The sequence below is a fragment of the Balaenoptera ricei genome, chromosome 1, assembly GCF_028023285.1.
Source record: "Balaenoptera ricei isolate mBalRic1 chromosome 1, mBalRic1.hap2, whole genome shotgun sequence".
Lineage (NCBI taxonomy): Eukaryota > Metazoa > Chordata > Mammalia > Artiodactyla > Balaenopteridae > Balaenoptera > Balaenoptera ricei.
This window is the reverse complement of record NC_082639.1, coordinates 80,670,388-80,955,200: the sequence shown is the minus strand read 5'-3', so window position 1 is coordinate 80,955,200 and position 284,813 is coordinate 80,670,388. Positions and strand designations below refer to the sequence as shown.

General features: G+C 40.8%; 1 protein-coding gene across 7 annotated transcripts; it reads left to right on the top strand.

Annotated features, from left to right (window-relative positions):
• Positions 1-53,839: 53,839 nt before the first annotated feature.
• TGFBR3 (transforming growth factor beta receptor 3) lies at positions 53,840-254,612 on the top strand. 7 transcript variants are annotated; one of them, XM_059926248.1, is made up of 18 exons: positions 53,840-54,202; positions 78,187-78,362; positions 140,166-140,350; positions 179,234-179,371; positions 202,218-202,401; positions 206,814-206,982; positions 209,240-209,387; positions 215,019-215,208; positions 216,949-217,283; positions 217,689-217,841; positions 220,594-220,734; positions 220,913-221,071; positions 225,222-225,521; positions 226,081-226,116; positions 228,410-228,530; positions 237,069-237,110; positions 239,485-239,592; positions 251,175-254,612. In XM_059926248.1, exons 2-18 carry the CDS (start codon positions 78,302-78,304, stop codon positions 251,291-251,293), a joined length of 2,589 nt encoding a protein of 862 aa, XP_059782231.1. In that variant the 5' UTR covers positions 53,840-54,202; positions 78,187-78,301; the 3' UTR covers positions 251,294-254,612. The 7 variants fall into 7 exon arrangements, with proteins under 7 accessions (XP_059782231.1, XP_059782236.1, XP_059782217.1 ...); XM_059926253.1 differs by having other exon boundaries at positions 216,946-217,283; positions 237,075-237,110; XM_059926234.1 differs by having other exon boundaries at positions 53,841-54,202; positions 216,946-217,283.
• Positions 254,613-284,813: the final 30,201 nt, after the last annotated feature.

Here is a 284,813-nt window from a genome sequence, read left to right as displayed (position 1 = left end):
CCCACATGCCACAACTAGAGAGAAGCCTGCACACCACAATGAACAGACCACTCGCCACTACGAAACATCCCGCATGCCGCAACGAAGATCCTGCGTGCCGCAACTAAGACCCGATGCAGCCAAATAAATAAATAAATATTAAAAAAAAAAAAAAAAAGACATAACAACTGAACTCAACTTACCATCATCCTATATCAAATCTTGGTTTGAGATCAACTATTAAAGACATTTTTGGGGACTAGGGAAATTGAGGGAATTGTTCATTTTGATAGGTGTGAGAACAGTAGGGTAATTATGTAAGGAAAAAAAAGTTTAAATACATGCTCAAAAAATTTGGTGTGAATAGCCACATCTGTGAAATATGTTTAAATGGTTTTGGGGAAAAACCTATATAGACAAGCAAACATGGCAAAATGTTGACAATTGTTGGTAGTTATACAGGTGTCCTTTGTTACTACTTTATCCGTTATTCTATATGTCAGAAATTTTTAATAATAAACTTAAAGTGCACTGCGATTGAAGGCTGCAGATGGACTGACCATGGACAAGAGCTCTGATAATTATCATTGGGCAAAAGAATAGCTAATATTTGGTAATCTGATGATGATCTCAGAAGTGCTCTGCATTGGCTAGAGGTCCTGGTTTCTTGTGTGAGATGAAATTCTGTCCAGTAATAGAGAGCTGGGAATTATCCCCTTTATAAAATATTCTTTGTAATTATCCCAGTCTTACTGTTCAAAGTATTTTAATCTTTTCTTTCTTATTTAAAATTTTTTAAAAAGGAGCTATGTGGCTTTAAAAGATATTTGGCAAATTTCTGTTAGATAGCTGCCAATTTCACTATTTTATTTTACATTCACTAAAGACTTTTTACATTTTATTTTACATTCACTATTTTATTTTACATTCTCTAAAGACTTTCTTTTATTATTTTTAGCTTTTACTCTTAATTATTAAGAGTAAACAAAAAATGCCAGCATAATGGTCCAGCAACATACCCTCTAAAAGATTCACCTTAATTGACATAATGGTAGGTCACAATTAGTAAGGTGTCAGAAGTAATTTGTCATTTAAATAGATTGGTTACTTCAAGATTTTCTCTAAAATCACTTACACTCCAACATACTGAACTATGGAGTTACAAGTCTACTGGGAACTATGCATAATCCGTGGCCTATACTGCCTATGTGAAAATCCACTGTTGTTTCTAATGGTTATGATGAGCTGTCATTTTATTGTTATTTCTGCTTTCAAAACATTTTTTACCCATGGATATATTTCTAAAAAGAAAGACACCATGGGCAGATGAAATCTAATGTCACTAAGAATTGAATGTTATGTAACAACCACCAGTTACAACTGCTCAAAAACAATGTATTATAAATGATTATTAAAAGTTCTGGTTTACTTTGATAAAGATAATCACATAATAATGTAGCATCACCTTGTCAACAATCATTCTACGGTTCCATGGGCAAATTGCCTGAAAATCAGATCCCTTTTGTCCACACAATAGCTTATTATAAAATAATCTTGGGAATTCTGGAGAAATTCTTAAAGATAATATATCATTTATGGATTTCAAAAAATAAACAAGTTTATTTGAATTTTAACATTCACATGGTTTGAATGGATACAACAAAGTTTCCTTTCCCATTCTTGTCCCCCAGCCAACCAGATCCCCCTCCTTACTCTTAGCAATTTCTTGTGTATCCTTTTAGAAACTGGTTCTTTACACTTAATTCATCTTAGAAAATGTCCCAGAGCAGCCCCCTCCCTCTTTAATGCCTGCGCAGTATGTAATCTTATGGATGTGGACATATGGATATTATAAGCAATGTTGCAATGAATATCTACTCATTAATAAGTAAATATATCGTTGCATACGTATGCCAATACCTATTGGATATATTTCTTCCTTTCTTCTTTTGGCCTGGCCTACTGGATTTATTTCTATTGACAATTTCTGGGCCAATGCATTTAAATTTTGCTAGATGTTTAATTGTTCTCTATAGGTTATTCCAACTTATAGAGTGAAATTTTAAGCTGCTAAGAAAAAGAGAGCCTTTGGGGTTGTTGTGAATGTTTCAGTCATCCCTGACAAATACATGTAGGCCAAAGATTTCCTGAAATGCACACATAAGCTAAAAAATGTTTCCAAAATGTTACAAGAAACATATAAGTTATTTTGCTGTGTGGTGGCACTTCTGGTTGGGTTCATAGATCTTACACATGCAGGGAAGCAGTACAGCATAAAGAGCTTGGATTCTTGAAGAGTTCTCATCACAAGAAAAAAAATTTTTTTTTCTATTGCTTTAATTTTGTACCTATATGAGATGATGGACATTTACTAAATGTATTGTGATAATCACTTCATGATATATGTAAATCAAATCATTATGCTGTACACCTTAAACGTATACAGTGCTGTAAGTCAGTTATATCTCAATAAAACTGGAAGAAAAAAGAAAACAAAAAAACCCCCACTGTCTAAGAATCTATTGGTCTTGTCTGATTTTCTAATTCAGTTTGGTTTCATATACCTAATTAACATTTCCTGAAATTTACCATTTTTTTCCCTGTTTTAAATTATTTTTGCTTAAAAGCCTCTGGTGTTATATCCCTCAAAGCATTCTCTTTTTTTCTATTTGGGTTTTGTGTACTTATTAGGTTTGTAAAAGACTGCTTATTAGTTTTTTTTCAAATACTCCTATCTCCTGTATATCCTGAATAAAAGTGGTGATAGTGAGGCGGGAAAAAAAAGTTTGGATTCTGAATATCAGATGCCTCTCGGGCTCAGAAAGATCAAAAGCAATCTGCCCTGTGATGAGCTCAAATACTGACTCCAAATCCTGCACCATCAAATTAGCCATCTCCAGTTCAGGGGAGAAAATGGTTTCTTCGAAATAAAATCAGGCTTTATTTAAGGTCAAACAGGTAATTTGTAGAAAATGTATATTCTTCACAATGGTTCAATCTTCTCATCTCCTCCTCCCTCAATCTTCTTGTCTGAACTCTTTTCCCAGATACTCTAGATAACACCCCTGCTGAAGGTCCTTGCTCTCTTCTGCCTGTATCTTCAATACTTCTATACTAGCTTACCCTCCATATAAACTTTATCAAATCTCCTTAAAAATTCCTCTCTTGATCCTATTCTATCCTTCTAGTCTCAATCTTCTCTCTTCTGTATTTCACACCAGAGCATCCTAAAAAATGACACTGTCTCTACTCCCCACATCACACATGACTTTTTCCTGCCATTCCTCTAAAACTCCCCTTACATTAAGGTTAATACTTACGATATTTACTTGTTAAATCCAATGGATTCTTTTTGAATCTTATACCTTACTTGACCTCTCAGCTATATCTGTCACTAGACCATTGTGACTCTCTTGAAACTCTTTTCTGGTTTCCAGGATACCACTTTCCCCAGATTCTGTTTGTTCACTTACTAAATATTTACAAAGCACCTACAATGGTGGCAAGCACTGAGCTAGGAATTGGGGGATACAATAATCTCTTTACAGAGACTTATAAATAGGCAATTCCAATAGGATACATATAATTATTGCTGTGACAGAGGTTAAGAGGGTGCTAAGGGAACAAATAGGTGGGTCAGATTAGAGTTCCAGAGGAATTCATAATCTCATCTTCTGCTAACCCATTAATATCCTCCACAGTTTTTCCTTTGTCTTCTTTACTACTTTTCTGCAGATCGCAGCCACTCCAAGGCATCAAATACCTCTAAACAACTGGCTCTTGAATATAAATTTACATATTCTGAATACTTATGATGTTCCTAATTTCCATCTGCCAAACCACTCCTTTTGTTCAATCACTTGTTATCTCCCACCTGAATTCATGCAATGGTGATGCTGTGATTTTTTTCAGCAACTTAAGATCACACTGCTCGACCTATAGCCCTTCATGACATACCAATAAACAAACCCTCTTATGGCCCCTTGCCTATCTCACTAGACTCATCTCTTGCTACACTCCCAACACGGTGCCAGCCATGTTCAAAAATCTGCCAGTTTTCCACTGTCCCACCTACTCTTGTGCTCACACGTCTATGCTTTTGGAAAATTTCCCCTCCTCACCAGAGCTCCCCTCACTCTTTAGACTAACTTCTATTTCGTCTCAAGACCCAGCTCAGTTATTGCCTACCCAGAACCCTCCCTTGCTCCCTTCCAACCACCCGGGCCCTTCCCACAGGTCCCAAAGCACCCTGTGCATACCTCATTTTAATTCTTAACACAAGCCAGCGCCTTGAGGCCTGCCCCAACTCCAGATTCCGCAACACCCAACAGAGGGTTTAGTATGTTCCAAGGGCTTAATAATGTTAGTTGAACGAATAAATGAATCAAGGATGGGAAATTTCCTGTCCCAAATGATCACGCCCAGAATAAACACAACAAAAAAAGTCAGCTACAGCTAAAGCTCCGTGCTTTCTCCTGCATTCTCGAAACTACAGTACAAGCAGCGATCCATCAATTCAAGACCTAAGAGAACTACAAAGACCATGAGTGTTTTTCAAATGGGGAGGTGGTTGGACTGCCATCCCCTGGACCAACTTTCCTCTTCTCACCCCTTTCTTGGAAAAAGAAAATAACAACCACCACCACCACCAAGCGTTTAACAGAAAAGCCAAAAAAATTTTAGAGGGTCCACTGGGGCAACGAGCTTGCAGCTAGTAAGACCAAAGGAAAGCAACTGGCAGCTCACCTGGGCTGCAAGCACACGCCGGGATGGCCTAACTGCCTCTGCTGTTGCACAGTGTTGATGGGGGAGGGGAGGAGAGGAAAAAACGGTTATTCCCCACCCAGGGTGACAGCGAGGGCTTGGATCCCAGAGTAGCGCTTCCGGCAGGGGCTCCCTTACCCCTTGTGGAAAGGACCTTCTCTGACCATCCCCTTCAGCTTGCACGAGATGAAGCGCTGCAGGGAAGCAGCTTTCCACCGTCCGTCGCCGCCAGCTCTCGCCCAAATGGCGGCCGCTAGCGGGCAGCAACAGGCGCCTTTATTGGAGACCCTCCGCAGGCAACCTGCCCATTGGCTGGAGCGTGTCACGTGGCCCGGTCTGGAGTCCGACCGCCAGAAAGGTGCTTGAGGACTGAGCTCTGCGGCCCCAGGCTTGAGCGTGGATTGGAGGTCGTTCACTCACCAAGTGCACGTTTGCTGTGTGCTTTCTGAATGCCAGGCCCGGTACAGGGAGCTGAGGATTTAGGAGTAGGAGTGCCGCCCTGAAGGCGTTTACCGTCAAAAACAAGTCAGTGGATTAGCCCCCATGTTGTTTTGGGGATTCGTGAGTTTTGACTTGCGGTGTTGTCATGTTTCTCATACTTTCCTCCCGCCCTCCCCAAAGCTCCATTCTCTTGAACGTAGTGAGTGCTCAGCATGTGGTAGCAGCTGAGGTTGGAGCCGACATGGTTCATTGGTTTTAAAATAGCACTTAAGATCTGTTTCACAACAGCTGAGTAAGGAGACTGAGTTTGGATTTTGAGAGTCTTGACCACTACCTCATCATTATCTGTGGATGTGAATTAGAAAAATGTACTCAGCACAGAGGTTGCCTTTTGGATCCAACGGCAAACAATGTTTCTAAATTCTTCAATATTCATTCCTAAATGGAAGGGTGGATGAGGGAGGGGAGGACAAAAACAGCTGACGAACTGCTTGAGAAACCCGTCAAAAACCAATCAACCTCCAGTTTCCTGAAGCGCAAATCTGAGGGTCATTAACAGCTTGGCATGGCTTGAGTCAGTCGCTTTTATGTGAGAGGAAAGGTCCTCAGGACCAAGTATTCACAAGAAAGGCACACACTACTAGAGGTCAACATAAATAACTAGCTGCAGGCATTTTTACGTTAGAGAGACTCTTCTTACTCAAAAAGCTGAAAATGCTTTTCTTTAGTGAAAGAAAGGACTAAAGGTCTTTGTTTCCAAGTAACCCAATGACCAAGAATTGTGTGGAAGAGTTAATACCATAGCGTTTACTTTATTTAGATTTAATACTTGTGTTCTTGTTTTTGTTGTATAAAATCTCATTATGCAGGGAAAAGGTAAGGCTTAGGGTGTAACCTAGGTACAGACCTCTGGTGTGACCATCACACCATGAAAGAGCTAAGGATTAGAGGGATGGGATAGGGAGGGTGGGAGGGAGACGCAAGAGGGAGGAGATATGGGGTATATGTATATGTATAGCTGATTCACTTTGTTATAAAGCAGAAACTAACACACCGTTGTAAAGCAATTATACTCCAATAAAGATGTTAAAAAAGAAAGAAAGAAAAAGAGCTAAGGGAGGTCAAAGGAAATAAAACCCAGGAATGACAGTGCAAATCTTGCTCGCTGTCAACTTTCTGGCTCTCATCCTGAGAACCAGTGGAAGGGATAAAGGCACACTCCACCGAGAAGCCTGAGTAATCTTTTTAAAAAAGCTAAATCTCATCATGTTAACACTCTTAAAACCATTCAATTATTTTCCATTATTTTAAAGATAAAGATCAAAACTCTTAGGATGAGCTACAGGGTGCTATGTGATTTATCTATCTTCAGCGGCAACCACCCCTCCAGCAGTGCTCCCATCTCCAGCCACTTACCTTTCAGCTCTTCCCAGTACCCTGTTTCCTCTCTCTCTCTGCTTCTGTACTGGGCTTTTCTTTTTCTTCCATCCCACACTCAGGTGTCAACCTAAAGTCATTTCCTCAAGGAGGCCTCCACTAGATTAGGTTTTCCTGTTACACTCATTACACTCTCATTACAACTTAATTACATAGCACTTATTACTAAATTGTACTTATATAGCCAGGGTTATATTTCATGTCTTATTTTCCCCACTAGGCAGTAAGCACCATGAGTGCAAGGTATCAAAAGCCTCTAAAGTGTATTATCATTGAGTATATTATCTTTTGATCCTGCTGGGTTTTAAGAACTGTGACAAAATCACATTTGAATTAAGGGTGGGGATGGGTGGGGAGAGGAAGTGTGGCAAAACCGGATTTGAGTTTTTGAAAAACTTAAAATGGTTGCAAAATTTAAAAGATATGGAGAATGGATTTATTTGGGAGTAGACTCCCCAGGATTTGGTGTTAGATGGGATGTAAAGATGACTTAGGGTTTCTGGCTTGAAGAAGGCACCATTTACTGGGAAGGGGATTGTAGGAGGGGAAAGCAAGTTTGATGGAGCAGGGAGAGCATTAGTTCAGTTTTTTTGTGTGTGGGGGGCAGTTTATTTTTCCTTCTGTTCTGTTCTTAGTGGAATTTCTATCATTTAGCTGATTTACTTTCAAGAGTTCTCCTTAACTCTATCTTCCCATTCATTCTATTTATTTTTTTATTTAATTTTAGTTTTTTAATACAGCAGGTTCTTATTAGTTATCTATTTTATACATATTAGTGTATATACATCAATCCCAATCTCCCAATTCATCACATCACCACCCCCACGCCCCACTTTCCCCCCTTGGTGTCCATACGTTTGTTCTCTGCATCTGTGTCTCTATTTCTGCCTTGCAAACCGGTTCATCTGTACCATTTTTCTAGATTCCACATATATGCGTTAATCTACGATATTTGTTTTTCTCTTTCTGACTTACTTCACTCTGTATGACAGTCTCTAGGTCCATCCACATCTCTACAAATGACTCAATTCCGTTCCTTTTTATGGCTGAGTAATATTCCATTGTATAAATGTACCACATCTTCTTTATCCATTCGTCTCTCGATGAGCATTTAGGTTGCCTCCGTGACCTGGCTATTGTAAATAGTGCTGCAATGAACATTGGGGTCCATGTGTCTTTTTTTTTTTTTTTTTTAGAGATTAGAAGTGGTCCCTGATCAGAGTCAGGGCCAGTTGCTTCTCGGAATGTTTGGTGATATCCTTTTTAAAGTTTAATTTTTATTTATTTATTTATTTATGGCTGTGTTGGGTCTTCGTTTCTGTGTGAGGGCTTTCTCCAGTTGTGGCAAGTGGGGGCCACTCTTCATCGCGGTGCGCAGGCCTCTCATTATCGCAGCCTCTCTTGTTGCGGAGCACAGGCTCCAGATGCGCAGGCTCAGTAATTGTGGCTCACGGGCCCAGTTGCTCCGCGGCATGTGGGATCTTCCCAGACCAGGGCTCGAACCTGTGTCCCCTGCATTGGCAGGCAGATTCTCAACCACTGCACCACCAGGGAAGCCCCTCATGTGTCTTTTTGAATTATGGTTTTCTCTGGGTATATGCCCAGTAGTGGGATTGCTGGGTCATATGGTAATTCTATTTTTAGTTTTTTAAGGAACTTTCATACTGTTCTCCATAGTGGCTGTATCAATTTACATTCCCACCAACAGTGCAAGAGGGTTCCCTTTTCTCCACACACTCTCGAGCATTTACTGTTTGTAGGTTTTCTGTTGATGCCCATTCTAACTGGTGTGAAGTGATAACATCATTGTAGTTTCGATTTGCGTTTCCCTAATAATTAGTGATGTTGAGCAGCTTTTCATGTGCCTCTTGGCCATCTGTATGTCTTCTTTGGAGAAATGTCTATTAAGGTCTTGTGCCCATGTTTTTGATTGGGATGTTTGTTTTTTTAATATTGAGCTGCATGAGCTATTTATATATTTTGGAGACTAATCCTTTGTCTGTTGATTTGTTTCCAGATATTTTCTCCCATTCTGAGTGTTGTCTTTTCATCTTGTTTATAGTTTCCTTAGCTGTGCAAAAGCTTTTAAGTTTCATTAGGTCCCATTAGTTTATTTTTGTTTTTATTTCCATCACTCTAGGAGGTGGGTCAAAAAAGATCTTGCTGTGATTTATGTCAAAGAGTGTTCTTCCTGTGTTTCCTCTAAGAGTTTTATAGTGTCCAGTCTTACATTTAGGTCTTTAATCCATTTTGAGTTTATTTTTGTGTATGGTGTTAAGGAGTGTTTTAATTTCATTCTTTTACATGTGGCTGTCCAGTTTTCCCAGCACCACTTATTGAAGAGACTGTCTTTCCTCCATTGTATATCCTTGCCTCCTTTGTCATAGATTAGTTGACCATAGGTGTGTGGGTTTATCTCTGGGCTTTCTATCCTGTTCCATTGATCTATATTTCTGTATATAAAAATATACAGGTCTTTCTGTAGAAGACCATATTGTCTTTTTTTTTTTTGCTCATCACAGAGTTTATTATTAATCCACAGTGGTTTCAGTTTGCCCATTCCATACTATATTATTTCTCAATCCAAGGGTTCATCTGATTTGCATATACTATCTTCAGTTTTGTTCCTTCAAGGCTTGTTTTTTGTTTTTTTTAACATCTTTATTGGAGTATAATTGCTTTACAATGGTGTGCTAGTTTCTGCCCTACAACAAAACGAGTCAGCTACACACACACATACATCCCCATATCTCCTCCCTCCCACCCTCCCCATCCCACCCCTCTAGGTGGTCACAAAGCACCGAGCCATATTGTCTTGATCACTGTAGCTTTGTAGTATAGTCTGAAGTCAGGGAGTCTGATTCCTCCAGCTCCGTTTTTTTCCCTCAAGACTGCTTTGGCTATTTGGGGTGTTTTCTGTCTCCATAAAATTTTAAAGATTTTTTTGTTTTAGTTCTGTAAAAAATGCCATTGGTAATTTGATAGGGATTGCATTGAATCTGTAGATTGCTTTGGGTAGTATAGTCATTTTCATAATATTGATTCTTCCAATCCAAGAACACGGTATATCTCTCCATCTGTTTGTGTCATCTTTGATTTCTTTCATCAGTGTTTTGTAGTTTTCTAAGTACAGGTCTTTTACCTCCTTAGGTAGCTTTATTCCTAGGTATTTTATTCTTTTTGTTCCAATGGTGAATGGGATTGTTTCCTTAATTTCTCCTTCTGATGTTTCAGTTTTGAACATGATGAATTCAGGGTGCCTGTAAGATACCTGGGTAGAGATTTTGAATAGGGAGTTTATTACAGAGTTCAAAATACAATCTAGGCTGAAGATGGGAGAGGAAGGCAAGAAGGAGGTTAGGAGGGTGAAAAAGGTTTAAAATAATTACAAGAACAGGAGAAAAAGCTGACTGGGGAAAGATGTTAGTAAGACATATCTGAGACAGTTGAGACTCAGAAGTTGGTGACTGTTCATGGCAAAGTAAGATAGTTGCTTTTATCCAATACTGAGATTTGCCAGGGATGTGTGACACAGACATGTAGAGAAAAGTAGCTTCTAAAATATCGAAAAGAAAGTGGCTGAAGACCAGTATAGTAAAACTAGGATATCACAGGACTATTCTATGACAAATGTAAATAGTTGTAATTACATTTTTTAAGAAAAGCATCAAATGTAGTTCCATGAGATATGCATTTTAGTTTAAATCCAGATATCACAGCTAAAACATAACTAAAAGACATTTTAAAGTTTCCATCCTTCATTCTAGCATCAGATTCAACAAGAGGAAGCCTAGCTCTCTGGTCTTCCATGGATTCACAAGTATCCCCAGAACTCAGAGTTAAAAGAATTTAAATTTACAAATGGTTTTGTATAGGAATTTGGAGGCAATAAAATACATATAGACATAAGAGTTGATTCATCACTAAAAAAAAAATATTTGTTACCTCTGTGTTGCTAAATCTAAAAGTCAGTTCTTGCTGGTTCCTTCTTCATCCTTGTTCTTAGTGTTGAAATGCTCCAATGTTCAGTCCTTGGACCTTCTCCCAATTGATACATCCTTCAGTGAATCCAGTCCCAAGGTTTATCTGCTCTTGGCTCCCAAATTTACATCTTTCTAGCCTGAACGTTTTCCTGAACTCCAGACTCATACACCCAACTGCCTACTGGGTACTTCCATGTGGAGAGTCTACAGAGCATCTTAAACATGGTATATCCAAACCTGAGCTCTTGATATCCACCTTCAAACTCCTCCACTCAGTCTTCCCTATCTCAGTAAATGATAACTGCAATCTTACAGTTACTCAGGCCAAAAATTTCAGTCATTCTCTCTCTCACCTCTGACAGTTAGTGAAGTCCAAAAATAGTTGATTCATCAACAAATCTTTATGGTTACATTTTCAAAACCTATCCAGAATCCAAACTATTCTGAGTCTATATAATTTTTCATCTAGTTTATTGCAACAGACTTCTAACTAATCTCCAATGCTTCTGCTTCTCCTTTTGGCCTTCTTCATTTTAGACTCAACACAGCCATAGAATGATGTTGGTAATCAATTCATGTCACTCCACTTCTCAAAATGTTTTCATGGCTTCCCACTTCTCTCATAGTAAAAAACAAAGTCCTTGCAATGGTCTTCAATGCTCAACATTAACTGCTCTTTACCCTCCTCCTCCCTACCCCCCCACCCCACCATTAATACTTGATCTTATTGCCTGCTACTCTCTCCCATGCTCACTCCACTGCAGCCAAACTTGCTGCTCCTAGAACACCCTACCCATACTCCTGCCTCAGAGCCTTTGCTCTAGGTGTTCCCTTTGCCTGGGAGGCCTTTTCTGCAGAGAGCTGAATGGCTTACTCCCTCAAATTCTTCAGATCTTGTCAGCTTCTCAGTGATATCTTCCATAGCTAGCTTATCTAAATTAAAGCATTATATATGTACACATACATGTATTTCTTATATCCATCCTGCTTTACTTTTCTCCTTAATTCTAATCACTAACATACTATATATTTGTACTTATTTATCTTATCTATTGTCTCCTTACCCTATTAGATTGTAAACACCATAAGGACAAGGAATTTTATCAGTTTTGTTCATGATGTGTCCCAAGTACCTAAAACTGCCTGGCATATAGCAGACCCTTAATAATTATTTGATAATTGAATTAGTTAATACATGTTTGGATTGTTCTGCTCTATCACAGAAAGAAGATATGTACTTATGACCATAGGAATAGGAAAAAAGACAGTTGAAATAAAGAACTAGGATAACCTGTGTTTATATATACATCATCATAGGTAAGTTTACCTGGGTAGACCTACTTAGTGAGTCATATATTAAGAATAAGTAAATTTAAGGTATGCAAAATGCTTAGAAGAATTACAAATATGATTTTGAGAGAAGACAGAAGAATAATACTTGTGATGCATAGGTTCCTCCATAAATGTTTGAAGAAACAGAGCCAATTAGGTGACAAAGCATGAAAAAAGGTTTTGAGTCAAATAACACATATACTAACTTCAAGGGGAGGCATGACTTGTAATCCTAGTCTTGCTTTCTGCCTATTCAATTTCATGGTTTAAAATTTTGACTTCTTACTTGCCTTAGACATTAATATTTTTATTAGCAGCTTTTCAGCTCTTATATATCCATTCATTTTTTAAAAAATGAAATTAAACCAGTTTTTAAATTATTTTAACAATAAAATGTATAACATTTACCAATAGATATAAGCTTACAATTTTCTCTAACAAATTTATTTATTTTGGAAATAGTATTAAATACAATTAAATAATGCTCCTCAGATAGAGCTTAAAGTATAGACGTTTCAAATTTGAATGCGAATGAATATGTATAGTAAATAATTATTTTAATATATTCATTTCAAATAAGTAAAGATTACAAATAAATAATTTTGGGAGGCTGGGCAGTAGACAGGGGCTCCATCTGTGAAAAGAGAAGCCACAAATTTTGTATAGTACTACCACAAAACTTAAGAATTTAGTTAATCAGCCTAAGAAAATTTATTTGTAAAATTCTTCCCCATTAATCCTGTATATCAAGATTTTGTAAATAGCACAGTAACACTGGAAGACACTAAAAGAAAGTTAATTTTGCATATAGAATGATGAAACTATATGACACAAAGAATTTCAGCAATAAAAAATATAAATCATATACAGTAGAAAGTTACAGAAAATGTCTCTGTGAAACTACTATAACCTAATCTGGATGTCCTCAGAAATTCCTAGCCCTCTTGAGTCAACTGGATTTCTGTTGTTTGGGCTTGACTGCATTTTCAGTCACCTCCTGAGAAAAGGAACTGAAGAGAGGTATTGGTGAGCCCCACCCTCTAAAATAAAAATAGAGGATCAAACCCCAGTGGGCTTCTGATTTCGATCCTAGAAGGGAATCAGAATCCAGCAATCCTTCACCTCCACTGGGATCAGTAATCCATTAACCCTATCACATTTTCACTATCCCTCACCTACGTCCTCTCTTCCCTTATTATCCAACTTTAATACTGTGGTCAATCATGATAATCCCTTCTTGTGATCACCCTCAGCTCCTCTGTCTTCCTCTTGCTTCCTCCTCATTTCATGCATGGCAAGGTCACAACCTTTATTAAACCCTTATTAAAACTTCAATTAAATCCTTATTAAGCTTACATCTGCCCTGTGCCTTGCAGCTCCGTCTGACTAAAGGAAAATGCACAACTGTGCGGTCGAGTATTTATTTAAATGTATGTCCACGAACCGCTAATGGCCAATTATGCTGTATTTCTTTTTTTTTTTTTTAAATGGGGTTTGTTCAGTCAGTCAATTAAACTTTTTTTTAAATTAATTAATTAATTAATTAATTTTTATTTTTGGCTGTGTTGGGTCTTTGTTTCTGTGCGAGGGCTTTCTCTAGTTGTGGCGAGCGGGGGCCACTCTTCATCGCGGTGCGTGGACCTCTCACTGTCGCGGCCTCTCTTGTTGCGGAGCACAAGCTCCAGACGCTCAGGCTCAGTAGTTGTGGCACACGGGCCTAGTTGCTCCGCGGCATGTGGGATCCTCCCAGACCAGGGCTCGAACCCGTGTCCCCTGCATTGGCAGGCAGACTCTCAACCACTGCACCACCAGGGAAGCCCCAATACTGTATTTCTTAATCCATCACTTTTCTACTCACCTTATTGGTGAGAGCTTCTCTCACCATCCTATTTAAAAGAGCAACCACCATTGCCACCCCTATACTCTCTGTCCATTTCCCAAATTTTCTCCGTAGCATATATAGCCATCTGACACGTAATATAGTTGTTTATTTGTTCAATATCTATCTCTTCCTTGAATGGAAACTCAGAGAATGGATTTTTGTCTGTTTTGCTCACTAACCTAGTAGAGTATCTGGCATATAGCAGGTGTTCAGTTAATAGTGATCTAATAATGAATAAATGATTTGTTCCTAAAGACCTACTCTTTTTTATTATTAAAGTATAGTTGATTTGCAATATTTATTAGTTTCAGGTATACAACACAGTGATTCAATATTTTTTATAGTTCATACTACATTTAAAGTTATTATAAAATTTTGCCTATATTCCCTGTGCTGTACAATACATCCTTGTGTCTTATTTTATACATAGTAGTTTGTAACTTTTAATCCCTTATCTTGCCCCTCCCCCCACCCTTCTCCTCACTGGTAACCACTCGTTTGTTCTCTATATCTGTGTTTCTCTTTTGTTATATTCATTTGTTTGTTTTGTTTTTTCAGTTCCACATATAAGTGTTTGTCTTTCTCTGTCCGACTTATTTCACTTACCATAATATCCTCCAGGTCCATCCATGTTGTTGAAAATGGCAAAATTTCATTCTTTTTTATGGCTGAGTAGTATTCCATTGTGTTTATACACCACATCTTCTTTATCCATTCATCTGTTGATGGACACTTAAGTTGCTTCCATATCTTGGCTATTGCAAATAATGCTGCTATGAACATTGGTGTGCATTTATCTTTTTGAATTAATGTTTTCATTTTCTTTGGATGTATACCTGGGAGTAGAATTGCTAGATCGTACGGTAATTCTATTTTTAATTTTTTGAGGTACCTCCATACTGTTCTCCATAGTGGCTGCACCAATTTGCATTCCCACCAGCAGTATACTAGGGTTCCCTTTTCTCTACATCCTCACCAACATGTGTTACTTGTGGTCTTTTTGATGATAGCCATTCTGACAGATGTGAGATTTGTGGTTTTGATTTGCATTTCCCTGATGATTAATGACGTTGAGCATCTTTTCATGCACCTGTTTACCATCTGTATGTCTTCTTTGGAAAAATGTCTTTTCAGGTCTAAAGACCCACTCTTCTCCAAAGGTGAGAATGTAGGGGACAAAAGAGGTAAAGGGAACAGAGAGATCCACTTGCCAAAGTAAAAAGTAGGAGACAGTGCCCTTAACTGGCCTGAAAAGAGGCCTGAAGTTCCCTGACAAGGCTCTATATTGACTGCAGAAGAGATATTCTTGTACTGAAGAGTGGATTAGGGAGCTCCTATATATTTTCTGGGATTGCCCAGCAATTTAAACAGGCAACTAGCTTTCAAATATTGTTGAAATTGTATAAACCCTATGTATCTAAACTTCTATTAATTGGCTGAAAATTGGCAAATATATTCTCTATTGCACTGAAAAAGCAAACAAACCAAAGGAAAAATTTACACATGGAACAATGACCTTGTCTTTTGGCTGCCTTTGACAGTCATGATCCGTGTAATGGAACTGAAGAAGATTCCTTCAGTAATCCAATGAGTCTTTCCGATATCTGAATTCTTTGATCAGAACTAAAATAGTGGTTCATAAGGGGGAAAAATCTCCCCTGACCAAATCAGAGAAAGAGCCATGATAGCAAAATTAGTTACAGTGTTTAAAAAAAATTCAAAGGAAAGCAAACCAATTTGTCAAAATTCTTTTATTGCTTATTCATTTGTTTCTTAGGAGGCTTTGTGTTGTTAATTTTAGTGAATTCTGACCCCTTGTTCAGGCTTAACAAATTCTAAGGATGCATTTCTATTGGAGAATTGTATATTGTAACTTGGCCATTTCTTAAATTGTTGTTGACACATAGGTAAAACTTATAATGTACACGAAGGCTCCTAAGAAACAAGCAATAGGGGAATTTTATTTTGACAAGCTGGAACACAGATCATGAAAGGGGAAGAAATTCTTATTCATTTTGCTTGGTTTCCCTTGAATTTGTTTTACTGTACTTTTGAGGGATGATTATTAACACACAGGTAAATTTTAAAATGTTACTAGTGGTGAAAAGATTTTTGGCCATATTTAACATGATAAAATATCTTGACTAAAAAAATTTTTGTATAGCTAGAACCTCAAACATATAACTTCTATGTATTTATTTACCGAGAAAGGCTGAGATTTGCAAATAAGTCAGAATCAATAATGCTTATGTTTCTTGGTCATAAATTTCACCAGAAAATGATGCAATTCAAATTAAAAGTGATGAGATAATGTGTTATAACATCTCTTAGGTTAATAAACAAATTGTCTCTCAAAAGCACAGTAAGGTAATGTAATATTCAGAGATACAATTACCAATGCTACTAATCTGGAAAACATGTGCCTTTCCATTTATTTTACTTAATGCTGTTGCTGTCTCTTTTATAAAAGTAAGTCTTCAATACAATTGTTGAAGAATGAATAATTTGGGTTTTTTTTTTCCACCATAATTTATTTAACGAATACTTGAGTATAGAATCTAATTGGTATATCTACCTTTTTATGCTTTTGGATGGCATTCGAGTAACTTATTAAGGTCAATTTCAAAAAACATCTTAGAATTCCAGATGGGAGGTTTCAGTTTTTAGGGCTTTGGATCATGTCCCTGGGTTGTGCCCATGACAAAGTGTCTGTCCTGGGAACGTTGGAAACCTCTAACCAGGACCTGCAGGGCACTCTGCACAAAATAATGAGGTCACTAGCATGAAGGGCTCTGGGCTCTGAAGCAGTTGGAACAGGGTTCTATAACCTTTCCCAATATTAGATCCCTTCCAGGCTCAGGGTCAGGAAAAGGGAAACCGGAAATGAGATTGCCCTGCTGGGAGGATAAAAAGATAAGGGCAAGGGACCAGAAGTTATGAGAGGAAAGAACAGTTCTAGAAGCTTGAGGGGGGAATTCCCTGGAAGTCCAGTGGTTAGGACTCCACCAAAAAAAAAGCTTGAGGGAGTGGGGAAAGGAGAGGGATGTGAACAGAGGAAGAAAGCTCCCTTTGAGGTCCTGGTGGTCATGCAGTTCTAAGTGAGGACCAGTCCAGCTGAAACAGAGCAGGACCCTGTGGGGCCTTCCTGGGGACAACCCCCCTACCTACCCACTGTGTCCCCTCCCTCTTGTTTGTAGAAAAGCTTTAGCCTCCTAGGCCTACCCTGATTTCTAAAGAACAAATTTAATCAGAGAAGTGAGAAAATGCAGAAGCAAAGGAAAATAGTCAAACAAGACAAAATAATAGTAGTTTAGCCATAAAACAAAGTCAAGGACCTTTATTTCCTCTTCAAGGGCTGTAAATAATATCCTGAGCCATATCCTTGAATTGTTTTGCAGATGCTAAAACCCCTACTAGGTGGAAAAAGTTAACTGCTTGCTGACCACCAGCGAGTAGACCGCAGACCAGGTGGAATCAGAAAGTTGATGATTGAGATTCTGGAAACATCACCCTGTTACCTCACCATCAACCAATCAGAGAATTGTGCACAAACTGATCACACACCCTGTGACCCTCTACCTCACACTGTCTTTAAAAATCCTTCCCTGAAACCTATCGGGGAGTTTGGGTCTTTTGAACAGTAGCTGCTCATTCTCCACGCTTGGCCCCATGTGGGGCGCCTTGCAGTAAGTGCTATACTTTCCTTCACCACAACCCGGTGTCAGTAGATTGGCTTTGCTGTGCATTGGGCGAGTGGACCCAAGTTTGGTTCAGTAACACAAGGGGGGTAGATAAAAAGCAGTGGAAATAAAAGTCTCTTTTTAGGGGATTCAGAAGCTGGGATGCAAGAGTCTCCTGTAGAAGGGCCATCTCTGCTGCTCTCCTTCTGGCCATATTCATTCATTTCCTTCCATCCATGTCTTCTCTGTCTCTAGTTTCTTCCTCCAGTTCACTAAGTAGACAAAACCCCTTAAATAAAGTAGCCGGTGGTATGAAATCCAGGTTTTTCACTAATGCTGGTTTTAATTTATCATGAAGTCTATGTTGAAATGCTGCAAATCTGGATTAAATTATGGGAAGCATTTCACCATTGACTTGAAATGCGTCACAGACAAAGCATTAAATTACAGGGAATCACATGGTCATAAAATTATTCCACGTTTCTCTTTCAGTCATTCTGATTACACCCAGGAGAATACCTCCATTTGTTGAAAGCTGTTTGTCTTGAACACAAGGCTCAGGCAACAGCATTTAAGGAGTACCGTGGGGGGATTCTGGTATAGACGTCTACAGACTGCACTTTGGAAAACGCTGGCCTAGACAAATACAAAATTTTTTTGCATGATCAAATACCCCATTAGTAAAAATAAGTTTAGCAAAACCCACAATATTTAATGTAATGAGTGATATAGTGAAAGCAATGCAGCATTTACACATATTTGCTAGTTAAAAAATTTTTTTTTTGGTTAATGCTTTGTGATAAAGATCTAGTTCAGTCTGCTTTGGTATTTAGTTTTAATGACAGCCCTAGCTGATAAAGCTATCTCACCAAGATACAAAGAGTCAAATGGAAATACACAGTTGTCTGTACTTACTGAATCTTGATACTCATTCTTCAGTTAAGTTCACCAATTTTTCCGGTTTTATTAAAATCTGGCTAGTAAATTTCTTTCTTTTTTGGTGTCAATCAATGTTTTTGTGAACTGGGAGATTGTGCATTTTTAATATTTTTAACAAAACCCATTGAAATTTCTAAACAAATAATAAATTATGTCTCCATGTCTTTTTACCATGCAGGTGAGCTTTAGATAGTTACATTGTTTTGGGGAAAAAAATTACCAAACAACGGAAATAATTTCACACATCAATTTTCAAATGTTCTTTCAATAGCATGAGTTTCTTTTAAAAAGCAGATGTTTTCTTATTCATTGGATAACTGCTTGTAATATCTAATTAAACTGACACACTCTTTTGCCTGGCTGATGGAAAGCTCATAATATGTCAGTTTTGTCATTTTCTTATTAGCTTCTGTTTGCATTATTATTATTTTCAGTATGTGCCTACTTTGCAGGAAACTTTAAAGTCACACTAGATAATATACTGTGTGGGTTTCCTGACACAAACAGTCCTCCAGTTTTCCAACACCAACTGGGTTTCCAATAATTTAATTCAATTCTGACACTAAGTGTCTGGAGTTAGCACAGACCCTACAGGTTAAGGGCTCTGTCCCACAAGACTGCGTCTATATCAGATGCCATCCACAAATAGGGTACCAAGGCTACCCACAGTTCTGCCCAGCCAACTACAAATTTGGGGGTTCCCATGGCCCCCTCCTCAGATTTGTAATTCACTAGAACTACTCACAGAAATCAGAAAAACACTTAAGTTTAAAGGTTTATTATAAAGGATACAACTCAGGATCAGTCAAAAGGAAGACATGCATAGGGTGAGATATGGGGAGTTGTGGTATTGCAGGGGGTGCACAAAGATTTCATGCCCTGTCCCAGTGACCATGCTCCCAGTACCTGTTGACTAACAGGGAAGCTCTCTGTATCTCCTTGTTTAAGAGTCTTTAAGGAATACAATCTTTAGTCCTTCTTCCCCTCCTTGGAGGTCAGGGATGGGATGAAAGTTCCAACCCTCTCATCAAGTGTTTGGTCTTTCCAGTGACCAGCTCCTAGCTATCTGAGGGGCCTCACCCTGAGCCACCTTATTAGCATAAACTCAGGTGTGGTCCCAGGGGCCTCTTGTGAATAACAAAAGGCACTTCTGTCACTGAAGAAATTCCAAGGGTTTTAGGTGCTCTGTGTTAGGAATGGGAGAAAAAGACCAAATATATATATAGATATAATATATATATATACTATATAAATATGTATATTATACCACACAACACTCTATATGGCTCTTAACCAGGCCCACGTAAATTGCAACTGTGATGTACTTAAAGTGAACGATTGGGTAAGGGTACCACTGTTAGCTCCCACTTATGCCCAGGACACCTCACTGCACCAGTTAGGGTTTCTAACTGCAAAGAACAGAATCCACCCTAGCTAATAAATAGCAAGAGCGTTTATTAAACGACAGAGCTCAGAAAAATATTGCTTACGTTTACCAGTTTATTATAAAGGATACAACCCAGGAACAGCCAAATGAAGAGGTGCATAGGGCAAAGTGTGGTGGTGGTGAGCACACCACCCTCCCAGCATATCAACGTGTTCACCAACCTAGAAGCTCCCTAATCCCATCATTTAGGGGATTTTAACTAGGTTTCATTTCACAGGCATAACTGATTAAATAACTGGCCATCTATGATTGAACTCAGAATCCAGGTCCCTCTCACCTTCCCAGGGGTCAGGGAAGTAGGGCTGAAATTTCTAACCCTCTCACCACCTGGTTGGTTTTTCTGTCGATCAGCACCCCATCTTGGAGCTATTTAGGGGCGCCCACCCAAAACATTTCATTATCATACAAAAGACACTCATCAATCCAGAGATTCCAAGGGTTTTAGGACTTCTGTGCCAGGAACTGGAACAAAGGCCAAGTATTTAATTTTTATTGTACCATAATTTCATTTGAAAAATACAAAATTTGCCATGGTTTTGTGAATGAAAGGTCCTCCTCCTCTAAATTTTATCTGTCTTGTTGGGTGTGAAAGTTAACAAGTAGCTATGTAACATGAAACTGCAGCTGTAGTGATTTGTCTACCTTTCGCTGATTCAGAAATTTTTTTTTTTTAAGTATTTGTTTATTTATTTATTTATTGGCTGCGTTGGGTCTTCGTTTCTGTGCGAGGGCTTTCTCCAGTTGTGGCAAGCGGGGGCCATTCCTCATCGCGGTGCGCGGGCCTCTCACTGTCGCGGCCTCTCTTGTTGCGGAGCACAGGCTCCAGACGCGCAGGCTCAGTAGTTGTGGCTCACGGGCCCAGCTGCTCCGCGGCACGTGGGATCTTCCCAGACCAGGGCTCGAGCCCGTGTCCCCTGCATTGGCAGGCGGATTCTCAACCACTGCGCCACCAGGGAAGCCCTGATTCAGAAATTTTTGTCCAAGCAAAGTTCATTTTAAAAGCAGAATTATATATATATATATATAACTGAATCACTTTGCTGTATACCTGAAACTAACACAACATTGTAAATCAACTATACTTCAATTTAAAAAAAAAAAAAGGAAAAGAGAAAAAAAAAAAAAAGCAGAATGAGTGTTTTATATGAACCATAATCAAAAGAAGTGCTTTAATTTTAACTGATTTACCATGATTGGTACTTGGCTAGCAAATGTCCATAACATAACAATTTTCTTAAAGTGGAGAAGGATATAAAACACTATCTCAGGAATAAAAGACTAAGCAATAGTACTTTCTAAGAAGGCAGACCTTATAGTCTCAGTAGGTTAAAACACTCCTCAGAAAGAGTAAATTTAAGTTGTGAGTCCATAAATAGAGGTGCTGTTTTCTTCTTGTCTGGTTGATCTTTAAGGATATTTATGTGACATTTATTTGACAAAATGAAATGTTTTACATAGCAAGCTAGGAATGGTAATTTCAAAGTAAACTGGGAATTTTTCTGGCTTGTGGAGTCATTACTTTTTTTAAGATAGTTATTTTTAAGAGATATTGCATTAGTTTGTTAGGGCTGCTATAGCAAAGTACCATAATCTGGGTAACTTAAAAGAACAGAAATGTGTTCTCTCAGTTCTAGAGGGTTGAAATCTGAGATCAAGGTGTCCACCGGGACGTACTCCAGGGGAGAAACTGCCCTATGTTCTTCTCTCAGCTGCTGGTGTTTCCGGCAATCTTTGGCATTCCTTGTCCTATGGACATTCCATGTTACATCTTAATTATGTCTACAAAGACCCTGTTTCCAAATAAAGTCACATTTGCAGATATGGGGGGTTGTGTGTGCTTAAGACTTACACATATCTTTTTGGAAGATGCAATTCAATCCACGATTTAGGGTCCCTGGCTGTTCTGGAAATTAAAATAACAAAGGATAATGGGAGAAAAGCACACAAATTTTACTGAATTTTTACATGTACATGGGAGCCTTCACATGAGAGTGAAAACCCAAAGAAGTGACCAAAGCAGGAAGCTTTTGTACCTTTAGACAAAGAAACCAGAAATTTGTGTAGAATTGACAAGACAAAGGGGTTTGAGCTAGGGGTAGTAAGTGGTGAAGAAGTAACTAGGAGGACAGGGGTTAATTTAATGAGAGGTTTGTTTATATAGATTTCTTGGCCCCAAATTCCCTGATTCTGGTGATAAGAATTTCTCCCTTCCTCCTGGTAGAGGGAGGGTGCATTTCACTTGGGAGTTTTAAGACCTGTTTCAGGGAAGAAGGGCAAGAGGGTGAAGTTAGCGTGACTTTCCTGTTTCTTCTGCCTTTTTCTCAAACTTCTTCAGCTTAAGATCTTCAATGTGCCAAGGTGCCATATTTTGTGGTAGCATGTCCTGGACCCCATCAAGATAATAATGTCCTCACCATCTCTTCCATTGTAGGGCATAGTCAGTGAAATATGCTAAAAGAAAGAAATTAGAGGCATAGGATTGGGAAGGAGGAAATAAATCTGTCATTATTAATAATAGATTTTAGCAAGGTGGCTGAATACAAGATTCTATACAACAGCAATAAACAACTAGAAAATGTTTTTGAAAGAAGACATCGTTTTCAATAGTGTCAGAGAATACTAAATACTTAGGGAAGACATATAAGACTTCTAAAGGGAAAATTATAAAACTTTACTAAGATACATTAAGGAAGGAAGACTCAAATAAGTGTAGAGATAAAACATGCCCACAGAAAGGAAGAAGGATCAGTATAGTAATGGTGTCATGTTTTCCCAAATTGCTCTGAAGTTTCAATGCAATTCCAATCAACATCTCAAAAATTTTTTTATGGAACTTGATAAGAAGATTTTAAAGTGTATTAGTAAATAGATAGAACTGAGGAAAAATGGTTGTCCATTTGGGAAAAGATGACATTGGATCTCTAATTTGCACCAACTCTAGGGACTTCCCTGGCAGTCCAGTGGTTAAGACTCCGAGCTTCCAATGCAGAGGACACGGGTTCAATCCTTGGTTGGGGAACTAAAATCCCACATGTCATGCAGTGTGGGAAAAAAAAAAAAAAATCAACTCTAGATGGATTAAGAAGTTAAATCTCAAAAACAATACTTCAAAACTTTTAATAGAAAATATAGGTCATCTGAGGGAAAAATGTCTTAAGACACAAAAACCACTATCTATAAAAAGAGAATGTAGATAAATTAGACTATATTAAAATTAAGAACTTTGACAAAAGATTCTTTACTAAATGCAATGTATTACCCTGTGTTGGATCTTGGAACAGAAAAAGAACATTAGTGGAAAAAATGGTAAAGTCTAGAATGGAAAAAAACTCACATTAACAATTTCGTTCTATTTGACAGTTGTCAAGAGAGTAGATTTTAAAAGTTCTCATTACAAGAAAAAAAATTGCAACTATGTGAGATGATAGATGTTAACTAAATTTATTGTGGTAATTATTTTGCAGTGCATACATATGTCAAATTATGTTCCACACCTTAAACTTATACAATGTTATATGTCAATTATATCTCAATAAAACTGGAAAAAACAAAAACAATTTCTTTCTAGAACAAAAGTGAAAGGTATACTTTATTAGAAGGTATTAGGTATTACTTTATAAAGATGATACAGCTCGATATCCCCAGTTTGTATCTTTTATTTGCCAGCACTATCCATGTAGGAATTGTAGCTGACGAGAGAGACAGAAAGAAAGAGAGAGAGAGAGAAAACAAACCTCAAAACATCAAAGCATATCAATTTACTCCCTCCCTTTCCCTGAAAAAGACCTTCCCATCACACCCTCCCCCGTGATTTCTCACTGGATGTCTCTTCCTGGGCTCCTCCTGCCTCTCATAATAGTCTGAATTCTCCATCTTAGTCTCTGTGAGCCTCCTGCTCAGGTTTGCAGGGTCAGGATTTCTCATCTTTGTCCGTTGTTGGACCTGCTTTATTGATGCCTCAAACTACTGATCAGTTACTCTCCGGAGGCCTAGTGAAGGGGTTCTGCACCCAATTCCACAGTGAGGGACAGGGCTTTCTGTTCCCCACAATGAAAAGCTAGGAGTCCAAGAATTTGGCTCGATTCTGACTCTATCTACCTGGAGATAGCATCAGATTCCACAGGCTGAGGGCTCAGTCCCACAAGACTCACCCCTTCACCACCACCCCCGACCCCCCGGCCCCAACTTCAGATGCCAGTAGCAAGTCCAGGTTGTCACCTGTACTTCTGATAGACTGACTGTAAATCAGAGGTTCCCACGATCCCCTCCTTGGGTTTGATTAATTTGCTACAATGACTCACAGAACTCAGGGAAACAGTTTACTACTTACATTTGCCTGTTTTTAAAAAAAATTAATTTATTTTATTTTATTTGGCTGTGTCGGGTCTTAGTTGCGGCATGCGGGCTCTTTGTTGTGGCACGCAGGCTCCAGAGCACACGGGCTCAGTAGTTGTGGAGCGCAGGCTTAGTTGCCCCACAGCGTGTGGGATCTTAGTTCCCTGACCACGGATCGAACCTGCATCCCCTGCATTGGAAGGCGGATTCTTAACCACTGGACCACCAGGGAAGTCCCTTACGTTTATCTGTTTTTAGTAAAAGTATCAGGATAAAGACTACAGATGATCATCCTGATGGAAAAGATGCCCAAGGTGTGTGGGAAAGGGTGTGGAGCTTCCGTGCCCTCCCCAGGTGTGCCACTCTCCCAGCACCTCCATGACCAACCTGGAAGCTCTCTGAACCCCACACTTTCGAGATTTTTATAAAGGCTTCATCATATAGGCATGATTGATCATTAATTCCATCTTCAGCCCTTTTCCCTTCTCAAGAGAATGGGGGGTGGGATTGAAAATTCCAAGCTTCTAATCATGGCTTGTTTTTTCTGGTGACCAGCCCCCATCCACTAGGCTGTCCACTAGAGTTGCTTCATTAGAACAAAGGCACTCCTATCACTTAGGAAATTACAAGGGTTTCAGGAGCCCTGTGTCAGGAACTGGGGACAAGGACCGATACATATTTTCCATGATCTCACACCTAGTTACTTCTTTTCACCTTGCCGACCACCTAGCTTCTAGGTCTGCATCCTTCTAACCATCGCACTGGCCGTGTTCTCCATGGTCCCATGATTCCAAAAGGCTCCATCCCAATTTGGTTAGTAATTTTAGGAATCCCATAGGCTCACTGTCATTTTCCTGATGGTGATGTGCAGAAGCAATGGACAGGGGCCTCTGTTCTAGGTCCAGCTTCACTAACCAGTGGGACCTTAATTGATCTGATTTTCCTCTTGTAAAACAAGAGCACTGGATTCAATCATCTCCAAATTTCCTTCCAGTTCTTTTCTTTTCTTCTTTTTTTAACTGACGTGCAACATTATATTAGTTTCAGCTGTACGACTGAATAATAATGATTCAATGTTTGTAAATATTGCAAAACGTTCACCCCAAGATGTCTAGTTAACATCCGTCACCATACATAGTTACAAAAATTTTTTTCTTATGATGAGTTCCTTTCAGACCTAAAATTCTGAGTCTGCAATCCCAGGCATAACCTGTTGACTTTCTTGGGTATTGTCCTAGAGCCTGGCCACAGCTCCTGGACCCTGCCCCTGCCCTGTTTCCCCTGCCTCAGTTCCTGCTTGACGTGTGTCCCTCTGCAGCTCATACATGAGCACAGCCTCTTCTCCCAAATGCTATGGGCTTGGCTCCAGCTCACCTGCATTTATATGTTGCCTTGTGTTACCTTTTTATGTGCATGCATTTTTATCTCCTCAGGTGTATCTTAAGTGCTTTTAAGGTTAGAGCCCTGACTTGTAACCCAAACCGACCTTTCCAGGTCACCTGCCTATAGTGGACATTCAGTAAATGTTTCTTCATTGAAGAGTGCCTTGAGAATTTATGTACCATCGTTATGAAAGCTTTTCTTTTTTTTTTTTTGAGACAAGCTAGTAAAAATAGCATAGCTCTGGCTTGCCTGAGTTAACTTGCTTCAGTGTAAAGACACTATGCTTTCTTCCTCTATAACCCTCCTTGTGAGTTCCCCTAAAAGAGCTGTCTTTATAAACGTTTTGAAAAATTTATGTTCTTATGGGAAACATTTCTCCCCAGGCATTCCATTAAACTTGTCTGTCAGGTTATTTGGTATTTTATGTTGTTTTGTCAGAGAGTTACTCAGAATTATTAGGTCATTCCACTACTTAAAACCCTCCAGTGCCTTCCCGTCTCACTCAGAGATCCCAATGCCAAATGTGAATTCCTGACCATGGCCTATTCCGAGCTGGCATCCTCACCACCTCCCTGATCCTGATACCTACCGCCTCCTTACTCTCTGCTCCGCGGGCCTCCTTGCTGTTCTTCAACCACATCAAACATATTCCACCTCCAGGGTTTTGTACTTCCTGTCCTCTTGGCCTGAAATACTTTTGACCCCCAAATATCAGTATGCTTTGCCTCTTCACTTCCTTCAGGATTCTTTTTATTGAGTGGCCTTCCCTGATACCCCTACCTGAAGTGGAACACACATCGCCCTTCCGTTCACTCTCAAGTCCCTCAACTCTGTTTTGTTTCTCTTCATGGAACTCATCATCAACTAATATATTTCATATTCATCTACTGATTTTCTCCCCCACTACAACCGTAAGCTCCACTGAAATCAGGAACTTTGCTTGTTTCTCTGCTGTAACTCTGGCACAAGGTAGCACCCAATAATTACTCGCATGTTAAATGACTACGTGCTGGGAAAAAAAAACAACAAAAAAAAACCAGATCTGACTTGAAAAAATGTGGTGTTAGATCACAAATTTTAGTTCAAGTACATTACAGTTATGTAATTATGTTGCTGGTGCTGTTTTTTTCTGCTGGCTCTGTGATACAGCATTGATCAAAAAGTTGATAAAAATTTGATAAATTGAGAAGACTGATTCAAAGTTCCTAAAAATAGTAACAAGATTTGTTTCTTTAATTTTCTTAATATTAGCATAGTTAAAAATGAATTCTTTGTGTGGCCACTAGGTGACAGAATATACACACATACTCTGAAAATGGAAGTTTGTTTTCGGGTTCACCTTTTGGGAGCAGTGATACTAATCCCCTCTATTTGAAGAGTACTTTATAGTAGACAAAACACTTTCACAAAAACTATCTATCTCACGAAGCCCCTGTGAAATAGGGAAGACAGGTATTTGTTTGTTTGTTTGTTTACTTTTAATCCGTTTCCTTTTTTAAATAGGAAAACTGAGGCTCAGAGTTTAAGGGATCTGCCCAAGGAAGTAAAGAGCAGAGCTAGGCCTATAACCCATATCCTGGGCCTCCTAGTCTAGGGATCTTTTCACAGTTCCACTCAAAGAGGGGAACGTGACAGTCCTGGAAATTTGCTGTTGGGTCTAAACTTGCCGTGATGAAAGAGCCTGAAAATACAAATAATTTCCAGCTTTTAAAAAGTAAATGAGCCATAAAAGCTTTCCAACCTTCCCCGCTCCCCCCTTTTTCTTTTTTGGCCGCGCTGCACGGCTTATGGGATTTTAGTTCTCTGACCAGGGATCCATATCTGGGGCTCCAGCAGTGAGAGCGCTGAGTCCTAACCACTGGACCGCCAGGGAATTCCCCCAACCTTCCCCTTTGACTTGGGATAGATCCTGAAATGCTTCTCTTTTTGGATCTCCCCAGACTTCAAAATACGTTTAGGGGAAAAAATAGTTGAAGTTATGAAGCTTCCATGTTGTGTCAGCAGACAGTCTCGGTGGGTAGCAGGGCGCCTAGGCACATGACAACATGTGCCTGATTCTTGGAAGTTTCTGCCTCCTAAATGGTTGAGTGCTTTGGGGGGTGTTTTCTGTGAAGAGCTGGGGTGTGCGATCCCCGTTAGCATCAATGGGAACTGCACATATGTTGAGCCCTGGATGGATCTGGAAGAACACTCGTGGAATAGCAAAAAAATCACCTGCACATAAAAAGTATCACTTAAATTCATTAAATATTGCTCTTAGCTTTACCATAAGCAACGTACTGGTGTATTTTTTTTTTTTAATTATTTATTTATTTTTATTTATGGCTGTGTTGGGTCTTCGTTTCTGTGCGAGGGCTTTCTCTAGTTGCGGCAGGCGGGGGCCACTCTTCATCGCGGTGCGCGGGCCTCTCACTATCGTGGCCTCTCTTGTTGCGGAGCACAGGCTCCAGACGCGCAGGCTCAGTAGTTGTGGCTCACAGGCCTAGTTGCTCCGCGGCATGTGGGATCTTCCCAGACCAGGGCTCTAACCCGCGTCCCCTGCATTGGCAGGCAGACTCTCAACCACTGCGCCACCAGGGAAGCCCGTACTGGTGTATTTTTAGCACAGATTTCTATTGACAGAAATGGGATGTAACAAAGTCCCCTTTACTAATTGCACCTTGCTGCAGTGCCATGTGGCATATTAGAAATAACTTAGGCTTTGAGGCTAAATTCTGGGGTGCGATTCTAGTTTAGCTACTTAGTGGTTGTGTGATCTTCAGCAAGTGATTCAGCCCCTCTAAACCTCACTTTCCTCCTGTGTAAAATGAGTATAATAATAACTGCTTCACTGAGGCAGTATGAAGATGAAATGAGATAGTAATTATGAAAAAGGTTTATAAACTAAAATCCTTGTATACAAAGTTATTGTTTTTATCGGAGAGGCAGGGAGAAAGCATGTTTTTTCGTTTGTTCGTTTTGTTTCGTTGTTTTGGGGGTTTTTTCTTTCCTTTTTTTTTTTTTTTTTAATAAAGCTGGAGGTCTTGGGCTTTGTCATTACTAGCTGTTGACCTTGGGTTACTTTATTCAAATTGCTGAGCCTCCATTTTCATGTGTGTGTGTGTGTCTGTGTGTGTGTGGAGGGGTGAGTGGTGAAATAATCAGCAACTCATTTATTGAGGACTTCCTAAGTGCCCAACACTTGTCTAAGTTCCTGACATAATAACTGACTTAATCTCTACACTTACTTCTGAAGTGGATTTGTTAAAATTGACTGATTATTAAAATCTTGGCATACTAGAGCTAGCTGAGTCTTTAACTAACGTGCTCTACCCTTCTGTTTTATCCACGAAGAAAATACACTCAAGAGATGAGGTAAAGTGCTTGAGGTCACATGGCTAGCTGTGAAGGCAGCTGAGACTAGAAAATAGCCAGTGGCTGGTTTCCAGGACATTTCATTGTCTCAATTCCTATAATGTCAATTCAAAGAAGTGCAAAACGGAGAGTTACTCTTGTACCTTTTAGTCCGGTTGGAGGGATGAGTAGCGATGAAATTGTGGGAGAGAGCAGAGTGGTAAGAGAGAACGACAGAGGTGGAGGGCTTCCTGCAGGAGAAGAGATTTGAACTGGGTGTAGAAAAACAACTAGGATGTGGTAAACAAAAGGAGGGAATAGATATTGCAGAAGGAGAAAATGGCGTAAATCAAAGAGGGGAGGAAGATAAGAATATGGAAATTGCAGGCACCAAAGCTTCCCCTTAAGGAGAAGTTGCAAATGAGGGAGGATGGGTGATAGGTGAGGACTAGAGGCCAGGGACCTGGGATACCAGGCAAGATTTGTTCTTAATCCTATAATCAATGAGAACCGTTAATTAAACAATTCATTCAGTTGTTTAACAAAGGTTTATTGGGCATCTACCGTGTGCTGTGTTCACTTGGGCACTGGATATATATTGCTGAACAAAAGGGGCTTGGTCCTTACCTTCAGGGGGCGTTCAGTCTAGTTTGGAGAGATGGATGATAAACTGGTAAGTCAATACAAACTGAGAAATGCTAATGGAAGTCCTGGACAGGGTGCTGCCTTAGAGAGCAGGGGAGAATGCCTCGTTACACAGGGAAGCCAGGAGCAGCCTCTCTGAGCAAGTAAAGAGGCCCATATGGCTAGAACACTGTTAGTGTGGGGCTGGAGGACAGGCTGCGGAAGGGAGCTGGGTTGGGTAATGCGGGATTTTGTTCTAAGTGCAAAGGGAGTTCTAAGTGTGCTGGAAGTTTAGTTATAGGTTAGTGATATAGTCTGACATAAAAACTGTAAAAGCCATTCTTGGCTGCTCTATAGGGAATGAACTATGGAGTGGGGAGGAGACCAGAATGGAAACAGGGGGACCAGTGCTGCTAGGGGGCCATGGCAGAAATTCTCAAGAAAGACAAAGGTACCTTGAATTGGGGTCATAGCAATGAGGCAATGAAGCATCGCATCTTCAAAGCAATGAAGATAGATGGGCTTGGCTGAGTGAGAAGATTTGAAGGTAGGTTCTTCAGAACTTGTTGATGAATTGGTTGTGAGGGGTAATGGAAAGTGTAGTGGGTTGAATGATGGCCCTCAAAAAGATACATCCATGTTTTAATCCTTGGAGCCTCAGATTGTGACTTTATTTGGAAGAAAAGGTCTTTGCAGATGTAATTAAGGATCTCCAAATCCAATCATCCTGGATTATCCACATGGGCCATAAATCCAATGACAAGCGATTTTATAAGAGACACAGACAAAAGTGGAGAAGGCAATGTGAAGACAGTCACAGAGATTGTAGTGATGTGGCCACAAGGAATGGCTGGAGCCCCCAGACGCTGGACTAGGCAAGGAAGGATTCTCCCCTATAGCCTCCAGAGGGAGCACAGCTCTACTGACACATTGTTTTCAGATTTCTGGCCTCCAGGGTAGTGGGAAAATGCATTTCTGTTGTTTTTCAGCTACCAAGTTTGTGGTAATTTGTTAAGGCAGCCGCAGGAAACTAACACAGAAAGGGAGGTATCTAGAATGACCCTCAGGTTTCTGGGTGTTTGGTGTTGATATTTACTGAGTTGGGGACGTATGGGCTTGGAGAGGGTCCAGGGGGCACCAAAAATTCTAGTTAGGTGAAATAGATAAACAACAAGGGCCTACTGTATAGCACAGGGAACTATATTCAATACCTTGTAATAACCTATAATGGAAAAGAATCTGGAAAAGAATATATATATATATGTATAACTGAATCACCTTGCTGTACACCTGAAACTAACACAACTTTGTAAATCAACTATACTTCAATTTTTTAAAAAAGACAAAAAAATAACAAGTACTGGCAAGGATGTAGAAAATTGGAACTCTTGTGCACTTTTGATTGGTATGTAAAATGGTGCAGCCACTATGGAAAACGGTGTGGTACCTCCTCAAAAAATTAAAAATAAAATTGTCATATGATCCAAAAAAATAAGTTCTTATTTGGATGTGTTAAATTTGAAATGCTTGCGAGATGTCCAAGCAGAGATAGGTCGGTACGTAGCTGGATGGAGGAGTCCGGAGCTCACAGGAAGGATTGGGAGGGAAGGTATAAACTCGTCATGTTTTTTCTTTTGTCACCTCTACTGCCCACATGCTGCAAGAGAGGAAAATTATAGGAAGAGCATGGCTGACTGGGATGGTAGTGTAACTTCACGGCAAAACAATGCCATTATGCCTTCCCAAACAATTTATCTGTTGACTGATGGCTGGCCTTCCATGATTAGAGATTTTTTAGGTTTTAAAATGTAAATTTTCTTTTGGAGAAGTCATGTACCACCTTTTCCTTTACATCTACCTCAGTGAGAATTTGTTTATCAATCAGATGCTTTCCTCAGAGCAGGTTATGACCCGGTGGTGACAGGAGTATGAGAGAACAAAGGCATAAAGCCTGGGGTTTAAGCTGGGCCAGCTGAGTACAAACAGGCGATCAGAGAACGCAGGGACCCTGAAGCCTGACCATGACTGCTCCACTGCTTTGCCAGTGAGGGGGAAAGCAGCGAGAGAAAGATTCTCCCCTTCTCTACCTAAAACTCATGCTCAAACTTCTTTCCCTCACCCCCTGGAGTACCCCTGATGGAATCGGAGCTGACATGCCCGTCTCCAGAATGAGAAGAAAAGTCAGAGAAACACCAATGGCACACAGCAGATGGTTTTCCACAATTACAAGAGGAAATCTATGGCATGGACTTTGCAGCCTTCTGGTAAGTGCTGTTCTGAAGTTTCTCCTCTTTCCAAGGCAAGGGCTACTTTCACTGGCCTGTTGATATTATCTCCTCTTGTCTCCAAGGCTACCATCATCAGTCCAGCACCAGCCCACTGGGACTCCTGAGGTACCGCATCAGACACCCACACATGGCCAGATTCCCTGCAGCCCCTCCACCTGCCCTGGACCTTCTTGCTAGCTCTGCTGTCGAAGGGAGGGTTTCAACATGAAGCATGCTTCTCACCCTTCAGTGTCTTCCCACTACTCCTTGGATAAAAAATCTATAAAGCTTGATCTAACTATTCTGTACTTCCAGCTTCATATCATCTCCCGCCCCTACACACTCTGCTCTCTGAGACCCAGCTGCAGGACCTTCATTCAGTTTTTCCAGCTCCATAGCTCTCTCCTTGCTCCCTGGGTCTGGAATGTTCTCCCTGCCTCCACCTCCCACTCCCTTACTGGCCTTCCCTCCCCTACCCCCTGCCCCAACACAGAATCACACACTTCATTAGGGAAGCTGGTCCTAACTGCTTCCTCTACTCACCATATCAAATCCCCCTATTTTCAGCCTTATAGCTCTGTATACCTTTTCTGCCTAGTCCTTCTGATAGTTGTAATTGTATATATAATAATTGTTTAAAAATATATTTGTATTTTTGTTAGTGGGCTTATTTATTTATTTATTTATTGGCTGCCTTGAGTCTTAGTTGTGGCACTCGGGATCTTCACTGCGGCTCTCAGGCTTCTCTCTAGTTGTGGCGCGTGGGCCTAGTTGCCCCGAGGCATGTGGGATCTTAGTTTCCCGACCAGGGATCGAACCCACGTCCTCTGCATTGGAAGGCAGATTCTTAACCACTGGACCACCAGGGAGGTCCCTTGGTGGGATTATTTGATTAATGTCTCTCCCTACTAGACTTAAGTCTTCACCAGGGCAGGTGTCTTGTTCATAGTGGCATCCCTAGCATCCAGCCACCCTTGGCCTGTGACAGGGTCACCTTGTACTTTGGCTGAAGAGATGAAATGAATGGACATATATTGCCACTAATTATTGAGCTGCTAGATGGATTCTGAGAATTGTCAGGATGGGTCTCTTCTATGTGGCTTTTTAGGGTTTGAAAAGTGATTCGTAATGATACTGAGTCTGATTCTCCGCTCGGGGAGAATGCTCATTCCCAGAGAGCAGGAAGGAGAATAATGTTATCTATCAGTTTTCACTTATGATCATCAATTCACACCCTCGAATGAAAGGAGAGAAATTCTTGCTGGTCCCAGGAGAAATGGAGTCGCTTTTTGATAGCAACCAGCAGGACGAATTTCTCTGTGACAGTCACTTTTGAATGAAAAGAAAGCCCAGTGAAGGCCTGCTTTCCCTCCTAGCCTCCGGAGGCCCTCCCCCCACACTCACACCTTAACAATGTGCAGTGGTTATTTGAGAATGCGTTTGGCCTCCCTGAAAGAAGAAAGAAGATGATAACCAAACTCAATCACTTTAAATAAAAAGAACACAGGGGCTAAGCGTGAAAAAACTACCAAAAAACATTAATTTAGGGGAAAAAAGCCAGGGACATCTCAAATGTAGTTCAAGTGCTGTTTCTTTTGAATATTAAGTCTCCAATACGTGGCTCTAGTCCGCAGAGTGATGAAAATATGGTGTACATCTGTACATTTGTTTTCTCATGGCTTGTGTTTAATTATCCACAAAGAAAAAAGATTCACAAAATGTTTCATGTTCTTCTCTTTTAACTGCCAAAACAGGAACTTCTGAGGCTTTGACAGAATTGGTTGCAATCCTTTTGAAAGTTTTATTAATGTAGCCAGAGTATGTTTTTAATCTTTCGTATTTTGATCACTAAAATGTATTTTCTATAATTTGTTCATGCTTGTTTCTACCGTATTTTAAGTAAACAAGGAACGAGCAGTTCTTACCTTGTAAAATATATTGGGCTTTTTTTTTTTTAATGCAGAACTATGATGATTAATGAACAAACTACATATTAAATCAGAGGATTCTTCTTTGTCTAGGACATAAAGGAAGTCTTGAGAACATTTGAGAGATTGGTATCTGCATTCATTTTAACGTAAGCATCAGAGACATTCCACTGCGAACATATTTCTTTCCTCTAAAAAGTTCTGTATATGGATGCTGTATTTTCTATGTATTTGTGGATGTAAAAAGGCAAATAAATGAAAGTGCTTATTTTTTGTCTCAATTGATATTTTTTGATACTTCAAGCGTGTGTTTTTAGTAGAGTACTTTAAAAAGTAAAAGTGTGCATGAGAAAATATTGAATACTTACTCAACAGATTCTATTATCATAATTGTCTTTATTATTCATATTTTTTAAAGGTTCATTCCAGTTTCATAGATCTCATTGTTTGGGGCGTATTTAAAGTATTTGGAGGATAAATAGCAGGCTACCTATCCATAGTTGCCTGAAGAGAAAAACAAGATGTCTTGTCTTCTGGATGAAAAGGCATCTTGTTTATCTCAAACAAAATAGAATTCTTGGGCTAACAGTCTCAAAATAGGCATAACTAAGGTAGTTTTAATGCACTGCCCAAACGAGAAGGCATTTAGTAGAACTACAAGTCAAAGCATTTGATTGAGATAAGGTAATGCCATCTTTTTAAAACTAAAAGTTTTGTCTTTTGGGTTTTTTTTTTGGCCATGCCATGGGGCATGTGGGATCTTAGTTCCCCGATCAGGGATCGGGATCGAACCTGTGCCCCCTGCATTGGAAGCATGGAGTCTTAACCACTGGACTGCCAGGGAAGTCCCTAAAAGTATATTTTTTAATTAGTTATTTTGACTTTGCAGAGTCAAAGCCTCAAATCTTTGTTTCTTGTTAAAATCACACTATAATTTGTACCTACAAAAGTTTACTTAAAAAAAAAACAGTACTTCAACAGATCTCACCTGTGTTACTAGGTTTACAGAGACATAGATACTCTAGCCTAACAGACTATTTAAAGATTGAAGAGAATGCCTAGAAGTGGAAAGATAACAACTTCTAAACGTCAGACAATCTGAAATAGGATTTCTGACAGCATGTCATAAAGAACCATTTTTCATCTCTCTTTTATTCACTAACTGAGCAAGTACTTAAGTGCTTCCTACATATCAGCCACTGTTCAAGGTGTTGAGGATACAGAAGTGAACTAAAGAGTTTAAAATCCAGCCTCAGGGATCTTCTACCCTGCTAGGTGGAAGTGAAATGCTTAACATTTAACCACATCTTTTCTTAATCCAATAATCAATCACATGTTATTAAAATATCCCTAGATTTCATCATGGATTAAGTTCAAGAACACCTATGGAATAAATATGATACTACAATATATTACTTTTCTTGATTTAAAAAAAAATATGAAATTCATCCTGTTAGCTCACTTAAAGTTTACTGTATAAGTGGTAACTTTCTCTATGATTGAATTTGTCTACACCTTAGAAAATTATGCTTTTCTCTGTATTTTACAAAGGAAAACCAAAATGTTTGTTACCTAACTAGTTACTGGCAGAGCGGGTAATAGATTTTGATGTTTTATCTGCTACCCTTTGATCTTATTAGTCACTTTACTTTAAATTTAGAACCTTGTTAGAGTGATCTGTTCTGAACTGGAGAGTGGGAACTGACATTTATTTAGTATCTACTATGAGCCAGGTACTTGACATATGTGGAGAAGCAGGTATGATCAGACATAATTCATAATTCCTCATAAGGAGGAGACCTCTCTGAATACAAATTGATAATGGGTAACAAGGCTGAAGTTTGGACCTTGGCCTTTAGCTTTCTACTGTGCCAAGCTACGGCTAAATGAAAACCGTACATCTGTTTAAATTTAGATTGCCTTTTGAATCCAAAATAGGAATAATAATCAACTTTTAAATTAATGTCTAACAACAGATTCTAATGATAACTAACATTTAGTAAGTGCTGTGCTAAGTGCTTTAAATGGAATGCAATGTATCATTTAATCTTCACAGCAACAATTATTATCCCACTTTTATGGATGAGGAAAGTGAGGTGTAGAGAAGTTAAGTGACCTTTGGTCACACAGTTAGTAGAGTCAGGATTCAAACTTGAGATTGTTGCATGCTAGAGCCCAGACTTCAACTGATTTCTTCAGTAAATGTCACCCAAAGGAAATGGAAAGAGGGGCCAACTGAGGGAGCACTGCACTTCTGGGACAACATCACACATGCTGGGACAACCTCTTCCCTAGTGGGAAAATCCCCAGTAGGATGCACAGTGAGGTGGGCTGTCCCTTTCTTTCCAACCCTTTAATTCGTTGATCTGACTCAAGGAGACTTAAAGAAAGGAAACTGCGACTGGAGACTGGCTGTAGTAGATTGGGTGGGTGAAGTGAGGATCTATAATGAGTATACCTGGAAGGTAACAGAAAGGAGTAGTTCTCTGCGTGAGTCATGAGCATTTGCTAAATGCTCCAGTGAAAGAACAAAAGTGATTCTAGTTAACTACCATGTATAATAGGGCATACTATGTCCATTCGCCTTCAAAAGGGCTCTGGATATAAACCAAAAAAGTCTCGACAATATTTCATTTCTTGGCTGCCAGTTTATTACATATTAATTAATTAGTTAATGTTTGAATTTGATGCCTTCCAGATGAGATTTTGTTGTGGTTGTTAAGGCAAAATACAAACACAGACTTGTTAAATCCTGCTCAATTCCCCAGTGAAGATCCTTCATTACAAAACAGTTTTCCACGCAACTTCAAGTTAAGAGATTGGCATCAGATGAGATTTTTTTATGCAGTATTCTGGTGATTTAGGAAGATACTCTAATGTTATCAGTAATAAGGTTTCAAATTTTGGGTGTGTCACTCTTGGGAAGATATCTTCAGATGGCTCATCTCATTCTTTTTTGTGTTTCCATTGCAGAGGATGACTTTGCTTTTTTCTAACTCTTTCCCCATATTTTGTGACTATTCCCTATTTGGGTTGTGTACCCCCATATGTGAAGTTCAGAGAGTTTATATATATATATAGAGAGAGAGAGGATTTCTTTTGGGCTTAAAAAAAAAGTTGTATTATGGAGCTTATGTAAATATTTTCCTTTTTCTCCTCCCTGATCATAAACTTGCCCTCACTCCTGGATTTGGAACATAACCAAGCTAAAAGATGAGATCATGTTTGCAGTGTACACTGAGGTCTCAGCAAGAATCTTCTAATTTGAGAGGCATCAGTATTTTATGCATTCATGTGCTGAAATGCTGAAGAATGAAATCAGGAGTTTAAAAGTTATTTTCAACATCGGGACTAAACAAAGGAGATAGGGTTTTCCTTTTTTGTATTTTTTAATATTCAAAATAACATTTTCTGTTGCAAATGTATTTCTGTTTCACTTAGAAAAATTTACTCAATAGTCATTTGCTAATGCAAGTAATGCTAATGTCTTCCTTTTACTTTATTTTTTAGTATTATGTAAATTGGTTAGAGAATGTCAACTCTTTTGTTCTTATTTTGAAACTGGCAAAATTTTGGACTATTTTTTATTAATTGTCTGATTTGCTTTTTCATACGGAGAAATTTTTTCCTTTGTTTCTTTTTCATGTAATTGTACATTATTATTTATTACTGGCCTTATTTGCTTTTTCAATATGGAAAGGTAAATTTCCCGCTTTTTCATGTAATTACACATACTATACTGCTTAGGATGCAGAACATATGAGGATAACTATTCTTTTTTTTTTTTTTTTTTGCAGATGTTTACCACATGTGGAGCTTAGCATGAAGAATAAGCATGAATCAAGAATGTCCCACCCCAGTGCCCTTTTGAAACATTTTTATGTGGTTCCATGAAATAGTGCGTATTTTAATAGTTGCCATGATGGCCATGCTGAGGTCTTTGGTCTCAGACAATCCAACTCACACTCTCTGCTATGGGCATCTATTGTTTTTACTTGCTCATTCTACCATCTTCATTTGTCAGGAATTAGGTCTTGATTTTCTCTTGGGAATCACCTCTCCCTAGGCCATGTGGTCCTAGTGAAATGACTACAGTGTCCCACCTACCCTGAAACAAGAAGAATCTTCTCTAAGATTTGTTTCTGTAAGATTTATAGCTGCTAGGAGAGAGAGGAGTTCCTTTTCTCTGGGTTCTCAAGCTGAAAGAACCATATTTGCCTGAAGCTTATGGTCCTAACCTCAGGCTTCATGGAAGAAGCTCTCTGCAGAATAATGCCAACACGGGGAGAGAACTAGAGCTTTGGCAACATTTAGCACCATTTGAAGCTAGATCAACCCTTAAAGTCCTCAGTTACTGGAGGCAGTACATTCCCTTTTGCTTAAGCTAATTTGAGTTGTATTTCTATTCTTTTCAACCAAAAGATCTTTGGATATTGTTTTTCATCTAGAGGTGAGAATGATCAACTTGGTACAAGCAAAAGTAACTTGCCAACAGTTCTGAGTAATAGAAAATACTATCAAAATCTCTTTTGGATAAGTAGTAAGTGTTTGTTGGTTTGGGATCCTAAATTTAGAAAGCTCAAATAACTAACATTTTCTTGTACCCTAGAGACAAGTGTTGAATAAACTAACTGATCCCAAGGATTATTCAAAGATGTAATTTCAGGGTATGTCAGAGTGTCATTATAGATGCAGCTTAATCAATCACCTACATTTTCAACATGAATAGGATTGTTCTACAGGAATTGATGCCAAGAGAAATGATATCAAGGCTCAGTGCTAATAACGGCTACAACATATTGGCACATTCTTTGTGTCAGGAAGTGTGCAAAGCCTGTCATTATTTTACATTTAATTCTCACAGAAATCCTAAAAGGTGGGTGTTACTGTTCTCCTTTTACAGATAAGAAAACTCAGAGAAGTTCAGCAATGTTCTCAAGCCCAGGTATGTGTAACTTTAAAGCCCAGGCTTTTAACCACTGTTTTATCTTTAAGTTTCCAAAGTTCATAAGAATTCGCTCAATTACTGATTTTTTCAACACATTTTGGAGATACACCTGGCTCATGGTAGGTATATCTATATCTATATAGATATAATAGATAATATGTAGTAGATATCTATAAGTTTATATGTATATGTATGTATGTGTATATATATATATATATATAAAATCTACAAGGAGCCAGGTATAAGAATCTTTCATTCACATGGCTTATTCCAAAACTCTTATGGATAAACCATAATTTGCCATCAACAATTCAATATCTGAACTTTTAATTCTTTCTCTTACAAGAGAAAGAGGCCCAGGCAGCCATTTAAAAAAAAAAAAAAAAAAAATGAGGCAACCAATCCAGCAGACTGCTAGCAGAACGTGGTGTTGCAGCTTCTTCCAAAATTGCACAAACCTTTGGTGGTTTTGGAAGACTTGGAGGGCCTCTCTGCTGATCTAATGAGATCCAAGGGAGATCTGAGGTATAGCAGGCAGGAAGGAGGGAGTGGAGAGCCTGGCCCTGGCCCTGTCCACAACCTTCTGTCATAAGCCAAGTCCCGTGTGTGGATGTGTGCTCCTGACCTGTATCTGGATGTGTAACAACACCTTGTTTTCATGTTGACTTTTCACAGCTGGGAGCTGTATGGGCACCGCAAGTTTGTTTTAACTTCCCACACAGAGACCAAGTCCAAAATGCAATTAATTGAGCCCTTATTTGAAGAAAAGATGTGTTTTGTGTATTTAGAGACCCCAAAAGAGGTAAAAATAATATTTGCAAAGCTGAACTAATTCAAATAGAACTATGTTTTCTAATGGAGGAGTGAAAAGAAGTAAGGATTTGGAGAGAGAACACCTAGCTTTGAGTTTCAGTTAACCACTTATTAAATATATGTCTTTGGGCAGATTGTTGTATCTCAGTTTTTCAGCCCATAAAGATGCTGGGAAGATTAAGTTAATATTGATAGGAAAACTTCCTAGAAATCCCTTGAGTCTCAGGGAACACACACCATTCATTTTGATATGTTTATTTCCATAGAATTTCATGAACAGTTAAAAAAGTCAGTTTAAAATTTAATATCTTTAAACACATTACAATGCAGAATACAATACTGTTTGCAATGTTCAAATGTACAATGCTATTATTTAAACAGATAGCTAAATAAAAACAGATTTAAATCCTTGTCATCTTAATCATATGAAAGATCAAGCAATTGCAAAAAAAGATTAACTTGTTTTGTTCTGATTTTTGGGTGTAGTTTCCCTTAATTGCGTATTTGTAGATACGGGTTCTTACTGTGCTTTCCTTTCATGCTGGAGAAAAGACTTATTTCTCTTTAGACACCACTTGTATGTGTTCCAGGTAATTACATATTTAGATTAATGAAGAACTATTAGATATTTTTCTCAGAATTAGAACTAATAAAAATACACCTAATGAAACTATATATCACTATCAGAAAAACAGAAGATAAGTGTTGTGATCATGTGGAGAAATTGGAAACCTTGTGCACTGTTGGTGGAAATATAAAATGGTGCAGCTGCTATGGAAAACAGTATAGAGGTTTCTCAAAAAGTAAAAAATAGGATTACCATATGATCCAACAATTCCACTTCTGGGTATATATCCAAAAGAATTGAAAGCAGGATCTCAAAGAAATAGTTGCACACTCATGTTCATTGCAGTATTATTCACAATAGCCAAAAGGTGGAAGCAACTCAAATGTACATCAATGAATGAATGAATAAAAAAATGTAGTACATACAATGGAATATTACTTAGCCTTAAAACAGAAGGAAATCCTGTCACATATTGCACCATGTATGAATCAGAGGACATTATGCTAAGTGAAATAAGCCAGTCACAAAAAGACAAATATTGTACGATTCCATTTTTATGAAGACTATAGAGTAGTCAAATTCATAGAAACAGAAAGTAAGATGGTGATTGTCAGAGGCTGTGGGGAGGGAGAACTGGGGAATTGTTATTCAATGGGTAGAAAATTTCAGTTTTGCCAGATGAAAAAGGTCTGGAGAGCTGTCGCACAATAATGTGAACGCGCTTAACACTATTGAACTGTAAACTTAAGCATGGTTAAGATGGTACATTTTATGCTGTTTTTTACCACCATAAAAAAACTATATACAAATGCAGTTTAATTTGGGGGATGATTCAGAATACTTCTTTATTATCTTTTCAGGCCTGATGATAATTCATCTTCACATGGGGCCTCAGGATAAGCAGCTCAGATATTTGCTTCAGATTACAAGGCACAGAGGTGCAGGCGTCCTCAAACCCAGTGTTTGACTCAAGGGGATGGCGGTAGTGCCGCAGGTCAGAGAGTTTCTTATCAGTTTGTAAGGACTAAATCCAAGCCCATTTGTAGGGGTGGGGAACTGAATTTTGGTCCAGAACTCTTCCTCTGAAGCATGTGAGCTGGGGAAAGCATTCCAGAACCTCATGTTAGTAGATATCAGTCATCGATAAAGGAAATGTTTGTTGATGAAATACACTGATGAAATGAATTGTTTAAATCAAATAAATCATGTTTGTTATTGCATATCAGAGTTTCCCTAACTGTGTTCCGTAAAACATTAGTTCTGTGGGTATTACGTTTAAAAAAAGGGTTTTGGGGTCAAAAAGTTTGGAAGATATAGGGATAAAAAGAGTTAAAAATGTGATTTTTTACTCCATAACTTCTCAAAAGCTTTACTATGTTAACATTAATGTTACTACACCAATATTAACTATTAGATGTTAATATTTAACATTTAATAGGTTGACATTAATGTTAATGTATTCATTAATATCCATGTTAATATATTAAAACATGTTTTTCCTTATCTCATATAACCAAGGAAGCAGTCCTCAGCACACTAGTGTGAGAATGCCGCCCTATATCATAAAAGTCATGATATTTTTGTCACCTGCTTTCCTTTAAGATAGTAGCTTTCTTTCATTTCTCCTGAATTTGTTGTGAAGCCCATCTCCTTCACCATGAGCACCACTGGGGAAATATCCAGAGAGTAGGGCAGTTGCAGTTTTAGTATTCGTTGTTATGAGATACTGCTATATGATGATTCAGCTTTTCTGTTATTCCAGCTATTTTCCAAACAGAGCATTAATACTGGACAAACTTGCAAGAGTGTCAATAGAAAAGAGTGAGTCAAGAAGAATACATATTGCAAGGTGAAAATGATCAAAGTGTGTAGTTTCTTCAGTGGGATACTTTTTTGTTTTATAAGAAAAAGCTAGCTACTGCATTAGGAAATTATAGTTGGCTTATTTTGAATTCTCATTCCAGAGATTTTAAATGTTACTGTTACTAAAATAATGATAGCTCAGAAATGGCCCATTTAACAGCTAACTGATTAGTTAAAATTAAGCTTGATATGAATGGAGTAATCTCTAGAGGGAGTATATTTTAGAATCTTAAAAAAAAAACAACTACTACAAGTATCTGCCCACAAAATCCAAGTCAACTGAGCAAGAAGAGAGTCAAAGCAGTTTCTTGATATTTTGAGAGTCCTTATATGTGTTACTTTTTCAGCTGAAAACTCAGGGTTGCTACAACTACACTCAATTAACGTTCTTTGTTTTATTTGTAGTCAAAGCCAGGACACACCAACAGAGGGTGGGCAGGGAAGCCTTGTGTGTAGAACTTTGATGGTGAGTCCCTGATAAGTCATCTAGGTTAAGTCATTAGCATTAGAAGCATTTGATTTTGAACCTGAAAAGTGGAACCATGAATCTAAGTCATTACAAGAGATAGTGTGATTAGTAGAAAGAAGTATTGGCTGTGTATTTTTTTACTCTTTTTTTTTTTTAGTGTATAGTTTTATCTTTACCAGAGCACTAGTTCTGAAATGCTCCTTCTGAAATTACCTCTTGCCCTACTCCTTTTATTTTTTAATTTAGCAGGTATTTATTGAGCATCTACTATTTGCCAAACATTGGGTGGTGCACCGAAGATATTTGTTTTGCTATCATATTTAAGAAGTATATTTTTTAAAAATTAATTTGTTTTATTTATTATTTTTAATTTTTGGTTGCATTGGGTCTTTGTTGCTGTGCGTGGGCTTTCTCTAGTTGCGGCGAGCAGGGGCTACTCCTCGTTGTGGTGCGCGGGCTCTTTGCGGTGGCTTCTCTTGTTGTGGAGCATGGGCTCTAGGAGCACGGGCTTCAGCAGTTGTGGCACTTGGGCTAATAGTTGTAGCTCACGGGCTCTAGAGCGCAGGCTCAGTAGTTGTGGCGCACGGGCTTAGCTGCTCCGGGGCATGTGGGATCTTCCCGGACCAAGGCTCTAACCCGTGTCCCCTGCATTGGCAGGCGGGTTCTTAACCACTGCGCCACCAGGGAAGCCTTAAGAAGCATATTTTTATTTGCACTAAGAAAAATTAAAACAGGTTAGTCCCCATGATGCACAAAAATGAAAACAAATATATTAAGATACCAGTTTAAACATTAACAACCTACATATCAAAATTTTGGTATGATTGCTTTTTGAGAAACTGGTTTTTAAATTCCTTTTAAGATTTGCTTTGTCTAGGAAATGAACATGTATCACAGAGGAGGAAAACTGAGTGGTTAAACATATGAAACAATGTTCAATTTTACCAGAAGTCAGAGTGAAACAAATCACTCTTCAGATTAAAAAAATTGGAAAGTATCAACCATTGGCAAAGATGTGGACAAGTAGAATGGCTCATTCCCTAAATTAATACACTCCCTATGTAGTACACATTGATAATACCTACAAAATTTTAATTGTTTATACCCTTCAACCCAACAATTACACTTCTAGTTATACATCATAGACTAGAGAAGTTGTCTCATGCCTGAAGTGGGAGACAGGTTTAAGAATCTCTTGTTTGTTGAAACATTGTAATAATAGAAAGTAGAAACATTTCCAATGACCATCCTCAAGGAAACTTGAAACTTATATTTAAAATGGTATAGTAATACCGTGGAATATTATCTATCAGCTAAGAGAAATACCACAAAGATGGATTTAAAAATCATAAAGTTGAATAAAAAGGGCAAGTTGTAGATTATGTGCTACTTATGTAACATTTTTAAATGGACAACTGCATTCCTTCATATTATAAAGAATTGCTTTATTTCTATATGTATGCATATATATGTATATGAATATACAATACAAATACAAACACATACACATCTATGTATATGTAATAGTATAACAAAACACACTGGAAGGATACACCTAAATTCATAAAAGTGGTTTCCTCTGAAGTCACTGGCAGGGTGATCGGTTTGGACTGGAGTTGAGGGGAATGGTCAAGGGGACTTGAATTTTATCTGTAATGTTTTACTTCTTGTATAGAAAGACAAAGAATTTGTCAAAATGTTAACAATGTTCAGTTCTGGGTGTTGACACATGGGTGTTTATGAAATTCTTTTTGTTTTTCTATATTTTGAAATTTTCTTATAAACAAGATCTTTTTTTTTCTGGAAATCAATCTTCTACTTTGTGCCTAGTTTTGATAAGTTGTGCACATTTCACACAATAGTAATGAACGGGTCTTGGAACAAAACGTGTGTAATCCCCTGCATAGCTGCCCGGGACATTTTCACCAAGCCAGCCTAAAAATAACTGAAAAGTAAAAGTATGATTGAATAGAGGGCCCCTCAGCTGACCTTCAGGACTTTTGGTTTGTCCATCAGTTAATCTTGTCACAATCACATAATTATGAGGTTGGTTTGAGCTTGATGAACCAATACATACAAGGAAAATACGCTGTAACCAGAACTGTGCGATGTCAAAGCCCTTGGGACACGATGATTTTCTGGTGTTTCTACGTGAGGTTTTCCTAAAGGTAACAAGGCCTTTAAAAATAACTTGCTTTTCAGGCATATCACCCTTTCCAAAGAATATGCCTCTTCTCCAAGCTGAGTTGTATATTCCCCAAAATATGCTGACGCTGCATGTGCATCACATAAACACCCAAATGTCACACCATACTCTAGCAGGTTACAGTTGGGCAGTACAATACCTTTCAAAGGAGTGGGGCTGCAGAATTCTATAGAAAAGACCATTATATCCTCCTCTGAAAGAGAATCTCATAAGCTGAAATACCAGTTAATAAAAAATACAGGACAGAGAAAACTAACCAGGCAAGGATACAAGTACACTCAAGCGATACTCAAAATTCCAGCTGAGTTGAACTTAGAGTTATTTAAGAAAAGTCAAATATCTGAAGAACTAGTTTGGGAGCCTCAGTGTGTCTTTTTTTTTTTTTTTAAAGGTACATACCACTTAGCTCTCTGGAAAAAAAAAAAAAAAGTTGAAAGGGGTTTCTAAACAACAGAATGAAATCTGAGACTGAAATCTCAGGTCACATGCAAAGTTAAAACTCAGCATTCCCAGTAAAGGTTTCTTCCTTCTAAACTTTGTATTTTGAAAAATTTCAGGCCTTGAGAAAAGTTGAAAGAATACCCAGTGAAATTCTGAAGGTATCTGGCACAATGAAAGACTGGAAAATAATTTACATGAGGAAAAACAAATCTATAAAATTTAGTAATTCCTATGTTTATTTTTACAAATGTGCACAAACTCTACAAATGTATATGCTTTGCTTATGCATTTAAATTTAGTAAAATTACATTTAAGGAAAAGCAGGAGAAAATTTGACGAAAAGAGAAGAAACAAGAGTAAGGAACAAAAAGCCACATAGAATGCACAAAACCCTGTGACGCTTCGGATTTTTAAACAGGGCCTGAACTATTGGTTTGCTTGATTTTTAAAACAGAGTTGAAGTTGTTTTAATATTCTATAGAGAAAACTGAAGGGGATCCTAGTGGGACTGTGTAGTGTCAGAGACCAGAGGCAAAGAAGGAAGTATGTTGTCCTTTCTCAAAGGGAAAAGTGAGTGGGAAGAGGGGAGACTGTTTAAGTTAATGAATGCTTCCTTCCTTTCTCTCTCACTTCAGGAGTAGCCAGAGACCAAAGACCTGCTTCCTTCTCCTTTAGTATCTGTGCCTTTAGCATTTAAAGATGGCCAGCATTTTCCAGCAATGTTAACAGTAGTGTGGATATGATTTTTTCTATCAACATAGTATAAAATAAGAGTGATATGCAAAGGCATTACATTACACATTATTTCTACTCTTAGTGGCTCCTGGCTCTTTCTCTCCTTTCTCTCAAGCTAACTTGAGTCAGCAGCCTTATTTGCTCCAGCCCAGGGATTTGGTTTATCTACTCTTTGTTAACGGGTCTGGCTGAGATCAGGAAGCCCCTTCCTCATGCTAAACCTGTGGCTTCCAGGTCAAGCTTCATTCGTGCTGTTTATACCACATACTTGCTTCCTGCCTGGGCAAATTGGTTCCAGTTCTTCCAGGTCAGATGTATTCTGCTGTCTCCTGAGTCCTGGCTTGCGTTAACACCCAAAGCCCTTGTGTCAGTGTCTTGTTGAGCCTCTAGAGGGGCATCTGTCTCAATGGTTGTTGCAAAACTTCACTATTCTCGGTCTCTAACTGTGGGTATCTATCTGTGGAATGAAGCCATCCATAAATTCAATAATTTTTATTGGATACATGTTAGAGGCAAGGAGCATTGTACTCTGCTGGGAGCTGGGAATGCAGTGTTGGTTAAGATAGCCATGGTCTTTGCCCTCATGGTTCTTATAGTCTAATGTGAACTTACACAGACAGCCTGCTCCAAGGAGGGGCCAGCTTTCATTCACTAACATGAACTGTACACAGAAAATACTGAATAAGTACATGTGTGTATGTTAGTGGGTGGGAAGCAAGATTAGAAGTAGGGATGCTAGAGCTATCACAATTGTATAGGTGAAAAAAATTGTATAGGTTAGATAGTATTTTGACTGCAATGGAAATAGTGAGAAGTGATAATTTGAAGGTAGAGCGAACAGGCCTGGCTAATGGGTTTGTTATGGGGTGTGAGAGACATAGAGGAAGCAGTGAAGACCCATTTGTTTTTGACCTGAGCCACTGAATGAATGGTTGAGCTATTTACTGAGATGAGAACATGGAAGATGTGTTCGTGGGAATCAGGAGTTCAGTTTTTGTCATGTAACATTTGATTTTCCTACTGAACACATTGAGTAAAGATGTTGAGATGTCAACTAAATACACGAGTTTGGAGTTCAGGGGAGAGGTCCAGTCTGGAGATAAAATTTTGAGAATTATCAATGTGTAGATACACTTAAAGAGATGGGTCTGGATAATAACACCTTGAGAGAGAGAATCTTAATAGAGAAGAGGATCAAAGGTACTGCCCTGGGACAGTCCAACATTTAGATCCTGGGAGAAGGAAGAAGAGCCAGCATCGGTAACTTAGAAGGTCCAGCCAGGAGGTAGGAGAGAAGCCACTAGTGATCTGTATCCCTGTAGGCAGAGAAAATGTCTCAAGGAGGAGAGAGTGAGTACCTGGGTCATAAGCTATTGAGTGGTTACATAAGATGAAAACTGAGAATTGGCTACCGGTTTGGCCACAAGGTGACCTTGACAAGTGTGGTGTGATTGGATCTGGTTGAGGAGAAAATGATGGGTGAAGAAGCATGGGCACCAAATGTAAATATCCCTTTTGGAGTTTTACTACAAAGGGAGTAGAGAACTAGGAGTGAGATGGGTATGCGGGGTCAAGTAAAATTTTCCAAAATGAGAAACATTACAGTATGTTTGTAAGTTGATGGGAATGATCAGAGAGAGAGAGAGATATCTGAGGATGCAGGTGAAAAAGGAATTACTACAGTATGAAAGTCCTTGAGTAGCTGAAGAAATGGAATCCAGTGCACAGGTGGAGGGAGAAGGGCCAACAAGAGAGAAATCAGAGCAGAGAAGAATAAACACAGATAAATTTGCAGATGTGGTGGTGGGAAGCTGAGGATATTTCTTCAGAGGGCTTTGATATTCTTAGTATCAATAAAAGAAAGAAATAAGAAGCAGGGTCATCAGTTGAATTCAGGTAAAGAGTCGAAGGTATTGAAGATTTGAGGAAAGAGGAGGAGAAGTAAAATAAACCTCTTGGAGAATAAGAGAGTGAGCTGATAAGGAAAATATAGTAGGATTGCTGAGCAGTGCTAAGAACCCATTGAGGCTTGTGGTCATAAATTTAAGTGAGACCAATCGTGGTTGCAGACGGTAAAAAAAAGTAGTAAGGACAATGGATTAGAGATCCTGGTGGGGTCAAATCATTGTTGGAATCAAGATACTAGAGGCAATGAGTTGGAACAATAGAGATTGGTGGTCAGAGAGGAATGCTTGAAATTGAGATCTGGGAGGCGGAGCATTTATTTCTGATGAAAACGACCTGGACGTGATCATGTTTCTAGGCGACTGAAGTGGGATGGAAGAACAGGTTGCTGGAGGGGAGAAAGTCAAGGAACTGAGAGGCCAGAGCTTTCCAGAGGTGGAATATACAAGGGATCTTACTGGTAATTTGTCATAAGTTCCAGAGGGCAACTGGAAGGGTTTGGAAGGTTGAGAAAGGGAGAAGGACTGAACAGGTTAGGGAACATTCAGAGCCATAGGGTGATAAGAATCCAGGTGATGAGCAATAACTAAGAAGGCTTTAATTTCTTATGGAGACTGAAGGAAACAGGATTGAGAGGTCCTCATAGTCTCTTCAGGGGAGATGAATAGGCTGTTCTCATTCTATTATTCTAGTTTCTTTCTTGGGACCAGTCTCTCAGGTGCTCTTGCATTATAGCCTTTGCCATTGTTCAGAATGTTCTTTCCATCTTCTGCATCTGCTGAATCCTCAGCTCCCTTCTTATCTTGCTCCAATCATCCCAGACCAAGGATCATCTCAGTTCTTCTAGCACTTACAGTCACATTTGATACTTAACATATAATACTGTTCCATTCCTCCTGGAAAAGTGGTACAGATGAAACGGTTTGCTGGGCAGAAATAGAGACACAGATGTAGAGAACAAACGTATGGACACCAAGGGGGGAAAGTGGCAGGGGTGGTGGTGGTGTGGTGAATTGGGAGATTGGGATTGACATATATACACTAATATGTATAAAATGGATAACTAATAACAACCTGCTGTATAAAAATGTAAATAAAATAAAATTCAAAAAAAAATAATACTTTTCTGTTCCTTAGTTATCTTTTTGTCATGTTTCCTGTCATCTCTATACGTATCTTTCACCTCTTAATATGGCTTAGCAAATGTCAATGAATATTGGTTGATTTTTCATGAAAGAGGCTAACATCTTCCAGAAATTATATGGGTAAACTGGGGAAATGGTAAAGGAAAATTTAATTTAAATTTTTGCAGCAAATTTTTCAAATGTTAACAATGTAAGGACCCTTTAAAAGAAAAAAGTTCTTAAGCACCTCTGGAAGTGAATTTCCCACTTCGAAAAACATCAACTTAAGAAAAAAGTCTTTTATTATGGGAAAGTCTACTGGTTTTTTTTTTTATTTAATTTATTTATTTATGTTGGCTGCATTGGGTCCTCGTTGCTGCGCGCGGGCTTTCTCTAGTTGCAGCGAGCGGGGGCTACTCTGTTGCGGTGCGCGGGCTTCTCATTGCGATGGCTTCTCTTGTTGTGGAGCACGGGCTCTAAGCAGGCGGGCTTCAGTAGTTGTGGCACGCGGGCTCAGTAGTTGTGTCTCACGGGCTCTAGAGCGCAGGCTCAGTAGTTGTGGTACACGGGCTTAGCTGCTCCGCAGCATGTGGGATCTTCCAAGACCAGGGCTCGAGCCCATGCCCCCTGCATTGGCAGGTGAAGTCTTAACCACTGTACCACCAGGGAAGTCCAGTCTATTGGTTTTTAATTATCCCTGTCCTCCTCCCCCCAAAAGAGGGTAAATGCTGCTTTTTAATATTACCATTAAAACAAAAATACAAAATGAAAACAAATTTCTTATTGAAATTATTACCGAATTCTAAAGACTATGTCTGTGGGACCCAGTTGAGGAACTCTCCTTCTTAGAGTACATGGTAAAAAACATTGGGTGAGTAACCTAAAGAAATGTTATAGCAGGTAATTTTAACAAATACGTGGAACTATCCATTTGCAAAATATGTTAGAAAATAAATTTTATAGGGCCAAACAAACAAGGGCTTGCACAGAGAGAGTGCTCAATAAAAGGTAATAATAATAGCAGTAATAACAGAAGATCAATAACAATAGCAATAATAATTTTTAAATTTTGGTGTTTTTACAAGTGGAGTTTCAGCATTTCTTATATTTGTTAAATGAAGGTAATAAGATTTGTAACATTCACAGATGCTAATGTATGTCCTGGGTGCTCCTGGTCTTTTTTTGGTCCCCCTGTCACAAAAGAACATTTTTGATTTTTTCTCTCCTCCAGGCCAAAACAAAAGTTCTCTTCGGGGCAGCTATGGAGGTGGGGGCCAGGACGAAGCCTCCCCTCTGGAACCCCTGCTCCTGAGGCAGGGAGAGCAGAGGCTCTGCCACATCCCCTACGGAGCTAAGACCACAGGGATCTCAGGGGAGGTTGCTGTTCTTTGAAATGGTGTGAGGTTTCCTGCATTGTCAGTAGACCCGCTGAGGGGGAAATTAAAGGGGCATTGTGGAAACTGCCATTGGAGGCTCTGCACAGGCACAGGAAATGACAAGTGTGCAGGAACTCGGGCTTACTGGAAGGGAATTTGCTTTGGATTTTTATTTCCAAATTCTGTGAGGAATCAACCAGCCTGAATCAGGTGTCTGTTTTGGGCTCTGCTCTGCAAACGGGTTCACCTGACAGTATCTTTTCCTCATTAATTTGAAATTTGCTGGCTGCAAATATTATCAGTGAAAACCATATTCTAATCTTGGCTATAGATATAGAAAATGTGGCTTTAGATTATGGCCTTAGGTTATGGTGATATATAAAACACCTACAGGTATGAATTGGAATCTTTATGGGCAAATTTTAGAAATAAGGTACTAAATCTGTCTGTAATAATAGGTCAACCGAGCAGAAAATAGGAGCACAGGCTGTAGTTTGTAGACCAGTATCCTGTCACAACAATTTTGGAACATTTGGTTCTTGTTCTGTCACACATTCTTAAGAGTAGTTACGCAACTGCCTCCAAGATGTTGGCTGTTTCAGACAAACTTTGAAGTTAGCGTCCCTTCGCCTCTCTTTCTTGGGTGAAAGGAATCGATTTTTATGTGGTGGTCGAGGGTCATGTTTCTCCTCAACAAACTTTATCTTTTGAAACTTTTAAAGAATTGAGCTTTAAAAATATAAGACTCTCGCTCTGAGGGAAAGGGGGCTCATTTTCACCTGTGGAGCACAAAGAGGAGGTTCAGGGCGGACTCTGGAGTCACAGCCAAGTCACATCCTCATTCTAATCTGTACAATGAGGATGATAGAGCTGTTATAGGGTTTAATGAGTTAGGATTTGTAAAGTGCAAAGCATATGCAGTACTATATGAGGACTTGTTAAAAAAGAAAAACAACCAGATGATTTTCTAATGATACAGTCTTTTAGAACTTTGAGGTGTTTGCTTCTGTAAGGAACACAAACAGGTTATTATGAATTTGTTCAGCTGTCTGCTAATCAACAGAATCTGGCGACATGCCACTGTCATAAAGAAGTGGGTCCACACCTATAGGAAGGGTGGTTCCTTGCGAGAAACACAGCCTCAGTAAATTTGACGCTCTGCTGTCAAACGTTTTTATGCAAGTGAGATAGAGTGCACCTCTTTATCTCACCCCCCTGCTTGCAATTCTTTTTGAAAAAATTTGGAACAAATGACCAATATACCACCGTGAACCAAAGAAAGTTTGTATCTTATGGTAACAAATACTGTAACTTGAACAAAGTCCTAATTTGTAAGAGACCAGTGAAAGGAGAGGATTCATTCCCCCTAGAAATCAGTTAATATTGCATTATTAAAATGTAGGGGAAACCCCTTTTCTAGAGCTTTGCTGGGGAACCAGAATTTTTAGTTTGTTTTAAACCTTTCCTCTATGCTTCAGGTGTCTGTATTTCTGCAAATAATATCACATTATTAGTGTAGAGATTTAGAGAAAACACCTATGTAGACATTGTTGGTTTTGCAAATACTGATATAATTTCTTGTGTTTTTGTGTATCATCTACAGAGAATAATTAAATAGCCCTAAATTTTAAAGATGTTTTGAGAAAAAAAAAAATCCCAGCCAACCAAACAAACCCCCAAACCTTTCATTTTGCCAATAATGTAAAGCTTTTGATGACAGGTGGTATGTCCTGTTGGTTGAAGACTTGGGCTCAGAGCTAGATGGATGTGGGTTTGAATCCTGACTTTCCCACTTATTAGCTGTACTATCTTAGCAAGTTGTAAGGCCTTCAGTATATAGGTAGGTTTCTACATAGGCCTCAGTTTGTATACAGCCTTATAGGGCTGTGAGAAGTAATTGTGTTCATATGTATAGAATGTTTAGAACTCTGCCTGGCACAGAGTAAGTGTTCACTGTTGAGTTACACATAACTGGTTACACTACTGAGAATCTGACTACTGTGGACAGTTACTTCATCACTCTTTAAAGACAAGACACTGTTAAGTTATCTAGGACTTGGTTTTTCTCTCTCTTCTTCTATGCCATTTTATTTAGAAATTAAAAAGCCTTAATGTGATTGATACGTTTAAATGTAGGATTAAATATCCAAACACAGCTCACGTGTTCATGTCTGCTCTTGAAACTAAAACTTGACAATTTGAGGCACGAATACTATGTCATTTGAGTCTATGAGAAATCTAAGGCCTTGAATCTAGAGAGACTGTATCACAGCTGAGGCTAACTCTACCTAGACTGTTGCTGCAACAGGGCATTATGCCTATGGGTTTCTCCAAGGCCTCACCCAAGCCTCTCGCACAGTAGGTGTTCAATAAATATTGGTAAGGAATGAATTGTTCATTTTAGAGATTTTTGCAGGAATCCGGTTGATCAATAATGATTTGACTTTTGTCAAACTATCTCCAATTGGGTGAGTTCTGTATGTATAGGTACAAGCGAAAAAGGAGGAGAAACACTTCCTCTTCTCTCCAAGTAGGGAAACCCAGTAACTTTCCAAATAATAATACTGCGTAAGTAATAATATCAGAAACCTCCCCATTCTACTCTCCAACGTTTTGAAGGCCTAGGACCATAACATTTTAGGACTGGAAGAGGTCTCCTAGGCCAAGCTCCTGATTTTACAGAGGAGAAAACAGACTTGGAGAGTTTAAGCCTATTGTCCAAGGTTCCACAGCTAGTCGAAGGGTAGAGTCAGGACTGGAAATCTGGTCTCTGAAACCTGTCAGCCCAGAGTCATTTCCCCAGCCTCTTGGTAAAACAGTGTCCTTTGATTTAAGCATATCTTTTAATAGACAAACCGGGTGTAAAAAAGGAGAATCAAAGTGGCGTACTGATGACAGCATTCGTCAACTCATGCAGCGACTGGTTTCATCCGCGCATGTATGCAGGGAGTTGCACGCCGCCAACACCTTCGCTTATATCGCGCCAACCTTAGGGTAATGCCAGTATCGCTGACCTGACTCCTTTATTTGTATTCATTTATTTAGCGAGCGGGGGGAATGGCTGGGTAAAGCACTCTCAGCTGTTAAAGAGGAGGAGGCAAGACCCACCATCAGAGCGCATCTTGAGAGAGCAAACAGCATTGGAGGTGGGAAAACAACCAGGGACAGAATGAATGTGTGCGTGGGGACTTTTTGCTAGCGAGTGGGCAAGAGGGCGTGTTCAGATTACTGGAGGTTTTAGAATTTTTAGATCAAGACGGAGGGAACCAAATAACCCAACTCTTCCAGAGTGCCCTGAAAAGTGGGAAGGACCTAGTTTAAGGGAGGGAATCCCTGCAGCTCGCGCCCACGTTCCACCCGCCCCCCCCCCCCACGCCCCAATCCGGCTCTTCCCCGACGACTGGGACCCCCACCCGACGCCCCAGCCCGGGCGCACAGCAGCTCCGCAGTTCCCGGTACTCCCCTCCTCTCCCTCCCTCCGCGGTCCGAAAGGAAAGGCAAGCTGTGGCAGCGCTCGGGGTTCATCCATCAGCCTGAGAGGAAAAGGGGGAGGAGAGAGAGAGGAGGCGGGCGGCGGGAGGAGGAGTTTCTCGGCGGCCCGGAGCTCCGGGGGGGACGGCGGAGGAGGAGCGCCCTTCCCCCCGCACGCTGATTGCTGTGGCGTCCTGCCCGTCCCCGCCCGCGCGTGTGAGGGGGAGCGAGTGCGCTGGGTCGGCCCGATGGGGGTAATCGAGGGTTTCGGGGACGCCGAGCGGCGCTTTCCTCTTCCCAGTGAGTGAGGGAGGGAAGTCGGCGGCTCTCGTGCCCGGCCACTTTCCCTGCGCGATTCCCTGAGCTCCCTGCAGGAGGAGAAAGTCCCCGGCGGGTCCGGATGGCGTAGTTGCGCCGCGGCGCAGCAGCTGCCGGAGCTCGCCGCCGCCGGGCGCGGGGCGGGGAAACTTCGCTCTGCTTTCCTCCAGCTTGTGGCGGGTGGATCTCCGCTTGACATATCGCCTCCAAGGTACGCGCCGGCTTGGCCCCGCGGCACTGCCGACGGCGCCAGGACGCCCTTGGCCGCACCGCTAGCCCAGCACCCGTTCCGGCCGAGGGCTCTGCAGGCTGCGCGGTGCCTGTCGGCGTTGCGAGGGGGTACGCGCCTGTTTCCCGGCCGGGGGTCGCTCCGGCCGCCCGGACCCCCGGGCTTGTGGGGGCGGCGTTGGTCTGTTAGTGTTTGCACTCCGAGGTGCGTGGGCAGCGGCCGCCCCGGCGTGGGCAGCGCTCGGGGCGCTGCACTGTGCGGGCGAAGACATCTACTCCGCGCCTGCCCTCACTCTTCCTTTCCGCGGTTTCTTCTGACCTCCGCGGGGCGCGCTGGCCACTTCCCACTGCGCTCGTGACAGCGTCGGTGGGAGAGATTTGTTGTGGGTTTGCACGCAGTTGCCGTTGCAGAAGCTGCGGCCCCGGGACTCGAGCACCGACGTGAGCTACGCTCCCTGCGGGCCGCGCCCTCGGGGTGCTGTGCTGGAGGCGCCGAGCGCTGCAGCTCGGAGCCCCGCAGAGAATCCTCCTTCCCGCGTTAACTTACTAGCCACCTTAGCCAGTTTATTTGGTTAGAATACGCTGGAAACTTGGACTGTTGCTAGGAGAATCTTCTTGCAGTCTTGTTCTTATTAGGGCGTTTGCCCCACTTTCCAGAATCATTTAGTGTAGGGAACCGGCTTGTCAAGCTTGAATTACCTTGACAGAGTAGAACTTAATGTGCCTACAAAAAGAGCTGAGAGAAATGGGAATTTCTCTTAGCTGTGAAATGGGAATAATAACAGTATTGGCCTCATAAGGTTACTGTGAGGATTGAATGATTTAAAATATATAAAGTACTAGAGCAGTGCCCGGCGCCGAGCAAGCGCTGCATGGCTATTAGCGGTGCTTGTCCTGAGCCCAGTGGGGACGAGAAGAGCAGGGAGGGTACGGGATGGTAGGAATGACAGACTGAGATAGGGCACCAGGCTTTTTCTGAACTCCGCATCCCTTCCAAGAGAAGTAAGCGAGCGGTTTGGGAGGAGAGAAGTCTCTACAAGTAGCAAAGTACATGTCAAGACCTTTTAATTTTTCTGAAATGGTACTTTAGATTGCAAACAGGTACTTCAGTGTGAAATTAGCTATTAATTTCCGGTAATAATAATAGCTCACGTTTATTGGGCTGAAACTCTGTGCCAGACACTCTCCTAATACGGGCACTTAATCGTTACACCAACCCTCTGGAAAAAACACTATTAATAGCCCTATTTTACAGGTAAGACACTAGAGGTTAGTTACTTGCCCAAGCTATTACACAACTGTTAGTTCTGTCTGACTCCAGGGCTAGCTTAGTCACTCAGCAGAGATCAGCAAGTGCAGTCAGATTTGTGTGCAGTGAGTCCAGGCGTCTTCTCCCATCCTGCAGCTTCCCATTTGAGTTGAACACAAATCTCTTGAAACACAAATCAGGTATCTGTGATCAATTTAGGTGATCTGCCCAGGGGGGCGCCAAATTACAACTCCTCTGAAACTGACTCCAAGTAATTATACATAGAACTCTGATTTGTATTAATTAATTCGGATCTTTCATCTTCATTTCTTTTATTAATTCTCCGGACATCGTTGGTCAGTGTTACTTGGCTTCCTTAGGAAACAGCTTGGGGTTGGCACAGGAGGCAGGGAAATAATTCTTACCCCCTTAAGGGCTATTAAAATGAAATTGATTTCATGCCATTGTGTCAGCTAAAGGATGTTGCTCTGTTTCTTGATGTTCTCTGCTTTTGGCTTTAATTCTGCATTGTTTAGTTTTTCAAGGCTTCAGCATGTTTTCAGCTCTTCAGTTTGTCTTTGTCATTTGTCAACTTTAATTTTTCCTGTTTTGATGGAATCTGACCATTACATGGCAGCTTGCTTAACAACTGTTGATCCAGCTCATGTTTTTAAACATAAAAATCACCAACTTACTTTTGAACCCCAGCACTTCAAAGGCAGCCCCTGGGGAATTCATTGTTATGTTGAATATTAACCAATAGGGGGAGCATAACACACTATGTATTGATGTCCATTAGGCACCTAAACCAGTTTTTAGAGTATTAAACATACATTTCAGGAATGGACAATGTTGTGGCTTTATCTAGCAAAATAACCAAGTTGCCTTCTGAGTTGACTATGGAGAACTGGGTTTAGTTTCAACTGATTACTGTTAAGAATGACTTTGAGGACAGGGCCTATATGTTGGATATATGTCAAGAACTCTCTGGTGTCCGGACAGATATTAAGTACACACACAGTTTATTGCCATTTGTTTTCCTTAAGAGGCATATGTAAAATAATTTTGTGTACTTTGAATGATATTTCAGATTATCTAGGAGAACTGGGAGTCTGGAGAGATCCATTGTGAATCCTTTTGTAATGATGCTCATTTGTCTTTTGTAGAAAACTGGATATAGTGAATTTTGTTCTCAGGGAGGTTGGTGTACTCACAATCCTGTCATTATCATTTTTCATTAACATCTGAGTGCAAGACAATAAGGGATTGTTATGCTGAGTAACAGCATTTCTATTCCAGTGCATTTTTCAGAGGCTTGTATTTTAGTATGGCAATAGTTCAGAAGTATCATATTTGTTTAGTATAGATGCAGTGTGTCTATAGATAAATATATAAACCATATTTAGGAATTAGCATGCTTGCAAAAACAGTTAAACTGACTTTTAAAAAAGGTTTTCAATCTTTGTCTGAATTTTGTAGGCCAGTTTCCTTTCTTGTTTCTTGAGTATCAGGTAGTAGGGACTTAACTTTATTTACCAAGTTAAGGGTCAGGTGGATCCTATTTTATTTTATTTTTTATAATTCGTTTTCTTTTATTTACTTACTTACTTACTTATTTATTTATTTATTTTTGGCTGCGTTGGGTCTTTGTTGCGGTGCACGGGCTTCTCACTGTGGTGGCTTCTCCTGTTGAGGAGCACGGGCTCTAGAGTGCAGCCTCAGTAGTTGTGGCGCATGGGCTTAGTTGCTCCGCAGCACGTGGGATCCTCCCAGACCAGGGCTCGAACCCATGTCCCCTGTATTGGCAGGCGGATTCCTAACCATTGTGCCACCAGGGAAGCACGTGGACCTTATTTTAAAATGCCTTTCAAATTTAGTTCTTTCTTTCTAAATCTCAGCATTGCAGTTACACTTCAGAGTAGCATTTTGTTTAGAGTCTAATTTAGTCTTCCAGGGTCTCATCTAGTTTACTTATTCAGCAAACATTTATCAGGCCCCAACTCCCTAATAGGCTTAAGGTTCCTGGTGTTGGAGTTTGGCAAATTAACCATCCTCTTTCAGTCCTCTGATAGCAGGAGACCTTAAGGCTTCCTAGGGCTTAGGAAAGCCTATACACATTCAAAATTTTTTGCTTAAAGAGAACTATTGTCCCATTCTTTTGAAGACTCAAAGGAATTAATCTTTCTTTTTTGCATGCAAACTTGATTGTATCTTGTAAAAGTCAGGTGACTCTTGCTTTTCTGAGGGCCTGCTCTGGGCCTAAGTGCCTAGGGAACTCAGATGTCCTTTGAGTACTAAGAAGGTGATCTTTGCTGACTTCTTTAGTACCTAAGTGATGACCAGTTTCTTGGGATCATAAATTTGTGGAAATTCCTGACTTTACACCTTAAGCTTAACAGACAGAACCGTTAAAATTTAGAGGATGACTGCTAACTGTTAACATTGCTGTAATATTTTTCCTGGATGAATTTGCTCTGTGGTCATTTAAAATTACCCCTGTTCTTGATAATCCATTTTGAAAATGTATTTTTTTTTTCTTCTTTCATTGCTATTGGACAAAAACTAATTATAATCGTCAGGTTCATTAGTTAATGAGGACAGTCTTCGTGTTTTTCCTTTTTTTTTTTTTACTCAACAGTTATTTTGAAAATGATTTTATCACTGTTTCAGTCTGTCCACTGGAGTGTTTTTCTTATGTTTTTCAACTTCTTTTGAAATTTTGAAACTTAAAAAATGTTAACTACTTTTTGAACTTTGCATGACTCAAGTTAGATAATGTTTTTAAGGGTCTTTAACTTAAAAGCAATCTTATATTGCCTTTAGGAACATGGATAGTTTGGAATATGAAAGAGTGAATCTAAGGCATTTGTGGCTTTGGAAGAAAATTACTGCACCAAGATTCATGGCAGTAATTTCTCTGGTTCCACATCTTCAGAGTAACACTTGGAATGATAGCATTGTCTTTTTGTAGCATTTCATAAAACACAAGCTTTTGCTAATTTGTTTGGTTTCTAGTAAAGCAGAAATAAATCAACACAGCTTGGAAGTGCCTTACAAAAAAGGATTTGGGTCCATTTCCTGGGCTCTGTCCACTTCTAGACTTCTTTTATATCTTTTGAAATAGCACATTTGTTTGTTAACTGACATTGAGATTTATTTTCTCTGCAAAGTTTTAAGATTTAGCACAGATTTCTGAGCATTCTTCCTTCTCTTAGGGAGAAATTTTTATTTCTCAACCAAGATGTGTGCAGTATTTAGTGTTTGAAGCAACATTCATAAAATTTCTGTGTTGAGGCCCCTCTTATTTGGACCTTATTTTACTTGTTTTATTCTTCAGTTTTCCAGGCCAAACAGCAAGACTTAATAGGCTGACAAGTAGGGGTATGAGGGATGGAGACCATATTTAAAATTGAGATTACCCCTGAAGGTCTGAAACATGGGCTCCAGAAGCACGCCCTTAGGCTATCCTGATATCTCTTGTTTAAGATAATTATAGGAAAAAAAAGATTAGAGTCTGTTGTTAGTGCTGGTAATTCCTTTAATGCTGAAAGCTGCAAGTCTGGGAAGAGGACTCAGAGTGATATAAAAGTTCATTTTTAGGATTTAATGTTAAATTGTTGCCACAGTAATAATTTAGAATCAAGTCTGAAGTGTTAGCTCTGTCTTCACTTTAAGGAAAAGGATGGTAATCCAGAAGCATATACTTTCCCTACCTCTAGGGCACTGGGCTCTGGGAGAAAGGGGACTTCAGAATTCGGTGCTGTTTGCAGAAGAAGGAAGAATTGGGTGCTGTTTGTTATGTCCTTCCAAGCACATAATTCATTTTTCTGGTACATGCTGAAGGTCAGGTTTTTGTTTGAATTTGCAGATGGACCATTTGTAAAAACACATTTAAGTTGATTAGTCTCTGAACAAAAATGATCTTTAGAAAATAGTCTTTACAGATCCTAGTCCTTGAGTTTTCCTGTGATCAGATTGCCCTGGGAGAAGCTCTGGAGTTTACAGGCATGATGACTAACCACCAGTGATGGGTAAGAACACCAAGTGGACCAGGTGGAGGGTCTAGCAGAACTTTGGAGTTCTTTTTTTAAATTCTTATTATACTATTTTATTAATGGAAACTTGATGAATACTTAATTTCATTTGGTGTGTGAAAAAATTCCCTTTTGGGAGTATAATTCAGTTAGCATTTTTAGTAATTTATGTGTTTTGACATATGAAATTGGTCATTGGATGGAAAAATACACTGGTGGCTATTTGCAAATTTCATTTCATAATTAACTGCATGATGATTGCTGGAGCAGAATGTTGCTTTTTTTTTTAATACTTGGAAGGTTATTTGGGGTGAAATACTTAGATTCCAGTCTCAAAACCCTGTGTTCATGTGGTACCCTAAGTACTTTTGTGTGATACTCCCTGTGTTGTTTTGAGTTATCTCTTTTCTGTTTTTTTTTTTTTTTCTTTAAAACAAAACATACTCAAACACAAAACTCTCCTTCTAAGTGTCCATAAAGAATAAACGTCTCATTTGGTTATATTCTACTTTGTGCAGTTGGCTGGCACATGAAATTCAACTTCGAGGGAAAGCACCATTGACTCATTACATACATTTTGCATCACTGCAGTGTAAGGTCTTCCCTATGTGTGTGGGAGAAGTTTCTGATCTTCTAAATGGGCATGTTTACTATTGCTGGTCTATCTCTTTTTGTCAAAGCCTTTCTGAGCAGACATTCCTCTTAGTTTTCTTATTTTTGTGTCTTTATAGTTACTTGTTGTGTATTCATAATATACCATGTGAATCACGAAAAAATATGTAGCACCTGCCTTTTTGTTTTGAGTCCATCATACTTATCCATTACAATGCTGTGCAGCCATTGGATGCATCATGTTTTTGACACAGGAGCCAGGGGAAGGATGACCTACTTGATACATTTTAAATTTTTTTTTTTTTTTTGGTACTTATGCCTTTTTCAGTTTGAGGCATCTTTATTTCATTATTAGAGTGGCTGCTCTCTATGATATTCAAGGTTTTAATTTCATTCAGTGTGTGGGCAAACAGGGAGGTTTCATGTAGAGGCAGTTCTACTAAATAAAAACAAACAAACAAAAAAACCAAAAAAAAAAAAAAAAAGAAACACTTCCAGAAAGTATCATATATAGATACGTTGTTGGGTAAGGCTTTGGTAATGTTCAAATGGGAGATAACTGAACACACAGCAGGGTCCCACTTAGCTTAACTGAGTAGGGAGGCTAGGAGAGAGAGGGGAGTGTCTAATTTATTAGGAGAAAATTCACTTTTGCATAATAATAAGCATTTAAATGTTTTCTTTGGAATTAATATCTATTTCAAGTAGTTATACAGGTAATAGATTTGCAAAAGAAATTTTGCTAAGGTTGAGGTTCTGTAGTTGGCAACTCTTTTAACTCTGAAGATCCTGTTCTCTGAAGCCAGGAAAAAACAGCCTGTTTCCAATTATAAATCACAAAAATAGGGAAATTAGGCCAAGAAAAATGATCATTTGGGGGGTTGGGTTGCTTTTTTTCAGAGGGTAAAGGAGAAAGGACCATAGATGCACATTTTTAAAAAATCTGCTAGTTATTCTGTTGGTTTTCAAATGTTTTTCAAGCATTCTATATTGGAAATTAAGAATAATTTTAGGATTAAAGACTCTCCCTCCTTCAGCTCCTTTTTGTTTCTCAGAGAGCAAACAGAAGAGCAGTTAGGCAGCTTCTGCTGAGACTGAGGGGCTTGGTCTCAGTGTTTTGGGACCCAGCTGGTAATACTGGTAAAGCCTTTTCCTGTCTGAATGGTGCCCGGTTATGGGCTTCCAGCATCATACCAGGTAGCTGATGCTATGTTTTTTTGTTATACTTTATACTATGCTTCAAACGGAGATGTAGTCCCTGTGGATTAGCATTACTCTGCTAGGGGAGAAAGACTAGCGATGCTTGTGTGAGAAGAATCAGAGGTGAGAAGCCTAACTGGGAGTTGGATGATGTGTGGGTGAAGATATTGTCCTCAGCACTTGTCGGAAGCAACTAGCCTTTCTTAAATAAAGCCTGCTGCTAGTTTCAGGATTAGTGGTCCCATGAGACCCAGGTGTTAACTAAGAAATCTCCTTTCTACCGCCAGAAGATCACCACCAACAGATCCTAGTTCCTGTTTCTCACACCTTACACCTCCAGAGTGCTGAATAAAACTTTCCTGATGGTACAGAATCTTTGATAACAACGTAGTCCGTCGGGGCCAGTGGTGTGCAGCTATTGGCTCTTTTCTTCTCACCTCGGGTTAACAACTCGGCCTGCCGCAGGCGGGCTCCCACGCCCACTGCACCGTGACCCATGATGGGCGGGCGCCAGAAAAGGTGCGAAGTGCAAAATTCCGTGCTTGTTTTCAGTCAGCATCTTCATTGTCCTCTCTTTGGTGCATTTGCTGCTTTACTCTCCCCGCCCCCCCTCCCCCCACGTTTTATTACCTTGGTTTCCGGGAACTACTTGTCCTGGTTTTCCCCATTTCCTGCCCGATCTGTCTTCAGTTTTCCTTCTCAGTGCTGGCTCCGTGCGGGTCGGCGTTCTCCAGCTTGCATCTGCCCTTGCCCTCCTCTCCTCGGTTTTTCAGTGGCTCATGTTTCCATGCCTCAGTGGCCACGTCTATGCCAGTAACTCCCAGTTTTATACGCTATACCCTATTTCCAGCAGCTACCTGGCCATTCTGTAGGTTTTACTGTTAGAACTAAGTCCCAAATCCGACATACAATTTCTCTGTGGTCCCCAGTCTCAACTCCTTTATTTCCCGTGTCAGTAAGTGGCACCAGTTATCAAGCTAGGAGCCTCAGGCATACTCCGTTTCCTTTCGCTGACTTCCCCCAGCTGAATCCCGCAAATCCCATGGTGTGTTACCTTTAGCAGATCTCAACTGGCATTTTCTTTTTTTCCCCCGAGTTCCAGGAAACTTTATTTATGGACACAGAAATTAGAATTTCATATAATTTTCAACTTATCATGACATATTATTATTCCTTTGACTTTTCTCCATCATTTTAACATGTAAACACCAATCTTAGCTCTAGCGTAGGAATTGGCAAAATAGGCCTGTAGGTCAAACCCTGCAATTGACATTTTCTTCTCCATTTCCAAATCATCATCTCACCTGGACTACTGCAGACGTACTCCAGGTGGTTTTCCAGGCTTCAGCATCTCTATCTCAAATTGTTCATCCATCATGATTGGTACCTTCTAAAATACAGATCTGTGTTTTCTTTTCTTACGTTTTAAAAGTGTCTGCTGTTCCATTATCCTTGGCATGGGACGTCTGGTTGTTTACAATGTAGCTCAGCCCACTTTTTCAGCCATCATTCCTTCACTTCTTCTGCGAACCTCACTGTGTTCATACCAGACTCCTTATGGTTTCCAGAGCACTCTCTGTGCTCTCATGCCCTGTTTCTTCAGTACTGGTCTCTTCTCTAGCATCCCCTCCTTTCCCTCCTTCCTTGTGGCCCCCTGCTTACTCATCCAGGCTATCTCCATGGTCAGCTTTTCTGGTGAAGCTTCACATGGCTCTTCCTGGCAGGTGGTTGGTTGCTTCCTCCCTGTGTTTCTCTTGCAGCGTTTCTCCTGCTGCCTCGTGAGAACTTACTTTCTTCTTCTGCCAGATTGTAGACTTCTAGAGCAGGATTGAGTCTTACTATCTTTGTATCCTAGGTGTGTGGCATGGGCATGACATACATGTTATCAAATTGAATTCTTCAACTTGGTTCCATTTCTGTTAAAGCTTGGGGGAAAGATCAAGTTTACAGCTGATATAAATTGTAACTTTTTGTAGAAAAGACAAAGGAAATAATCAGCTCAGAATCATAGAGTTTAGCATTAGATTGGGGCTTAGAAATGAGAATTATTTCTGAAGAGAATTTTCAGGTCCCTCTAAAGAGGAGGATAACCAGGTACAGAGAGGTTAGGTGGTCTGCCCAAGACTGCACAGCTGGGAGTAGTGCTTCCCTCTGCCCCTCTGCAGTATTCTCCACCCAGTAGCCAGAATGGCCCTGATAAAACCTAAGTCAGATGCTGTTATTCCTCTGATTAAAACACTCTTTTGTTCCTGTCTTTCTCAGAGTAAAACCCCAAATCCTTATAATGATCCATAAAGCCCTATACAACCAGCCGGTGACTCCCTTGCCTGTTACCTCTTTGACCTCACTCTTCTGCTTTCTGGCTTGTTTACTCTGCTCCAGCTGCTTGACCTGCTTTACCTTCCTCATACTAGACACACTCTGTCTCAGGGCCTTTGCATGTGCTGTTTTCTTTGCTTGGACTGTTTTTCTCCCAAATATCTACAGAGCTCTTTTCTTTTTTTTTTGAATTTAATTTTATTTATTATTTTATACAGCAGGTTCTTATTAGTCATCCATTTTATACACATCAGTGTATACATGTCAATCCCAATCTCCCAATTCATCACACCACCACCACCTCCCCCGCCACTTTCCCCCTTGGTGTCCATACGTTTGTTCTCTGCATCTGTGTCTCAATTTCTGTCCTGCAAACTGGTTCATCTGTACCATTTTTCTGGGTTCCACATATATGCGTTAATCTATGATATTTGTTTTTCTCTTTCTGATTTACTTCACTCTGTATGACAGTCTCTAGATCCATCCACATTTCTAGAAATGACCCAATTTCATTCCTTTTTATAGCTGAGTAATATTCCATTATATGTATGTACCACATCTTCTTTATCCATTTGTCTGTCGATGGGCATGTAGGTTGCTTCCATGACCTGGCTGTTGTAAATAGTGCTGCAATGAACATTGGGGTGCATGTGCCTTTTTTTTTTTTTTTAAACATTTAATTAATTAATTAATTAATTTATTTATTTATTTATTTATTTATTTTTGGCTGTGCTGGGTCTTTGTTTCTGTGCGAGGGCTTTCTCTAGTTGCGGCAAGCGGGGGCCACTCTTCATCGCGGTGCGCGGGCCTCTCACTATCGCGGCCTCTCCCGTTGCGGAGCACAGGCTCCAGACGTGCAGGCTCAGTAGTTGTGGCTCACGGGCCCAGTTGCTCCACGGCATGTGGGATCTTCCCAGACCAGGGCTCAAACCCGTGTCCCCTGCATTGGCAGGCGGACTCTCAACCACCGCACCACCAGGGAAGCCCAGCATGTGCCTTTTTGAATTATGGTTTTCTACAGAGCTCATTTCTTGTAGGTCCTTACTCAAAACAAAAAAAACAAAGACTCCCAAATACTTCCTTTCTCTCTTCTCTGCTTTGTTTGTTTTCTTAGCATTTATCTCTACCTCACATATAATTATATATCTTGTTAATAGTCGGTCTCCCCTGACTAGAATGTAAGCTCCACAAGGGCAGGGATTTTTACATGTTTTATTCCCTGTTGAATCCTCACACCTGGAAGAGTCTTGCACTGACTGAGCAGGCACTAGATAAATATTTGTTGGATGAATAAATAAATGAGAAGAAGCAAGATTTGTGGATTTCTTATAAATCCAGTTAAATGTACATTTATGGCATTAAAAAGGGAAAACCATCAGATATGTCTAGAAGGAGAATCTGATTTTTAAAAAGCCTCGTTCTAGACCTGTCAGACTAGAACACTGATCTCTTTAATTGTCTGACTTGATCTTTAATTGTCTGACTTGAAGCAGCAACTGTGGGTTCTCCTCAGCCTTAAAAGTGGTTTGGGAAGACTCCCATTTTACCTCTAAAAGGCTAGGGCTTGCTGTGGTTTCTCTCTGCCTGTGGTTTGCCCTTTAACCCATCGGACTGCAAAGATGAAAAGTAAACACAGCATTAAAGAAAAGAGCTGGGGGAGAGGGTATGGGGCAGAGGAGCAGAATTTCCTTGTGGTCCTGACATCTTCCCTTGGCTCTAGGCCCATCTACAGGGCTGCTCACCGGACCTTCTAGAGTTGCTTTGGGGCTGTGCTCTAAGGAACAGTCTGGAGACTGCCAGGCCAGACTCTTAAGTTTTGCTTTGATGTTCTTATTTCTTTGAAAAGAAATGTTTAGTTTAGACAAAAAGGACATTGGAGAAAGGATTTTTTAAAAATTAAATTACTGTCTTAATTTTGCAGAGAGGTTTTAACCCTTTTCAAGACAGCAGTTGAAATGACCACTTGTGGACTTCCCTGGCGGCCCAGTGGCTAAGACCTCCGCGCTCCCACTGCAGGGGGCACGGGTTCCATCCCTGGTTGGGGAAGTTCCACATGCCTTGAGGTGCGGCCAAAAAGAAAAAAAAAAAAAGAAACTACCACTTGCTTCTCTCAGTGGTGCTGGTGGGGATCTGGTCCTTTGAAACCAATGACTTAAATCCAAGGGGTGGTAAATTATACTTCTGAAGAAGCCTCCAGTTCTTGCGGATGGGGGTTGGGTTGGGTGTAGAGCTCATTTATGTTAGTGTAACAGTGATGGTAGAGGCATTAGCCCCCCTCTCTTTTTGTGATAACATCAATATGGTTTCTACAGAGCCCTCCTCATCAGGACAGGAAGCCCAGCCAAGGAAGTCAGAGGCTTAGTAGGATGTTATTGGCCATGTACAAAGCTGCAGCATAATTTAACCCTGGGATTCAAAACCATCAAATTGAAAGTAAATTGTCTTGAATGGAGTTGTTGTCAATGACCTAGTTAAAAATCAAAGCTACCATTTCCTGAACCCTAAGAACATATGAGGTATTAAGTGCTTTATATGTTATTAACTTACTTAATCCTCATAACAACCCCATTAGGGAAATAGAATCATTATCTCTACTTTATAGACGAGGCATGGAGGTGTTTATCGAGTTGCCCACAGTTACACCACTGGAAAGAGGCAGAGCAGAAGTTTGAACCCAGGTAGGCTGGGTTCCCCCCCCCCCTTTCCACTATACTATACTGTACTGTAGTCTGCTCCCAGAACACACCAAGCATGCTGTCAGTGCAGGGCCTTTGCACTTGTTATCCCCACTGCTTCGGATGCTTTTCCTTCAGATATTCATAGCTCTGCCTCTCATCTCTGTGCTCAAATGTCATCTCATCTGAGAGTCCTTCTAAAAAGGGTTCTGGTCACCGATCCCACTTCGGGGGAGTGTGTTCCCTCCACACCAGCAAGCAATTCTCAGACACTGGCAGCGTCTCAGCTCTGACACTATCTACTGTCCACCCAGAGATAGCATCATCTTCCACAGGTTAAGGACTCAAAGACCACTGTCCACTTCATTCACCAGTCAAAAGCCTAGGTTATTACCTGGGATTTTGACCCACTGGCTGCAGATTGGAGGTTCCCAGGACCTCCTCCTTGGACTTCAGACACCAGTCCCAGTCTCAGGTCCACATTGTTACCTGTACTTCTGACCAGGCTGGCTATAAATCAGAGATTCCCATGACCCCACCTTGGATTTGATTAGTTTGCTAAGAGCAGCTCACAGAACTCAGAGAAAGATTTTACTTATTAGATCACCACTTTATCATAAAAGGATATAAGTCAGGAACAGCTAGATGAAAGAGATGCAAAGGGCAGAGTATGTGGGAAAGGGGCGCAGAGCTTCCATGCACTCTCCAGGTGCCCCACTCTCCCAGCACCTCCTTGTGTTCACCAACCAGAAGCTCTCTGGACCTTGTCCTTTTGGGTTCTTATGGAAGCGTCTTCACATAGGCACAATTGATCAAATCATTGGCCACTGGTAATCTCCCGAGGATGGGTAGGGGTAGGGGGTGGGACTAAAATTTCCGATGATCCTCAAATCACGTGGTTAGTTCTCCTGACAGCCACCCCCCATCTTTAGGTGGGGTCTAAAACTGACCTCATTAACATAACAAAAGACACCTTTATCTCTCTTGTCACTTAGGAAATTCCAAAGGTTTTAAGAGCTTTGTGCCAGAAACAGGATGAAGACCAAATACCTATTTCTTATAAGTCACAATATCACACGTTCCCTGACCACCCTATCTAAAATAACATTTCTCCTCTTATCATTCTTTCTCTTTAACCTGCTTTATTTTTCCTTCACAGGATTTACCACCATTTGACACATTATAAATATATAATGTCTCTCATTAGAAGGTAAACTCCATGAAAACAGTGTCATGTTTAGTTCACTGCTGTGTCCCCAGCTCCCTGAACAGTGCCTGGCACATGGTAGGTGCTAATAAATAATGAATAAATGAAGTAAAATAAAACTGCTGATTGAGCCTTGCCTCTGTGGTTTCGAAACAAAATAACTTATCCTTTATGTCAGATCTAATCAGACTGCCCCTATCAGAAAGTGAATGTCTGTGCAGGGCCTGATTGATGTCCATAGTGGAGGAGCTCCTGTTTGTAGTGGTTAAGAGCATAGGCTGTAGAATCAGACAGACCTGGGCTCAAATCCTGGTGCCAGGATTTATTAGGTGGTGACCTTGGGGGTGGTTTAGCATCTTAAGCCTCACTTTTCTCACTATGAAGTGGAGTTAAGGACATCTGTCTCCTTGGGTTGTTGAGAGGTTGAAATGAGAAATTGTGAAAAACAGTGTAGGTGTTCAGTAGATGTTAACTGAGATGTTTTGTGAGGTCAGAAGAAGAAAGCAGGGTGTTAGCCTCTAGTTGGAAGGCGAATGTTGTAGAAACACGGGAATTACCACAGAATAATTACAAAGCAGCCTGTGGATAAGTCTTGGCTGTGCTACTTACAAGTTGTGTATCAGTGGACCAGTCATCGAGCCTTTCTAATTCTTGGTTTGCTAATCTGCAAAATTAAAGGCTTGGAGTACGTGTTATCTATTTCTAACATTCTGACTTGGCTCTGAGCAGAAGATAACATGGAACAAATCATACACAAGATGTTAAGGAGACAGTGTTTACAGTGGGCTGGGATTGTTCAGAAGTGGCTTTTGGAATGAGGTGAGGGGAACGAATAGAGCTCTAGAGCTCGTGGAGTTGGAGGAGTGGAATAAAGATGGCAGTTTTGATGAAATGGGCAAATCTGACAAAATTCAGGTTTTGTGGTTGCTTGCATTGCTTGTAAGATAATTCATTAAAAATTTTTTTGTTTCTGTAAGTTGTGTGTTAAAAATAGCTAATGTAGTATTAGTATTTTATTTACACTTACACTGTCAAGTTGAATGTTTTTTTGGGATAATGCTTTCTAGTTTTGTTGTCATTCCTGCTAGCCATTACATGATCATGCATTTCAAATTTCCACAAGTGTGTTTGAAGTTTCATTTTATAGGAGAGATTCAGGATTAGTTGTTAGTCCTTATAACGGCAATCATAAGTAAGGTAGAGAATAAAAGACTTTCTTGTTTAATCTCTTCATATTAGAGATGAAGCAATTAAAGCCCCAAATGAAGTGACTTGTCTGAGCTTGTAACACATGTTGATGCCAGAATTCTTGCCTCTCTTGTCGCTTTGAGGCTGCCAGAGGTGTAGGTTCTTTCTTATATACAACTCTTACTTGTTGGCGTATCATTTATTATCGAGAAATGTTCTGATAATTCACCATCTTTTCATACTGTTTCTCATTGTAATGTACAAGATAGTATTTTATACTTGCGATCCACATGGTACCTTCATTGGATGCCTACTATATGCCAAGTGAGCCAGGGAGACTGTCATCCCTCTTTTCTGGAGTGAACAGATGAGTGCGAAAACCATACCCGGAAGGAAATAATTAATTACATGGAGAGTTACCAACAGGGTTGAATTGCACTACGTTCTGCTTCGAGAGAATCAGAGGAGGACTCCTTAAAGAAGTAATGCTTATACAAAGACCTGAGGCCTTGAAGATGTTTGAAATTGACCATATTAGGGGGACCATGAAGGGTCATTGAGTTGCAAAATGTGAACATCGCTTCTGGAAGCAAGGGCTTGGCCCTTGTGTAAAACTGAATTAAGGCGAGCATGGCTGGAGAAGATGCAGAAGATGAGGTGGGACTAAGTTGGCAACATCCAGCAACCATGCAGAGTGTTTTGGTCTTTATCCTGACCGCAGTGGGCAACCATCTAAGGGTTTTAATTCTTAATGTTTCACAATGCCTGGGCTGCTGAGCCCTTTCCTTACCAAATATATCAGTTAAGTGATTGAAATGTATCTGTTGAGGGATTACCCCACCCAAGAGAAAGAATTTTATATTGGAAGTCAATGAGAGGAATAAAAAAATGTGCTTAATTGTGATTAGCAAAATAGTCTGTTGCTGGAGTGTTTATTCTGAATTCATATATTTGCAGAATCCCTGCAAATATAAATAAAGATGTGAATCAGATATTTCAGTAAATTAGTATATATTGTACAAAATAGTCTATTGGAGGTCTAGAAGGTGTAGCTTCCCCAAAGCCTTTTTTTTTTGTTTTATTTTATTTTTATTTAAAAATTTTTTTCCCCAAAGCTTTTTTTAATGGCTTGGTGCTTGCTAGGGCCTGAGAATATTCAGCTGTGCTGACTTTGGTGGAATAATTGCAGCTTTGTGATTTAATAAGCCCTTTTGGTGATAGCTGATTCCTTTCTCTAGGCAGCTGGGTTAGTTTGGTGGCAGTGCAAGGCTGAGCTCCGCAGCCCCCTGGCTAAACCCCTGAAGCTAATTTGGGAATCATAAGGTAGAATTGAGAAGGGCCATGCAGCCACATCCCTGTAACTTAACACCAGAGCTGTTGAGGCAGCAGCTTTACTACCCTTTGGGAACAGCATTGCAATATTAGGGCTATCTTTAGGACTAATATATTAGGTTTGGAATCATTATTTTTTGGTGATGAAGGGAATTTTTGAAATTCTGGATGACAAAGTCTAATCCTAAAATGAATACAAACTTTCATGTAAACTGTTATTTATATTATCTTGTTACTGGTAGTTTGCTTGGTTTTTTTTTGACAGACTAGATGTATTTTAATCATAATAACTGCAATGGCTATTATTTTTTAAAAATGTACTGTGTGGGCCAGGTGTTGTTTTAGGTATCATGCCCATGTTCTGTCTCATATATTACAATCAAAATATCATTGCTGTTTTACAGATTAGGGGGGATGGAGGCTAAAAGACTTGTCCAGTGTAAGACATCTGGGTGAGCCAGGTTTGGAACCCCAAGAATCGTTCTCTATTAATTCTAGCTTAAAATTATAAGCAACGAAAATCTTTGGATGCAGAAATATTAAATGTGAAAGGTAGTTCCTGGAATACTGCAAGGGTGGGTAAAAAAATCTGTCCTACTTCCCTGGTGGCGCAGTGGTTAAGAATCCACCTGCCAACGCAGGGGACACGGGTTCAAGCCCTGGTCTGGGAAGATCCCACATGCCGCGGAGCAACTAAGCCTGTGCGCCACAACTACTGAGCCGGCGCTCTAGAGCCCACGAGCCGCAACTACTGAGCCCGTGTGCTACAGCTAATGAAGCCCACACGCCTAGAGCCCATCCTCCGCAACAAGAGAAGCCACCGCAATGAGAAGCCTGTGCACTGCAAAGAAGAGTAGCCCCCGCTCGCCGCAACTAGAGAAAGCCTGGGCGCAGCCGTGAAGACCTAACTCACCGAAAACTAAATAAAGAAATAAAGAAAGAAATAAAATCTGTCCTAGTTTGTGAACTTGAACAAAACCTGGTCTTCACAACCTTGTGAGATGTGTACATGCCCACCCTCCGCTTTTTGCTGTATTTTCCTTGGGCAGTGAGATCTGCTGTGCTTGGGATAGACAGAGGGCTTTTAAGGACTGACTGAAGGTCAGCCCCAAGAAAACTAGGGATGCTGGGGCCAGAGATGTGTTGGTTATACTCTCTCTAACCAACAGGAGTGAGGGTGGGCCAGGTCCTAGGGGGGCAGGGGAGAGCAGAGCCCAGTTTCTCTGCACATCTTGTACCCTCTGTGCTTCCTGCCTTCCTTTACTGGGTCTTCATGTGGAATTTTTATCCACAAGTATAGGTAGTTCAAGAGTAATCCTCCTTTTTTTTCCCCTTCCACTGGCAGCTATAGAATATTGGGACTTTCTTAGGCTTCAGGATAATAATTCTCTTTGGTAGAGATAGCCTGCTAATGATTAAGTCATGATAGCTTTTATGCTGTTATGTGTACAGTTTCATTTGATTCTTGTAATGGCCCTGTGATGTAGGTAAGGTTAGTTTATTTTCTTACAGATGAAGAAACTGAGGCTCCATTCTGATCCAAACCACCTTTCTTATCTGACCTGCTGTCAGAGTCTTAACTGAACATCCAAGCATTGTGGGCTCTCTTCATTCTCTTCTCCACATGGTACCCAGGGAAATTGTTATTTATTTTTAATTAAAATTTTTTTTCAGTTTTATTGAGATATAATTCACACATAACATTGCATAAAATACAACATAGTGATTTGATGTATGTATATATTGAAAAGCGATCACCACAGTAAGTTTAGTTAACATCCATTACCTCACATAGTTAATTTTTTTTTTCTCATGTTAACATTTTTTTTGGCTGCATCATGCGGCATGCAAGATCTTAGTTCCCCGACCAGGGGTTGAACCCGTGCCCACTGCAGTGGAAGTATGGAGTCCTAACCACTGGACCACCAGGGAATTCCCTACTTGTGTTAACTTTTAAGATTTATTCTCTTAGCGACTTTAAAATATACAATACAGTATTGTTAACTCTAGTCGTCATGTTGTACATTACATCCCCAGAACTTATTTATCTTATAACTGGAAGTTTGTACCTTTTGACTACCTTCACCTATTTCTCCCACCCCTCACCCCAACCTCTGGCAACACCAATCTGTTCTCTGTTTCTAAGAGTTCAGTTTTTTAGATTCTACGTATAATTGTGTCCTACAGTATTTGCCTTTCTCTGTCTGACTTATTTCTCTTAGCATAATGCTCATAAGGTCCATCTATGTTGTCGCAAATGGCAGGATTTCCTTCTTTTTTATGGCCGAGTAATATTCCACTGTGTACATACCACATTTACTTTATCCGTTCATTCGTCAGTGGACACTTAAGTTGTTTCCATGTCTTGGCTATTGTAAACAATGCTGCATTGAACATGGGTTTGCAGATATCTCTTTAGCACAGTGATTTAACTTCCTTTAGATATATACCCAGACGTGGAATTGCTGGATGATATGGTAGTTCTATTTTTAATTTTTTGAGGAATCTCCATACTGTTTTCCATAGTGCCTGTACCAGGGAAACTTTAAAAACCTAATCGGATCATTCCACTTTCCTGCTTAAACTCTTTCTTGAACCTATTCCTCTCTTTTCCCTTTGACTTTGCAGCCATGCTCCCTTCAGCATCAGTGACCTGTAATGGTTCCTCTACTGTAATGTCATCCTTCACCAGAGCTTTTAAATCTCTGCTTATCCTTCAGGTTGTGGATACCTTTTCTTTAGGGCCCTTATCATAGTGTATAATTACATATTTGTGTTTATCCCACCACACTTTAAGCCCATGAGGGTAAAAGAACATGTCTCTTTTCATGGCCGTTATATTCCCATTGCCTGGCATGGGGTAAGCAATAAATAAAGATTTACTGAAGGGAGAAATGAAGCTCAGGAAATTAAATATCTTGCCTAATGTAGTAAATGGTGTTACTTTTACTAGAATATAAGCACCATGAGGGCAGGATTTTTGGCTCCTTTTTTTTTTACTGCTATATCCTTGATACCTTCAACAGTGCCTGGCTCCTAGTAGTAAATATTTATTGAATATTGATTGTACTTAGATGCAATTCCAAAGATTTCTTATCCAAATCCAGGATTTTTCTCCTCTTTGTGCCAAATCGGTCTGAAAATGGGGATTTGGAATTAGCTAGTTTCTCTGTGTGGTAGAGAAATCTGAGAGTTGTGACTCAGTAAGGTGGCTTTGCTCCCTCTGTGTACAAGTCTTAAAGGGCATCCAAATGTCATCAGACAAACAACAGTATCTGTTCTACATGTTGCACACCCCTTTTTACCAGCTGCCAAGCTAGATATTGATGTCCTCCATCCTGCCTCTTTTCTAAATCCCCTGAATAACATGTTGAATATCCATCAGAACAATTCTTCTACCAGCTTTTATTTAACCATTTGCAGACTTAACAGTATACCTTTCTCAAAAAAATTCACTTAAATGGCAGACTAGAAACAATTTAATGATCTGCTAGAAAACCTTTTCATATTGAAGGTACCAGAAAATCAGGTGTTATTTACTATTTGAGTTTAGGGAATGGCCATTTTTTTATTCCACTCATTATATCTCTGTCTTTAAGGTCTTCACATTTGTTGAATATTTTCCTTGTTGGGGGCTAAACAGTCTTAGTGTTAAGATATGATTATGCAAAGATTTGTGCTTCATCTTCACAGAACTTGAGTCATACAACATCACCAAGGATTGTTTATTTATTATAGCCGCCACCCACAGTCCTGAAGTCAAGTCACAGTTTGTGATCAGTAATTATTTGTGCAGAGTACATATGTCAGCATGGAAGTACCAGTGTCTGGTGGCAGCCATGGCAGGCTTCCCCCTCTCTTGGAAAAAACATTCTGTTTCCAGAGATTGAGTATGGAGGGAGAGAAAATGATTCCTAGTTTGTGGCAACAGACCTGGAACTGCAAGGTAGGGTGCTGGTCATGGAAAGACCTGGTTTCTAGTCTTGACTCTGCCTTATTATTTGGGGCAAGTGCTGGGCTTGGAGATTGGGCTCCTCTTCATCCATGAATCCTGTTGACTTCTTCTAACTTTAAAAGCTGTTCATGTTATCTTTAGTATGCTAATTCTTTTAATTGAGAAATTGATTGGCTGGAAGCTAATTTAAGTTCTGATTTTGAATAATCTCATGTTCATAGCCACTGTGTTAGCCATCTAAGGGGAAGTTAGCAATTTTTCTTGCTGGCTTTTAGCCTATTGCCAGACATCATTTCACCACATTTTTCCACTAAGATAGAGCAAGATTTTCTCTTTAAAAAACATCCTGGTCAACCCAGGGAATACTGTTCCCAACCAATTCCTTTTGAACATTAGTTTAACCCGTGATGGTTTCTGGGACTTGTTTGGGTGGGGGTTTTCAGCTTATCCTGGTCTTTCCCTGTGAATTCTGTTGGATAACTAGAGAATGTGGGGCAGCACACAGTTTAATGGCCTTAGAAATAGACACAGGGGAAATCAGAAGAATTAGTATCACATTCTTTTTTTAAAAAATCCGTTAAAGTCCCACTCAGAATTGTATTCTGTTCATTTGCGGATACTATAAGTTCTGGTACCCTTTGAATGGAATACATTACTTTGAAATGTGGGCGAAATGACTACTACACAGTAGACCCCAAATTGTTCTTTCAAGATTTCAGAGTACCCTATTTATATTCTAAAGGAAGCATTTAGTTCTTAAAGTCCAAAGAGATACAGTGAGCTCAGAAAACCAGAGCGGCGAGTCCCTGGTCTTTGCAGACTGAGTGTGATATAACCTCAGAGAAGGAGAAGAGTTTGTGTTTCCCTAGTTTTATTCAAGATCGGCAACTTTTCCGAAGCCTTTGATCATCCTGCATTCTTCTGGTTGGGGAACTGATCCCTAAGTCGTGTGTTAAGGCGCTGACATATGCAAGTCTTGGCCAAAACTGGAGTTCCACTGAATGGAACGACATGCTTCCTTTTTTTATTCTCCTCCGCCTTAGGATCCTGTCACCACATTGGGAAGATTAGACAAAAACTCTCTGCAGTTTATTTTCTTTTTGAACAAGTTACATTAGGGAGGGACTTTTAAGCTAAAAGAAGAAAAGCTCCCTCTTTGTTTGAAGCAGCACTGTGTAAGTTTCAACTTGTCTTGGACTTCCTTGGAGATGTTTTAAGATCCGGTGTAAACTTGCTGTGGTTTGCCTTTGGGCATCAAACTGTTTAGCTTGGCTCTATTATATCAGTAATTGCTGCATTTTAATAATTACCCAATATTCTTGTCAGCAATTTGCAGTCTATATTTTTAATAGAACCGTTTGCCTTTCTTTTTCACAGGTTCATTCAGACCTGGTTTAAGCCCCAGATTAACATGCACAGCTCCACAGAGCCTCTGCAGCTGCGGGCAGGGGGTGACACAAGCTCATTAAATATTCCCACAAGCCTCCTGCTGGTTATATAGTTTGTGCGCACCATAAAAATCCTCTGGGAAGTCGTCTTCTTCTGAAATCTCCTTACAGGGTTTTGCTAAGTTGCCCTTAGCATTTGTTGAAATAGCATATTCTTTTAGAGTTTTTCTTATTGATCCATTCAGGAAATCTAATTTTAAAAAAAAATTAAATTTAAAATTAATTAATTTTTGGCTGTGTTGGGTCTTCGTTGCTGTGCGCGGGCTTTTCTCTAGTTGCGGCGAGCGGGGGCTATTCTTCATTGCGGTGCTCGGGTTTCTCATTGTGGTGGCTTCTCTTGTTGCGGAGCACGGGCTCTAGGCGCACGGGCTTCAGTAGTTGTGGCTCGCGGGCTCTAGAGCGCAGGCTCAGTAATTGTGGCGCACGGGCTTCGTTGCTCCGCGCACGTGGGATCTTCCTGGACCAGGGCTTGAACCCGTGTCCCCTGCATTGGCAGGCGTATTCTTAACCACTGCACCACCAGGGAAGCCCAGGAAATCTAATTTTTCGAAGGGAAAAAAATAGGGACAAATTCTCTTTGCTGTCATTGACTTTTAGGTTAACAGAAGAGACTTCCATTACATCTGAGGTGATGTGGAATTATGGTGACAGAAATGTTGGACTTCAGGGGATGATTGAAGTCAATTTTATGGTGTCCAAAATTGTGTCTATAATTTAGTCAGTTTTTGAGATAAGACCATTGTGCCACCAATGGATTGTGCCTCAATTTGACTGGCAATTTTTTTCTCTTAGTGATTCCACTCTTTAGCTTATCTCTTTTTTGTGTCCATTGCAGTGTTTATTTAGCAGCAAACAAAAGACTAAACTGGTTTTCCAGTAGCTAAGAATTATGTGAATAATCACACCCTAATTTCTCCACTTTCTTGGTGTAAATATACCTCAAAGGGAATGGACAAGCATGATAATAATAGCTAACATTTATTCATTGCCTATTATGTGCTAGGCACTGTTGTAAGCAATGTATATATATTAACTCCTTTAATCCTCACAACAGTCCATAGGATAGTTTAATGCATGTAGAGTATTCTGGTCAACATCACCCATTTGGTAGGTGGCAGAGTGGATCCACACCTAGGCAGACCTTTAACTGCCATCATAATCTGTATTTACTCACACTAGGCTTTTAAAATCACTGTCATACCAAGATTGAACTGCAGTACCTCCTGCATATGTAGTAGTTTAGTTTTAAAACATATCTAAAAATTATTTTTGAAATTAGAACTTTATTGTTATTTCTGGGTAGGTAATACTTGTAAAACCCAAATGGGAGTTCAGTGAAAAGGTTCCTGCCCCCTCCCACCACTGTCCCCCAATCATCCTGTTTCTCTCCTTCTCAGGGGCCATTAGTGTTACTACTACAGGGAACCATTTTAAATATCTTTCTCTTAACACTTGATGCAGTGAACTAAGACCATTTGATTAGAAACTCATTTTTCCATTGTTTTTATATTTTTATACTGTATCTACAAGTGCCCAAACTGGCTTTGTCTCTAAAGGTAGCAAACTGGTTCTGGGGATGCAATTTTCTGGGTGAGAGTAACAAGGCTGCGATCTCTAGCTGTTTGAGGTGGGTCCTAGAAACTCTGAGATCTTGCCTTGCCCAGGGCTTAGATCAGGCAGGGTCTTTATACTTTTATCCAGTTGTTGGATAATTTTTTTTCCTGTTGACAGGAATCATGTCCTTACACAATGCCTGGAACATAGTAGGTGCTCAGTAAACATTTGTTGAATTGCAACTTTTATGGGTTGTGCCAGGCTCAACGAGATAAGGCTGGAAATACTTTGGAGTGTCTAAATGAGGTGACCTTTAGGGCCATAGGAGGATATTCCAGTTCAGCAAACCTTCACAAAACTCACCATTCAAGGCTCTGGATAGGAAAAGTTTAGAAAAGACCTTCTGGATCCTCTAGTCATGCAACCAGATAGTCTCAGATGGGGTTGAGAGACAGGGAGAGACATTTTTGCTTATTAAAATGTTGGCAAACAGTTGAAATAAGAATCTTGTCTTTTAATGGTTCTTTATTTTTTCAGGTTGACTCTAAATGTGTTTCCCTTTGATCCCTGTGATAACTCTGCCACTATAACATTAGATTGAGTTCTTTTTTTAAAAAAATTTTATTGAAATGTAGCTGATTTACAATGTTGGGTTAATTTCTGCTGTACAGCAAAGTGATTCAGTTATACACATATATATTCTTTTTCACATTCTTTTCCATCATGGTTTATCACAGGATATTGAATATAGTTCCCTGTGCTATACAGTAGGACCTTGTTGTTTATCTATCCTGTATATGATAGTTTGCATCTTAGATTGAGTTCTAATCAGAGTTGTTTGTGTTTTTTATGCTGGCACTAGGGAGTTCATGTTTCAAGTGTCACTGATTATTTTATAACTGATGATGTTATATTATAGGTGTACCTTGATTTTTTTCTACATTCTTGAAAATTTTATATAAAACCAAAGATTTAAAATGTCAAAACAAGCATGTATTTGCAAAAGTATATGCTATAAAATTCTTTATTAGGTAATTACCTCCCCTGCACCCCCAACATTTGCTTGAGTGCTGTCTAGGCACACAAGATAAATTTATCTTATACTTTTTAGAAATTCTTCATTTCACTTTGATGTGTATTTATGAAAAGAAATACCTGCATTAAGTTTTCTTCTTAAAATGTTTATTTTTACAGGCAATTTGAAAATTGGACAGAAAGATTTTAAGGCCACTTCCAATTTGCAAAGATTATCTATAATCTGAAGAACTGCAGGCTGAGGTCACTGAACGGGACTTTTGGAGAAATAAAAATGGCTTCTCATTGTGTGATTGCCATCTTTGCCCTGATGAGTTCCTGTTTAGCAACTGCAGGTAAGTTGCATAATATAAATTGCATGTTCATTATCTTCTTTTGGATATATTTTTCTTCAGTCTCTTCAGTTTAGAAAAATGTAGGACATGGAATATTTATACAAAACTTGAGTATTTATGTTCTTCAAGGAAATAAAATATTTGACTACAGATACATAGTATGTTTGCCCATGTTATATTTTACTAGACAAGTGCTAGACATTCAAATGTCAGTGACACAGATACCTAACTAACCTTCAGTGTTGAGGTGGCTAGAGAAAAAATATGCAGTTTAATACCACTTAATTTTGTTACATGCATAGATTACATTTACTTTCTTGTCGTAAATAAGAATTTCAAGAAAGCCTTTTTGTTCTTTATTACAAAATAAATAGATCTTTTACATAGAGGTGACACTCCTAGCATAGGCTACTTAGGAAATATTTAATTTTGCCTATTTCAGGTAATTTTTAAAAAGTAATTTTTAAAAAAGTACAGAGGGAATTCTCTGACGGTCCAGTGGTTAGGACTCCGTGCTTTGATTGCCGAGGGCCCGGGTTGGGGGACTGGGATCCCACAAGCCACATGGTGCGGCCAAAAACAAAACAAAACAAAACAAAATAAAAATATTAAAAATGTACAGAGGGCTTCCCTGGTGGCACAGTCATTGAGAATCTGCCTGCCAATGCAGGGGACACGGGTTCGAGCCCTGGTCTGGGAAGATCCCACATGCCACGGAGCAACTGGGCCCGTGTGCCACAATTACTGAGCTTGAGCGTCTGGAGCCTGTGCTCCGCACCAAGAGAGGCCGCGATAGTGAGAGGCCTGCGCACCGTGATGAAGAGTGGCCCCCACTTGCCGCAACTAGAGAAAGCCCTCGCGTAGAAACGAAGACCCAACACAGCCATAAATAAATAAAATTAAAAAAAAAAAATGTACAGAAATACACTGTGCTTCCTAGAGGCCATCAGAATGGGAGGTCGGAGATGAGAAGAAGCAAATGATTTGGTTGGAACATTGTTGCTTAAATAAGAGTATCATATCCCCTATGGTGTCTTAGTGTGGCAGTCAGGGTTACTTAACAAATTTGGAAACCTAATTTGCTCTATTTTGTTATAATTTGCTTTGTGTCTCTTCTATAATGAGCTACATAGAACTGATTTGTTGGGCCAGTTCTGGAAACTGGCTGGCCTCAGGAAGAAACACATTGACTTAAAAAATGATTAGCCTCTTGGTTTTAGCTGTTGAATTGCACATACAGATGACATGAGAGTGATAATAATAACCATGTATTGAGTGTGCACTGCAACCAGGTACTGTGCTAAACAATTATAGCCTCTAACAATGAGCAAGGATATTCTTAGTTCATGAGCTCACTTAGTCACAACTCTGCTCTTCACCTCTCAGTTATACTGAAGAAGCGGGACCACCATTAATGCTCCAGTTGACTCAGATCAGGAGCCATATGCAGGCACAGACTGAGTGGAAGCCAGTTTGCAGAAACTGGTTTATGAGATTGGAAAGCAGAATGTACCCCTTGTTGCAAATATCTTGAGAGAAAGTTGCTAGTTTTTTTTTTTTTTTTGAATGCTGGTGTGTGAATTTGAACTGCCCATTCTCTCTGTCAGCAGTTTCATTTTGTCTCATGATTGAAAAGTTATTTGCCTTTTAGCCTGTGTATTAAAGCTGATCTTAATTAAAATCTCACTGAAAAGTAGTAGAAAAAAAAAAGAGAGAGAAATGGCTTGATGGAAAAATGTGCTGTTTTTGATGACAAGATGTATAATTATACCTGGTGGGTTTGAGGCAGAATTTTCTGTTTTCATTGGTGAAAAAACATAACTTAAGAAGGTACTTCATGGGAATGTGGTGAGTTTGGTGGTTCTGTATAGCCTTGATGTATTTGATAGTGAATCAGTTTTGCTTGAGACCTTCCTTCCTCTTTCAAGCTGCTGGTAAAATATTTTTTTGAGTTGTGTACACACTGAAAGCTTTGCTGAAGTGTACAGTAAGATTGAAGGTACAGTAGAATTACAGATTTTATAACAAACTGAGGCAACTGATCAATAGTACAGAGGTAGAGATGCTTTTTTGAACAAGCTGATGGGCCAAATGAATGAAGAAGAAGGGAGAAATGTTTTGTATATAGTACTGACATCCATTAGCTTTCTGTATAGGCTCAGCATACTTTACAAAATACTTTTTTGGGGCATTCTGGATGAGCTGAATTTCAAGAAGATAGTAGAAGATAATATAATAATGAATATTTATAATAATTAATTAATTACTGTGTATCAGGCCCTGTTCAAAGTGCTTTAAATGTATTATCTCATTCCATCCTCATAACTCCCCTAAGAAATGTAGGTTCTTTGTTTATCCTCAGTTTATAGGTGGGGAAACTGAAGCATAGACAGGTTAAGTAACTTCCTCAAGGTCATACAACTACTAAGTGGCAGATTTAACCATAAACCTACTGAGTCTAGGTCTACAGATTGAGCCTTTAATCTCTACACTATGAGGGAGTCTTGATCAGAAAGGTGTTTTAAAAAAATGATAATGGGTTTGCTGTGTGTCGTCTGTGCCCTCTTGAAGCGTCAGGTAAATCACTTACTCACTGAGTCTCCGCTGAGTGCAAAGCACAGTACTAGTCACTTAGGGATATACAAAGAAATGTAAGATTCATCCTTCTTTTGAGTTGCTTATACTTTAGTTCGGCGTATAAAATATAACCATATAACAAAATAATCACTGCATGGTGAGGAAAAGCCAGAAGACCTCAGAGGGGTCAGGAGGGTGGATTAGAGCAGCTGGGGAGGGCTTTGTGGAAGCCTAGATGTTGAGCTCTGTTTTGAAGACCAGGCAGGAGCTAGAAAGGGAAAGGCATTGGGGTGAGCAGAGGGGAGAACAGTGCTTAGCACAGAACATGGCAGTTAGGAGCTTGATGTTGTTTTAGAGAACGGATGACCCAGAGAACTGGTTGGGAATGTAGAGGAGGTCTGTTTGGAAGGAAGGATGAGGGTAGATTGTGGAGGACCTTAAATGTCAGAACAGGGCTGTGGATTTCATTCTGAGGTTTGGATTCTCTCTTCTTCCATCCCCCGGTAGCCAAAAGCATGCACTGTTTAATCTTAGAATTCAAACTGCGGCCTCACAAAGTTAAACTGAGAATATGGCCTCCTTGGCTACAAAGGCAACAGTGCCTGGCACATAGGCTGACATTCAGCTAGGGCTTGCTCTCTGCCAGCTAATTTATTTTGTTTTTATAAGAAAACCCTGTGAGGTGGTATTAGTATCATTATCATCATCTGCATTTTACTCACAAGGAAACTGGGACTCAGTAACTAATAAGTGGGTCTTCCCTGGTGGTCCAGTGGTGAAGAATCCGTCTTACAATGCAGTGGGTGCGGGTTTGATCCCTTGTCAGGGAACTAAGATCCCACATGCCGCGGGGCAACTAGGCCCGCGCGCCACAACTACTGAGCCCATGCGCCCTGGAGCCTCTGCACTGCAACTAGAGAAGAGAAAACCCGAACGCCACAACTAGAGAGAAGCCTGCACACCACAACGAAGAGGCTGCGCCCTGCAACGAAAGATCCCGCGTGCCCAGCTAAGACCCGACACAGGCAATAATAAATAAATAAATAATACATAAATCTTTAAAAAAATACATTTTATTAAAAAAATATCTAATAAGTGGCAGAGCAGGGACTTGAACCCAGGCAATTTGGCTCTAGACTCCAGCCCATCCACCGCTCCACTGGAGCCTCTACGTAGGAGACACTCATTGCGGAATGAATGAGCCTCTTCCCTTGATTGATTCAATACCGGATGAGTAGCCACCAGTGAGACATTCTGGAACCAGATGAAACCCCTTTGGCCTCAGAAGAGACGTATGTAAGTCATCAGAATGGAAAGACCCTCAAGTAATGGGCCTTCTTTATTCGCGTTCTTGTTTCACTGACGGGGCTGTGGAGCTCTACTGTAGAGTTCTTGGCAGCAGAAGGGGTGAAGGCCTCCTTTAGACATGCGGCCAGGGAGGAGAAGAGCACAGCACAGCACCTAAAATGAGCCCGAGCTGGAACAGTAGGTACCCACGTGTGGGCCTTCAGTGAAAGCCTTCCTTCCCTGCTTGTGGCTGAGGGTGAAGGAGGCGGGGGCAGAAGCCACAGCCCAGGGTTAGTGGTTGCTTTGACAAAACTCATACTTTTCCTTCCCTCCCTTGTTCCTGGGTTATTGTACAGCACGTGGGGAGAGAGGACCATGCTCTTGGCGAACAAGAACTGTGTAAGGACCATAATGCCTCCTGATTAGAAATTACCTTAGGTTTTTGGTGCCTTATCTTAGGTCCTGTAATGTGTCTAAGAAAAGTGGGAAGTTATAAAGGTAAATGCTTGCTCCTGTGGGCTTAAGGCTAAGTTTTCACTTTAAAAACTGTTCTGCTACACATCTTTAAAAAATATTAACTGCTGCCTCTGAGGCTTGCCAGTGTTAGGTAGGGCTGTGTTCCCAGGAGCCTTAATAATGGGAAAAAGAGGCACGTATGGAGAATTCAGGGAAAACAGTTTGGTAGGAGGGGATGGACTTGTCTGCGCCCTACTGGTCCCTTGTGTCAGGCCAAAGGGGTGCTGCTGAGGGGAGGTCTGCAGAAACGCTGCTGGCCTCTGTGCTGGCCAGTGTTGATGGCACGGCTCTTTCCCTCATTCCGTGGTTTCCATTCGGTGCCTAGGTGCATCCTTTTGGAGGCTTGCCTATGACACGCACACACATTTATTTCTATTGAACAAACTCATTTCTTTTTATCTTTATTGCAGGATGTACCTGGAATTCCAGGTACAGTCCACAGGAAAATAGAGATGTTTTTAGTTGGAGCTATTTTCCTGCTAAGAAAGCTCTGAACTCTTTGGGTCCGTAGGACAGCAGGCAGAGACACTCGCTGGTTAATACTTGGTTTGGAATGGGACAAGCTGGCAGCCTTGAGGGGAGGTAAACATAGTAATATCATTTTAATTTTATTGCTTCCAAAATGCTTTCGTGTCTAGTGTTTCATTTGATTCTCCTAGCGGTCCCTGGGTGGGCAGGGTTGTTTTCTTCATTTATGGAATGGGAGTAAGGGGCTTTAGAGAAAGTAAGCAGTTTAGAAAGCTGGTCTGCCTCTTGATCGAACCCAAACCCAGCGCACTTCTGCAGATGAACTGCACTGTTGAGTCTTAGCGCGCCCCTCAGCACCTCTTGAAACAATGCAGCCAGGTGCTCTGCTGGGTACTTTGCACCAATCAGTTCATTTAATCCTTACGGAAACCCAGTGAGGTAGGTATTCATCATTATCACTGTTCTTGTAATTATTACTACTGCCACCACCCCTACCATTATTATTATACTAATTTTACAAATGATGAAACGGAGGCTTAGAGAAGAAAAATGTCATAGATAGTGAGAGGCAAATTTTTAAAAAAGTTAAAACGGTCCTTTAGGTAATAATAGTCATACGATGAGTAAGTGGCAGCATGGCAGCAGACCCAGAGTTCATGTTCTTTCCGTTGTGCTGCCCAAAGGGAACTGGCACTCTCTCTCTTGGACTTGAGATCAATGGCCTGAGGACCGCAGAGGTGGTTCTGCCGTAGTTTCCCCGCTCTGCCAACTGAGGGATCAGAGGCTGTAACTCATAATGGCAGAAAGGCAGGGAGGGTGCCGATGGGAGCTGCCACCAGGGAATGTAAAGGGTAGAGGAGGAGTAGACTTGAAGGTTCAAAGCAAATTCAAAAAGATCTTCTCTTGCTAACCCCTAAGTCTTTGGACACAGCTAGTTGATTTGGTCTGTGATTATTATTGTTTTTAGGTGGTTATTATAACCACTTTTGTGTTTAATTCCACTTTTGGATACATAGGCAAACGATATTGTCAGTTGTGATGCCAGCTATCACCAGGGTGCCAACTTTCTATTTATTTTAAAGAGCAAAGAAATGTTATTAAAAGTCCCAGAGTGAATACCATGGCCTGCATTTTAGGTAGTGATCTCTTTGGGGGGACTATGCACACCCTAGCACGATGAGGTCCCTGCCTCCCTTTCTTTAGTTTTGCACAGAAACAACACACACACACACACTCACACACACACACACTCACACACACACACACACACACACACACACTCTCACACACACACAGAGTTGGGGCTGTTAGCTGTAGTCAAGAAAAATATGAGTTCATTTCTCAAAGATTACCTTGCCCTGCATATTCCACCCACAGAGGTGGAATATGATATGATATCAAATAAAAGGCCTTTTTCTTTTTTCATTTGCAAGGAGAATAGATAGTTGGGTAAGCAGATGTTCATATAGTATGAGAAAGATACTTACCAAGAGTGTGAGTAAGATTATACATAGATTTGATGTCAGACAGGTCCACAGAACCCAGGTTTCTCTCTCCTTTGCATCCTTATCCTAGACTGTATTATTGCCACCCAGCTTTCTGAATTGTTGATTTATCTGGGTTATTTTAGGGTACCAATGATGGGGCGTTTTTATAAACACTGATCAACTTTTCCATCAGGACAGAGCTATCTGTATGTGACCACATAGCTGTTTAATTGCTCAGGGCTTATACTCTCACACACTGTGGATTTGGGAAATTAGGCTTTCTCAGCTTGTTTGCTTTGATAACTAAACCTTCCTACTCTGGGGCCACCTTGAATCATTGCTAGAGCTCTGAGCTCCGAGTGCTGGTTTTGGAAGTGTTGTAGGAACAAGGCGGGTTCCAGGAAGTGTTTCACTGTGGTGCCTTCCCTCAGGACCGGCCCTGCACATGGGGGCCTCAAGGCATGGAACAGTTTGCCTGTCTTGGAAGATTGGCCTGGCCGGCACCGCATCCACGTGAACCGCTGACTTTCATTCTCTTTAAAACAGTCTCTGCCAGAGTGGCCTAAAATAGATTTATCCTGAAGTCCCATATAATCATATTTTTGTTCTCTGAGAGGACGCTGTAAATCAGGCAGAATTCTAGAAGGCTTAAAAATGCACTTGCTCTCAGAATGTTCCTTCCAAGGACTAGGCAGCAGGTGCTCTGGGGACTGAGGCCCAGCTATTCTCCTGTCCTATCCTGCCAACTCTTAGAAATCTTAAGGAATAAAAAACAAACAAAAACTCTAGAGTAGAATGTGGAAAATCTTACTGCCTTCAAAGGAAAATATTGATTAAAAAAAAAAAAAGTTATTCTCTCTGTGGGCAATGAAGGGAACCATATAGTGATAAGTGGTATAGTTATGGCAAAAGGAAAAAGTTCCACTAAGATTGCTCTGAGTTCTTTGTGTTGCTTCCCTTTGTCCTCACGTGCCTGAATAACTTAGTCCTGGTCTGGACGATAGATGAGCCATTAGTAGTAACACCTCCCTTCCTCCCTACCCTCCTGCCCCATCTGGAAAGATGCTCAGGTAGCAAAGGCCTCAGGAGAGAGCAGAGCACCTGCTTCTGGAGTCAGTTCCTGCTCTGTTGCTTCCAGTGGTGCCAGAGCTGCTCCTGCGATGAGCTTTTCCAGCGGGACGCACCTGTGTGGCCCACTTTGGCATTTCGTTGCTGCTTGGTGAAACAAAATGCCATATAGCTCCCACCTGCCCCTTTCTTTTTTAATTTTTATTTATTTATTTATTTATTTTTAAAATTGGCTTGCCTATTCTTTTATTTATTTATTTATTTATTTATTTTTAGCTGTGTTGGGTCTTCGTTTCTGTGCGAGGGCTTTCTCTAGTTGTGGCAAGTGGGGGCCACTCTTCATTGCGGTGCGCGGGCCTCTCACTGTCGCGGCCTCTCTTGTTGTGGAGCACAGGCTCCAGACGCACAGGCTCAGCAGCTGTGGCTCACGGGCCTAGTTGCTCCGCGGCACGTGGGATCTTCCCAGCCCAGGGCTCGAACCCGTGTCCCCTGCATTGGCAGGCAGATTCTCAACCACTGCGCCACCAGGGAAGCCCAGCCCCTTTCTTTTTTTAGACGAAAGAACCATTTATCATTTCACCGTTTCTTTCAACTTTTAAATACTGCTATGTTCAGGTGGGAGGTTGTAGTCTGGTGAATTAGCTTTGAGTGCATACCAGGTCTCAGGTACTTTGCTAGCTTCTGTGGCACAGAAAGGGGATACTTTGGAGTTAGTGCAAATAATGAGTTTTTTCCACCTTCTAACATGGTTGTTTCCTAAAGGGTTGATTGATTTATTCAGAAAGCATCTACTGAGTACTCTAGACACTCCTCCAGGTGTTGGAGATACAGCAATGAACAAAACAGACAAAAATTCTTGTACACCTGAAGCTTACATTCTAGTGAAGAGAGATCAGAAGCAAAAAATTATGCATATTTTAGCAGGTTCAGTGGAGAAAAAGCAACAGGGCTAGGAATTGCTCCTGGGGGAGTACAATTTAAAGTAAGGTGATCAGGGAGGACCTCACTGGGAAGATGACATTTGAACGAAGATTTGAAGGAGGTGAGCTAAGTGGATATCTGGGGAAACGAGGACTCCAGGCAGAAGGAAAAGCACGTGCGAAGGTCCTGAGGTGGGAGCTTGTCTGAAGTGCCCAAGCCCTAGTAAACAGGCCAGGTGGCTCCTGGAGTGAAGAGTCAGAGGGTTACCTGGGGGACAGGTGTAGGGCTGCATATAGCCTTGTAGGCCATTGTTAAACTTTTACTCTGAGTGAGAAAGAGCCATTGGAGAGTTTGAGCAGCAGAATGGTGTGATCTGAAAGATATTGTAACAAGATTGCTCTGGCTGCAGTGTTGAGAATAGACTGTTGGGTAATGGTGCATTTGGGGATACTGGCTGGTGGCTATTGTAATAATTGAGGCAAGAGATGATGGTGGCCAGAATCAGATTTTAGAAGGCAAGACCCTTGGTTGTAAAATGCTTATGAAATTAAGAATGATTTTATGGTTTTCTTTCAATTTGTTCCTTTTTTTTTTTTTAATTAATTAATCCATCCATCCATCTATGGCTGTGTTGGGTCTTCGTTTCTGTGCCAGGGCTTTCTCTAGTTGTGGCAAGTGGGGGCCACTCTTCATCGCGGTGCGCGGGCCTCTCATCATCGCGGCCTCTCTTGTTGCGGAGCACAGACTCTAGAAGTGCAGGCTCAGTAATTGTGGCTCACGGGCCCAGTTGCTCCGCGGCATGTGGGATCCTCCCAGACCAGGGCCCAAACCCGTGTCCCCTGCATTGGCAGGCAGACTCTCAACCACTGCGCCATCAGGGAAGCCCCAATTTGTTCCTTTTGAGGAAGAGATTATAAAGACTGATATATCAGTGGAATACTATGCCATAACTTAATAGTAAAGATAATTACTTCTATGTAACAGTAAAAACTGTATCTTAAAACACAGAACAACCCCCCAAACTGTCTAGAGAAAATCTCTTTGCACTGTGAATGACTGTCCTCGAAAAATCACTTTCTTAAAAGCCTGGACCCTCTCTTCCTAATTTACCTACTGTCCTGATTTCCAAGTCTCATCCTTTTCATTCCCCATGTGGTCTGTTTTTCAGGATTATGGATTTTGAGGGTTTTACCACCTTTTGCAAAATTGCTTCTCGTAGCAAAACTAGTGTTTCAGAGAAATACAGTTGCATCCAGCTTTACATAGTAAATAAGCGTGTTGTGTGTAAACTCATTTTTATAAATTAAATTACATATTAGGTGTGAGCAAGGAGCTGGATACTTACAGTAAACTTTACTCTGTAGAGCAAAAAATTACTTTAAAATATGTTTTATAGTATGGGTATTCATATTGCTTTTGCCTGAGAGTGGTATACCCATTTCGCTTTTGGAGTTGGAAGTTATAAACAGACAGACATTAGACCAGTGCTTTCTAAACTTTAATGTGCATATGAATCACCTGGGGGTCTTGTTAACATGCAGATTCAGTTTTCATAGGGTAACAGACTGCATATTTTTTTTTTTACCATTGAATTGTATGCTTTATTTTTTTAAATTAATTACTCAATGCATATTTTTTTTAACAGGCCCATACGATGTTGTTGCTGCTGGTCTGAGGACCACATTTGACAGCATAGATCATCTGTTTTCTCTATGCACAAATTGTAACACAGAACCTGAAAACACCTTCTAGAAAAAGTCTTACTGTCATAAAGAGAGCTTGGTTTTAGCATGCCTTTGAAACAGCTACCTTGAAAACCTTTCAGTGAACTCATTTGGGTCAGAGGGATCCATGTGCTGGAAGGGAGATTGGTTTGAGGGAGTGAGTTCCACAGACACCTTTAGCTCTCCAGCTGTAGGTGTGGTGCACCTGCAAACACCAGGTGCATCTTTATTGGCTGAGGCTACACCTTGCAATAACGGCTGTAGCTATAAGAAGAAGGAATTTTCCCTCAGTTCTTCCTTTCATGTGCCTCTTTTGCCTTTTCCCATTTCTTGCCTCGTGACTTAGTAGAGCATGGGGACAACTGGTGCAGGCAGCTGTGGCCGAGGAGACTCTAGGTAATGCGGGATGGTACCAGCTGACTGGATAACAGGGGGAGATGAGGTAGGTTAACAAGGGTGTTAAAAAAAACCCAGAATGTTAAGTGGGGCACACCCCATTTCTGCTGGAGCCGTTCTAGTTTTTAGCTTTGGCTTCCTCACTGATTCCTATTTTATTCCTGTAATCAGATTCTAGGCTAGAACTTTAAAAAAATTAACAATTTAAAGAGGGGAAAAAACTCCCCAAAGTTGTTATTGATATTTATTAAGCATCAACATCATATTTATTAAAAATTGGAATAAGACACTGCGAAGATTTAACCTCTGTGCCTGAAAAGTTGTCTTTTAAAATAACTTCTGTTTATTTATTTTGCAACTGAGTAGTTTATAAAGTTTTCTGATTTGCTTTCTCAGATCTCATCACTGTCATCGGCGGGGTGGTATGGGGTGGGTTTCGGGGTGGGTGGGCAGTGATAAGCAGCTTAAGTCTGGCTCTGGAGCTCGCCACAAGCCCCAGGTGGTGGTCGTTCTGTTTTTGAAACTGGAACAGAAAAGTCCAGAGGAATGCAACAGCATTTTTACTTCTTGCCCCCCTGCTAGCTTTTTTCTAGGCCTCCCAAAAATGTGTTTATCTTGCTGGCCATGCATGTAGAGCAGCCTGGAATTCTGTGTGGCATTAGATAGTAAAAAAATCGAAAGATTTCTCACATGACTGAGGCTATGGGAGTGGGAAATCTTGGATTATGCAGGACTCTTTGATTGAAAGAAGGGAATTTTGGGACAAGATTTATTCTAATATTTAGTTGTTTTTTTTTAAAAAATAAATTTATTTATTTTGTTTATTTATTTTTGGCTGCATTGGGTCTTCATTGCCGCGGGCGGGCCTTCTCTAGTAGTGGCGAATGGGGCCTACTCTTAGTTGTGGTGCGGTGGCTTCTCTTGTTGCGGAGCATGGGCTCTAGGCGCACGGGCTTCAGTTGTTGCGGCTCGCGGGCTTCAGAGCGCAGGCTCACCAGTTGCGGCGCAAGGACTTAGTTGCTCTGCGGCATGTGGGATCCTCCCGGACCAGGGCTTGAACCCGTGTCCCCTGCATTGGCAGGTGGACTCTTAACCACTGCGTCACCAGGGAAGCCCTAATATTTAGTTTTTAAAACTATTATTCATCCCCCCCTCTTTTAAAAAATTAAAACCAGTCTTTTGGGGGATGGAGGTATGGAGGTGTGGAGGTGTGGATTAGAAGCAATATGAAACTTTTAAGTATCAAATTAAGAATTTCCACTCAATAGAAGAAAAAAAATGTCTTTAGGGTGAAAGAATAATTTGAACTTTAAGAGCCTGATCATGATATAATTTGAGAGCAGGGTCTGGCATATTGTGGAGGACCCTAAGGGCCTGACCCCAGCAGCCCCCCACTTTGTCACCCCAGGATCGTTTGCAAGGATGGCTTCACTGTCAACAGCCAGGTCTCAGCCTGGCCCTCTTGGGTTCCTGGGGAGTCTGTGTCCTCTGGTTTGCCATGTTTAATGAGCTCTGGAAATATGTTATCAAAAGCTGTCTGGCAATGTTTCATTAATGGTATGGGGTGAATTCAAAAGCACTAATTAATTGTTTTAGATCATTTGCAAAGCCCATGCTGAAAAACCTAATGACTGTAGGAGAAAGTTGGCAGAGAGGCTGTTCAGAGATTAGCCTGGACCTTACCCAGCTCAATTGCCTTTTGGAGTTGGGCCAAGAGGGGAGTTGTTTTTCTTTTTGGAGAAGTGCTTGTGGTCACATTGTTCCCTGAATTCCCAGTTTACTGCTCCAGGCTCGTGGCTGATGGAGCTCATGTGGACCTTGCAGAGCTAGGGAGCCCAAAGAGCATCTTCTAGAAGTTTTGTTTGTTTTTTGTTTTGTGAGTAAAACACAATTACTTAACATTCATTAACTAAATAAATACTTCCCAAGGGTTTCTTCTTGGAGGGAGGAAAGGGAGCTCTAGTTTATTATGAAACAGTTTAGGTTCCAAGTGTTAACTGTTCAAAAGGTACCAGGATCAGGCCTTAAGTAGTTTTTTTTTTCTTCCTCTTAAAATAAAACAAATCAGATTCCTCATTTCCTCTGTTTGGCCGGCCCAGGGCAGCAAACTGCTACTGCATTTGGAAAATGGTGTTCAAAAATCTCAGTTTGAAATCAAGTGCACACAATATAAGTTCAGAGTATACTGTATGTATGAAGGAGAAAAATAGACTTGCATTATTTTGTTACATTTGACATATGTTATAGAATAATAATACCTAGAATTAGCTCAACCTGATGAATTATAGAAAAATAATGGAAGTCCCTGCCCCTTAAAGATGAAAGAGATTTGAGGCTTGTTGAGCCAAGTGCCAGTTCTGGTGACTCTGAGAGCAGTGTAGGCAGTTGAAAATGAAAGCAGAGAAGAGTATTTCAGACTTATCTCAGAGCCAGTCAAGTGTTCTGTAAGGGAGCTCTTTTCTAAGCAATATATAGCTTTGTTGGAAAACATTTATCCAGAAATCTGACAATTCCTGGGTCTGGGCCTGGCTCTGCCTCTTACTGACAGGCCTCAGTGTCTTTTCCCGTCCTTCTGGGCTTGAGCTGCTTGTGAGTAAGTAGTTACGTATGAATCCGAGGCCAAATTGTACTTTATTAACATGATTCAGGAGAAAAGAATTCTAATGAAAAATTTCAGAGGACTGTGCTGAGCTATTTCATGATAATGTCAGATCTTCCTGAACTCAAGAAGGCCCAAGAAAATCTATTATTTCTGTTTATTCCTCAACTTGGAATCTATTGGAAAGAACTTACATGCAAACCTCAGGAGAGTATGTGCTGGTTGAGGAATTTATTCCTGAGTGCACAGCGGCTCTGTTTACTCTGTGTGAGGCTGGCCATCCTGAGGTTCCAGGAAACCTGCTTCCTCCTCAGCCAGCAAGCATGGAGTAGCAACTTTGACTTTTAACCCTTTCTGCAGGTGGTCCCCAGGCAACTTGATGGAGTTGATCTCAGAGCTGTGAGGAATCATGAAAGATATTTTTAAAGTTGGGAATAAAGCCTTTGAATGAATAAATGACTGTGATTTTTCTTTGCTGCTTTATTTTTTGCCATCTCATTACACTTTTATTTTAGAAAGTAATTCTGTGCCACAATGTCAAGGCTTGCTGGTATATCCCAGTTAAGTTGTAAGATACCATGAGTAATGTTACTACTAATAGTTAAAGTGCTGACTTTAAAGAGTGATTTTTCTTTAAAAAGACAAGATTCAGGTTTACCCTAACCATGGTTATTTGCATTTAAATATATCTGAGTGAGAGAGAGAGGGGTTAGGATTGCCGTTGATAGAATGAAAAGAGTGGTACATATATACAATGGAATATTGCTCAGCCATAAAAAGGAACAAAATTGGGTCATTTGTAGAGACATGGATGGATCTAGAGACTGTCATACAGAGTGAAGTAAATCAGAAGGAGAAAAACAAATATCGTATATTAATGCATATATGTGGAACCTAGAAAAATGGTACAGATGAACCAGTTTGCAGGGCAGAGACACAAATGTAGAGAACAAATGTATGGACACCAAGGGGGGAAAGTGGTGGTGGTGGTGGTGGTGGTGGGATGAATTGGGAGATTGGGATTGACATATATACACTAATACGTACAAAATAGGTAACTAATAAGAACCTGCTGTATAAAAAATAAATAAAATTCAAAAATTAAAGAAAAAAATGAAAAGAACAGAATCTGTAGCATGTCATATCTGTTTTGCCATCCATGAACATGGTACACCCCTCAATTTAAGTTTTCTTTAATTTCTTTCAGTACTCCTTGCAGTTTTCAGGAATTTATTTTGAAGACTATAGTGTGTCCAGATGTGAACAGTGTTCATTATGCATGTCTGTTTCATTAGAATTAGGTTTGAGAACCTCTGTTTTAGAGATAATAATTCTCTATCTTCTTTAAACTACCCTTGATTAACAGTGATAAAAATTAATACTCCCTCTGGCCATCTGGAGAGTGAGCTCAGTCACAGATAACTAAGGCCATCTGCTAAAGTGAGTTATTGGCCTGCTGGCTTTGCTCTAAGTTGTAGGAACTCAGAGCTCAGTGTGTACTATAAGAGATGTCCTTTAGCTGAGGCTTAAACTGGTGTTGCTGAGCAGGGGAAGCCATCGCACCTCTTCAGTATGGTAAAGTGAGCACTCTTGTTCCTTTGGACAGTCTCAGAACCCAAAGATTGAAAATTGTGCCCTTTTGCCAGGCCCTTGGGTTTTCCAAGCAGATTTTTGCTGGAGCATAGTCACTAGTGAAGCTTTATTTGGGACTGGTAACTAAAGGATTTTGTAGAGATTTTACCCTCCAAATGTGAGCAATGCCTAAGGATCCCTGTTACACTTTTATGTAGGAAAAGTAATTCTCTACCACAATGTCTAGTCTTAACAGAGATGTATTAAAGTCAGAGAGTCAGGATGTTACAGTAGTTGTGACCATGGGCTTTGGATTCAGACACAGGTTCAGGCCCATGCTTTGCTATTTGAAGGCTGCATGACCATAGCCTCAGTATCCTCATATATAAAATAGAGATATTGATTATATCCACTGCACTGTGTCCTTGTGAGGATTATAAATGAGATAATGCATGTAAATCAGAGGGTCATGTTTATTTAAATGAAACTATTGAAAATGGTGTTCTTTGAAAAATATGAGCATGTTAAACATATTTACCCAGTCTTTTAAGTTGGAAGTCTATTGCTTAGGCATATTTTTAGTGCGAAAATCATATCTGATCCTGAAATCCAGTGTTGCAGATAAGACAGACTCTATCAATGCCCAGTTTCTTTATTTTCCATATGTTCTGCTCAAAGCAGTACAGTGGGACTGATGAAGTTGGGAGGAGGTTGTGAATAAAAAACGTTCTTCTTTTTTTTTCTGTATTGAAGATTTGAATTTGAGTCCCAAATTTATGACTTTCAGAGCTTCTCTTGCCTTATCTATAGATTGTTGCTAATTATACTTATTCTGTTGATTGTTATGAGAATTAAATAACATGTAAAGCAGCCAGCAGTTTATGGCACATAGTAGGTCTTCAAAAAGTTATTCCTTATTTAGAGAATCTGTGTGTTTAGAAAAAGAAAGAGAGCTAGAACAAATGTAGCACGGGCAGAATGAGTTTGCTGTTTAGCTCTGTGCTCCCAGCAGAGAAAAGGCAGGTCAGGGTATTTTTCTGGGAGATGGCTGATTTGCTGTTGGCTGAACCAGGGGTCAGGTGGCTTTGAAATGAGAAGAACTAAATCTGGGGCCTGGATGGAAAAGACCTTGTTCCTCCTGAGGAAGTAGTTTGGCCTTTAGCTGGAAGTTGGAGGGTAAGCCTGAAACTTCAAGAAAGGTAGTAGTGGCACTGAGGATTATGCCTGGCTGAGGACAGGAGAACTTGGAAACAATGGAGTGAGACCACCTATCAGCAATTTTCCTCATCTGTGGTGGTACCCCTGGGCTCAGTCCCACCCTAACCACCTTATTTAAAATTGTAATCCCTCTCAACCCCTGGTATTCCCATTCTTATAATCTTGTTTTATTTTTTCCCTCGTAGCAGTTATCACCTTAAAACAAGTTTATGATTTATTTTGTTTATTACTTGTCTTCCTCCACGAAAGTGTAAGCTCCACGAAAGTCAGGTTGGTTTGCTTTTGCTCTGGTATAGCTCTTCCATCTATATGAAAATTCACAAGTAGAGGAGTTTCTATGTTTTTGTTTGACCCTGCTTGAATGTGACCATCGAGGTAGAGCATGGGGACAGTTCACTGGTAAATCCCTGGTCCCCAGCACATAGTGGGTGCTTAATATTTGTTGAATAAGTCAATAATTATAACTCTTGTTCATAAAGTACAATAAAGAGAAACAACTTTGCTAAAATAACAAATCTCAAGGCTACTCCATGAAGACCGGGTGAGGGTCACCGTCTTTTCAGATAAAACAGTGTCTGAGTGATGTGTGGGCGTCTATTTAAAGACAGATACTCGATCTGTCACTAGATTGTTATGAGTCTTTGACGGCAAGAAGCTGTTGTTTCTTATATAAATTTATTTGTTTTATTTATTTATTTTTGGCTACGTTGGGTCTTTGTTGTTGCGCATGGGCTTTCTCTAGTTGCGGGGAGCTGGGGCTACTCCTAGTTGCAGTGTGTGGGCTTCTCATTGCGGTGGCTTCTTTTGTTGTGGAGCATGGGCTCTAGGCATGCAGGCTTCAGTAGTTGTGGCTCGTGTGCTCTAGAGCACAGGCTCAGTAGCTGTGGTGCATGGGCTTAGTTACTCCGCGTCATGTGGGATCTTCCCGGACCAGGGCTCGAACCCGTGTCCCCTGCATTGGCAGGAGGATTCTTAATCACTGCACCACCAGGGAAGCCCCAAGATGCTGTTGTTTCTTGGTAAACATTCTATGAAACTTAGCATAGGGACTTTCCTGGCAGTCCAGTGGTAAAACTTCGCCTTTCAGTGCAGGGGGTGCGGGTTCAATCCCTGGTCGGGGAGCTAAAATCCCACATGCCTCATGGCCAAAAAACCAAAACATAAAACAGAAGGAATATTGCAACAAATTCAATGAAGACTTAAAAAAAAAAACACAGCATAAGACAGTACTCTACATGTTGGCTAAAGTAGTGGTGCTATATTTCATTCAGGAGCTGAAGGTTAACTCTTTAAACCATTGGTTCTCAAAGCGTGAATTTGTGGATCTGAGACCTTTTCAGGATGTCTGTGAAGTCAGAACTATTTTTATAATAATTCTAAGATGTCTTTTTCCCTGGGTTAATATTGCATTGATGATATATAAAAGCAATACTGGATAATACTGCTGGTGCCTTATCAGGAATTGAGGCAGTGTTTCACTGCCACACACCAACTTCATTTAAGAATACTCTTGATGAAGCAGTAAAACCCCTCAAATACATGTCTTGTTCATATTCTGTATGATGAAATGGGAAGTATGCAGGTAGCACTTTGATACTTCAAAGTACAATGGTTGTCTTGAGGAAAAGCACTTGTGCAGTTGCTTGAATTGTGAGCTGAACTAGTCTGTTCATCATCGAATACCATTTTGCTTGAAAAAAACGAGTGACAGACAAATGATGGTTATCTAGACTTTGCTATTTGCCAGGTATTATTCAGAAATAAACAGAGGGAGCATATTATTTCAAGGAAAACAACTGACTGTATTTGTTGCTAATGATACAATTTTATTTTTCAAGTAAAAATTAAAATTTTGGAAAATTTATATCCATCACCATGACCATGGCAGTTTCTCAATAGTTAAATGCTTTTCTGATGAGGTCAATGGAGATATTAACAAATGTGATTTTTTGATATCATGTAAGAAATACCTCAACATTTGGCATATTTGTATAACTCAGTGAACCATTATTTTCCAGATGACCAATACCTGATGTTATAAAATCATGTGTGGATAAAAGATCCCACATCTTGATAGTACAAGATAGAGCAATTGATTTTTTAAAAACTTCATATTTTGAGATTATTTTATTTTATTTATTATTTTGGCCATGCTGTGCAGCTTGTGGGATCTTAGTTCCCCAACCAGGGACTGAACCCGGGCCCTCGGCAGTGAAAGCACGGAGTCCTAACCACAGGACTGCCAGGGAATTCCCAAGATAATTTTAAACTTACAGTGAAGTTGCATATATACTACAGAGAGTTCCCATAATCCCTTCACCCAGCTTCACCTTATAATATCTCATATACCCATAGAGCTATTATCAAAACTAAGAAATTAATTTGATATAATATTATTAACTGAAGTATAGAATTTATTTGAATTTCATAAATTTTCCCACTAATGTTCTTTTTCTGTTTCAGGACCCAAGTCAGAATCTCACATTTCATTTAATTGTCAGGTCTTCTTCTTTTTTTTAATTTAATTTTATTTTTGGCTGCGTTGGGTCCTTGTTGCAGTGAGTGGGCTTTCTCTAGTTGTGGCGAACAGGGGCTATTTTTCGTTGTGGTGTGCGGGCTTCTCATTACGGTGGCTTCTCTTGTTGCAGAGCACGGGCTCTAGGAACGTGGGCTTCAGTAGTTGAGGCGCATGAGCTCAGTAGTTGTGGCATGTGGGCCCTAGAGCATGTGGGCTTCAGTAGTTGTGATGCGTGGGCTCAGTAGTTGCGGCGTGCAGGCTCTAGGGTACACAGGCTTCAGTAGTTGTGGTGTATGGGCTCAGTTGCTCCACAGCACGTGGGATCCTCCCAGACCAGGGATTGAACCCGTGTGCCCTGCATTGGCAGGTGGATTTCTAACCACTGTGCCACCAGTGAAGTCCCTGTCATGTCTTCTTAGTCTCCTCCAATCTGTGACAGCTCTCTGTCTTTCAGTGACCTTAACACTTTTTCAAGAGTACCGGTCAGTTTTGGAAAATGTCCCTCAATTGGGGTTTATCTGATCATGATTGTGTTGAGGTGTGTTTTCTTGACAAGGATGCCACAGAGGTAATGGTCCCCTCTCAGGGTATCAAATCAGGGTTACATTATGTTAGTGTGTCTTATTACTGGTGATATTAATCTTGATCACTTGGCTAAAGTGGTGTCTGTCAGAATTCTCTGCTATAAAGTTACTATTTTTCCCTTTGTAATTACTCAGTATTTTGGGGAGAACAATGGATTTTAATGTAACAAGTTATGAAAAGTTCATTATGTGATTCAGATTACACTTTGCAACTAATCTTTAAGAAATGACTGTTTATTTGTTGAGTTTAGGTATAATATACAAGATGAGGAGGCCACAAGTATATGAAAACACTAATAAGATTTGCCTCTCCTTTCCAACTACATATCTGTGTGAGGCCAGGTTTCTTCATATCCTTCAACCAGAGCAATGTATCACAACAAATTGAATGCAGAAGTAGATATGAAAACCCAGCTGTCTTCTATTAAGCCAGACATTAAAGAGATTTGCAAAAATGTAAAACAATGCCGCTATTCTCACTAAATTATTATTTTTTTTAATTTTTGAAATTTACTTTATTTATTTTCTTATACAGCAGTTTCTTATTAGTCATCCATTTTATACACATCAGTGTATACATGTCAATCCCAATCTCCCAATTCATCACACCACCACCCCCACCCGGCACTGCTTTCCCCCCTTGGTGTCCTTACATTTGTTCCCTACATCTGTGTCTCAATTTCTGCCCTGCAAACCGGTTCATCTGTACCATTTTTCTAGGTTCCACATATATGCGTTAATACGCAATATTTGTTTTTCTCTTTTTGACTTACTTCACTCTGTATGACAGTCTCTAGATTCATCCACGTCTATACAAATGACCCAATTTCATTCCTTTTTATGGCTGAGTAATATTCCATTGTATATATATACCACATCTTCTTTATCCATTCATCTGTCGATGGACACTTAGGTTGCTTCCATGTCCTGGCTACTGTAAACAGAGCTGCAGTGAACACTGTGGTACATGACTCTTTTTGAATTATGTTTTTCTCAGGGTGTATGCCCAGTAGTGGGATTGCTGCATCGTATGGTAGTTCTATTTTTAGCTTTTTAAGGAACTTCCATACTGTTCTCCATAGTGGCTGTATCATTTTACATTCCCACCAACAGTGCAAGAGGGTTCCCTTTTCTCCAAACCCTCTCCAGCATTTTTTGTTTGTAGATTTTCTGATGATGCCCATTCTAACTGGTGTGAGGTGATGCATCATTGTAGTTTTGATTTGCATTTCTCTAATAATTAGTGATGTTGAGCAGCTTTTCATGTGCTTCTTGGCCATCTGTATGTCTTCTTTGGAGAAATGTCTATTAGTTCTTCGGCCCATTTTTGGATTGGGTTGTTTGTTTCTTTAATATTGAGCTGCATGAGCTGTTCATAGATTTTGGAGATTAATCCTTTGTCCGTTCTTTCATTTGCAAATATTTTCTCCCATTCTGAGGGTTATCTTTTCATCTTGTTTATGGTTTCCTTTGCTGTGCAAAAGCTTTTAAGTTTCATTGGGTCCCATTTGTTTATTTTTGTTTTTATTTCCATTACTCTAGGAGGTGGATCAAAAAAGATCTTGCTGTGATTTATGTCAAAGAGTGTTCTTCCTATGTTTTCCTCTAAGAGTTTTATAGTGTCCGGTCTTACATTTAGGTCTCAAATCCATTTTTTTTTTTTTTTTTTTTAATAAATTTATTTATTTATTTATTTATTTATTTTTGGCTGTGTTGGGTCTTCGTTTCTGTGCGAGGGCTTTCTCCAGTTGTGGCAAGCGGGGGCCACTCTTCATCGTGGTGCGCGGGCCTCTCACTGTCGCGGCCTCTCTTGGTGCGGAGCACAGGCTCCAGACGCGCAGGCTCAGTAATTGTGGCTCATGGGCCTAGTTGCTCCACAGCATGTGGGATCTTCCCAGACCGGGGCACGAACCCGTGTCCCCTGCATTGGCAGGCGGATTCTCAACCACTGCACCACCAGGGAAGCCCTCAAATCCATTTTGAGTTTATTTTTGTGTATGGTGTTAGGGAGTGTTCTAATTTCATTCTTTTACATGTAGCTGTCCAGTTTTCCCAGCACCACTTATTGAAGAGACTGTCTTTTCTCCATTGTATATCTTTGCCTCCTTTGTCATAGATTAGTTGACCATAGGTGCGTGGGTTTATCTCTGGGCTTTCTATCTTGTTCCATTGATCTATGTTTCTGTTTTTGTGCCAGTACCATATTGTCTTGATTACTGTAGCTTTGTAGTATAGTCTGAAGTCAGGGAGTCTGATTCTTCAAGATCCATTTTTTTTCCCTCAGGACTGCTTTGGCTATTCGGGGTCTTTTGTGTCTCCATACAAATTTTAAGATGATTTGTTCTAGTTCCGTAAAAAATGCCATTGGTAGTTTGATAGGGATTGCATTGAATCTGTAGATTGCTTTGGGTAGTATAGTGATTTTCACAATATTGATTCTTCCAATCCAAGAACATGGTATATCTCTCCATCTGTTGGTTTCATCTTTAATTTCTTTCAACAGTGTCTTATAGTTTTCTGCATACAGGTCTTTTCGTCTCCCTAGGTAGGTTTATTCCTAGGTATTTTATTCTTTATATTGCAATGGTAAATGGGAGTGTTTCCTTAACTTCTCTTTCAGATTTTTCATCATTAGTGTATAGGAATGCAAGAGATTTCTGTGCATTAATTTTGTATCCTGCAACTTTACCAAATTCATTGATTAGCTCTAGTAGTTTTCTGGTGGCATCTTTAGGGTTCTCTATGTATAGTATCATGTCATCTGCAAACAGTGACAGTTTTACTTCTTCTTTTCCAATCTGTATTCCTTTTATTTCTTTTACTTCTCTGATTGCTGTGGCTAGGACTTCCAAAACTATGTTGAATAATAGTGGCGAGAGTGGACATCTTTGTCTTGTTCCTGATCTTAGAGGAAATGCTTTCAGTTTTTCACCATTGAGAATGATGTTTGCTGTGGGTTTGTCGTATATGGCCTTTATTATGTTGAGGTAGGTTCCCTCTATGCCCACTTTCTGGAGAGTTTTTATCATAAATGGGTGTTGAATTTTGTCAAAAGCTTTTTCTGCATCTATTGAGATGATCACCTGGTTTTTATTCTTCAATTTATCAGTATGGTGTATCACATTGATTGATTTGCATATATCGAAGAATCCTTGCATCCCTGGGATAAATCCCACTTGATCGTGGTGTATGATCCTTTTAATGTGTTGTTGGATTCTGTTTGCTAGTATTTTGTTGAGGATTTTTGCATCTCTATTCATCAGTGATATTGGTCTGTAATTTTCTTTTTTTGTAGTATCTTTGTCTGGTTTTGGTATCAGGGTGATGGTGGCCTCATAGAATGAGTATGGGAGTGTTCCTTCCTCTGCAATTGTTTGGAAGAGTTTGAGAAGGATGGGTGTTAGCTCTGCTCTTAATGTTTGGTAGAATTCACCTGTGAAGCCATCTGGTCCTGGACTTTTGTTTGTTGGAAGATTTTTAATCCCAGTTTCAATTTCATTACTTGTGATTGGTCTGTTCATATTTTCTATTTCTTCCTGGTTCAGTTTTGGAAGGTTATACCTATCTAAGAATTTGTCCATTTCTTCCAGATTGTCCATTTTATTGGCATAAAGTTGCTTGTAGTAGTCTCTTAGGATGCTTTGTATTTCTGCAGTGTCTGTTGTAACTTCTCCTTTTTCATTTGTAATTTCATTGATTAGAGTCCTCTCTCTCTTTTTCTTGATGAGTCTGGCTAATGGTTTGTCAATTTTGTTTATCTTCTCAAAGAACCAGCTTTTAGTTTTATTGATCTTTGCTATTGTTTTCTTTGTTTTTATTTCATTTATTTCTGCTCTGATCTTTATGATTTCTTTCCTTCTGCTAACTTTGGGGTTTGTTTATTCTTCTTTCTCTGGTTCCTTTAGGTGTAAGGTTAGATTGTTTATTTGAGATTTTTCTTCTTTCTTGAGGTAGGCTTGTATAGCTATAAACTTCCCTCTTAGAACTGCTTTTGCTGCATCCCATACGTTTTGGATAGTCGTGTTTTCGTTGCCATTTGTCTCTAGGTATTTTTTGATTTCCTCTTTGATTTCTTCAGTGATCTCTTGGTTATTTAGTAATGTATTGTTTAGCCTCCATGTGTTTGTGTTTTTTACATTTTTTTCCCTGTAAATGATTTCTAATCTCATAGTGTTGTGGTCAGAAAAGATGCTTGATATGATTTCAATTTTCTTAAATTTACTGAGGCTTGATTTGTGACGCAAGATGTGATCTATCCTGGAAAATGTTCCATGAGCACTTGAGAAGAAAGTGTAATCTGCTGTTTTTGGATGGAATGTCCTATAAATATCAATTAAATCTATCTGTTCTATTGTGTCATTTAAAGCTTGTGTTTCCTTATTAATGTGCTGTTTGCATGATCTGTCCATTGGTGTAAGTGAGGTGTTAAAGTCCCCCACTATTATTGTGTTACTGCCAATTTCCTCTTTTATAACTGATAGCAGTTGCCTTGTGTATTGAGGTGCTCCTATGTTGGGTGCATATATATTTATAATTGTTATATCTTCTTCCTGGCTTGATCCCTTGATCATTATGTAGTGTCCTTCCTTGTCTCTTGTAACATTCTTTATTTTAAAGTCTATTTTATCTGATATGAGTATTGCTACTCCAGCTTTCTTCTGATTTCCATTTGCATGGAATGTCTTTTTCCATCTTCTCACTTTCAGTCTGAATGTGTCCCTAGGTCTGAAGTGGGTCTCTTGCAGACAGCATATATATGGGTCTTGTTTTTGTATCCATTCAGCAAGCCTGTGTCTTTTGGTTGGAGCATTTAATCCATTCACATTTAAGGTAATTATCTATATGTATGTTCCTATGACCATTTTCTTAATTGTTTTGGGTTTGTTTTTGTAGGTCCTTTTCTTCTCTTGTGTTTCCCACTTAGAGAAGTTCCTTTAGCATTTGTTGTAGAGCTGGTTTGGTGGTGCTGAATTCTCTTAGCTTTTGCTTGTCTGTAAAGCTTTTGATTTCTCCATTGAATCTGAATGAGATCTGTGCTGGGTAGAGTAATCTTGGTTGTAGGTTCTTCCTTTTCATCACTTTAAGTATATCATGCCACTCCCTTCTGGCTTGTAGAGTTTCTGCTGAGAAATCAGCTGTTAACCTTATGGGAGTTCCCTTGTATGTTGTCATTTTTCCCTTGCTGCTTTCAATAATTTTTCTTTGTCTTTAATTTTTGCCAGTTAGATTACTATGTGTGTCGGCGTGTTTCTCCTTGGGTTTTTCCTGTATGGGACTCTCTGCGCTTCCTGGACTTGGGTGGCTACTTCCTTTCCCCTGTTAGGGAAGTTTTCGACTATAATCTCTTCAGATATTTTCTCGGGTCCTTTCTCTGTCTCTTCTCCTTCTGGGTCCCCTACAATGCGAATGTTGTTGCGTTTAATGTTGTCCCAGAGGTCTCTTAGGCTGTCTTCATTTCTTTTCATTCTTTTTTCTTTATTCTGTTCCGCAGCAGTGAATTCCACCATTCTGTCTTCCAGGTCACTTATCCATTCTTCTGCCTCAGTTATTCTGCTATTGATTCCTTCTAGTGTATTTTTCATTTCAGTTATTGTGTTGTTCATCTCTGTTGTTTGTTCTTTAATTCTTCTAGATCTTTGTTAAACATTTCTTGCATCTTCTCGATCTTTGCCTCCATTCTTTTTCTGAGGTCCTCGATCATCTTCCCTATCATTATTCTGAATTCTCTTTGTGGAAGGTTGCCTATCTCCACTTCATTTAGTTGTTTTTCTGGGGTTTTACCTTGTTCCTTCATCTGGTACATAGCCCTCTGCCTTTTCATCTTGTCTGTCTTTCTCTGAATGTTGTTTTTGTTCCACAGGCTGCAGGATTGTAGTTCTTCTTGCTTCTGCTCTAAATTAAGTTTTATTTTGGAAAATAGTTGTTTTTTCATGAATGATACTATTTATGTTCACATGCAATGGGTTTATTATTATTGGTTTTAAATGAATTAATAAATATTTTAAAAATTTCTTTTAATTTCTGTTGTGGTAAATCTTGATAGATAGAACTCATATCAACAAAGTCTCTTTGGAGCGCTCAGTAATTGTAAAGCATAAATGAATCCTAAGACCAAAAAGTTTCAGAATTGCTGTTTAGTGAATACTAAAGAGGAGCTGTCTTGGGGTAGGGGTGGAGAGTCCCTGGAGGATCTTGTCTTCTGGCCCAAATGAAGATTCAAAGGAGGCATGACCCTGAGGGAAGTCACTTACTTAGCATCTCTGTAATCAGTTCCCTCACCTGTCAGATGAGGGAGATTGGCCTAGGGATCTCCAAGTTTCTTTCAGCTCCCAAACTATGACTCCAAATCACTGTGGCTGTCAAAGAAGCCATGCTGGCAGCATGGGCATTATGCAGCAACACAGGTAATTTCTAGATATTCACAAGGTTAAAGATGAAGACCTCATGTGGAGGATGTGACACAGTAATATTTGTAAGGACCTTGTTCTAACTTTTTGGGCCTGTAAAATTATTTTTTCATTGTCACCTTCAAAAAATTATAGTTTTAATTATACTCAATTTTACTATAATGAGGAAAGATTTAAGTTATTGCCAAATATTTTTGTCAGTTTATGTATATCACAAATTAAGAAGTGCGTGATTTCCTAGAATTTTTTTGCTATAATATTCTTTCTCCGTGTATGTGTAATCTTATTTTGTGTGAATGTTTATAAGTATTTGCATAAATCATTTTTATTCGCTTAGAGTTCTTAATATACCACTGATATCTATATTGAAGCAGGCTCAAGTTGTATATCCATTCTATACTTACTGATCATCTTCATGAAATTAATTAGTTACTTTGGTACTTTGGTTTTTAAAAAATATGATTAAGACTCTTTGGACATCATTGATATTTACAAATATAGACTTAGAAAAATGACAGGTGGAATGTATTAATAATCCCAATCTGGGCTTCCCTGGTTGCACAGTGGTCAGGAATCCATCTGCCAATGCAGAGGACAAGGGTTTGAGCCCTGGTCCAGGAGGATCCCACATGCCGAGGAGCACCTGGGCCCGTGTGTCACAACTGCTGAGCCTGCGCTCTGGAGCCCGTGAGCCTCGGCTGCTGAGCCCTCGTGCCACAACTCCTGAAGCACGCCCAGGTAGAGCCCGTGTTCTGCAGCGGGGGAGGCAGTCGCAGTGAGAGGCCCGCGCACCGCAGTTGGGAGTGGCCTTCGCTTGCTGCAGCTGGCGAGAGACTGCGTTCAGCAACAAGGACCCAATGCAGCCAAAAATAAATAAATTAATTAAAAAAAAAAAAAAATCCCAAATTTTGGAACTAACACTTTTCCTTTTTTAGTTTAAATGGAAGGAGACTTGATGACATAGTTTTTTAAGACAAGGAAACAAAAGGGAAAGAGAAGCCAATAGTAAATTGTCATATTAAGAATAAGTCTAAATCAGTTTTTAAACAGGATCCTGCATTCCTGTAAAATGGATTTTGTAATGGAAACTGCCACAATTGAGGGCCAGCTCTGTCATAATCACCAATTTGGGCATCTCTGATGTTTAACAGAAATATAAATATCCAATGCAGAGTGTGTTTGTTACACTGTCACAGGAAAATTTTGTAACTGATTTTGAGCCAGATTCTTCTAGTGTTTAAGCTACTACTTGGAAATAAGACTTGGAACCTGAACTAACTTTCTGAGCACTTCTACAATTTAGTAGTAATAATAATAATAATTTACCTTATTATGATAAGGTAAATTTAGTATATATTATATCTAGAACAGAAATTTATGATTATCTTATATCAAAAAAGTTTCACTTATCAAATTTGAAAGGGTCCTTTAAGTAGTTAACTATTTTAGGATATTCATGTCACTCAGTCTAAGAGAAAAATGCTCCCCAGCTCCCAACAAGACAGTTTAGCAGAGCACGGTGCTTCACAGCACAGACTTGAGAACCAGCTGCCTGGGTGCAAATCCCAGGTCTGCCATTAAGCAGCTGTGTAACCTTGTTTGCTTCAGTGTTCATCTGTAAAATGGAGCTAATAATAGTATCCATCTCACTGGGTTGTTTTGAAGATTTAATGAGATAATATGCTTCAAGTGCTTAAAACACTGGCTGGCATTTATTAAGCACCGATAAGAAGGCCGAAGCTTTTAGTATTTGTATGCTTTTAAAATTATTGCTTAGTTAATACATGGTATATTTTTGGTTCCTTATTTCTTCATGACATCTGATTTTTTAACTCATTAGTGACATTTTCCTCAAGTAATGTTTTAGGAAAAGTTACATCTGGAAAGATTTTACTTTCATAGGGCACACTACAGCTCTAGATTTGTGGTATGTTGCTGGTATTTTAAGGATCCTTAGAGATTACCTGGTCCAACTCAGCTTGATACATAAATCACCTTTCTAATATCCTGTTGACTGAGCCCCCAGCCTTTGCTTGAATTTAAAATATCTCTGACTCTTGGGAAATTCTTCCTTGTGTTGTGCAATCCACCTGGCTGTAAGCTCCACTCTCAGCACCAAGTTTTGTGCAGTAGAGCTGCATAGAATTTGGCTAACAAATAACTCATCTGAATAGTGACCGTGAAACAAATGGATTCTGGATAATTCAGGGTTGTCTAGAAGTGACCAGATAGTATAATTCAAAGTTGAGGGGCTCAATGGACTTTGTTCCCTGTTGGTAAAAGAAGTAAGCCTCCTATTTGTAGATGGAGTTGCCTTGAGCTAGTTGGGAACACATTTGGCATAGAAATTTGTATCATTGAGCCTGTGGTGGGGCTATAAACCAGAGAGGGGAAAGGCAGTGCCTGGATCTCTGGGCCCCCCTTGTACAAAACACCCCCATGCATTGTTGTGCATGTCCTTTCCTGGAGGTGGAGCTTCTTTGTGTGGAGCTTCCATATTTAAAATTTTTTTGTCTATTTCTTTTACGTAGAATGGAAGCTTCATGAAAGCAGAAGAGAAACTGCTTACTTTGTTCACTGCTGTATCTCTAGCAGCTACAAGAACTTGGAATATAGTAGGTGCTCAATATTCAAATGATGGAAGCAAAGATTGAACACTTAAATGTGAATATAGTTTCAATTTAAATAAATACATGTCACGTTCACTTTTATGTCATGGCCCATTCTTTGGGTCTTGAGCTGAAGGAGAACCTGTCAGAGGATAGGATTGAGAAAAGTATCTGTTATTATTATTTGCAACTTTCAAATATGTTCAGAAAAAAAGTATCTTTTCTGTTTTGATATGTGAGGATTTTCTAGAAAGAAAATAGAGGTTTCTGATATTATCAAAGCCAGAGGTATACCATGCTATGAGAATTGGGTTTTTAAATCAGCCCAGCTGGATAACAGCTTCAGACTGTAGCCTGGGCAATGTTATATGAACTTAGCTCTACTCTTGAGTGCTAATGAAACAAGTTTGCCAGACACATGAATGGTAAAAAGCCATCAAAACATTACAATGTAGAAGAAAAATGTAGTGAAAATTCCAACATATAATGCCTAAATGGTTCCTTTTTTCTGAAGGCTTTAAAGATTTTTCTTAGGTAATTTGCAAAGACTGAGGTTGTAGAAAATATATGTAAAATTAAAATGACATTAGTTGAAATCTGAACCTCTTTTTTTTTTTTGGTGTCTCTCTCTTTAATGTGCTAGTAGCTGAGTTTTCTGTAGCTTGAAGATATATATTTAGGTCAAAACTCATTGGCATATTCCTTGGGATATCTTGAGTTGGCATCTTCTCTGGGAAGAAACACCCTTTGATTTTGGAACTAGAAGGCTGGTTCCTGCATTCTAGCCCAGGTCCCACCCTCCCCCGTGTGCTGGTCTTGGCTTAGTTATTTAACTAAGTCTATAACTTACGAAGTCAGTAACTTTTGTGACTTTGAGTGAGTTACTTAACATCATTCTACCTCAGATTTTTCATCTGTAAAATGGAGATAATAGAACTGTATCTCAAGGTTGTTGTGAGGAATAAATACATAAACACATATAAAGTGCTTAGAAGAGAGCGTTGGACATTGTAAACAACCCATAGATAGTAATATCATTGTTGTCAAAGGTGGATACTTTGAAGGTAATTCAGTGGAAAATAGATAAAAGAGCTTTGGAGATTTAAAATCTCTATACAAATTCAAAGGAGTATTGATTATTTGTCTCCATGGTGACCTTAGTATTTGCAAAGTTATTTTGCACTTAGGGCCACTCACTGTGCTTCCATTTACATGTTTCTCTGCGGGGTGTGGAGTTAATTCCTAGGGTACTTCCTTAATCATGAGCCAGGAATGCTCTGAGGAAAAGAAGTTTAAGTACTGACTAGTTAGAAAATGAAATAACTTTGAATTTTCTAAGCTATACCTTTACTTGGAATTTTAACTTTGTAGAATTTCTAAGTAAGGGGATAAAAAAAAGACTATTCCATTCTTAGAGTCACAGTGTTCATAGGCAAAATGGAAAAAAAATAGACAATTCAAGGAGAAATTTTTTTTTTGGCCACATCACACAGCCTGTGGGATCTTAGTTCCCCAACCAGGGATTGACCTTGCACCCTCAGCAGTGAAAGTGTGGAGTCCTAACCACTGGACCGCCAGGGAAGTCCCGAAGGAGAAAAGTTTTGAAGGGAAAAGTTTTAAAAAATAATTGTCTACATTAATCAAATTCCATAGATGTTGTATCTTAATTATCACTTTGTTTATGCAGAGAATGGAGATTTTGAACATGCCTTTTTTTTTCCTTAAAATATATTGACATTATATTTAACAGGATCTAGGTTTTTAAAAAAATAGAGGTAATTAATTGTGAAGTATTTTGATGTTCAGCAGGCAAAGGAAACACATTACTTTGTGTAAACAGAGGTTAATATAGAGTGTTTGAAGTCTAAATTATTGAACTGTTTGCCTAAGGACAAACTTCTTAACTGTTTAGGTTTCCTCTGGCCTGTAGTAAACTACAGGGGTGGAAATAAAAACAAAAATATTCTATGCGTAAAACATTTGGGGTCTGTTTGCAAAGAATGTTTGATCCAAATTTTCAGGTTTCCCTTTGAGTTACGCTGACGAATTAGGGAACTTTCATTCCATTTTCCTCTCCTTGTAGCGGTCTAATTGGCTCATGGTTGATAAAGACAGAAGCATGTGTTTCTGGGAAAGGTAAGCCTTCATTTGTTTAGGTTTTAAATGATCTCTTGCCTCTGGAACTGGCACAGGGACCAAAGAATATTTATTACTTCCATGTTGTTAACATGGGAATAGATCTGAAAGATGTTAAGTGAGGTTTATGTCCATTTCTATTCTATAGCTTTCTTGGGCCCCAGCCAAGGTGACTTGATTTTGTAAGGGCCAAGAAGGCCTTGCTTAAAGAGTAGACTCTTTTTTATATCTGTTTTTAATCTGAAAATATCTACCTCGAGGACAGAGCTCTACTTTGCAGAGTAAAAGGCAATTGTTGACTGATCTTAGCAAATGGTCAACCACCAGAGAGGTGGGCAGGGACACACGTGTTTCTAGACACAGGTTGTGCCTTACACCTGCTCTGCTTGTGTTACTGGTCAAGCAGATCTTGTGGCCTTTGGACAGGGTTGCCTTGGGAAGGTGGAAACACAATAGTGTTGGTTTCCAACTTAGAAAGACCTCTGGGACTCCAGTCCACAAGTTTTTTGACCTGTGTGTGCCAGCTGGGAAGTAGGGTGTGTGTCCTGCTGTGAGGGTCGTGGTGGGGGGAGCGGTGTCCCACCCTCGTGGGGAAGGGAGAAAGCATCGGATTGGCACGTGTGATTCAGAAGCATCACTTCGCAACTCCACATTCACTTTTCCAAGATCCTTCCCTTTGCCCTGAGGTCTGCCCTGGCCCCTTTCACAGCTCTGGGGGCTGTGGGAGCTGCAGAGAGGAAGTTGCCATTCTTCATGCCCTTTACTCTACGTGTGCCTCCACACTGAGATCTGTCAGGTGGGTCTGGGCCTCACCCAAAATCACATTTGTATTTAGCAGCCTGCTTGGCCGTTCCCTCTCAGGGCCCGGACTCCTGTCTGAAATACTGGCTGGCGTGACTGCAGCTCCCGTTGACCCTCTGTTCACAGAGGCATAGGAACAGATAGCCCCAGACTGTAGAACCCAAAGAAAGCTCTGGGTGACCTCTCTTATTTAGCAGCTGCTCCTAGCACCAGTCACTGTGGCAACTGGTCTCTGTTTATGAAAATGAATGAGGACCTCAAGCCCAGGGCATCCACACCATGGACAGAGCTCCCCCTGGAAATACATCGCCTGCCAGATTGCCAGGGCTAAACCAAAACAAAGATGAACCAAACAAAAGTAGCCAGGGAAGTGTTCTGCCCTGGAGAGACATGCGCTGTGGCTTAACTGCCTAATTATCCTCCCTTACCAAGCAGAACCGTGCCAGAGTGAGCTTATCTTGGTTATGCTAGAGGAAGACTGAGGCTAAGACCCTGGAACTGGTCTGGGCAGTTTTCTGAGCTCATCCTCGCATTGCACTGGCCAGGCCTCTAGCTGTGGGTTTAGAAGAAAGCAGTGTTTAGTACCAAGGATCTGGCTTTTCGAAAAGCTTATTTTAGATCCTGCCTTTACGTAAACTGTAAAGCTATTTTTGGGTCTGCACCTTTGGAATGGACCCTTGTCTGGAACAACTGAGGTTGGAGTTTGTCCTCTTTGAGTCCTTGCTTTCACAGTGTCCAAAGCACCCTTAGTAGTTATAACTCTCCTTGGGAAGTGGTGAACCATGGATGTCTTTGAGAACTCTGAAACTGGAGCTTCTTTTGAGAGGACTGCTGTGTTCTGGGTGCTTCTAGCATTCTTAGGTTTTATGATTCCATGGCTGGACCCGTCCAGCATATGTGTCCTTTGGCCTCACTTAGATGTTCACTGGGGTACTTTACTGAAGTACAGATAGATATGGAGCTAGAAGGACCCGTAGAAATCATCAAACCACACTCCCTTATTTTAAAGATATGTAAGCCAAGGCTAAAGTTCACGTGGCTAGTTTGGCAAAGCCAGAGCCAGTGCGTGGGTCTTCTGATGCCGTTGCAGAGCTCCCTTCCCCACACCGTGCTTCGTCATTGTGAGGGTCTGCTTGGGCCCTGGCCGAGGTGGAGCAGGGAGAGTTGGGGAGCTTGAGAGGGCTGGCATTGATGGTTTGCCAACAGAGCAGAGATGCTTAGAAACATGATGTATGTTCAAAGGAAGAGGGACTCCTCCACATCCATGTAAGTCAGTTTTAGCTTTAAATTTTGAAATACCCATTTGCTGCATTGAGGAGGCCTTGAGGTCCCATACCTGCTCTTCTTGATCTGATCAGATGTCAAGGAGTTGGGGATAAAGGGGGAGAGGGACCCGCAGAGGGGGTGCTACAGGTTTTGACTGCAGTGAGAAGAACATGGGCTTGAACCAGAGCGCCTTCCCAGAAGAATTCAGGTCTGCCTCTGCCCCAGCAGCCCTTTACCCCTAACTTTGGCCGCATGTCCTGGGGTTTGAACAGCTCCTACCCCTCATGAAGGCGACCCAGCGAGAGGGACCCTTGCCTGCGGGGAAGGGAGTAAAGCTAAGCCCTTGCTCCTTCAGTAGTCAGGCCTGTGCAGTTACTGAATGGCGCCGCTATTTGCGGATGGTAATTCCTTATGGACTCTCCTGTTGATAAATCAAACCAAGTCAGCAGTAGTTTTCCTTTAACTGAGGATTTAAGTTAAAGTATAACCACAAGTATCCTGTTAGTTTTCATTCACGTCAGTGCTGAACATTTGTACACTGGGCTGTGGAGTTGATGTTTCTGAGCTGTCTTGGCTGAGATACCTGTGTGGAATGTGAGTTTCCTCTGGCTGGTCAGTGAAGCTAAAATAGACGGGTTGATTGGTTATTTTTGAGAGTTTTTCATGGGCATGAATATTGGTACAGGTAAATCCTGTGTTTCATTCTGAGTAATTGTAATCAGGGGAAGAAGGAAACTTTTCCAGGTTTGTTCTGTAACTATCATGACATTCATGTTCCTTGGGGAAAGGATAAGGAAGGGGTTTGTTAGAGGATGTCCTGTGCTGGTGCTGTCAGCTTTGAAAAGCAGACCTCAGGTTGAGCTGAAAAGCCAGTACCCTGGACTGGACGAAGCCATGAACTAAAATGATGTTCTGGACAGTCTGAAGCTGAACAGGTTTCTCTATTATCTATTCACAGTTAGCCGGTGAGGTTAATAACAAGTTAGCTGGGAGTCAATGCCTGCACTGGTCATAACTCACCTGTATTCTGGATGGGGGTCAGAGAAACTGAATAGATTTATTCATTCAGTGAGCAGTGAGTAACAGCGGCCTTAGCTGCAGAACCAGCTCTTTTCAGCTTTTCGATGACATGTATTATTATTGTTGTTAACAGGTTGGCTAAAAAGAACCTGGAAGAGTCAAGACTTTGTTCCTCTTTTTCCAACACTCACATGTGTTCTCCTAGTTTCCTAGTTAGTCAGTAAACATTTATCAAATGCCTACTGTGTGCCAGGGGCTGTGTTATCACAACGAGTAACTTATTATTAGTTAATGAATGATCTCATGCAGGAAGCATACAAAGAAGCCTTAAGAAGAGGAGGATAATTGGGATCTTGTGTGTCTCTTCCTGCCCATCCTTTGGTGCCTTCACACCAGGGAAAGGAAGTGGAAGTTGACTTAAATCAGTTTACTTTGGTAATAGCAGTTTTAGAAAAGGTTTGGAGAAGGAAATTGAAACTGTTGAAAAACAGGAGGTTTGGGGATTACTGCTGGAGTTTTCTTATTCCTTCTAGCCCAGGAACTCTGTCCCAGTTACCAGTGATAATGGACCTTTTTTGTGTTTAACTGTCTTGTCAGTAAGTCAGTGACACATGCTGAGAATAGAAACTACTACCATTCTATGTTGTAATCGCTAGTCCATACATGCCCCACTGGTTCTGTTGTTGTGATTGTTGCTATGATGCTTCACATCAAATGTCAGCCATTAGCTCGACACTTTACATCACACCTGCGTGGTCCCTATTCCAAGCAGTTTACCTTCCCTAGAAGCCCAGGGCTTTTTCCACATTGGCACCACAGGAAGTGGTTGAGGGGAAAAGACAGGAACCTTCCCTTTGTGAAATGTGGTCCTTGCTTGAGTCAGTAAAGGGAACTGTGTTTGTCTGTTTTAATAGGGAAGGCTTTTACTGAGGTAAAATTTTTTTCTGTTAAATTCTGCTCTTTAAAGCGTCTAGGGTTGGGTGTAACAAGAACAGAATAACACCTCTGTTCGCTGTTTTCTGTTCTTTCAGAATATGTGACTTGCAATGGTTGACTACGTGCTAGACTCTGAGGGAGGAAATGAAACAAGAGATGTAACCTCTAGTCTCTGCTCTGTAGGTGCTTCCTGACCAGTGAGGGAAGAAAAAACATCAGATGGCGTAATCAGGAGCTTCTTAAACTTAAGGTGGACAGGAGAAAATGGAAACTTGACTAATTTCATTCAGTTCTTAGGTTGTTTTGTCTCCACTTTCCTGGCCATAACGTTATTGTAACTGGAGACGGATCTGTTGGTGGTTGTAGGAATGGCTGGCAGTAGGTATCAGGGCTGTGGGCTTGTTTATAGTTCGAGGAAGTGTGATGCTGCCTTTGGCTTTCTTAAGAATGTGAAAGCCTTTTTCCCCAAACTCCAAGCATGCCTCTCTTTGCATTCACTGGCAATTGACTTAGCCCCGCCCATCCAGGAACAGTCACTGGTGAAGAGTAATGGAGTTGCTGTGATTAGCTTAGACTGATCAGCTGGAGACTCAATCACATTGCTGGCCGCAGGGGTCTCCTACCAAAGTAAATGCGGGTGTACCTTACAATAGAAGAAATGTGAATCCAGTAGGACCCTGACGTAGGGATAAGAGGTCAAGAAGTAACGGAGAGAAGGTCCTGGCCCTTATTTGTGTTCCCTCAGTTCCCTAGACATCCTTCTATGGGGTCCTCTAATGTGGCGCTGCACTGTGGACCTACTTGTCTCCCCACTCTTAGAGTATAGCTTCTTAAGACTAAGGCACTGTGTCTCATTCAGTATTTGTGGGTGTACCTGGCACATCGTAGGGACTTAATATGGGGTTTAAACAAATTGATTGAAAAGGGATGCTTTGAATTCCTTTGTGTTTAACTTTTATCAAACTTGAAATAAGTGGACCACTGATATCCTGTTGTTCGTTAATTTATTTTATAACAGTTTTATTAAGATATAATTCACATACCATACAATTCATTCATTTAAAGTGTACATTTCAATGGTTTTTAGTATGTTGACAGAGTTGTGCAATCACCAACACAATCAATTTTAGAACATTTTCATCACCCCAAAAAGAAACTCCATACTCATTAACAGTCACTCCCCATTCTCAACTTCCATCAGACCTTTTCCTTTTTATGGCCAAATAATCTGTTGTATGTATATACCACATTTTATTAATCCATTATCAGATGATGGACATTTGTGTTGTTTCTAGTTTTTGGCTATTATGAACAATGCTGCTGTGGACATTCGTGTACAAGTTGTGTGGACATATGTTTTTATTTCTCTTGGGTATATATATACTTAGGAATAGCTGGATCATATGGTAACTCTATATTTAAGCTTTTGAGGAACTGCCGAACTGTTTTCCTAAGTGTTGTGCTATTTTACATTCCCAGCAGCAACATTTGAGTGTTCCTGTTTCTCCACATCCTTGCCAACTCTTGTTATTATCTGCTTTTCGATTATAACCATCCCAGTGGGTGTCAAGTGGTATCCTGTTACGTGTTCATGGATTAAAAAAAAAATAAACAATTGGATGTGGCAGAAGCTCTCTGTTAGGTAAAAAGACATTGAGTAACTTTTGACCCTTTCCATCTTTCTGGCCTCATCTCTTTCATGTATTTTTCTCTTAATTCATATTCCAAACACACTAAATTATTTTGTAGTCCCCACACTACTGTGTTGTTTCTTACCTCTAGGCCTTTGCTTGTGCTCTTCCTTGTGCCTGGAATATGAATACTAATGCTAATGCTAATACTAGTAATGATACTGGGTAATTCTTACACAGCCAGTAAGTCATAGAGCTAGCAGTCGGGCTCCAAGTCTGTGTTCTTTTTAATTTGATTTTATTTATTTAATTTTATTTTTTTAGAGTTTGTATTCTTAAATATATAAATATATATTTAAAATCAGTGTTATGGAAATATATTTACATAGATTAAAAGGCACACATTTTAAGGGTACAGTTTGATGAATTTTGATAACGTGTATATCTTTGTAACTACCACTGCAATCAAGATATAAAAGATGTAGATATTGTCCTATCCTCCATCCCCCACCATCCCAGTTCTCTTATGCCCCTTTGTAGTCAATATCCCCAGTCCCAGGCTCTGACTGATCTGCATTCTGTCACTATGGATTACTTTTGCCTGTTCTAGAATTTCACGTACTCTTTTGAGTCTGGCTCCTTTCGCTCAGCAGAATGTTTTTGAGAGTTAACAACCAGGTTATTGTGTGTATCAGTCGTTTGTTCTTTTTTGATGCTGAGCATATCCATTGAATGGATATACCCCAGTTTGTTTATTCATTCACCTGTTGATGGACATTTGTGTTGGTCCCTTTGAATATTATGAAAAAAGTGGTTATGGACATTTGCAAACATGTCTTTTCGGTGCACATATGTTCTCATTTTTCTTGGATATATACTTGTGAGTGCAATTGCTTGGTCGCATGGTAACTGTATGCTTAACTTTATAAGAAACTACCACCTAGTTCTCCAAGTAGATGTACTTATATTGATTTTAATACAGATTTGTCCTTTCCTATCCTTTTTGTTTAGGTAACTTCAACTAATTCTTAAGAATTAACTGAGGGACTTCCCTGGCGGTCCAGTGGTTAAGACTCCATGCTTCCATTGCAGGGGGCACGGGTTCGATCCCTGGTCGGGGAACTAAGATCCTGCATGAAAAAGAGCCCAAGAATTAACTGAGACATCACCTGCTAGGAAGTCTTTTGACCCTTTCACTTTCGCCTTCCTTGAGATGGATTGGGGAGGCTGCTCCATTGTGCTCCTATTGCACCTTGGTTTTTGAAATTGTTCACTTGTCCATCTTTCTCATTAGACTGTGAGCTCCTTGAAAATGGAGAATGTGTTATTATTTCTGTATTCCCAAGATGGGGGATACTTATCATCTAGCTAGGTGCTCAGTAAATGTTTGTGAATGGGTGACTGAATTAAACATTATTCAGCTTATAAGGGAGTTTACAGCCCTGTAAGGGAGTTGAAACAGGCATGCAAAGAACTGTAATGTATAGAAGCTGATAGAGTTGAAGAACAAAGTCTATGTGAATTCAAAGAGAGAGATGACTTTTTTTTTTGAGAGATGACTTTTAATGGGGAGAATTTGGGAAGGTTAATAAGGGAGGTGGAATTTCCGCTAAGCATCAAAAGATAGGTTTAGATGTACAGAGGTATTATTATACATTGGTTCTAAAGGAATTTGACTTGAACTTCTGTTCAAAAGACTGAGAGGCTGGAAAATGAAGGCTGTGTTTGGGAAGGTCACACTAAGATCCTCTATTTTGTAATGCTATTCTATTCCCAGTCCACCGCAGACACTAGGGGATATTTTTCATTTGGCAATAGAAGAATATGAATGTGTCTGTCTGTCTATTACCTTTCCAAATTCTAAGTCTTCTAGACTGGAGAAAAAAGGCTTCTTTTATCCTCTTTTCCTCTTACCCTGTGCAGTAATGGTCACACGTCCCACCACTGCCAAGGCTCTGCCTGGGAGGTTGTCTCATCTCTTTGGTCCCAGACACCTGGCTGCACTTTTTAGCACGTATTTGTCCACTTTTCTTTTTTAGCACATGTTCATAGAATATTAGAGCTTTCAAAATAATCAGGTATCAGGCTCTTGTTTAACAGATGAGAATTGATCTTGAGACCCATAGAGTTACCTGGTTAATAATAGTCATGATAAAAGCTGCCATTTGTTGAGCACTTAGTGTGTGTCATATAATCCCTGTGACAGCCCTACAAAGTGTAGATATGTCCCCATTTTACAAATGAGAAAACTCAGGCAAAGTCTCAGATGGTACACAGCAGAGTTGGAGTCAAAGCCAGATCTTTTCAGTATAGCATCCTTCTGAGCCCAGGCAAAACCCTAGGTCTGCAGGGTCACTGACCACAGAGAAGGAGGAAATTGGACCGAAGTTCTCAAGTAGAGGAGAGGCTGTTGTGACACAGGTGGAGTAGACCAGGGTTCTCTGCTGCTTAGACATTGAGTGGTGGTTTTTTTGAACCACTTATGATGCTGTCACAAAATAGAGACATCAAGAGCAGAAAAGTAATCAACCAGCATTGGCTTTAATCAGAGTTATTTGTATGATAAAGTATGGTATATATTCTTAGTTTTTAATTATACAAATACAATTGTTTATCTTCATTATACAAGTAATGCTTAAAATACATTTGCGTGGTAAAGGGGTTAAATAATGTGGAAAGACAGAGAGCAAAGTCACAGTTCCCATTCATCTCCCTGACCCCACTCTAGCACCATCCCCACCTTAGGTAAGAACTATTTTAGTTAGAATTATGTGTCTAATCTTTTTTCTATACACATGTAGACATATACATGGTTTTAGGAGGTTAATAAATTGTATCATTCTTTACATATTTTTTTTTACAATTTTTATAGAAGCTTAACAACATGCCATTAAGATATTTTTGTCAGTACTAATAGACTATTTTAACTGCAGCAAGTGTATTTCATGGTACAGATGTACCCGCATGAACGTTTACATCATTTCTAATATTTCTCTATTGTAAATACTATGGCAATTAACACCTATGCGTGTAACACTGTAATACCTTTATGGTTAACGCTGTAAAGTTACAGTGTAATACAGTTGGTGTATTTACAATTATACCAATTGTAATTGGTAAGGTGTAATTACAGTTATGGTGTAATACCTTTACAGGGATGTTGGGCACTAACCAATCCTATCTGAGGAGATTGTAACAGGTTCAAAATGTTCCTATTGGCCTTTATTATTGAATGATCACACCCTTTGAAAAATATTAATTGAGCATTATTGTTTTATAGGTAAAAGGTTAGTAAGTACGTAATATGTGGTAGGTACTTTCTTATGTATTATCTCATTTAAATCTTTTAATAATCCCAAGGAAAATGTGCTACTATTTACCATTTTCTGAAACTAAGACTTGGAAAGATTGTGACTTGTGTAATGTGACATGGCTTCTAAGAAGCTGGTCCAAAATTCGAACCTCATCTTCTGATTATCAATTCAGTGTCTCTTTCCCCATTGTTCTGAAGCTGGTCCATTTCCTTCTACGAGCCTTTAAGGAGAAAAACTGTAGAAGGTAAAATGTCTTTGAAATAATGGAGTTGTAGCATGAGGAGAGAAAGGAAGAGAGGGTATCCTCTAGGTTGGGGGTCAGGGTGGTCTGGAAGCCTCTTCTCCTGTCATCAGGCTTGGAAATGAGATTCATGACTTCAGGAGGTTGTGGTAGTGGCGACAGTGAGAGGCCTTGGTGCCCTGACAGCAATGTCCTGCTATTGTAAGCTGTGGATTGAATATCGTGCTGAGAAAAATAAATCACCACCAGGAAAGGCTGTGTGCTTAGATGCAGCTGGCTCCTGGAGGCCCTCTCCCAACAGGAGAACGGCCCTCAGTGGATGAATTGTCTCAGCTTCCTTTGAGTTTTAATTTCTATATAGATCAAAGGGTTATTTTCAACCCGTGGGATGGCTTGGCCCTTTGAGAAGTGGCCCCTTTTACAGACGCCGTGGAGTGGGGTGATGGTCAGGATTTAAGGGTTGTTTCAAGCTCTTCCTGGACGCTGTAAGTCCCCTGAAGTACATGTGAGCAGCCTTTTCTCCTAGAGGAAGAATTTGAGCAGTTTGGGTAAGGGGAATCAGTTCTGCTCTCTGGCAAAATGATTTGCATCCATTGATCCTGTTGGCAGTTAAAAAAAATTTGAGAATAAGTCATCAAATGTGTTTGAGGAAGAAAGCTTAGAAAATCTGAAAACAAAACATAACACAACAGAACACAAACCCATAACAGAGTAAATAACATTCTTATAATGAATGTGTCAGCATTTTTAACAGACGTGTACTCAAGCATGTGGTGATGCAGTATGTGTATACAAGTCAAAAGCACAAATGTAGTCAGTGTTTACATTCAGCCTCCCACCTCCGAAACACACTCACAAAAGCTCCCACTTGTGTATGTGGAATTACATCTCTGAATACTCCCTGGTCCACTTCTCCCCCTCCTTTCCTCAAACACATATTTTGGTTACTTCCCTAAAGAGACATGATATATATGAGGAAACACCTCTCTGAGTAGTGTATAAAGTGTAATGTTTTGAAACACCAGGGACGTGGGTCCACTGGGAATCCTGAACGCTGGTTTCCAGCCACAACTGTGCTGGAATGAAAATAGAAAACAATGAGGCATGTGCAGAGTCAGCTTTACTTTGTGTCTCAGCTCAGCAGTTTCCCCGCTGTCCTAAACTTTCCTTTAAAAAAAAAAGAAAAAACCAAGGAAAAAGAGGAAATGATCCGGTTTTAAAAATCCTAATAGTGAAGAGTGAAAATATCAGATAGCAGCCAGGACTGTGGGGACACATATAAAAAAAATCAAAACTGAACCAATGGTGAAAAATCTCTGTTCTTTGCTTGGTTGTGAAGACTCACGTATGTGCTCACACAACATAGTAAACACCTCACTGCACACGTAAGTACACACGCAGTCATGGATTTTCATGGTGGTGTGGTACGAGCTGTATTTGGTTATCATGAAGTACTAGTTCTATTTCTGCTGACCGCTTGCTGTGGAATCTTGGAAATGTCACTTTTATTCATTAATCAAATAATTTCATTAAAAAAATTTTTTATTTATTTTATTTTTGGCTGTGTTCAGTCTTCGTTGCTGCGCACAGGCTTTCTCTAGTTGCAGCGAGCGGGGCTACTCTTTGTTGTGGTACGCGGGCTTCTCATTTTGGTGGCTTCTCTTGTTGTGGAGCACAGGCTCTAGGCGCATGAGCTTCAGTAGTTATGGCATGCGGGCTCAGTAGTTGTGGCTCACAGGCTCTAGAGCACAGGCTCAGTAGTTGTGGCGCACGGGCTTAGTTGTTCCGCAGCACGTGGGATCTTCCCGGACCAGAGCTCAAACCCATGTCCCCTGCATTGGCAGGCGGATTCTCAACCACTGCGCCACCAGGGAAGCCCCAAATAATTCCATTTAACAAATATTTATTGAATGCTGATTATGTTCAAGGCCCTATCTAGGTGCTGTGGAGGGTTAGATCAATCAGAAAACATGTTGTGTGACTTTAATATGCTTAGATGCTGGGGGAATCATGAAGAAACGCTCAGCGTTGCAGCTTGCTGCTATGGTCCATGCCCATGAGGGAAGAACCAGCCTGCTGCAGGAATTCAGAGGAAAGGGCATGGTTGTGTCTAGCTGAAAGAGGCTTCTTAGAGGCAGTGAATACCATTGAGGTGGGCTTTAAAGGCCGGGTGGGCTTTTAGAGATGGAGAGTGAAGATTAATTGCCAGAGCTGGGGAAGCATGAGGCCTTTTGGATGACCAGGCCACAGAAGAAAGTGGGGCTCTGTTTTGGTATGTGCTGACCATCAAGTTAAACTGTGTCTTAATTTCTCTAGTCCTCAGTTTCCTCCTCTGCAAAAAAGACGGTTGAAATTTCTTTTTGTTCCAGTGTGCCAAAGAAAGAAAGAGAGGATTATGTTTGTGGCCAGGCATGCCAACTACCACTGGTCTTAGGCCTTAGTGCTTGAAAACAAATAGGATTTTAGCCCTTTATAAAAAGTAGACATCAAAAGGCTTTCTCCCCCACCACTTCTTTCTTTCTTTCTTTTTTTTTTTAAGGTATAATCATGCTACTTTGATACACTTATAGATTGTAATATGGTTGCTGTCCCTTTATTTTATTTCTTTTTAAGATTTTTTTGATGTGGACCATTTTTTTTAAATTAATTGATTAATTTATTTATTTTTGGCTGTGTTGGGTCTTCGCCTCTGTGTGAGGGCTTTCCTTAGTTGTGGCAAGCGGGGGCCACTCTTCATCGCGGTGCACGGGCCTCTCACTATCGCGGCCTCTCTTGTTGCAGAGCACAGGCTCCAGACGCACAGGCTCAGCAGCTGTGGCTCATGGGTCCAGTTGCTCCGCGGCATGTGGAATCTTCCCAGACCAGGGCTCGAACCCGTGTCCCCTGCATTAGCAGGCAGATTCTCAACCACTGCGCCACCAGGGAAGCCCTCTTTCTTTTTTTAAAAATTATTTTCACCCCCTTTTTATTATTTTCTTATTTTAGCATCTTTATCACTAGGATACTATTTACTATAGGATGGGCTTGTGGAAACTTATTTGATAAAAAGGGGAAAAAACCTAAGTGATGTGTCAAGCCTTTTTCATGAATGGCGCAGAAATCCAAATTTACATACTGTAGTTTAAGTTGAAAGATTTGTTAGTGAAGTATTATTTCAAACATCTCTATATGCATCTATAAAAGGAGAAAAGCCAAGACAGAGGAAGATGTGAACATCAAGTACATTCACATTTTTCCCCTATTATCAGTAGCATCCTTCAGAAAGTACTGATTAAAAGTGAAGGCCGTTTCCAGTTCTTGGTTTACTTGCCTCATATCACACTAAGTCAAGGCTAAGCTGGGGGCCACCTTCCAGAAAGCACAGACTTCCTTTATGGTTGGAAATAATCCATATTTTGTTTGACCTTCAGAATACTCATGGCCTTGCTGGAATATATGGGCCAACATTTGTCCTGGCAAGGCCAGGGCAGTTTAAGTTTGGTGTCTTCAGGGATTGCTTTATAGGCCATTAAAAGCAGTGGGAGGAAGGTGACGGACGATAGTAACTCAGACATTTGCATCCTTTCTGACTAAAAAATCAAGGGGGTGATTTAAAACAGGCAGTATTTGAAAACAAACAAACAAAAAAACTTCTTGCAGTTCCTATTTGTCTAAACCTCTGAGAACTCTCTCAAGGTCAGAGTGTTCTTTTGCAAATGACCTTGTCATGAAGAGGGGATTGCATCTCATTTATTACACTGTGCTAATATCTGCAATCCTCTTCTGACTGTCAAATATGGACCATGGAAAGAGTACAATGTCCATGCCTTTTGAACAATATGTTCTTCGTGATGCTTTGTTTGTAAAAATATTGTCAGATGGTTAGGATTTGCCTTAGCATACTAATATTAACTGGAATTAGGCCTCATGATAGCTTTTTTTGCTTAGGCCAGAGGCAGAGTCCAAAGCTTAAGAGTTAAAAGTTATTGTTCTGTTTATTTTTTCCCTTTAATAGATGGCACTTTTTCTTCCCTTCCAATTTTATTGAGATATAATTGACATACGGCACTGTGTAAGTTTAAGGTGTACAGCATAATAATTTGACTTACATACATCATGAAATGATTACCACAATAAGTTTAGTGAGCATCCATCATCTAAGATACAAAATAAAAGAAAAAGAAAAAGAATTTTTCTCCTTGTGTTGAGAACTCTTAGGATATACCCTCTTAACAACTTTCACATATAACATACAACAGTGTTGATTATTGGGTTGGTCAAAAAGTTCATTCAGTTAATGAATATGTTCAATAAAGTTCTTGGTGAAAATGAAAAATATGTCTTTTATTTTTACTTAAAACCAAACGAACTTTTTGGCCAACCCAATATATTAATCGTTATACATTACATCCTAGTTCTTATTTATCTTATAACTGAAAGTTTGTACCTTTTGTCTTCATCCAATTTCCCCTCCTCCCACCCCTCTTATTATTCTTATTTTAAAGCAAATACATAACTAGAGTTATTGTTGTATACTGGGTTTTTGAGTACTTAGGTCAGTATTTCCCACTACTTAGGGCCAGTTTGGTTCTGTCAGATGTGTTGTTGCAAAGATGATAAATGATAAGGTAATCAGGGATTAGATGGATTCATATGTGGCAACATGAAGATATTGTCTTTAATAAGAATATCCATTATATGGGCATAATTGAAAATAATCATAATTTAGTTGAAATCCTGTATAAATTTAGGGGAAAAAAGTAAAATAATTACTTTTTTTTCTGTTCATATAAAGGGATATAAAAGAATGCATGTAATTAAATGTCTTAATGCTTCATTTTGCTTTTGATGTGCTCGCACCAGGTGAAGTTATACTTGAATGTTAACGCTCATAGCGTGAGTCTGAAGTTTCAGTTGCAGCCAATAGATGGGAACCACGGTTTCTAGTGATTTTCAAAATACAATCCCATAAAGGTGAAGAGACCCCACCACTGAAACAGGTGGTGTGCTCAGTTTAAGTGAACATTTGGGAGTCCAGAAAGAATCCGACACTGTCTCATCACTGTCAGAAGTGATTCCAACACCACCACTGTGCACCAGCCCATGTTGTTGGCCGTTACTTGTATGGATGTTTGCTGTGCACTCAATGACAAAAGCAAAATAGCCCCCCGCCCAAAAAAAAGGATATAAAAGAATATGTTATACACTGTTAAGTTCACATATATATGTATTTTCTTTTTGCAGTTGAGAAAGCAAGATTGGTAAGTGAAGCTCAAGGGTTAGGTATGAAAAGTAATTGAGAAAAATGAGTAGAAAGAAAGAAAAATTGATGTTTTGATAATCTTTGTTAAATATGTTCTCAAAGACCAGCCTCAGATTTAAAGTATTATGTACATGTAGACTTTGGCCTCCAGTAGTTTTTTTTTGTTTGTTTAAATAAATGTATTTATTTATTTATTTTATTTTTGGCTGCGTTGGGTCTTCCTTGCAGCGCACGGGCTTTCTCTAGTTATGGCGAGCGGGGCCTACTCTTCATTGCAGTGCACGGGCTTCTCATCGTGGTGGCTTCTCTTGCTGCGGAGCACGGGCTCTAGGCACGCGGGCTCAGTAGTTGTGGCTCGCGGGCTCTAGAGCGCAGGCTCAGCAGGCTCAGTAGTTGTGGCACACGGGCTTAGTTGCTCTGCAACATGTGGGATCTTCCCGGACCAGGGCTCGAACCTGTGTCCCCTGCACTGGCAGACGATTCTTAACCACTGCGCCACCAGGGAAGTTACTCCAGTAGTTTTTTGATAGGAATTCAGCCTTGAGTTGAACTTTGAGATACATTCTTTTCTTTTCTTTTTTCTTTTTAATTACCAAGCAACCAATCTTTTGTAGTTTGTTGATCTATTTTCTCCTCTTACTCTCTATTGCTTTCTGCAGGCACTGCTGTTTATTCTGGAATGCTGGGCATCCATATGTAGAATTAGGGTTTGCCCGCCTCTGTCTTAACCAGGAATGGAGAAAATCTGACCCAATATTTTAATTCACAAGTTGAAATGGACTCAACGGGGTCCTAATCCAGTTCTTTGGTCTAAGCTCCAATTTCTAAAGCCCCCATTTCTTTATGTAATAAGTACATGAGTTACTGCTGTTTAGGCTTCTCTACTCCTCTGTCTTTGCTTAGCCTTCTGTCTTCAGGTGTTGAGGAAGGGTCTTATCACAGCCAGCTTCTTTGCTTGTCAATGGATTTTATAACAAAGCTATTAAGTCCAAACTCTTTGTTAAGCAAATCCAGTTCATTAATCTATTATATAGATATCTCACTTTATAAGAATTATAGAATTCTTAAAGAATTATAAGCTTATAGAATTCTTTGCTACCCATTATGTTAGTTCATTTTAGCAAGGCAGGTAGTATTAGCCCCAGTTTACGGGGAGGAAACTAAGTGAGGTGGCCCAGGTCAAGAAACTCATTAGTGGTAGAGCTTAGAGTAGAACCCAAGTCTCTAAATCCAAGTTCAACCTTCTTTCTTCTGTGTTTCTATGGTCCATATGGTATGTTATAAGCTTCTTTTTTGATGGGAGAAGGTAGGATGGTAGGGAAAAAACTGGTTCATTCCTATTGATTTTTCTTATGTTTATTAGTAATTTCTTTATATTTGTATAGCGTTTCCTGATTTAATTTAAAAAAACCCAAAAACCCTTTCATTGTTTTCCTAACAACCCTGGGGATTAGCTAGGACAAGTATTTTCCTTATTTTGTCTTATTTTTTTTAAAGGTTTTTTGTTTGTTTGTTTAATGTGGACCATTTTTAAAATCTTTATTGAATTTGTTACAATATTGCTTTTTTTTTTTTTTTTTAATGTTTTGGTCTTTTGGCCACGAGGCATGTGGGATCTTAGCTCCCTGACCAGGGATCGAACCCACAACCCCTGCGTTGGAAGGCGAGGTCTTAACCACTGGACCGCCAGAGAAGTCCCCTATCCTTATTTTAAAGATGAGAACACTGAGGCTCAGTGAAGTGAAATGTTATTAGTTGAATTGGAGCCATAGCCCAGACCAGGTTGGACTAAGACTAAAGTGAATTAGAATTAAATGTGAGCCTTTCCTTTCTGTAACATACATGGAGCCTCTATAGTGTGTCAGTTGCCATGTTAGATGTCGTGGATTTAAAAATACCTGTTTTTAGGAGTTTGGGAGTAACAATATACACACTACTATATATAAAATAGATAACCAACAAGGACCTACTGTATAGCACAGGGAACTAGCCTCAATATTTTGTAATAACCTATAAGGGGAAAAGAATCTGAAAAAGATGAATGAATATACATATAACTGAATAACTTTGCTATACACCTGAAACTAACACAACATTGTAAATCAACTAACTATACTTCAATTTGAAAAAATTAAAAAGAAAAAAAAACACCTGTTTTAAAATTGGCCACAGTACGTCAGAGGTTTTTAGAGTTTGTGGGGTGGTGCTGGGGGTTACTTTTGTTTAAGGAAATCATTTCTCTAGTATGGAGGAGGGAGTAAATTTGGAAGACATTATGTTACAGAACTGCAGCCAGATATATGTTTACTTTTGTGAGTGCCTGTTTTATTTGCTGGTTTATTCATTTCTATGCATTAGGATAGAAAAATAAATATAGTTCTGTTTTGGCTCCCTGAAATAGTTTTTATATTTTCTGGAATTTCCTCACTTATTGTCTTTAATATTCCAGAGTTTTACTATGACTCATTTTGGCCATCCAATAATAGAAGAAGTAGGTGTAGGCCTGTTTGAAGAGGCTCATTAAGTAATTTGGGGGAAATATGTTTTTGAAGTCTGTAAATGTTAATTTTTGCTTGGTGTCGAGATTTGTGTCATGGGTATCAGTTTTGCATGTTCTTATATGTTTTGGATGGGAGAGGATGAAAAGTTATGTTAAAAGAGCTTAGTTTAATTTTTCTCTTTGGCTCAAATATGTGGTTTTACCATAAACTACTGAAAGTTTCCTGTTCTTGTTTGATAAAAAGGCCACTTCCATTCATTGTTTCCCTGCAACTTCCCATACTTTTCACAGTAAAAAAGGTTGAAATTGAGGATAAATTATGAGTTATCTCTGGGAGCAAAGAAACTCTATTTCATTTCAGGAAAAAGCTTAAAAAAGTGAGCCTCCCTGAGTCTGAAACTGCAGTAGTCCTCATTATATGCCTTTCCATACATAATCATGGTTTGTGAGGAGTTCATTCTGATCCGTCACTCAAACTAACATGAGAAGGCAGGGAAGAGTCATGTCATGACTTGATTTTAGAAAGCCACAGGATGGTATCACTGTCCTGTACAGGGGCTTTTTGAGTGGCTTTGTTGTGTGTTTTCTTTGTGAAATGGCACTGTCCAGCACATAGCCTGCCCTGCGCTGTATTTATACCGTGGATCATTTGTACTGACTGGGAATAGGGACCACTGGTGGGAGTGTCTGATCACCCTGACGGTGTCTGCTAGCATTGAGGGGAGAGTGAAGACGGAAGGAATGGTAGTTACACGTTCCATTGAGAACGGCGAATGTGAAAATGATGCTAAAATTGTAATTAATTGGGGATGTGCAGGTTAAATATCTCTTCATCCTGAAAACTAAAAAGAGGAGGAGATATCATGAGAACTTTACATATATACACGAGACCTAATCATATATTTGCTTTCACCTCTTCTTGAAAAGATAAAATTTCAAAAGTGCTTGAAGCCCTAGAGCACTAGGAGAATAGGGCTTTTAGCACAGTGGTTGTGTGAACTAAATTCCCAACAGTTCACCCTTAGTGTGTAAGCTTCGCTTTCTTTGATGCTTGCCATTCAAATTAGATTAGTGTGGACAGTGTCTCTAATATTGTTGCTAATGTTGTCACTCACGTTATTATACGTGGTCAATTCTACACCAGGTTTGTGTATCTGGAGCACATGAAGGAAGCCAAAATGTTTGGTGAGTTACAAGGAAGATAGCTGTCAAAAGCCCATATAAGTTACTCTGGAGGGGGGATGGCCCTCATCCAGAGCTTGCTGACTTACAATTGAGTATAAAAGATAGCATGTCATGGGCTTGAGGCAGAGACACAGGCTTGCAGCCAGAGTTGAGAAAAACAGAAGTATAGAAAGTATAAGCAGAACTATAAAACAGGGAAATATGGGACCATTTGATGTAGAGATAAAAACTAAAATACCACACCAAGTTTAATAAACTGTAATTAGTATTCATAATGATGACCCTATGTCCTCAAAAAAAAAAAGAATTATTAATAAGTGATATTTAGGATGCTCAAAATATATAAGATGACCATGAAGTAATTATGTATGTAGTATGTTTTAGGTAGACTTACCTTAGAAATGACAGAAGTCACTTTCTTGAAAAGGAGTGAAGCCTTAGTTGTTTGGAAGATTTGCTTATGTGGGCTATCTCATTGCTAGTCAGTGCTAATTAATGAGGCATTGATTGTGTGGCAGTGAGGTGGTTTTTTGGGCCAGTTGCAGTAGGTGGGAAGAAGGGAGGGAGAATGATATAAAATACTGAGAGAAGGAATTAATTATTACTGTAAATAATGGATTAGTGTAGTTTTGGTATATTTTTCTGTGCAGATCTTGGAACAAAGCCCTTTTTGTTTTAGGAACTGGCATGCAAAGGATTTTATTTTCAAACTGACCATTTGAAAGTATTAGAACTTGTCTCCACATGAGAAAAGGTGAATTCCTTCTGGCAGAGTGGTCTCCGAAAGTTCACTTGAGAGGAAAAGAGAGGAGCTAGTTGATCCAGAGTGGAAAAACACCGAAGAAAAGTTTTCCCCAAAATAACACACAGATTTCAGGAAAACAAAAATTGCTTTGATTTAATGTGACAAACTAAAAAAAAAAAGTTGAGCTTTGAAACATCATATGACACATCTGTTTTGAAAGGTTGCTTTGTCAGATACAGCTGTGTGTTTTACAGTACTTTATTGTGTGTGGAGTTTTATCATGAGCATGCTCAGTAGATATCTTTCTGAACAGGTATCTCATTTATCCCAATTTTAAAATTTGGGGGGAGAGTTTATTAAACAACAGTACATTAATTTATTTTATATTTATCTTTAGGTTAAATGCAATGTGATTGAATCAAACCCCTCTCTTTTAGCCTTTTGTTAAACTGATAGCTCTGTTTAGATTTTATCCTTTCAGAAGTTGCTTATTGACCCAGGAATATCCAAAACTTTTGATTTATTGCATGGCATGTTTTAAAAAATTGAGATCACAGATTTACCTAAATACCTTTAGCAAACCAATGCCACTTTGTTTTTTTGCCTTCGTACCTACAGTAATGTAAATTATTGGTTTAAAAGTAAAAAAAAAAAAAAAAACAACTTCCAATTGTAGAAAGGAGTTTTTGTGCATACTAGATATAATTGCCTAGATCCTTGAATGAAATTCACTATAGAGTGTATTTCCTCTATTTTTAATGAGGCTGTATAAGAAAAGTTATGCACCTATGCTTTTTGTAAAATAACTCTTGAAGTCACTGACCCTTGCTTTATAATAGGCCTCTTAAATTCAGACTTAGGAAGAATATTTTCTTATCAAAAGAACTGATTTGTTTCCTTTTTATGAGATCTTGGAAACATCACATTTTCTTTTCTACCTCGACTGCTAGGAAACTCAGAGCTAGGTCTGGTGCTCAAATGAAGTTGTTTCCTAAGTTCTTCGATAAGGTTTTGTTTTGGTTTGGTTTTTTTCATATCCACTTTTTAATTGATTGGCAGCTTAAGTTTTCTGGGCCTGTTTTTTTTATTTTTCTTTTTTTAATTTTTTATTACCAGTCCCTCAATTTCCTTTCTAGAAGTAGTTGAGTATATAAATAATAAAGGAATATATAGCATGACATTTTGGTTGGATCAGTAATTTTCTAGGAATAGAGCCCATTAAAACTGGGGACTCTGGTCAGACCTGTCTTGGTACATTAATTTTGCATCTCTGGGACCAGAAGCCAGGGCAGAACTTACCTAAAAATTAGGAGGAATTGGAAGCAAAGGTCTTTTTACCAAAGATTTTATAGAGGCCTCAAACTCTCAGGGTGACAGTGAGGGTATCGAACTACATGGTACCAAAGTTCCTTTAAACTCTAATATTCTATGCTTCCTAATGCAAAAGGAGGTTGAGATAGGTTAAGAAGTATTTTTTTCAGAACATATTCCATAGTTGGAGAGATGGTAATAATAATTATAGTTATATGACAATAGAAATGAGTTAATCCTAAGAACAGGTTTTGTTTGTTTGATTGAAGAATTCATTACTCAACAAGTCTTTGTGAACACCTGCCTTATGCCAAGCACCATGCCAAGCACCTGAGTGTATAGAGAGTTAGCAAAAGGAACATGGTCCCTGCCTTCATGGGGTTTCCAGCTAAGTAGAAGACACACAAACACATGCCAGAATAAATGAAACAATAGGTTTATAACTAAAAGCTGATACTGGGTATAAAGGAAAAGTGTAATAGGTATGACAGGCTTATGGAGTCGCTAAATTTAATCAGGTATGAAAATGTGGTTCTGGGCCAGGACTGGTTAGCTGGGCACAATCCTTCTGTTTTTCGAAGGTCTGTTGTCCCTCGGTCTACACTGAGAAGTCCTATCAATGGTGGTGTTTGATTGGCCCATAACTACTGTGAACCTTGGAAATTTCAGCTCCATCAATACTCCTGAGCCTTTTGGCTTCACTGTGAAAGGAGCAAGAGCACATTAGTTCTTCATAGATTTCTCTACAAACTATCAGCTGTTTCTTTCTTAACAGAAGCACCTGAGCAGCGAGCTAGCTTGCTTGAGGAAGGACTATGGTTTCGTATTGTAATTGGATTTGACGTATCACTGATGCTTGGTGATTTGGCATTCCTGTTAAGCATTCCTGCATTCCTTTAACAACCAATTGTTGAGTGCCCTGACTATATATAAAATCCTTAAAGTAAATGTAGTTTAGTTCATGGCCCAGTTTGTACATATGGCTGTAATTAGTAATATTTTGCATGGCCAAACCAAAAGTTGGTAGATTTTCCTTTTTTTAATCTCTTGCCTCCTATTTATAATCAGGACCAGTGGTTACAGCCTTTGATTCAACTCCCGAACAGTTGTGGTTTCCCCCTTCCGTCCTTTCTGACCATTCCCCCACTTACAGCTTCTTGTCTTGCCACTTAACCCAGACCCTGCACCCCAGCCCTAACCGAGGGCTCACCAGTCCCCGAGAATGCTTGTTGCAGCGTGTTATACCTCTGTGTTTCTGTGCATGTCCTTACCTCTGTTTTCTCCCATTTATTTCTTTCTCATCAGACACCAGTTTACTAGAGGTAAAAAAGAAAAAAGAAAAGAAAAGGAAAGAAAATTAGTTTAGCGACTATCTTAAGTACAAGTTGAGGTCTGAGAGACAAACAAATTTGGTGACATTATCCCTCAGGGTTAATGAGGAGTGGCTTTCCAGCCCTGCAAGTTTCACTTTACCATAAAATGTTGCATTAGTAGGAATTAAATTATAATTTTTATTGGTTACGTACCTAAACTGAATTTAATATTTTGACTCCAGATCAATTATTTTCCTTTTAATAAAGAAGTATTCTTAAAAAAAACCTATTTTGTGTATCTCAAAAACACAGTAGGAGAAAACAGATTTCATTTTCTTCCATCCTCCAGATCTTCAGATTTGTTCTTGGTCCCTGTGCTGAACCATTTAGGCAATAACATTCCATAAATTCTAATCTCCTCATAAATGAATTCTGTAGCCGGTTTTCTCTTCATTCCCAGCTTCCTTTAGACTTGTCCAAAAAACAGGAACAAGTGCACCATCTTATCGATGGAAAGTAAATGATGAGAAAGTTGGCCAAGATAGTGCCAGATTACTGTCTTTCTGGATTGTGGGAATTCCCTGGAGGCAGAAACATGGCCTGTTCTCACCTTTGGGAGCTGTACTTCCAGATTGTGCTCAGAGAATAGGAATTTTTACCCTAATACTGAACATAGTTTTATTTTAATCCTCCCCAGGGCAATTCTTAGAAATAATTTTTGGGGAGTAATGGCTAGGGAGTAGTATGAGAACATCTTATCTTAGATATTTTATTAATCATTCTAAAAGCTCATAAAGAAAACATTTTTTCAATTGGAGAAAATCTTTTCATTTATTTATTTCTCCCCCCCCAGGGGGCTTTATGTCTCTAATAGTAAGTGAAATTTGTAAAGTATTTGCATGTATAGGGTTTCATTTGATCTATGAGTCGAGCCTGTCATAAAGTAAGAGAAAGAGAGATTATGGGAATCTTAAAGACAAGGTCAAACACCTAATAGTTGGCAGACCTGGATTTAGAATGCAGTTCTTGGATCTCCTGGTCCAGTGCTCCTCCTGTACCACTATGTCTCTAATGCAAGGACTCTTCTCTTGCAATGCCCAGTGGTGACTTCTGGGACGTGCTCCTTCTGCTACCTTTTCTCTTCAGGTTATAAAAAAATATGAAACAAAACAACCCCACATCCTCACAGAGTTGGGTAAATCCCCTCTGATACTTCTCCGTTGTATAGTGGTATCTTGCTTAGATGGAAGAGTAGAGTGCCCTTTATAGCTTGGCACTTCCCAACACTTGGAGAATTTAGATTCTTAAAGAAGCTCTGCCCACTGTTTCCCTTTGAGCATTTAAAGACACAACTTGAACACAGGAAGTTCTTCAACATGGTTGTACCATGATTTCAACGCAACAATATGCAGCTATGCAATGGCTTTTGGCCCAAGAAGTTGGCGGTTGACTTCTTGGAAGAGGGTTGGTTTGTCAAGAGAAAGGTTTGGATTTAGATATTCACTTGGAGAATGAATGAAACTACGATAAGATATGCTTAAGGAATTGTTCTGTTTAAAAAAAAAAATCTGGCTGTTTTTTCCTGAGAAATCCACAGTACAGGTTTTAGAACGTTATACGCTCTTCTGCCTATCTTTTTCCTATCAAGGATAAGCTTCAGCCGTAAGCCAGGTTTTATTGTTGAAAAACCCAGGTAGGAGCTGTGGTAGAAGGCCCCCCTTTGGATTTTAATGGTGGTGCATTCCACAGCTCCATCCCCAAGGAGCTGTAGCTCCAGTGAGTTGTAATGTAAGATGGTATAAACACGAACATATGTTGTGTACACTGCGTGAGCTTGGGGCCTTCCAGGTGCTTTTTCCTGGACCTTTGTTTTTGCATCATATCCTGATGCTTGTCAGGTTCCCTCTCATAAAGCTCAGTTAGAGCCAGGCTGTGCTGTTGGCCGAGAAATCACCTTGGGTGTCCTTTCTTACAGATTCTTGCATCCTGTGGAAGTAGAAGGGATTTTCAGCTCAGGGGCAGAGTAGATCCTGCGGTGCCAGTTCCACAGTCTGTGGGAGTTTGTCCCTCTTCGCAGCTGACAGCTTTGCCGAAGTCCCTGTGGGACAATAACAGAAACCCTTATTAGCCAATGGTGTTGTTGGAATAAAATCTCCCCACTGAAGTGTCTTGGTCCCAGACTATAATGTTACCCCTTGATTCCCTCTGCATCTTTACCACTTTTATTACAGCTGAACACACGCTCCTCATTAGTACTCTGGGTGATACGGGGAATCAGTGTGCTGGAAATTATGTGGAATAGGTACCAGATGTTTGTGTCAACTTGGTATGCATTGGTGTTTAGAATGCTTAAGGATCCCACTTATTAAATGTGAAAATTACTTACTATACCTTCCCCTAAACAATAACTCTCCCCCTCCCCAACCCCCAATATTTTTCTTTGTGTTGCATGAGGTGTGATATTAATTTCTTTGGGGACAGATTAAATTTAATGTGTGTGCAGCAAATGCATCTGTTCCCAAATGCTTTGTCTGCATTTTGTCAAGTCTGAGGGCTGGCCTGCAGCCAGTGGGGATGTGGGGTTCTGTAACTGAGACTGGAATGCTATGTTGCAGCTAAAGGATATAATGAAAGGGTGAGTCCGTTTACATTTTTTTCTTTAAGTGGAACTGGGAAGTTCGACATTCATGTTATAGCCAGACCTTAGGAACATTTCCCATGTGTGCAGATAAGCAAGCATTAGTGAGAAAGAGGAAGACAGTTGGTAAAATGAGAAATGAGCTTGTGCTTTCTCATTAAATTTATGAAGTCTTTTAAGTCAACCAAAAGGTTGCAAGTGTGAACCAAGCAGTTTATTTTATTATATTTTATTTTATTAGACATGAATTAATGTCTGTGTTTGGCTAAGGCATTGGCCTGTTCATCGAGTCCTGAGGTGAAGGACTGGAGAATGCAGGACAGAAGCAGGCAGTGCCTTGTCATGGGAAGAACTTGGATCTGGAGTCTGAGAGACCCCAGATTCGAATCCCACCCTGCCACTTACTGATGGTATGTGACCTTTGGTAAGTTGCTTAACCTCTCTGAGGCCCAGTTTCCACCACTGTAAAGTGGGAGTTTTAGCACAATCTCTACAGTGGTGTTATGAGGATTAGAAACAATGTGTACACAGCATGTGGCTCAGAGAAGGTGCACGATAACTGTTTTCATGAAGAATTAAGCCCTCGCTTATCACAGGGGTCCCACCATATGCTTCAGTGTTCCTCCAGGTGGCCCAGCTGCTGAACAGAGGGCTCTGCTTGGTGAAGGAGGCCACTTGGTCAGGGCCAGCTGGTGAGTTTCTCACCACAGGGTGTACTTGAATTTGTGCTGCCTTCAGGGCAGTGAACGTTTTTACTCAATAGAAGTAGCATTTTATAGATGAATAGGGGCTGTGTGTCTGTCCTGGCGGCCAAGGAGGGTGTACTGAGCAGGAAAAACAGAGTCTGACTTAAGTTGGATTCTTTTGGGAATTACCCCCAAAGAATTCTGGACAGGCCATGTACTAGATGTCTGGAATAAACAGAAATATCCAGATTGGGAGGCAACAGTGAGGAACATCTCTGGGGGTGTGTTACTGTCAGGAAGCACTTTACTGAAATATTCACCCAGCTCTGTGGCTTGCAGCAATTTACTTAGAGTGGGAATAATATCCGTTCTACCCACTTTACAGAATTTCTGTAAAACGCTTTTTAATTATAAAGTACAATGCAAGGTTAACAGGAATGTTGCTTATGAATATTGTTGCTTTCAACTAGCATTTCTTTTTTTTGGCTGCGTTGGGTCTTCGTTGCTCCGCGTGGGCTTTCTCTAGTTGCAGTGAGCGGGGGCTACTCTTCATTGCGGTGCGCGGGCTTCTCACTGCTGTGGCTTCTCTTGTTGCGGAGCACGGGCTTTAGGCGCACGGGCTTCAGTAGTTGTGGCTCGCGGGCTCTAGAGCACAGGCTCAGTAGTTGTGACACACGGGCTTAGTTGCTCCGCGGCATGTGGGATCTTCCCGGACCAGGGCTCACACCCGTGTCCCATGTATTGGCAGGCGGATTCTTAACCACTGCGCCACCAGGGAAGTCCCTCAGCCAGCATTTCTTTCCTCTGTCATCTGTGCCCTGTTGATTCTTACTGTGGTAAAGTAGCTTTTGCTGTGCCACTCAGCGTCATCACCAGAGCATGTGCTCACTTGCCTCTGGAGTGTGGGGGAGAGATTGCTCAGGGGAAGAAGGGCTTTGGGTTTCTAGCAGTGGCCACAAGAGAAACTCCCAGCCCTCTGAGGCTGTCAGTGAGAGCCTAGCAGAGCTCACAGGTCACCACAAAAGTGAGGACTTGAGTCAGATAGGGTTTTGGAGCATGTTTTCCTGGTTTCTGAGCCTTTGTGACTGTGAGGTACTGTACTTGGGCCCCGTGGTGGTCGTGTGAGGATCATGGCCACCTGCCTACTTCAGGCTTGTGTGGTAGCGCCTGGGGAGGGGATCAACTCTTCCCAGGTGGAAGCTCTTCTGACTGGAGTTGGAGCTGGCATTGTGTGGGCGGCCTGCTGTGGACACCACCGTGAGGCCGGTGGGGAAGGATGGGAGACCAGTTTCTGGAGGCAGGCCGTGGCTGCAGGAGAGGGGCAGGAGGGCCTGGGGGCCGACCCAGGGGGTGGCAGGATGAGGCCGGGGGTGTGCTGTGCTATGGGAGAGGGAGGATTGTTACGCCACCTGGAGAGAAGGGTCTTGCCAGACCGTGTTTGGCATGAGAGGACAAAAACAGGTTTGCATTTCCTGCCTTCTGTGACATTTGAGGGTGGGGAAGCCCTGATGAAGACTTGATCCTTAGCAACCAAAAACGTCACCTCCTTCAGCTCAGGATCGATTTTTTTCTCTTTACCGTAAGATCGAAGCTTTGGCTACTAGGTAAAGAGTCGAAGGAAGAACTCTAAGATAGAGTCTCCTATTGGTATGAAATCCTTTGCACATGGATCACCTCATTGTTCTTTCCCTTTTCCTCTCTTACTCCCTTCCGTCATTAATATTTGAGTGCATACTGTGTGCCAGACATTATGCTGGGCTAAGGGATACAGCAAAAAACAGAATGATTGGGTTCCTTTATTTTGTGGTATTTGTAGTCTTTGAGTGTATGCAGACGTTAAACAAATAATTGCACAAATAATTATATAAGTATAACCACATGAAGTGCAGTGAAGAGAAATAGAGAGTATGAAAAATGTATATCTAATGTTGTAAAAGAGGTAAGAGAAGCTTCCTTGAGAGATCTGAGTAGGAGTTCATCACACCAAGGCAGAGGAAAGGGATAGGAATGGTAGGGAAAGTGTTGCTGAAAGAAACCTTGTATGTGCAGGTCCCGGTGGGAAGAAGGTTGAAGTAAAATAAAACCTGTATATTAATTAACGCAGGTCAAGCTGTAAGTGTCAGAAAACTCAAAATAATATTGGCTTGAATAAGAGAAAAGTTACATGTGTTTCATATTAAGAAAAAGAAAAACAAAAAACAGTCCAGAGCTAATTCAACAGCTCCATGTTTATCATGACCCAGGCAACTTCTGTCTTATTGCTTTGTCGGACTCAGCATGTTGCTTCCATTTTATGGCCTAAAATGGCTGCTTTAGCTCTGTTCATCACATCTGTATTCCAACCAGCAGGAAGGAGGAAAGGGCAGAAGAGCACAACTCCTTCCTTTCTTAAGAAACTTCTTAGAAATTGCATGTATCACCTCTGGTTACATCTTATTAGCCAGAATTTCGTCACATGGCCATACCTAGCTGCAAGCATTAGCTAGAACTTCCAGTACAATGTTGAAAAGGAGTTATGAGAGGGGATGTCCTTGTCTTGTTGATCTTAGTGATCTTGATCTTAGTGAGAAGGCTTTTAGTTTCTCACCATTACATTAGCTGTGGGATTTTTTGTACACGTTCTTTAGAATAGAAGTTCCCATCTGTTTCTAATTTGCTGAGTTTTTTTAATCACGAATGACTGTTAGATTTTGTAAAACGCTTTTTCTGCTTCTATTGATATGATCATGTGATTTTTTTTCTTTAGCCAGTTAGCGAGATAGATTATATTAATTGATTTTCAAATGTTGCATACCTAGGATAAACCCCGCTTGACTGTGGTGTATAATTCCTTGTATACATTGTTGGATTCGATTTGCTAATATTTTGTTGAGAATTTTTGTACCTATGTTCACAAGAGATATTGGTCTGTAGTTTTCTGGCAATGTCTAGCTCTGGTATTAGGGTAATGAGTTAGAATGAGTTAGGAAGTATTTGTTCCGCTGTTATCTTCTGAAAGAGATTGTAGAGAATTGGTATAATTTCTTCCTGAAATGTTCAGTAGAATTCACCAGTGAGCCCATCTGGGCCTAACATTTTTTTTTTTAATTGAAGTATAGTTGCTTTACAGTGTTGTGTTAGTTTCTGCTGTACAGCAAAGCGAATCGTTTATTCATATACATATACATATATCCATTCTTTTTTAGATTCTTTTCCCATATAAGTCATTACAGGATATTGAGTAGAGTTCTCTGTGCTTTATAGTAGGTCCTTATTAGTTATCTATTTTATATATAGTAGTGTGTATATGTCAATCCCAATTTCCCAATTTATCCCCCCCTTCCCCTCTGGTAACCATAATTTTGTTTTCTACATCTATGACTTTATTTCTGTTTTGTAAATAAGTTCATTTGTGCCTTTTTTTTTTTAGATTCCATATATAAGTGATATAAGTGATATCATATGATATTTGTCTTTCTCTGTCTGACTTACTTCACTCAGTATGACAATCTCTAGGTCCATCCATGTTGCTGCAAATGGCATTATTTTGTTCTGGGCCCAACATTTTTTAATGAAAACTTTCACTTTACAGAGATACTAGCCCTGGAGGCAGGTCTGAGTCTGAGGCCTTGAGCGACTGGGGCAAGCTTAGAAGGGTTACTTAAGTTCATTGAACTCACTTTCCTGTTCTTTACAATGAGAATAATACGACGCCTTATGGTGGTATTGAAAGGATGTATAGCACCTAGCACTGCCCAGCCTATAGTGAGCACTTAATGGGAGCTATTTATTTACTTACTTACTTGCTTACTTTCTTTACTTACTTACTAGACCAGACTGACATTGTGTGTTGAACTGTTGAAGGCACCATGTCTTATATACCCTTGGAGGATGGGGTAGATAGTTCCTGGTTTTTTCCTTTTCCTTTCCTTCCTTTCCTTCCCTTCCCTTCCCCTCCCTCCCTTCCTTCCTTCCTTCCATTTTCTTTCTTCCTTTCTTTCTTTCTCTCTCTCTCTTTCTTTCTTTCTTTCTTCCGTCCCTCCCCCCCTCCCTCCCTCTCTTCCTTCCTTCCTTCCTTCCCTCCTTTCTGGGTCTTTTTGGCTTCAGGATGTATTAATAATATGTCTAACTTTTTTCTTTTTTAAACTTGGAGGACAAAAAAATGCATCAAGGCACCTCAACAACCAACACTACTCTAGTGTGTCTGATGGTCAGGGACACTCTATACTGAGCATATTTAAACATTGACCCCAGTGGGTCTCTTTAAAGTGCAGCTCTTCCGTCACTTGATCAGAGTGCGCCTTGTACATTGCTGTCTCTCTTTTTTTGACCTTAGACTGACTTGTATAACACATGGCTGGAGCTGCAGCCCATAAAGTGGGGGTCTGCCCTGTCTTAGACTCCGGTAGGACAGAGAACAGACACTCTTAAGGTGAAGAGTGCCCATTTTCAGTGCTGGGGGCATCCCGTCTCTGATTCCCTCCCCCTTTGGGTAAGACCTTATCCTCTGGTTTGTTGCCAGTGGGTTTTCCTCTCACCCAGTGTGGAGATGAGCAGTGTGGTGACTTAAGGAAGACCCTAATGGGTGATGGTGGTATGTAAGGAGGAGGGCAAGTCAAGCAGATTGCAAGCCTTTTGCAGATGTGTTTTACGTGGAACTATAGTCCAATCAGAGCTTTGTACATACATACAAAAATGAAACTGAAAAGTATTTTTATTTGTGCTTAATTTGTGATAATGGGAAATTCATGGCAGGAGACTGTGAAACCAATTCAGAAGGGTTTCCCAGTGTGGGTAGCAATAGCTACTGCAAGTCGCCAGGGTCGATTAGGAGTAGGAGACTTCTTCTGGAGCTCTGGGCTGTGAAATATGTCACTGTGACTGGTGAGGGCAGGAGGAGGGGGTGGGGGCACTTGCTCATACTGTTTGCCGTGCTTGGGGAATTCAGGGAATCATGCGTCCAGTACCTCCTGACTTTGCTGCTGTGACATCTTCCTTCACCACCTCTGTTTCTCAGAAAGCAGCTGGGCACAGGAGAGCAATACAGAGGGTGGCAGTGATTATTTGAGAAGGTACATACTTCATTTCAGATAACAGTTGATAACTGTTATCAACCTAGATAATTTCCACGAGTTCTGAAATAGACTTGCACACCAGGTGGGGTGTCTGCGTATAGCACAGCAGTGGAGATACAGGATTGTCTGCTTTGAACTGTGTTTGCATTTTAGACCGGGGCTAATCCCAGAGAGTATTTTTATTATGTAGAAGTCAGGAAGAACTACTTGGGGTGCATTCAGGTCTTTTATCGGGTTCCATTTGGAAGGTCGGGGTTTAGGATGCTGTATGTTCAAGTCCCAGTCTCCTCAGCTAATTGAGGACAGCACCAAGCTTACAGAGGTATGTGAGGTTTAAGTATCGCTGAGTCCTTTTTATTTCTGGATGTCCTTCCCTATCAGTTCAGCTAATGTGTGTCACACCACTGTAGCAATGTTTCCCGTATTAGCTCCTTACAGCCAAATCCAAGTCCCCAGAATGGGGCCCTAATCACTGATCAGAGAGGGGGCAGTTTTTTCTTTAAGCTCAATGATTCATTTAATAAATATTTTTTGGGCATTTCCTACATGTGAGGCACTGTGATGGGTGCTGAGGATACAAAGAGAGTAACCCACAGCTGTCAGGGAGGTCCCACTGGACTGGCAAAGACGGACATATACACTGGTGGTTACAGTGTAGAAAATGAAACAGCCGAGACAGGCAGAGGAATTATGGGAGCACAGAGGAAGTGCACCTTCCTCAGTTTGGGATGTTCGTTTTGGGGGTGGAGGTAGAGCGGACGAGGAATTTGGGAAAAGGAAACAATCTTGAATAAAGACATAGAGTGAGAAACATCATGGTATGTTTCGAGACCTTTAAGCCACGTGGGGTTCCTGGAGGTGGAGGGCTTAGGCTGGAGAGCTAGGAAGGGGCTAGATCAAGAAAGGCCTTCGTGTGCCAGGTGAAGGAGCACAGACCAGCAGTTCTCAAGGGACGGGACATAACTGCAGGGCTGGGCGGGGCAGGTCTTTGCATCTGGAATAACCATTCAGTTGAGGACCACCCTGGGTTAGGTGAACCATGTCTGTATGGAAGGCAGCTCGGAGAGCTTGAGACCAGAGGCTCCTTTCAGGAAGATCTGCAATTGTCTAGGGACGGAGACAGTGAGGGCTGCAGGAAGTAGAGACGGGAAGGAAAGGATGGATTTCAGATTTAAGTTCTGATTGCTTAGAGGAAGCGAGAATGAGGAAGCAGGAGCCAAGCATGCCCAGGGTTCTACTTTTTCTATCTGAGGCTCTGCTCATATCCTACCTCTCTTGGGAGGATCTTTCTGACCTCTCTCAAACTTTGCTGTACAACTCTGGCCTCAGTTGCCTCTGCTCATTGCATCTTGTTTTTTGTATGTTCTTAAGATTGTTTTGCTTTCCCTAAGAAGGGGAAGCACTTAAAAAGGTAGAATCTGCATCTTATACCTTTTTGGGTGCAATTTTAGGTGTCTAATATTTATGCATAATATCATTGGGGCTTTCCACAACTTATTCTATTTATCTCTGGTTTTCTTCTAAGAGGGGAAGGAAGAATTGAACACAGATGTCAAATGGGAGGTTTCCTCCATCCAGAGGAATACATTCGTGGCTTGTGTGTCTAAAAGGGAATTTAATCAAATACACATCAAAAGCATCCAAAAGGAATTTAAGAGATTGGGATTTTACAAGAATAGACTAGCTTTTTTGCCATTTAGTTCTGGAAACAACTTACCTGGAAAGGCACCTCTGGTGGGTTGGCAGTGGCTTGTATATTCAGAACAATTAATTTAATCATGGCACAATTAATTGCTGATTCTGAGGGGTTCATGTTTGTGATTCCCTCTGCAGGTCCAGAGCCCAGCGCCCAGTGTGAACTGTCGCCTGTCAATGCCTCCCATCCAGTCCAGGCCTTGATGGAGAGCTTCACCGTCTTGTCGGGATGTGCCAGCAGGGGGACGGTGGGGCTGCCCCAGGAGGTGCACGTCCTGAACCTCCGCACTGCCGACCAGGGACCCGGCCAGCCACAGAGAGAGGTAGGCGCAGGTGCCAGTTTTCTACCCACTGCCCCTAGGAATTTGTAAAGACATTTTTCTGGATGAAGAGTCCTTTTCTCCCTTTCTGGGCTTAACGAGGATGCTCATGTATGAACATAAGTGGGGAGGAGGACACAAAGTACACTCAAGAGACAGAGAAGGATTTCAGTTAATGCAGAAGGATTGCTCTCTGGACTGGGCAACTCTAAGACTTCTCTCTAGAGAGATTTTTCAGCTTTTCAACTTTCCTGGTCCCCCTCCCTGCCTCATATTGGAAAGAATGTTCTTAAGAATTTCATTTTTAAAACATGGTTGTGAAAAAACAAAATAAGGTGCCATTTCTCTATTATTGTAAAATGTCTTTCTCATCTTCTCCTGTGCCCTGTCTTTCATCTTTCTTTGTTTTGTCTTGTGGACCTATTGCTCCTGCAGGATGAGTCAGAGGAAACAGAAACACTCTAGAATAAGGATGGCAGTACCTTGTATGTGCATCAAAGTGCTGGGGGTGGGTAGCTCCTTATGTTATCCAGGCAGCTTCTTGAAGACTGTGGTGGTCTTGGTGGTGGTGATGATGACCCAAGCTCATAGTGACTCAGTATTTCCTGTATCCTCAGCCCTGTTTGAAGCACTCATACACTTATTCCATGAAGTCCTATTACTACCCTCAATTTACAGGTGACAGGCGCAATGGTAACTCACTTGCCCAAGGTCATTACCATAAGAGAGAAATGGCCTCCTCTTTCTTGTGGCTCAGAAATGACCTGGGTTGTGGATAATGGTCCCCCTGCTTCTTTTCAGATAACACGCAGTTGTCATTCTTTCTGTTTCTAAGCTTCTGTGTCAGAAATGTTATCACTCAGGTATTATCTCTCCAGGAAGAGAGAAACCACAATAAACCATGATCACAGGGAAGTGTAGAAAAACTAATACAGAGCAGAATTTATCTTTGAGCTTTCTTCTGGTCAGGAAAGTTAATTTCCAGAACTGTTTGTTTATGTGCCTCAACCACTCTTCTTTTTGGGGGGGGCGGGGGGGGGGTAGGAATAGGAGAGGCGAGGTGTCCAGAAGGAAAAGCAAACTGATTTAATCTTATGAAAGTGTGCAGAGTTGGCTTATTTCAAAGACAAATCATCTAACCTTTCCAGCTACATTGGAAATTATTGTTAATACTCTTGGTTGCTTGCCATTGTTGCTGCAACACATATTTCAGGTCGGATTTCTTTATCCCAGTAATGCGTCTTTAATTCTTAACTTATGGGGGAGAATTTGGGTGGGAGGGAAAGGAAGGGAGGAGGAAGTGCAGTTCCTATGAAGCCTTGCTGACTCCAGCAATTCTTTAGTGGCAATAATTACTCATATTATATATGCTCTCTCAGAAGAACCAAGAAGGAAAAGCAAGTCCGAGCGATTACAGAAGCGGCAGAAATTCTGCGTGCTAAATTATGCGGTACTGTTGTTGATTCTGAAAATAGATGCACATAAGACTACTGAAGCAAAAGAAAAATACCTCAAGGAATGACAGCAGAGCTCTCCCACACTTATGTGGACTGTATTAGATCAAAATAGACATGGCTGTACTGAAGATACGGAAAATTAGCTGGCATCAAGGGACGTCGTACGTTCAGTGAAGAAGTAAAGAAAGTGGGCCTACGGGGGGTAGTCTCTAAAACTTGTTTAAAAACCTGAACAATTAAGTATCTCTCATGTTCTTCACGTGTGACTCTGGAGATACAGGACTGCAGCCATGCCAACAGCTTTTTAAAATCATTTGAACTATATGACCCAGCAGTTCCACACCTAAGTGTATACGCAAGAGAAAGGAAAACATACGTCCACATAAAAACTTGTCCAGGATTGTTCACAGCAGCATTATGCATAATAGCTAAAAAGTAGGAACAACCTGAATGCCCATCAGCTGATGAATGGATAAATGAAATGTGGTACATATATCCATACAGTGGAATGTTATTCAGCAATAAAAAGGAATGAAATACTGATACATGCTGCAACGTGGATGAACCTTGAAAACGTTATGCTGTGTGAAAGAAGTCAGACACAAAAGACACATGCTGTCCAGAGTAGACAAATTTATAGAGATAGAAAGTAAACTGGTGGTTGTTTAGGGCTGAAGAGCAAAAGAGAGACGTGGGGGCTGACTTTATGAGTACAGAGTTTCTTTTGGGGGGACAGAAATGTTCTAAAATTAAATTATAATGATGGTTCCACAATTGAATATGAATATAGTAAATACCATTGATAAATGTCAATAAATGTGACTAACCAAAAACCATTGAGTTGTACTTTTAATGGGTGAATTTTATGGCATGTGGATTTGATGTCAGTAAAGCTGTTAAAAAACTAATTCAACCTGTCAGTATATTAATTACCCGTAAAATTTACCTTAACTATATCCACTTTTTTTTTTTTTAAACTAGGATTGCTTCCTCTTCCAACCTAAACCCATCCAACTCTTTCTGATATTCTCAGTGGATGACTTGATTTTTATAGATATGCTATTAGATATGGTCTGTGCTAAAAATCACAGCCAGTCACAGCCAGTCAGTTCTGGAGGTTATAGTGGGAGGACCAGAGGTGGCCTTTGTGCATGTCTCTACGAAATATTAAGGGCAAATATTTTTCAAGATGAAATGATAAATGTTGTTGCTTATAAATTAGAAAAGAATGCCCTACTGGCTCCAAGCCATAATTACTTTGACTCTTATGACCGAAGTTGTTGTTTTTCATGATGTCCTCCTTAAATGTGAGGGAATTACTAAATCAACCCTATCCCCGCTCCCCACCCCGACCGGCTTGTTTTGGTGCAGGGTTAGCATTAAGATCTATTATAAATCATCCCTTCTCTAACATTTTACTAAATTCCTACCTCCCCGGCGCCTTAAGCTTCCTCCGCTGAGGAGAGGCTGCTGCTTTTCCTGTGTGGAGGAGGTGACAGAGCCTACAACTGGAAGTAATAACCGCAGCAGGTTGACAAGATTTGGGGAAACAGTTATACTTAATTAGACAAACAATTTTATAGGCCAGCAGAGAATTTGTATCAGAAACATACTTGCTACAAAAATGTATACAAAGCCCCCTGTGGCAAAGCATGGTTTCGCCATTGACTTCCCTGCTGGGTTCTCATCAGGACAGCACAGACCTGTAGTTGTATTTTTCATCTGAGACCACACCTCTCATTTGTAATCATTGGTTTTGGAAACAACAGTCCTGGAAGTGAACCAGAAACTGGAAAAAGACTCTTTGGCGACAGAGGAGGGCAGAAGAGGGTAAACAGCCCTGAGAGACCAGCTTTGTCTTTTAGAATAAGTGGGGAGATATCATCAGTTTCACCCTATGAAAACCAGCTGCCTGTGCCCTTTAACTTCAAGGTAAAATGTCCCGCCCCTCCCTCACTTCCTGCCCCTACTCTTTTCTGACCACCGCTAGCTCCATCCCCTGCCCCTACCCCTGAGTTCGGTCCCTCTGGGTGTTTCCTGATTCCTGAGAAGGGCTGTAGCACCACCAGAGGCTTGTTTACAGTAACATACTTTCATTAGTTGTTGGAATGGCAACAATTTTGTTTCCGATCATCTTAATTTTTATTGTGACCTGCTTTTTTGGGGCGATGCTTCTCTTCTATTTCCCATCTATCTAACTGCTCGCTTACTATGAAAAGCCCTTAGTTAGCAGTACATATGTGTATAACAGATATGGACGTTTAAATTTATGTATTTGTTTTGACATTGAAGAAGCGACTGTTAATGGGCGTGCCGTGCCAGCGACTGGCTGTAGGGGTGGAGTGCGGATCTGGGAGGATCCACTGTCATGGGAAAGGGGCCAGGTTTAATAACTTTATCCGCACCCTTCAGAAAGCTCAGAACCCTCCATGCTTGTATGTATTTACTTATTCTCTGCTTCATTCCAAAAAGGGATTTGGGATGGGCTTACAACAATAGACATACCAAGAGTGTAAGCAGAAAAGCAAAATGAGGACAAAAGAGAAGTGCAGTTTGTTAGCCATATGGGTTATGTGGTGGGTACGACTGAGTTTGAAATTTGGCTCCAGGCTTCTTGGCAGGCAGGGCCAAATGGGATATGTGGTTAATTACACAGGTGGCTCCAAGTTACTTTTCCTTGGTACCTTCTCTGAGGACTGTGGCATACAATTGTTCCTTTCCTGGTTCTGTTTGAGGGCGGGAGAGACCACAATTGGGAGAAAGAGAAGGAAGTAAACACATCTAAATGCTAACAGTTCTGCTTGCCTCTTAACAGCTCCTGTAGGCCCCAAATAACAGTAACAGCGACCACAGTGGTGGTGAAGTGCCAGCTGTGGGCCAGCCACCTGCCTGGCACCTGTGCCATCTCCGCCCATCCTCACTGTCGGCCGGAAAGGGAGGGAGGCCTAGGGAGGTTCACGGCAGACCCTAGGGCACGCAGCCCATCTCTGAGCCGGTGTGTGACTCTACAGTCCAAGGTTTTCCCACACGTCAGTCCACTTCCCTTTCACCTTTAGCTCTGACCTTGCTCCCAGCTATGAAACCTGCCACCCTGTCTCACTTGGCTCTACCTGTTCCACGAGGCAGCAGATCTCTCACCGAAGGTTTGGGTTTCCTGCATAGGCTTGTGATAGCTCTTTCTGATGCTCAGAGTTCCTTTTCGTTCCCTTCCTTGTGGCTTTGGGGCAGTAGTGAGGGTGTTTTTTTGTGTGGCATTGTCTCTTTTTTCCTTTCTGACTTAGAAGATTATCACGTCAAGTGTCAGTAATTATAAAATGCAGGACTAAGCTCAGGAGCCCTTGCACTCTATGTGGCTGTTAATCCTACACTAAATGTCACCTCCCATCTCTTTTTCACAGTTGATCATTTTCCTCCCCCCACCGCCACCCCAAATAAAGCTTTCAGCTGCCTCCACAAAAAGTAACTGACCTGTCTTCTGCTCGTAATCCATGACTTGTAACCAAACTTGCTTGAACCGTGTGACAAGGGAGAACAAACACATTAAGGGACTCTTCCTGCTATGCGTGAAACGCAGGACCTTCAGTCTGTGGACTTTGCCATCTGATTTGACATCTTTTTTGCTTACTTTGAGGAATCTTGCAGTTCAGGGATTAAACATTTTGGAGAGCTCTACTACCTACCTACTTACCTATCTATCTGTCGTCTTTCCCGTTTCCACAATATTAGTAGGTTGACAACTTCTCTCTTTTTGTTCCCCTCCCCCCTCAGTTATTAAAATATAATGGAACAGTGCAGGGGTAGGGGGAATGGGTGTGTGTCTTACCTTTACCCATCACCACTAAAAGAACTGATAAAAAATTTCAAGACTGGTTTTTTTGAGAGTATACACATGAGAGCAGAAATATCAAATGAACACTAGCACACTGGTTCCCTTCCTTCTCTTATCCGGGACATTTTCCCCTCTGCTGTTATTCATGAATGACTTCCCAGTGCTAGTCCTGTGTATATGCTGGGGCAAAAACCTCAAACAAACTCAAGGCTATTTATATTTCAGAGATCTTGTGTGCAGCGTGTGCTAATAAGCAAGTGTCACAGTAAACTCCTCACACACAGACACTATATACTGATGAAATTCAGTTACTAAACAAACACCTTCCATGTGTAAACACTGCCTGGTGTTTGTTTAAATGGAAGTTGTTTTGGAAATCACCCCAGGCTGACAGGTAAGGTTATCTTTGAACCGGCCATTTTGTCACAGACCTACAGCAGATCTATGAGAAAGTTACACCGACAACGCGGGTCACATTTCTCTAAAGCCATTCATCTCTCTTTCTCTCTCTTTCCCTTTTTCTTTCTCTCTCTCCTCTTCCCTCTCCCTCTCCCTTTCTTCTCTCCTCTCTCCCTTCCTCTTTCCCTCTCTCCCCTCCTCCTCCCTTCCCCCATTCGTTTGACTGTTGTTCTGGAAATTATTTCATTAACTTGAAAGGCCACTGAACCTGGCTCTTACATAGGATTGGAGGCCCTAAATGAATAGGGCAGTCACATCATTTAAAACAAGTTGCCACTTCACTTGAAGATACTCCGTGCAGGTTAAATGATGACACCTTGCTGCGCAGTATGAAGGCGCCAGGCCAGGACTGGACAGAGGAGCAAGGCTGAGGCTAGCCAGGCCGCTCGCTAGACCTCCGGCTGCTGTTTCCACAGAAGGCAATGCAGGCCGGGTAGAACTGGCCACGCTAGTCGTTGATGGTTTCTAACACGTTGGGGCAAGATGTTCAGTCTGAAGCTACAGCTAACTTTCAAATGAGAACTCTCCAAAAACCCAGTCTTGGAATCTTAGAAAGAAGTGAAAGCAGAAATCAGAGCGATAATAGTAAACATCGAGATAGAGCAAATAAATTAGGACACAAGAAGAAGTGAAGAAGTTGTAACGTTCCTACCAACACGCTGGTTAGCCATGTGGCTTAAACTTTGCCGTGTATCACAGTAACACTGCCCTGGGAAAGCATGCCCCCTGCCCCACAGAAGGACTGAGCCTGGTTGGACTCTGCCATTTTAGCGTGAGGTGATGCCGGTTATGTTCTTTGCTGGCTGGGAGCTGACAGACTGAAAGAGCCTCTCTCCTTATTGCCTCTTCCCCAGTCTGGAGGAGAGGCTGCCTTGACTCCTTCTAGAACTTGTCCAGCAGCAGCGTTTTCCAACCAGTGTGGTGTTTGTCTTTATGGAGGTTAGGGTCACAACCCTGAGCCATACTGCTGTTGCCATGGTAACTTCTCTTGACTTTTGAAAGATTGTATAATTTCCCAGAACTGTCGTAAGAAAATGTTTCTAACATTTTCTAGGAGCACCCTCCACATTTGAAAATGTGACTTTTTGGAGAGTATTTTTAAAAAAGCAACAGACCAAAGTAAGGAGCGGGTGTGCAAATCTGAGACCACGATGTGCCGATTGGGCAAAGGCCCAGTTTGTGTTGCAGAGTACCCAGGTATCCAACTTGTATTTTCTTGTTTCCGTTGCTGATTTGCTATCTTGACATTTTATTTGAGAATGTCAGTTTACTTGCTAATACCTCTGATTTAAATGCCCAAATTCTGCAGAAGAATTTATTACTTTCAAGAGTCCCACCCCTCACTGTGTTTTCTAAATATTTCTGTGGAAATTAGACACATGTTTAATTATTTTACTTTCCTTTCTCCCACAGTGAAGAGGCCGTGTATGAACTTGGCCCTGCTGATCGCCTCTCTGTACTATCTTGTTTCTCTTTTCCTCACCTATCCCACACCTTGAATGAGTGAGTCTGTGTGTCCTGCCTTTCCCTTCTTTCCTCTCTGCAGCCTGACTTCTGCTCTCCTGAACTTGTCTCTGGAGATGCCCTTTTGACCCAACTCATAGTATGCTGGGACTGGAGAGGTGCCCTCGAGACAACCTAGTCCTAACCACCTTGTAGGGCCAGGGAGTGAAGCGATGACTTTTTCACCATCAAACAAGAATTGGTGCCCGTGCTGGGCTGGACCCCAGGGACCCTGACTCCTATCGCAGAGTTCTTTCTACCGCCTAGCCTTTCCCCACTCTTACCCTTCCTCAGCTCCTTTTTCTGTGCCCCTTTTTCTGGCATCTCTCTCTGGGTTTCAGGATATTACCTTAGCTTGGTTCTCCTCTACCTTTCCATGTGTTTTTCTGTTTCTTTCCCAACTGGTCTTTCTTCCTTCTCAGGGGTCTTGACTTAAGTGCAGTCCTTGGCCCTTGTTTTCCCCTGTCTACTCTCCCTGAGGTGGCTTGTTTGTTCTCAGGATTTGGGTTGTCACCTCCATGCCAGCAACTCCCAAAACTCTCTCCAGGGTCTCCAAAGCACCCTACCTCTTGTGTCTTACCTCACGCTCCCTACCTCTCATGTTTTACCTCAAGCTCCCAGGTGCCTGAGCTGTGCTGTGGAGGAGTGGCTATCAGTGTGGTTCTACCTGGTGTTAGATAGAGGGCTGACTTCAGCCCTGTCGCTTCCCAAGGGTGAGTTACTTAATTCTTTGAGTCCCAGTTGCCTCATCTGTAAAATGGAGATGATAGGAGTTTTTTAGAGGGTTCACTGAGGATTGAGAGACGTCTCTCTGGCCCCCTTAGGGCTGGCGTGTGTGCCTGGCACACAATAAACAATCAAACACTAGCTCTTTTCTTATCTCTAAAATTGACTATAAGAACCTTTCTAAGCCAGTCTTCTCCTTACCCCTGTGCTGGTTTACCAGTCCAACTTCCCTGTCCCATCATTGGCACTGCTACCATTTGTCTGGGGACTTTTGAACCATTCACTCAAACCCTATATTTGGTCAGTGACCAAGTTTTATTGACATTCCTCTGGAATTTCCCGAGTTTCTACGCTCCTCTCCACTTAGCTGCAGCTCCTTAACCAGTCTCCGGGGACTGGTGCCTTCAGCGTTAGGCCCTGATTCTTTTGGTTCAGCTTGTGGACCACTTCATAAAACTGATTTTCTCTAAATAATACTCCTATAATTGATTCATTCATCCATTCATTTACAGACTTATTCAATGAATTATTCATTGAGAACCTACTGTATACTAGGTAGACACTCTGCTGGATTCCTGCTCATCTTTTTTTTTTTTTTTAAATTTATTTATTTATTTTATTTATGGCTGTGTTGGGTCTTCGTTTCTGTGCGAGGGCTTTCTCCAGTTGTGGCAAGCGGGGGCCACTCTTCATCGCGGTGCACGGGCCTCTCACTATCGCGGCCTCTCTTGTTGCGGAGCACAGGCTCCAGACGCGCAGGCTCAGCAATTGTGGCTCACGGGCCCAGCCGCTCCGCGGCATGTGGGATCTTCCCAGACCAGGGCTCGAACCCGTGTGCCCTGCATTGGCAGGCGGATTCTCAACCACTGCGCCACCAGGGAAGCCCCCTGCTCATCTTTATGTCTTCAGCACTTATTGGGGGTTGAGGGAGAATAAATTTAATACAGTGTGACAAATAATATGACCATTATTTGTTATAAAATTAACAGAAGTTTGCAGGATCCCAACAGAGGGAGTGGTAACTCTATCTGCAGGGGAGGGAAGGATCCAGAAGAGAGCATCTGATGAAGGGCTTGACAGTCAAGTAGAAGTTACTGGGCAGAAGGGAAGGGAGGCTTCAACATGCACAGAGGGAAGAGCAAAACCATGTGTGGAGGAAAGTTCTTCCTTGTACATGGTGTGGCTGATGTACAGATCAGGGAGTGGCAAACTATGGCCTTTGGGCCAAATCCTGCCTGTTGCCCATTTTTGTATGTATGTAATTTACATACCGTAAAGTTCACCTGTTTAAAGCGTACAAGTCAATGGTTTTCAGTGTATTTTATAGAGTTGTGCAACTACCACCACAATCTAACTTTAGAACATTTTTAGCACTCCCAAACTTGGTACCCATTAGCAGTCATTCCCCATGCTCCCACCCCTGCCCTAGGCAACCATTAATCTACTTTCTTTATAGATCTGAAATTCTGGAGATTTTTTATAAATGGAACCACACAATATGGGTGACTTTTATGACTGGCTTTCTCACTTAACGTAATGCATTTGAGATTCATCCATGCTGTAGCGTGTATTAGTTATTTCATTCCTTTTTATTCCTGAACAGTATTCTGTTGTATGGCTATACCACATCTTGCTTATCCATTCATCAATCTGATGCCTGTTTTTGTAAATAAAGGGTTTTTTTGGGGAGAGGGTAAATAAACTTTTATTGGCACATAGCCATGCCCATTTGTTTATGTATTGTCTGTGGCCCCTTCCTCATGACAGTAGAAGACTTGCGTAGGGTAACAAGACTAACAAAGCCCAAAATATTTACAGTCTGGCCACTTGCAAATAAAGCTTGCCAACCCCTGGAATAGAGGATGGGGCAGTGATGGGAACAGTGATGGGGGTGAGCTGGGGCCTGGGAGTGGAAGATGAGGCTGGAAAGGCCGAACAGGTAAGGATTTGGACTTAATCCTGTGGCTCAGTGTTTCCCCAAGTGTGTGTGGGATGTGAACCCCCTGCATCTGAATCCCTTGGAAATGCTTAAGTGCAGATTCCTGAGCCTCACCCCTGACCTTTCAGCTGAATCTACTGCCTCACAGCTTTTTCTTAATTCCATCTGAACTTCTTTCTTAACTCTCTCAATCCTGGCCATGTTTGAAGCCCATGCGTTAAGTCTTAACTCTTCAGCAGACCCTTTCCTGATTCCTTTATCCGCCTCCATTTCCCTCTTTTCTAAATGTTGCTCTGAATTCCTTCCCCCGCCCCTTCCAGTCTGAACTTCCGCAGAGTATGGGATTATATGTTTTCTTGTATTATTCGCTGCTGAATCACCTGTGTTAATCTTGCGCAGTCAGCTGGTGAGTGGACTTCTTAAGGCCAGGAACCAAGTTGGACTCTTTTGCATTGTGATAATTGGGTTTTTGCATAGTGCCGAGGACGTTAAAGTATCACTGTAAGTCTTCTTAAGCTCCTCCCCTTTTCCACAGTGTACTTTTATTTGATTTCATTATATCAGTGGACTTGGTGTTTTGTCCCCAGTCCCCCTTAACTGCTATAGCTGAGCAGGTATCCTCCACTTTGTATTATGGCTTTGATTTATTTTTTCTAATTAAACCTCATGCTACTGCAATTTACTGTATATTCTCCAGATCTCTGTGTCAGCCCATTTCTGAGTTTTTGTTACATTTTTCTTTTTCTAAAATATTTATTTATTTATTTGGCTGTGTCGGGTCTTAGTTGCCGCACGTGGGATCTTTAGTTGAGCCGTGCGAACTCTTAGTTGCAGCATGTGGAAACTAGTTCCCTGCCCAGGGATTGAACCCAGGTCCCCTGCATTGGGAGGGCAGAGTCTTAGCCACTGGACCACCAGGGAAGTCCCACATTTTTCTTTACTCTTATGGATTTTAGTCCTCTGCTAGTACACTAGTTAGTCCTTTCCCTCAGATGGGTAAAAGCTATAAATGGCTTTTGACTCCATGCTACTCCCTTGGGTAGCTCATTTGAGCTGAGCCTGGTTTGAAGTTGGGCCATTGAGAACAATCTGTCCTCATGATGTAGGCGGTGATTCCTGGCCAATTCTTAATGTTGCTGGAATTAATTAAACTGATTCCTCCAATTGAAAGAGGACATTTTACTCTACCCTGTATCGTTAAATACTTAATAACTTGATTTTTTTATTTTGTTTTTTTGCTCAGTGAGCACTTAAAATATCCCTGCCTCTATAGTAATTTGTTCCCTGTTTAATGTGGCTTTTTCCTTTGTTTACTCTGGACTCAAATCTTTGTAGCTTGTTTTCTAAGTCAGCTCTAAAGTTGCTGGTCATTGGATTTGGCAGCCTTTTCAAGCTTTACCCACCAGAACCCTACAGGAAGTTGTGTGTCGGCCAGAAGAGTCTGTTTATTTAAAGCATGGTGTCCAGCAGAAGCAATCCATTTATGAGGGTCTGGTCTTAAAGATACAGGAATCTGAATCTGTTTGGAAGACCTGCTGCTTTGGCTTCCATTGCAGTTGTGTTCTCTGGGCTTTCCTTTCCAGGCTGCCCAGGCACCTCAGCTAGACGGGTGGTTAATTGAAATAGCCCTTTCCCTGAAGCTCCTTGGCCTTGTCTGAAATACTAAGACATCAACACCCAGGTACTAGATAGCCCTTTTAAACTCATAAGAATGAGGTTAATTTTTAAAAAATAAATTGTCTTTTATTAGTTTAGCGCTATTTGCTAGTATTCTGATGGGATTTTGCTCTGAGTGCACTCCTGAGTTAGAATGCTAAAACTAAGGTGAAATGGCTGTACTTTTGACTTCTGGGTACTGTTCTTTGCCCACAATCATCAGGCATTATCTGGGTTCTAGTCCAAGACACCCTACAATAGTGCTTTATTTATTTATTTATTTTTTAAGATTTATTTTACTGAAGTATAGTTGACTTACAATGTTGTGATAATTTCTACTGTAAAGTGATTCAGTTTATACATATATTCTTTCTTTATTAAAAAATTAATTAATTAATTAATTTTTGACTGTGTTGGGTCTTTGTTGCTGTGCGCGGGCTTTCTCTAGTTGCGGTGAGCGGGGTCTACTCTTCATTGCAGTGCACGGGCTTCTCATTGTCGTGGCTTCTCTTGTTGCGGAGCACAGGCTCTAGGCGTGCGGGCTTCAGTAGCTGTGGCACGTGGGCTCAGTAGTTGTGGCTTGCGGGCTCTAGAGCTCAGGCTCAGTAGTTGTGGAGCACGAGCTTAGTTGCTCCGCAGCATGTGGGATCTTCCCCGGCCAGGGCTCGAACCTGTGTCCCTTGCATTGGCAGGCAGATTCTTAACCACTGCGCCACCAGGGAAGCCCTATACATACATTCTTTTTCATATTCTTTTCCATTACGGTTTATCACTGGATATACAATAGTACTTTATATTTATGGCATTTTCCACCTGAACTACAGAGTCCTTTGACTAGATCTAGAATTTTTACATCCCTTGGTGGAAGAGAGGCAAATTGCAGGTAAGATTTGGCTTCTTTTGAAGATAGACTAGATTAGGTGTTACTGGGTCTAACAATAAGCCAAGGAGAGCCAGCTATAGGATTCAGGATCACTGTAATAGCCTAATTCTTGCCTAGAGCCCAAATACCACACTGTGCACATTAATTTTTATTTGTTGATACAGATGTACACGCATCTGATTCTTTTTGAATTTGCACAGCGAGTTGGTGATGTGGCTGTAGGTTTCATGTGCCTAGCACCTATGCACTGATTTAAAGGGAAGCTGCGTTCATATCTTAAGAGGTGACCCCCCAACACGGCCTCACTCCTAGGGATGTAAGTGCATATGCAGGTGCCTTGGGAGAAAGGAATAAAGAGATATGGCAGCTGCTGAGAGGACTGAGAAATAAGAAACAGAGGAAAATGAGGTGTCACACTTCTCAGCTCTAGTCATGCTCCTGTTGTCTTTTCTGGTCTACGGTTGGATGTTTTGTGAGGTGGAAGTTACATGAGATTCCTACCTCAGAATAGCTCCTAAAGAACCTTGACTTTTCTTGAAGTCTTTGGTAAATTTAAACCTTAATGAAGTTAAAAACAATACTTTACACATTTCTCTCTTACTCCTCTCAGCCTCAAGTAGATAGACATGTAGGCAAGGCTTTCCTTGGGAGAGAGTAGTTTCTGAAGATAAAGGAGAAAGCTGAAGTCCAAGGGAGCCCAGGGTCCATCTGGACATGGACGTGCATGCTTTGGTGTGAGACATATGTCTCCTTTGCTTGCCATGCTGAGTCTCAGATTTGGGGGTCTTCCAAAATCCAAGGCGACTGAAGAGCTTAATTTCCAGTGGAGTCACACGGGGGCATTTTGCCTCCGTCATCTGCCCCAGGGGACTTCTGGGGGCCAATTACCCTGCCTTCTACTCTGAACACCCCCCAGATTGTCATCTGGTGCAGCTGACCAGAGGGTGCCTGTTCCCCAGTGTGAACTCTTTTCTGCTTAGCCGAGAGGCCTTTAGAGTCTTTGCTGCTGGCCCTTTATTGCTCTTTGTATGTTGTTAGTGCATGTGTTGCTGTTTCTTTTGTTTCCTACTTTCATAAGGGTTGAAGATTCCACCCTTTTTTTCCCTTATCACCCCTGGTTGTTAAGATAGTGAGAATCTCAGTGAAATGGTAATCTTACCATTGTGCACAAGTATTTCTCTGAAAAGAACTTTTTTGTTCAGTTTTAATGCTGTTAATATCTAATTCCCAGTGTTTTAGTTGGAAGCTGTTCAAATTTCCCAATTCATAAAATCTTTCAAAGCCTACTCCAAGTTACTTTTTCTTGATTCAGTTCTCCTCCTTTTTGCATTAAAAAAGCGCCTGTTTCCAAGTAGGGAAATGACCTGTGTTTATTAGAGACCAGAATGATATGGACCCCTGATTTGCTGTGAGTTTTTTTGATGTTTTTGGAGCAGTGTACAAGGGTAATTTTTAGTCCTCTTTTTGCCATGTGTTCTTATACGCATTTCCTAAACACTTTCCCTGGCTTGGTACTATTACTGTGTATATGTCCTACATGTGTTTCCTATTTTTGATGACTCATACTTACGGTACTCATAAAGATTTATCCTTTATCTTGGCTCTGAGTAATGAGCACACTTGCACATTTCCAGCAGAGATGTGAGTTGGGACTTTTGCGTTTAATCCTGTAGGATAGGCCTCCTGAAGGCATAGTGCAGGAAGCATGACATATTCATCTAAGGTTCTACTCACTTCTCCTGCCTAAGGAAACAGTCAACTCAGTTTTTGTGAATTTATTAATTTGTGTTTTCCACGTTTTCTTTTCCCATTGCCCCTTTTAGCCATTTTACTGCTTATGAGCGAGACCACCAGAGGGTGACTAGATGGAACAAATGTGCTACTCCTTTTCCCTGCTGGTAACTATGTTAAAGAGTTTGGTGGTGGAAGAAATGGAAATCATTAAACTGAAATGATATCTGTATTACATGTGGCAGCAAACATCCGGGGGGACCTTCTTGGGTTCAGATAAACACTTAGACCCAAGAGATTATCACAGGCCACAGGTGGCTTCAGTGTGTTAAAGGATATAGGGTAGGGGCTGCAGCTTGGAGCAGGGCAGCATGGCCTTCCTCTTTTTTTTGATGCTTGCGACTATATACACATGAGTTCATACAGCCATCTGGAGCGCTCCGACTGATGGCTCAAATGCTAGATCTACGTGTGTGTGTGTGTGTGTGTGTGTGTGTGGAGCGCTCCAACTGATGGCTCAAATGCTAGATCTACGTGGTGTGTGTGTGTGTGTGTGTGTGTGTGTGTGTGTGTGTGTGTTCTGGTTTAGAAGACTCATACTTCCCAGGAGCTAATAGGCAACTATGCTCTATAGGAATAGTTTCCATGATGTCCATGAAAAGCATGCCTGGTTTACAGGAGTCTCTGCTCTCAGGGAAGCCTCCAAATATCTCTTCTTATCAGATATTTAAAAATTTTCCAATCCCCATACAATTTACCAATCCCAGTGGTAATTTTTATTATAAGCAAGTGGCCTTTTATTATAGTTGACATATTGTTTTAGATTACCAGGGTTATAGAGATAAGAGAGTTAACAGAAGATCAAATTCTCACGTGAAAAAGGGATAAACTTTGCCAACTCTTTGTCCATTGTGGATTTTATTATTTTTCTTATTATATGTATTCCTGACTCTGGTAGGCTAAATAATGGCTCCCAAAGATTTGCTCACATCCTAATCCCCAAAACCTGTGAATGTTACTATATGAATATTCTGTGGAAAAAGTCTTTACAGATGTGATTAATTGAAGGATTTTGAGGTGAGAAGATTCTCCTGGATTAGCTGGGTGGCCTCTGAATGCAATCACATGTCCTTATAAGACAGAGATTTGATGTAGTCGGAAGAGGAGAAGGCCACGTGACCGTGGAGGCGGAGATTGGAGTGACGGGGCCACAAGCCAAGGAATGCCAACAGCCATGAGAAGCTGGAAGAAGCAAGGAACGGATTCTCTCTTAGAGCCTCCGGAGACTCTGGCATCTCTGCTGACACCTTGATTTTGGCTCAGTAACACTGATTTTGGACGTCTGGCCTTCAGAAGGATAGGAGAATAATTTCCTGTTGTTTTAAGCCACCAGGTTTTTAGTAATGTGTTACAGCAGCCACAGGAAACGAATACACTCACTCCCCGTCTCACCTTAGTTTGGGGGATTATCTTGAGTTCCATGCAGCCGTCCTGTCCCCATTTTGTTCACAGCTTGTGTTCTCCATCTCTGGAAAGGACTCTACTACCCGGTTGCCAAGGCCAGAATCCTTGGCATCATCCATGACTTCCTGTGTTTTCTCGGATGTCACGCCCAATCCTATCTATTCTACCATAGAACTATATTCTGAATCCGTCCACCTTTGGCCCCCCACTCTCCCACCCTTGCTACCCCCCCACATCTTTGGTCTGAGCCACCATCACATCTTTACTTGAGGCGCAGTGGACCCCTAACCCAGGTCCCTGAAGAGGGCAGGGTCTGGAGGTAGACTGTGTTGGAAGCCTGGTTCCACTGTTTATGAGCTGAATTTGGGCAAGTTATTTAACTTCTCTATGCCTCATTTTCCCTCTATGGGGATAAGAATAGTATCTACTTCAGAAGTTGCTCTGACAATTAAATAGTTAAAATAGGACAAGTGCTTAGAACAGTGCTTGGAATAAATGTCAGCTACTATTATTATTAGCTAGTAAAAATCTATTCTCCACATAGCAGCTTGAATAATCCTTTAAAAACTTAAGTCTAATCACAAAATTCACCAGCGCAGACGTCCTGCGGTGGCTTCCCACTACATTTAGAGTAAAATCCCCAATCCCCTGTGTAACTCTCAACCCCTCTCCCATCACTCTCACCGCTTTCACGATACTGCAGTTGTTGGCCCAGATGTCTTTCAAAGGTGCAGAGCATGTTCCTGCCTCTCATCCTTTGCCTGGAGCACTTCCTCCATTTATTCACAGGCCTTGTTCCTTCCCTTCCTCCGGTCCCTGCCCAGCCATTAACCTCTACAGAGAGGCCTTCACAGACCACCCCATTGAAAATAACCATATCCCCTTGCCCCCACTGTCTCCAAACCCTGTTTTACTTTTTAAAAATAACTCATACCACCACCTGATATTTATATTTAGATGTGTTTATTGTCTGTCCCTTGCATTAGAATATCCATAAGATGTTTTACTTTGTGCACTATCTCCAGTAGTTAGAACATACCCAGCACATAGTAAGCATTCAATAAATATATGTGAAATAAATACTTGAATGCACCAAGTGAATATGTTGATTGTAGCAGTTTAGCTTTATTCAACGGACTGAGTTAGAAATTTTTTATTTGGAAATTCCTTATATTAATTATATTTTCTGGAATGTTTGGTTATTGATATTGGTATGTATGGTTCAGTCCTAATGTTTTTTGTGTTTTGGGGGGGGTCACTGCTCGGCTTGTGGGATCTTACTTCCCCAAACAGGGATTGAACCTGGGCCACTGCAGTGAAAGCACTGAGTCCTAACCACTGGACCACGAGGGAACTCCCTAAAGTAATGTTTCTTAATCCAGGTTTCAAGGTGTAGAAAATAGATTACTGGATTGTGCATCTTAATAAATGATTGGTTCTTCATTTATCAAGATTCTATTTAAACCTGAGCAAATCTGTAGACCCATGTGAGTCAGTTTCTTCATTTGTCGATATGAAGAGGTCGGGAAGATTGAGATCTAATATTTCTTTCAGTGTTATTGTTTTTTTGAGTCTACATTGAGAGTTTAAGGCATATATTTTTTTAATACATTAGTCCAGGCCTCCAAATAAAAAACTGCATAACTTGCATTTAGTGAAAAATACCCATTGAAAAGTAGAATTGAAAGTGTTTCTGGAATTGTTAAGCTAGAAAATATCCTTAAAGAAACCCTCAGCATACAGTGGGTTAGGAACCACCTAAAAGCTGAAATGTAAACGAATGATATCTTTTCTTACGTGTTTTTAAAAAAACCCGTATTAAGTAGGATTTCCAGATCCAGGGGCCAATCTGGCCTCCAAATACTTGGGAAAATGCTCTTCAGTTTCACTGCTTAGATTTTACTGCCTTGCACAGTAGAAATTTCATGATTTCCTAAACAGCTCACTGTTTCATCAGGACAGAGTACACGCAAAGAATCTTTCTCCCTCTCTCTTTCATTTATTGAAATACAGAAGATTAGAGGAACGAATCATTTCAGTTTGCTCCAGCGAAGGCCCCTCCCCACGTAATTAGAACCAGCCAGCTGCACAGCCATGGGCCGCCGCCGACTCCGCGCGCTGTCGCCCAGCGCGAAGCATGGCGGGAGGGAGGAAGGCCGCAGCCCGCGGGGCTCGGGCTCCGCAGTGCGGACCCCGGCAAGGAACACCACCTGTGAACAGAGAGGACAGAGACGTGGAAACATATTATTGCCCTAAACAGACATGACAGAAACGGAACCAAGTAGATTTAATCAACTGCAGCTGGGCGGAGATAAACACACAAGTGCTAAGGAATCAGGCGTGTTGGAAGGAGCTGGGACTGGGGAGGCGCGTTGCTGGAGTAATTGGAGCCAGGTGTGCTACTTGGAGGTGAGAATTTGGAGAGGTTTGAAATAGGGATGTGGTTTGGCTGAGGGCTAGAGGCAGCGTTTTCCAAGACTAGGGGAGGAGGCTGGTAAATAAAACAGAGGCGAATTGAGGAGTAGGAACCAAGTTAGGACAGCAAGTACCTTGGCAGCTGTGAAAGCTTGTGTCTGATGGCCTTGACGGTTGGTGTTTACGGTGGGAGAATGGGTGCCCAGCTGTACTGATGCAGGTCTTCAAAGCCAGATGAATTGGTTCAATCTTTAACGCTGGAAGGGGAAATTTAGGTAGACCTCTAAAGATAAATGTTTGTCCCCAAACTTCCCAGCCACAGATTGAGACAAACCTCTAGCTTTACCTCATCCAGTGACTTCAGCTGCCTTGGAAGGAGTTCATGGCTTTAGCACTTCCTGTGTTCCTGTTTCTCTGGAAGGCATACTCCAGGATGGAAAGGCAGGGGATTGAGTTTCTGTTCAGAAATTTGGGGTCTCCTTAGAGCAGATGTGGTGTTGGGGTCAAGCATGGAATGAATGTGGTATTCTCAGGACTGTTTCTTGTTAGATTCTGAACACAATTCCCCCAAATTGCAATGAAATTTGGAGAGCAAGACTTGAACCTGCCCAGCTTAGCCTTACCTGAACAGGAAAAACTGGTGAAGATGATCGATCGCATTTGTGCTGCTTGTGCGCTGTCTTTCGGACCTCGTCTTTGATGAGACCGGAATCCCAAAGGTGGAGGGGAAAGCTGGGGAATGGCAGAAGAGCCGCTAGTTATTTATTGGGAATCTAAGGGTCGTGTATGCGGCTGTAATCAGTTTGTCATCCAGCTTCAAAATCCAGGGACCTGTAGGCAGGAGGTAATGGTACCATGTTGATTGGAGCCACAAACATTGGTAAACTGCTTCCTCCGAGGATTAAGAAAACTGGCATTCTGGTCAATCTCATCAACACCCTTGCAAGGGAGTCATTCGCACTAGTTTACAGAGATAGAAATTGAGGCTGAGAGAAGTTAAATATTCTCCCCAAGGTCATGAGCTAGGAAGTAATTGGTAGAGCCCAAGCTTGGATGTGCAACATACATCTCCTATAGATGGGGTCGATGTGCAGTGAGTGGCTGTGGGCAAGGTGGGCTCTCCCAAGGTTTAGACATTTGTTTGATCATTAAATCAGTGTTTATTAAACACCTGTTACTAGGCAGTCCTGACACCCCTTGAGAATTTGCCAAAGGTAGCAAAGATAGAGTGGGTAGCAAGTTCTCCCCCTGTTCCTGCTCCCGTTTAGGTGATCTCAGCCTCCTTGCTCTTCTTAACCGTGGGCTTAAGTATTGCTCCCACTGTTGTTTGTTAACTTTAATCATATTGGAGGTCTTTGAGCTGCAATAAAATAGCCATCTGGTAAGAATTACATGTGACTAGCTGGGTTGTTATCTATAGGTTAAGCGCTTAGAAAGAGGGGCAGGTTGGGATGTACTGTTACTCCCGATAGCTCTGTTCTATACAAACAACTTTCTTTACTGGATTATCTGTGCCAAAATATTACCAAATAGCTTGGAAACTGGTTGGTGTTTTACCCTTTAGGGGGAAAAAAAAAAAAGACCATGGAGTTGAATTTGGAAAGGAATCTTGGAAAATATTTCAGTAAAACAATGTATCATTCACATGCCCAAAAATTCAGCACTGCAGGGCTCCTGCTGGCAGAATAAGGTGAACTTTGAGATATATTATGGCTTGATCTTGAATTCTTGCATATCTGGAGTAGGCTGAAAGTTGGTTATTTTTGTTTTCTTGGCAATGACCTTTTGTAAGAAATGCCTGTGAGATATAGTTTAGATAGATGCCAACAGGGTTTCTGGTAACTTTCTATATCTACAGCCACCTTCTTTTCCCTTCATTTTATAAAAGCATAAATGGAAGGGTTTCCCAGCACCATGCTGTGGAGTCACCCCATATGCTGGTTCATCTCTCCTTTGTCTTTCATACATTCATTCATTTATACATTCTAAAAATGCGTGAGTGTTTACCATGTATGGGCATTGATCTAGGACTGGAGATACAGTGGTAAAGCAGGCAGAGTTTCAACGTTTGTAATGCTTACATTGATTTGAACATGAGGTACCCAGGTATTTAAGTGACACGAAGGTGTGGTCGTTCAGGTGGTTAGGAAAGTCTTCCTTGAGGAGGTACACTTGAACAGAGACATTAATGATGAAAAGGAGTGAACCATGCACAGATCCAAGGGAAGAATAGGGCAGATAAAAGATCTGCTTATGTCAAGGCCCAAAGCTTGGTAGTGACTTGTTGGAGGTGAATGAGAAGGCCGGTGTGGCTGGAATCTAGTGAGCAAAGAGGAAAGCATGGGAGATTGGATTAGTTAGTCAAGGGTCAGATCATATGGTACTTTGCAGGGGGAGAAGTTTCTTGGCATTCCTTATGTTTCTGTGTTCTTATCCAGTGGTTAAAAAGGCTGGCCCTGAACTCTAAAGGTTCAGGGAGATCTTCTTCTCCAGTATCAGAGAATTGGTTCTGTAAGGAGAGACATGGAAAGTTCCACTAGCAGGATAAGTAGAAGCTGGATCACTGGGACGGATATTTGGGTTCTAGTCCCAGTGATGCCATAACCAGCTGTGGAATTTGGGCATGCCATTATGTCTTTGGGCTTCAGTTTCCTTTACAATAAATATTTGGAGTAGACTATATCTAAAATCTCCTGTATCACTGAAAGTTAATGATTTTATTATACACAAATTTCATTTTGTGTTTTATCCTCTTCTTTCAGATTTTTTTATCAGTGCTGCTTATAGTAACCAAGTCTGTTGGTTCAAAAAGTGGCAGGAAGAAGTAAAGAGTGGGGGGAAAATGAGAGAACTTCATAACTTCACACCTTGGATTCAGAGCTGGCCACAGTCATTGAATGAGTCAATTGTAGTGACTTTGTTCTCAGCCTAATGATTTATGGTTAACCAAGAGCAACCATTGTCCTTATTAAGGGGGATTATCCCATCAAAATAGTGTTTTTAGAACCTGACAGTGTAATAATGTTTGCGTTGACTCCTTTATTTTTAAATCATATTTTGATTTATTGGAAAGATAGAAAATAGAAAAATCTGCCAGTCTTCCTGAAATTCAGTATAAATCATGCAGGTCTCTTATTCAAAAGTATATCTAAAAGAAATTAACAAAACCAAATAAATTAACTTGTTTTAGGACTATAATCTTGTCAACGCTACCTATTTTAAAAGACCCTGTAAATCTTGATCTACCTTTAGGATTAGCCTTGAGTATTTTATGATTTATTTTGCTTCTGCCAAGCATAAAAGACTATAGGGCATACACTGACCCAGAGTTAAAGTGGAAAAAAAAGAAAAGAAAAGAACGAAATTCTCTAAAAATGCTCACATTGGTCTGAAGAGTTTGATAAATTCATTTTGGAGTATTTTCACTTCTTAAAGGAAGAAAAATCTTCTATTTTAATCTCTTGCATTCACTTTGGCAGGTTCAACTAAACTTTTGTCAATCTTTCCTTTTAATTGAGTACACAAATCATTTAGTGTGACCTGGCATTTGTGAGTTGATGACTCAGTCACATCAGCCCATTCTTTTTCATCAGCTATGTCTATTCCTAGGGATCTGCCTTGAAGACTGTTACTGACTCCACCAGTTGCTCAAAGAACGGTAGGCTTTGGTTTAGCCCCTTCATTTATGGGGAAACTGAATCCCAAAGTTCTTAGGCAGAACTTTTTTTCCTTAAATGAGTGATATGTCCAGAATCTTACACTAGGAAAAAGACAAGTTTGGGAAGCACCAGTGTTTGTGGTTTATAATGAAAGTTACTTTTCTCTGTTTCTCAGGCAAGTGTAATTAACTTCCCCCCAAGGGCAGACAATAAATCATTTTCTGTAAATCAGACAATCTCATCTTCATTCCAAAATTGCTAACCACCCGTTTACTTGCTTTCTCTTGTGAAAAGAATACTGTATGAGAGATTATGACCCAAATTTGTTTCAGGTGTGTACTGGAAATATTGGAAACTTATTGTTAGGTCTTGCCAGGATTTAGGAGGGCATCTCAAGAAGACATTCCTAGGGTGGAGAATGGAGACGTGTTTTCACTTTAAGGGTAGTAAAGTAGAGGGAGCAAATGAGCTGGTTCATTTCTTAGACAGTAGAGAACTAAGGGTGGGATTTAAAGATTTTTGCATAGAATATTATAATCAGGACTGAATTACCAGGCCCGTGAGTTATTCCTTGTAAAAATGCTCAAGGCTAGTAACTCATAGTAGTTGCCTGGTTTATTCATTTTTTGTGGTTAAAATATATCCCAAACTCAACAAGTGTTTATTGAGGTCCTGTGAGCTGGGGACAAAGCCAGGGAACAAACTCCTCAGGTCTGGGAGACTTGGGGTTGAGGATTAAGATTTAATTTTCTCCCCTTGCGAGATACTCCTTGGTAATTCCTTAATAATGATACCGTATAATACTTGGAATGGGATCCTATACAAAATGGGATTAAAAGAATTTTCTATTACTGACATATATTCTGTTGGGCAAAAAAGTGAAGTGATTGAAGGGGATTTAATAAATTAATGTACTAATGTGATTAACTAAGTCATACTTGATATGCCAGAAGTTGACGTACCCATTATTTATCAGGAGGCAAGCCATGGTCACATCTCAGTGAATTATATTACATGCTATTCTTTCAATTGCCTTCACTGATTAGTTAAGCTTGGGTTTCACGGCCCATTGAGATCTGGCCCCATTCTACCTTTCCAACTTTATTTCTCTATATTCTTTTGTATATTTCCTCAGCTCCATCTGAATTAAATGTTCCCCAGACCTACTCACGCTGCCTTCCCTGTCTTGACATTTCTCTCGAGGCTCTCCCTGCCCTCCTTCCTGCCCTCTCCCCTTAGTTCTGCCTGTTCTGCCCTTTCACTCTCAGGGCCTAGCAACAGCGCCCCCTTTCTGCTCCCCTGGACAGATTTACATCTGAGCATCTCGCTCAAACCCCAGAACTTGTGCAAGTGGACCTCCTCTTCACGATAGATTCAGGAAGCAGCACTACACGTGGGATGCATCTAGAGAAGAGGAATGTGATGTGTGTGTACACATCACATTGTTCTAATCAAATTTCTAAATGTTCTATTCAGGGTAATCCGAGTTTCAGATTTCTCCCTACCAATAAATTTTTTTTTTTATTAATGCATTGTGTACTACCAATATAATTGAGGTTCTGAGAATTTCTTCCATAAATTATTGCTAATGGGAATAATGGTATATTTTTCTTACCTAACTTTTGAGGATGCTGTAAGGCTACGCAGGTGTATCACTTTGAGTTCCTTAAAATAAAAATGTTCTGTATATTAAAGCTATCATAAACATAGTTAATAATTAACTTTAATCATGTTAATAAAAATTGAAGGCTTTTATAAATCCATGAAGAAATACTCTGTAGTTGCTGCTTCTATGTGGTACAGAGATAATATACTATATTCTTATTCTTATATAGTTTCTTATTTGCTATTTAAATTATAGCGTAGATTGATGGTAGTAGATCAGAGACCCTAGAACAGGTCATTTTCTCCCTTAGTGTTAAATAAGGTTTAGATAATTTTTCCTTAAATTTATAGGAATTAGTCCAGGTAAGGTCAGTATGGAATAAAGTCTGTTTAAGATTTTATCAGAAAAATCACCTTCTCTCTTTCTCTCTCTCTCTCTCTCTCTTTTTTTTTTTAAATCCAGGGTTGGGATCAACAGCTGTTCTAGCATGGGCAGGGTAACTTGATATAATGGCATACATTTTTACCCTGGTCTGCTCTTAGAGCAAATTTGAAATGGTTGTTTTGGAAAATGTGCTATGAATTTATCTCTAGACCTTCGCACCAGAGCAGTTAGTTCAGCCTAGCAAAACCTTGGCACTTGATGTGCATCTTTCATAACAGAACTTTGATGCTGTGACTTGATGCCTTGAAATCAGCACAACAAAATGGTGCTCGAAGAGAAGTGTTTACTTTGATCATTTTTCAACTTCTGTGCCCCAGCCTTTCACGCAGTACAAATTGCTTTACCAGAGTTATGGGGCTGAAGCCCACGGACTGTTTTTGTAGTCTGGTTGCTGTGGTGATTCTTAGTCTTCCATGAAACTCCATCTCCAGGGAAACAGAAACCTTTGCAGCTGTCTCAACCTTTTTGGTATTGTATCCGGTGGAGGTCTTCACCAAGCTCCGTAGCAAGTCTGAGAGTGGTTGATTTGTGTCAGCGTAAACAAATATGTGGAAACAGGACATCTCATTCAGTACATGTTGTATTTCAAAACAAATAGCTCCCCTATCCTTCTCCCAAATCATATGGGGACTTTGAAGTATCTCCAAGTCCGGCTGAAGCCAGAGTTTAGTGAGCCATCGAAATGTTGTTGGTCATGATAATGATACGAGTAAGAGCTTTGGGAGGATGACTGATGAAGTTTGTAGAGTTGCCAGGTGGGGAAGAAAGTGGTGGCAAAGGAGAAGCTTAATGGGGCTTGTGTGTGCCCAGACAGGAGAAGCTGGTTTAGGAAGAGAGGCGGGCTGAGTCTAAGGATGTCAGCAGTTTGATGTTTAGGGAACAGTGAGAAAAAAATGTTTTGACTTTAAACTTCAGTGGAGAACAATAAAGACAAAACCTTCCTTCCATAGGAACCAAGGGAATGGAGAAAAATTGCCATGATTTTAGAGGGTAGAAGTAATAATAGTGAACACTTAAAGAACACTTACTGGGACTTCCCTGGTGGCGGAGTGGTTAAGAATCCGCCTGCCAATGCAGGGGACACGGGTTCGAGCCCTGGTCCAGGAAGATCCCACATCCCGCGGAGCAACTAAGCCTGTGCGCCACAACTACTGAGCCTGCGCTGTAGAACCCCTGAGCCACAACTACTGAAGCCCCTGCGCCTACAGCCCGTGCTCTGCAGCAAGAGAAGCCACCACAATGAGAAGCCTGTGCGCCGCAACTAGAGAAAGCCCGCAGCAATAATGACGCAACGCAGCCAAAAATAAATAAATAAATAATAAATTTAAAAAAAAAAAGAAAGAGCACTTACTATATGTGCCAGTCACTGTTCTAAGTGTTTTACGCATATGGCATGTTTAATCCTTTGACATTTGATGGAATAAGCACAAGTATTATCCCCATGTTACAGTGGATGAAACTGATGCCCATAGAGTCTTAACATGCTCAAGGCCCTAAGGCTGGTAAGTGGCGAGCTGAGAGTCCAACTGGCTCTGACCAGTAGGTCAGAGCTCTTAACCAGTAGGTCAAACTGTAATTTAGGAAGGAAGGCAGAATGACCCAAAGGATTGGATTACAGGAGACACTGGCCAACTTGGAAAAAAATGTAGATCTTGGAAGAAATTAAATTATGCTCTAAAATGTGTTTATTGATTCATTCATTCGTTCATTCATCATTATATATTATGTAGTGCCTTCTAAGTGCCAGGTATTAGACTAGGCTCTAAGATGATAAGAAGACAAGTCCCACTCCCTCCCCTCAGATAATGTGCATGTTAAATTAATACAAGGCAGCAGGTGCTAGATGCTATAAGAAGGTCAACTGGACATAGGTCAGGAGCATCCACTGGGAAGAGCTTCCTTCTGCCTTCAAGGGCACTGATGACACGAAGCCTTCTTAAAGAGTGTGGTATTTTTCTGTGAGGTGGACAAAATTGATCCCAGGTGAAAATATGAAACTGTAGTTAAATTCAGTATGTTAGTACATACCTCTACCTCTTTCTAAACAGAATTGAGAGGTCTCATTTGATGAGTTTACATATAGTTGCATATAGTTTGCTCTTGAGGATTTCCAAGAGCAGGATGTCCAATTTGTAAACAGCACTGGCAGGAGTGGGTTCCAGGGTAACAATGGAGAGCACTTTACAAGAAGGAAAGGGTTTGAGAAGGCCTGGGAGATCCATCTTTATAGGAAGAAGTTCCCATGATGCCTCAGGTGATGACTGTGCAAAGTTCCTGAGATATGTTGAGGGCCTGTCTGTAACTAAGACATGATTTTTAACTATGGGGCAAGCATGTTACTAGTGCTTTACAAGTATTAGCTTATTTATTCCTCGTAATAACTCTAAAAAGTAGGCACTATTCTGTTTTTTAGGTGAAGAAATAGCAGCACAGAGAGGTCAAGCAATTTGCCCAAGGTCATACAGCTAAGGAATTAATAGAGCTGGAATTGAACACAGGGAGTTTGGTGCAAGTGTCCATGCTCTCAATCATTATGCATTGCTGATTAGTCATATTTCACTTTATGGGTCTCATTTTAAGCCATAAAGGTAGTCTGTTAGATGCAAAGGCATTCTTAAGTTTAGCTTGAGGCTAATGTCAGACCCCCTCCTCCCCATGAAACATCTGGTCATCCACTGTTCTAAAAGGGACGATACCTACTTTGCACATCATGCTTTATTTCTCAGGGCTGACTGGGAACCTTCCATAGTAAGTGGATAATTAATAGAAAAAAGAAACAAAAATCATAGAGTTTAGCTACTTGTTAACTCTGGTTGAAAAGTTTGTTTGCTTAAGAATGTGGAATCTGATGGTGACTTTATCAGGTTTCTCTATTTTAAAAACAAAGTTATTTTAGAATATTATCCCTCGAAAATGGGTCTGAAAAATTTAACTTTTCATCATCTTTCTTTCAGAGAATAATAACATTTCCCTCACACGTTAGAGTTCACAAAGAATTATATTTGTCATAATGTAAATTATTTAGCCTTCTCAACTATCCTATGTGATTGCTCTTAATCTCTTTTAAGGTTAGAGGAGATTTAATTTAATATCTTATGAAGAATAATGGCTTGTTCAAAGCTAGTTCTAATTTTAGAATCTGGGCTTAAAAGCAAGAGACAACAAGCTCCCACAGACTCAAATATACCAAGACATGGACAGATGTGACCTGAACCTACCAGGATAGTATTCTGAACTCTTTATGAGATACTAAAGAACTGTCATCACTTCCCTAATAGGTTTGCTTTATCCTAGTATCATTTTCTTTTGAAATAATTACTGTTGAGAAGTACTCTCAAGTATTTTACTGTATTGCTTACTAAATATATGGACTTTAAAAAACAAATTTAGCAAACTTCTATAGAGAGTAAATGAAATAGGAAGTGGGTGAAGTGATTCTGAAAGTCTTAAGAAGAGTATTCAGTAATGAAGTCATGGAATCCCTAGATTCTAGGATCAGAGGGGGTCTTTGTGGTCGTCCAGTTCAGTTTATTTATTTATTTTATTTATTCCTTGTTTGTGAATTTTGTTTCTAAAATATCTCTGGCAAGTGCTCGTCCAGCCAATCCAAGTCGTTCAGAAAATTGGGAAGGATTGGAAGAAACAAGAAAACTGATCATGTTGACAGATTTTGCCTGTTTCTTTCAGAGAAGTTTATGTCTGATTTGTCCTGCTTGGGAGCCCCGCCCAGCCAAGCTGCTATTGCCTCTCCCGACCCTTGACATCTTCTCTCCCCACACACCCTGGACATATCTCAGTCTTGGTGTTGTATTCTCTTCACGTGTCTGTCTTCCTCTGGACTGTGGTGAGCACACTGGGGAAAGATAGGCTGCATCTTACTCATGTTTCTGTTGCCAGTAATTGGCATGATGCCTCGCACATCATAGGACTTAATTTATGTTGTTTGAATAAATGAAAAACATGCACAGGAAACATAGTTACTGTCCTAAGCTAGCTTAGTGTGTGCCTTAGCTTTGATCACCTTAGATCTGAAAGCCTGAGGATTGATGTGACCCTTCAGACTTCTAAGATACTCTGAGTTCCTTGTACTGTCACATGAAGCTCTTTCTAGATAAGATTTGAAACTCAAGACTTGGTCAGGTTCATCCTGTATGAAAGTTCAAATCACATTTTTTTTGGTGTGTGGTAAAAAACACATAATATTTACCATTTTAGCCATTTTAAAGCGTACAGTTCAGTGACATTTGTAGATTCACAATGTAGTGCAACCATCACCACTGTTTTGTTCCAGAACATTTTTGTCACTCCAAAAACAAACTTCATACCAAATAGCAGTCAGTCCCAGCCCTGGAAACTACTTTCTGTCTCTGTGGATTTGCCTGCTCTGGACATTTCATATACATGTAATCATACAACATGTGGCGTTTTGTGTCTGGCTTTTTTCACTTCACATAACGTTTTCAAGGTTTCATCTATGTTGTAGTATGTGTCAGTGCTTTACTCTTTTTATTGTCGAATAATATTCCATTGTATGGATATACCACATTTTGCTTATTTCAGATCATATTTTTATAGAGAGATTTGTCATTGTGAGTCAGATTTCTTATTTCTGGCCAAATATCATGAATGGCAGAGAATCTTCATTATTATCTACAAGATCCTGGTAATTTTGGAATATTTAAATTTATAATCTGAGCCTGAATGTTTTGTAATGCAACACCCCCACACCTTCTGCTTTTCCCATTTTGGCTCAGTTTACTGCTTATTAATGGTATTTTCAAAGGACGAGTCAAAGACAGAATGGTAGACTATAGTAGTTTTGCTGCAGTTGAGAAGTAGAAGACTAGTGGCTGTTGACTTAATAGGCATTTGGGTCTTCCCTGAATTATGAAATAGAGCTTAAGCTATCTTATTTTGATATCTTTTAGGACCTTCCAGACTTTGGTCAGGATTAGAACATTTCTTTGGAGATGTATTATGGAAGAGTAGCTTGTACTTTCTCTGTTTGCTGGGAAACTAAGCCTTTGTAGTACTTTCAAACTCTGTTTAAATACAAGCGCTCCAGCTGTGCATTCCATGTTTAACATACTGAGTAAAATTCAGAGATTATAAGCTTTTTTAAAAGTCATTTTACGTATAAAAAAATGAGACTGTATAAAAAGTTAAGACAACTAATATTTATGAATATTAAGGCAGAGCCTCATATTTCCTAATGTCAAATAGGGAAAGCAGTTTTAATTATTCACTTAGAAATGAACCGATATTGTTCCCCTTTCTGTTGCTCTGCACATTCACTAATTCCCAGTATTATGACTTGATTCACCAGGGTTTAAATTTGCTGACTACGTGTATGGTGTTGACAGAATTACAGTATCTTCATTATTGGGAAACGAATGACTGTGTATAAGTTATATGACTTGAAAATCAAATGGTTTGTGTTTGAATTTTATTGATTGATTGATTGATTGATTGATTGCCTGTGTTGGGTCTTCGTTGCTGCGTGCGGGCTTTCTCTAGTTGTGGCGAGCGGGGGCTACTCTTCGTTGTGGTGTGCAAGCTTCTCATTGCTGTGGCTTCTCGTTGCAGAGCACGGGCTCTAGGCGCGCGGGCTTCAGTAGTTGTGGCACGTGGGCTCAGTAGTTGTGGCTTGTGGGCTCTAGAGCACAGGCTCACGAGTTGTGGTGCACGGGCTTAGTTGCTCCACGGCATGTGGGATCTTCCTGGACCAGGGCTCGAACACGTGTCCCCTGCATTGGCAGGCGGATTCTTAACCACTGTACCACCAGGGAAGTCCTGGTTTGTGTTAGAATTTGCACTTGTTTCATTCTGAGGTGAAATCTATTCCTTGTCCCTGCTATGACACTCAATTCTGATTTACTTGTAAATAAATGTCAAGAGGTTCATTCTTGATCTAAATAAGGAATGTTGTTCAGACTTCTTACAACTTAGTCTTTTGCTTCTTTCTTTTTTTTACTTTTTATTTTCCTTTTTCCTTCAGGTTATTAATTAAGTGCTGAAAGGTTTTTAAGGGTATAATGTAACTATAATGAATTTGTTACCAGGTGTCCACCTCTTTACTGTAGCTTTGTCCCTTTCCAGTTAGAACAAATGTATTGAACTACTTTTAATTCTGCCTGAAGAAAATAGGAAATTTAAACCCTTCAATACTGGCTTTAGGAAGATATGATCCCATCTTAGACACTTATCAACTACAGCATGCCACGTTCTGTATGCATATTTTGGCAACTTTCCCTCTGCTTTCTGTGATCATAGCTCTTACCCTGAAAACTCATTGCAGGGCTTAAGGAGAACTGATTCTGAGGAGGAAAATAGGCAACAGTACTGAACTCTAATGTAAACACTGCAAACTGCATTTGCTGTATTGTGCATTAGGCTGTTCTGACACAGTTCATTGCCTGAATTAAAAGCATTTAAAATTCTATGCCTCTAAGAGATAATAGAACATTTGATCAAAGAAAATAATGCTTTTTCAGGAAAAATGTTCCCAAAACACAGATAGATAACATGTTCTCCCACCTTTGACCTCCGGGTTATTTGTTCTCCCTTTCTCCAGATAGGCCATGTAGTGTTGAAACTATAGTTCCTCTTAAAACATTTCCACTTAAAATTATAACCTGGCTGGATGAGACCAGAATACTCTTAGGGGACTGGTACTGTGAATTTCAGGAGTTGTTTTTGTTAGAGCTTTCAAAGGAAACCAGACTTCACATTATTCCCAATGCTACTGTGATCAGAACTTAGTTTCCTTAGAGAGTGATTTGGTCTAATCCACATATCAACTGGGAGGCCCTGGAGCTCAAGGAATGATTGGCTCACACCTCTGCTAATTCCGTGGCATGAAGAAATCCAGAGGAGGGTATATTTCTCCAGATTGCCAGAGCCTTAGCATTCTTGTGGCCCTCTCCACTTCCTGGGTTTATAATTCTAGATGTTACATGGCTGAGCTACACTTGATTCACTTGGATTTGAAATGCAACCAACACTATCTTGAGTTCCATAGTGCCTTCGTTCATGAGAACAGTAAGCATTATTAGAGTTTTTGTTGAGGAGATAGAGGGGAACTCACATCAAAGCAATTCAGACAACTTTAGCTGCCCTGTAGACATCACTATTCATAAAAATACTTGTTGACCCATCCCTGTGGAGTTTCACCGACCTCTCGGCTTGTGCCGGCCTCTTGTCGTCTTGCTTACAACTCAGTCCCCTTCCTTTCTTCTTTATCTTTCCCTCTTTTCCAGAAGCAAAATAGTTCCTGCCTCTTACTTCTGTAGAGCAGCTCCCCATCAACCCCTATGCCCTATGGCCTACACCCAAGATTAAGAGTGGGGTGGGAAGGTAGGGAGAAAGGAAGAGTCAGACATTCATTCTCTTCTTATGAATAGAATATGAATATTCTTATGAATGAGAGACGTTCATTCTATTCTTAACATTGCCACTTTCTAGCCATATACCTTTGGATAAATTATTTATCTCTAAGCATCAATTTCTTCATCTTTAAAATGAGAATAACTAGATAATTATGCAAAGCATCTCTTGATGAGAGTAGCGAGTCTTAATCCAGTAGATGAACCCATGGGTCTGCTTATTGTCTTTCTTTGGGAGATGATGGCTGTCACTACTGTTGGCACCACTATTCCTACTAACAACAACAATTCCAAGTGTAGTGTTTTTGAACATCCATATCTCAGTAATTACTCCTGTCTAGATTTTTCTTTTGTTCTAGAAAGCTAACACTGTGTGCCCATTCAGAATTCCTTACCAGCTTCAGGTTAATGTACTAACCCAGGGGAATCCAAATGCCATCTTTTGATGCTTAGAGCATCAAATTAAATTTAATCACTACCTGAACACTGGTGCATTCGCTAACTTTAAGATAGTGCACAGGCAGCAATCTTTATTGAGATCCGTAACTACAACTGGCAGATGGAAATGATTAATCCAGTACTCAGATCATGTGGGAATTGGGTTCTTGCTATGCCTACCTTTTAAATTAGCTTCTACTGGTCACCCCATGATTCTCTTTATTACACAGTTCTGTTTACCGTAGTACTGACAAGCAGGCCATCCTGACATCCTATTATTATAGACATATACATGTCAAAGGACTGGCTCACTAAACAGGTAGCAAAAACAATTTCAAGCCCATAGTAAAAAGTAGACATTGAGAGGAAATAAATTGACACGGTACATATTATATGGAGCTTTGATTATCTGTTAGTGTTCGAAACAATAATAAAGTGTTTGGAATCGATCTGTTTATCAAGTGTGACAAAGGAATGTGAAAAAAATAAAAGCAAACTTCTTTTTCACATTGGTCAATTTGCCAATATTGAGTTCCTTCAATTTGTCTAGAAGTTCAGTTTCTAACACACTTCATTGCCTGAATGAAAATCATTTAAAATTCTATGCCTGTAAAAGATAGTAGAATATTTGGTCAAAATTTTATCTTTGTCATCTACCCCTGAGAAGGTAAACATGCTCCAAAGTTTTCTTCACGTTTCACATATTTGTATTTGCATAACTGTAAAAGATAATAAATAAAAACATTCTGTTTTCTTTGTTCGCCTAGTGTGATTCCCCTAAATGGCATAGCTGGTGCTCTGCCCTGGCCTATACACGCAACAGAGGATGATAATCAGGGCGTTTATTCTCACAAAGCCTGGGCGTGGCCTCAGAATTCTGTCCGACACACAGGCAGCCCCTACCATTTGTTTTGGAAGCTCGAGTTGGAATCTGTTTGCTTTTCTTAACTGTGTTTTAAAGTTCAAGTAGAACTTGATAGTGAAGTTAATGTTCTCTTTACTAGATGCATCTCCCCATCACTTTATGGCCAGGAAAGTGCAACGATATGACTCCGTAACCATTACTTGAGTCACATTTCATGAATAACTGTTATTGGTGCTTCCTTTTATTCATCTTTCAGAAAACTTGTTGCCTGCTTACTAGATGTCTAGCCCTGTGCTAGGCCCAAGGATGCAGAAATGAGTGTGACTTAGTTTCTGCCCTTGAAGAATGCCCTGAGGATTTCACAATGTAAGGCGGGGAGTCAATGGCAAACATCTGACCAGATCATTGCCGTGCCATGTGAAGGTAGAAACCAGGAGTGTGGTCTGTGGGAGCGGCGCTGGACCCAAGTCTGCCTGCAGGACAGGGAAGATTTCCCTGGAGGCTGCATTTTGAGCTGGACACACATGTCAGTCCAGCGGCTGGCGGGAGGGTGCCGCAGGCTACAGGCCTGAAGGGCCGTGGTGTGTTACTGAGACAGACAGTCCCATTTTCAGATGGCAGAAGCTTAATGCTCCAGGACAATGGGAAAGTGCTTGTCGGTGTTCCCAGACTTGCCATTAGCAGCATCTGTACCTCAGAACATACCCACACCTGGGGTCTCTCCTTTCTCGGCCTCCCTTCCCCACAGTGACTGGGCAGTGGGCTACTCTGGGAAGGCAGGGCCAGGGTCCCTGGAATCCCCTTGCAACTCTCCCAGGACTCCTTTAGAGGGTCATGACCTGTAGTTTCAGAAATACTCTTCTGTTTATATGAGCTCTTGTCCCTCAACCCCCAACCCAAATTTAGTTCCGAGTATTTTTCCAGGGCATTCAAAATATAGAGCAGAGAGGGCAGACTTATTTCTGTATTATATTTCAGTCTTTCATTTTAGGGCTTTTTTCCCCTATTTTATGGTTTTATTAGATTATTTTCAGAGGTTCCCAGGGAATCCTGAATCCTGTCCTTGTTGAGGGGAGGAGGAATTAGTTTTGGAATTGACCGGCTTTGTCCCTCTCATCATGTTAAGTGTTTCAAGAAAAAACCATTGGGCAGGAACTTGATATCATTTGTCATAGCAGTGAAGTCTTTGACCTTAATGCTGCTGAGACCAGGGTGAATGGTCAGCTGACTTCCCGGGTAGCGTAGAGACACTTATGGGGGTTGAGATTCCTTGAATTTGATGCTAACTGATGTTCTAGAAATTCAGAGAAATGTAAAAATAAAATCATATGGAAATTTTTTAAAGTTCCGAATCCACCCCTCTAAGAATATTTTAAGGGAATCTTTTTATACCAATTCCCAGATGGCAAAAGACAAGCAGTGGTAAATAAAATGTCAGCTGTAGGGGTTCCTCAGACTGGAATACACTTTAAAACACTGCAAAGCAACTAACTAACTACTGTTCCCCACTCCCAGCAATTGGTTGTGTATTTCAGATGCATCTGGGCCAGATTTGAGTTCCTAAAAGTCATTTTGCCCAAATATAAGTGAAATTTGAGTTCTGCTGTGGTTACCCTAGTGTCCTGAAGTAGGTTCATGTCTCACTGTTCGGCTGTGTAAATTATGAGTGCTGTGGGACCCAGATTTAGGATGTTTTCAGTTACTGCGAACACTGTTGCTAAATGGATGTCTGCTTACCTCTGAAGAGGGCATAGATATGACTATACACACACCAGGGTGGGAGTTTATGGGTCTTGTTTATAGACACAGTGCTGGAGTGCTTCTCTTATCTGTCTTCATGTAAACTGATTATTGGATCATCCATTTCAGAGCAGTATTTGGTCTGGTTTTAGAGAACAGGAGTCCCTCTGGTAGTGTTTTGGATGACTTCACCATTTCATGGGTCCGTAGGGGCTCTTACAAGAATCAGAAATGTTGAGCTGGAAATTCACTGACACGTTAGCAAAATTAGACAACTGTTAGACTCTTGTATCAGTTGTTTCGCTCGCTTTTCTTTTGCTTGTTTTAACAAACCCCAGGAGTAGGGGATCTAACTAATAAGAAAATTTTGAAGTCACTGTGGTAGAAATATCTTGCATCTCTACCATGAATCCTGGGAAATTCAAAACAATTTTCATATGGCATCTTTCCATCAAGGGAGTAGGGTGTTTTTTTTCTTTTCTTTTCTGTAAGAAAGTACATAATTCATTTAGATAAAGTGATTTACTGAGTTTGCTACAGTGTATAGTTTTTGCTTATCAGAGATAATCTTTGGAGAGCTGAGAGTCTTCACCCAAACAAGGGTCCAGAGAAAACTCTCCCTGTTGTTTTCTGGTGATAATGTGGGCAGGGACATGCTTCCTAAATGGGAGATAGGAAGGTTGTCTTTCCACTCAGAGGCTTTATGCACCTGAGAGTTGGCCTTGACTTTTGTTACAACTGTGTTCAGATTCCCCAGAAGAGTACTCAAAAAAGATTTACTTTGAATTTCTTTGTAAAATAGGAGAACTACATTAATTGCATCTAGTAGTTTATTGAAGTGCACAGATAGCCTCAGAAGACCTAATATAAGTAGATGTCATGGAACAGATTAGACCAATTAGCTTTTCTTTATTTGGGGGAGGGGTCAGCAGTGCATGAGGAACAGTGTCTACATCTGGGATGTGACAGATCAGATTTACTTGTATTTTCTCACGATATTAGGAAGACTGAACATTCAGCACTGTTTGAGACAAACGTGATTAAAGCTGGAATTCTTGGACAGGACTTTATGGACCACTATATGGTCAAAGTATGGTTTCAAGAAGTCACTGAAACCCCAGAAACTGCATGTGAAAATTTTTTAGTTCTGAGTTGTCATCTATCATGTTCTTTCCCTGAGGGGATGATATCTTAAGACTAGAGGTGTAATTTCTAGTTTAATTACAGGGAATAATTTTGTTTCTGATTCTGTCATTAGAATTTTCCTACTCTTCTATAATGGATTCTTTAACCTGGGTTAATGGTTACTTAACCTGGGGTTTATGGGCCCTGCAATGGATGTATTTCCCTGACATGGTCAGAAAGATTTATGTGCATATGGGGTTTTTTGGTGTGTTTGGGGGGCGGCGTTCATAACTTGCCTTAAGTTCTCAAGTGCTCTATGACTCCCAAAGGTGAAGAAAGAAGCCACTAATTTAGAGACTAGTCACTGTTTCCTCATTTGAGATGCAATCCCTTTCGCTCCATTAGCTTCACAGCTACGTGGGTTCAGTTTTGCCCATGGACTAAGTGATGACCCTTATTTTTATGCGTAAATTTGACATAGGGTTGAGAGTCAACTCTTTAAACTATTGTTTGGATTTTCAAGTTGGAAATTACTGAATACTCTTTGTATCACTTCTCCACGGGCTGTTTCTTTGCTACAGTCTGTCTCACCTCTGGTCTTCAGACCATGATCACTGGACAGTTTACCCAGGGGAAAAAAACTTCAGCAGAATGCTCTTACCTTTGTAACTATAGCCTATCCTGATCTATAATTGGTTCTAAAGAGGATTTTCTTTATTTTTTCCTTCTTTTTTTTTCTTCTTCTTCTCTTCTTTTTCCGCCCCCCCCCCCCCCCCGCCCCGCTTCTTCTTTTTTTCAGCCTGAGAGAAATTAGGCACCTTAGCCAGGAATTCTTTAAGAGCTATTATGGGTATGTTCTCCCCACATTTCCGGGGCCTTTTCTACCTTCGTTCTTTTGTTGGTTGTTTTTGGTTGTCCTCTAGCTTCCCTTCAGCAAGATTTATTCAAGTGGAGGAAGGTTGCTGAGGGATTAGGTGAGCAGGTGCTTGGGGGACTCTCTGTTCCTGCCAAATGATCTTTTTAAAAAAGTATTGAGTATTTTTCTTTTAATTTCCCAATCGTCATGTCAATTCTTCTTTGCCAAATGGTTTTTGGGGCTTTGCCTGGGCCCCATGTGCCAGAGTCGGGGATTCATCTTGGCCAGACACTGCCACATATTGAAGAGGGAACCGATTCCAGGAAAGCTCAGAGAGCCATGGCTCCTAGAAATCTTTCCTTGATGGTATGAGCCAGGCCTCAACACTTTTGACCATCTGGAACATTTTGGACTTGAGCACCAATATGTGTCTCATACATATTTTTCTTTTCATTTCCTAAGGTTTTTTTTTTTTAATTCTTGTTCATTTGAGATATATATTTATTACTATTTTATCTGTGAGCTCCAAGAAGAATCATATGCCTGAGGGCTGCAAAGAAAATCATCCAAAAAAGAGTTGATGTGCCCTCTGTGGGTATACATTGCTATTCTTTGTGCTCAATAAACAGTTTTGGAAAGAATAAATCTGGAAACTTTTCACATACTATAAGTGACAGAGTGCTTCTTTGCAATTTTCAAGTACTCCTGGACAAGTAATGATTTCATCTCTCCTTTCTTCACTCTCCATAGTGTATGCTTTCTGTAGTGTGCCTCTCTCTGTTTAGTTAATGCTGCAGTATGAACCTCTGCCCCTGCTCTGTTTCTACAGCCTCTCCTGTTTATAGTGGTGATCAGTCTGATTATTTCTAGATGTGGACGGCATCTCCAAAATGCTGTGAGGTAGATTCTGTACAATAAAAGAACATGTTAATTTGCTGTAGCTGTACTTGACATCATTGTTCATTAGTACTCTGCTTTTAGTACTATGCTTATGCCAATATTAAAATGACTCCCAGCTTACAACAGTTGGAGTCTTGCTCATGTGTTTTTTCACTTTTTGGTAAATTAGCTAACTAAATTCCTTTGAGCCTATTAATCAGATTTTAAAAAAACTTTTTAGGTAACATAAATTTATGAATTTGTTGTGATAAATCCATCATTAAAAAATTATCTACTCTATATCAAGCAGAGTATTAAACGTAAGACATACCTTTGCCTACTGAGTATTTGCAGTCTATTTTGAAAATTAAGACACATACACTCAGTAGCAAATGAATGAGATGGTATTATATACCATAGTGCTAATTATTCATAGAATAAGGTACTTTTGTGGCCTTGAAAAGTAGAGACAAACATCCAGTTGGCATTTACTGAGTGCCTATCGTGAGCTAAAGCATGGATATAGAAAGTTAAGTTTAGTGCCTTATTATCAGTGACTTGAGAGTACACTGTAGTAAGTGACACTGGTGTCATAAGCAGTCTCTACAATGAAAGGCAGAGATACATTGAGATCAGAGTGAGTCAGCAGCCACTGGGAAGATATCAAGTAAAGTAATCCAGCTTTGAGTGCTCTACCCCTGATGATTGTATAGATTCAGATCATAGATCTAGACCATTTAATCCTCATAAGGATTATGGCTGAGATGTACGATCATTCCCAGTGTATCACTCAGTCTGTGTCCTTTTAGCTAAAGTCCTTTTTTGTTCTTTCCCTCTCTTATCACTCTATGGTGCTCTTTGGTGAGTTCAGTTTGTTTAAATACGTGATTCTTGGGTCTTGCCTCACCCCTCTGTACAGAAAGCCAGTGTGAGACATGCTTATATGAAAGCATCTGTTCAGTATTTCTTTATTCATCCTTTTGCTTTTCTATGTGTGTGTTGACTGACCTTGGGTGATGTGCTCTGGGAGGATGTTGCTGAACCCACTGTTTCCAGATATCCTCACAGGTGCTTTTGGATGATGCTAATGATGACAGTGTAACCTACAGTAGTCCTTGATCTGCTATCAAAACTGGCCACAGTTTTCCTATCCAGACTCATGGTTTTCTTCCCTGTTTTTTCTTTTTTTGGCTCGGGACTGTGTACAATCAGTTTTTATTCTGTGTGTTCTCTATGCTTCATTTCTTTGGAAAATCCCTTCGAGCTAATAGCTGGGATGATGAAAGCACTGGCAGCTCCCCTTGGCAGCCCCTTTCCCTTAGCTTTCGGCACTTTTCTTTGGCAGAACTCACTTAACTTTATAGAGAGAGGTTGGAGTTTACCTGGAAGAGAACAAAGTCATTTCTTTGGTGATCCAGAGGGATGACATGCCCCCAGGTGATTGATTCTGTACTCCAATTTTGAACTTGGTCATTTGACTTGAAGGATAAGGTAGTCCTGAGGGAAGGTAACCTTTATTTTGCCTTTGCCAACTTTGAAAAAAAAAGTGTTCTGTTTATTTGTATTCTGCCATTACTAGGAGCTGATTCATGTTTTGGTTGAAATTAGTGTGGGTTGAACCACACGATATAGCTATTTTTTATAGTTAAAAAATGGTCAAATATTGGCAGTATCATCTAGTTCAACCTAATATATCTAATCCACAGAATCTGAACTAGCTTATAGCTTGTTTCTGTTAATGGTGAACTGTGAAAAAGACTTCCAGATTCTGTGCCAAGTGATTTTAATGGAAAGCCAGTGCTAAGACTTCTCTTTGTTTCTTCCTAGGTTACTCTGCACCTGAATCCCATCTCCTCAGTCTACATTCACCACAAGCCTGTCGTGTTCCTGCTCAACTCCCCACAGCCCCTGGTTTGGCATCTGAAGACAGAGAGACTTGCAATTGGCGTCTCCAGACTTTTCTTGGTAAGTGTTTGAAACCCTCCCAAAGTGATCCTTAGCATAAGGATATAATGACCCTAAAATTTTGCAAGGCTTTTTAAAAGGCTTATTTCATCGAAATAATACCAGAGTCCACAGTGTATTAAGTTTGGATTTTGCTGTTAGTGATATTTGGATGGCATCGATAAGCATTCACAGAAAACAAATACCATTCACATGCCCTCTTCTGTGGATGGAGAGTCCGGTCTCTCTTGCACGATAGAGCAGGATCTGCAGTCATACTTTGTGTGGCCTGAGCTTTGGTCTCAGCTCTGAGACCGCCTCTCCCCATCCCCATAGTACCAGGAGCAATGTAAATATCATAAGTAGCCATTAGGTGTGTGGTCTCTGACCGCAAAATAAATACGCACAAACCCATTTTATTTGTGTATAACACAGGCCTAATTTCTGATATGAGGATCTGTTTGTTGAGAAAGTAACACAGTGAGCTCCAAAATGAAAACATTTGTATTTTATAAAAAAGTTGGAACCCAGCTCTTGTGGAAGGATCCAAATATTACCTACTATTTGTAAATCATGTCCTTTTGAGTTTGCCAGAACATTCAAGTTTGCTAGTTGTGGAGAAATTGATGGGTTGTTTGGATAGAATATTTGGGGTATGATATCATGTCTGATGATGAGCAACAGTGCACTTCACAGTGATAACTCACATTGTCTATTGCTGGAGCTACGTGCTGGTGTCCTCAACTGCAGAGCCTTGGACTCTTAAACCTCTCTTGCCTACAAGCAATCAAAACAAGAAGAGGCCTCAGTTAATAGTCTTCGTCTTGCACAATGAATACATTTTGCCTAATTAATGATTCTTAATTCAGTTCTGTAGTTTCTTGTCACTTGTATTTGAAGAGTACTTTTAACTCAAAGGTCCCCATTGAATAAGGTAAGAATCCATAGTCAATACAGTTAAAAAGTAGATAAATAAATGAGTAAAAAGGAGAGAAGGGAAAGCTCCCCTTTATAGAAGATTACCAATCAATTGATATAGAATGAATGATGGAGTTAGAAAATCATCAATTGGTAACCATCACAGTAAAAGTTGATTAGGCAAGAGTCATCAACAGATACTAGATCTAGTGGTGGTGGAGGGAGTTTGAGGAACAGTATATTTACGTGGTCTTAAATTAATTATTATTCTAGCCAAAAATGCATATGATCTGAGTCTAATGATAAGGAAACACTGGAGAAAACTAAATTGGGTCACATTCAATAAAATAACTTGGCCCAGGGCTTCCCTGGTGGCGCAGTGGTTGAGAATCTGCCTGCCAATGCAGGGGACACGGGTTCGAGCCCTGGTCTGGGAAGATCCCACATGCCACGGAGCAACTGGGCCCGTGAGCCACAATTACTGAGCCTGCGCATCTGGAGCCTGTGCTCCGCAACAAGAGAGGCCGCGATGGTGAGAGGCCCGCGCACCGCGATGAAGAGTGGCCCCCACTTGCCACAACTGGAGAAAGCCCTCACACAGAAACGAAGACTCAACACAGTCATTAATAAATAAATAAATAAATAAATGAACGTGAATTTCTTTAAAAAAATAAAAAATAAAAAAAAATAACTTGGCCCGTACTCTGCAAAAATGTTAGTCATGAAAGACAAAGAAAGACTGGGGAGCCATTCCAGATTGAAGGAGGCTAAAAAGACACATGTGATCCCTGGTTAGGGAGTGGCACCCTTGCTATAAGGGACATTATAGGGACAATAGGAGAAATTGGAATTGAGCCTATAGATTAAAGTATTGTATCAATGTTATATTTCATAGATTTAATAATTGCACTTTTCTTATATAAGAGAATATCCTTCTTAGGAAACATAATACACTTAAGCATTAAGGGTTAAAGGGCCAAATAATTCAGAAAAAAATTAATGTGTAGATAGAATAATAAAGCAAATATGGCAAGGTGTTGAAAACTGGGGAATCTAGTTAAAGAGTGTACATGAGTCTTTGTACTATATTTGCAACTTGGTAAATGTGAATTATTTTCAAAATAAAACTTTTTTAAACTCAAAAGTACATTTACAAGATAAGAGTTACTAATAACTTAAATTATAGCCTTTTCTGAGAATTGAAACTCTCATTACTTCTAAATTTAAAAGTCCAAAAGTCAGAATTAGTTGTTATTACTATTATCAGCACATTTATTTAGCACTCAGTACATTCCAGGTATTGCATAAGTGCTCTAATACTTTATCTTATTTAATTCTCATAATAACCCTGTGATGATTTACTCCATTTTACAGATGCATTCACAGATGAGGAACTAAGATTTAGAGAGGTTAAGTAGTGACCCAAATCACTTGGCTAATTACTGGCAGAGTTGAGACTCAAACCCATATAGGACTTAACTCTACAAGCTCTTATGCTAAACTGGCTCCCTTCATACTTATAAGCATTGTCAATCTCCTGTAATTACAGGCATTTGTGATAGTAAGACTAAGGGCCATGATTATAAAGTCATATGCTCATTTAGCCATTATCGTGCAGAGCTGCACCATCCAATACTGTAGGTACTAGCTGTGTGTAGCTATTTAAATTTAAATTAACTAAAATCAGAGGACTTCCCTGGTGGTCCAGTGGGTAAGACTCCACACTCCCAATACAGGGGGCCCGGGTTACATTCCTGGTCGGGGTACTAGATCCCACATGCATGCCACAACTAAGAGTCCCCATGCCACCTAAAGATCCTGCATGCTGCCACTAAACATGCTGCAACGAAGATCCTGTGTGCCGCAACTAAGACCCAGCGCAGCCTAAATAAATAAATAAATAAATATTAGAATTTTTTTTAAATTAACTAAAATCAGAAATACAATTCCTTAAGCACACTAGTCATTTCGGAAGCTCGATAGCTATGAGAGGCTAGTGGCTACCACATTGGGCAGGTTATAGAGAGGTTATGAGCAAAGGCTTTGCCTACCCTGGTTTGAATCCAGGCAGAACCTGGGAAAAGTATTTAATTTCTCTAAGCCTGACTTTCCTCAGTTGTAATATGGGGATGATAATAGTCCCTACATCATGAGGTTGTTTTCTTGATTAAGTGAGATTACATGTAAAACATTTAGTATGGGACCTGGCACTGATAATTTCATAAACATTACCTACCATTTTTGTTGCTATTTATTATTAGTCATAGTAAAGAACACTTGGGAAGGATGTTGAATTTACATTTCTAATTATGAAATGTCTAGCTTGGCCGACCCCAGATTGAAAGGAGTTCCCATTTCTCTGGGCTGTAGGTCCAGATGAAAAGTGTGGGCCACATATATCATAGCTGTACTGATCACTTTCTGGATTCTTTCTTCAAACTGCCTCTCTGTGACTTTTAAGGGAAAGTATCTTACTCCTAGTTATTATTTATTTGCTTTAATTTTGTTTAATATCTGTAAGAACTGCTTCTTGGCCATCAGCTTAAGGCGCACTAACAATGAACCACGGGAGACGGTTTTAGTAAACAATTGAACATCAACCCTATTTGGAGTTTATGCCATGTAAGGAGATTGTAGATCAAGTGATAAATCTCAAATTACCAACACAAGGGAGGCAGCACTGGGAGAAGTCAAGGATTTAAGTTGTGGGACACATGAACTCTGCCTTGCTGTCCAGCAGGCCTTCTTTAGGGAAAATGGTTTTCTCTCTCTGTGCATTCCCTCATGGCCTGGAAGAGATGGTGGAGCATTTGTTGTTCATTCAGGTTCTCAGATCGTTAGACGACGAGTGATACAAGTTCTCTCACAAGCTGGGCAGCTCTCCCTAATAGAGACTGTGCTGAAAGAAAGAAGGCAAGGCAAGCTCTTCCCTTGGTCTCTGTAACTTGAAATGAATGACTTGACAGCCATTGCAGCAGAGGGATCTGGATAGAAAATCAGTGGTGTGTTTCACTTATCCATTTATTGTAGTTAAGAGTTGAAGGTTAGGGATAAGATAACTAAATTATTTTACATAAAGTGTTTCATCCAAACACTTCGGAAGGCCCATGGAATCTTTGGAAACTGAGGCTTAGCCATTTCCATCAGTGTTTTTTCCAAGGTTACCTGGAGAGCTTAAGGGAGCTGAGGAGAGAGGGTGGGTCCCCTGACTCTCAGTCGAAGATGTGTATGTCCTTGCTTCCTCCTTTATATATTGCTGAAGGATTTGCATTACTGTCCTAAAGCTGTCTTTACTTTCTGTGTAGAGTTACAATACTTTAACAGTTATTTTAAAAATTTTTTAAAAATTTTTGGCTGTGCCGCGCAGCTTGTGGGATCTTAGTTCCCCAACCAGGGATTGAACCCGCATCCTCAGCAGTGAAAGCACACAGTCTTAACCACTGGACCACCAGGGAATTCCCAACAGTTATTATAATTATTTTTAAGTAGGGTTGTGAGAAAAGTTCTAGTAATGGCATCTACTCATCTATCAGGGTGAACCTTTTAAGTTGTCATGTCTGCATTATTATAACTGCCCAATTTAAAAAAGGAAACCTTTCATAATTAGTTAGCAGGACCTTGTGTTACTCAAAATGTCTCAGCCACCCACGAGGGTGACTGAAAACATGATATTTTAATACCGTCTGAAAAAGGTATCTGTTTTCTACTGTCAAATCTTTTTAGTCCTTCTCTTGATTCCACAGTGCAGGCAAGAGGGAGTGTGTCATGTAGGGAGAAAGTGGGATTGAGTTTCCTCTGCAAGTGCAGTTCCTTTATCTGGTTGTTCTGGTTACCCAGGAAATGGGAATGGATGAGAGTGGTTATCTCAGGCTGAGTGTGAAGTAGTGGATCTTTGAGTATGTCACACACACACACACATATACACAGGCGCGCATGCGCGCAGTGGAGTTCTCACAGCCTCATAGGTTTTCTTTTGCAGGGTGTAGGGATAGCCCAGAGAAAACTGGGTAGGTTAGAGTTATCCTTCAGAGCAATCAGAAATAAAAATAATCCTACTCTCTCAGTCTGTCATGTTGAAACTACAAGTAAAACTCTCTTAGAAGGATCATCTAAGCTTATTTTTATTTATGCAATTATTTCTGCATCAAAGAAGAAGTATGGTAGCTCAACTGTGTAATAGACGTCTGAACTTTTAACTTGAGGTTGCTAAAAAAAGATTAGGAAGAGCCACAGTACCAGATTGTCTTTAAAAACATGCTACAATTTGAATAGACATTTCTCCAGAGAAAAAACACAAATGGCCAATAAACACATGAAAAGATGCTCAAAATCATTAGTCATTAGGAAAATGCAAATTTAAAACCACAATGAGAATCCACTTCACACCCACTAGGTGGCTATAATAAAAAGGGCAGATAAGAACAAGTGGTGTTGGGGATATAGGGGAATTGGAACTCTCATACTTTGCTGGTGGGAAGGTAAAATGGTGCTTTGGAAGACAATTGGGCAAAACATATGTGCATAGAAAAACTTGTCCACAAATGTTCATAACAGCATTATTCATAATAATAAAAAAGTGCAAACAACCTAAATGTCCATCAACTGATGAACAGATAAAAAAGTGGTATATCCATACAATAGAATTTTATTTGGCCATTAAAAGGAATGAAGTATGATACATACCGAAACATGGACGGACCTTGAAAACATAAATAAAAGAAGCCAGATGCAAAAGGCCACATAGTGTATGATTCCATTTCCATTTCCAAAACAGGCAAATCCATAGAGATGGAAAGTAGATCAGTAGTTGGCAAAGGATAGTGGGAGGGGAAGATGGGAAATGACTACTAACGGTATGAAGTTTCTTCGGGTGGGGGCGGGGGGAGTGATAAAAATTTTGTGAAATTAGGTAGTGGTGATTATTACCACAATTGTGAATACACTAAAAACACTGAATTGTACAGTTTAAAAGGAGGAATATTATGATGTCTCAATAAAGTGAATTATAAGGATGAATTATAATATATAATCATGTTTATGTAGTTTATATAATAGAATTATAATAAGGTTGAATTATATCTCAATAAAGCTCTTAGAAAAAAAACTTGCTGCAGCATTCTTTTCAAAAGTGATGTTGTAAAATCAGTGAACCAAACTTTAAAATCATTTTACTTTATTCCATGATTTTTATTTAAAAAAATCTTGCTTTATTTGTATTACAAACCTAAGCACTCTCTCCTAAAAGGTCTACAGACTTAGAACCCTAGGACAAGCAGAAATTCTCTAGATGAGACCCTAATGCCTGGCTTCTAATAACATGAAATGTCTAATCCAGGGGCCTTTGCAGCCCTTTGACATGAGGCTTGTTGCTTTGCATGCTCGTGAGGGGGAAAATGTATTTTAAGATTAGGAAAGTCTCAAGAAATAAGCAGCAACTTCTTCCAACCTCATTCACTGTTGGGATTACAGTACTATGATTTATTTTTCCCAGCCATTTATCAGTAAAATCAGGAAAGAAATGCATGTAAATGTGTGTGTGTTTGAATGAAGGTGGGGAGTCGAAGGGGATATTGGTCTTCGAGGTAGAGTTTCCAATATTTGGGGCATACTTATTCTAAAAAGTTATTCATTGTTTATCTGAAATTCAGATTTAACTAGGTGTCCTGATTTTATCTGGCAGTTCTACCTAGAGGTAACTCAGATTTTTGTTTCTAGTTAACACTCTGGCCTGGGTGTCAGGAGGCCCAAGTATTTGTCTTTGGTTCTGCCACTAACCAGTTATATACATCAATCACCGGAAAAAATCACTTAACTACCCAAGCCTCAGTTTCCTCATCTCTAAAGTGAGGAGGTGGTACTAGTCAATCTCTGAAGTTCCTCCCAGCTTTCAAACTCTCATTCTTTGATAGTACAACTGCTACATATTATATCCCAGTTTAACTGGAAACAGAAAATGGTAATCTGAACATTGCCTCTTCAGCAAATCCAAGTAAATATCAGAGTAGGGCAATTGAAATAAATGAGAGAAACCAAATGCTATGCTCTTGGCTTTGGATTAAAAACAAATAAAAATTTAACCCTAATGAAAAATGTAAATTAATACCAGGAACATGCTTAATATTTAAAACCTTGTTTTGTGTTTTTGAGCGGGGTGGGTGGGTGAAGAAGCTGAGGTTGCCAAAATCGGTTTATTCCTTTCACTTAAACTTGGGGGGGGGAAAGGTCCAAATATGTTGGGGCTCTGCCACCAAACCACAGGCAGTTCTCTGGTCTGCACTGCAGTTTGGATGACTAACAAGGCTCAGTGAAAAACAAGTGCTATTTGTTTTCCTGTGCCCAGTATTTAACTGGAAATCAGAAGGCGAAATTTCCAATCAGTTGTTAAATAGCCCCAGATGTGTGCTTAGCGCTGCTCTAGGAAGGGACATGCACGGCCTGTACCACAGCGCATGTTCAGAAATTCCTTTTCTGAATCCAAGTGATGTGTAACTGGACACGGAGCGTCCAAAAATGCCCTCTGAATAACTCAGACATTCAAGTTTGCTTGTGGAGGAGGGAACTTTTGAAAAATTTCTGTATTCTCTACTGTGTTGCATTTAAAAACCTGGAAATGATTTTTTTTTTTTTTTTTTTTTCTTTTCGAACTTCTTCCTTTCTCTTGTTTGGCAGTTCTCCCCATGTTTAGAAAAACATGACATTAGCATACCTGATATGACGGTTTCTGTATCTACTTGTTCATTCGTCCAACACCCAGTTTTCAGTGCCTGCTGGGAACTGTGCTAAGTGTGGAGGCTCCAGAGAGAAATGGGGTGGATTGCCCTGCCCTCAAGGAGCTTCCCGTGATGTGGGAGAGATGGTCACGAGACTGGGAAGTACCACCGTTGGATCCTGAAAACTGGAGAAAATGAGAATCCTCTTATTCCAAGTGCAGTTAAGGCAGCTGCTTCTGTGAAACTGACCGGGGAGCAGCATGTGGTAGAGGGCTCAGGGTTGCAGACCCAAGCACGGCTTTTTGCTCAACCAGAAGTGTCACCCCTATATATAGGAGTCTGAATATACCATTTTGGATTTTCCAGTGAGGTCTCTCCCCACATAAATTCTCTCTTAAAGGCAGATTAAATAACTAAATGTTTCAAGATTGGTTCTTCCTTTTTCTTTTTTAAAAATATCTCTTGTGGAATGACTCACTGTGTCCTGTGGGATATTCCAAGTGGTTGTGTACCAGGCATTTTTGTTCCAGAGGCTGCTTATCTCTTGGTTTTGTGGCTTGTCCATAAGAGCCTTAATTATAAGGGGCTTGATCCTCTCATGAACTAGGGTCGGTCAACTACCATATTTCCTAGGAGTGAGTTTCTGGCCCTTTTGTGGTGAGAGAGCTCTTCCTAAATGTCACTGAGGTAATTAGAGCGTTGGAAAGAGTCCAGTTTGGGCTGGTAATCCTGGTCCAGAAAGAGTTTTTGAAAGACTTCCTAGGATTTATCCTAACTCGTTGTATTAAAGCTGATGAATGTTGTCAGTGAGTGGCCCCTTGGCCTTAGGAGGTTTGCCTGGGTGTATTCTTCCTGATCAAGACATCCTGTCCTGAAGGGTTCACGCAAGCATGGACTTTTCCTGCCTCTGCTGGACTTGCTTTGTCATGGCTCTGTGGCAGAAGGTTGATGTTTTTTTGTGTAGAGTCCCATGCTGCCCTTTAAGGCTTTACTGCTAAAGGCTGATCGGGTAATCTGATGAATCTGCCCTTCCCAAGCATTGGGCAATTGTATCAAATGTTACATCTCTAGTGCCCTTGGTTAATGTGATGGACAGCCTCCAGAGAGCTGTTTGGTAGAAAAAGCAAATGTTTTGTTACGAGAGATTGCAGAGTATTTTTTTCATGTCATGGGATGGGGGAAATCTGTCTCCTGGGAAATTCTGGTGAGACTGACTTGAAAGCTCATTGGCGTTGCCTTGGTCCTCTCATAAATTGCAGACAGTGAGGCCCTTGGTAAGCGTTCCCCACAGGTAGCTGACATTCCTTGTCTCTGAAAATGACTGCAGGATGGCCTGACTCGTTCCTAGGGAGAGTCGTTGGGTTTATTTGAGGCAACCCAGTTCTGGCATTTCAGGCCTCCGTCATCCAGCTCTCTGGCTTGGGAGCAGATTTCTTCAGGGGAGGAAGAAGCCCTGTTAGTCTTCCTTATTTCTTTGTCCAGAGTGGAACTTATATCTCAGGATCTGCCTTTGCCCTTGATCCTTATACCCTGTCCCCAGATGGCCTAGGGTCTTTGTCGCAAACTTTTAATGCCCCTGGACCAAGGAGTCATCACTGGTTTGCTTCCTTCTGCCTTGTCCTTTTTGGGTGGTGAATGACATAGCTGCGATACTAGGAAGCAGGTTGTACCTGGAAGTCAGGGGCTTATCCATCTGCCATCTCTGGCAAAAGCCCACAGTGGCCACTGCCCATTTGATCTCTAATTTTCATAACAAGCCTATGAAGTAAGTACTCTTATTATCCTCATTTTAAGATGAGGAAACTGACACAATGAGAGGTTGAGTTAACTTGTGCATGGTCACACAGTGAGTGGTGGCTATAACCTGTGTAAAGTGCTTAGAATAGTGCCTGGCACAAAGTAAGTGCTCAGTAAATATTAGCAAAAATAATAATAAAAAATATATATATATTTTTTAATGATGGGGATTAGTAGTTTGGACTAGACTCCCCCTACTTTCTCCCTTTACATCACATATCCCAGATTTTGACACTGGGATTGAATGAAGTTATACTTTGAATGGGAGTAATAGGTGAGGCAGGGATATTAGATATTTTTTTAATAAATTTATTTATTATTTATTTTTGGCTACATTGGGTCTTCGTTGCTGCATGCGGGCTTTCTCTAGTTGCGGCAAGTGGGGGCTACTCTCCGTTGTGGTGCACGGGCTTCTCATTGCAGTGGCTTCTCTTTTTGCAGAGCACAGGCTCTAGGCGTGCGGGCTTCAGCAGTTGCAGCATGCGGGCTCAGTAGTTGTGGCTCACGGGCTCTAGGGCGCAGGCTAAGTACTTGTGGCGCACAGGCTTAGTTGCTCTGCGTCATGTGGGATCTTCCCAGACCAGGGATCTAACCCGTGTCCCCTGCATCGGCAGGTGGATTCTTAACCACTGTGCCACCAGGGAAGTCCAGGATATTAGATTTTAATTACCCACTGTCATCTGGTCCAGGGCTCTCCTTTGCAGAGGAAGATACCTAGGATAAATGATTTTCCCCAAGACCTAGATGTGGGAGGTGGTCCTGACCACATCTGACTGTACATAATGACAGTATTCCTAGACACCATGTGAAGCTTCTGAAATAGTGCTGCAGTTGCTCTACCAATGGCTGGAAGTGAGCTATAGTGGCTGCTGCCTTAAAAGTAGCAAAGCATTCTAAAAGTGATTAAACCCCCCCAGGTGTTTTGAGCCCCTCTTTCCCTGTTTCTTTTCCCCCTTTGCTTGGAGCCCTTGCCATTATCCCTCAGTCACAGATAGTGCAAGGAAGGTAGTTGGGTGACCCTTCTGAGGGACGTCATTCGGGTAAGGATTTAAAAACTGCTTCTTGGCTGCTTTCCCAGCAATATTGTGTTCCTGGGCTCCTCTGGTTGTCCTGTCTCTGGATCAGCTCCACCAGGATGCCCTGCTTTAATATCTGCATCTGTTCTTAGCCCTCTGGGGATCATTTCTTCATTGCTGTTAAATGTGTTCAGTTCAGCCGTCTCGGCTTTGGCATAGGAGATCACCGTAGTCGTCTTCAGAGACTGTGAAATGTAGACTGGAAAATGGGGGTGGGCACAAATACACGGCCTGCCTTTGGTTGAAAGCTAAGCTTAGGAAGTTCAAGAGGGCTCCAAACAGTTGTTTTGGGTTGGAGGCCCCACCTTCATCTTGCCCCCCAAGGAAATGTCCTTTAGAACCCTTTTCCCCCAAAGTGTTCTTAGATCTGTGGTTTCTGGGCCAGAATATGCAGCTCCACTTCTCTTGGGGCCTACATCAGCCATTCACAGAAGCTGTCAGTCAGGGGTTATCCAGAAAAAGGGGACCAGCTGTGGGTATATATGGGGAGAGGTTTATTACAGGAAATCAGCTTATGACACTGTTGGGACAGGCAAGGTAAGTCAGAAACCTGTAGGGCCGGTAGTCAGGAAGGGCAGCCAGAACTCTCTGGCAGGAGCCAAAGCTGCTGTCTCCAGGTGGGATTTCTTCTTCCTCAGGGAAGCCTCAGCTCTGCTCGTAAGGCCTTTCAACCGATTGATCAGGCCCACACGATTATCTAAGATAATCTCCCTTACTTAGAGCCACCTGATTGTGGACTTTAATTATATCTACAAAATACTTTCACAGCAACAACTAGATTAGTGTTTGATTGGATAACTGGAGACTATAGCCAAGCCAAATTGACATATAAAACTGAACGTCACAGAAGCACTTGTATTTAAAATTTTTACAGCCTGAGGTTCTCGTCATGCTAGATCTACTGTAGTCTCTATTCGATCATTTTCAGATTCTTTGGCAGTTTTTGTTGCTGTTGTTGTTTACTATAGCAGATCTCTCTTCTTCCAGCCAAGCAATTTTTTGCTTCCATAACAGTCACTACGATTTTCTGTCTGCCCCTTCCATTCCCTTTCTCCTCCACTTTCACCAGCATAGCTCCTCCAGCTTCTGGGGAAGGTGGCGGGGAGAGAGAGAAGGAAACAACCTGACCGGGAGACTGTGCAAGAGGTAGAGAAGGCACAACCCGCTCCTCTGCCTTACTGCTTTCCCCTGTCACTCTTGTAAAAGCCTGGGTTTGTATTGCATAGTTTCTGGAGTCCTGCAGGCGCAGTTTGAATGTGCACTCATCCCTTGCTAAAATTATGTAATCTGGGGCTTTACCTAACCTCTCAGAAGAAACTCTGACAACAGTTTCTTCAGTTGTCAGATGTGAGGATTCAGAATCTATGAAACATGCACTAAATGATCAGTAAGCGCCTGTGTGACTTTCTCTCCCAGTGTTCTATTAATCCAGGGTCCAGGGGCTCCTGTCTACCCTACTCTACTGATTTCTTGAGCTTAGTAGCAACTACTTCATGGAGGTGGAGTAGAAAGAGCTCTCAAGTGAGAAATGAGGTGTTTGGTTCTGTGGTCAATCCTGCTTTCTACCAACTCTGTGCCTCAGGCAGATTCTTTAGCTTCTTTGAGCCTCAGTTTCCTTGTCTGCAAAATTGAACTTAGATTGTCAGTCTTGATGAAGAGGAACTCTGTAAAGAGAATTCTAGGTACCTATTTGGAGCCAACTGTTTGTAAAATTCAGTTTGTGCCCTTGAACCTGGGTTGGCAGATTGGATGTAACTTAAAAGAAAAATAGAAGAAAGAATCCTTCTTAGGGATTTCCCAGAAGTACACTTGGAGGGCCACAATAGATTGAGGATCATGGCAAGTACTGGTAATGATGCCAACATTTTATTGTTTTTTCCTGAAAAACACCCTTTAGATGATAAATACACTTTAAATTTTGAGTCAAGCTCCTTCTAACATCATGCTGCATTGGAAGATGGGGAAGGATAAATTTAAGAGTCTCAAGAGATGATTTTGTAAGGTCATTGAGGATCCCTGTGTGGCCTGGGGCTCTACTTTGGAAAACTCTATATTATAAAGCAGCTTATGCTTCATTAATTTGGTAACCTGTGGGGACTGAGTTCATCTTTCAGATGCAGTGAGTTATTTTGCTTGTCTTTGTGTATATATGTATTTACATATACTATTGTTTTTGTAACATTTCCATGGGAGATTAGAGTATTGCTTTTGTACTGGCTCACGTTCAAGTTTGTGCGTGTTTCTATTTGGAGGGTAGCATCTCAGAGCTTTCCTCTTGGACATGTGTAAACATGTAGGGCATTAAGAACAGAAGGCACTTTAAATCCTTTATTCTTTATATTTCAACAGGAATAAAAATTAAAAGCAGAGAATGATCATCATGAATGTTTTGAGAAAAATTGTTGAATATATTTTAATTCATTTTATTGGACAGAGTAATATGGTTGTGGATACAAAATTAAAACATCCAAGAATTTTTAAATGGTTGCATGGATTTGTGTTTCTTGAGTGCACTACTGGCAGAGACCACAATCACATGGCTCATGAATATGTAGCTTTGCGAATTATGACTGTAGGTTCATGGGCATGGAAGTTATTATTTCTTTAAAACAAACTTTGAAAAAAACATTGAGTCATGATATATGGTTAGTAGAAAAACATGTTTCAGATCACATTTCATATCACGAGACTTTGGAGGAACTAGGCAAGCACAGTCCTCCCAGGAATTGGGGTAGGGAGAACGTGTGATTTTCCTCTTTCAGAATGTAGGGTTCCATCCTCATTTGGGAGGTAAATATTTCAAGACTGTTCCAGCACTTTATGTAAGTTTGTTTTTGCTGGACTTGATGCACAAAATACATCAAAGCATAATCTCCTCAATGCCTTTCTGTGTGGGCACTGTTACGAGTTCTCAGGCCAATCTGCATAGATCCTACTTATACATAAACCTAAACTCTAGAGAAATGCCTATTCTACTTTACCATAAGTCTTTTTTTCCCCTAGAATTGAACTAGCAAATTCTTGGCATGGCAGGTGTTTCTGAAATGCCCATGTGTTTTTCGTTGCTTTATTTGTTTTTCTTGTTTTGCTCTTCCTGTTCTCCTAAGCAGGCGTCTCCAGAAAGAGATGTGTCAGTGCAAGAGTCAAGAAAAAGGAATAGGAATAGTAAAGGTTGGGGGTAGGGCAGGACAGAAGAGGGAGAGGAGCTGATCCTGATTGTGCAAGTGTTGAACTTCCAGCAATGCCAAAGTCATGTAAATGTGCGAAGTTGCGTGTGCGAGTTAAAGCAGCCTCATGGAGCTGTAACCTGAATAGCAGGCGCTCACCCAAGCGATAACTCAGGCTCCAAATGGACCACAGCCCAGCTATTGGGTGTGCATGTGTGTGTGTGTGTGTGTGTGTGTGTGTGTGTGAAAGAGAGAGAGGGAGAGAGAGAGAGAGCTTGATTCCTGGAACAGATTTTCCTCTGAGATTTCAGCAAGCATTTCTTTATCATTGGGGAGCTATGGCTCCTCATTTCACAGGGCCCATTTCTATCTTTTTAGATACAGAAGAAGATGACTCCAAAAATGACTTGGCTTTACTCTCACCCTCTTAGCTTTTTTTTAACCAGTGCAGGGGAGAAAATTCTTGCTTGTTCTCCAAGCAATCCTATTCACGCTTTACAAAGATTGGAGTTTACATAATATTTTTATCTATGGCACAGAGCAGTGATCCTCAAGTATGCCTGGGAATCATGGGGTAGTGGGCAGAGGATTATAATGCAGTTGCCTGACCCTACATTCCCACCCCCACCCTGGAACCTGCATTTTAACATACTTCTTTCTGTGATACACTGATCTGAGGATCCCACTTCGGGAAGCAGTGAGATTTCTTCTTAACACTGGTTTTACTACGTCTTCAAAATCTGGTGTGTATTTTACATTTATGACACAGGTCAATTTAACTAGCAACATTTCAAGCTCTCAATGGCCAGTGGCTACTGTACTGGACAGCCATAGAGCCAGGAAAGCCTGCCCTGAGCCCCTGGCAGACGCATGATTGACCCTGGCACTCATTCCCCTTTCTCCACTGCTCCTGAATATGACCTCAGAATTCTGCCCAGCACAGAACTTGAGGTAGCCACTGCCAATTAATGGGACCTCAGGATTCATACATTCATTTAATACTTATTGAGTGTCTTTTCTATACCCAACACTGCGCTTGGGATATGCCCATAAACAAAGCAGGCTCAAATCCCAGCCTCTGAAGGAGCTTACATTCTAGTGGGAGGAGATGGGCTATAAGCATAATATATAAGTAAATTACACGGTAGTTTAGAAGCTGGCTATATTATACTCTAATCTAGAAATAAGAAGATGTAAAGCAGGTGTGAGGGAGTCAGAGTGCTGGAGTGGGGGCTGCCGGGTGGTTGGATTGTAATTTTAAATAGGCTCCATCGAGAAGGTAACATGTGAGTAGACATGAAGGAGATGAGGGGAAACTTCAGAGGAAACTCAATTGCCACCCGTGCAATTACGTGAGGCCTGCATTTTCATCTGGGAACGTGGACGAGGTGGGAGGAGGTGGGTAGGACTAGGTGAGGCCTTACAATATGGCATTATCCTCAGCAAAGATGCTCTCTCCCTCCTCACTGAAGACCACTTCAGCTTGGGGGAGGCCGCAGAGAGACTGTGAGGCAACCGCCAGGCCTCTGAGTCAGCTGATGTGCTGAGATAAGTGCTAAGACGAAGAGCCTCAGTTCCAGGAAAATGGTGTCTTCACCCATTAGCCGGCATTTGGTTCCCTTCACTGAGGCTTGGGAGATCAATCTTGAGGCTTCAGTGGGTCTGCTTAGGACTTTAAGAGTTAAAGCTTAAACGCAGGTGTGGAAACAAAAGGGCTGGTTGCCTCTTTTGCTTGTTTCTTGCTCTTTTGGACAAGGTTGTTGAATCTGATCCAGAAAAAATAATAAACTTGGCTCTTGTTGCCTAGCCGTAAGTTCTTGTAATAAAACTCCCAGCACTGGCAGAGAGAGTAATGTTCTGCTTTTTTAAAAAGTCTGGTAGCATAACCAGAATGTAAAATACAAATGCTGTGCTTGGTTTCAGTAGGGAAGAGCAGTCGGGAGAAGGGGTGGCCTCAGTGTGCATTTTGAAGCCTGGGGCTTGTTGGACAGTCAGGTGCTTCACGTTTGCCCCTTCAATGGATGCTTGCTAAGATTCAGGATTCTCAGAGCTCAGGGCTCTGTTTGTTCCCACAGGAAGATGTTTGTCATGTCAGGGAATGTCAGAGGACTGGGTTTTAATTAGCAAGCAGGAGGAAAGTTTAGTGGATTCTGCGGGGAGACATGGAACTACTAAATGATTTAATAATTGGTTTTTAGGTGGAGCTATTAGATGAAAAATCAAATACTAGCTTTAAAGCCTGGCTGAAAGATCATTTCTGGGCAGTGAGGGAAGTAAGCGTTGTGAGAATGAAGAAATTATGGCATAGCCTTTCCTGTAAGTAACACCATTGAGCTTTCATTCAACAAGCAATCACTGAGTCCCTGCTTTGTGCCCAGCACCTTGCCAGGCCAGGAGATTCAGAACGAACTAGGCGCTCTCTTGGCCTTCAAGTGATTGTCAAGTGGGGTGGCAGGTTTGCTGGTAAATAATAGCAGTTCATGCGAGAGAAGGGCTGGGCTAGTGGTGTGCACAAGGCACGGAGGGTAGCTCCATCCCAAGGAAAGAAAGGGAGTCTGGGAGGTTTTACAGAGAAAGTGAAAACCTGTGGAGGACAAGGAACGGTTACCAGGCGAGCAAGAGGTGGTGAGCAAGCCAGGTGGGGAACAGGATGTAAAAAGACTCAGGAGATCTGAAGCAGCATGATGTGTTCTGCCATTGTGAGTGGTTCCATATGGCGAGTACTTGGGGGAGTGGTGGGAAGTGGGGCAGGCAGAGGCCCTCTCTGGTCATGTGCCAAGTCAGATGCTTAGATGCTATCCTGCCTCATCATGTGTTTACTTCGTAGAAAGATCTCCTTGGTGACAGTATGGGTGAGGGTTGGAGAGAGACAGGGTTGGCAGCTTGGACAGCAGGAGGTTACTGTAATGGTTGAGATACTAGGTTGGTTGAGACATAAGGGCCGGAAGTGTGGTGGTAGCAGCACAAGGACCTACGAATAAGGTGGAAGATGGGGGAGGGAATGAATTGCCTTGGAAAGTTTCTGCCACTTTATCCAAATATAAAACCCTTGCTCTTCAGGGAGATCAGCTTGGTGCTTTGTGACCACCTAGAGGGATGGGATAGGGAGGGTGGGAGGGAGACGCAAGAGGGAGGAGATATGGGGATATATGTATATGTATAACTGATTCACTTTGTTATACAGCAGAAACTAACACACCATTGTAAAGCAATTATACTCCAATAAAGATGTTTAAAAAACACACACAAAAAAACCCTTGCTCTTTAACACTTTTTTAAAACAATTCCATATTTAGTCATGTAGTTATTATCCTTGCAATAGTGATTGTAACCACTTCTCCTATTAGAAAAATACTATTTTTCCTTCTATGTCTTGTTTTTTGTTATTCTCTTTATATCTCTGTTCTTCCACAAACTTTAACCCAAGCCGGACTCCGGTAAGGACAGACAGCACACCAGGAAGATTAGGCAGGGACTGGAGTGCTGACTGGTATAGGAGTGGTGATACTGACGTGTCATGTCTTTATTTCCAGAGGGCTCTTAACAGGTTCTAGCATGACGTCCTTACAGGCAATATGAGGATAATTCCGTTGGGTTACTTTGTAGTTGGCGAACAACCTGGGCAAGTGCTGTTTAATGTGCTTGGGTCAGCGTGGGAGCGTGCCTGTAAGTCACAGACCTCAGCCTTGTCTGGTTCAGCTTCTCAGGGATTTAGATGAATGTGTAGCTGGCGCACACATGAAATTTAGAGATTTTTGACAGCGAACAGAATGAGGATGTATATGTGGTCTTTACAGAGTTGAAATACGGGTCTAAAGAGTTTGATTTATATTACAGAAGCGCCGGTGTAAGGGAAGGATGTAAGGGAAGGTGTAAGGGAAGGAGTCTCAAGCTGATAAAATAAAGACCTGGGGCTTTAGGTATCGACGTGTCCACCTCCACCTCCACCTCCCTGGTGTGAGCTGCTGTTCTTTCTCCCCTGGATTATTCCAGAAGTCTACTACTGGTCTCCTGCTCCTTGTCTCCCTGCAGTCTAGACTGGCCCTATTAGCCAGAGTGATCCTGTTAAAACATCTGTTAGATGTTTTCATGAACTCTCAATGGTGGCCCATCTCACCCAGACTAAACACCACAGTCCTTAGCAACAGTCTGTAAGGTTCTGTTGGACCTACTGGTCTCCTCTGTGATCTCTGACCTCTCCTCCTACTCATCTGCCCCTCACCTCTGTGCTCCAGCCACACTGGCCTCCTTGCTGTCCCTTCCGCATGCGAGACCTGTACCCTCGCCGCTGCCTCCACCCGAGAACTCTTCCCCTGACATCCACGTGCCCGGCTCTTTCATCTCCTTCAGCTTTTCACCTGCTCAGTGACTTTCTCAGTTAGACTTGTCCCATCACAACACTTTATAGTGCCCCCTCCTCTTCTCTCAATTTATATCATTCCTTCACACTTATTAACATATATTTTAATTGTTTATATTTTGTTCCTCTGACTTCCTTACTAGACTGTAAGCTTCACAAAACAGGAAATTTTGTCTGTTGCCCTCTCTAGTATATCCCCAGCACCTAGAAAGGTGCCTGGCACTCAATAAATATTTGTTGGATGTATGTTTAAAGCATAAATTAATGGTTATGAGATAATAGTAGGGTTCAGCTGATATAAAAGCTGATGTGATCTTGGGCCTCATGCAGTGTTCACATAGATATAGAAAGATATTTATCATAAAGAATTGGCTCACGTGATTATGGAGGCTAGCAAGTTCAAATTCTGCAGAGCCAATGTCCCAGTTTGAGTCCGAAGGGCAGCAGGCTGCTGTAGAACCAGGAAGAGCTGATGCCCAGTTCAAAAGCCGTCAGCAGGAGAATCCTCTCTTACTCAGCCGAAGGGTCAGCCTTTTGTTCTATTTAGGCCTTCGACTGATTGGGTGAGGCCCACACCCATTAGGAAGGGCAATCTGTTTTAGTTAGTCTACTGATCTAAATGTTAATCTCATCCAAAAACACCGTCACAGAAATGCTCACAATAATGTTTGACCCAGTATCTGGTACCCTGTAGCCCGGTCACCTTGACACCTAAAACTAACCTTCACAGTACTCTCATCAGACCACACCCAAAACCCTAGGTCTTGTTCTAGGCACCACATGCCAGAGACTATGCTGATGAAACTCTGACAACCTTGGTGTCTGGGGAGGAGTTGGGGGGAGTTGGGACTGTTGGCCTGAAAAAGTGAAGTCGTGACTGGGGTTGAGTGATGTCTTCAAACATTTGAAGGCTTATCTCATGCAAGAAAGAGGAAGGAATTCTTTGGTCTGGAAGGCCCACCTCAGACAAGTGGACGGAGGGCAAATCTTACAGGTAGAATGTAGGAAGAGAACTCTTCTGCCTTGGGAGCTACCCAGGTCTTCTTTCTGGAAGGGTTCAGGCGGCGGCCAGCTGTAAGCAGGAGTCCGAAGTGTCCTGTTCTGGTCCTGTTCTGGTTTGATTTATATTACAGAAGTGCTGGTGTAAGGGAAGATTGTAAGGGAAGATGTAAGGGAAGGAGTGCTGCTTCTCTGACCTTGGGTAGGCCTTTAGCCTACCCAAGAGGTTTCCTCCTCTCGGAGGTTTCCTCCTCTCTACCGTGGAAATCAGACTAGCCTACCTCACAGGTCATCCTGAGGATCAGGTGGAAATAACACCACCTTGTAAAACTCTTTGGGGGTTGGGGTCAGAGTGAGAGAACTGGTGGTCAGAAGGAGCGCCGACTAACCCCTTGCCGCGGCAGAAAATTTCCACCGACCCACAGTCAGGGACGCTTCTCTGCCCCTGGCAGCTTTGCTTTCTTCTCACTGGAATGCGCCTGAGGAGTGGCAGTTGACTCCTTTTCCAAATTCCTCAGCCCTGAGTGTATGATCTGTGCTGCTGCTGGCCCTGGGGGAGACGGACGCGCGAAGTGCACGGCGCACGGAGGGAGCTGCACCTTTCGAGGAGTCAGCTACACGGTGGCGTCGCTTTTAATTACTTCAAGATACGTTCCCGAGTTGCTCCCCATTTCTACTCTTATTTACACTATTCATATTCTTGCCTCTGGAATGCACCAGGGTGATCTATCCCACCTTCCACTCTGAAGAAATGTACTCTCTGCATAACGTATTTAAAGCCCAAGTGTTTTATTTTATGGCTGTAACATGAATGAGAAAAAAAGAGCAGAACATCCAGGGATGCTTGCCTAAGCATTCAGAACTGTGCTGGCAGTGGGACAAAGGCCTTTGGGCTGTTGTGGGTTTTTTCGGTGACAGGCTTAATAAAAACGACTTTTTAGCACAAGTGCTTTTCAGTGAAAAGAAAATTTTACTACAGTGCTTAAGTCAGAAAATCAGATAAACATTGTTTGAAGTTCAGTGTTGATGAGGAGCTAAGCTTCAGAGGATTTATGCATAGGGTTGGCATGGTTCTTGTTGGCAGGTAGTTGGTTCAGGAGCTTTTTCTTATGCAGGTGATGTCAAAACAAGGTCAAAGCTAAATGGTCCCCACTGGTTTTGCTTATAACTGGCATTGGGACATGCAGCAAGTGTCATTACTACCCTTGGTAGCACTTCATGGTGCCTGATACATAGTAAGTGTACAGTAAATGGTGACTGTTGTCAGTGGTCAGAGTTTACGCTCAGCTTATTAATGATTAGTTCCGGATTTCCCAAACCAATACAAACCAGAAAGGTTCTATTATTCTTTATTAAGTACTAAACGGCCCAATTTCTAGGATAGAAGGAGCTGTCAATTTGGGGATCCAATTTGGGGGTCCAGTAGATGTTCGAGTGGCAGTTAACGTTCGGTCAGTCCAAAGCTTAAACCAGGATTTCTCAGTCATGGCGCTACCGACATTTAAGATAATTATTTGTTATGGGGGCTGTCCTGTGCGCTGTAGGATGTTTAGCAGCGTCTCTGGCCTCTATTCACCAGATGCCAGTAGCTCCTCCTTCCCAGTTGTGATGATCAAAAATGTTTCCAGGCATTGCCAAATGTTCCCTGGGGGGCAGAATCACCCCTGGTTAAGTACCACTGGTGTAGAGGAAACTGTGAGATGCACGTCGGGCTTTTCAAACTGTGGATCACGCAGTACCCGTTAAGGCTAGGCTTCTCAACTGTGGCTGAACATTGGAATCACCCAGGGAGCTTTAAAAAATCCTGATGCCTGGCTCCCATCCCCAAGTTCTAATCCGGGATATGGCCTGGGCCTCAGGATATTTAGAAACTCTTCAGATGCTTCTAGTTTTCAGCCAAGAGGGTGACTGCAGCATGAGTAGGTGATGGAATCAATTCGGTGAAGTGCTTCTTTGCTAGCATTTAAAAAGTATATGTACATATAGTTGAAGAGAAAATATTAATGCCTAGCATAATAGTTAGGGTAAGTACTATTTTGTATGTGTGTGGAGGCTGGAAACACTGCTGGCAAGGGTAGAACCCTAAGCAAAATCCCTGCCCTCAACCTGCTGTGAGTCTGGCTATAACCACTTCAGAAACTGCTTGCTTTTTGTTAATGATAGTTAATGTGAAAACATTTTTTATTGAGGTATAATTGACATATAGCATTATATTAGTTTCAGGTGTTCAACATAGTCTTCAATATTTGTATATATTGTAAAATGATCACCACAATAAGTCTAGTTAACATCTGTCACCATACGTACAGAATTTTTTTTCTTGTGGTGAGAACTTTTAAGATCTGTTGTCTTTAGCAACTTTCAAACATGCGATACAATGTTACTAACTATAGTCACTAAGCTGTACATTACATCCCCATGACTTATTTAGTTTATAAGTTGAAGTTTGTACCTTTTGACCCCTTCACCCATTTCACTCACCCCCTACCTCCCACCTCTGGCAACCACCAGTCTGTTCGCAGTATCTGTGAATTTGGTTTTTCGTTTTGTTTTTAGATTCCACATATAAATGAGATCATATGGCATTTGGCTTTGTCTGACTTACTTCACTTAGCATAATGCCCTTGAGGTCCATCCATGTTGTTGCAAATGGCAAGATTTTATTCTTTTTTATGGCTGAAAATATTCCATTGTGTATATATACCACATCTTTATTCATTCATCCATGGGCACTGAGGTTGTTTCCATATCTTGGCTGTTGTAAATAATGCTGCAGGGTGCGTATATCTTTTCAAGTTAGTGTTTTCATTTTCTTCGGATAAATACTCAGAAGTGGAATTGCTGGATCGTATGGTAGTTCTGTTGTTAATGTGAAATTTAATACAAAACATTGAGAGTTCCGTGGCTTGGGAATTTTTGAGCCTTTTTGCTCACATTTTGAGGTTCCACCCTGACACTGATAAAATCAGTTATAAATGCTAGCCAATAAAGATGACATGCATATTTTCACCAGCAGCTAAATTTAATTATAGTACAGCAACAAGATGATAATTTTCCCCCTTTGTTTGGGTTAATTATATATACCATGATATGCTAGGTCAGCAATGGTCTAAATACATCCAGCAAAAATGTGGGACTTGCATAAATCATCCCAAAAGTTTTATGAGGATCAGTCTAACAGCCTCTTGACTTCATTATCTATGGGAATTTGGGGGTCTTACAAAATAAACTGTAATACACATTCATCTCACTGCGAGGAAGTAGTATCAAGTGGTAGAAGACTGGCCAGCTCTGGCCATTTTTTAATCTCAGTGCTCAGGAGACATTAAACCAAAGGGACTCTTGCTGTGTTCCTGTGGTGGTGACTCTGATGGCAGAGACTGCAACCGTGGAAGACTCGGACGTCAAGTTCAGGTGCTAGCAGGCCTTTGGGATCACTTGCACTGATCCAGAAGCCCATTACAAGCCCATGAAAACACTCACCAAGCCTTCCTATTTAACTTGAAACTCATTACTTGAAAGGTTGGCCTTCAATTTAGGTATCTGGAAAATAGTGATGATAAGTCTCATGATTCCTCACAATGCACTCTCTCATCACAAAGTTCTTTAAAAATTCAAAAGGACATCCTGCATTGTTTGTAGTTTTGTCTTTACCTGGAAGAAGGTAGGCTTGTGATTATTTCTTGAATCAGCTGCTGAAAAAAGATGATGTGCCTATGTAACAAAGGGAAGAGGTTGGATTGACAAATATCCATTAATTGTCTGATTAGTTCTTTCTCTAATTATGATTCAGCTCTGGGTGACTGCACCACATTAAATATGCAATTCTGTTTCTTCTAGGTGTCTGAGGGTTCTGTGGTCCATTTTTCATCAGGAAACTTCTCCTTGTCAGCAGAAACAGAGGAAAGGAGCTTCCCGCATGGAAATGAGCATCTGTTAAATTGGGCCCGAAAGGAATACGGAGCAGTTACTTCATTCACTGAACTCAAGATAGCAAGAAACATTTATATTAAAGTGGGGGAAGGTAGATTTTATGTGGCTTCAATTACTGACTGATTTATGACAGTCAGTTTTTTTCTTTTCTGAGACCAGGTGGTTAGGGCAGGGAATTATAGAATTACAGATTGTTGGAGCTGGCGGGGACCTGAGGGATCACGGGGGCCTGCTCCCCACCACATGCCCTCCTTCCCTTTTTCCTTCTGAGGAAACAGACCTGGTAATGGGGAGAAGTGGGGAGTAGCCTGGTTGAGAGAGGAGAAGGTTGTTGTGTAGAATTTAGAAGACACGCATGCACAGAAGTCAGAAGAAGTGAGTGCGGGCCGAGAAGCTGAGGTGTGGGAAAGGAGGGGATACCTGATGGAATGCAGGCAGAGTTAGCAGGATGGGTCAACAGTTAGAGCTTCGTCCCACCTATAATTCTGTAGACATTTGAAGCCAATGTCAGCGTTATGGCCTCGAGACATCAGTTATGTTTTGGACAATAGCAGAGGAAAAGTGTTTGAAAATATTTTTAATACTAATGCCTGTTACAAGGACAAATTATTGGAGAAAGGAACTGTTTAGCCTTGATAAGAAATTGCCCATTTTAATTTCCTTGCCTTGCAGAGGGATATAAATATCTGGTGACTCAACTTTGAAAGCATATTATTTCTTAAATAACTTTTTAATCGTTATTTTTAGTTGAGTATATTTGGAGCTCCCGAATAAGTTACTGGAAATAACAACTCTTGTGAATGGGTCCTTGTTACAGTCAGGTGATTATGTGAAAATGGCATTTCAGGTCCTCAGGGTCCATCTGCTTTCTTTTGAAACCCACAGCAATTGTCACCTCTTCCACAGGCAGCGTGGCAGCACAAATGAATTATTGAATGCTAGTTCCTGGCCCTTTTTTGGATCTGGGATGTTTGATGTAGATGCAGGAAGAGGTGGACCCTGAAGTTGAGTGTGTGCTCTGCGCAGAGGCCATATCAGGTGCCTTCACATGCACCCCACTTAACCCTGCCAGTAATCCTAGGAGAAAACCGTTATTTCCACCATTTTGCAGAGGGATTGGTGGAGGGTTAACCTAACTTGCTCATATCCACATTACTAGCAAGTGACAAAACTAGAACTCAAACTCAGGTTTCCTGACCTTTGAGTCTAATGCTTATTTCCTGATGCTGCATTTTAAGTCTTAGCCAAATGAGCATAACCTAAACGTGAAAGTAGGCTACCTGGATGGGAAGACTTGTTTAGTTGAGTAGAGGGAGGAAGAGTTTTAGATGAGAACTGGATTCAAAAAGTTGAAGTTTGTTACTAAACTCTCATGGTATTCAGGCAGCTAAGCATAGAGGTCAAGTCCCATTGGGACAAAACAAAAAGTCTCTTTTAATAAAGGTTCTAAGCCCTGACCAATAGTCTCTATTTCTGAAGCAGAATTCTGGTGCATATTGATTGAATATTGATTACCTCCCTGGAATTTGTTAGAATAAGAATATGTGTTATGGTAACATGTAGAATGTTGGGCTCCTTTCTCTTGACGGTGCATGAGCTTCTGTGTACAGGAGTGAGGGGTTCCATGACTTCCCCAAGGCTGCACACTGGATCAGGGAAGAACTTTAAGGACCTGGTGTCCCACCCAGTAAAAACTGTTTAACTCCTTGGCAACACCTTTGGAGCCCCTGAAACTTGACTCCAGCCACCAGTTGGGTATAAGTCACTGGCCCATACCATGGAGAGGAGCAGCTGGGAGAGTGAGGGTCCTTGGTTAGGCTGGTGGACCACAAGGCGATGTTGTCTATCACCATGGATTGGACTCCGCTGAACAAACCTCATCCACTGGTTTCCCAGAACCTGACCTGTCTCTACCCAACTGAGTCAGGAATCCTAGGCCATGAGCCTCCTCTTGTTCTTTCCCCAGTGGTTCTCAAAGTGTGGTCCCCACCCCAGCAGCATCCTTATCACCTGGGAACTTATAGAAATGCTGGTTCTTGGGCCCACCCCAGACCAACTGAATTGAAAACCCTGGGGTCCAGCCATCTGTGTTTTAGCAAGCACTCTTGGTGATTCTGTTGCTTGCTAACGTTTGAGAACTACTGCTCTAACCTATATGCTTAGAGTGGAAGAACTGAGGGCTTTCGGTTCTTATCCTAGCTGGTCTCATTACCTGTGAGGCTTCAAGCAACACTCTGATTTACCTACCACCGGAGCCTCAGTTTCCATAGCGGCAGCATGAGGTGTTTACATTACCTCCCAGGTTCTTAGAGTATATTATTCTAGCTCTCAAAGTGGTTTGTCAATCCTTTCCTAAAATACAAATAAGCATGTGACTTCCCCCCTCCCCCAAACTTGCCAGGTTTCTACCCGGGGATTCCCCTTTGTGGTTTCCTTTCTGCTTGGCAGTTGGTGTAAGTTTTGATGCCAGGCATGCGGAAGGTCATTTGGGGGGGAAAAAAACCCCACACACATGCATGCACGCACAACAAAAAGTGATCAGCTTATTCAGCTTAGTGACAATGGCAGCTGGGACTTAAGCCCTTAACTACATCAACTTTTAAACAATTAAACCTTTCCCGGTGGCTTTGGAGGGTCACAATGTGGGTGAGTTTTTTGTTATTTGTCTCAAATCTCACACCATTGTTAATTCAGGAAACGTATGCCATGTGCCTACTCTATATGTGCCAGATGCACCCCAGGCACACCTATGAACTGGGTATATGGGCCAGAGTCCCAGGAGGGTCCTAGTCTCTTGAGTTCCAGACTGACCTGTCCCTGGCCCATACATCCACCCTCTGATTCTTGATTAAGTTTCAGCCTTGCCACCCCAATTTCGTCTTCTGTCCTGTGACCTGGGGGAGGCATCCGCAGGGCTGCAGCCGCAGGGTGTGCGCCCCTCATCTGCTCGTCTGGCAGAACCCTCAGCAGATGTGGAGGGGAGGCTGTTCCAGCGGCCTGAGTCTGCAGAGCCCTGGCCTCTTCTCTCTGAGGGGGTCTTTAGGGAAGAATACAGAATGCAGAGCCAACACTTTCTTGAAGCGAGCCTCCAAGCAGGGGCCTCATGAACTCCTCTGGTCCCCTCTGTTCTAGGGGTGGCACTGGGGGTGCCATGGTGCACGGAGCCAGGATGCCACAATGTATGTTGTGAGCTTCAGTACAGGGGAGGTTGCACAGTTGGGCAGGCAGGGGAGGGCACTATCAACCCAATCTTGGGAACTCCTGGGCTGATTCCTCACTCCTAAGTGAGACTTGCATATGAATCTGAACCCTGGCGTGCTGTCCATTAAATGAAAAAGGCAGAAGTCTGTTTCATTAAAGTGCCAGGGCTCTGATTAATTACCCCTTCTGAAAAAAGCTTGCTACACCTAGAACTTCCTTGACATTGGTCCCAGCTGTCACACTGCCAGCAGTTTCAAGTTCTGTTTAAACATTTAAACCACTAAATGGAAATCCCATCAGCCATGGTGCTGTGTAAGCAGCATGTGCCGTTGGGGGAGTATCTTCAGACTGTTAGTAATTGCATCACTTTCCCTGGTGGAGGTGATGAACAGCCCTCAGCACAATGAGATAATGTTTATGAAAGCACCTTATAAACTGTAAAGTGCCATATAAACATTCGCTGTCTGTGTCAAGATTATGGGAAAGAGTAGAGGTCTGCCCTCACTGTTTCCCTCAAACCGTTACCTTCAGCTTTTAGAGTATAAATTGCTTTGAGGGATAAATATGAAGGAATGACTAATTCTACACCGTGCGCCAGAGAATTAGTTAGGTTGCTGGTTCTTCTATTAATTGAAATAGCAAATATCCAAAGAGGAGCATATTTGGGGATAGGATAGGTCATTGGATTCAGTGCTGAGTATGCTGACTAAAATATCTATTGGATTTTTCGGTGGGAGGTGCTTGGTAGGCAGATGACAATGCACGTCTGCAGCTCAGGAGTCATGATCTAGGTATAAGTTGAAGCCGTGGGAGTGATTGAGATCATCTAGGAAGAAAACGAAATAAAAAGAGAGTTGAGGAAGGAACTGAGATTCTTAGTCTTGGTTTATATCAGGATTAACTATGGAGCTTTTCAAAAAGAAAGCTTCCTAGGTCCCACCTAGATCTTCTGAATCAGACTGTCTGGGGTGGGGTCCAAACAGGTGGATTCCGATATGCACCAAAGATTGAGGACCACTGGTGTTTAAAGTATAGGCAGACGAGGAACTAGTGAGAGGCTGAAAGATAGGTCAGAGGAAATGGGTGAGGACAAAGCAGAATCAAAGAGAACAGGAAAGGAGAGAATTTAGACCAAAAGAGGCCACTGAAGTTGGTCAGTAGGAGGCCACTGGTGACCATAGAGGAAGCATTTCAGGACACAAGCTTGTGATTTCCTGTGTCCTGCACTTGCCCAGTGTCACTGTTATCTTCTCTCCTTTGAGTCTGGTTACCAGGTAGTTCAATGTGTTTTTTTACTTTCAGATCAAGTGTTCCCTCCCACGTGCAACATAGGGAAGAATTTTCTCTCCCTCAATTACCTTGCCGAGTACCTTCAGCCCAAAGCTGCAGAAGGGTGTGTGATATCCAGCCAGCCCCGAGATAAGGAAGTACACATCATTGAGTTAATCACCCCCAACTCTAACCCTTACAGGTGAGTGAGTGTGAGTGTGTTGTGTGTGTTTTCTGAACTAAGAGATGAAAAACAAAGATCTGATATGACTTGATATGATTCTGACTTGAGACAGGGAGAGGCTTAGCCCTCCCTCGTGTGAGGGGGAAGAAGCCACTGATGCTTTGGGTGAGATTCACAGAAGCTTTGAAGAAGGGAGTAAAGGTACCAGTGTCATATTTTATTTTCTGCATCTGTCTCTAGATCCCATATAGCCCAGATGAGTTCTGAAGCCTGATTTGAACTTCTTGGTATAGTCGTCCATTGGTGTCTATGGGAGGTTGGTTTCAGATCTCCCTCAGATACCAAAATCCATAGATGCTCAAGTCCTTTATATAAAATGGCGTAGTATTTGCATATAACCTACGCACATTCTCCTGTATACTTTAAATCATCTCTAGACTACTTATCATACCTAATACAATATGTAAATAGTTGTAAATACAATGTAAATAGTTGCCTGCACGTGGCAAATTCAAGTTTTACTTTCTGGAACTTCCTGGAATTTTTTTTTTCCCAATATTTGCCATCCGTGGTTGGTTGAATCTTCAGATGTGGAACCTGCAGATACAGAGGGTGGACTGTACTAGTTATAGAACAGTCACTCTTACTCCATTATTATCTCCTTTGACTGAGGTTATCCCTGTTAAGAAAATTACAAAATGTACCTTGTTAACATAATTATTATTTTAACAATATTATGTGGGTTTTTTTAATACTATGTTTTTTAACAGATTTCTGTTTATAGTGTCCTCAGAGCACTTTTGCACTCATAACTGTTTAAAGCTGTGTGTGAATGTGTGTGTGTGTGTCAGAGGAGTGGCCCTTCATGGTGACACACCAAAGAGCCGTTAGATACCACTTACCTCTCTCTCTCTCACCCCCAGCGTCCTGCCCCAGGACTGGAAATTTAACTCTATCAAGAATGATTATGGAATTTAAGAAAGAAAGAAAAGGGAGAAAGTAGGCCTTTCTCCCACTTTCACCTGCATTTCATGGGGACTAGTGAGTTAAAATGTAAATTTATATTATAGAAGGATTTCACAGTTAAAATTCTAATGAAACTTTGATTTCAAAAGTGAATAAACTACCAATCAGTTTTGGTAGGATTGGAAATGGAATTCTGTTCCATGTGAAGAATTTGTGGAAAATTAAAAGGGAATGGGAATAGAAGCAATCTGGCAAATGTGCTTAGATATTAAGCCTAAGGCTTCATTTGAGTACTGTATATCATTCATTTTACGGTTTACAAGTGTGTAAAACCAAGATGGAAATAAAGACTTTCTCCTAAATCCAGAATGACAGAGATGTTATTGTTTGGTAAAAATTCTCTTTTATACTGGATTCTTAGAAGTTTGGATTGTGTTCATTAATTTTCCAGTAATCACTTGGTTGACCATCTGTTTTTTTATTTTAATAACTGTATATCCAGAAGTTTGGGAAAGTAAATGTAGATATGATTTTGTGACAAATGTTAATGGCATAAGCACACCTTATATAAGTCAAGAAATTCTCTAGCCTTTTGCCTCTTATTTTATTCTGAACCTTCCTCACTGCTTTACTGCCTCCCTCTTCCATCCACCCTGTCATCCCACTCACCAAACTGCCGCCCACTACTGCTCTGAAGGATTTTGAGCACATAGCAGATTAGACTGTTACACATCAAAGGTGCTGGAGGCTGAAAAAGCAACAGTTGTGCTTCAAAAGTAAACTCTCCGGGTTTGTTCACGTCCATTTCAGACAGTGGCTGCCCCATCACACAGGGAGATCACAGGGAGATGAGCTCCGTGCTTTGTGTCCACCTAGAGGGGTGGGATAGGGAGGGTGGGAGGGAGACGCAAGAGGGAAGGTATATGGGGATCTATGTATACATATAGCTGATTCACTTTGTTATACAGCAGAAACTAACACACCACTGTAAAGCAATTATACTCCAATGAAGATGTTAAAAACAAACAAAAAAAGTGGCTGCATTAAGTAACCACCTTTTTTTTTTTTTCAACAAAGAGAAAAAGTTTAGTGGCTAATTATCCACAGGCATATTTTTCTATTGTTATGTAAAACCATTTTGTTATGTGTGCACTAACAATCTGTTTTGCACATGTCATTTGCCTGGGATCGACTCCAGCTTTTTAATCAACTGGCCAGACACTGGAAACATGAAGACTTGGAAGAGGGGAAGATAGTTGCAACTTTCTGGCATTTGGGTCCTAACTCTGCCTTTGTTTTCCATTCACAGTGCTTTCCAGGTGGATATCATAATTGACATAAGACCTTCTCGAAAGGATCCTGAGGTGGTCAAAGATCTCATCCTGATCTTGAAGTGCAAAAAGTCTGTCAACTGGGTGATCAAATCTTTTGATATTAAGGGAAACCTGAAAGTTATCGTAAGTTAGTTAAGCGTTTCTTTGTTTTGATGAATGGTGATAATTTAAGCTGTGTTTGTATGTGTTATTTTTGTGAAGTTTCTCTCTGTTATTTTTCACTTTATAAAATAGGCTGCTCCTTGGCTTCTCCTGACAAGGGCGGGCGGGGTGGTAGTTAAAAACATGGGCTTTGAGGTCAGTACAGACCCAGATTTAAGTTCAGACTCTGCCATTTACAAACTGTGACCTTGGGCAAGTCCCTTACCCTCTCTGGACCCCACTTGCCTCATTTGTGAAATTCCTGAAACGTATTAGTGTGCTTTCCAGACTTAGTAAGTATAAAATAATGAACACAAGCCTTTCATGGCTGAGAGCCCTGTAGGGGCCTCAGTGTCATGGTCCTAAATATCACCTCTCACTTTGGGGTTGGATATTTAAGGAAGGTGTGGGAAATCAGCTGGCTCCAGCCCATTTTTCTTTTTGAGATAAATACTTGGTATTGGCATGTCTTTTTGCTTGCTTCTAAGGGTAAAACACTGATAAAAGAATTATAACCATGGAGAGGTTAGTGAGATGATGCTGGAAAAGGATCCCCCAGCCTGTTCCCTAAGCATTATATTTCATGAAGAAAATATACTTAAGAAGTTTAGCTGGGTGGCATGACAGGCAAACAGTAGCTAGTTTCCTGAAAAGATGGATGTTGAAATTTGGTAAAATAAATCTTTTTCAAGTATTTAGGGAGATAACTATTTGACAGAATATTGGAGCAAATTATATTGAAAGTTAAAGAAGAATTGCCCCTCCTCATTTTTAAGAAGATAATTACCTCTTTAGCATCTCTTTTGTGAGCTCAAATTTTTGTGCATTGTCTTTTATAAAAACCGTGGCCAATTCCTCTTTCAGTACCTGCATTGAATCAACTGGAGTGGGTTTTACGTTTTCACTATTTTGGGAGAGGGATGCCTTTGGCGTTAGTATTATTCATTCATGGCACCTTCCGTGTGATAATGCAGTGACAGAGCCAACGGTCCCCTGGGCAGCGTCATGTACAAGCATTTGCCAGGGGCAGCAGGCAAAGCCATGAGCACACACATCATAATTTTAAAGTAATCATTTCTGGTTCCTGTGGGTTTTTTTTTTTTTTTTTTTTTTTTTAACTTTGAGAGGATCCCAATGAGCCATCATGTGTAATGGTGATACATTAATTTGGTATTGAGCACAAAGCCCAGCAGTGATTTTCTGAAGTCAGAGCTGTTTTGATTGCCTTCCCTGGCATGGCATGAGGGGTGTTGGTGACCAGGAGTGTCTGCAGCCTTTGCTGCCTGGCACACCAACCAAATGTTTTTAATTTCAGAATAACAAAAACAGGAAAGGGAATCATGCTTTGAAAGGCAAAAACATACGGTACATTTTAATTCCCTGCTGGAGTGCTTGTGTAAATGTTCTTTTGGCCCTGACCCTTCAATGGCTCTTTCTCTCCCTGAGTACGTGTGCCTGGTCCATGGCAGTCCTGGAGTTCACTTTGAACGTCCCCACTTCTCATATGAATCAGAAAGGCTAGAAGTGAGATTGCTCATCCCAGTGCAAGATCTGTTTATATTGCTCTCCTTGGCCGTACTCCTGTTCCAGGCCAATTTTGGACAATGCATGACAACATTGCTAAACAATTAGGTAATGTTTCATGATGTTCTTTTTTATTCTCCCAATCAGTTTCATGCTTTGTGATTTCTTAACTCCCATCTCAGATGTGAATTCTGACTGTGCTGGGAGGAAAAGTTACCTGCTAATAAAAAGGTGGAGTGGAAAGAATCCTGGCTTTGGGGCCAGACAGGGCTGGATTCAAATCCCATTTCCAACTGCCATTACTCCAAGTTGATACTGGGCAATCTCATTAAACTCTGGGTCTGTTTCCTTTCCTGTGAAATGGGTACGATGATAATACTCACCTTGAGAGTTCTTGTGAGGTTTAGCAGAGTCCATTCATTCATTCAGCAAATATTTGTTAAGTGTGTCCTGGGTATTTCATCTAAAGCACTCAGCATCCTGCCTGCACATGGTGAGTTCTCAGCTACATGTACTACTTAACTTCTGTGAGCCTCAGGTTCCCCTTCTCTAGAAAGGAATAGTAATGCCTAGTCCTTATATTTTGGAGGAGAATTAAATAACACATGTAAAACTCTTAGCACAGTGACTGCCATAAAAAGGGGGGTTCATCTTCCTTCTATTAACAACTCTTTAAAAGTTTGTCTGTAGGAGCAATTAACAAAGTGAAGACAAAGACGAATGACTACTAAAAGAATTGTATGGAACTTGATGGGGTAAATTTAAAGAAGAGCACGCAGACATAGAGAACGGACGTGTGGACACCGGGCGGGGGGTGGGGTGGGGTGAATAGGGAGATTGGGATTGACGTATGTGCACTGCCATGTGTAAAACAGATGCTAGTGGGAACCTGCTGTACAGCACAGGGAGCTCAGCTCGGTGCTCTGTGATGACCTAGATGGGTGGGATGGGGCGGGGGTGGGAGGGAGATCCAAGAGGGAGGGGATATATGTATACATGTAGCTGATTCACTTCGTTGTACAGCAGAAACTAACACAACATTGTAAAGCAACTACACCCCAATTAAAAAACCAAAACAAAACAAAACATAGGCGCGCACGTGTGTGTATGTGTGTGTCAGGAATGGGACCTGGGTAGAATGCACCCTCCAAAAGACAGGATGGTCCAAAGAGACACAAAGGGTTGTGTGCTGGGGCCAGATGGGACTACTAGAAGTGTCCACATTACATCGCCATGCCCAGCTCTGGCTTTTAATTCAGGGCCCTTATGGACCATGCATAATCACATTTTGGAAGAACCTCCAACACATTAAAGAGTAGATGGAGATAACTTGTTAGAAATTTCCCGTTGTACTATTTCATATGGCCTCAGGGCTTCAAGTTTGGAAATAGTGAGTTTATTCTTAGAAAAGACATTTTTTAATCCCAGTGGGAATATGCACAACTCTCTGCCTAACCCTTCCCCCAGATGCCCCCTCCCAGACATCAGCAGTATTGATGCAGGTGTGTTGGGTGGTGGGAGAGAGGGGAAGCCACTCAGACTCTACTTAGCTCATCGTCCTTTGTGAAGATACGAGTGGGAAATGGCGGTGGTATTTGAGACCTCCTTGAACACTCCCATAGGAAGTAGCTATACTGAGGCCTTGGAAAAGCCTGGGGACTCCCAGAAATACAGGATGAGGAATTCACTCATTGCCAGGAACCAACTTGCCTGCCATTGTCCCAAACCTTGCTGCTTTACAAATGCGTAGATAGATTTCTAGCCTTGTAAGTCCCGAGGTGTAATCAGTATGAATTGTACTGACAGCTACTTAGAGTTAATGTGGAAAGGTGTAAACAAGTCATTCCATATTGTTACAAAAAGGATAGGTGGCAGTTATGATGATAGTATTCTGGAAATACAGTATTTTCTCAGCTGTCCAACAACATGAAAGACTAGTGCAGATGAGGCCAAGCAGTATTGTTTAGGCCAATGTTGCAACTCCAGCCAGTCAAAACAACAGGCTGCCTTGAAAGGCTGGAAGAAGCTGTGCTGAAGAAAATGCTATTGACTCAGTGAATAAGAAGTTTGAAGAACAAATTGGATCCTTCTTTACTTCATTTTAGTTTCCTTCTTTCCTTCCTTCCTCCCTCTCTCCCTCTCTCCCTTCGTTTCTTCTTTCCCTTTCCCTAAGGAATTTTCTCTGAATCCCAGTAAGAATAGAATAATCCAAACCTGTGAAACTGAGGGTTTTTTTTGCAAATGGCTACAGAACTTGGTTAAAGCTCTCTCTGGTCCCTTTGCATGCATCATTGTGACTGGCCAGTCCGGCAGTTTTTCCTCAGATAAGCACTTTGGGTAGTAGAAAAATATACTGGGTGAGAGATCCTTTAAGCTTTGAATTGAAAATGTGTGTCCTCAGCCAATATCTCACAACCAGAGAGGCCAAGAGAACTTAGAGGCTGTGAATCTTCTATGGTTTTACAGTGGGAAAGGATTAATATTTAGTCATGTTAAGGGCAAACAGAATGGGAAACAAATGGGGAATTTAGGAAAAATGCTGCATGTATGCAGAAGAAAATAATTGGGCATGGAAATTAAAGTGATTTTTATATGGCATGAGATGGCATTATCTGCTTGCTGGAAGGGCCTTCCAGCCCTGTTGGAGCAGTTGTTGAAAATGTGGTGACTTCCCTTTGGGGTGGCCCTTGCAGCATTCAGCTCCCTCACCATCTGAGAAGATCACTGCTGTAGGATCAGAAGGTGATGTGAAATTTACCTTCCATGTCCTTGTTACTCAGAGTCCTTTTATATCCTTTCCTGGAAAGATTTCTGTCATTCAGTTTTAAGTTTGTAACTGATTACCAAGTGAAAGTTAATTTTAACAGTTACTTGTACTGCCGGATAAAAATATTGGTACTATATACAATGGAATATTACTCAGCCATAAAAAGAAATGAAATTGAGTTATTTGTAGTGAGATGGACGGACCTAGAGTCTGTCATACAGAGTGAAGTAAATCAGAAAGAGAAAAACAAATACCGTATGCTAACACATATATATGGAATCTAAAAAAAAAAAAGTGGTTATGAAGAACCTAGGGACAGGACAGGAATAAAGACACAGATGTAGAGAATGGACTTGAGGACACGGGGTGGGGAGAAGGGTAAGCTGGGGCGAAGTGAGAGAGTGGCATGGACATATATATACTACTAAATGTAAAATAGATAGCTAGTGGGAAGCAGCCGCATAGCACAGGGAGATCAGCTCGGTGTTTTGTGACCACCTACAGGGGTGGGATAGGGAGGGTGGGAGGGAGACGCAAGAGGGAGGAGATATGGGGATACATGTATATGTATAGCTGATTCACTTTGTTATAAAGCAGAAACTAACACACCATTGTGAAGCAATTATACTCCAATAAAGATGTTTAAAATATGTGTGTGTGTATATATATATATATATATAGGTACTTAGAGGGATGATAACTTAATTAATTAATATTTTAAACCATAAAATCTAAGCATATTCTGTTAATAGAATTGGCAAATGTATACAGTTACAGGATTCCTAAATTGATCATAAATTATAAATGAAATATGAACCTTGACTGTTTCACTGTATGGAATTCAATAGTTTACAAAGGTGGGATAGTCTCCACAGTGAAGTAACTAAGTTGTGCCTTCTTTCATTTAACTCTAGGGTATAGGATTTGGGAGAAATATAACATGCACACCTGTATACTTTATATATAATTTTAAATAAAAATAAGGAAAAGTTTGGTATCATATTTGGTGTGTGTTAATAATTTAAACATTAACTCTGTAGTGACATACCAGGTATGCTTACGATAATTAGTTTATCAACCAATGACAAAAATGAGTATGCCATTTGTATCAACATAAGCAACCCAAATGGTATAACCAGTCAGCATGAGTAGATGTTTCTTAGTCTGCTGTTACAGATTTTCACATCAGTATTCTCAGACCAAGGAAAGTAGGAATCAAAAGAGTAAATATTTCTTTCATACACAATAATCTATTTGTTTCAGATATTAAGGCACTGTTTAATTTCATACACTCATGAGTGAAATTTTACTATTATCTTCAGGCTCCTAACAGTATTGGCTTTGGGAAAGAAAGTGAAAGATCCATGATAATGACCAAATCAATAAGAGATGACATTCCTTCAACCCAAGAGAGTCTGGTCAAGTGGGCTTTGGACAATGGCTGTAGTCCAGTAACATCATACACAGTGGCTCCTGTGGCTAATAGATTTCATCTTCGGCTTGAAAACAATGGTAAGTATGATTTTCTTTTTTTTGTATAAAAAATATCCCCCAAATGAGTTTTCCAATGAGGAACTCTCATTTCAGCTTATATGGTGCTGTTTTTCTGTTGCAAATTTTAATGATTCATTCACTACTTTTCACTATAAAGCTTAAAGTTATATAGAATTGTGCTAGATTATTTTGGGGAAATTATCTTTAATATAGATTTTTTTGTAACAGAGTTGATTGCGTGTTGGAAAACTTAGTTATAGATCACTTTCGCTGTGCTTATATTAAGGATAAATTATCCTGGGTTCTTTTCTCAGAGGTGCCTAATGATCACTTTTGGCTGAGATACAGAGGAGTTGGGCCTGCAGGAGAGAAGTCTTAGTTCAGGCTGGATATTATAGGAAAATAGTCATGAGCACTCATGCTTTCTCATACTCATCCAGAGGGAGTGCAGGAGTTATTATCCCACTTTGATGGAGGAGAAAGCAGAGGCTTAACAAGTTCTTAAGGTTCTCCAGAATCTGATCGATAGTAAGACTTGAAACCCAGGTTTTCTGATCCCCAGACCTCTTGCTCACCACACAGTACCACTACTGAGTGCAGTGCCGGTAGAATGAAGATTAGGAGTACAGGTTCAAGTCCCAGCCCTGCCATTTGTTCACTGTTTGGAAGTTGCTTAACCTCTGAGCCTCAGATTCCTTCTCAGTCATATGAGGGAAACAATTGGCCCACCTCGAAGGGTGATTGTGAAGGGGTATTTTTAATCAAAGGACTAATTAAAAACCTCCAAACCTCTGACTCCTTTTGGACCCATACAACTGTGCCATGCTTTTCAAAAAAATAGTATCGAAGGAGAGCCAACATCCACTGTCATCCTTATTCCCAACTCCCACTGAGATGGATTGACCTCAAGCATACGTCAGTTGGCTTTGGATAGTGGATGTAGAGAATACGGGGAAAATTTTTTTTTCTTTAAATTGTTGAAAATATGACAGAATAATGAGTATGGATTGTATGGAAATATGTCTCTCCCTTTGAAGGAATAACTGTGCCTAAGCAGCTTTTTCTTTCTTCCTTTGGGACTAGGTTCTAAAAGGCCAGGGTACCCAGATACGTGTTAGAATTTAGCACTCAAAAAGGAGGTAGCAAAATCATTTCAAAATACCAATACTGTTTCAAGAAATCTTTAGAGAAACTGTTCTAAAGAATCTCTAGATTCAAGGAAAGTATTTCATTGGCATTCGAATGGAATAATATTGTCCCACATAACTTATTCAAATAGTAGATTTGTATAGATTGAAGGGCCTTAGAAATCATCTAATCCAGTGGTTCTTAATCTTGGCTCCACATTGGAATCACATGGGGAGCTTTAAAACATAATGATTTAAAGAGAGTTCAGTTTTTAATTGGCCTGGGACGCAGCCTGAGCATAGGAATTTTCTTTTTTAAGCTCCCAGAGTGATTTTAATGTGCAGCCAAAGTTGAGAACCACTGATCTAATCCAACCTCTTAATTTTAAAAATTGGGAAACTGAGGCACAGAGAGGTAGGCCACTTACCCAAAGCCATTCAACCAGTTAGAAAGAACATCAGCACTAGAATTCAGGCTTCCAGACTCCTCATCTCTTTTATACATTGCTTGTTAAGAGTAATTTTACACATGCCCATTCTTTGCTAATTTCTCCTGTTCTTGCCTCTAATGATATGACTGCGGCCTGGCATCAAACACTGATGATGTTTTGCCTTCTTCTCTTACCAGCAGAGGAGATGAGAGATGAGGAAGTCCATACCATCCCTCCTGAGCTACGGATCCTGCTGGACCCTGGCACCCTGCCTGCCCTGGACAACCCACCCATCCGGGGAAGGGGAGGCCGAAATGGAGGTTTCCCCTTTCCCTTCCCCGATATCTCCAGGACAGGCTGGAAGGAAGGGGAAGAAGATGGGATCCCTCGGCCAAAGGACCCTGTCATCCCCAGCATACAACTGTTTCCTGGTCCCAGAGAGGCCGAGGAGGTGCAGGGGAGGATGGATGTTGCCCTGTCAGTCAAATGTGACAATGAAAAGATGACTGTGGCTATAGAAAAAGATTCGTTTCAGGTGGGTGCCGTTTCTTAAAGGAGAGAAGGGAAGGCTACCTCCCTCCCCATCTTGCCTCAGTCTGTGTTAGTTATTTCCAGCTCTTTCACTTTTGAACTCCAGAGATTTGATACTGTTTTCTCAGTTGGATGGGCTCACTTCCCCTTGGCTGTGATTCTCACCCGGTTCCTGTTGTTCTCAGTGAGGGGGGTTCCAGATCCTTGTGTGTCAATATTTTGCTATTGAATTTCCAAGGCCAACAAACACAATTCTGAGGCTGTTGAGAGATGGTAGGCTGAAAGGAGGTAATGGGGGAGGGGAAGTGCAGGCCTCCAGCAACTTGGAAGACCAGGCAAAATGTGTTAACTGCATGCTGTAGAATGGCCTGTGAGCCCCCCTTTATGTCTTCAGTCGTTGTTGTTTCAGGCCAGCGGCTACTCTGGGATGGAGCTCACCCTGTTGGATCCCACATGCAAGGCCAAGATGAATGGCACCCACTTCATTTTGGAGTCTCCCCTGAATGGCTGTGGGACTCGGCACCGGCGATCAGCCCCTTATGGTGTGGTTTACTACAACTCCGTGAGTGTTCTCCAGGACAAAGCTTTCCCTTTGCCAGAGCCTTGCTGGGTGTTGTTACCTTAAAATTAGTCTTAAGACTTCTAGGAAAGTGAGGAGGGTCTGAACAAAGCCAAGTGTCAGTTCTCAACAAAATGGGATGTAGTATGACCCTGAACTCTTTTATTTGTTTTGTTGGTGAGTCTGTGGGAGTTGGGAGGCCCTGTTTTCTCGGCTGGAGCATTTGTGGTGATCTTTCCCACCCTTCCTTCCATCTCCTCTTGGCAGAGTTTCACTGGCAAGGTGATTATGACTTTTCCCGGCTAAGCTGCAGGCTCGGATGGCCTGATCCACATAAGGATAAAATCCAACCCCTTGGGCTATGAGTGAGCGCCTCTATACAACTGAGCTAACCAGATCCGTGGTCTCTCTGGCCTCATCTGAGTCTTGTCTAGAAGTAGGAGAACTTCTCCCTCCCTCATGAACAAAAGAACCAAAAGAGAGAAGTCTGAAAAGGTCCTTCAAGAAAGTGTTAAATCTCTCTCCATCTCTAAGAAAGACCCTAAACTGAAGAAAATCTTCTATTTTTGAAGTTACCCAGAGAGAGATTCCACAGATTCTCCCAATGATAATCCATTGCAATAGCTACCCTTCACTTTCCAGACATGATTCTTGTCAGAATCTTGTCAGAACAGATTCATCTAAATCTGTTCTTGTAGAGATGGACGCTTAACAGTGAAAGTTAAAAGAATTTGAACATGAAATTTCAAAAGGACTTTAAAGTGATAAGTTTGCAATTTGAGTTGTACTTTTGCTGGTAGAAATAGGGCTCAAAGATCCCTGTGTCCAGCTTTGACATGGTGTGTGTGTCTGCACTCAGCGCCTACCCCAGCTTTGGCTTGGCACGGGGAGGCCCCGACTGCTCTGTTTATTCCACTGCCAGTCAACAGATGGGCTCAACCTAGCCAGAGAAGAGACTGGCTCTCTGGTCAGTGTGGCTCATGTGGAGACTGACTCTCCTGTGAGCCAAGGTTATTGTTCCTCAGACAATCTGAGAATGTTTGAGCTGGAAAGAGCCCTAAGCTGATCTCATTCAACGTCCTCATTTCACAGGTGAGGAAATGGAACTCCAGGGAGTTAAGAGACTTGCTTGGATTTGAGAGACTAGTTAACAGTAGAGACAGGACTGAATCCAGCTTCCTGACCTCTCATCCACTAATCTTCCCCCAACTCTAGGTAGCGGCAGTTACTCTCCCTTTGTTACTGAAATCTTTTATTAACCTTTGACTTTTATGATGAACCCTCTTCTGCCAATTCCAACTCTAGTTTTCTTGCAGTTATCCAGTTTTTCCAGATGTAATGAATGTCATATATTACTGGTATACTTGATTTTGGAATTTTAAACTTTTGTCTAAATTAATGCCAATAAGAGGCCATGGTAATCAGTCTGTTAAGTAAAAAAAAAGTGCCACCTGCCTCAGGAGAGAAGCGTATATTCATTCTTTCTTTCTTTTTTTTTTTTTTAAATTATGATAGGGTAAGTCATAACCTAACTTGCTTCAGTTGCATCAGTACTTTCTTTTGAGGGCCTGGTAAAGAATAGAGAGGCAGTTTTCCTTCATTCCCTTCCCATTCACCTCTTCAGTGGCTATTTTAACTATTTCTTCCAGTTATAATTGTTTGTAGTAATTTTCAGACTTAAAATGTATTTTTGTTTTGCAACATATTAAAAATCTAAGGATGTGGAGTGAAAAATCAAACAAAAAGTATAGCTATCCTATATATGCAAAGAAATTAGGAGTTAATTTATGGAGTCCTGGTCCTTGGGCGAATTTTTTCATCTTATCTGGAGCTAACCTAGGAATAATCATTTCAACCAGTGTTAAGATAGGTTGTCATGGCATAAAACATGATGTTCTTTCCTGCATCTATACACCATACAAAAGATATATTGGGGGACTTCCCTGTGGCACAGTGGTTAAGAATCCACCTGCCAATGCAGGGGACATGGGTTCGAGCCCTGGTCAGGGAAGAGACCACATGCTGCAGAGCAACTAAGCCTGTGCACCACAACTACTGAGCCTGCGCTCTAGAGCCTGTGAGCCACAACTACTGAGCCTATGCGCCACAACTACTGAAGCCCGCATGCCTATAGAGCCCTCGCTCGCCACAACTAGAGAAAGCCCGCGTGTAGCAACGAAGACCCAATGCAGCCAAAAATAAATAAATAAATTTATTTTTTTTAAAAAAAGATGTACTGGGGAGATGGAGGAGTGCAGGAGTAAAAGTGAGGAGAGAATGGCTCAATAGTAAACATCAGGTCCTTTGCTTCTAACTCAAACCAAACTTGATCAAATCTTGACAGATACAAATTACAGGAGCTCCTTGGATTAGACAAATCAGTATTTCTTAGAGTTTTCCATATAAAGGTTCCTAAGGAGAACCCCTTCCCACCCCCCACAGTATAGGGGGGCCTATTGACAACCCCATCCAATCCCATTTCAGTGTCTGGTGTTTTCCCACTGTTTGAAATAATTTATATTTTGTCACAGGGGAAAATACATATTTTACTGTAAATCTTAATTTGAACGTGCATTGGGCTTCTTCTTTTTCATCTCTTTGAGGATGAAGTCCTAAAAATACTTGAAGTTTTTTTTTTTTTTTTAAGTCAGATTTTCAGTTTGCCTCTGAATTATTACATGGGTGTTTGTATGAGGTAGAACCAAAGGCATGTGATTTGGTGTTTTTATAACATTGTGCTTTCCTTGCCTTTTAGATTGTAATACAGGTTCCACCCCCTGGGGATAGTAGTGGCTGGCCAGATGGTTATGAAGATTTGGAGTCAGGTGATAATGGATTTCCGGGAGATACGGATGAAGGAGATACTTCCTTCTTCAGCCGACCTGAAATTGTGGTGGTATGTGTTTATTTGTAGTAGGAAGTTTGTAGAGACCGGTGTCTTTTTGGTCAGCTTTAGTCAGGGACTATTGGAAAATAGAATCAGATGTTAAAGGCTAAAGCTCATAAAGCTACAAGCTTCATTTGACTGTGATTTATCTCCATCTGTGTGTGTGTGGTTTTTTTTTTTTTTCCAGTTTAATTGTAGCCTGCGGCAGGTGGGGAATCCCAGTAGCTTCCAGGACCCACCCAACAGAAATGTCACCTTCAACATGGAGCTGTACAACACTGACCTCTTTCTGGTGCCCTCCCAAGGGGTCTTCTCTGTGGCAGAGAACGGACATGTTTTTGTTGAGGTGAGACCCAAATGTTAGCCTTGGGCTGTTAGGTTAAAGCAGATTCGTAGTAGCTCCTGGGCATGAGTGAAAGCAGCTGGGGCAGACCTCTTCCTGCCCTTCCTCACCGCTTTGACCAGCTCTGCGTGAGGGTGTGGCTTAGAAAACGCTCCCACATCGATTTCTGACCAAAGCAGGAAATTTGAGGATTCACTACGTTCATTCTAAACGGAGAGAGTATTTTGTAGATGAATGGATAAATGTTTAAATAAAAATCGGCACTGTGAATTCTAATAAAGCCCTGTCCTTACTTTGTCCTTAGCATTTTTGCTAAGGACAGTTGTTCAGTAGCTGCAGTATCAGAATTAACCAAGGAATATTTCAAACCACCTCAGAGACTACTATCTTTTAAACTGTGGATACTTTTGAGTGAAATACTGTGTGTTACTGTATCTCATGAAAATTGCTTTTTCTAGATCATCATCGAAATGTATCTATAAATTCATTAAAACTATTTCCTATATATAACAGTAATAACCACACATAACATAAATCTTTGGAATGACTACAAAAATATTAGGTAGTGATGGTAATAATGAAATAACAACAGCTAACATTTATTGCAGATTTATTTTGTGCCAAGCTCAGTTATAAGTATTGTAGTATTTTACTCTTCGAAGCAATTCTGTGAGACAGGACTATTAATATCCCCATTTTGTAGATGAGGCAATTGAGGCACAAACTTGTCTAAGGTCACACAGTTAGTACCTACTAGAGTTCAGAGTCAGAGTTCATGCTCAGACCATCTGGCTCCAGAGCCCACACTGTTGTTATCCACTGGATGCTATCGTTTATCCTCAAAGTACCATTTGAAAGGGGGAGAGAATGTAACCTCTTAGCAGTGCAAATATCCAAGTTCACAGATTGGATTCTAGAGAAGATCAATATCCTCATGGCCCCAGAATGTCTGCTGGTCTTACATGGAAGTCGTCCTCTGTTGAGCTGGTTTTGGTGCTGAGCTGCAAGCTGGTGTTCTCCTTCACTGTGGGAGGAGGGAGAAGCTTAAGGGGCCAAAATGGGATACTTCCATATATTAAAAGTGACTTCAGTGCACATATTTCTAGTTAAGCAAGACAAATAACTCACATTTGTACTGATTCTGGGACGGAGCCCACTGGCTTTAGACATTTTCCTGGATCGTCTCCTTCTTTTTGATTCCCTCTTCTGAGAGATCTTATCTTTGGGTATACCTCCTTTCTCTGCTGGGGAAAATATACTGCTTTCTATGTGCTGTCCCTAATCAGAGCTCTCTCCTAATCCAAGATGCGTTGTTTTCTTCTTGCTTTTCCGGCTGCACAATCCACATGTGTGGTTGGTCAGTGGTTCACTGTTATGCTATGGATTTTAGGGGTGCTGCTTCATTGCAGTTTGTTCTTTTCCAGATGTGTGCCTGACTTTGCCAGTCTATGGCGTTGCTGCCTTAAATCTTCCTCATGTATCCTACCCTGGGTGTTTTGGGTTTTCTCCCCCACCCTGCCACCCCCAGTGTTGGCTTGCTTGAAATTCATTTTCTTTTTCATTCTTATTTTCCCATTTATATATCATCTATATTGTTCATAATTAAATTTAATCAAAGACATGGTCAAGTGATGGAAAAAAGTGAACCAAATCTTTTTGCTATACCATTTTAAATACCATTATACATGATAATAATACATAATAATAATAATACACTGAAGAGAATCTGGGGAGGGGGAAAATGGTATAAACTGCTTTATTTTGAAGTTGTTTTAAACCACCTGAAATACGAGAGAGAATCTGTAAATATTTTGCTAAATAGGATAGCGGCCATGCCTAGTCCTTGTTTCCCAGTTTGGACTCCACTGCTAATAATAAAATTTTTTATTTGGGGAAAGTAAATAAAACTTACCCAGTCATTGGCTTGGTCTAAAGAACCATTTCCATGTTTCTTCTCGTGGTCATCCTTACCACATCCCCTCCCAGAATCTTCTATTTCCTCTAGATCCTAGTCTCTTCCTTTAATCCAAGACATTATCAGCTTTGCCACCTGGTCTTTGGTCATCCTTGGGTGATAGTTGGTCACATAGTTGGCAGCTTTTCTTTTAGTTCATTTGTCTTGGGAAATTAAAAGAATATATATCTATATATAACCCCCGAAATTTAAATCTAGACTAATACTATTAATAATAGCCGGCATTTCTTAACTAGAAGGGAACTGTGTTGTGTGCATGTAATTTTGACTTTACAGATCGTCACAATCACCGTATCTAGTCAGCATTAGTGCCCTCGTTCTGTGGGGGAAAAAACCAAGGTTTAGTGCTCACAGCGCGTGAGCAGCGGAGTCCTGCCACTACTCATTTCCAGTCCATTTCAGAGGAAAAGACTTGTTGACAATTTTTTTCCTCTCATCGAAACAACTTTTTGGAATACCTTAGACATTCTGCCATTGCATACTTTCTTTGAGATTAGAGAAGAGGTTTGCATTTCTTCTGTCACACATTTTTGCATTGTGGGTTCTGAGTTCATGTTAAAGGCCACTTTTTAAAATAGAGTATATGTAATTTGCCATTTTCCCAAGATTAAATATCTCATTTTTGGAAATACTGTAAAAATAATGAAGTGTGAATATTTTCAGACTACCAAATACTACTTCCTGGAAAGACTTCTTACCAAGCACCCTCCCTGGCCACATCATGGGTGGCTTGAATTGACCCTGTGGCTGTAGTGAAATAGTGAAGAGAAAATAGACGGGCTCAGAAGACCTGGGCTCAAGCCTTGGTTTCACCCAGTGTTTGTTAGATATGATTTTGAACAAGTCAGCTATCCTGTGTGTTCAGTTTTTCCTCCAGTTATAAAATGAAGATGAAAATATTTATCTCATAAGACTATTCTCAGGGATTAAGCTTTAAGGCACAACAAAATGTCATTATCACAGTCATCTTCATTGTTTAGCGTCTTGCAGTTAACCACATAGGGATCTTTCAAAATAGTGCTGTGGCCTAAAAGCCCCATGCAATGTCAGGGATTTCCCCTGGGTATTTCAGAATGGAAAGTGTGTTTATATCTTCATGCCTTTGAAAGGATTCTGGGGCTATTGGCCTATGGTTAAGGACCAACTTTATTTCTAAAGTGTTTTAAGTTTATTTTGATCCTGAGTTTAGTCAAGGAATGAGGCAATGGAGGGGAGAGGCAGTTCACACAGTGATCCGTGTGTCACCAAATGGAGGATCCAGTCTGGTTTGAGGATTTTAGCTGAATTCAGGATAGTTGAGATTTGAATTGGTAGTTGAGATGAGAATTGAATTCTGTTTACTCTTGGCCAAATACTACTTCCTGTTTCTAAAGAAAAGAACCTTAACAAGGTTTGGACATAGCCCATACAAATGTTTTGTAAGAGGGAAGTGTAAATGAGTCAGAAACATTTCCAGATTAGATTTCCCTTAAAACACCCTTGGGCTTAAAGAGTGAAGGGAGAGTACTTGGCAAGGTCTGGTTTGGACCTCTGAGAAGCGGGGACACTTTGCCAGGCCTGTGATCGCCACCAGATTGCACCCTCCCCGACATGCAGCCCCAGAGGCCAGCTCTGCCTGCTCACCATGAAGCAGGACTTCAGGCGAATCTATAGCTTTACTGCAATGTTTTAGGCTCAGTCTGACTTGCTGCAGTTTAGAAGTTTGGTCTTCCGTGCCTAGTTTAAATAGATTCTGCCTCTGTCCTTTATTTTTGGAGTAATTTTTTAAAAGAGCTTGCCTTACAGGTGATACACTATTAATGACATTAGGGGCTTTGCCTACTGGTGTTTTGTTTATTTGGGAAAATCCACTTAGGTGCATGATGTACTTTTGTTTTTATTTCCCAGAGGACTTATGGGAGGTTGAAGAGACTTATTTATCTTGTATTATAGACTCTTCCAGGCTGGGACTTGAACTAAATAATTCACTGTATCATCTATACCAAGTTTAAAGGAAAACATCTGTTTCTTCAATTAGTGTGTGTTACTTTTGTAATTAGAAGGAAGACTGTATAGATATGTTAGGAAAGTAAAGCAATGTCTTTCATCAGAAGGGCCGCTTTGGTATGTTACCCTTGTGCCTAGAGTGAAAGTGACATGCTAACTTGTTTCTGAATTGATCTTTCTGTTCTGTTGTAGGTGTCCGTTACCAAGGCTGACCAAGAACTGGGATTTGCCATCCAAACGTGCTTTATCTCTCCATATTCGAACCCTGATAGGATGTCTGATTATACTATCATTGAGAACATTTGTCCTAAAGATGAATCTGTGAAATTCTACAATCCCAAGAGAGTGCACTTTCCTATCCCGCAAGCCGAGATAGATAAGAAACGATTCAGCTTTGTTTTTAAGCCCATCTTCAACACCTCCCTGCTCTTTCTACAGTGTGAGCTCACATTGTGTACCAAAAAGGAAAAGGACCCCCAGAAGTTACCTAAGGTTAGTGGGCCTTCATCCATTTGTACTGTTATTTTGACATTTTTAGGTGAGGCAGTGACCTACCAGAGAAGTTTAATCACAAGTTACAGCAGGTTGAGGTTTTGGGTTTGGGAACTGCCCAGTTGAAGCCATAAAGTTCATGTTAGCAGGGAACTGTGAGTTTTATGGAGTCTTAGAGAATAAATCCTGACAGTATGATTTTTTTTTTTTTTTCCATGCGTGCTACTCAGTAGTATCTTACGAATGATAAATCAAGACTGTTTTCCATTGAAGGAGAGGTCTGGCTTTATCTTTGCTATTCAGATAGTATCCAGTGCCAAGAGTACAGAGAGCCGAAGGACAAGTTCAGTGTGAGGATTAATTTTTCCAGGTCCCGCTGAGATTTGTATTGCAGTTGTTTTTTGACCTTCTCTGTGTGAGTTATAAGGTTGACTTGTCTCATGAGGACTTCTAAGGGAAACTAACAAATATTTTAATTTTTCTTGGTTTCTCATCGGTTCGTCATGTTCGCCTCATGTCACTCCCCACATTGAACCAGTACATTCTATTGCCACAACAGAAATCAGAACCCTTTGACCTTGCTGGCGTGGCCAAGGTAGGGGGGATCAGCAAGGGTAATTACCTCATCATTTTGGCCCTGTGCACAAAGGGTATCTTCTGCTTAGTTTTGTTTCTGTGATCTGCCATAATTATGTATAATTTCATATGTGCATTTATTTTTTAGACATCTCACACAGTGTAAGCTGACTTCTATTCCTTTTATAATCACGTATCAATTAATGTCTAAAAGTCTAATAATCGAGTCATATCATTAATAATGTATTGTATGGATGGAATTTTCTCACCTGATACATAGGTTGTAAGAGATGGGTGTAGAGGGAGAAGGAAAAATTATTATTATTGGATGGATTACCATTGATATGAATCCTTTGCACTATTATATTCCCCTGGGCATCCATTTCTCCATAAGACCATAGGAAATTTTATAATACATTTGAAAATATAGCAAATCTGATTTCATAGTCCTCAGGGAGTACATATATATATATATATATATATATATAAAAGGTGATTTAGGCTGTGTTCTTTAGGTTGCCTTTGGAAACATTGGTGCCTTAGCTGTGTGGGCCTTCACTTTCCAGTGGCCATCAAGGTTGGGGTGTAGTGGACCATGGTAGAAAACCATGTGGAGCTTCGTACATGGCTGGGACCCAGAGGATAACTTTTAGGAGTTAGGGATCTAGGAGGGGAGGCCTGGCAGTTACCAGGGGTCTTTACTGATGGCTGTGGCTGTTACCTTTCAGTGAGCCTGGCCTGTGGCAGCCCAACTTCATAGTGTGTTAATCTGTGAAAATTAGTCCTAATATTTCCTTCCAGAACATTCAAAGGAGAGTTCTAAGTCACAGGGGATGACATAGGATGTGACCCTAAGCCTAAAGTCACTATTTGTATCCAAGGCAAGATAGAGTGGAAAGAGCACGGAGGACCGAGAAGGAAGGCCTGCTGCTTACCAACAGGATATTAGCAAGTCCCTGACCTCTCAGAACCTGCGTGTCCTCATCTGTACCATTGAAGTAATAGTACCGGCTTCCCTCCTGGGTAGAGGAGCAAATGAGATGGTAGAGATGATGACAGAGGACCATTTATAGAGCTGTTACCACTGTCCCTCTGTTTGCTGCCTGTGGTTAATATTTCCACATTCCTGTGAGTGCTTTCTATGACAATAGACAGAGCCAAAGAATCTTCTAGGAAGAGTTCTCAAAGATGGTTGAGTCCAGCCCTGCCCATTGCTGATGAAATTGAGGCCAGAGAGTTCAGTGTCTTGCCCAGGGTCTTGCAGTGAGTTCGTTGTAGAATCATAGACTCTTGCTTAACCAAAGAACTAGTAGGAAAGTAAGAAGGCTTTTCCTAAAATGCAAATCTTTTCAGTAATGATTCCTCTCCACAGAAAATCCATTGTTTCCCTTTACAAGAGGGCTTTTCTTATTTGTTTGTTTGGGGGGGTTGGGGAGAGGGGGGGAGTTGTCTTCTTATAACATGTATCTGACTTTCATGTTGCCTAGAGCAGCAATGGCAATAAAACTACAAGTCTTTGCTCTTTTGTGATTGGAAGAACTGGAAGCTAATTAACTTTTCTGGGTACCTTGCTGTGTATAGACTTCTAAAATAATTGATATGTTTCCTCTTCCAACAAAAGGGAATGGATGTCATTGACATTAGCGTTTTACCCACTGATGGGCATAGATAAGGAACCAAAGTTATTTTAAAGAAAAAGGTAATGGAAACAGATACACTAGGCTTGGGCATGCTGGTTCTAAGTTTGGAGCCTTAAAATAGCTAGAAACAGCTGATCTCATGGCCTCCACACCTGGGCACAACTCCCCAGGACTTCATTTTGGAACATTAAAAGCAGATGACCCTGGAAAGCTTCATTTTGCATGAGCCTATACCAGAGTTAAAAAATCAAACGTACTCGAAAACATGATTATCTTTTTGGACAACAAATGTAAAATCTGTCACCCTCGTAATGCAATACATGAAGTTTCCCACAATCACAAATCACAAACATGAACCATTTATGTGAAGCCAGCTTGGTGAAGGGCCAACATTCATCATGCAGTTTTTTTATTTTTCAGACTAAATAACACTAAAACCTCCAGTTGTTTTGTGGGAAGCCGTCCAGCCATGTTTGCATCTTCAAGTGCAGCTGAGAATACACTGGGCCTGCTCTCACATCTCCCAGATTATTTGTGGTTCTTTGAAACCACCCCAATGTCCTGTTTTTCTGGGGTAAACAGCTGTGAGCTGTCTGATAAGGGGCCACAGGTCAACTTGTGCAGGCCCTTTTGAGTGACCTCCCGACTCTGCTTTGCTCTGCCTCTCTGCAGTGTGTGCTTCCTGATGAAGCCTGCACCTCGCTGGATGCCTCGATGATCTGGGCCATGATGCAGAATAAGAAGACGTTCACCAAGCCCCTCGCTGTGATCCACCATGAAGTACAATTTAAAGGTGCGTTTCAAGGAGGCTCAGTCAGAGAAGAGGGGCCTGAAGGCTGCTCATAAAGAAGCTGCAATACTGTAAATCAAAGTCCACTTGTATTCAAAAGATAAATTAATAGCCAATTAGTAACTTTAGAATAGAATTCTTTGCCCAAGGAGTATTTTATTTAGTTGGTTGTCCTGCTGGCATGCGGTTAGTGATACATTTGCAAATGATTTCCTTATTTATTTATTTATTTTCCCCTTTTGGCCGTGCTGCACGGCATGTGGGATCTTAGTTACCCAACCAGGGATCGAACCCGTGTCCCCTGCAGTGGAAGTGTGGAGTCTTAACCAGTGTACTGCCAGGGAAGTCCCAATGATTTCCTCTTTAAATATTAGATCAAAGTCTAGGTTGCCTCCATCACATCACGACGTCACTCTCCCTTGCGTGCAAATATGCTTCCTTGAGGAAGCATAGGAGAGGGTTAGAATTCCTGCTGAAATTGCATGTAGTCCATAGCCCATTTTTCCATGACCTACTGGTAAAGGTTGTGCTGGCTGCAAGCTATTAGAGCACTTCTTCAGGACCGCAGATACCTTTGGGGAGGGCACTGTCTGTGTGAACACCATCCATCTTAGGTGTCACAGCCGAAAGAAGGCTGAGAACTGTTCAAGTGCATATTTATAATTTAGTTTTTAGAATCTTACGCACAGCTCTTGGCTTTCCCTGCTAGCTGGCTGTGGCACTTTGGAGCTCTCCCCTTAGGTCCTTGGGTTTCATTTTCTTTAACTGGAAAAAGAGGGGTTTCGACCAGATGACCCCCAGAGGCCCTTTCAGCTGTAACACTCAGCTGTACTGTTTGAAGAAGCAAAACCATTTTTCATTCATTTCCCAGCCCTCCTAAAGTTGGTGTGAAATGTACATAGGAGATGTTTATTGGTTCCTCATCAATGTTTTTGTTGTTGTTGTCTGTTTTACGTTATTAGTTGGTTTTCAACAGTTTGAAACAGCTGTAACAGCCTCAGTCTTTCTAAGTGGATTGCCCAAATAGTTCCTTGTTTATTGGGTCCAAGGGAAAGAAATAAGAATAAATTAACTGTGTTGCAAAGTATATGTGACAATTGGGCGACAGCTGGCTCTGTTTTGTGATGTGAAAGTGGTTTAACAACAGCAACAGCTACCTCGTACTCCATCTGTTACTCTTACCTATTTTGAGAGAGGTCATTCTGCTGGTAATTGAAGGCAGCAGCTTGCTTTTTCCTGTGCCAGACAATAATTAGGCATCAATATTGCAGCCGAATAACTTCCAGTAATTCATTCATCCATTCTTTTAAGTCTGGTGGTATTTTTCTAAGTAATTCCTCTTTTATTTAAACTTTGTAATTATCCTGAAAGGTCAATGTTTTCTTTACATAAAAGTTCAAGAGTAAAGTTTTACCAAATATCAAAGCAATTTCATGAGATTTGCTAATTGAGAGTAGATTTTAGTGGAGAAGCACGGCGGTGAAGACAGTTTATTGCTTCGGTTTGTTAAACAAATTGAGAAGGTTAGACTGTAGGCTGGCTTCCCAGAGGCTGTATGCAAATGCTCTTTCTAACTTTACACTGAATGGGGTAGGTTTTCTGGCAGTTTTTAGCTTTATGAGTGACTCCTCTCACCTTTTATGTTTATTTTCCTTTGACTCTAGAAGCATTTCTCCTCAATGCAGGCAGGCCCTTCGGGTCTGTGCTTTCCTTCTACCTCTCAGTGAATTGGAATAATCATTTATAAGGGGAGTGTGGCCATTTGCCTGATAACATTGGTCTCTTTGAAAAATAACAGGATCATGAATGTTCTTCCTGCCAGACAGCCTAATGTGTTACTGTAGTAAGATAACATACTATAGTATCTCTGGAAGTGGGCAGATCTCTTGTTGGGATTAACTTTGGGGGTAAAAATTTCCCAACCAATGGGACGGTTTACTGTCTTTTTACTATATGGGTGCTCTTTGGAGACTGGGCCAAAGTTCTAGCTCTCCCTGGCCATTTGGTCCATCTTATTTCTCAACACTTGGGTTTTCTGGGGCAGCGGATAGAGGTTTTCAACTTCACAGCCAGCCACAGGGCTGCTCTGTGGCTACCACTGCCAGTAGCACGGACACATTTCAGGTGGTGTTTCTTCCTTCTGTGGACAGGGAGAATAGGCCATCAAGACTAAATAAATAATTCTGGGTCCCTCCTCTGGGCCACTGTTTTTAATGGAACTTTCCTGAACCTTGCAGCACATCTTTGCTACCTTTGATCGCTCAGTCCCTTGGGAACCAACATTGGATTAGAATTCTTTTGCTTCTTAAATTTTCAATAATAGATGATGGTAGTGGCAATGATGGAGATGGAGATGATGATAATGATGATCTAACATTTATTGAGCATTTACTTAGTACAAGGCTCTGTGCTAAATGCTTTATGTGGATAATAGTATATGATCCACATAGCCCCTCTGTGAGGCAAGTATAGTATAGAGCAAGGATGGCCAAGGCATATAAATAAATGGTGGGTCTGGGATTCAAATCAAGGAACTTTGATTCCAGAGCCTGTGCTCTTAAACCCTATGCCTTGTCCTAGGGGGAGGTTGATTCTAGTTTTTAATAAAAACTGCAAGCAACATAGGCATCTATCTCTTCATACCCCTCTTCCTGGCCCCTTCCCCTGTTCATGCTGCATCACACTGGTATGCAAGTTAGCACCCAAGTACTCTAATAATTATGAAATGAAAAGAAGTTGAAGAATTTACACTATTGATACTATGTGTAAAATGGATAACTAATGAGAACCTACTGTATAGCACAGAGAACTCTACTCAGTGCTCTGTGGTGACCTAAATGAGAAGGAAATCCAAAAAAGAGGGGATATATGTATACGTATAGCTGATTCACTTTGCTGTACAGTATAAACTAGCACAATATTGTAAAGCAACTATACTTCAATAAAAATTAAAAAAAAAAGAAGTGGGTTTAAAGGAAGAGGAGAAATGCAATAATTTGAGAAAATTTCTGTTTTCCAGCAATATATTTTATTACTTATTTTAAGTTTTCATTTTAATTTTTATTCATTTTTAATTATAAAATTAATACCTATTCATTCTAACAGTTGATGCAATATTAAATGTATAATAAAATAGGTAATAAATAGTCCTTAACCCACACCTGGTTAATGAAAGTTAACAGTTTTTGTATCCTGTGTATATCTTTCCATCCCTTTCTCTATGTTCATATAACCGTATACAAATAAATAGAATCTTCTCATTTAAAAAAAAAAAAAAAAAGAATTTAAGGAAAAAAGTCTGTTCCCCCAAAGGGTTAAGATGTTGGGAAACATGTAAACTGTTTAAGAGAGTATTAAAATTTAGGACAAGTTCTGTGACTTTGAATTGTAACTCACAAAAAAGCCCAGGAAACGTGAATAGTTTATGCAGATTATGGTTTATGGCAAAACAATTAAAATAGTTGAGGTGGTGCCATCCTACCATATTTTCTGAAATATTTTGAAGTATAGGCAGGTTAGTGCTGTTTGCTTTGGATGCTGTGACCACTTTTTACAGCATTTGAGAACACTTGGGCTTACATAATAAAAATGATTATACCACATCAGCGATGATTTTTTTTTTTTATGGTGAAAGGGAAAAGTAATCATTTCTCTGAAATTTAGGGCATATATACAAAAAAAAAATTGGGGGTACAAAAGAACATCGCCAAATTTGCCATGATTTATATACAATATATAATTCTTAGCAAGTTAAGTGTTTAAAATACTGAATTTTCTCCATATTTCTACCACATAACTTTTTTTTTTTTTAAACATCTTTGTTGGAGTATAATTGCTTTACAGTGGTGTGTTAGTTTCTGCTTTATAACAAAGTGAATCAGTTATACATATACATATGTCCCCATATCTCTTCCCTCTTGCGTCTCCCTCCCTCCCACCCTCCCTATCCCACCCCTCTAGGTGGTCACAAAGCACCCAGCTGATCACCCTGTGCTATGCGGCTGCTTCCCACTAGCTATCTATTTTACACATAACTTTTTAAAGATTAAAATGTGCTCAGGACAGTACCTGGCATATCATGGGCACTCAGTAAATGTTAATTTCCTTTCCTTCCTCTTAACATCTCAGCCAAACTAGGGTTTTTGCGGGGGATTAGAGGGGAGTGGAAGGGAAAGTTGTGAACGTCAGTTGGAAATTAATCCAAGAGAGGCGTTACTTTTTGGAACACATTTGATTTTTCCAGAACAAAAATAGTCTAAAGCACCAGCCAGGTTTTGTCCTCAGGCTGAGGTAGAGATGAGGGGAAGCTGAGTAGAAAGATGGTATGAATGTTTAATTAACAGACCAAGACATTCAGTCTCTATCCAGTAAGGAAGAGATATCATAGGGTTTTATTTCATTCAATGTGCTTCACAGTTTGAAAACTTTTTACTTTAGAAAAGTTCAAATATAAACAGAAACAGAGGTAATAGTAGAATGAACTCCCATAAACCCTTCAATTGGTTTCAACAATTACCAATTCATAGCCAGTTTTGTTTTATCACTTCCTGTCCCTGGATTGTTTTGAAGGAAACCCAGACATTTCATTTTATTCACAAATATTCCAGTATGCACCTTTAAAAGTTGAGACCCATCAAAGATCTCAAGTAGAGAACCGATGGTCAGATCGTTTAGGAAGACTGCTCTGAAAGCAGCATGGAAGTTGAGTTGCTAGGGTATGTATGCAATAATAAGATATATATGATATTTATGGTTATTTATAACAGAAATGTTTATTGAGGACCTACTACATGCTTGGCATATAGTAAACAAATTTTCCTATCTTTCCTATCTTTGAATTCTTTGCTGTGGGCGTTATCCCGTGAATTGTAGGATGTTGAGGAGCATCCCTGGCCTCTACCTACTAGATGTCCTTAGCAAACCCTTCTACCAGCAGTTGTGACAACCCAAAATGTGTCTAGACATTTCCAAATGTCCCCTGAGGAGCCAAGTGGGCAAAAATCACCCCCAGTTGAGAACCACTGATCTAGTAGAAGGATGCAGATAAGTGAATAGGCAATTGCAGTGATATTGAAAGAACCCAGAGAAGAGATTAATTAATTTATTGAGTGCAATAAAGTTAGTAAAAAGTATATCTTCAGTGGCCTGCACAAGCTTCTTTGTCTCCCCATCCTTCCTTCTGTGCCAAATACTAATAGATGTAGGTGCCTGTTAGACACCTCATTTCCCTGTGGGCCTGCCTGGTCCTGCCATGTTTAGGAGAACTGAATTGAGAAGCTGTGGTCAGTTACTCATGCATAACCCCAGAAATATCCCTTTTATGAAAACCATGCCTAACAGTCTGAGGAGGGAAATTTTGGTTCTGGGGCAGACCAAAGTTTGCTCAGAGTATATGAAAAGATTTAATTCAAAATGTTGATTATAGTTTGTTCTGTCTGTAAAGAAATCTTTACTGTTAAAATTCTCTTTATAGTAATAGCTAGGATTCCTTTCTTGCAGTCGTACCCTTAAACCAAAAGTAAATATTGTTCTGTCCACTCTTTTCCTTTCAGCATGCCAACTCGATCATAGGGTTCCAGTGGAGATCAAACTATTTTAGTTATACTCAGGGGTTATTGGGAATTTTGGAACAAAAATGTTAGAGGATAAAATCCTTTAACCTTGTATCTGCAGCTTGTGCTTATTATTGTTTATGCACAGAGAGCATGGAGGAACTTCGCCTCTGGGGAAATGAGCAACAACTGTTTCTGCTTAGCTCTGTGAGGAGGCCCCTTTTTGGGGTGGGGTAAGAGGATTAGGTCATAACGTAAATCCATTAAGAATTTTAAAACAATGTCATCTATCACACAGGCCTTACTGTAAAACCTACATTCTCACATATGAGGTCTCCTTCGGGGAGAATCATTGTTTGAAACCTCTTGGGGATTTTGAGTGACAGAGTTTAACTATGGGTGGTTGATTGAATGGAACTCTTCCCAGAACTGTGTATATTTCTCGCATGATGAACGCTATAGAGACCTTTAAATGCCTCTGGACTTAGTTCAGCGTATCAAACCACTACTTCTTGAAGAATTTTGTGGTTAGATACCCCTACTTCATAGGACTCTTGAGAGTTTAAAATGAGAAAATGTAAGTGAAGGTTTTTTTGTCAATTGTAGAACACTATACAAACGTACAAATGTAAGGCATCACTGTTGTTACTTTATTGCTGCCAATAAGGCTGCTGGAGCCAAACTCCCAAGAGACAGTCTCTTGTGTGCATTGTGTAGTTGGTGTGTGTTCTGCACACTGAAATAGATTTTCTTAAAAACACACAATTATTTTAATTTTCTTAGTGATTTTATTTAAGTATAACTTTCGCATATATCCTGATCCCAGGGCCACTATGCTGCACAACTCCAGGGGGCACCGTTCAGTTGTAGTGGCTTTGATTCATCCCATAGCATTCCTTCCCTTAGAGCTGGACCGTGATACCCCATGCTGCAAGAATGTGATCAACCAGCTGAGATGGTTAATCCCGAGAATTTACAGTCCTATCTAGCTTTTTTTATTTTTATAAACATCAACTCAAATGCTGCTTGTTTTGGTCAATTTTTCACAAGTTTTTTTTTTTTTTTGCTTCCCTATGGATTCCAACACAAGGTGTGTGTTCCTTTATTGAATGAAAATGGAGATGAAGAGAGGCACTAAACACATCACTTTTAAACTCTCAAGAACAGGGGCAGAGTCTGTGTGAGGACTTATCACATTTTTTCTATAAAGGGCCAAACGGTGAATATTTTCAGGTTGTGGCTTATGGAGTCCCTGCCTCGACTATTTAACTGCTGTTGCAGTGTGAAAGCAGCGGTGGACAATATATAAATGAATGAGCCTCGTTATGTTCAAATAAAACTTTATTTATGGAACAGATTTCACTTTCATATAATTTTCACGTCATAAAATTTTCATTTTTTTCAATGACTTAAAAATATAAAATTCATCTTTAGTTCACTTAAACAAAAATAAAGTGGTTGGCTGTTATATGCTACCCCCTGGTCTATGATATTCTCACTGTTGAGAATAGCATGTCGCTATGCACAAGTACCTTCTTAATCAGTGCTTCCCCAGCTAAGGACAGAGCAACACTCACCAGTCATTTAGCTTACAGGGCAGAATCTGGAATCCTTGGTCAGCCCCTACCCTGATGCTTTCCGGCTCTGACCTTGGGCTGGTCACATGATAACAGTCTCAGGCTGCTCATTGGTAAAATAGTGATAAGAATTCTTTTTCTGCCTCCCTTACGGGGCTGGTTGAAACCTCAAATGAGATTAGGCTGTCTAGCACTTTCTGAACGCAAAGGCATTGTATAGAAATGTCAAAGCATAAAAGCATTTTCTTATAGTCTTATTCCAAATTTCCTCTATTGCCTTTATTTTCAAAAAGTGCATCAACATTCTAACCATCCTCCACCAAGCATTTCTGGTAAGGCCGTTCTATGCCAGGCTGAGCCCTGAGGATATACAGATGAATAAGATCTAGACTCTGCCCTGGGGGTAAAAAAAATTGAGAGAATTCCGATGTGATGTGGCACATTTATAACAGAAGAGGGAGGGAATGAGCAAAGGTGGGAGAGACTTGCCCTGCTGGGGTGGGCATGGACTATGAGAGAGTCAGAGAAGGCCTCCCTGTGAAGATGCCAGCAAAGCAGGTCTGGGAGAGGGGGGGTACTTGAGGGGATGGCTTGCAACTTGTGATGACATGGAGCTGCATGGACAATTGGGGGAACTTAACTACAAGGAGCCCAGCACGGGTGAGGAGCCCATTAGGAAAGGAGGCTGGAGAGAGGTGGGTAGAGGGAGGCAGACCTCTCTGTGCCGTGCGAGAGAGTTTGGATTTTTTTCCCCGTAAACGAAGGGAAGTCATTGAGTGTTTTAATCAGGGCCATAGCATAATCAGCTCTGAGCTCTGGAAAAGTCACTCTGGGGGCACATATGGGGGGAGAAACATTTGGGGTGGGAGCAGTAGTGGTGACAAGGAGACCAGTTAGAAAAGCTCTGTAATAATGCAGATGCGTGATGAGGAGCTGAACTGTAGGGTGATTGATAGTATTAGGATGGAAGAATGAAGATGCCTTTACAACACTTGTGTACATTAAAAGACTTTTTTGAAAGTCGAATAATATTGAATACACTGGAGAAACACAGGATTTAAAGATACTGGATCCTTTTTTAAATAAACAGAAAGGTATACACACACACACACACACACACACACACACACACACGAATTATCAGACTCAGATTCCTTGAAGGTGTTTGCCTTCAATTTTTCTTCAAATTGGAGAAACTGTACAATTGATCATTAACAAAGTACAGTGTTTAAAATTTCTGAGTAATCCATGTTATAGTCTTGATATCTAAAGAGGATAATTGACAGAGCTTTTACAAAGGAAGTATTTATTAACAAATAGGAAAGTGTCAGCCTCTGCTGAGATTTCGATGACCTTTTGCTTAGAACTTGGTTTCTCTGTAGAACGCATCGTGATTTATGTTTTTGTTTCAGAAACAGGTCCAAGCATTAAGAAACCGATTCCAGCTTCTCCACGTAAGTCTTTATGCAACTGTTTCGAAATAAAGCCTCCTGGGCTTTTATAAGAATGAGTTGGTTATGGAACATTTGCCAAACTTTGAGTTTTGATAAGAAGACTTATGCTCTCATTCTCCCTCACCCCATTTTTCTCGTACTTTCTTTTTTCCCTTCCTCTGTCATTCCTTCATTCTCCTTTCTTTTTTCCTCTCTACCTTTGCCATTTTAAAGTATGAATTTGTTAACCCATTGGTGTGTATCACCTTAATGCGAATGTAGTAACTTTCTTAGGTTTAGAGAAGTTCATCATCTGCATACTTATATCGATTGTGATCTGAAAGCATTAACATACAGCTATGGGAGGGGTTTGCTTTTATGTATCAGCAGCAGTATCTACCTGCTCAGAGAAGTAGTGATAAAGGAACTAGCTGCTATACCATTAAGACAATCACTAGTCCAAGGGGTGTTGAGAAGGCTTGTAAGACAAAAAGGGAGAGAGACCAACTGCTGCAAAATGATGCGTTGGGAATTATCTGGGCCAATTTCAGTGGTTTATACAGAAGAAAACTCTGACCCAGAAGTATTTAAGTGACTTCCCCGTGGTAATAATTGTCACTGAGGCAGGACAAGAGCCTGGGCTTTCTGGGTGTGCACCCAGAGCTCTTCTAGATAATGTTGCCTTGTGAGGAGAGTCTGTACATTTTTTTCCTCTTTAAGACTTTCCAGGTTAGTCTCCATGGCTGACCCCATAACATACACGTAAAAATCAGTCTGGAGAGTTCCTTTATGCTAAGTACTTTATAAACCATTCTATTAAGTGTATTATTTTAACAATATCATGGAACAGTATCATGAACCCAGAAAGAGATGCATATGGACACGTTCTCTGGTACTCACCTCGTCTGATTCTCATAAATGACATCTTCGTCTTTAGAATTTTCGAATATTTTCATTAAAAACTTTTACTCATGCCCCACTTCTGCATCTGTAGGCATGAAAAGACAAGTCATCTTTTAATATCTGTCCTACAGACTAAATGGCGGCTTGGTTTGTCTTAACCTCCATAGCGTTCTTCCCACTTCTTACTCCTCCTAGGGGATCCCCAGCCCCTTTGCAATCTCCTTTTGTTTACCCCCTGCCTGCAGCAGGTGAGGTAGTGCTGTCCCATTTTTTAGAAGTTAAATGAACACCATAGGGCACATGGCTAGAAGAGTAGGGACCAGGACTTGGGAATTTGGATCCTTCAGAATCTTCTCTACCACATTATACTTTTCCTGAGCCCTTTCAAGTGCTGGGGCTGCTCAAGGGTCACATTTGTCTACACCTGTATCTTCTACACTGAAGTTGTTGAATTTACATAGAGATCAGCTGGAGTCACTTCTGACTGGAGAGGAGCATAGAAACAGTATTGAAATAATGGGGAGATCCTGTACCTTCAATTTATAGTAAAAAAAAAAAAGAGAGACTTTAGAAATTTTATTCCACCAAAAACCTCTCTCCCTTGGAAACTGATTTTTACTTTTTATAAGTGATTCAAAGAAGGTAGTTCTCTTAAATGAAAGGAAATGTTCTATTTCTGTGGCCTGGAGTTAATTTCAAATATAAAAATCTTTGCCAAATGGAGGAACAATTGGTTCTATTTATATGTTTTGCTGACCATAAAATTGACATCACTCCCCACTGAGGAGTATTTCCGTTCACCTCATAGAAAGATCATGGTTGGAAAAGTGTTAAAAAGTAGGTTGTGTTAAATGACACAATAGGTAATTGTTGAGATGGAGGGTTTAATGTGAGGAGGTCTGTGAAATTTTATAATCCATAGGAATAATTTATCCTTATTGTATGTTTTCTCCTTCTCACCACCTTTCTTCCTGTTATCTTTCATACTTTTAAATGTTCATGAAGGTATGTTTGTAAAGTGTTTGGAGTGTGTCTTTTATATAGTGTCTTGTTGTTTTTTGTGTAGTGTCTCAGTGTTCAGTGAATAAGAAGCCGTGAGTCAGATTTTGATAGAAGTTCACCTTATTTTCCCAAGCATCTTAACCTTTGACTTTCCAAGCCACTTTACCATTCAAATAGTAGGTCCTCAGATTGAGACAATGAACCATAGACCTAAGGTTTTACAGAGTTGACAAATTTGATTTTTTTAGTAAGTTTGTTGCACAAAATAAATTGCAAACTGAGGGTATCTTGGAAATCCGAAAATTTCATTTTTCTCTTGAGAAAATATTTCCAAGTTACACATACAGTGCATTTTGTTGGAATCCACTTTTTATCCTCAGATTTTATTAGCTGGTGCTCAGCCTTTCTGACAATACTTGTGAAACAATATAAAATTGCAGCATGTGATGCAGAGTCACTCAAAGTATGCATTGGTTTCTCTTCATTATAGCGATATTCCATGGTCTGGACACCCTAACCGTGATGGGCATTGCGTTCGCAGCATTTGTGATTGGAGCACTGCTGACAGGGGCCTTATGGTACATCTATTCTCACACAGGTTAGTGTGACTGTTGCATATCAGTTGGTGCACATTCCATGTGCCTGGCACACTATAGACACTGAGTGTTTCATTGCATGGATGAATGGATGAAATAATGAATGAAAGAGAGAGAAAGTTCATTCCCACCATTTTCACATTTACGTATTTGGCATGAATTGGGTTTTGCAAAAATATAATTTGCTTTAAGCAAATCTCTAAATTCCTTTTAGAAAAGGAGTGTTTAAACTATTTATGTTAATTACATTTGCGATGTTGCTGAAGTTTAGCTGCTAATAAAGCTATTTTGTGGTTAGGGTTTAATTAAAGAAAGATAATGCAGGCAAACTGGAAACATAAAACATTCCCCCAAAGCTAAAAACTTCAGAATAAACATATAAATGGGCAGGAAGTAAAAAAGGAAGCCAAGGTGCTGAGCAATGTCCACCAGAGGCCCTAATCAACGGCATAAACCAGAATTTCTCGACCTTTTTTAAATGCATACCATGTCTTCTTTGATAAACATAGAATTCTCATGTCTTGCTTGAAAATTATTTAAATTTTCAAAATATATTTTCGTGAATTGTAAACAGATAAAAATGGTGAAACAAAGCAGTTTGTTTTCAAGTTATGCTCTTCCACCCCTAAACATTCTCATGTGCCTTTCTTCCTGCCCCTTACCCCCAGTCCCAGGGTTGAAACATTCTGGCCTGAACAGAGAACCTGTTCTGACTCCAAGACAGAATGCAGGCCAGGCTCGGAGAGTCTGTCATGCAAGGGGAAGGAACAAATGGACTGCCCTTCTATTGCTTCTTTCTTAGGTTCCTTGCAAATATGGAAAGGAAAGACATGCATTTTGAGGCGTGTCTAGGAAGCTAGTTGGTACTGTCTGTTCTTGGATGCTTGTTTACACTGTGAAGCTAGGTAAGCTGCTGGATTGATCATTCAGGTGAGACAGGCACAGACTTTCTGTTTAGAATTTCATTAATTCTCCATTGGACCAACACATGCCATGATCTTTGGCCTTACCTTGGGCCATCCAACTAGCCAGGCTGAAACGATGGCTGCTTTATAGGGGAGAGAAGTACGGAAGGGCGTTTTGAGAAGTCATATCTTAATCTTCATCAGAATCTTCCCTTCAAATACTGCATTCTCTGACTGACTTACTTTAAATTATGGCAGAAGGAGAAGAATGAACCCTATGGTGCTTAGCGTGGGAAAGTCACACAGTCCAAAACAAAAGTTTAGGAGTTTAATAGTAGGCTTTGAGTCCACAGATTCCTCATCAGCAACCTTTGAGTGAAGCCAGTTACCCCTAGACAGCACATGTTTGAACTGTGAGGGTTCACTTATACGCGGATATTTTTCAATAATAAGTACTACAGCACTACCCGGTCCGCGGTTGGTTGAATCCACGGATGCAGAGGAACTGCGGATGCGGAGGGCTGACTATAAGTTACATGCAGATTAACCTCCGCGTGGTTCAAGGGTCAAGTGTATATTTCATGAGAGAGAAAGGAAATAAGTCTCTTAAGTGTAAGGCTCTGAGGATATATGAACACCTGTGAATCAGTTTAGGAATGTTCTTCTTCATGAGCAGCGTATACAAGCGCTGGAAGGCACAGCGTTTAGAAGAGGAGCATCTTAGAGTTAATAATTTTGTCACAGGAGTACTGACACATTCACATCTCAGACTCACAGTTCTTTGCAACTTTCCCCAATCTCCTGCATGGCCGTAAGGTTCTAGGGCTGTTGGGCAGCTTATGCCGTATATACTAGGAATGAACTTGAAAGTACGCCAAGAAGACTCTGTAGCCCTGAGAATTTCTACGGGGTAGTCATCCACAGATGCTTACCACGTACCTGCTGAGCCATGACTGGCCTTGGTCATAGAGCTACACCCCCAAACCCCGAAAGCTAATCTCAGGCCAGTAGGGCCAGGAAGCCAGGTGAAGGCAGAAGAGGGCAACCAGATGGCACTCACTATGGGAACAGATCCCACTGAACTCCCTCTAATAATCCCAGACTCTTGTCCATGGCCACGCTTACAAACCCGGGAAAAAGCAAAGCCTGGTTCCGTGGCACGTATTGCTGCTTGTTAAATTCTAAGGTGTGTTGTTACTGTTCCCTTCTCCCCCAAACCAGAGACTTAAGGAGGAGTTTATAAGTTTTGTTCATGTAGAAGTAGATTTGTAAGTAGATTAAAAAACAAAAGCAAAAACACAAAGGCCTTCCTGTGATGATTTCCAGCAAAATAAATTATGCTGATTTGGAAGCTGAAAGGTTTATAGACACTGTCATTTGGGCTCTAAACCTGTTAGCATCACATATGATACAGCTTCAAATGACTTTTAAAAAATTAATTAATTAATTAATTTAGGCTGTGCCAGGTCTTAGTTGCAGCACGCGGGATCTTTTTAGCTGCGGCATGTGGACTCCCAGCTGTGGCACGCATGCGGGATCCAGCTCCCTGACCAGGGATCAAACACGGGCCCCCTGCATTGGGAGTGCAGAGTCTTACCCACTGGACCACCGGGGAGTCCCCAAATGACTTTTTATTAAAAGCTATAGCCTATGGTTCATTTTAAAGACTGCTCATAAGGAATACCAGCGTCATGCAAGCAAGAAAAATGCTCACTTTAGGACCAAATGGTAGTTTCCTATCTAGAACCCCCTCAGTTTCTTACCTGGGTCAGCTAGCAGCAAGTTTAGATAAAAAGAGAAGATCATAATGCAGTGGCCAGTGGTAAGAGGTGTCTATACAAACACTGACTCAGTCCATTCAGTTTCCACAATAATCTAAGCTGTGGAACTCAGACCTTATATGGTATATTTGGGGGTTCAGGCAGCATCTGCCTCTATGGCTAAAACGATCCTTAATTTAGACAACTTCCTGTTGTGCTGTCCATTCCATCTGCAGCACAGAGTGCAGAACCAAGTCACAGGTTTCAATTGTGGAGATCTACTTACACACCTGGAATGTGTGTTAGTCCAAAAAAGCTGGGTCCCTGCTTTATCATATGACAACTTTGGGCACAATAAGGGATACTTCCTTAGGGCTATATTCACTCTGTTTGGAAAACTCCATTTCTAATATTTACATTCTCCACTAAGATGGTGCAGAGTGGAGGGGCAGTCAGGGTGGAAATGGTGCTGGAATGGAGCCATAGAATCTTCATACTCCTGGGAGCCTAGCTAGGTCATGGTCCCTCACCTGACTCATGAAGGTCCCCAAAGTCATGTGCAATATTATATCTATTAATTTTTTGAGGAGAGGAGCAAAAGCATTTATTTTTAATTTTTAGTAAAACTTTTAAGCTTTATCACAACATGCACATAGTTTAAAGGCTGAAATAGTTCTGTAAGACTTGTTATGAAAAACATGAGTCCCCTACTGCCCCACTCCCTTTTCTGTCTCTTCAGAGCACCATTTTTGACTCTTAGCTGATTCTCTTGGACATCAATCCACATCTCTAAATAACATGAATATATTGCCACTTCTTGACAAAAATTTTAGGTCTTTTCTGTTGACCTCTTACTATGGAAAATGAAAATTTAGTTCTCTTTCAGCCCTGTGTCCCAATTATATATTCATGCCCTTTTTGTCCCCCTTGTCCCCACCATCCTCCAAATAGAATTACACTGACATTTTGGTTAGGTCAGAATTAATGTTTGCATTATTATGACAGCCTAAATACTAACCACACTTTAGCCATGTAGTATAATAGTGTTGCTTCTCCTGCATGACTTCTAATTTTCCCTAGAATTAATAATTGTCTCTCTCTCCACCCCCACATTACCTTGGTTTTGTATATAATTATCACTAATTCATCAGTTGACTCTCTGCCAATTGTCTCAATCTCCTCTTAACACTTACACGTTCAGACATCAGATATTCTACTGATTCATTTTCCTCAGTACTTTCTAGTTGTGGATGTCCTGTGTCATGGATCCTGTCTTCCCCCTTCTTGGTTTAAAGGGAACATAAGAGGTAAATGTTTTTTGCACCATGCATGTATGCAAATATGCTCATTTTATACAAACACTTGGTAGATAGTTTGGCAAGGTATAGAATTCTAGGTTACAACTAGTTTTTCTTCAGAATTTTGAAAGCACTCCTCATTGAGTTTTACCTCTGAAGATTGCTTTTGGGAAATGCAAAGCCATTCAGATTCCTGAGCTGTTTTTTCTCTCTGGAAGAAATTTCACAATAATAGTGCTTGATTTAGGTATATTTTCATTCATTACGCTGGGCATTAATTGAGCCCTTTCAGTCTAGAAACTATGTCCTTCATTGTTGAGATTTTTTAGAATTATTTATTTTTTCTTGCCCCTGTTTTTTTTGTTCTCTCATTCTAGAAATAATTTTATTTGAAAGTTGAACTTCTTGAATCGTCCTCTAATTTTCCTTTTCTGTTTTCCATCTTCTTCCTTTCGTTATTTTCTAGGAGATTTCTTCATCTTTATCTTTCAGTTTCTTATTGCATTTTTAATACTGCCTTCATATTTGTTAATTCCAAGAAGTATTTCCTATGAATTAAAAAAAATATATCCTACTCTTATGGGTGCAATGTCTTATCTCTCTGAGAATATTAATATAGAATTATTTAAGAATAGGGAAGTTCTGAGCTTGTGGGTAGAACATATTGATTTTGAACTTCCCTTAGGGTGATCTGGCTAGGCCTTTTACTGAGGAACTCCTGGTATCTCATCTTTGGATCTTTCCTCTTGAGCTTATTAGATTTTCAATGAAACAGGTTTTCCTGTTTCCTTCCTGGAGGTTGTAGTTCTGGCTGTCAGCATTCTGGGGGTCACAACATTCAACATGTAGACATTAATTTAATTCTCCTCTGTAATTGTGGTTCTCTACCCTCAGTTGTGCTGGTGTTGGTCATTCCCGGAACCCTAGTTTCATCCTCTTTAGAGAGTAAACTTCCTGTCTTCCTCCCAGATGAGGAAGGGCAGGGTCCCAGCGCCATGGAGTAAAGAAGGGGATTTAGAGAAATGTTATTGCTTCTCAAACAGAAGTTTAGCCAACCCAACTTCTTACAGCCCTATGTTCACCCTCTTGCCTAGGGGTACCTGATGCCACCATTTCCTGAGTTTTTGAGGAGTTCTGTGTTACAACTTGGCTGTTTCTCAGCTTTTCCTACTGGTGGCTTAGTTTCCACCTAAGCCTTGACTTGAATCTGCTAAGTCAGTTACTACTCACCCATTTCCTCATTAGCTTCCAATATTTTATTGCTATTGTCTCCACTCCTGCTTTCTTTCTTCTTCTTGTAGGTTTTCTTTCTTCTTATAGGTTTATGCCTTTTAAAAATCTGTAAATTGTCATTTTGGTAAGATTTTCCTCTAAGCCTATGACTTGCAGTTTTGTACCAATTAATATCTTGATTCTTGATATTTGAATTTCATAAGCTCCCTCCTGTGAGAAGAGTAAACTAGACTACCTTTAGTTTAGGGAAGTTTTCAGTCTCTTTTCATCAGTTTCAAAAATTATCCCTCCCCATTCTCCAAGAAAAAAGACCTACCTTTTGCGGGCAAAACTGTAGGAGGGGGTGGGTTAGATGTTGTTATAATTTATCTTTACTTTAACTTGCCTTTGTGGTCCCTGAACAGGATGCACTCAAAGTCTGATGATAATAAGAAGAGGCAGAAGAGGGGAAAAGTGGGAGGGAGGCCACCTTCTATGTGTATCTGTACCACCTTAGGTGTGGGCTATTGTCAGAAATTGGACTTGAAGCACTAGTTTGTTCAATTGCTAATCTTGTTACCTGAGCCAAGAATATGAACCATGTTTCTCTTTAGTAAACATAGAGATGATCTGTACTTCACAGGGTTATGAAGGTGAGAGTATTTAAACAAGAAATGCAAGTGAAAAGTTTTCTGAACTCCAAAGTCCTCCAAAAAATGTAAGGTTGCTCATATGTGCAGGCAGAAAAAAATCTAAGTGTGGAAGGAACACTGTGTTTCACAGAACAAAGTAAAATGCTGAGATGTTGAATTAGGTGTGCCTGTCCCAATCCCTCGGGCTTCTGTTCAACAATCCTGAGTTGAACACACTATGTTCTTAAAGCAGAAGTCAAGCACATACCCAGGTCCACCTGAGTCAGGTAATTAGGATGCGCCTTTTAATTAGGAGCGTCTCTGGAGGCTTCAAATGCTTTCAGACATCTGAAGTTTCTCTAAGCTCCCCAGTTTAGTCCAGGTGAAGAAAGAAACAGCAAGAAGATCAGCTAAAGTGTGACTAAAGTAGGAGACAAGAGACTAACTCCCAGGGATCAGAAAGATGCAGGTGGGACAGATGGGAACCCTGGTATGCCTGGAGAGAGGGCAGGATCCACTCTTTTCACCCAAGTGCTCAGGTTAAGTTAAAGTAAGATGCCTACAGAAAACCAAAGTGCAGGTGCGAACAGGTTGGCCATATTGCGGGAACATAGAAAGAAAGTAGGAGGCAGAACATTTTGAAAGATTTTACTTCCTGCCTTGGAACCTTTCTCCATAACTTATAACAACATCTAATTCACCCCTCCTGCAGAGTTTTGCCTACAACAGCAAAGTCCTTTAGCTTGAAAAGTGAGGAGGGACAATTTTTGAAAATGATGAATAGTGATTGAAAGCTTCTCTAAACTAAAGGTGGTCTAGTTCACTCTCCTTATTGGAGTGAGCTTGTGAAATAATTATAATTAGGATATCAAGAGACAATAATTGGTACAAAATTGCAACCAACACATAGGCCTAGAGGAAAATATCTTTGTTTTCTCTGCAGCATCAAGTAATATTAGGTCTAAGTCACCCCCAGGCATATGGTGTTCAATCCAATGCTTAAATATCTCTCAAGAAAGAAATTCCATAAATTCCCGCTATAACTAGCCAATCCTCATAATCAGCAAGTTCCCTGCTATGTGACCTAAATCTCTGTCACTGCCATTTAAACTCATTTCCTCATGTACTGCTCTCCAGGGAGCAGTACACCTGTCTGCTCCTCTTTGTAATAATCCTCTGTGGGCAATATTTGCAAACGGTCTGCTTTGGGCTAAATAACTGAGATTCCTCTCACCTTTCTTTAAAATTCTTCTGTTGTTGTTTCCCCATAGAGCTTCTCCATGTTATTCACATCTTTAGATTAAGTTTCTTCCCCAGGACCTGCCATGGTGAAAGATTTTTTTTTTTTTTTTTAAAGTGAGCCAGACCCACTGAATAATTGGCCACTGAGGGCTGATCAATTTGAGGCTCTTTTCTTTTTCTTTTTTTTTTTTATAATATTCTCTTACTATTTTTTTTTTAATATTTATTTATTTATTTATTTATTTATTTATGGCTGTGTTGGGTCTTCGTTTCTGTGCGAGGGCTTTCTCTAGTTGTGGCAAAGGGGGGCCACTCCTCATCGCGGTGCGCGGGCCTCTCACCATCGCGGCCTCTCCTGTTGCGGAGCACAGGCTCCAGACGCGCAGGCTCAGTAATTGTGGCTCATGGGCCCAGCTGCTCCGCGGCATGTGGGATCTTCCCAGACCAGGGCTCGAACCCGTGTCCCCTGCATTGGCAGGCAGATTCCCAACCACTGCGCCACCAGGGAAGCCCGTGAAAGATTTAAGAGATAAGAATCCAGTTGTAAAGTAGACTGCCAAAGAGGTGGCAGGAAATCGGATCTGGACAGCTCCACGCCAAGCTAAAGAAAGGAAATAGGTTATCCCTTAAAATATGTGGGGTTTTTTTTTTTTTTTTTTCTTAAAAGCATCTCTGGCAATATCTAAGCTCAGCCACAGGCTAATAGGTGAGCCGGGTGGAATGGAAGGCAGCCATGCTCACCATTATACCACCAACTCACACTGAGCCGGGTGGAATGAATCCTTGTCCTAACACACCTTCCTCCTGAGTATCCCGTGTGCCAGATGCCTCTTTCCCCTACTCACTCTCCTTCCCAAATATCTCTTCCTCGGTGGTTTGAGATTTTAGGAGCAAAGCATGAAGACTGAACACATTTCTTCTGATGGCCAAGCTTGATATTTATGAGCAGGGAGCCTTCCTTGAACCTTCATTCTCTAAGTGCACCCGCTCTGCGTAGCCCTGCGGTCCTCCCTGACCATCCATCTTCTCCAGAAGTAGGCCGGTTGTATTTGTCACCCAAGGGATATTTTAGAGAAACTCAGTGCTCCAAGAAATCAGAGGTCACTGTGATAGAGAGCAGAAAACCAAAGAACCCATCTTAGAAAACCTAAGGGGGGGCTTCCCTGGTGGCGCAGCGGTTGAGAATCTGCCTGCCAATGCAGGAGACACGGGTTCGAGCCCTGGCCTGGGAAGATCCCACATGCCGCGGAGCAACTAGGCCCGTGAGCCACAACTACTGAGCCTGCGCGTCTGGAGCTTGTGCTCGGCAACTAGAGAAGCCGCGATAGTGAGAGGCCCGCGCACCGCGATGAAGAGTGGCCCCCGCTTGCCACAACTAGAGAAAGCCCTCGCACAGAAACGAAGACCCAACACAGCCAAAAAAAAAAATAAAAATATAAATAAATAAAAAATTTTAAAAAAAAGAAATAGGAATGGTGGAAGAAAATGAAAACATTTTAAAAAAAAAAAAAAAAAAAAAAAAAAAAAAAAAAAAAAAAAAAGAAAACCTAAGGGACTCTGTTGGCTTTTTAAGCAGAAACATCTGCACATTAAACTTTCTTTCTCATGGTGAATTTTTCTGTAGTGCCACTTGCATCTGACAATGAGAAAACTTTTCTTGATTTCTCCAAAGGTAAAAGTTTTTCCAAAGGTAAAAGTTTTTAACAACTTGGTTATACTGAGAAATCGCACATCTTACATGTGAAAAAAGACACAGAGCTAGAAGGGATAGTCTAAAGAAGCTATTTTCAACATTTCCAAGCAGATTCTCAAACAAAGGTACTCCTTGGCACACTGTTTTCTCAAGGCCAGCAGATAATTAGGGTAAGTTGACTTGTCCACCCTGGTGAAATGTATCCTGTAGTCTTGAGTATAGGGGACTTCTTTGTTTTGTTTTGCTTGGGGTTTCATTTTGGACTGGTGTTTTGTATTAGCAGCGCAAGAGTTTCCAAAACTCTGGAAGTTGAAAGACCTTTTTAATGGGCAATGATTAAAATAAACTGACATGGCAACAAATTATATTTGGCAAATAGACATCGGAAAGCAAATATTCAGACTTCCTGGGCAGGGAGTAGTACTGGCACTTTTCCTGAATGTGAATAATCAAGCACATGTCACATTTGGGATGAGACAAACCTGTTCACTGTCGATAGAACAGCCAAAGCCATCTTGCTTTAGCTGCTATCAGGCCGAACAAACGAAACCCAGGTGAGCCAAAACGGGGAGTTAGGGTATTGACTTACCCCCTGCTTTTCTGATGGATCCTTTATTGAAATGGAGAAAAGATATTTTTTAAATGTGCTTCACATACAGCCACTTTAGTCCTGCTAATTGATAACCTGAGAATCCAGCTGGGTATGTTTCAACATGTGGGTTGTAAGGGGGCTGAATTTTTAAACTGTATCACGAGTTGTTCTAGTCTCTGGAGGTTTTGGGGTTTTTTGGGGGTGGGAGGGGGTAGACATAATTCAGAATAGCTAACAGATTTAATTTCCTTTTAGAAATAAAGTTCCCACTCTGGGGAAAGTGGATATCTGGCAGAAAGTCACTATCATTGAGGCAAACTTCCCCACCTTTAACTAAATGCACACATGAAGGGTAGAGGGTAATGCTGGAAAGGGTCCAAAATATAGATTGCCAAAAAAAGAAGAGTGAAAATACATTGTTTCTCTGCCTCTGAGGAATACTGACCTGCTCTCCCCTCTCCATCCCACCAATCCCAGAAGAATAGATAATCAGAGGAAATACAGCAAGGGCCAAATATGCAGCAAGCATATGAAGGCCCTGAGGTTGAGGCCAGAATGTGTGTTGTAGCTGTGTGGTTCATAAATGGGTGACAGGGAAAGCTGTAACCAGACCCAGAGGCATGAGCTGCTTCTACATTTTGTAGAACTGCTGTTTTGGCAGAGGCTTTTGAGGGGCCCCAAAAGGGGAATGGAAGTAACGGACTAAGTTCCTGTGCTTGGAGGGCAGAGCCTTTGCTGGTGTGTTTTGTTTTAAGGAAGAGGCCAGAGGGTTGCTTATCAACTGCGGAGTGCTGTGTATTTCAGCCTGACAGGAAAGAGGAGGCTCATTCATAAACAGACCTGGCCCTCCGGGGCTTCCCACATTGGAGCGGGGAGATCGCTGACCAGAAGTGTACGAAGTTGACGCTTTGACTTTTCGAAGAAAATGCAGTATTTGTCATCAGAGAGCCTTGATCACTTTTCCCTACCTAGAGCCATTGTTTGAGGGCTGCCCTGAGGCCAGTTTTGTTGAAGAAAAGAGCTCTAGAGCCTTTTGCAGCGCTAAATGCAGACCATCTGTGTGACCCAAGGTTCCCCCCCTCCCCACAGCCCTGCGCACTTGACGTGAGGTATGGGCTTTGCTGAAATGCAGTGGGGTGTGTGATGAAAAGTGGGGTGCTTGATGTGTGAGGAGATGACTCAGGCTGCACCCTGCAGTAAACCTCCAAATGGAGGGGCTGTTGCCTGGCAACGACAGTCCCCTTGTGCAGCAGCTAAGCCCCTTCTTCAAAAGGTGTTTCTGGGAGCAGGCTCCTTCTATACCTGCATTTCTCAGGCGGGTCGTGTGCTCCATGCACAGTGCTCTCTCCGCTGTAGCTAGGGAAAAACCTAGCCGTCACCACCCCTATTTCGACCAGGGGTATTCAGAAAAAGGCCTCCAAATCGCCAAGATTCTCTTATTACAGTTTAAAGGTCTCACTCTCCAAACCCTACGATACCTTTATGAGAGGAGGTGTTTCCTGAATACAGGTGCTGGTCAGTTGGATCACACAGTACAGATGATGGTGGTCTTCAAAGGTTGCAGGCACTGAAATCCTGGGCGTTCGTCCTCAACTATCAGGGGTCTTTGCCCCTATTAACTGTCAGTCCGCTTGAAATCAGTTCTCTTTTTCCCCATGCAAGAGGCTTTAAAAGCAAAATAAAATACCCACAAGCAGAACAGCCTTATGGTACAAGGCCTTCTGGTCTAGTTGCTTCTGCCCATGGATGAGAAGAACATCAGAGAAAATGGGCTTTTCATTGTTATACAGCAGAAATTAGGACACCATTGTAAAGCAATTATACTCCAAAAAAGATGTTTAAAAAATAACTAAATAGGGGTTTCCCTGGTGGCGCAGTGGTTGAGAGTCTGCCTGCCAATGCAGGGGACACGAGTTCGAGCCCTGGTCTGGGAGGATCCCACATGCCGCGGAGCAACTGGGCCCGTGAGCCACAATTACTGAGCCTGCGCGTCTGGAGCCTGTGCTCCGCAACAAGAGAGGCCGCGATAGTGAGAGGCCCGCGCACCGCGATGAAGAGTGGCCCCCACTTGCCGCAACTGGAGAAAGCCCTCGCACAGAAACGAAGACCCAACACAGCCATAAATAAATTAATTAATTAATTAAAAAAAAAAAAAAACTAAGATAAAGCAAAAACTGAGTAAAAGGTCTTTTCAGAAGTGCACGTGTGTAACATGCGTCTCTCCTCACCCCTTTTCTTCATTAACTGCAGGAGAGACTGCAGGAAGGCAGCAGGTCCCCACCTCCCCACCAGCCTCGGAAAACAGCAGCGCAGCGCACAGCATCGGCAGCACGCAGAGCACGCCCTGCTCCAGCAGCAGCACGGCCTAGCCTGCCCCACCCACCGCCAAGGGCAGGACCGGGAGGGAGCCCACACCTGGGTCCAGATTCCAGACTCGGGAGGCTAGATCGTGGGTCCCTGGTAAAGAGAGTGAATTTCAATATAGCGATCACCTGTTGTGTTCACCCCCCACCCAGGACTAATGTAAATGTGACCCCTGGGCTTCTGTAACACACTAGATTCATGTGAGAAAGCTAAGGTGGTGGCCTTCTCCACCAGCCCCTCACAGGCTTGGGGGTTTTCAATGTGAAACACATGCCAGTTTTTAAAATGCTGCTTTGTCCAGGTAAGAACATCCGTAATTTGGAGCCCTACGTTTTACCCAGACGCAAAGAGTTGGTAAAAGGATAATAGTCAGATAGTAGAACCAGTGAGTAGATGTGGCCAAAGATTCTTTTATAACTGAACCAAGATGTAAAACAACAGAAATGCTTCAAGACTTCCTCAGTGTGTTCCTCCATGTCTAATTTGCACCTTCTGGATGCACACTTCTCACCTTGCTGCCACACTTGTGGGGACTGCTGTGTCGGCTTGATGGGTGCTGCCCTCACTGACTGCATCCTGACACACCTCAAGGCAACATTCCTTTCTTGTGCCCTGGGCCAAAAACAGTGCTGATTTCCTTATCAGCTTCCTCCTTCTCCCCACATTCACACACCAACTGCAAAAATGTCTTAATGCAAATTTTGCATTTCTTTATAGGCATATAGAAATTGAAAATGGCCAAAATCTGGGACTGCAGATTTGTGCCCATTTATGACAATGTGTTCTATTACATTAATGTGTAAATGGGGGCAAAATTCAGTTGTAAAGTTGAGGAGGAATTTGCACAGTGATATATTACCAGTACAAGTATATAATACGTCATTTGGCACATTCGTTTTTTTCAGTTGAAGAAGAGAAAATTCATTCCCATTTTTAAAATGTCCTACACCTTCAGAGTTGGAACTTATTCTTAAATATATTTGAGAGAATTAGTGTTTCCATGCAAAACATGTCAACCTTTTCAATAGACCCTTTTGTAAACACCAAGCTCTTGTAAGATGCAAATATATGGCAGATCCTTTTGGATTCCTGTTGGTTATCTGAACAGTGTCACCAGTTCTGCCAAGAAACTGATGAGATACGGAAAAAGACACTCATTTGGATTGCTTTAGTTCTCTTGCCTTAAATATACCCCCAAAACTCAAAAAGAATTTGAGGTGAATTTTATTAAAATGGAATAATATGATGCCACTTTGCAGCTAAAATAAGCTCAACTGATACCTCTATGTTAAAAAAAAGAATGCCAGAGGAAAATGTCCATGCCAAATCATTTACTACTGAAGGTAACTTCATTGCAAATAAATATTATTCTTTTTCCAGAATTCTCCCAAACAACTCAGAAGTCTACAAATAGAACAGGCTAGATTCTACCCCCAAACTATGCATAAGCAAATCTAACTGCTCTTAAAATAAGGAAGTTGTGCCTGGTTCTCTGTGAATGGAACCTTAAGTAGGAAATGTTGATGTCACCGGAGACCTGAGGGCAGTGTCTACAAGGCAAATAGGTGGAGATTGACAATCGTTAACCCATCATGGAGTCATGCTGTGATTGATTTGATAGTTATAGACATTCAATCAGGATGATTTTAATCAAAACAGATTGCGGGCTAAGATTTCCAGGCCATCTATAGTGATAATTTTGCAGATTTTCACAGACAAATGAAGATAGGAGATTAGAAAAAATTTTGCCTTCAGTTAACTTTTTTTAACATAAAGGTATCAGAGTGGAGGACCTAGATTATGCTACCTGTGTTTGAAAATAATGCGCTTTGCCTAACCTTCAGCAGAATGTATTGTTTTAGCATATTCTATGTATAAAAAAGTTTAAAGATGTCTTCAAAGAAGACTAGAGTCTTTAAGTCACTTATAGCTATATTTTACTACAAAAATCTGTGTATAAAGATATATTTAAGTGTTTTAGATAAATTTAAGTTACTCCATATGAAATGTTTAATTTCAGTTACTGTGAATTCTTTTGATCAGTTCTTTGCTTTTTAAAAATCCCTATCCATCCTGTTAAAAAGATGATTAGCTATTAAGAGGTATTAAAAGGTCCAATTCTTAGATGGACAGGGTTAAAACCTTTTGTAATATATTTAAATGTATATTTTTGAGAGAGATGCTACATTGCCGATGATTTTATAAATAATTTAAAATTAATTAACAAATTTATGGGTGCAAACCAAAAGATTTTAAAAGAAAGAGAAGAAGAAATCAACTTTTATTTGTTTGGGTCTTACTATCCAGAAGTATTATTCAGATCAAGAAATTCATGTTGATGAAACCCGATCCTGTGTTAATTGGAGAGTGAACATCATTAAGTATTTCTGAAATGTTTCTAAAAAGTGAACATTTTTTAAAAATTGTGTTTTCTCCCTAGCTTCCTGTTACAGCATTTCCAGTTGCTTCATACTTCACAGTTTTAATACAAAGTATAAGCTCTACTTTATAACACATCCTACAAGTTTCTTTAAAACTGTTTTTATATTCCAGTTAAATTCCTCTATCTGCAAAGTCTTCTGTTACTTCTGCAGGTTACACCCTTCATTTGCAGAGGCCATTTTGTTTTGTTTATTTGATGCAAAAGCTATTGTTGAAATGCTCTAAACTCCAAGGCAGATTGTGTAATACCCTATAGCTTTTCACTGTGTGGTGTGTACCAGCCGTTGCTCTGTATTTGGAAAGTCAGATTCCTTCTGAGTAAGCTGTTTCTATAGCATTTTCTAAACAAAACAAAAGGTCTTTTCCTTGTCTGTAATGAGATTGTAAACCCGTTTCCTGTGTGTGTTCTGTTGTGGGCGTGCTTGGGAGTGTGTGAGGGGGTGTGCACCTGTGTGCCGGTCTTTTTGTACTGTAACTACCTCATGATTTGAGTGATGGTTGTACTGCTGATTGTGTTAACAGAGCACATTTTGTTGGGTGACTCGTGCGTGTGATTTTTTTTTCCTGTTTGTTTTCACTGGGGGTTGTTCATGAAACTGACAGATGTTTTTCTGAAAAGGACTATTATCAGTTTCCAAATACAATACTTCTCTCTTCTGGTTTTTCCTGAATGAGCCTGATTTTGTTGCTGTTTTTCATCATCTATGAGGGTAAAAAGAGTACCCTGAAAATCCCTGTGGCCAGTTTGAGCACCCCTGTTGTACTCTTTTCTCTGTTCAGTATGTCGTCAATCTTGTGAACATGCTTAGATGTATAGTTTTGATAACCACAGTTTTAAGTCCTTTATCTGTGCATAATAAAAAGATATATATCAATTATTAATACGTGTCTTGTTTGGTCATCATTAAATTCTACCCTCAGGCTGATATAACCCTTGTTCATTGTGCCTTTCTCCTAAATTTATCATCCGCTATGACTGTGCTGATGAGGAGGAGGGAGGGGAAGGGCCAAGGCTCACAGAGCAGAGGTTGGGGGCGGGGGTAGACAGACCGGAGGGGGCGTGCAGGAGTTGCTACTCTTCTCAGAAAAACATGGCAGGAGACCTGGAAGTGGGGGTCAGCCCTGGAATCTGCTCAGGGGCTTTCTGTCAATCTCCTAGAGGCACGGAATGAGAAATAATACGTATTTTGGACCTACTATTTCCAATCCCTCCAAACACCTGAGTGCTGCTTCTAGCATTCTCTATCAATACGCCATCACCATCTACCAGCTGCTCAAGCCAGAAACCTGGGAATCTCTCTGGACTCCTTTTTGGTTCCCACACCCCCAAATGAATAAATCCAAGTTTATTCTATCTTTCGAATATCTCTTTCTCCCAACCATGCACTTATTTCTTCTCCTCCTGCTGTTACCCAGAATCCAAGGCCCGTTATCTCTTAAACTGAATCACTGCACAAGCCCACTTCCCAGCCTGCTCCCCTCCAACTCTCTCTCCACCACGCAGCCAAAGGAGTCCTGAACAGCCTCAAGTCTTGTCACCTTCCAGCTTAAAGCCTTTAAGTAATTCCTCTATTTGCCTGCAGAATAAAGTTCAACCTCCTAAGCATGGTTCAAAGAAAATAATAATCTGCTTACTTTCCCAGCTACTTCTCTCACCTCTCCGGAACTCAAGTTCTATGTGGCATATCTCCCACCAGACACATTTATATTATGAAAAGAATAGCTTTCTTCTATCAGAGATGAAATTATAACATTGAATATGTGTTTAAAAACTGTGCTCTCATATCCCTGCCTCTCCTCCCCTTTTGAGAATTAGTGAGCTAGATGGTTAGAAACAGACCCAAAAATGTATCAAGGCCAGTGGCCCATGCTCACACCTCACACAGGCAGGTGTCCACACAGCAAGAGCAGCGTGAGGGGCTTAAGCAGCATCTCACTCCAGCGAGGTTGGAGACCTCGTTACAGACAAGAGTCCAGCCAATGTCCAGTACCCAGACTGTGCCCTGGAGCCAGCTCCTCCCTCAGAGGAAAAAGGGGGAAATTGGCAGGTCAACCAATTTTTCTGCTGTTAAACTCTCTTTGTATCTACTGGAGCAGAAACCTAGCTGATCCATAAATGCGCTTCAGAGTGTCTGTTAACTACCTGAAATTGCATGTAAATTTTTGCATTGATGTGTCTGGACTTTTTTTCTAGTTTTGAGTTTCTTTGTTGAAAGTGTCCATAGCCCTTTTGTAGTTACACCGAATAAAAAAATTATTTTTTTTTTGCAGTTAATGTATATGTATAAAATGAATGCAAACAATAGACACGTAACAATGAAAAAGCCTCCATAGTCCTCAAATTTAGAGATAATAATACTGATTTAGTGAATGTGTTCCCAGACATTTCCTTAATGTTCATATCAACATGTAAACGTCACTACAATAAATAAGATCACATTATAACATTTGTGACTTGCTTTTTCCTCGTGGCATATCTTCCTATCAAGCTTCATGAGCGCTCATTATCACTTTTGCACTAGACTTTCCATAAATTGCCACAGTAAAAGGTGGCCATTAAAGGAGGTGAAATGAAACAAAGTTATTTGTTAATGTTCTTTCCCACCCCCTCTAGTCACTCCCCTGGAGGAACTGCCTTTTTTCTAAGGCAAAGGTATTGACACATGTTCACAAATAGAGGAAATTCTTTTGGTTTACATTGTATACATACTCTGGAACGTGCCTTTTTCACTTAACATGGACCTGCCTCTAGTTAGTACATATAGAACAAATTCATGCTTTTTAGTGGCTATATAGTATTTCATGTAATGAATTCAGCCAATTCACTAGTGGTGAACATTTAGAAGTGTTATTTTCAGGGTTTTGCCAAGATACTCTGCTGCAGTTAACATCCTTGTAACATCCTTGAATGTCCTGGCATTCTAGTACTTTAAAGAAAAAAAAGTGACAATCACAAAGAGGAACTGACAAATTCATCAGTAGAAGACTAATATATCATTCTCAGAAGCGAATAAATAAAAAAATTTGGATATGGAAGATTTGAACAATGAAATTAAGCTTGATCTACTGGGCATACACATAGAATCTGTGACCCCAAATTTGAGAATTTTGTACATACAGAATATTTATAAAAATTGACCATTAATAGACCATAGTGGAATTCTCAACAAATATCATAGAACTTAATCACACTGGTCAAGTTCTTTATCCATAATGCAAGTAATTTAGAAATCAATAAGAAAAGAATAATTTTTAAACACTCAATATATTTGGAAATTTTAAAACACGTATTCCTGGTTCAAAGGAGTACTTATAACAAATCAGAAAATATATAGACTTGAAGAATTAAAATACCAAATTCGTACATGCAGCTAAAGTAATTTATGAGAAATTTATAGCTTTAAAATGCTTATATTGGGAAGCAATGAAAGGTTGAAAGTGAAAGAGTATTCAATATAGCAAATTAGGAAAAATGCCAAAAACTAATTATTATTTTAAAAGACTACCAGAAATAGACAAAAATTAAGTAAAAATAAATGCATGCATTAGGAATGAAAAAGGACAAATCAACAGCTACTACAGAGATTTTAATAAATAAGGGATCACCATAAATAATTTTCTTCTAATAAATTTGAACACTTAGACAGCATGGATAATATATCAGTTAGGGTCCTATTGGATGAACAGAAGTCACACTGGGTATTTCAGCAGAGAGAAATCAATATCAGGAATTGGTTAAGCAGGTGTTGGATGGCTGAAAAGGTGAAGAGAGGACACTGAGGTAACACAGAGTTAATAAATGTAAGAAGAATTGCATCCCTGGGACTGGTGATTGTCAGCAGGTGTAATTGGGGGTGGTTTGCAGAGTCCCAGCACCAGCATCATCAGGCAGGTAGAGAAGGGAAGATTGGGATCTGGGAGACAAAAGCTTAGTAAATGGCACAGATGATTTCCTGGAAAAGAAGCAACAGAAGTTGAAAATACATCTTAAACCATTAAGAAAAAATCAGGGATTAAAATCTACTTACAACGAAACAGAACATAAAATTAAAAAAAAAAGCTGCTAAGCCCACGTGGTTTTACAGCTAACTTCTACCTAGTAGTCAAAGAATTGATAAGAGTGCCAGGATCACAGTGGCTCTTTTATTTGTGGGGGGGGGGGGGGGGGGGTGGCAGGTCAAAAGGAATGAGTTTTTTAATATTAATATCTATTACCACATTACTTTTTTAAAGGTTGTAACAAATCACAATGCCATAGGCCTCCGCATCAGAACAGGGCATGTCGAAACAGAGCTTGGGCTCCCAGACTGCCTAGGTTTGAATCTTGGCTCTGCGATTTGCTAGCTGAACTATTTCCTTAATTTAAAAAAATGTACTTCTTAGCATTGTCATGAACATTAAATGAGATAATCCACATAAAGTGTTTAGCATATACTAATCACTTAATAAATATCATCTACTATTATTGTTACCAGCATAACGTTTTAAATTTTGCCAGGCTGATGGATGAAAAATTGTATCTCCTTAGTTGACTTCATATTATCCTCATAACCAGTGAGTTTTAAGTTGTTATAAATTATTGCCTTTTTCCAGGTTCTTCTGTACATTTCTATTTCCTTTGCCTGCTTTTCTACTGAGTTGTATTTTTCTTAATACTTTCCATATTAGTGGCATTATATGTCACATGTCATGTATGACAAATATTTTTTTTCTAATCCACGATGGTTTTTTCTTTCATTCTGTTTATAACAGATATCGCCAAGATAAAATGTTTAATTTTTATGTAGTTGAATATGTCTACCTTTCCCTCTTGGGTTCTGGGTTTCCTGTCTTTCTTAGTGTCTCTCTAACTCTAGGCATATACTAATACTTTTATTAATTTGTTTTTCAAATTTAGATCTTTATTCCATATTTTTGTGATAGCATGAGGCTAGGGGTCTATTTTTGTTTTCTTCCAGATGATTATTCAATTCTACCAGAACCATTTATTTAAAAGTTCATCTATTTCTCACTGAATTAAGATTTTGAAAAAGAATGGTGACTGTGATTTGGCCTTAGCAGATATTAGAATTTAGCACAAAATCTTATAATAAAAATAGTATGATATTAGCACAGGAATAGTTAAATAGATTTCTCAAACAGATAGAGCATTCACAGAGAGATCTAATTCATTGGGACCTTAACACATGATAACTAGTCACAGTTTTCACTTGATTCTTAAAGGATTCCATGACCCCAAAATGGTTATAAATCCAAGACCAAAAATAAGAGCTATAGGTTGTCCCATTTTCATTGTAAAAAAACAGATCTGATTTTTTCCCCCATCCTTTAAAACATTTAGAGAAAAAGTTGTCTGAAAAAGAAAAAGTCGATTAATGTTAGGTCTACCCTAAACTTTCTGTGGGGGTGATGTCATCACCCTGCTGGTCTGGAACAGAACATCAAGCCAAAGAGGATTGTGTCGGTCCTTAAGATCTCATGGAACTTGTTTTGTTAGGTTTTGGACTTGCTTGGGTCCTGTCATGCCTTCCTTTTTTCTTATTTTTCCTCTTTGGAATGAGAATTGTGGGGGAGGAAAAAAAATGTTCCCTCTACCCTTCTAAGTTCTTAGCTGAGACCTCTAATAAAAGATGTATTAACAAAAGAAAAATAAACAGAAGTTTATTAACATGTATTCCTTATATATACATGGGAGACACCCAGAGAAAAATGAGTAGTGCAAGCAGGCGGCCTTAGAATTCAGAATTAGATACCGTCTTAGGGAAAGAAGAGGGGGAAGTAGGCCTTTTAGGGGAGCAAAATAATTAAATAATTTTTAGGAAAGATAAATAAATGAACAGATGAGTTTGTGACAATGGTTAAGTTTGATGTTCTATTCTCCTCTACTGTGATGAGTCAATCAATCTCCCCTGGTTGCTAAAACTCCTGGGGAGAAGATTTATGACAATTGAGGTCCTTTTGGAGGATCTGTCTTCAGGTAGATAAGGGGGAGTGCAGAGTAAGCTTTTTCCTGTATTTGCTGTTTTTCAAGTGCCTACAGCTCAAAATAGTCAATATACCAAAGCTGCATATTTTTGGGTAGTATGACTCCTAAACTCCTACAGTCACATCTTGGGGTGGCATGTTCTGCTGCCCTTCAGAATGTCTATCCTATGCCTGTCCCACTATTGTATTTTGGAAGCACACAACTTGTTTGGCTTTACAAGTTCACAGCTGGAGAGGAAGTTGCCTGAGAATGAATTGTACCTACCTCGATTCTCACTGATATCAGGTGATATTTAGATGAGACTTTGGACTTTAAAGGCGATGCTGGAATGAGGTTGAGACTTTGGGGGCTGTTGGAATGGGTAGAATGTATTTGGCATGTGAGAAGGACATGATGGGGTGCAGGGGGGCTGAGTGAAATACCAGGGACTGAACGGTTGTGCCTTCCCACAATTCATATGTTGAAGCCCTAATCCCCAGTGTGATGCTATTTGGAAAAGCGGCCTTTGAAGATAATTAGGTCATGAGGGTGGAGCCCTCACGTTGGAATTAGTGCCTATATAAGAAGAGAGAGGAGAGAGCTTGCTTCCTCTCTCTGTCATATGAGGATACAATGTGAAGACAGCCATCTACCAACCAGGAAGCAGGCTCTCACCAGACACCAGATCTGCCAGTGCCTTGATCTTGGGCTTCCAGCTTCCAGAACTGTGAGATATAAATGTGTTGTTTAAGCCATTTATTCTATGGTAGTTGTTGTAGCAGCCTGAGCTAAGATAGAAGTCGATGATTTGCATGATGATTTACTGCTACTCCTCCTCTTCGTCCTTCCACATAAATGTTTATAGAAAAATTAATATTAGCTAATCAAACGTCATTTATAAAGTGTTGGTTTCTTCCAGCCACTGTGAATGTTACAATAATTCTGTTAAGTGAAGAAATATTACCAAATGCCAATTTCAAGGAAAATGCACACATCTTTTTTTGTGTCAAAGCAAGCCAAACCTATAGCATTGCTCTTTCCTAACACAATATGTTTCAAAATGGGCAAGTGGCTGCTTTAAGCTTTATAGATGTCATCAATAATCTACAGTTTGAGTTTTTGCCTATTTTCTGCCTTCGTGTTTAAATTTCAATCTCAGCTCTTTTGGAGGAACTGAACACTGCACTTTATGTAGATTTTATTTCACCCTTAAAGGTCATATGACATCACCTCCCCTTCTGCAGAAGATCACAGCTTGAATTGATTTTTAATGACCTTCTCCATTTATTGCCTCTGAGATTTCGTTAAAAAAGAAAAATAAACTTTCAAAAGTAGAACTACATGACTGAAGTTAACTCTACCTTGACTTAAAGAGAGATTAGGGTCGTAAGCACGCACGTGTGTACACAGACACACACACACACGCTTGTATCTCAAACATTCTCCTCATTTTTAAAAAAATCAACATGTTCTCAATATTTTTTTCTGCTCAGAAGCCCCAGAACTGATCATTCTTTTACAGACCACAGCACGCCACCTGTACAAGAAGGATGGGCAAGGAGAACAAGAATTTCTCAGCTTTAAAAACCAACTGGGTTCCTTCCACTTGACCAACCCAAGATCCAGAGCTGAAAGTCTTCATAAGTAACTTGGGTGGAGCAGTTTTTGCCGATCTGTTGCTCGTCCCGGTTCATAAACTGTGTATGACATAGTTCCTGCAAAGAACACAGTGCACTTGACGAGAGTGTTGAAATAATACTGAACTTTAAAAGGGGAAAAACACATGGATTCTGTTTGGTGGAGGGGAAGGGTAGGAAGAGAGAAAACTGGATTGTTGGTGTTAAAAACCCAACCCAGATAATAACAATCAACACTCAAAATTGGAAAAGAGCTTCAATTATCTTATTCAGAAACACAAACATCTGGGGTCACTAGTCTTTCAAGATAAGTACAGAATCTGCAGAGGAGTCTCTTCATTGAGGAATCTAGTTATTAAATCTTTTTCTTAAATGGAATGGAGAGGTGAAAACAAAAAGCTTCTTAGCCTATCAATTAGGCTTAAAAGTAGAAGCATCTGTTGGAGTGTCTAACCTGGACTCCAGGGAAATCCACCATTCTTCACCGTTTCATTACAGTTAACAGTTTACAATTACATTCCAAGAGAAGGTAATTCAGTTATTGTGCCAGCAAAGGAAAAATCGACAAATCTTTAACCCAACCAGAGAGTTCCCATTTTGACTGGCTGATTTTCCCCTTTTAGTATATTTCTCAGAATGCCAATGTGTGTGATAGGAACTCTTCAGTTACTGCAAGGAAACAGTCACAGGAAGAGTAGGAAGCAGTTAAAAGAAGCATGTAATGGAAACGGAGGATTTGGTTTCAAGTCATTTCATGCCCTTGAGTCTGAGCTGAGCTGCAATGGAGAAAAAGCAGAAGCAACTGTTAGGAGAGCGATCCATCCCCTCTCCCTCCCCCTGCCCCCTGTCCTGTGCCCCTGGCCTGCTCCATTCTCTCCTATCCATCTGCATGGCCTTCTCACCATCTCCTCCGATCCTAACGTCCTTCATAGTTCTGCTGTTACACAACCTTCTCCATGGAACCTTATGAGCTGCCCCATCTGTGAGTTATTTTATCACTTTCCGATCTCCAGTAGCATCACCATGCTACCCATGCTCAAGGCACAAAACTCTTATTTTCTCCCACCCCTCACAGCCTATCTATCAGCAGCAAGTCTTGTTGACTTTACTTCCAGAACATATTCTGCTTCTCCCCATCTGCACCACCGCATCCTGGTCTAAATCATCCTGTCCTCGAACATAAACTAACACATCTCTTAGACTTCTGCATCCTTCTTTTCTCACTACAATTTGTTCCCCGCTTGACTGCTGGAGTACTCTCTTCAAAATATGCCCCTGTTTAAAGCTCTACGATTTCCCATCACACTTAGAGTAAATCCCAAATTTTTCCTATCACACTTAGAAAAAGTTCCAAATTCCTTTATTTTTTTTCTTAGCTCAATCGGTACGTTTTCTTACTTACTCATTTTTGTCTTTAACTTTTTTATTTTTACATTTTTGAATAAAAATACAGTTTATATGATTTGAAAATCTAAATGATATAAGAAAACAGTATATGTTAGCAAGTCTTGCTTCTACTCCTGTTTCTACCCATTCTATTCTCCCCATAGGTAACCAAACTTTTACAAGTTTGTCCTGTTTCTTAAAGGAAATGCAAGCAAGTAGGAATTGCTTCTTATTTTCTTCTTCATTACACAATGGTAGCACACTATACATGCTCTGAATTTTGCTTTTCTCACCTAATATATTTTGTTTCCACGTCAGAACATAAGGGAGTTCCTCATTCTTTTTTTTTTTTTTTTTAAATAGCCATATAGGGTTCTACAATGGGAATATACCATGATCTATTTAACCTGCCCCTTTCAGTGCACACTTGGTTTGTTTCTATCTCTTGCTGTTACAAACAAGCTGCACTGAATAGCCTCATATGCAGGTTTTTCAGTTTGTGTGCAGGCAAATCTCAAGGATAAAGTCCCAGAAGTAGGATTACCAGGCCAAAGAGTAAATGCATTTATATTTTAATAAATATTACCAAATTGTATTCTATTGAAGTTGCACCATTTTACACTTCTATTAACAATACCTATTTTCTTACAGCTGCACAAGTTGAGTGCATTATCCAACTTTGGTATTTTTGCCAGTCTGGTGGATAAAAAATGGTATCTCAATGTAATTTTAATTTGCATTTTTCTTATGATGAATGAAATTGTGTGCCTTTTTATATGTATATGGATCATATATTTTTCTCTTTCTGTGAACTGTCTGTTCTGTTTTTACCTGTTTTTCTATTGGGTTGTTGTCCTTTACCTTTTCAATTTCTAAGAATTCTTTATACATTAGGGAGATTAGATCTTTATCTGTGATTATCTTGGTATTTAAAGCCCTAGGGATCTGACCTCACCTCTGACCTCAGCTAATATAAATCTTCTTCCCACCTGTTACGCTCCAGCCGTGATGTTCTGTGATCTCTTTCTTGCCTGAAGCCTTTAAATTTGCTGTCCCTCTGCCTGGAATGCTGTTCCCCAGATTATTGCACAGTTGTCTCCTCCTTATTACTCAGAGCTCTGCTGAAGTATTGATGGGAAAGTCTTTCCTGGACCACAGTCTACTGTAGACTCCCAATTCTGCTCCATCACATCATTCAGGCTTAATTCTTTGTGTAGCTCTTATTTCTCACTAGTATTTTTTGTTCGTTTTAGTTTGTTTATCATCAGTCTCTCCTCATCCAGAATGGAAGATCCAAGAGAAACAGGTCTGTCTTGCCCATCACACTATCCCCAGAGCTTAAAACAGGACCTGGCACGTAGTAGGCATGTCAGACAGATTGTGTGATGAATGAATCCTTTCATCCTCTCTCCAGGCATCTTCACATGCCTTTACAATGTGCATCACCTGACATATTCCCTAGAAAGAAGATTGAAAATAACATGTTTTTTTCTTGTTGGTTTGTTTGTTTTGATACCAATATGTGCCAAACACTGGGCTAGGTTTTATTATACATGTCATTTCATCCTTCTGGTCACTCTGAGCTAGTTAGCATTATGTTCACTTTTATCAATAAGGCTGAGACTCTAATAAGCTCCCAAAGAAGTTGCCCAAGAACATGTGGTTTATACACATGCGAGTCCAAGTGAGGTGAGCTGGTTTCAAAGTCCGTTCTCTTCTAATTACACCATACCTAGGACATTATCTTACTCCTTAAATTTCGGCATGGCATCTACTTTTTGCTGGCATGCCATACTGTCTCAATAAATCACAGAATCATAATATGTCAGAGCCTGATAGAGTCTTAATGGTCACCTAGACTTAACTAAGTGGTACAGTAAATCAGCAGTAGGTCCAGGATGCAAATCTGTAACCCCTGAATCACTAACCTCCTCCCTACTCCCTGTTATCATGGTTATGCCAAGCTCATTCCCACCACAAGGACTTTGCACTTGCTATTCCTTCTGTCTGGAATTATTTCCTTCTAGATTTTCACATGGCTAGCTCTTTTGTCATCATTCAGGCCTCAGGGCAAATGACCTCCTTAGAGAAGACTTTTCTGACCACACAAACCAAATTAGACACCTCTCTCACCCCAATCACTCTCTATCATGTTTTTCTGCTTTCATATTCTTCTTAGTACTTCTCCCAATCTGGAACTCTTAGTTATTTGTTTTCTTGCTTGTTGTATGCCTTTCACACTAGAATGTGAGATCCATGAGAAAGGGGCCTTATCCAATTTGTTCATGGCTGTATGTCCAGTGTCCAGAATAACGGAACTATAATAAATACTGTGAAATTTAAAAATTAACAAGATGGTTCTAGAAGCAGCATGGAAAAAGCATAGGCCTAGGAAGCTATTCTGGCTCAGTGATTACCCAGCTGCTACATCACAGCTAGTCACTGGGCTTTGGATTTCTCATCTTTCAAGTAAGGAAATAGATACACTCTGTGGCCACTTACAGTATGATAATTATATGAAGCTGTAAATTATTCATATGATTCAAGAGTGATTCTCAAAGAGATGAAGTTTACCCCTCTCAGTACAAACTCTTTTCCTATTTTTTTTCCATTTGGAATGGGCATAAATCCTAAAGGTTATCATACTTTTCAGTTTTTAAACAAATAAACAGAACATCATTTACCTTCTTATTGAACTAAAATTCTCATACCTAAAAGCAAGTATTGTACCATATTGCAAGGAAAATATTGGGAATGTCAGTTTCTATTGACTGATTTTTCTTCTCATTATGGTTCACGTTTTCCTGCTTCTTCAGATGTCTAATAATCTTTGATTGGATGTTGGACATTATGAATGCTATGTTGCTGAATTCTGGATTTTGTTGTCTTCTTTAATAGAGGGTTGAGTTTTGTTCTAGCAGGCAGTTAATCTACTTGTGGATCAACTTGGTCTCTTCAACAGTTGTTTTTAAGCCTTGTTAGGGTGGGTCTAAAGTAGCCTTTACTCAAGGTTAGACTAACCCTTCTCCTAAGATGTGGCCTTCCTGGGTCTCTACTGACTGCCTGGAGTGTTCAGTGAGATCTCTCCATCTGGCTGGTCAGAACTTTAATGTCTCCCAGTCCTGTTTGAGTTTCAGTAGTTGTTTAGTTCACAGCACCCCAGTGGTTGTTCTTTCCCTGATAGCTCTTTGCCCAGCCTTGTGGAGTCCTACCCCAAACAAAAACAGCTTAGTATTCAGCCATAGATTCATGGGGACCCCTAAGCAGATGTCTAGAGTTCTTTCTCTGCAGAGTTCCCTCCTCTCCAGTGCTTTGCCCCACGAATTCCGTTCACTTAAGTAGCCCTGACCTCTGATTACTGTCTTCTCAGCTCAGCAAGGGGACTGTACTCTGTTTGAATGCCCCCTCCCTGTACCCCACTGGGTAAGGGGCCTCCAGGCAGAAAGGTAGGGCAATTGAGGGATTTACCTCATTTGTTTTCTTCTCTTGAGGATCACAGTCCTGTCTAGTGTCTGAGAACAATTATTTTATACATTTTTGCCAGTTTAAGAGTTGTTTACAATGGGAGGCTAGTCTGGTATCACAACAGCTAGAAATGGAAGTTGCCTCCTTCAGCGCATTCAAGGTGGGTAAGATCTATTTGCCACCAAACAAAATGACCCCAGTGTGCTATATATTTTTATATTTTTTCTTGGGAATGAATATGATGGTTTATAAAGTTCAAAGAAACTCAGAAGATATAAACAAACTGATGTAATAACTAGATATACACCTGGTGTAAATCACTAAGTCATGGAGTATCAGGATTAAATAAAATAATGACCAACGGGACAAGCCCAGTGACTGGAACATAGGTAGGTATTTGATAAATATAGCCTTCTTTCTTTTTTCTACGGGAGATGCTTGAAGTCAAGTCCTATTTTAAAATCATTTGGTGAACTAGTTATTTAAAGGATTCCTGTGGTGAATCCTTTTCCAAAGCGAAGGATCCTTTTGTGAAATGCATAAACTCCTCCTAATCTTTATGTAAATACAGATTTTTGTATATTTGTTTGGCTTAACGTGTTCTGTGAAGAATTTGCTTGCTAAGGCTAAGCGTGGGTGTGGATGTGGATGTGTGTTTGGGAAACGGGTAAGAAAGAAGGGGTTTTGTTGTGCTGTGTCACAAACCCTACTGGTTTGGGTAGAAGCCATGAGGTTTTAGAACTGTATTTCGAATGAGATGATTAGACAATAACAAATACGGGTGGGAAATCCCTAGACTGCACAAAAGAGGCAGCTGATGTACTAGTTTCTGTTGTTACCTGCTGCTCCTTGGGTTTTCACAGAACATTTCCCAAGAACCTGGAAAGAAGCTTGCCAGGTCAAGTCTCATCCATGGCAGTTCACTCATCCATGCATTTATTCATGCAACTAATATGTATTGAGCTCTCACTGTGTGTCAGGTACTATTCTATGTGCTGACGACACATCAGTGAACAGCAGACCTGCTTTCAGAGAACTTATGTTTTAGCGAGGAGGCTATCAAATAAACAGATGATGTACAGAGAAGATCGAGCAAGGTAAGAGTGTTATGAAATAGGCTAGACTGGTAAGAAATGTCTTTTTGATATTGGGAGGTGGCACCTAAAAGGAGCGTACTTGAGCAGAGACCAAAGGAAAGAAGGGGGAGAGTGAGCCTATTAAACATCTCTGAGGAAACAAGGAATGCAAAGGCCTGAGGTGGGAGCAACATCACTGGGGTGTAGAGAACAGGTAAGGAGGCCATAATGTCTAGAGTGAAATAAAGAAAGGGTGAGATGTAAGGAGAGGAAGGTAAGAGATGAGGATAGAGGTTGGAGAGCACCAGATCGGGTAGTCTTGTAGGCCATGGCAAGGACTTTGGGCTTTATTCTGGATGAGACAGGAAAGTGAACTGCAGAAGGAGATGACCTTACATTTTTAAAAGATCACTCTGGCTGTAGAGAAGAAACAGGTGAGAAGACCAGTGAAGTTGCTCTTGCAATAGTACTGATGAGAGCTGCCAGCGGTTTAGGCCAGAATGGTAGCAGCAAAGTTGGCAAGAAATGGTCAGATTCTGCATACGTTTCAAAGGGAAATCTGACAATATGTGCAATGGATTGGATGTGGGATATGAGAGAAAATGCAAAATCAAGGATGACACCCGAGCAATTGGAAGAATGGCAGTGCCATTTCTTGGTAGGAATGGATGGAATAGGGGGTGGTGAGAGTTGGAAGGGAAGGTCAAGAATTCTTTTTGAACTATCAAGTTCATTTCTACATATCTAAGTGGAGATGCTGAGAAGGCAAATAAATAACCAGGCTTGGAGTTCTAGGGAGCATTTTGAGCTGGAGATACAAATTTAGAATCATCAGTAGAAAGATGGTATGTAAAGCCATAGAATGGGATGAGACTCCCTAGTAAGTTGGGTTATTCCAGTGTTTAGGGTCAGGATAAGGAGGATGCAGCAAGTAGCCCGAGATGGAGCAGTTACTCCAAAGAGACTAACAGTTGTGTTATTGAGTGTCCCCGATCCCCAGGCTCTTCCTCTGTAAAGCAGAGATAAAAGCTCTCAGCTGTGACGGTTAAATGAGCTAAAGTACTGGCCCGGCTGTGTGCAGCCCACTGAGGGAGAGAAGAGGGCTTCTTTCTTTTCCCAGTGGCTTCTTCCCCCGTGTTCTCTCCCCTGAACATCACGGATCCAGATGGAATCATTTCTCAAGCTGCTCTGAGATGGTGAGTATTAGTCTGTGGCCCTGGGAGCTGGTTGTTTTGCCAGCTCAGAGGGACACCCAAAGCCTGATTCACAGGGCTGTCAACAGAATTGTCCTAAAGGTATGAGAGGCTGTTATCTGTGTGGGATGGCAGAAGTGTGAGGTAGGTAGAAATAGGTTAAGGAGGACCACTAGGGAGAATGTAGGGGTGCAGGAATGTGCCTCCGGATCCAGGCACCCATCCCCCAGCCACTGGGCCTGTCAGCAACTGTGCTCTCAGCTGACTTCCTCTGAGAGAGTTTCCCTCGGGGAAGAGTTGCCAGCCCAAGGTCGTGCTCCTTCGCTGGGAGCAGCCTGCACTCAAAGATTGGATGAGGTGGCGTATAAGGTCCTGGCCCCTGGTCTCGAGACAGAACAACTCTCAAGGGCCAGCTGGGTTTGGCTCCCTAGAGGAACAGCTGAAAGCTTTGTCACAACTACATGGCAGTTCAACTTCTCCCCCTGCTCAATCCAGCCTCCCTCACTCCTCACAGAAGTCTGGCCTGAGAGAGCTCCTTAATTAACCTCCTGCCTGCAAATCTCAGAGTCTTGTCATCTGTTTCTCAGTGTACCTGAGCTATAACAGTTGGAACAGAAAGTAGTCTTAGGAAGCAGGCTCTAAAATGGGATATTGAACTTACTCACTCATTGGCACGTTGGCTATGAAGACCCCATCACTGGTGGTAGGTGAAGTACTCCTAGCCTCTGGCAATAGGTAACAGTCAATTGTTAAAACCAATAGCAAGGGTCAAGTCATAATAAGTTCCAGCTGGGGCAGTGCTGGGCCTGCCAAGAGAAGGAAGGAGCTTCAGGACCTGGCCAGTATGTACTGATAGAAACTGGGAGAGTGTGGATGGGACTGGGTCCTGAGCCTCCTAGGTCAAGGTGGGGCGGGGAGCAGGGGGCTGGACAGGACATAAGGTTGGATAAGAGAAAGTATATTAGTTATCTATTGTTGCATGATAAGACTCCCACAAGCTTAGTGGCTTAAAACAATACACATTTATTTTTCTCAGTTTCTATAGATCAGGAGTTCTAGCACAGGTGAGCTGGGTCCTCTGCAAGGCTGCAATCAATGTGTCAGCCAGGGCTGAGATTTTATCTAAAAGCTCGACTGGAGAACGATCCACTTCCAAGCTCACACGGTTGTTGGCAGGATTCAGGTCCTTTCTGACGTTCCGACTGAGGGCCTCAGTTTCTTCCTGGCTGTCTGCCTCAGCTCTTTGCTCTGGCCCCCTCCTTGGGACAGCTCATGACATGACAGCTTGACAGCTTATTCAAAGCCAGCAAGGGAGAGAGCCTCCTAGCAAGACAGATGTCACAATCTTGTGTAAAGTAATCACACATATCTCAGCACATGTCCGGATCACACTCCAGGGGAGGAATTACACAAGTGTGTGAACACTAGAAAGCAGGATTGTGGGGTTCACCGTGAGTCTCTTGCCACAGAGAGTTTATTGATATGGGAGAATTCTCCTGTGATACAGGACTGAACACCCTGGCATGGACCCTGGGAAATAGTGCTAAGATGCTGCTCAGAAAAAGCAACGTCCCACATTAAACGAAGTAGAAATGTCACACTGCTGTGGCAGACGGTGGAAGAGAGGGCCAGAAGGCTCAGAGCAGTGGGCATGCAGGAGGGGTTACTTCATATGACACTGGAAAACCCAACAGCTCTGTTCTTCAGGAGGGCCTAGAGGACACTGTGTTTACCAAACTGGTAAGTAATGCACAAAGGACAGGGGTGCCTAGCGTCTGCTACAGAGCCTGACTTGACTAGTGGCAGAAGTGGAGAGGAGTGATGGATTCTGGACAAGATTTGTTGACAGGTTGAATGAGGAGTGTGAAAAAAGGAAAGGAGTAAGGGTTGACTCTAAGGTTTTGGGACCGAGCAAAGTGCATTTACTGAGCTGAAGAAAACTGTAAGGATAATTGCTCTGTGGATGTCAAAAAACCAAATTTAACTGAGTAAATTTTAAGGATCTTATTGGCTTTTTTCAGTGATTCATGAACCAAGAAGCATCCAATCCAGCAGATAGAATAACTCTGAGGAGCTGTATGAAATGAAAGACTATTACAGGCAAAAGGGAGCAGGAACAAGTAAGTGATTCTAGGCAAGAGAGCAGATTGGTTATTGTAGGTTTACTTTCCTTTAGGGGATGGCAGGGTAGCAGGCAGATAACCTAACTAGTGCTGATTAGATGATTCCTGATTGACTGGTTTAAAATTCTGCTCCTGGGATAGCTGAAATTGTAATTAAGTCTCAGTTTGGTGATGTGGGGCTTAGCATAAGTAACCCCAATTTGAGTCTGTTGTGTTGTTTTTTAACATGGGGAAATCAAGAGTTCTGTTAAGAGTGAGATGTCTGTTAGACATTCAGATAGAGCTGTGAGTAGGCCGTTGGATATATGAGTCTGGAGTTCAGGAGAGGTCTAAAGAGATATAAATTTGGGAGTTATTAGCTTATGGATGTACAGACCATCATGGGATTGGATGACATCACCTAGGGAGGAAGTATAGATAAAGAAGGGGTCAGAGAAATTGAGCCCCAGAGCATTCCAACATTTGGAGACTAAGGAGATGAGAAAGCCAGGGTTTGTTTTTTTTTTAAATAAACAACAGAAATTTATTTCTTATACTTCTGGAGGCCGGGAAGGTCAAGCCAGGGTTCATCACAGGACTAACGAGGGAGGGAGAGAGAGAGGGAGAGAGGGGGGAGAGAGAGGGAGAGGGAGAGAGAGATCTGCAAGAAATGAGGGGAGGGACCAGGATGTAAGAAGGAACGCTAGGTGGGAGTATCATCTGATGTCATGAGCTTCAGAGCTTAAGATTTTAGAGAAGAGTGAGAGCCTATGCTCTGTGGAACAGGCTGTGGCAGGACTGACAGCCCAGGAGAGGCTGAGTGCTCAGGGTGCCCCCAGGGTTCATACATTGCAAGTCATGAAGGGAGAGATCAGAGAAGAGGTTGGGGATGTAGGGATTTTATTGATGATGGAGAGATTACTCCTCTCTGCTCCTGCCCCCTCCCCAGGCCACCAAAGAGCTTCCAGTAATTTCCAGATCATTGCTCTCCTACCCCTGCCCCCATCTTCCCAAGAGAATGTCTCAGTCAGACTGTGGTGGAGACAGTTGTGCTCAGAAGTTCTGAAGACACGAGAGACTAGACCAGGGGACCGAAGGAAGGAAAGGATTTTTTTTTTTTTTTAATGCTATTCTTGTCTGCTTACATTCTTTTTTTATGTATGTATGTATGTATGTATGTATGTATGGCTGTGTTGGGTCTTCGTTTCTGTGCGAGGGCTTTCTCTAGTTGTGGCAAGCGGGGGCCACTCCTCATCGCGGTGCGCGGGCCTCTCACTATCGCGGCCTCTCTTGTTGCGGAGCACAGGCTCCAGACGCGCAGGCTCAGTAATTGTGGCTCACGGGCCAAGTTGCTCCGCGGCATGTGGGATCTTCCCAGACCAGGGCTCGAACCCGCATCCCCTGCATTGGCAGGCAGATTCTCAACCACTGCGCCACCAGGGAAGCCCAGGAAAGGCTTTTGAAAGGGGTTAAGTCCTAATAAATAGCTGGGGTGGGAGAGAACATGGGAATGTGTTCCAGGTGGGATTAGGAAAGAAGGGAAATGAGGAAGGTGGTAAAGAAATGTCTAGATTGATCTATATTCTTGTGGGGCTGGACAGAATTGGGGTAGAGAAAAGAGAGTATGAGAAGTCCTGCAGGGGTTATGAATTGGACTCCCTTGAAGGTCAAGATATGAGAAACAAATGAAAGTCCTTTTCAATAATTTCTTCATTGAACTGTACTTCCTTGAATGCAGCAGTGCTTTGGGGCTGAGCTTATGGGTACTGGCTAGGGTAGGGTTTAAGGTAAATAAAGATACTTGGACCCCGCCTCAAGCCAAGGTTCTGGTCCCTGGAAGAGGCAAAAACCAGGTAGGCAATTCTTATAGAATACTCTCATGAAAATCTTACCCAAGCCTATTCATTCATTCATCAATCCATACATCATCCAATCAGTCAATCAATCAACCAACCAACCAACCAACCAATCCCTATAATGTCAGCTCCAGGGGGCAGGGACTCTATCTCATTTTCTCTTATATCTCCAACACCTGGAGGAGTGCAACATACATCCTGCAAATGTACGTTGCCTCCTGGCTTATGCAAGCCTCTGTGCCAAGTACTGCTTTATGCTGGTGTACGAGGTAGGCATAGTCCCGTGTTGCCCTTATGATATAACTCACAAATGAATAAATACATTTATAATTATAAGATGTGGTTTTGTTAAATGCTATAAAGGAAATGCACATGTTGGTGGGATAAAGAGTAAGGAGGGTCTTGAATTAGACTGGTTAAAGTAGGCCTATCAGCTCAAGCCTGAAGAAGGAGACATGGCCGCCCATGGTGGTGAGAGAAGGAGTATTTATTTTCTAAGCAGAGACAACAGCAAATGTGAAGGACATGAGGACTGAAAGGACAGACATACCTCTTTTTATTGCATTTTGCTTTACTGTGCTTTGCAGATACTGCATTTTTCACAAATTGAAGGGTTTGTGACAACCTTGCATCAAGCAAGTCTATCGGAGTCATTTTTCCAATAGCATTTGCTCACTTTGTGTCTCTGTGTCACATTTTGGTAATTCTTGCAATATTTCATACTTTTTCATTATTATAATAGTTGTTTTGGTGATCTGTGATCAGTGACCTTTGGTGTTCCTATTGTAATTGTTTTTAAGTGCAACAAATCATGCCCTTTTAAGATGGCGAACTTAATAGATAAAAGTTGTGTGTGTTCTAAGTGCTCCACCGACTGGCCTTTCCCCCATTTTTCTCCCCCCTTGGGCCTCCCTATTCCTTGAGATACAACAATGTTGAAATTAGGCTAATTAATTACCCTACAATGGCCTCTAAGTATTTAAGTGAAAGGAAGAGTTGCACGTCATTCACTTTAAATCAAAAGCTAGAAATAATTAAGCTTAGTGAGGAAGACACGTGGAAAGCTGAGACAGGCTGAAAGCTAGACCTCTTGCGTCAAACAGTCAGCCAAGTTGTGAATACAAAGAAAAGGTTCTTGAAGGACATTAAAAGTGCTACTTCAGTGAACACAGGAATGATAATTAGGTGAAAGAGCCTTTTTACTGATAATGGGGAAAAGTTTTAGTGGTCTGGATAGAAGATCAAACCAGTCGCAACATTTCATTAAACCAAAGCCTAATCCAGAGCAAGGCCCCAACTCTCTTCAATTCCATGAAGGCTAAGAAAGGTGAGGAATCTGCAGAAGAAAAGTTTGAAGCCAGCAGAGGTTGGTTCATGAGGTTTAAGAAAAGAAGCCATCTCCATAACATAAAAATGCAAGTAGAAGCTGCAGCAAGTTATCCAGAAGATTTAGCTAAGATAGTTAATGAACGTGGCTACATTAAACAACAGATTTTCTTTTCTTGCCTTACTTTTTTTTTTTTTTTGGCCATGCTGCGCAGCTTGTGGGATCTTATTTCCCTGACCAAGGATTGAACCTGGGCCCTTGGGAGTGAGAGCATGGAGTCATAACCACTGGACCGCCAGAGAATTCCGAGATTTTCAATATAAATGAAACAGCCTTCTATTAGAAGAAGATGCAATCCAGGACTTTCATAGCTAAAGAAGAGAAGTCAATGCCTGGCTTCAAATCTTCAAAGGTCAGCCTGAATCTCTTGTTAGGGGCTAATGTAGCTGGTGAATTGAAGTTGAAGCCCATGCTCACTTAGCATTCTGAAAATCCTAGGGCCTTTAAGAATTAGGCTAAGTCTACTCTGCCTATGCTCTGTAAATGGAACAACAAAGCCTGAATGAAAGCACATCTGTTGACAACATGGTTTACTGAATATTCAAATCCCGCTGTTGAGACCTACTGCTCAGAAAAAAAAAGATTCCTTTCAAAATATTACTGCTCTTTGACAACACACCTGGTCACCCAGGAGCTCCGATGGAGATGTACAATGAGATTAATGTTGTTTTCATGGCTGCTAACGCAACGTCCGTTCTGCGGCCCATGAATCAAGGAGTAATTTCGACTTTCAAGTCTTATTCTTTAAGAAATACATTTCGTAAAGCTATAGCTGCCATAGATAGTGATTCCTGTGATGGAGTTGGGCCAAGGAAATTGAAAACCTTCTGGAAAGGATTCACCATTTTAGATGCCATTAAGAACATTTATAATTCATGGAAAGAGGTCAAAATATCAACATTCATAGGAGTTTAAAAGAAGTTGATTCCAACCCTCATGGATGACTTGGAGGGGTTCAAGACTTCAGTGGAGGAAGTAACTGCAGATGTGGTGAAAACAGCAAGAGAACTAGAATTAGACGTGGAGCCTGAAGATGGGACCGAATTGCTGCTATCTAATGGTAAAACTTTAACAGATGAGGAGTTGCTTCTTATGGAGGAGCAAAGACAGTGGTTTCTTGAGATGGCATCTACTCCTGGTGAAGATGCTGTGAAGATTATTGAAATAACAACAAAAGATTTAGAATATTACGTAAACTGAGTGGAGAAAGCAGCGGCAGGGTTTGAGAGGCTTGACTCCAATTTTGAAAAAAGTTCTGTGGGTGAAATGCTGTCAAACAGGATTGCATGCTACAGAGAAACCGTTCATGAAATGAAGAGTCAATCTGTGTGGCAAACTTCATTGTTGTCTTATTTGAAGAAATTGCCTCAGACACCCCAACCTTCAGCAACCACTGCCTTGATCAGTCAGCTGCCATCAACATCGAGGCAAGACCCTCCACCAGCAAAAAGATTATGACTCACTGAAGGGTCAGATGACGGTTAGCATTTTTAGCAATAAAGTATTTTTTCGTTAAAATGTATACATTATTTTTTTAGACATAATGCTATTGCACACTTAATAGACTACAGTATAGTGTAAACATAACTTTTATATGCACTGGGAAACCAAAAAATTCCTGTGACTCGCATTATCGTGATATTTGTTTTACTGCAGTGGTCTGGAACTGAACCCGCAATATCTCCAAGGTATGCCTGTATATTTATACTTTTTAATGAGAATGTTGTGACCAGTCAGTTGACTGAGGTCTCAGTTCCGCATCTTCCAGTTGACTCTCTCTAGTTTTCCAATAGTTAAAATTTGCGAATGACATTATTTCTTTCAATCCTTTCCAATCTGAGGGACACAACATGGTCCCTCATTGTTTTGATTGCATTTCTTTGACAACATTGGGGGTGAACAGCTTTTCAGGTGTTTATTGGGTGTTTGTTTTCCTTTTGAGAACTGCCAGTTCATATCCCCTGCCAATTTTTCTATTTGGGATTTGTCATATTTTTATTGATCCGTTAAGAGTATTTTAAATCCATTTCCACTTCAGAAATAAATATTTTTACATAACTTCTGCCAAGAAAGGAAGAGTAACCAAATGTCACATTTCAACGCTAAGATGTGAGCAGTCTGGAAAGGCTACAGGCCTGCAAATTGACTTTTTGTTTCCTTGGTCCTTAAACTCCAACGATAGGGAGGGAGGTGACCAATAAACGGCATGCGCAGTCAGGAAAGTGCCGCTCCGATTCAGCACCCGCCAGCCTCGGTTGCCACCCCCTTCCCTGGTTCCCACCCACTGGGCCTCCCCACTCCTACCGCCCCTTCACGTCGGGTGGTCTCCCGCTCAGGTTTGAGGGGATTATCCGGGATCAATATTTGAAATAGTTGTATTTTTTTCTAACTGGAGTTAAGTTTATAAGCTTTTTAAAATTTAACCACCAAACACCAGAAATAGAAACCTGGAAGGGAGCCAGTATAGTTCTTGGTAGCCAAGGAGCTCACCCTTCTCCTTGTTTTTCCTGTTTTTCCCCCCGGAGTTACTGACATTCCCTTTCAAAAGCTGATTCCTCTACTTCTCAAATTCTTCATCCGAGTCGTTCATCCGATTCCCAGAGATCCAGCCTTCCCAGTCTAGCCCCTACCCCTGCCCAGCCCTGACACCTGAGCTGTAACTGGGGCCCGAGCCACGTGACCTGGGCTCCAGCGCCGATCGTTCCTTGGGGGGAGCTTTAACTGCCAGCTCAGCAAATGGGAAAGGAGGCCCTGGTGGGCGACAGATGGGGCACAAGAGCATCTGAAGACTCTGAAGGCTGGTCCCTACAAAGAGGCGAGGGGAGGGTTTTGTTCATACCAATCCCTAAGGGCTGGAGTAAGTCCATGCATTTATTCCACTCATCGTCATCATCATCATCATTATCTATTAATATGATTATATCAATCATCAGATATGTATTCAGCTGTACTGTGTACCAGGCACTCTCGTAGGTGCTGGTGAACGAGACTAAATGGACTCTGGTGAAATTTACAGCTCAGGGGGAAAGACAGACATGGAATAAATAATTCCACATCACAAATTCAATAATTACAAGTGTGAACATTCTGCTTAGTCAAGTGGGAACAATTTCATGGCCAAGCTTACAAGCTTCTTTCTGAATCCTTTGAAAGGATTCAGCGGAACAGTAAGGAGACTGCCCCCGGGGACTTTTGATGGCAGTCCCTTTATTCTGCCTCCCATGTTTAGGGCTGGGCTGTCCTGAGAAAACAGATGGCCCTGACATGAGTAAGGAGACCTAAGGGGAGGGCACGGGCAGAAGCCGGGAGACACTGAAGCTGCTTTCCCTCCCTACTTGGGAAACAAGTCTCGAGGTTCAGCCTCATGATTCTTATGACCGCTCTCAGCACTTTGGGACTGGTCCGAGACATGGCGGGATCATCCCGGCTGACCTTCAAAGTCATCTCTGAGTCAGCTCTCACTGACCTGCACATTCAGGCCTCCTCCCCTCGTCTCTCTGCTCTCACTCTTTCATGCTCAGAACTCATGTTCCAGATGGACTCAGCTGGCAAGTGTTTGAGACGTGTCTCAGCATCTTGTGATGTGTTCCTGGACCTCTGGGCCCTCGTGTGGGTTGAGTCACTGGCTCTGACTTGATTCCTGCTGCATGTGGTTCCCTTCTTCCTGGGTCCATAAACCGAAGCTTGTCATCTGAAAGCAGACCCCCAGGTCCCTGCGACAAGGCCTGGAGGGGACAGCTCTGCCCTCCAAGGATTCTTTTTTTCCCTTTTTTTCCTTTACACTGATTCTTTCTCAGATTTCATTTCTCAAGGGGTGGGGTTAAAAGCACCATCCACTGGATCTTTCTCCCTCCCAGCCCCCTTCTTCACTTAACTTTTGTTATAACTTTTTTACACCTGGGCTGTGAGACTGAACGCAGCTGGGAAAGCTGCCAAAGCAGGAGTATTGCTGTTCCATCCAAAAGGGCGAATTTCCTTTTTAGCAACTTGGAGGAGGAGGTGAGTTGGTGAAATCGGGAAATGCGAGGAGAGGGAGCTTTTGTTTTGTGGTTAAGAGACTGCTAGGATTCAAATCCTGGCACTGTCACTTCCTAGCTGAATGGCTTTGGGCAAGTCTTCTGTGCTCAGTTTCCTCATATATAAAATATAAATAAGCACCCAACTCATAAGACTATTGTGAAGATAAAAGGAGTTAAAACATGTACAGATCTTCAAAAAATCCCTAAAATATGTGTTAATAGTAGTGCTCTTATTGAAATTGTAGGCAATTATGGAGGTTCCTTTTTATAGATGTTTTACAACTTCAGGCTGGTAATAATGATTTTTAGGTATGGCTTCCCCCTTTCTGCCTTTTCTAGATTAGTACTCCAAAATAGCTAATCTGGCATGTTTTCTTCCATTTTCTGTCAACCCAGATCAATAGCACTTGGTTGGACTAATTCCTTTGCTCCAGTATCGCTGGGCTCTGCTTCACCAAGGTTTGGGTGAGGGCTGGACAGGGGAAACCCATTCATGATTGAACAATTCTTTTCTCCCCAAGCATGAGGGCTCCCCTCCTCCATGGCTGACACCTAGGGAGAGCCTATCTGAATCATCCATCCATCAATCCATTTAATCCAAATGACTCACTTATTCCACACACACTATTGGGTATCTACTATCTATTAGGTAGTGTGAGAGATACTAAGTCTAAGAAGATGAAAAATAATCAGTTTCTGTGCTCAAGGAGCTCAAAGTCACAGGCAATTATAATCCTGGTGTATCAAGTGCTAGTATAAAGGTAAGTGTGAGGTGACTTTATGCTGGGTATGGGGGGTTGATGCTGTTCTGTGCTGGGTTCTGGGACACTAGGAGGATTTGGCCAAGTGAAATGAAGGGGAGGACATTCTGGCCAAGAAAGCAGCTGGTGCAAATGTCTAGAGAGAAAAGAGAGCAGGCTCTGAGCTGGGTGTGGATTCACTGGGAGGGGTGTGCCAGGATTGCTTGGGGGCTTCTCTCTAGCTTTTCCACTGATGATCTATCGGAATCTGTCGTATTTACCCTGTGCTTTCTTATTTCTTCATATTCCATCTCAATGGTGCTCAAAAAATGGTGTGAATTTTAATAATTGTCGCTTGACCTATGTGAAGCTGGGAGATTCATTATGTGTTATGTATATGTTTTCACACTTCTGGTTAAACACAACGGATTGAACATATGTGTTTATCTCAGATACCTTGTAAAAATATCACTGAAATGAGCGTAGAGGACACAAAAATAGGTATAAACTCACAAAGCCAAAGAGAGGAGACAACAGCAGATGAGAAATGCCAATAAACGTTTGGAATATGAAAATCAGATAAAAGAGAGCTACAAGGGGTCTTAGACTGAGCTCCTTGTGAAACAGACCCTGAGATGGAGATCTGATGCTAGAGGTTTATTGGGCAGAGCTCTTGGAAACCACACCTGAGGGGGAGTGAAAGATGCAGGGCTGGGCAGAGAGAGAAGTGGAACTGGGATGCAGTCACGGCAGTCTGAACCGACCTCACAGGAAGCTCTTCAGAGTGCTCCCAAATTGAAGCAAGGGACTCAGGCCTTTGTACCCCTCCACGGGCCAGTCATTGGATGCGGCTGCCCCTGGAAGGGAGATAATCTTGGATGAGGCAGGTTCCTTCATCCAGGCCCAATTCCTGGGAAGGAGCTCAGCTGTAAGCCTTCATTAGAAAATACTTCCAGCCGCTGGGAAATGAGAGTCTCCATCAGAAAGGGAGCATCTGGGTGGTGTACCCTAACACTCACTACAAAGAGATTCAAAGGAGAGGCAAGCCTATTCATGCCACAGAGCCCTGGAAAGGCTGAGGAACTAACAATGAAGGGGCCTCTGAAGGCAAGGGGGTGGTGTGAGGCTGAAAGCAGAGACAGCGTCTGAAAGGGTATATGAGGAGGCCCCCTCCTCTCCCCAACCCTGGCAGACACTGAAGATTTACTGTTGGGGGGAGACTTTAACCAGAGAGGTTCCAGACCCCGAGACACTAGATATGGCAAGGCTGTGCAGGGGAGGTACCTGAAAATGAAAGAGTTAGAGACAGTCTTTGGAAAACAGGGAATTCCACATTCTGAATGTGAGACCTCCAGCTCCTTCCCCCACTTAGCTCACAGAACTTGAGCAGTCAGGCTTATAGAGACTAGGTGGGAGTCTAGACAGGAAATTCATCTCTAGAGAGATTGGCCAGCCCAGGAGAAAAGACCTACCATATTGAGATTTGGGGCTTCTTGAATAAAAAAGCCAGCCAGTCACCTTATCACCCTAATGAAGATTACCAGGCACTAAACCTCACCCATGGTCACATAGCTTTTTTTTTTTTTTTTTTACTGATGTTCTTAAATTTTTTTTAAAAAATTGAATCATATATTCACCTTTCTCTTTAACTTGCTGTCACAAGCCGGTAGATGGGGATCTAACGCTATTCTTTTAAATATTTTTTTGTGTGGGAGGGGACTAGGCCATAGATACACATATAGGAAATCTTCAAACAGTGGTACAGTCAGTAAAATATTCTCACTCCCATACCATCTCCCGGTCCTTTTGCCCAAAGATAAACATCATTTTCTCCTCTATCCTTCCAGATACAGTGTGTATATGTATGTGTGTGTGTGTGTGTGTGTGTGTGTGTGTGTATGTACAGTCCCAAGAGGGATGTCCCCCAGCAGGAAATGAAGCTGGTAAATTGTCTTATTCATTTGGATCTACGGTCACATAGCTTTTTTTTTTTTTTTTTTAACTTTGGGTTTATTTATTTATTTATTTTGGCTGTGTTGGGTCTTCGTTTCTGTGCGAGGGCTTTCTCTAGTTGCGGCAAGTGGGGACCACTCTTCATCGCGGTGCGCGGGCCTCTCATTATCGCGGCCTCTCTTGTTGCGGAGCACAGGCTCCAGACGCGCAGGCTCAGTAATTGTGGCTCACGGGCCCAGTTGCTCCGCGACATGTGGGATCTTCCCAGACCAGGGCTCGAACCTGTGTCCCCTGCATTGACAGGCGGATTCTCAACCACTGCGCCACCAGGGAAGCCCGGTCACATAGCTTTTAATCCGTTTTTTAATGCTTCAATTTCAAATATGGTCAGAGAGTCAATGATCATACTCATATATTTAGGGAAAAACTCAACATGAAAGACAGTTGCAAAACAGAGAGATGGCAAAAGAAACTCAGAGGAAACAGACAATGCAGGAGGCGAAAGAAAAGTAAAAACAAAACAACAAAAACCCTTCAATGTCCTCAAAGTGATACAGATGATGTTGCATTCTTGAAATAAGAACTGAATGCTATACAAAGGAACAATTACAGCATAAGAAAATTATTTCTCATTCACGAGTCCAATCAGTGGTAAAAAGATGGCAGAATGAGGTGAGACTCCAACTCCACAAAGTTATTCAAGCTTCAGCTGACAAAGTCTGTGCCATCTTTACCATGGAGCTTCTACTGTCACCCTGGGGGAGAGAAAGAGGAACTCTCAGAGGATTTTATGGATCAGGTCTGCAAGCGGCGAGCATCACTTCTGCTCACATTCCATCAGCTAAAAGGGACACAGCCTAGCTTTGTGCTCAGGGAGAAGGATCTGTTTGGGTGAACACATTGTAGTGTCTGCCACAAGAAGTGTTGGAAGTCAAGTCAGGGGATTCTCATAGTAGGCCTGGAAGTTAACTAGTCGAGATTAAAGCAGGCAATGGAAAGCTCCTGGAGGGAATGTCTCTAGGAAAAGCTGGAACTGAAAGAGCGTGAGACATTCAACTGAAAATGAAAGTTGAATTCAGGGGTTTTTACAATGTTCTTGTGAGTGTAGAAGAAATTATGGTAGTGAAAAATGAACAGATGCTAAAAGGGAGGAAATTATCCCCTATAGAAAAAACAAACAGTGAAGGAAAGAAAGGTAATCACTAAGTAGTGATTTAACCAAAAATTGTAACAGAGCTGTTTTGGAAGAGTGATGTAGGGTGAGGGATAATGAGAAGCAATAGTGCTGAATTCTCATCTTCTGTATACAGAGTCAATAGATAATACATAAAACTATTGACCTGAAAAGTAGCTGTATAACCCTATTGGTTAAAAATAAAGACATAAATACCAGACAAAGTAGAAGAAAACACTTAAGAGAAAGATAAAGGAGACAGGGAGGAGTTAGTTGGGCTTTTGTGGTTGTTGTTTATAAACCTTATAATATTCTTTGACTTTTGAAACCTTGTATATATATTACCTCAAAAATAATAATGATATGTGTAAATCAACTACACTTCAATAAAAAAAAAAAAATAATAATGACATAAAAAGTCCAGGCATAGGACCAGCTTCAGGCATGACTGGATCCAGGAACTCATCCAAAGTTATCAGGGCTTGATTTCTCAGCTTTGCTCTCTGTTTTGACTTCATTTTTAGTTAGGCCCTTTTCATGGGGCATAGGACCTCCTGGCCTATGTTTTACTTCCCTCCTCCCTCATCCTTCCTTCCTTCCTTCTTTCTTTCTCTCTTATTAAAAAAAATTTAATTGTGGCTACAAAGCACATATTTCCATCTTAACCACTTTTAAGTGTACACCTTAGTAGTGTTAGGTATATTCGCATTGTTGTGCTGCAGATCTCCAGAACTTTTACATCTTGCAAAATGGAAAGTTTATATCCATTACACACAGCTCTTCCTTTCCCCCTCCCCCCAGCTCCTGGCAACCATGCTTCTACTTTCTGCTATTTCTTATAGCTATTAGTGGCAGCAGAAAGAAACCTCACTTTCCTGACAATTCTGACAAAAGTCCCAGGATTGTTCCACTGGAGTGACCAGGGATTGGCCAGCAACCCCCAAACAAATGGCCTGAGAGTCAGGGGTGAGTGGCTGCCCAAGAAGTGCTGACAGCAGAAGGGGCCCGGATTGCAGGCAAAGAAAACCAGCGGAGTCCACACAGGGAACAGTGGGAGGACCAGGCTGTGAGATAGCAGGCCCCACTCCGCTTAGACCCCGGCTGATTTAGAGCTTACTGTTATCTCCATGATCTTTCCAGCAAGCAAGTTTACCTCAACTCTCCACTGGACTCTTTTAAACCTCTTTAATATAAACTTTTTTTTTTAAGAGTTATTATTTGGGTAAGAGGAAAACTGTGATGATTAAACTTTAACCTTCTTTGGAAATGTTCATTAGTTATTTGTTTCTTTTCTTATGAATTGTCTGTTCATGCTCTTTGCCCATCCACAGTATTAATAAATACATTTATCGGACTTCCCAATTCTAATAAATGTGCATAAATATGTTTTAAAAATTATCTCATAGAAACTTGTACAAGACTTTAGAGATTACCTAGTAGTGTGACTCTCAATTTACAAAAAAGAAAACTAAAGGATTAAGAAGTGAAGTGTGCCAGCTCTAGAACCCTGTTGGTAACGGCCGAAGGAAGAGAAAACCCAGTTTGATCCTTCACCTGTTAGACTACGCAGCCCCTTCAATTCTCCTAAATTTGGTTCCCCCTAAAGTCACATTTCCTGCCCAATGAATTTTCAGGGATGACAGAGAGCCACCTTTATTTTCCCACAGTTTGCAGCATTTTTAAAAGACTGGGAATAAATAGCTGAGAAGATTTGTAAGCTAACTTGGGGCTTCTTGTGACTTCATGCATGAGGGCATCCCTCCCCATCTCACCTCGCAAATCTCCACTCCTGCTAGCATTGTATTGGACTGTGTTTTGCCATTTAAATAATACAAGTTACAGGGGGGGAAAAAAAAGATTCGTCTTGTAACCCTATCAAAGAATGAGAATGAAATGCTGATTTTTTGCAGGGGGAGGGAATAAAAAGGGTAGAACAACCATTGCAGTGTTGTCCCCAGTGCCTTTTTACTTTGCAGTACTGGATTCTCATGAAGCTCTTGACCACAAAAGAGATGGAAAATACGCTGGCTGGAATGAAGCATTCAGTGCTCCTCACTTAGCGTTGGTGATACGGTTGCTGTGTGGGCCACAGCAGATGTAATTTGCAGAAGAGTAACTGGAGGGTTTAGTGTTTCAAAATGGAAACTGAGCTCTAAGGAACATGAGGCATTGGGCAGGATTTTCTCTCACTGAGGAAATCTCTTTGTCCAGAGTAAACTTTAAGCAATTGTGTTTTGTTGACTCTAAGTTTCAAGACTAATCAAGTATCTACTGCAGTTTGGAAGGCTAACTGTTGAACTCTATTTTTATCTGTTAACTTCGTGTTTCCTTTTTCCTTGACAGTGTGCACCACTCAAGTGATAATAGGTTAGACAGTTGGCTCAGTTAGGCTGCTGGTGGGAGAATAGATGAATTTTCTTCAGTAGATAATAGAGAGATTTAGAATTATTGAGAGATGGGACTAGAGCTTCAGATGGACAAATCTTCAATGATAAAAGCAGGAGGGCAGAGTTAGAGTTAATGATAATAATAGGTAGAGCACTTAGTATGTATCAGACATTGTAGGAAACCTTCACAGGTATTATCTCATTTAATGTTCATAACAATCCATGAGGTAGGTACTGTTATTGTTATTCACAGATGAATAGGCTGAGGTTCAGAGTAGTAAAGTTACTTGCCCCAAAGTCACACAGCTAGACTTCTTGGGGCCAGAGCAAGCAGTCTGACTCTAGGACCCTGGGCTCTTAGTCTCTCTCTTTAAAAGCTCCATGATTGCCCTGGAGGTTATATCCCCTGCTCCTGAAATAGTGCTTGGCAAATAGTAGGTGCCCCCCAAATATTAACCAGCTGAATGTATGAATACTCCATGCTGCCTTGGCCTGGGTTAGGATCAGTGTGCTCTGCAAGCCCGGGAGACCTGAATGCTGCATTTAGATGGCCTTTCAAACTTCTCAGAACTTTCTTTTCAAACTGAGACCTTCTTGGATCATTGTCACAGTAACAAACCCCCTTTGTTTTAGCAGAATGAAAATACATATTTAAAAGTGGTGATTATTATGATTATCAGAGAGTTATTTTTTAAAGTGGAAAAAACAAAGGTAATTACTGAATATCCAATGGCAGGGAGTTG

Coding starts and splice junctions, on each gene's coding strand:
- TGFBR3 (XM_059926234.1), top strand. CDS start 78,302: ATGGCTTCTCATTGTGTGATTGCCATCTTTGCCCTGATGAGTTCCTGT. Junction 237,111..239,484: donor ACCGATTCCAGCTTCTCCAC/GTAAGTCTTTAT, acceptor TCTTCATTATAG/CGATATTCCATGGTCTGGAC. Junction 239,593..251,174: donor GTACATCTATTCTCACACAG/GTTAGTGTGACT, acceptor CATTAACTGCAG/GAGAGACTGCAGGAAGGCAG.